The sequence below is a fragment of the Anas acuta genome, chromosome 1, assembly GCF_963932015.1.
Source record: "Anas acuta chromosome 1, bAnaAcu1.1, whole genome shotgun sequence".
In the NCBI taxonomy this organism is placed as follows: domain Eukaryota; kingdom Metazoa; phylum Chordata; class Aves; order Anseriformes; family Anatidae; genus Anas; species Anas acuta.
Window position 1 is genome coordinate 1,969,829 of NC_088979.1, and position 261,498 is coordinate 2,231,326.

Below are 261,498 nucleotides of genomic sequence, written 5' to 3' on the forward strand. Positions count from 1 at the left end.
CACTTAAAACCCTGGACCCCTTTGGGTTGCAAACCCAGAAACATTTTGGTTGAAATCCTGGACCCATTTGGGTTGTAATCCCAGACCCATTTAATTGCCAATCCCAGACCCACTGGGGTTGCAACCCTAGACCTATTGGGATTACAATCCTAGACCTATTGGGATTACAGTTTTGGAGCCATTTCAGCTGCAGTCTTGGACCCATCTGTGCTGGACCCAAATGGGCTGCAATCTCAGACCCATTTGGGATGCAATCCCAGATGCATTGGGATTATAATCCTGGACCCAAATGGACTGCAATCCCGGACCCACTGGGGTTGCAACATTGGACTCACCCGGGCTGCAGGAACGGACCAGTCTGAGTTGCAACATTGGGGCCATTTTGGTTGCAGTTTGGGGTGGACGGGACCTTAAATACCATCCCGTTCCACCCCCCCTTCCACGAGCAGGGACACCTCTCACTAAATAGGGTTGCCCAAAGCCCCATCCAACCTGGATCCATTGAGGTTACAACCCCAGACCCATTTCAGTTACAATTTTTGACCCATTTCATTTTCAATCCCAGACCAATTGGGGTCACAATCCAGAATTCACTGGGGACGCAATCCCGGACCCACTGGGTTTGCAATCCCAGATCCATTGAGGTTGCAATCCCAGACACATTGGGGTTGCCATCCTAAACCTACTGGGTTTGCAACCCTGGACCTACTGGAATTGCAGTTTTGGACTCATCTGGGTTGCAATCCCAGACCCATTGGGGTTGCAATCCCAAACTCACTGGAATTACAAACCTGAACCCACTGGGGTTGCAGTCTTGGACTCATCTGGGTTGCAGTCCCAGATCCATTGGGGTTGCAATCCTGGACTCACTGGGGTTGAAATCTCAGACCCATTGAGGGTTGCAATCCCAGATCCATTTGGGTTACAGCCCTGGACCCATTCCAGTTTCAACCCCAGACCCATTTCATTTGCAATCTCAGAACCATTGGGGTTGCAGCCTCAGACCCAATGGGGTTGCAGTCCCAGATCCACTGGGATTCCAGTCCTGAATCCATTGGGGTTGTAATCCTGGACCCACTGGGGTTGCAATCCTGGACCTACTGGGGTTTCAATCGTGGACTCTGCTGGGTTGCAGTCCCAGATCCATTTAGGTTGCAGTCCTGGACCCATTTCATTTGCAATCCCAGACCCACTGGGGTTGCAATCCCAAACCAACCAGAGTTGCAATCCAGGACCCATTGGGGTTGCAGTCTTGGACTTGGCTGGGTTGCAATCCCAGATCCATTTTCCTAGACCCATTTCATTTGCAATCCCAGCCCCAATGGGGTTGCAATCCCGGCCCCACTGGTGTTCCAACCCCAAACCCATCAGGTTGCAACCCCAGACCCATTTTGGCTCCAATCCCCAACCCCTCATGGCTATGGCCCCATTCCCACGTGCGCTTCACCCCCATCCCTTTGCTCCCCCTGCAGCAAAACCCTCGAGCCCTCCCCGGCATCACAATCCCAAGATCCCCATCAATTTATTCAACCCCATCGCAGGCTGCGTCTTCCCGCAGGAGTGGATTCTCCGCTGTCTACTATTAGGGTTGAGCTGCTTGAAAACCTCCTGGCACGTTACGGGGGAGGGAGGACAGGAGGAGAAGGGCTCAGCCCCGTGCCAAACGAGGGACCAGGGGAGGAATGGGGCCGCATCCCGCTCGCTTTCAGCTTTGGAAGGGAAAACCAAAGGCTCGGCCCGGCCGTCCCCGCCGGCTGCCCAGCCCGGACCCCCCTGCGCGCGGCCCGCAGCCCACAGGAAATTCCTGGGAGTGTTTGGCCACTCGAGCAGCTCAGCCTATTTTTAGGGACGTCTAAAATCTGAGCCGGCTATTTTTAGAGCGGCTTCTTTGTAAACACCTTGAGACTTCCTCTCGGGTGAGCTTTTTTTTTTTTTTTTTTCTTTCTTTTTTCTTTTTTCGGAGCCCGGCGCGTTCGATCCGCCCGTGCCCTCCTTCCCCCGGGTGCCTCCTGCCCAACCCCAAACACTCCAAATCCTCCTTGGCAAACCCGCTGGCATCCCCCCAGCTCTTCCCTCTGCCTGCAGGGAGCGGGCTCCCCCCTGCTTTGCCTCCTGCCGAAGCCCAGGAGCTCTCCGAGCCTGCTCTGCTTCGTTTTTTAATGCTCTGATAGCAGCTTTGGGGGGGCATGATGAGGCCAAAGAGGGTCTGTGGGGTCTCAGATCTATGGGCCAGCATGTTCCAGCTGGGCACATCCCTACTAACACCACCCCGCATCCCTCTGCCAAGCCCAGCAGCCAAGGTGCCAACCTCCCCGTTTTGGCACAGGGGAAATCCTCGTGGAACAGCAAAATCCTGGCCAGCAATGCCAATGTCCCCAGCAGCAGCCGGCCTCCGAGCTCTCAACCAACCCGAAACCATCCAATTTTCCAGAAATTGGTAAAAATATGAGGCCAGGTACCACCAGCAGCAACAAACCCTATGGCCCCTGCGCATCCCCATGGTGCCAGCTGCCTTTGCACCCCGCGTGGGGACCCTGAACGTCCTGCAAGCCTCACTTTGGGGCAAAATGTCCTGCTTTGGGTAAAAACGGAGGGTTTCAGACCGTTTCGGGAGCAGGGTTTGTTGCTCAGGGCCTCCAAAGCCGTGCTGAAGAGGAGGGAGCCCTGCGTCAAGAGAGGCAATATTCCTGCCACCCCCTCACCGTGTGCCAAAATTAAAAAGCAATGGAAGAGGCGCGAGAAGAGGTGCCTCTCCCCGCTCACAGCCTGTCCTCAGCTCCGCAAATAAACCGGGAACTCTCGAAAGAAAAGCCAAACCGGAGCAAAGCGACCCGAAACCAAGCCATCTCGGCACCTCGAGAGTCCCAGTTTGCAAGGAACTGGTGGGAACTGGGAACCCTGCACACCTCGGCTCTCCTCGGGGCAGGTCCCACTAGAGGGAGCTGGGACACAGCGAGAGCCACCGGCTTTGGGGACAGTCCCCTGCCCCGGGGAGCACCCCAAACCTCTACCTGCAGAGCTTAATTAACGCTTTATTTCCCCAAAAACATTGAAAAAAATAAAAATAAAAATAAAAGAGGTTCAGAAGCGTGCTTCCAGCCAACTCAAAGCCCTGCACCCAAGGGCATCTCCCCGGCGCGCTCAGCTTGCTCGCGCAGCTCCGAGATGCCCAAAGGCGCTCGATGCACGCTGGCAGCCCCCGTGCCAGCAAAATAACCCCAAATCTCCACCTCCAGGCCCCAAGTTTTTTTTTTTCCATCAGGGAATTTCAACCACCCAGTCCTAATTTTTGAATAACGAAGCTGTTTCTGTCCCCGGCTGGATGCCGACCCCTCGCTGCCTTCTCCGCCAAGCGCTCCTGCAGTTTCTCAGGCTAACCCGAAGGCCAGAGGAGGGTTTTTTTTTTTTGAGTTTTTATTTTTCTGGAGGAAAGTTTGAGGGTAATTCAACGAGCCGTTTATGGGGCCGGCGGTTTGCAGTGATGTGGCTGATGTGGAAACCCAAATAGCTCAAGATGCTGCCATTAGGTCCGATCCCGTATTTCCTCCATCGCCCCGTTTTTGGCAGGAAAAGCGCTCGGAAAAATCCCGTTACCTCCTCTCTGGATGCCCAGAACCAGAAAGTTTCACTGGGCTTTGTGGAGCTTTTGGGGCGAGCCCTGAAACCAGCCCAGCCCTTTTCTGGCCCATCTCTTCGGGATGGGTTTCCCGGAGCCAGCAACGGGGCAGCAGCGTGGGGCTTCCCGGGGAGCACGGGGGGCCGCGCGTTTTGCTGCAAAAAGCTGCAAAATCGGGGCAGGGAGCTGGTGGCCAGCATCATGCACGGCCCTACTATCCATCCGGGGGCTGCCTTGGCTCCCCGGGCGGCCGCTCGCCGTTCTCCCACGGGTAAGAAGCATCCCAGGCGTTTTTGCGGTGCGTAAAAGTCTCGAAAGGAAACGGGAGCATAAATCAGGAGCCCCGCTTCGGCTCAGCCTCGGTTACTAATAATACCCCCGTGTTTATTCGCAAGCCCTCGGGCTGGAGATGTTTGCTTTTGCCTCTCGGCCGCGGTTTTTCCCAGGCTCTGGTGCTTTTTGTGCGGAGATGCTCCCATGTCGAAAGCCAGCGGCCGCCGGCAGCGGGGCCGGGAGGAGGAGGAGGAGGAGGAGGAGGAGGAGGAAGGAAAGGAGGAGGAGGAGCAGCGTGGCTTCGGCCCCTCCACCAGCAAATGGATGCGCTGCGGGGTCAGCTGCTGAAATCCCACTGAGCAGCCCCAGCCCGCATCCTGTCCCCTTTTCCCAGGCAGAGCCCTGCTGAAAAATCGCCACCGCTTTTTGCTTTTCCCAGCTCAGCTCCAACCACGCCGCTCTTCCCGAGTCCCGTAGCCCTCCACGAGGCTCGTGCCCGGGCTCGGCGTCCCCTTTACCAGACAGAAAGGATTGCAGTTGTCGGTGGGAGGCGGAAAAAGCGCCGCTTTCCCGGCAAGGCCCATGTGATCCCCGGCCATAAATCGCGGGGAAGGAGCTCGCATTAATGAGGGAGGCCGGAGGGGCTGGCTTAGCTGCTCTTTTCCCTTCTTTGACTGCTGGGCTACGGTGATTCATCCCAGGAGGACGCGGCCCGGCTGTCATTTTTTCTTTTGAAGTGTGAGAAAAAGCCAGATTTTTTTAAAAAAATAAATAAATAAAAAAGGAGATGGAGCAATTTTGCCGGGATGTGAGGAAGGGCGCTGAGCACCCCGCGCCACCCCGGTGAGCCGGGATGGGGCCGGGGAGAAGGAGGGAGGCTCATTTCCCGAAGGAACAAAAACTCATCAGGCAAACACGCGGCGGGGCAGCAGGGCTTTTCCCACGTGGTTTTAATTGAAATCAGGGCCTGCCTTGCTGGGAAGGGCTGCGAGGGGTTCTCCTGCCCCTCTCCAAAAATTTTAGCGCATCCCGCGGCATCCTCCTGTGCCGGACCTGTGCCGGGACCACCGCTCCATCCCCAAATCCAGGCTCCATCCCAAATCCAGGCTCCATCCCATCCCATCCTCCTGGCCACTCCGTGATGCTCATCCCTTTTTCCACCCCCGGTGTTTCTCCCCACCACGCCGAGCCTTCCCAAAACTCCCTGCACGCCAGCCCCCTCGGCGCGGCCGGGGCCGGAGGGGCGCCCAGAGGGTTAAGCGTGCCGCGGGGGGCGAGGGCTGCCGGGCCCTAGAGCGCCTTTCACCAAATATGGAAGGTTTTTGCCTCAAGTTTTAGTCACGCAGGCCGGCCGGAGCCCAAGAGCGCTGCTTTCCAGATGCTTAGGTCAGACTGCAACAACACGGCCCCGCTCCCCCCCTGCCGCCTCCGGCCCCGAACGGCGCCCGGCCGGGCTCCCTTGGCCCCGACCGGCCATACAAGGGGCAGCACCGGTGCTTTGTCCCCCCCAAAATTCATCGCTGAGCCCTGCTTTGGCTCCTGGGTTGGCGCGGGGACCCGGTGCAGCACCCTGCATCCCTGGTACCCCGTGAGCATCCTCCTCCTCTGCCTCGTGCAGCAGGATGCGTCTCACCCCGGTGCCATCCCCCCCGGAGCAGTGCGTGGGTGCTGGTCCTGTCCCTTCCCGCTGGCACACGTGGGTACAACACGGCCTGGGTGCATGGTGGCACAGGGCAGGGTGCCTGGAAAGCTGGGGGTCCCAGGAGGGTCCCAGGAGGGTCCCTGCCCGGTCCCCAGGAGCTGATGGACACCCAGGAACCAAGAGGCACCCGGGAGGAAAAGGGCACCAGAAGTCCGTGGGCACCCAGGGGCCGCCAATGGGCACCCAAAATCCAAAAGACATCCAGGAGTCCGTGGGGACCTAGCAGTCCAAGGGCACCAGGAGCCAGCAGTGAGCAGGACACCCAGGAGGTGGTGGGCACCCAGGAGATACCCGGGAGTTCGTGGGCACCCAGGAGCTGATGGACACCCAGGAACCAAGAAGCACCCAGGAGAAAAAGGGCACCAGGAGTCCGTGGGCACCCAAAAACTGATGGGCACCCAAGGGCCACCAGAAGCTGATGGACAGCCAGGAGCAACCAGGAGACCATGGACACCCAGAAACTGATGGACACCCAGGAACCAAGAGGCACCAGAGTCCAGGAGCTGATGGGCACCCAAGGGCCACCAGAAGCTGATGGGCACCCTGGAGCTGATGGGCACCAAGAAGCCACCAGGAGCTGATGGGCACCCTGGAGCTGATGGGCACCAAGAAGCCACCAGGTGTCCACAGACACCCAGGAGCTGATGAACATCCAAAAGTCACCAGGAGCTGATGGGCACCCTGGAGCTGATGGGCACCCAGAAGCCGCTAGGTGTCCATGGACACCCAAGAGCTGATGGGCACCCAGAAACTGATGGGCACCCAAGGGCCACCAGGAGCTGATGCGTACCCAGGAGCTGATGGGCACCCCAGAGCTGATGGGCACCCAGAAGCTGCTAGGTGTCCATGGACACCCAAGAGCTGATGGGCACCCAGAAGTTGATGGGCACCAAGGAGCCACCAGGGCCCGATGATCACCCAAGAGCTGGTGGGCACCCAGGAGCCACCAGGACCTGACGGACACCCCAAAGCCCCAAGCAGCCCTTGCCCTGCCCCTACCCCAGCCTCACACGTGTCCCCCTGCCCCAACCATGCCCCAACATCCACCAAGAGAAGCCCTCAGCTGAACCCCTCCTGCCACCACCCCCAGCACCACCCGCGCCCCGCGGCCACCCCCAGCCCCCCAGCCCACACCAGGTCCCCTGGCACAGCAGGGCCACGGCGGGGAGATGGTGCTGGGGGGGTGGTGGGGGAGGAATTTGGGGGGGGGAGCACGAGACCGCCCACAGCACGCGCCGCGTCACGGCGGGGCGAGAGGTGACGCCTTCCCCGGCGTGTCATTGTCACATCATTGGGTGAGGGGAGGGGGACAAAAGGATGCTGAGGCATCTACTGACCTGCGTCGGGTGCGGGCGGCCGGGGGGCGGCCCCCGTCTCTGGTCCCCGAGGCTCTGAGCCATCTACATCCCATCGCAGCGGGGCTTTGGGGCAACCGAAAAACGAGAGCGAAAAGCACCGCCGGGTCCCGTCCCGTCCCGTGTCCCCTGCCCTGTGCACGGCACCGGCTCCTGCTGCGTGCCGTCCCCGACCGATAGCGACAGGATCGCTGCCGGGGGGGGTCAGGATGAAACCCGTTAAAAAAAAAAATAATAAAGAATTTAAAAAAAAAAAAAAAAAAGCAAGGAGAAGGATGCCAAATCAGGGCAGGCCGGCGAGTCTCCTGCTATCCCGGCTAAAAAAAGCAGGAAACCATATCCCGGGCCGGGAGATGCCAATCTTCCCATGCAAACAACTCCCTGCTTGTTTTCTTTGGAGAGTACCAGCGGGCCGGGGAACGTGCGGTCACAAATAGCAACCCCACGGCCCTGCCAGGGAAATATTAACCAGTCCTGCTCGAGCCACGCTGCTGGGTTGTCCCCCCCCCCCGGCCATCCCACCGCTGTCCCCTCGCCGGTCCCGCTGCCAGCCTCCTGTTGGTCCCACGGCTCCTTCCAGGAGGGACCTGATGGGTGATGCCACCACTCAGCGCCGCGGATGTCCCTGCTCCAGCGCATCCCTGCCCCGATGCCAAGTCCTTGTGGGGTCCCGTGGTGGCTCGGATGTCACCGGTGTCACCCCCTGGTTCCCAAAAAGGGACGAGCATCGGGGCGCAGGGGCAGGATGGAGAGGTCTCCCCAGTCTGATCCCTCAGCATCACCCCCAGCCCTAAAATTGTTAGGATTCAACTTAAAACGAGTATGGGTATCGGTGTAAGACTTCTGGGGGGACACAGTTTGGGGTTTGTGCTGCTCCTGGCCACAGCCATGGGGTGACTGGTCCCAGTAGCTGGCGTGGACAAGGACTGGGAGGCTGGGCACCAGAAGGTGAGCAGCTCTGCGCCCTCTCCTCCAGCACCAGCGAGCCGCTGGAATATTTTTACCCAGATGCTGATTTTCGCTCTCCCTCCGATTGGCCGGGCCGCGGTTCCCAAAGACCCAAAAGCAAACACGCTATTTATAGAGAGAGTTCATTTACTGGAGCCTTTCCCTTTGAAATTCCTCACCCATCCTCGCCATGGAAACCGAGAGAGCCCGGAGAAACAGCCCCACCGGGACCAAACATCGGAGCTTTAAAAAGAGCCGGGCTGGGGGGGAGCGGGGGTGGAAGCGACCCGTGTTCTTCTCCGGACACGTCCTGGGCTGGAAAGAGCACGGTGGAAATCAGAGCTCCTGTGGGTCTGGCTCTGCACGCTGGGCTTGGTGCCTTCAGCTTTTGGGGTTGGGGAAGGTGGAGCGTGGATGCTCTGCGTGGGGCATGGAGGGGCCGGGGGTGGTGGGATGGGGTAAGGGAGGGAGGTGGGGGGAGATGGGGGAGATGGGGGGATGGATGGAGGGATGGAGGGATGGAGGGATGGAGGGATGGAGGGATGGATGGATGGATGGATGGATGGATGGATGGATGGATGGATGGATGGATGGATGGATGGATGGATGGAAATAGCTGGATGGATAAAGATGAATGGATGGAGATGAACTGATGGATGGATGGGTGGAGAAGGAGATGTCTGGATGGATGGATGGATGAAGAAGGATGGAGATGGATAAGGATGAAGATGGGTAGAGATGGATGGACGGGGGAAAAGAGTGGAGATGGATGGAGATGGGGATGGAGAAGGGGATGGAGATGGGGATGGAAATGGGGATGGAGATGGAGATGATGGAGATAGATGGAGATGGATAAGGATGGAGATGAAGATGGATGGATGGATGGATGGATGGATGGATGGATGGATGGATGGATGGATGGATGGATGGATGGATGGAGATGGATGCACAGAGATGTATGTACAGATGGAGATAAGTGGATGGAGATGGATGGATAGAGATGGATGAGTGGATGAATAGGATGGATGGAGCCAGGTGGATGGAGATTGATGGACATGGATAGGAGGAAGGAAGGAAGGAAGGAAGGAAGGAAGGAAGGAAGGAAGGAAGGAAGGAAGGAAGGAAGGAAGGAAGGAAGGAAGGAAGGAAGCTCCCATCACACCTTATGCAGTGACACCACCTTCTCCACCCACAAGCTGGTGAACGAACCAGAAACCTCCTCTTGCACCCGAATTTAGGAGAAGTCCCTGACTGGACTCCAAGGCTGGCGCTACACTGGTGTAATTGGGATCGGCCGGGTGCTGCCTATGGTGGTGGGGCTGTGCTGGGCAGGTGGTGGGGCTCGAGGAGGACGAAGAGCTCAAGGTGGATCGGGCTTGGGGCAGATGTTGGGTCTCAAAAACGAGCAGATGCCCAGGAGACTTCCTTGGCACAGACATGGGGATGTCCCCGTGCACCCCTGCATGTGCACCCCAACACCAGGGAAGTCCTCGTGCACCCTTGCATGTGCAAACCAGCACCACAAATCCCCCCTTGCACGTGCAAACCAGGGTTTGCACCCCCCTGTGCACCCCAGCACCGAGGATGCCCCCATCTCCATGCCCCCCCAGCACCAGGGGACGTCCCCGTGCCCCCCTACACGTGTCCCTAAACACCTGCACGGGGTCGGGGGCTGCTGGGCGAGGCTGGAAGCGGAGCCCCCGCCCGGCCCAGCCTCCCACCCTTTCTGCAGAACCGGGGCTTCGTGCCAGGAGCCTGACCTTTGGGTGCGCGGCCGTGGGCCAAGGCCAGCCCCCGGCACGGGGCCCAGCCTGGAGCTAACCCTCTCGCTCCGGGGCCGGATCCTGGGCCCCCTTTCATCCTTCAGGCACAAGGGGTGGCTGCAACCCAGCCCGAGAGCTGTCATCCATCACCCTTCCGAGTTCTTTTCCTAATTAATTACAGGCTTTAATTACAGGGAGCGCAGGCGCTGCTGAGCTGCAACCGGCAGGGTGCAAATAGGGTGGGAGTGATGGGTCTGCGCTGTGCACGGGGGACGAGGGACAACGAGGAGGGGGTGACCCCAGAAGTGCCCTCTGGTCTCCGGGTCAGCACTTCCGAACCCCCAAATGCACATCCTAAACCCCAAATGTCCCCAAAACCCCCAGACCCTACAGATCCTTCTATGCTGGTGTCCCCAAAGGGTGACGAGCCACCCTTCCCGAGCTGGTGTCCCTACAGCTGCTGGCACAGGCACAAACCAACCGCAGCAATCCCAAAATACGGCTCCCTTCGCCATCCCAAAACCACACGGCCACGGGAATATCGGCTGCGGGGGTAAAAATAGCCCGAAGCTCGCTGCCTCCTCGTTAGGGATGCTTCGTTAGGGTTTGCTGGTGGGGAATATGGGGCTCGATCCTATTAGCCATAGGGTGGGATGCCAGGGGGCTGCACGGCCCCGTGTTGGCCCTTCCCGTGCCTCAGTTTCCCCTGGAAAAGAGCCAGGATAAGATTTCGGGCGAGCCCTTGGCGCTGGGGAGAAGAAAGCAGAGATTCACCCACCCCCCCCCTCCCACCCCGGCCGTGTAATTATAGATTTCCAGAAACGCCAAAACCCGTGAAAACTCCCAGCCGTGGCCCAAAACCTGGTTTCTATGGAGATCGGCGAGGAGGGAGGTGGGGGAAAGGGAGCAGGGGGACGAACGGGTGCCCGGTGCCCAACTTCAGGGAAGAAATGTTACCGGTGGGACAACGTCCAGAGGACTTTTTGTGTTTTTTTCTGCAAATCCCTGCTTTTTTTTTTCCCCCAGTACCACCTTCACACCTCGTCCCTGCACCCAGAAAAAAGGCGAGGATGAGGATGCTCCCGAGGGGGTGTACCAAAACCAAAGGATGCTCCAACCACCGAAACCCCAATGCAACCACCTTTACACCACGCATCCCCGTCCGCCACCCCCAAATCTGCCCCCTCTCCACTTTTGGGGGAAAAAATCAGCGTTTTTGGCTCCCTCCACCCCATCCATGGTGGGGAGCAGCAGGTGGGGAAGGCAGCGGCCGGGCCGCTCCGGGGCCACGTTCCCATGACTTGTCCGGTCCTGCGAGGTGCTGTATTGAAGTCGATATTTTCCTGTTTAATCCGACGGCTGCGAAGTCAACAAACAGAAGCGTGGCAGCGAGCAGACCTCATTTTCCACCCCCCCGGGGCGCCGCACATGCGTGCGCATGGCTGTGCGCACACGTGTGCCACCCGTCCCGGTGGCGCACGGGATGCCGCCGGGCTCGGCCGAGCCAAAAAAACTCCTTTTTTCTTCTCCTTTTCATGCATTTTTTTTTCTTTCTTTCTGCCTTGAAAGCAGCATTTCTTCCTGCATCCTCCACGCTGTGAAAAGGTTTTGCTGTCCTGCACGGCACAGGGGGGATAAAAACTTTGCGCCCAGGTTTCGAGCGCGGCCGGAGGAGCTCTCCGGCACCAGGGACGCCTTGGCCGGCTCCGGCCCCACGGAGAATCGCTGGAAGGCTCCCAGGACAAACAGTCCTGCTGCCGAGGGAGAACAGCACGTTACAGCCACCCGCCGGCACACGCAGCTCGGGAAAACGCCGGCACAGCGGCGCTGCCCCGCTCCGAATCACCGGTGCAGCAAGGAGCCCGGGTGGGGGGGGTGTTTGGGTAAAGGTTTTGCCGTGCTGAGAGCAGCCGGAGGGGTTTGGTCCGTGTTTTGCTTGGGGTTTTGGATGTCTGTGCCCTCTCCTTGCTCTGCATATGGTAAATAAGTTGGGGGAAAAATAAAAAAAACAAAGCTGGTGGTGTTGGGAATGGTGGAGCGCGCGGTGTGCCGAGCCTGCAGCACTGCCGAAATAGCTCGAGGGGGATCCTGGATGGTGAGCATCAAACCCAGAGTGGATTAAAGTGGGTGCTGAGCCCACTGGGAGCACAGGGGTGGGTTTATTTGGTGCTTCTGGCCACCTGGGGACCTCATTGTCCCCGCACGGTGCCAGCATCCTCACCTCCGCCGGGCACCGCGGGGAGCACTCGTGCATCCAGCCCTCAACAGGAGGAGAGCGTTAGGTTCGTTAAGTGCAAGCCCTAATGAGCCGGGAGCAGGCAGAGCTGCAAACCGGGAGGATATCTCATGGGAATAACGCCGCAGGACTGCCAGACCCCGCTGTTACTCCCTGGAGATGGAGACCAGGACGCACAGATGGCACGGCGCTTCAGATGCCCCCAAGTCCCCACGGAGCGGCGACAATGTCACCGAGCAGAGGACCAGCCTCATGCTGCTGCCGCAAGCCAGAGCCCAGGCAGGGGGAAATAAATAAAAAAATAAAGATAATTTCTTCTCCGAAGGTCCAGGAGCGCGTAAATCTCTGCTCGCTCCCAGGTTATATCCGGCCTTTGGTGCTCTGCCCTGTAACGAGAGCAACTCGGTCCCCCTCGGCCCCCCCCCGGCCACAGCTGGTGCCATCTGAAGTAAAACATCCCAGCTCCGCTCTCCAATAAATCAAAGGGGAAATAAAATACGGGTTTAAGTTCTCTTATGGCTGCGGCACAAAGGAAGCCGAAGGCAGGAGAGAGATTCAAAGATACGGCTGCAGCCTTGCCCTTAAAAGGAGAAATTCGCCCCCTCGGTGCCGAGTCCGGCGGGTTCAGGCAAGGTGAGGAGCATCCGCCGGGGGGTCCGGCCCCTCCGTGTCCCGTGCTCCCAAGGTGATGCTGAGCCAAACTGGGCTCCCAGTTGCTCGTGACTGGTGCTGGAGTTGGTAGGCTGGGGGAAAATCCGCCTCAAATGAGCCCAAAATCGGTTCGGATGCTCCCGAGCAGCTGTGCCAGGAATCGCCACGCTTGATGCTTTTTTTTTTTTTTTTTGACGCCTTTTGGCACGCTTTTTGCCCCGAGATCTCCAAGTCCCTCACAAACCATCAATCACTCCCCTGAGAGCCAGACCCTCGCCCCACCAGGCGCTTGCTCCATGACATCGTTGGCCAAAACCAGGGCGAAATTACCCCAAAATTTACCCCAAACCCCTTTCCGGGGATGCTCTTCCCGCATCTCCCCGAAGCTCCTCGCTCTTGGACGGCTGCAGCAGCGATGGATAAAAGGGACGTTTGGGAAGAAGACGAAGCAGTCGGGGTGCTGGGGTCCCCTCCTCGCCCCCGGCGTGGATTTTATCCCAGGATTTTGCCCCCTTCCAGCTCCTCTTCCCTCCAAACGGCGCCGGAGGCGTCGACCGACTCCACACCAAAATTTTTTTTTTGTGCAAACGAGCGTGCAAAAAAAAAAAAGAGGGCGCCTTGCAGCTGCGAGCCGGCCGAGCTGCTATTTCGGCAGCCTGGGGCTGGGAAAATAACCCAGCCTGCAACCACCCGCACCCATCTGCGGGGCTGGGACGTGACGCGGCACCCAGCACCCACCCAGACACCGGGGTTGGGTTTTCTCCTCTCCTTTCCTTTCCAACTGCTGGAGAAGGGGGCAGGGGGATGGTGAGGGCAGAGCCCACCCGACTGCACGGAAAAGGGTGGGTTATGCAGAAAATGGGTGCTGATAAGGGGCCGGGGAGTTATCGCCCACCCTCGCCCTAGGGCACGGATCAAAGCCGGCGCTGCTCCATCCCAGCGCGGGGCCGTGGCACGGAGAGATCTGTGGGACCGCAGTGGGATCAGCAAATCCTACATCCCCTGGTGTCCCCCCATGTCTAGGGGGATGCGGGGAGCCCTCCAACCCCGGCACCATGGGGATGGAGCATCCCATCCAGTGCTTTGCCCTCCCGGGGCCAAACCATCCCTTTGGGATTTGCTGAGAAGACGTTGGGGAGATGCCGTGGCCAAGATGCTCCATCACAGCAGTGGGGTCGAGTCCCCAATCCCTTATCACAGCCCTTATCGCAGTGCCACCAAGATCCACAGGACACCGGGCCAACTCAGGTGCTTGGAGAGGGGATCCCGCTCCAAAAAAACCCACCAGGACCCCAAAACATTCAATTTGTTGCTGCTCGGGGATGAAGATGGGGAAAACACCCGAATTTTGTGCACGCACGTGCGCCACGGGATAAATCTCCCTGCTCCACATCTCAGCCCGGCCAGGAAGGGTTACGATGCCCGGGCGCTTCTCCTTGGGCGGCCGGAGGCTTTGCAGGGGATTCGCACAATCCCGGCCTCCTGGCCACCATAAATCACCACCGAAATGGGATTTGGCCCCCCGTGGGTATTTCTGGGCTTCGCCCTGGCGCCGCGCGGGGATGTCAGCCCACGGGGACTCGTGCTGAGTTATTAAAAGCCCGGTGGGCGCGGGAGGCGGCGGCGGCGCTTGCGAGCGTGGCATCGCTTTTCCAGCAGCTTCGTTCCCCCCATCTGTGCTCCCGTGTCCCCGCTTGCACCGGCGAGCAGGGAAGACCCCAAAGCCGGCGACCCCAAAGCGGACCCCCGGGGAAAGAAGAACGCCTTTTTTCCCCCCAAAAAAAGTCCCCCTGAGCCCGCCGGGAGCAGCATTAATTAAACGTGGTAATAAAACCTTTACAGACACTTTTTTCCCCTTTTCCCTTAGTTTTTAACGTGCACTTTTCTGGTAAGCCATAAACCTCAGCTTGGTCACCACGAGCCTTGAACTGAAAAGTTTTAGGGGAAAAAAACCACACTTGCTCTCGTTCAGCACATTTACACGGGGAACAACTGCAAGACACGGCACTTTTGGGGTCAGAAAGTGCTGGTTTGCTCCAGCAGGGCAGAATATCAGGAATATATTTAAAAAATATATAAATTAAGCCCCCTGCCATAGAAAAAACAACTTCTGGTTCAGTGTTTCAGGCAGAAAATCAGCCCTGGCCGGTCCAGAGCACACCTGTTTCTGGGAACCCCATAGAGCATCGCTGGGAAATGCACCAGGAAGGCAGGAGAGCTGCCTTCCCCGGATGTTTTTGGTGCTGTTTGACCCAGAAATTGCTTGGTTTCCACCCCAAAATCACCTACTTCTGGGGGTGGATCCCACAAGGACCACCCTCAGCACCAGGAAGGGCCGGCCCCTGCTCTGGGCCATCCAGCAGCGCCAACGGGAAAACTTTGGTCCCAAAAGGGCCACGCGGTGGGGAGGGGACCCCAAAACAACCCCCGCCACCCAAGGGGGGACAGTCCCCACAAAGCCAAACCCCGGGGTTTTGGGGTGAGAAGGGCACTTACCACTTGGGGCTTGCTCCTGGGGTCGCTCTGCCGAGGGCACCGGGCGGGCTCGGGGGCGGTGGGCGTCGCGGGCGAAGAGCGGGGTCCGTCCCCGGGACCGGGGGACGTGTCACCGGAGTTGAGGGCCAGCATGTACCGCTTGGTGACATCCTCCAGCGACGGCGGCTGCGGGGCAGGGAAGGTCTTGAGGGGCAGGCGGGTGGCATCCGGCACGGGGAGGTGGGCATGGTGGGCGGCGTGCGGCTCGGGGACCGAAATGGGGACGAAGGTGGCGGGCTCGCTGGTGTGGCGCACGTGCTTGGTGGCCGGGCGGGCCACCCTGGAGAGGCCGGGGGGCACCGGTGGGGGTTGGTTCTCCTGGTGGGACGCGCGGCTGGAGCGCTTCTTGGAGCTGCGCCGGGCGCCGCGGGGGGACAGCACCTCGGCGAGCTTGGGGTCGAAGCCGTAACCTTGGTGTCCTTGGGGACGCGCCGGTGGGGATCTCTGCTCCGAGAGGATGGGCTCGCTGCTGGACGGCGGGATGCTGCCCTCCAGCTCGCTGATGGCTTCACCGGGACCCTCGAAGGCGCCGGCGGCCAGCTCGCCGCGCCGGCTGGGGTCGCTCAGCGACTTCTTCTTGATGGTTTTGCCGTTGCCCTTCTCGTCGATGACTTTGTCCATGGCGCCGGGCTGGCTGACGATGGTCTGGATGAGGCTGCTGTAATCCCGCAGCCCGTCGCTGCCCAGGGAAAGGTCGCTGCCCGCGCTGCCGGCCAGCGCCATGGCCGCGGGTTGGGGGATGCCCCCCTTGGCGCTCAGCGAACCCAACAGGTTGCTGTCGACGGAGAAATTCTTCGCCTCCTCCGCCACCGGGCAGCGCCGGTGGGGCATGGGGTCGCTCAGGGAGCGGTAGGGCTCGCCGCTGCCCTCCCCGATGCCGCTCTCGGCCCCGTTGGCACCCACCGAGGGGAATTTCCGCCGGCGCCGCAAGCTGCTGGGGGTGCTCGGGGCCTCCAAGGGTGCTTGGGCTTTGGTGGCCACGGGGACGTCTTCCAGTGCCATGGCTTGAGCCGGGGGCAGAGGCGGCTCGGTTGCAGTCTCAGTGGCATCAGGCAGCTGCCAGGCGGCCACGGCCTCGTGCAAGTCCCCCAAGGCCACCCCAGGAGGCCCCGGCTCCGGCTCGGTGACGATGCCCTCGTCCGTCACGCTCGACTCGTGCCCCAACAGCTCCTCCACGGATTTCCTTCGAGAGAAATTCTCCACCTCCGCTTCCTTCAACCTCCGCGTGCTCTCCGCCTGTCCCCGAAGGGCCACGTCCGTCCCCATGGCGGGTGCCACCTCCCCGACGCCCTCCACACCTCCGCTGTCCTTCTGCTCGGCCGCCAAGCCGTAATCCTGCTGGGAACCCATCCTGCTGATCTTCTCGAAGACCTGCCTGGCCTCCTGGATGTACTGGTCCTGGATGACCACGGGCAGCGCGTCCTCGTCCCCCCGCCGCCCGCCGCCCGCCGGAGCCGCCGCCTCGTGGCTACCGGCGGTGGCCAGGAGGAGCTCGGAGGAGCTCTGCTTCATGGTGCTCTGCAGGAAAAGCCGGCGCGTCCCCGATTTCTCGGAGCAGGTGAAGGATTTGGCGCGGCGCAGCGTGGCCGTCAGGTCCTTCAGCGTTGGCCGCTCGCCCGGCGCCCAGCGGCTGGGGGGCTGAGCGGCGCCGCGGTCCCGGGGGCCGGCCGGCGGGGGGCCGACATCGCAGCCCCCCTCGGCCAGGCCGATCCTCACCCCTTTCTTCTTCACTTTCAGCTCCGACAGGTCCGACTTGAGGAAGCTGAGGAGCGTCAGCGTCTCGGTGGCGATGTCGGGGTTGGACAAGGACTTGCGGTGCTCGGCCCGCTCCCCCACCAGCTGCGGGCCCTCGCTCCCCAAATCCGGCCTCGCCTTGGCCGTGCCCGGTGCCACCTTGGGCCTCCCACGGGTTTGGGGTTGTCCCCAAGCCACCCCATCGCTCGGCCCGAAACCGGGCGAGCGGCGGCCGCCGTGGAGGACCCAACAGCTGCCCGGCTGCTCCTCTTCCTTCAGCGTCTCCGTGCTGGAGTAGCGGCTCCCGGCGGGGCTACCGAAGGGCAGGATGCTCACCTTGGCCACCCTGGCCACCACGGGGGCCGCGGGGGCGAGCGGTTGGCGGCTCCCCAACTTGCTCGGGCCCTCGCCGTCCCCTTGGCGGTTGGGGGCTCGCAGCAACCCCTCGCCCTCGCTGCCCGGAGAACCCCGGCTGCGGGGCGAGGAAGAGGAAGGAGAAGAAGAGGAGGAGGAGGAGGAGGAGGCCGGGCGAGCCGAGCTATGCCAGGAATGCGGGCCGAGCCCCGGCGCAGCCCCGCGGGGCGCCCGCAGCGCCGGGTGCGGGACGCGGCTGCGGGGAGGTGGCGGAGGCGGCGTTCCCCGAGCGTTGCCGGTGCCGTTGGCTTTGGCGGTGCCGTCGGAGGTCCCGATGCCGTTGCCGGTGCCGTTGCCGGTGCCGATCCCGTTGCCGGTCCCCGGGGGCTGCCGCCCGTTTTCGCCGAAGAGTTTGCGCATCGCCGGGACGCTGGGCCAGCGCGGCTCCGCGCTCAGCGCCGGCCCCCGAGGCGGCGGCGGAGGAGGAGGAGGAGGAGGAAGAGGAGGAGGTGGAGGAGGAGGAGGAGGAGGAGGAGGAGGAGGAGGAGGCTGCGGCGGCCCCGCATGGGCCGGGCCCGGGGGCTCGGAGCGGCCGAAACGCAGCGAGAGCTGCCGAACCGACGGGGCCAAGCCGCGCGCACCAAAAACTTGGCCGCCCGGGGAAAAAAAAGACGAGGAAGAAGAGCAGCGGCAGGGAGACGAGGAAGAAGAGGAGGAGGAAGAAACCCGGCCGCTGCCCCCCTCCGCCATTGTGTCCCCCCCCCCCCTCCCCGCCGCCTCCCCTCCGCCCGCCCCCCGGCCCCGCCGGCAGCCCCGGCCCCGCTGCCCCCCGCCGCAGGCACCGCCCGGCCCCGCTCCTCCCGGGCTGCCAGCGGGCTTCATCACGCCCGCTTTGTTTTCTCTCCTTTTTTTTTTTTATTCCTTCCTTTTTTTCCCTCCCTCCCTCTTTTTTTTTTTTTTTTTTTCCCTCGCCCCCTTCTTTTTTTTTTTATTTGTTGCGTTCGAATAAACTTTCCCGAGAGGCGGGGTTTGTTTCCTCTCCTCCTTCGGAGAGAGGGGGATGGTGGCAGTGGCCCTTTTGGCTTTTTTTGTTTTTTTTTTTTCCTGCTTTTTTTTTTTTTGCGAGAGCAGCGGCAGAAGGAGGAGAGGAGGGAGAAAAAAAGGGGAAGGGAAGGGAAGGGAAGGGAAGGGAAGGGAAGGGAAGGGAAGGAAGGGAAGGGAAGGGAAGGAAGGGAAGGGAAGGGAAGGGAAGGGAAGGGAAGGGAAGGGAAGGGAAGGGAAGGGAAGGGAAGGGAAGGGAAGGGAAGGGAAGGGAAGGGAAGGGAAGGGAAGGGAAAAGTGGCACAGAGCTGCTCAGGATGAGCACCAGGCTCCCCGCATCCCCCATCTCCACCCCCCACCCACCCACCCCCAAATTGGTGTTTATTTGATTTTTTTTTTTTTTTTTTTGGTGGGGAAACAGGATAAGGATGTGACTTTGGGTCACCCTGAGGTGGAGGGGAGAGCCCCCTTTTCCCTTTTTTTCCACCTGGATCTCTCCAACCACACTTTGTGGCTCATCCAAGGCCGGGCACCCCGTCCCCACCTCCCCAGGCACCCCAGCAGCATGCTGCCTCATTTGAAAGTTGCCCCCCCTTGAAAGTTTTTCTCCTTACTTTTTGGGTCACCAGTGCTTGCTACGTGCAGGCAGGAAGCCCGTTCCCCCAAAACAAGACAGCAGATTGACCTCCGGGAAGCGAAAATGAATGGGACCACCCCGCTTTGCAGGGCTGCACCACGTAAAGGACGCTGCTATCTGTGTCTCTGGGCCCAAAACCCCCATAAATGCATTTTTTTCGAGAATAAAAAGCACCTCCGGCAACGCCGTGGATTCCTTCCCTGGCTCTCCCTTCCCTCCCACCACCTTCCTGCCCCGCTGCCCCCAGGGCTGGGTGGCTCCTGGGCCTGCTGATGACGTCCCTAAGCTGTCACTGGCATTTGGGATGGAATTTAGGGCAGAACCCTCCTGGCTCCATCCCTGAGGTGTGCCCATCACCGTGGCTTTGGGACCCGGTGGCACCAAGGGACCCGCTGATGGGGCTTATCCAGAAGGAGCAGACCCCCGAGGCCAGGCAGACCAAAAGTGGAAAAACTGAGCTCCAAGTGCCTCAAAAACACCCCAAAATTGGCGATTCCACCTCCTGGACCTCTTTGGGATGCCCCTGCCCCAGCCCGGGGTGTCCCCAGGGTGTCCCCAAACCCCTCCGAGCCACCCAGGTGCTTGCACACCCCATGAAGGTGGCTTGGGGCCATCCACGTTCATGGGCAGAAAAAAACCAAAATATGTTCCTTTCTGCCCTTTTTGGACTTCCTTGGGGCTTTTTACAAAGCTTTTTGGGGTCACACCTGGCTGGGTGTCCCCCTCCCCGGCAGCCCCTTGGCCCCGCCGCCTCCCCGCAGACATTTCCCAAAACGCGAAGTTTTTGCGCCCTCTCCAAACCTGAAGATTTTGCGCCCTCTCCTGGGTCCGGGCGGCGTGGCCGAGCCCGAGCCCCGGCGTCACCCCCCCGGCGCCTTTCCTTTGTCCGGGAAAACTTGGGGACATCACCGTCCCCGCGGGTTTTTCCCTCCAACCACCGTGTTTTTATTTTTTTATTTTTATTATTATTTTTTTTTTCCGCAGAACGCAAAATTGCGGGGATGGGAGACCCCAAAAACGCGTCGGAAGAGATCCCAGTGCCTAGAGCCAAGGGGAACCCCGAGGCCACCCCTACCTCCTGCACCCCAACCTCAACCCCACATAGGGTTGTCCCCAAGGTAAAGCAAGGGACCGTCCACTGCTAATCCCTGAGATTTGAAGCAAATTGCTTAAATCGACTTAATCGACGCGATTACGGCACAGAGACACCTGCGAGTATGGGTTTGCAAAGTGTATTTGGGGTTGTGGTGGCTCCGTGCACAACGTTGCCCCGCTCGGATGCGTGCGTATGTACGGTACAAAGCGTGTGCAGGTCCTCGTGCAGATCCCCTATAGATATAGGGGAAGGTTCAGTCTATGTGTCCTATATTATAGGGGACTGGCAAAGCAGTTAGAGGCACAGCCACGGTGCCCAGCCTCTTGGTGGCCTTGGGATCGGCCGGGCTCCTCGTGTGGGTAAGGTGCAACCCTATAAAACGTGATGCTTTGGTTCATCCAGCAGGCTCAGCCTTGGTGTCCGGTGTCACCCGGGTGCTCGGTGGCAGTGGCAGGGGTCTCCAAGTTCCTGGCGTCGTGTCTGGGTGGGAAATATGGCATCGGTGTCCTGGTCCCCCTCCCTGCCCCTCGCCAGCTCCCCGTCTGGCCAGGGATGCCCTCTCACCCTTTTGAAGCCCCGGTGGCACCAGTGGCCCCATGTCTTTTAGTGGTCTGGTCCCATTTTGGGATACACCAGTGTTACCCCAAAATGTCCGTGACACCCATCTGTTCCTCTGCTGGGTCCACAGAGGTGCCAGAAATGGTTTGTGGGGACTGTTGGTGTTCAGGACCCCAAAACTGCCCCCATGGTCTCGGTGGCGGGGCACAGAGCCACGTTCCCCGGGTGAGTTCAAGCCAAAAACTCCTCCCCTGATGAAGGGAAGCTCAAAACATCTTTTGGGGGCAGAAATCCCCCCCCGAGCAGCCCACCTGGGCGGCCCCATCCCTTCTCCCCACGCTCCCACCGCCTCCTCCGTGGTCCCCCCCAGTGGTTTTTATTGCTTCGGTGCTTCAGCCTCCACCAAAAGGTGGCACAAAGCAGCTAAAAAAACAGGACGGCGTCGAGCAACCGGCGGAGGGCAGCCCTCGGAGAGCGGGGACACCGCGTCACAACCCCCGTGGGCTGGAAGCAAGCTCTGGAAGCTCAGGAGATGTCCCCCAGGCGCGTCCCCGTCTCCGCGCCGCGCGGCTTTGAGCCAAAAAAGTGCTCCGGTGACACCGAGGTGGCCTCGTCTACCTAGGAGCCGTAGGTGACGCAGTGGTCGTGCCGCCACTTGGAGCTCATCTTGTCGAGGAGGTAGCGGGTGCTCTCGCGGAACTTGCGCTGGGTGAAGTAGAAGAGGATGGGGGTCGAGGACGCTGTTCATGCTGGCGAAGGGGCGCGTGCACTTGTAGGCGATGGCGAACGCCTCCAGCACCGGGCAGGGCAAGGTGGGCGAGGAGCGGACGATCAGGTAGATGGTCTTGGTGAGGTGGAAGGGGAAGAAGCTGATGGAGAAGACGATGACCACGATGACGATCATGCGCACCGCCTTGTCCTTCTTCTTGTGCACCGCCAGGCCGATCAGCTCGTCCCTTTGGCACAGGATGCGGGCCATGCTGCAGTAGCACCCCAGGATGGCCACGAAGGGCAACAAGAAGCCGGTGACGGTCAACGTGATGCCGTAGGGGAAATAGGCGGCGGAGAGGTCCGGGGGGCTCAGGTCGTAGCAGACCGTGCGGTTCCTTTGCGTGCCGGTGGAGGCGAAGACGAAGGTGGGCAGGCACTGGGCGACCACCACGGACCAGACGGCGGCGCACACCAGCCACGTCAGCTTCTTGCCCTTCTTTTTGTGCCACGAGGCCAAGGGGTGGCAGATGCCCAGGTAGCGCTGGACGCTGATGCAGGTGAGGAAGAGGATGCTGCCGTGGAGGTTGGTGTAGAACTGGAAGCGGACCAACTTGCAGGTGAAGTCCCCGAAGGGCCAGTAATCCTTTTGGGTGTAGTTGTAGATGAGGAGAGGGAGGGAGCAGACGTAGAGCAGGTCGGCCGTGGCCAGGTTGAGCATGTAGATCATGGTGCGGGTCAGCGCCTTGCGGGCCAGCCAGATCTGCCCGATGACCACGGCGTTGAGGGGCAGCCCCAGCAGGAACACCACCGAGTAGACCAGGGGCAGCAGCACCTGCTTGAACTCCTCGTGGAAGGTGCACGAGTTCCTCCCGGCTGTGACGTTGGCCATGGTCATGGTCCCCTCTTCACCAACGTGGTACCTGCGGATGACAAAAAGGGGACACTTGGTGGCTTGGCCATGGGGTGACACATCCGGGATGAGCCCGGATCAGTGCATGCAACCCCACAGCCTCAACCTTCCCCATCGTGGCTTTTGGGGTCTGTTGGGTGGAAGGAGCAGCACTGTGCGGGGTGGTGGCCACTTGGGGACAGCGCGGCGGCCACCACCGCCGCCGCCACCCCATGGTGCTGGCACTTTGCACAAGGCCAAGCTGCTCTTCTGCCGGATGGGCAGAGCTGCTAAAGAGGAAATTGCAGCGGAGCCTTCAGCGGCGCAGCGAGCTCAGCCCTTGTCCCTGGTCCTCTGCAGGGGGTGCCAAAACCCTACAGCGAGCCACCCGTTTTGGGAGCCGCCACCAGTGCCGAGGGACGCGCGGATGTTTCACGGGCGCTTTCATCCGGGGATGGAGAGCAGCACCTCCCTGGTTCTGGAGGTTTTGGGGTCCTGGGGGTGATGCCAGCCCATCCAGGTGGCCCCTGGGCTTCTGGGGATGAGGCCACCCGCTCCGTTATGGGGCTGGGAAGCTGCGTCCCCGAGCCAGAGGCTGCAACCGGAGCCTGCTCTGCCGGGAGAGCGGGTTGTGAGCAAGCAGTGAAAGGAGGAGGAAATAAAACCCCACAAAAGGCAACTACAAAACCGCAGAGGCCCCGTCCCCCGCCCTGCCACCGCCACCCCGCCCGTGTCGCTTCGCCAGGGCCCTCGCCTGGCACCCATGGGTGCTGAGCACGCCCGAGGTGGTTGGAGCGCCCGTGGCAGCGGCGTGCAGAGCGGCTTCTCCTGCCTCTCTCAGTTCCTCCCCGTGTCACCCTCGTCCTGCAGACCTGTCTGCGACCTCGGCACCCACTTCCCCTCTTCGTGACCCCCCCCGGGCTGGGGGTGCCCCCCTCCGGCTGTGCGGGAACCGAAGGGACACCGAGGCAGGGAGAGGATGGTCAGGCTCCCTTATTTTTGGGGGGATCCACTGTGTCCCCCCCTACCCCGCTGCCCTCCCCCGGGACCCCAAGGTCAGCAGCACCCACCTCTGGAGCCTCGGCCACCCCACAGCTCGTGGGATCACTGCTGGGAAAAGGGGGACAAGAGAAATAGGGGACGAGGTGGTCTGCGAGGTGCTGGGGGCTTACCCTTTGGGACCCGCCGCCCGCTCCGGGTCCTGGGTGCGTCTGCAGCCCCGGGTGTTGTGCAACGCTTCCCCTTCCTGCCCCGACACAGCACCCCAGTGCTGGATGGGGAACTGAAACTGGGGTGGCAGGGTGGGCACGGCGGGGTGGGCACACACGGCACTGTATGGCCCCGCAGCGCACACAGGTGCCCTATAGACGCACGGACCCCAAAACACGAGTGTGCACCCCCAGCACACCTACACACACGTGTGCACCCCCCTTACGGACCCCTGTGCACACACGTGCACCCCTTACACACGTGCACACACCCTACACACGCAGGGACACCCCCTACACACACACCCCATACCCTAAAAACTCAGCACCCGGCCACCCAGTGACATTTGGGAAATGCCACCGGGGCAGGGAAATGCGCCCAGGTGGGGATGTGACAACAGTGCCACCGTGCTGCCAGCACCCGTGGGTGCCCCAGGCCACCTGGGTGGGTTTTGGGGCTGGGATATAGGGTTGGGAGGTAAAAAGGAATAATGGAAAAGGGCAGAGGCTGGGACGGGGCAGCTCCAGCTGCCACCGGTGCCACCTGTGGCCACCGAGCTGGGACTGTCACCCTGTCACATTCCCCTGGGTGCTCAGCGGGACGTGCTCCGTGCCAGCACCCTGCCTGCCCCCGGGAGGTGTGATTTTCAGAGCCTTTTGCCCTCTTTACCGAATTTTTCCCCCAAAATACCCCTCCCAGCTGGTGCAAATCACAGCCGCGAGCACAACCTTTCGATTAGGCACCGGAGAAGCCCCCCCAGCTGCCCAAAACCCCCCAATTTTCACCCCGCCACCTCCCAGCTTCCAAATTTTGAGCAAAACCTCAGCAGACGCTCGCTCTTTTCCATCTCCTCCACCCTCTTCCATCGGTGGCTGATAACACCAGGACTTTGCTGGCCAAATTTCGGCTCCGTTCCCAAACCCCGCTGCCCTCGCCCCCCTCCTCCTCCCTCCCCAAACCCCACCTTTTATATTTCTAAACCTGGCTCAACCGCGAGCGGAGCAAATCCGTTTGCCTCCTCCTGTGGCTGCTTCCCAAATCTCCTGCTGGATGCAACGTGGGATCCTCGCAGGCTTGGCCGCCGAAATGACTAATATTTACTAAATACCCGCATCCTTCCCCCAAATAATGCGGTGGCTACGCCTGCTCTTCTCCCTTTCAAAGCAGGGAGCTGTCGTCATGCCCGGCACGTGCGCGCTGAGCCTCTTCCTTCTTTTTAAACCTAAATTTGTCTCCCCTCTTACAGAGGAATCGGATGTTCCCCCTTGCTCTTTTCCAAGCAGCTCGCTGCTTTTTTCAAGAAAAAAAAAAAAAGGCCACGGATGCAAGCGAAAGCCTTGTGGCACGGTGCCGGCCCATGCTCCGGGCTCGTGGCGAGGGACGATGTGACAAGGGTCGGGGTTTGTCCTTCCCGGCACGAGGGCTGGTTCCCGGATCCATCCCTCCTCTCCGGGAAGTGTTCCTGAGAACAAAGCGGGTCAGATGCGGACGTTTTGTGGGGTTTTTCATGAAATAGGGGGCACAATCATTGAAAGAGTCCCTTCTGCCCCAAAAAACACCCGAGTTAGAACCGGCACCCTGCTCCAAGAGGTGACCTTTGCTCAGCGTTTTGCCCTCTTTAGCAGATTTTGCCCCAAAACCACCTCTCCCAGGAGCGATAGCGAGAGGATGCTGAGGGATGTGCCCAAGGCTCCGTGCACGGCCAGGGGCAGAGCGCTCCCATCCCAAAATCAGCAGCACCAAAAGCACCACGGGCAGCCAAAAAACAGCCCCAAAACGGGCTGCCCTGACGCCACGGCGATGGGCACGGGGCAAAACCCGGTGCCAACGGTGAGGAAGGGGCTGCCCCGTGCCAAGTGGGGGCTCTGTAGGGTGGGATTTATCACCGGGGGGGGGGGGAGCAGCACGTGGGGAGGGCAGGAAGGGGAAGGAGAAGTGGGGTGCTCTGCGGGCAGACAAGGAAAAAAAAGTGGGGGGGAGGCCACGTCGGGGAGGCTCCTGGTGCTGCGCCGCCGTGGAAGCGAAAGCGGCGGCTCAGCAGATTTGCAGCCCTGGATGCGATGGGAAACCTCCAATTATTGATTCCTGGAGGGGTCGGGAGATCGATGAGGCCGGTTTGGGTTTTGGGGGGCACGGCTGGGTGCTCGCCCCATGTGCACCCCGGTGTCCTTAGGCACCCCTCCCCGCTTCTCCCTCCTGCCCATGCTTTGGTGCCCCGAAACCTGCTGGGTTGCACACCACACCTTGTGCCATATAAGCCGAAATCAGGAGAATTTGGGGCAGAATTACCTCTGGCACCCCTTATTGGTAACATTTCCTCGAGACACCCCAGTGTTGTTACAAACCCTGCTTGGGGCGGCTCCCAGGGGCATCCCACGGGTGCCAGGACAGAATTAGGGACACAAAGGGATCCCACAAATTTGGCATGGCCAGGATCGCCCCTTTCTCCCCGCACCCTTTTTCCCTGTGTGGGGTGGGAGAAGCCCCTTTTGCAGAGATGCTCTGGGCACGCCAGCCCACCCCGTGCACAAGAAGCATTTGCAAACCCGTTTGCATGAAACACCACAAATCTGCGCCGGGGAAGGGATTAGGCAAAGCAGGTTGGGGAGGTGATGTGAGAAGGGGAAAACACGTAGCTCGGGGCTGTTTTCCTGCTCAGGAAAACAACCCCACACCTCCCGTGGGCTTATTTTTCAGGTCCTTCCTCCCGCAGCCCCCACGGGGCGGGATTAGGGGGCAAGGAGCACGAAGGGGAGGTTTTGGGACAAGGACGGGGCAGCTCGCAGCCCCCACCGGGTGTAGGGTTTGTACAAACCCGTGATTTTTGTGCAAACCCCAGATTTTAGGATGCTCCGCGTGCATCCCCGGGGACCCCCAAGCACGTTCCCGATTGCCCGTGCCGTGGTAGGGAGCAGAGGGATTGGGGAGCATCGGGGGGAACCCGTCCCGCTGAGCTTCACCCCTGCTTTTGGGATCACGGAGGGGTTTTCAGCCCTGCTCTGCTCGACCTCCCCAAAATCCCATATCCACCGGGGGACTGGGCAGCTGCCGGCGAGGCGGACACGTCCCTGCTCAGCCAGATCCCTGAGATGGGATGGGACGAGAGGGGTGCAGATTTTAGGGAAAACACCCCCAACCCCCTCATCTGGGCTGTAGGGGGGAGCAGGGGAGACCTCAAGACCCCAACCTGGGCTGTATGGGGGAGCAGGGGAGACCCCAAGACCCCAACCTGGGCTGCATGGGGGAGCCGGGGAGACCCCAAGACCCCAATCTGGGCTGTAGGGGAGAGCCAGGGAGACCCCAAGACCCCGACCTGGACTGTAGGGGGGAGCAGGGGAGACCCCAAGACCCTGATTTGGGCTGTAGGGGGGAGCCCAGAAGACCCCAAGACCCTGATTTGGGCTGTAGGGGGGAGCCGGGAAGACCCCAAGACCCCAACCTGGGCTGTATGGGGGAGCAGGGGAGACCCAAGACCCTGATTTGGGCTTAGGGGGAGCTGGGGAGACCCCAAGACCCCAACCTGGGCTGTGGGGGGAGCAGGGGAGACCCCAAGACCCAGACCTGGGCTGTAGGGGGGAGCCAGGGAGACCCCAAGACCCCAACCTGGGCTGTGGGGGGAGCAGGGGAGACCCCAAGACCCTGATTTGGGCTGTAGGGGGGAGCAGGGGAGACCCCAAGACCCCATCCCACTCCCCACAGGTGACGGGTGCAGGGACTGGCCGTGCTATGGGCATGGGGCTGGGGGGCTAAAGCCAGCCGTGACCCCCCCTAGGTCCCAAAAAGAGCCCTCCCGAGGGACCTCAGCCACCCTTGGGGTGCCCGGCACCCTGTCCCCAGTGCGGCTGGCTTTTTGCCCACTACCACCCCAAAAAAAAAAGCAGCGGGGGAAACCCAGGACCAAATCCTTCCCCCCCCCACCCCAAACCCCGATCCCTCTCCCACCCCGATCCTACCCGGATCCCACTGCCCGGATCGGGTTCGCTCCCTCCCTTTTTGGGTTGGATTTGTCCCTTATCCTGCCCGGCTCGGCTCGGTTCGGGTTTGGGGGGGGCACTTACCGGCAGCCGGGATGCTCCGGGGTGGTGTCGGTGTCGGTATTGGGAATCCGAGGGGGGGGGCCCCGCTGCTGCCCTCCGGGCCCCGCTCCGCCCCGTTCCGCCCCGCTCCGCCCCGCTCCGCACCATCCGGCACCTGCGGGGGGGACGGGAAAAAGAGGGGGGGACACGGCTGGGAAGGGGGGAAAATGGGTGGGGGGATAGGTGGGTGGGGGGGGCAGGTGGATGGGGAAGAGTCGGGTGGGGAACAGGTGGGTGGGGGCGCAGGGCTGGGCGGGATTTGGGGGGTGTGGGTGGATTTGGGGTGTGTGGATGGATTTGGGGTGCACGGTTGGATTGGGGGACAGACCGATGGGGGTCACAGTTGGATGGGGAATAGCTGGATGGGGGAAATATTTTAATGGGGTACAGCTGGATGGGGGTGCACAGCTGGGATGGGGGTGCACAGCTGGATTTGGGGTGCACGGCTGAATTGGGGGACAGACTGATGGGGGTCATAATTGGATGGGGAACAGCTGGATGGGGGAAATATATGAATGGGGTGCAGCTGGATTTGGGATGCACAGCTGGATTGGGGAAAAGGTGGGTATGGGGTCACAGCTGGATGTGGAAAAGCTGGATGGGGGAAATATATGAATGGGGTACAGCTGGATTTAGGATGTGCGGCTGGATTTGGGATGTGCAGCTGGATTTGGGATGCACAGCTGGATTTGGGGTGCACGGCTGAATTGGGGGACAGACTGATGAGGGTCATAATTGGATGGGGAATAGCTGGATGGGGGAAATATATGAATGGGGTACAGCTGGATTTGGGATGCACGGCTGGATTGGGAAACAGATGGATAGGGGCACACCTGGACTGGGAACATCTGGGTGGAGAACAGCTGGATGGGGTCGCACAGCTGGATGGGGAACGGCTGGATATGCAAGGACTGTGGGGTGGGGGCACATCTGGATGGGGCAGCTCAGTTGGATGGGGAGGCACAACTGGATGGGAAGCACAGCTGGAGAAGGTTCCCCATCGCCCCCATGCAAATATCTGGGTGAAATGGGGTGTTGGGGTGCTCCTAAATCCCACCCCAAATGGGATTTGCATGGCGGGGGTTTTCTGCCCCATCCCACAGCTGGCTGACCCCATCCAACAGCTGGATCTCCCCGGCAGCGTGGCATCGGGGTCGGGTTTTCCCCACGGTGCTGGTGAGCGGGGCTGGGGCTGCAGCGGGGAGAGGAGCAGAGGAGGTGGCAGCACCTTCACCACTCATTAACCCGGCCCTAAAGGCAGCAGCGTGCTTCCTGAGCAGGGCTATTAAAGGGCAATAAGGAAAGGAGCCCGGGGCACGCGGGTGGTGGGAAAGAACCCAAGCATAAAGAGCCCGAGGATGCTGGTACCCCATGGGGCGGTGGGGTTCATGGGATCCTGCGCTCAGCCCAGTTTTACCCCATAAATTATCCCCTTTTCTTCTTTTTATGGGGTTTCACGGGGGTGGGTGCCCAGGTAATGGGATATGATGCTCCCCAGCACCCCCGCTACGAGCTGTAGGGTTTGGGGCACGGGCTCCGGCTTTAGGATTGGGGCCGGGGAGACGGAGCAAAAAGCGCCTGGGTCCTGCTGGCGCCTGCACGAGCGCGGACAACGCGGGCTTTCATCGATCCTGGCGCTGCAGCCCTGCAGGGAGATGGGGCTCTGGCAGGAGAAGCCGTGAATATTTGCAGCCACAGCCAGGCTGGAGCCATCCCCTCGGCCCCGGGGCTGCCCGCGCTGGCGGGGATGGCTCGGTGCCCTGCCGAAAATTCCCATCCGCCACGAGGGGGGAAGCCGGAAAGCGGGTGAAAAAGTGTCTGTCCGTGGAGCGGAGCAGAAAACACGCCTTGCGCAAACACGCCCGGCAGCGTTCTGAGGAAACCCCAAAGTTTTCCCTATTAATTTAGGGGAAACGGGGGCTGAGAACGGCCACAGCTCGCTCCTGCGATGGGCGGCAGCCCCCGTCCTGCCTCCGTCTGCGGGGCCGGGGAAGAAAAGCTGAAATCCTCCCTCCGTGCTCGTCCTTGAGGGTCCCCAAGGTGACCGTGGGGACACGCCGTAAATAGGGCGAGGAGCCTGAAAAACACCGAGGAGCAGCCGCCCCTGGCTGCCCGCCAGCCCCATCCACCTCCCACCCCATCCACCCCATCCCTGCAGCAGCCGGGATAAACAGGAGCCCCGAACCCCAAATAATTCTGGGGTTGAGCAGGGATGAAAGAGGGAAATAGGCTTTTTTCACCCCAATTTCAGCCTCTCGGTTGGGTGAGCCATGAGGCTCCCCTTCCCTCTGCCTCCACGAGCACCGGTGATTTAGGGCTGGGCTGGATTCGGGGAAATGAGCCTTTTTGAGCCAGGCATCCAAGCGCCGTCATTTTAACAGCTTTTTTTTTTTAATGCAGGCACAGCGGAGAAGAAGCTCTCCGGGGGAATTAACGGGGAAAACGAGCGGGTTCCTCTCTGCCTGTCACCAATCGAATTAACCCCTGGCAGAACAGCCTGGCCTGGTGGCTGGATTTGGCCTCACGAGACTTTTGGGGCCGCCTGGTGTCTGCCCCTCGTAATCCCATTCCCGGTGCCCTTGGTGCCTTCCCCACCCAGGGGTGAACCAAGCACCGGGGGCTTGCACCTCTCCAAGACAGCCACCATGGGAAGGGGACGTCCCCACGAGGGGTACCAGGATGTCCCCATGTTGGGAACGAGGACCAGGTGCCCCCATCCTGCCTCCGGCTCCTCCAGCTCACCAAACCGGAGGCGGCTGGCGCGAAAAATCTCATTAGGCCGAGTTATTTGCAATGGAAATGAGGCCGGTTCCTCCGTGCCCTTTTCCTGACAGCTCCAGCCTGCCAGGTGGCCGGCCTGGCCGAGCTCGCTAATGGCGAGGCGATGTTTGATCTCTTTTTTCTCTTTTTTTAGCCATTTTCCAGTAAATTCTTCCCCGGGGCAGCGCAGAGCAGAGATTTGCGGCCATGCGGACACCCCGAATCCCAGCAGGAGCTGCCTGCATTTGGGCAGGGTGAGGCCCTAAATGCCATTTTTTTGGGCAGGGTAGGTGCTTGGTGGAGAAGGTCCCATCCCTTGAGGGGTCCCAAGGTCATATTTTGGGGGATCCAGCCCCAGCTCCCCGCCGGGGGGTGCTGAGATCCCCGCAGCACCCTCGAGCCCAACACACCCACTCCTCCAGGGCTCCGTGGGAGTCTGGCAACCTCGCCTTTCTTGGGAATTCGGACAAAAAAATGTTGATTTGGCTCCTGACGTACGAGGACCTGCCGTTCCCATGTCTCAGCATTTCTCAGGAAGCGTGTTTCAGACTGCTTTCTCCCCCAACCTGCCTTCCTAAATCCCTGGGGACGTCAGCGGGGCAGGAAGGGGGAGCTGAGCCTCTCCTCGCCCAACGCGATGATGATGATGATGATGATGATGATGATGGGCGACTTCATCTTCATGTCCTTTCCTTTTCATGAGCGCACCCAGACGTGTCTTGGAGCCTCGGGGCCACTTCCATTTCGCTTTTCCTTTCTCCACAGCCCTAAAGGAGCTGAGCAGGGCTTGGTGCCTGGGAGGCCACCCGGGTGCCGGACACCTCACCTGGAAGGTGGCTTTTGCCACCTCGTTGTCCCAAATCATTTCTCTTTGTCCCTCTGAGGACAGAGCTGGGGTCGTGTGGCATTTTTGGCTCGCCGCCTCCGGGCTTCTCGGTTTTCCGCTCCGTGTCCACGGGGAAAGATTAGGAAGGCAAAGCATACGAGACCCGCGGCTACCTCCGCTGTTTCCCATCCGGGAAAGACTTAAAATAACTTCCCCTCTACTTGTTGCTGTTTCCTCGATCACTTGTTTGCTTTGGCTGGCCGGCCAGAAGCAGGTCTCCAGCTGCAGAGCTCTCCGGGCAGCGGGTTTTGGAGACGCCAGCCCTTGGGTGCCACCGTGCCACCAGGATTTGGGTACCCCCAACACCTCCGGGCACACCTGTAGGGCAAAATTTGCTGGGTTTAGGCTGAAAAAAAGGCGTTTAAGGTATGGAGCACCACGATGGGCTCTGTGATTATGGCTCAAACCCATAACCAAAGTGTCCCACCGTGCCCCAATGCGATACTGAGGTTGTCACCCTCCTGGGGTCACCCAGCGCTTGGGTCTTAGGGACGGGCTTGGCCAGGCTGTGGGGCCAGCCAGCTGAGCTGGGCTGCTTTCCCAGAAATTAGCCTGATTACTGTTAATCAAAAGGCATCGTTTGAGTTTCCTCCTGGATCTGATGCAGCAGCCGAGGGTGAGAACGGGGCAGGCTGCTCCCCCGGCTCCCCAGGAGCCCTACAGCAGTGCCACGAGTCCCAAGCACTTCATTGCCACGATGATGTCCAAATTCCACAGCAATAGGCAGAACAAAAAGCCTTAAAATACATCAGGCAAAGCACTTTTAATTCCCACACTGCAGATTTAATGCTCTGCATTTCAACAAGGAGATTTTTCTTTGCCAAGGCACTTGGCAAGGGTGGCCCTGCACCAGCGCTCCTCCGTCCTACAGACAGGACCACCCGGCTTCCCAACCCCAAAAAAAGCCCAACGCGATGCTCCTGCTGCCTTGGCAGGTCCCGGTGCCTCTTTGGGGCAGCTCCAGCTGGGGACCCTCGAGGCACCCAAATTCCAGCTGGGTGTGGGGTATCTCAACCCAAAATATCCCATGGGGGCGATTTGGTGCTGCTTCGGAGCCCCTCCGGGGGCTGCATCTCCCTAAGGGACACCGTGGCAGAGCAGCGAGAGGCAGACAGGGGAAGAGCCCGTTGCAAAGAGGACCAAACTGGACATTTCTTTTATTTTAGGAACGGAAATGAGGAAAACATCTGCTCCGTGGCCGGCACCACCAAAAAGGAGCGCTCTGCCCACACGCGCGCGCGCGCTTCTCCCTTTCGGTTCTGCTTTATGGAAACGCACCCCAGGCCCTGTCACACGGGGCGAAACGGGAAGCCCGGTCCCAAGGGGGGGCTTTTCAATTCCAGAAGCTGACTCCCTTTCTTCCAGGAAATCAATTGTGATTTTCTGGAAGAGGGCAGAGTGACAGAAACGAGGCAGGTTTTAGGAACGAGCTTTCCCTTTCCGTCAGCGGCAGGTGGGCAGGCTCGGCGCAAACACTCAGGCAATTAAACTGAATGTAATTTTACCATTTTATAGGAAAATTTTGGGGATAATCCTGATGCCAACACACTGATTGACGGATACCAGGTTATTCTGTGCTGGCTGATGGGCAGGGACCAAACCACTTTCCAGGATGGACTCGGTTTTTGGAGGGATGCGTTCCCCGCTTGGCAGCGCTCGGAGCAGCATCAACCTTGGCAGCATCTTCCAAACAAACCTCGGAGCAGTGCCGGTGCCCAGACGTTTTGTACAAACACGGAGGTGAAACTATAACAAGGGAAATACAGTCCTGGGGGGTCCCAGCCATCAGCTGTCGGGGTTGGGCAGCCCAGGCACCGCTGCTGCTCCTTCCCTCTTGTCGTGGGGGTTTGCGAGGCTGGGCTTGGGGTCCCACCTGGGTTTGGGTGCTGCGGGGATGAAGGTGGTGTTTTGGGGACATTTGGGGGATGGCCAGGCTCGGGGAGATGTGCTTGGCTGATGTGGAGCTCCCTGGAGGATTTAAGAGCATCCTGCTTAAAGCCCCGATGTGCCCATCACTGCTGGCAGGGGGAGGTTGGACCAGGGATGTCCTGAACCCCATCCAGCCCGGCTTGATGAGCCCGTGCCCGTGCTGCCATCCCAGATTTAGGGAAAAAAAACTCCAAAATGAAAGGAGTAGAGGGGAAGAAAGACCCCTGGGTTACCCTGTGGGTGGAAGGGCAGACATCACCTGGTGGATCCCGGTGTCCAGGTGGGACAGGAGCACTCCGTGCCTCAGTTTCCCCAGCTGCACGCGGGGACGAGTGCCCAGTTTCCAGCAAACACCTAAAAATGCACCAGGGCCCCCAAAAGGAGGTGGCAGCCCCAGCTGCAGCTCCAGGACCCAGCCGCCCTCAGCCAGCCCCGGACCTGCCCAAGCCAAAAATGCCCAAGCAGGTCCGTCCCGTTCGGGATGTGTTGCACAAACAAGAAGGCAGCGAAATTCTCTGCATTGGCGGGGAAGGGGGGGGGGGGAGGAGGAGAGGAGGAGGGGAATTTGCCGGCAAACGAGATCAGCTTGTTCCCTGCGTGTGTCGGCAGGCAGCAGTGGGTGGCCTGGCTCACGCCGCCGCGCTCGCTGCACTTTCTGCAGGGCACCGGTCTCTCCGGTGTCTGTAATTTTTCATCCTTCTTCCCACAAATAGTTTTACGCATTTATTTTGTTAATCTCATTGCATTGCATTAAATTTTTATTGCATTGCATTGCATTTTTATTGCATTGCATCACATTTTTATTGCATTGCATTGCATTTTTATTTAATTGCGTTGCATTACGTTGCATTTCTTTGCATTTACTTTCATTGCATCACATTGCATTGCATTTCCTCGCGTTGCATCACGTTTCCTTGCATTTTCTTTCCCTGCATTTAATTTCCTTGCGTGGCACCTCATTGCACTGCATTTATTTGCCACGTGGGCACTGACAAACGGCTTAGACCCGGAGCCAGGCTCGTGGACAGAGAGCCGTGAAGCACTTGAAACTCTTTCTGCAGGCTGCAAGCTGCTGGTGGCTGGGCTCCTGCCTTTCCGTGCGCATCTAACTGATCTCAGCAGGGTGGAAGCTGCTCTAACATAAACTTTCGGGATGAAACAGCCAGATATAAGATCAACAGAAGGTCGTTTTCTTTCCAAGGGGGAATGGAAGAAAGCAGGGCAGCTGGTGCTGGTAAATCACGGCGATGACTCCGCTCCTGGGTACGGCTCCGTGGGCTGGACACACAATAGCAGGAAGCCACGCTGCTTTCAAGCAGGGATTGAGGGTGACACCGGCAGTGGTTATCTGTGACCGGGAGCTTTGAGGCAGTGAATTTGGATACAGATGGCTCCTCTCACCCCGTTTGCGGTGCTATCGTGGGTCTCCTGCAGGTCACCGCCTCCCAGCTGGCTCTGCAGCAGCCAGGATGTGGCAGGAGGATTGCAGCCTTCCTCCTGGCAGGGTGACAGCCGAAATGCACCGAGCTCTACGTGGTCATTATTGATCCGGTTTGGATTTGCCGGGAAGCCCAGGCGGGCTCCAGAGTTGCTGATCTGCTCTGGAGCCCCTTTCCCCAGGTCGCACTGTGCCAAAAAAGCTAGAAATTACTCCAAACCTCTCATTTTACATCACTCTTCTTCCTTCCACACCCCTTTCCAGAAGATAAACAGTGGGGCTGGGGGAAGCACCTTCGGCATAAACAGAAAAAAATCTTGTGAAATAGGCTTAATTCAATATATCCAGTAACCCTGGGCATTCCTGCTTCCTTCCTGTTACTATCTGACACCAGTCTCTATTCTTGGATGCTCAGAAACGTGCATTCGAAAGGAAGCTGAACAATAACAAACAGGATTAAAATAAAACAGAAAAATTAACGGGGATGGTGTACGAGAAGCTGGCTGTATTTCCAGTAAGTTTGGAGGCGAAACTCCAGCACGGGGACGTGACTGCGCCGTGCTCCAGACCTTTTTGTGCGTCACCGTTGGAGGAGAGGTAAGTGTGTTGCTGGCTCCAGGACCAGTGGAGAACAGAGAAGCTGGAGGGCTTGGACGTGTTCGATTTAAGCTGGTCCATCTCAGCAACGTGGCTGAAACATCACACGAGCAGTGGGGTCTTCTCCAAAATGGTTTGCGCTGGGCTCCAGCCCTGAGACGCATGGCTCTAAGTGGTCAACATTGTCTTCCAGAGGCCAAGGGCACAAGCTGCTACCAGGGGGCTACAATTAAGCATGATATTAATTAAGTCTCTTTCTGCCCAGCACCTTGACTTATGTATTTTATCTCAGACAATACAAAATGCTGATTTTCTCCATTGGGTTAAGAGCAGGTGCAAACGCCACTTCGCTAACCAAGACCTTTGGGCATGATGCACCGTGCAGTCTCCTCTCACCTTGGGGCTCCTGAATGTGCCTCTCTGCTCAGCCCCTGGGCAATCTGAATCCCATGAGGCTGATCTGTGCTCGCCTGTGTCTCCAAGTTCCCCAATCCCTGGTATTTTGGGGGTACCATATGGTCAATGCACCAATCTCCTGTTTTGGCCATTCCCAGGCGGGTAGATCACAGCCTCCAGAAACAGCCCCTGCCTCTGTAGTGTTTGCACCTGCACAATGTCCTTTTGTCTGCAAAGAACCAGGAAAACCCAACGGCTTGTTCCCACCCTGCCAGCTGCCAGATGAGCTCCTCCGTTTGCTCTTCTCACTCTTCCTTGCTCTGCCTTCCAGCAGACCAGCCCTGCTCCTCTGCAAACCCATCTTTTCCCAGGAGTTACCACACATGAGAACATCTCCTCTTTTACCAGAGACGTCACCAGCTTGCTCTGCAATGAAAACTGTCCTGGGGTGTGCAGACTGGTTGATTTATTCGGGCATCTTCCAAGCAGATGTCTCCCGTGGGTTGAGTTCCTCCCTTGCGTGCATGGCAAGTCCCTGTAGGCACCATGCAGGGCTTGAGGAACTCAGCAATGTCCACATAGGTCCTGGGACTGTCACCTAAGTCCTAGGGCTGTCACATAAGTCCTAGGACTGTTGCTTGGCAAGAGGAAGACGTGCTCGCACCAGCAGGCAATGTGAAACGTCTTGGTTTGGCGGTGTTAGCACCCAACTGACTGGTTTCTCCTCTTCTGCCTTCTCCTCCTCCTCCTCTGGCAGTTCATTGATAGGGATTACGAATTCACTTCCCTCTCCGAGATTCAATAGAGCAAGGCCTGGTCTATCAAACAAACAGCAAGCATCTCGTGACTCACGCTATGGCCTTGCTCCAAGGCAAGCACAAAAGCAGAGGCCTCAGACGAGCTTTGGGAATTTTTCGGCATTAAAATCCACGTGGCCCCAAAAGAAGAGACCAGATGGGTCTCCCCCTCTAAATTTCCCTGGTGCAGATGAAGAACTTCTCCCTTTTTCCAGCCCAGGTGCCCATGACCTCCACCCCAAGCAGTGTGGAGCCAGCAGGACGTCCCAGCTTTGGTGGGATGCTGCTGAGAAGGAAAACCTGGGAGTTATGGGGTGCCATAGGGACAGGGTGTCCCTCCTCTACACGCCCTACATCTTGTCTTCCTCCACACAGGACAATACAGCCCCATCCTGCAGGCTCCCAAGTCTATTTTTGGGTGAAATGAGTAAGAGTCAATTGTTTTTTTTTTTTGGTAGAAATGATTCAGGAAGTTTTAAATAGTAAAACTGTCCCTCCTAATCACTATTTCCCTCTTCACTCCTCCTTTAGGATGCCGGACGGTTTGTATACAGTTATTAAAATCTGTTTTGACATCTCTGGCTGAATATTTCCTTTTGGCGAGCTCCCACACGTCTCTTTCCATTGAGATTCCCATACAAGGAGAGCGGGGAACCCAAATGCCTTCATCCCCCAGAGGCTGCCCAGAGCCCTCCTGCATGTCAGGATGGGGCTCATTTTGGCTGGGAGCACCCCAAGGCCCTGGCCAAGGTGAATCCTTCTCTCTGCTGCTGCCAAGCAGGGGAAATATCACCCAAATTTGCCAGAGAAAGATCTGAATGAAATAAAGGATCAGTAGAATTTGCCCCATGTTCAGGGCTGGGAGCTTCCCCTGGCTGTGCCCTATTAAGATCTACCCTACCCTTCCTATGGTGGGCTTGGTCCTGGCTGGAAATCCCCATTTTTGGCCAGCCCCTGTGGCTCCCTGTCCTTTAGGAAGCCCTGACAAAAGGAAAGGGAGGTGACATGGAAGTGGTCATCAAGGTCTACAAGTAATTGATGGGGTGGGAAGGAAGAAAACAGAACCGAACTCTTCCAAGTGGTGCCCATGGACAGGATGGGAGGTGATGGGCACCAGCTGAAGAACACAAAATTCTGTTTAAACCTCAGAAAATGATTTTGTTACTGTGAGGGTGGTCACGATCGCTCACTGAGGTTATGGAGCCTCCAAACCCAAATCCAACTTGACGTGTCCTTGGGTTTCCCCATCCAAATCATGCCCAAGCGTGTGGTGGGACCAGGTGGTCTCCAGAGGCCCCTGCCCACCCCAGCCATCATGGAAGGCAAGGGAGGAGAGGAAATAAAACCTGTCTGCTTGTGTGGGAAGGTGAGGACCTCTCCTTGCCCAGAAGATGGCCAGGAAATTCCTTGAAGTCACATTTTTGTGGTAACTGGGGCATGTCCCGGCTCTGTCTGCTCCTGTGCAAGGTGGAGGGGCTGCAACCAGGCACCTTGGCAAACAAGAAAGCAAATTTTCCTTTTATCCTTAATTCCTTCCTTCAGTGGTGGTTTCTAAACCGTGTAATTAATGTGTGTGTGCCCTTCTAATTAGCAGCCAGGAATGATGCAGTCCTCCACCGCCTTGGCTTTACAGACAGGAAAATCCCAGCCTGGGCTCTCCTGGCCCCAGGGGTGGTGGTATCCTTCCCACGGACTTGGTTTCGCTTTCTCTCTCTAGGAAGCTGAAAAAATGCCAGAAACTTGCTCTGCTTTGTGGGACCTGATCTGCGGCTTCAGCTGTCTTCTGGAAGCGTCCTTCTCTGCAACCCTGGAGGCTCAACTCAATCCCATCTGACATTCACCTGCTGACGCCAGCACAGATGAGCCCCTTCCCTCCTGAAGAGGATCCACATTTTTCCAGGTGTTTTGCCATCCTGGTCACCTTTAATATGTTCTCCAGGATGTGGAAAACATCAGCTTTGAAGATGTCAAGAGAATTGGGTCCCTGTTCCCATAACCACAGTTCTGGAGAACACTCACTCAGAACATCTTGCACTCATGGCAGATACGAGGATGAGGATGAGGATGAGGATGAGGATGAGGATGAGGATGAGGATGAGGAGGATCACACAGAATCACAGCATCATCTAGGTTGGAAGAGACCTCCAAGATCACCTAGTCCGACCTCTGACCTAACACTAACAAGTCCTGAATGATGATGAGGATGAGGTTGAGGATGAGGATGACAATGAGGATGACGACGATGACAATGAGGATGACAATGAGGATGAGGATGAGGTTGAGGATGAGGATAAGGATGACAATGAGAATGAGAATGAGGATGACAATGATGATGATGATGATGATGAGGATGACGATGACAATGAGGATGAAGCTGGATCTGGAGCGATGGGCATGATCCATGGACCATAAACAGCACGAAAACACCTCGCTCCTTCTTTGCTTTAGGCATTTCCTCCCCAGGCTACGGCACCTCTACGGCTGCCGTTTTTGCTGTCAGTTTTCCTCCTTGCTTGGACCCGGGTAACCCTTGAATCTGGGGACTGGTGGCTTAGGTGAGCACAAAGAGCAAACATTAGCTGGTTTAGGGGAAAAAATATAAATAATAATAATAAAAAGTGAAATAATGAGATGGTGAGGCACTGCTCAGTTAAATGCAGAGTGCAGAGGGATTTGCTGCTTTCTCAGGGCCTTGAGCAGCTCTAATCAGCCTCTCCTTCAGCCCAAACAGCCCCGTTCCCACCGCTGCCTGGCTCCAGGCTGTGCTTTGCCTCTCTGGCCGCTTTGCTCAGCACCCTGGGGGGCATCGGGCCCCTCTCACCCACTGCAGATAAGCAGAGAAACCGAGGCCACGATGTGACACCGCAGCCCTGCCTTGCCTTGTGCATGGGGGTGAAGGTCCCTCTGCACCCACAGCACCTCCCTGGAAAAAAAAAAAGGGAAAAAAAAAGGGAAAAAAAAATGGATAAAACCCATTTACTGCCCCAAATCCTCCTTTTGTGCGGCTGTGCTTGTCCAGCCTGCAAAGCCAGCGGGCAGGGATGAGATGTGCTCCCCGTGTATGAGCACAAGGAGAGTGTTTGGAGGGAGATAAGGGCTGGCACGGACATGGGAACCCCACCGAGATAAGGAGCTGGAGGATGGCCATCAGGATGCAAAGCATGAAAATGTTTCAGCTGCGATGGGGGCTGAGTGACCCTGGGCTGTGCCAGAGATAGGAGAGCTCTGGAAGCCGCCAGCCTTGGGGGCACGGACGTGCCCTGCCCCTTCTGGGACCAACGAGGTCCCAAATCACATCCCTTCAAATTATTTTGGTCCCTCTCCTGTTCCCCACAGCCCCATGGTTGGATGCAAGGTCAAGCTCAGGAAGGATTTTGTGTAGCTTATCCTTTCTCCCAACGCTGAGGCTTGCTTCCAAAGGAGCTCTTAATGCCACGAAGTGTATCAACCAGCAACATCTAAATATTTGGGAACAAGGCCGATTATGCAGAGCTCTGCTGCCTACCTCTGAATTACAGCGGTCTCCCACGATCGGCGGTGGTGCCTTGGAAATATTGCATGCACACACACACAAAAAAATGTATGAAAAGCCAAATATTTGTCCTTTCACACTGCCCCAAGCAGGGATCCTCCAGCAGAAAGCAGAGCTGTCCTGGCACAAAAAAATAAGGGGAAGGGGATGGGGAGGATGTGCCCCATGGTCCCACTTTGCAGACTGGGAAGTGCTGGTTCCCAAGGTTTTGGCTTTCTGGCCCCTGTGGGGATGTCTAGAAAATGCAGGATAACCCTGGGATTGGAAGAATAAATAGAAATAAATAGAATACATAGAAAGAACCTAATGACGGAGTATTTATAAGAAACCCTTGCGTTCCCAAAGGGAGTCATGTTTGATTTCGTGGAGTCCTAATAGTGGCTTTTCTAAGAAACTGTGATGCTTCTGAGCACGTGGAAGTGAGTTTCTCCGGGATGAATCGCTCTGAGCCCATGGGTCCTTTTGCTCAGACCTGGAGGAATGGGAGCAGCTCCGAGATGTCCCCAGCTTCTCCAGCTCCGCGGGCAATCCTACGACCTCAGGCCCGTCACTTTTCCACCTCTCCAGCTTCAATAACCCCATCTGAGGAGCAGAGCCTGGTGAGACGTGGCCCGCGAGGTCACCCTGCCCTGGCCTTGGTGTCCTCGTGGCTGCCCAAGCCGCCTGGTCCGCAGCCAGCTCGACACTGCCACCAGATCCGAAAACCTCCCCCTTTCATCCTCCTTCCCCTCGTGCCCTGGGGAATTTCCATTTTTGCTTTCTCTCTGGCTTGCACTCAAAACCTCAGGCCAAAGAGAACAACGGCGAGGGGACGGGCTGGTGGCAGGGAGGGATATTTAGGGGAGGATGGAGATGTCCCCATCCGTAGCCCTCCATTGACCCTGGAAAAATAGGGCTGGCTCTGCTCCAGGGATGCCTGCAGCTTCCCCTAATATTTTTTGCACCTAGAGGAGGGTTTTTGGGGTGATGCAAGAGCCAGTGCCTGGGACATTTTTTGGGGAAAAAAAGGACTTTAACTTGGCGTAGCGGTGCGACGCTAAGCCAACCTTCGTAAGTCCTGGATCTAGCCAAAATTTGTAAGTCCTGGGCTGCCAGAATTTGAGGATATTTCTCCTTAGCATTGCTCTTTTCTCCTGCAGCAACCCCGGGCACAAGCTCCCGGTGCTGCCGCCGGGCTCGGAGCAGCCAAGCGGTGACGGACGGGGTCAGGGCAAGGCGTTTGTTGTGCTCCAAAAGCCTGCCCCGAGCCTCCAGGGTTCAGGCTGGGAATTTAACAGCCTGGCCCGCCGCCAGCCGCTCCGGGCAAAGCCAGAACAAATATTCCGCTCCGATTAATTAGGCCGGGGCTACGTGTCGGGACAGTCACCGCCTGCCCGGAGGCTGCTGGCTGGAGCCACGGTCGGGGACGTCGTTCCTGGAGGAGCACGGCCACAGGGCACCGTCATCACCACCTGGGAAAAACCTAAGCCCCACGCTAGGAATGCCCATGGAAATGCTTTGAAGCCCCCTTTGTTTCCCCCCCAGTCTCGGGTCTTTTTCTTTGTTAGGGTTAGAGGCGAGGTTTTTGCAGGAGCCCCGGCTCAGCCAGGCTTTGCTGCCTCCTCCCTGGGGATTGCCCTGGGGAGATGTTGATGGTGGTGAGATCCCCTTGGCTGGGAGTGGCCAGGATCATGATATACCTGGAAAAAAAAAAACATTTTCTGCGACAGCTTTTGCTTTTTTGATGATTTCCTCCCCCTCCTTGATAGCCAGAGGTAGAGCGTGTCCATGGGTTTGCTGCAAGATGCTGTGGGCTTGCCCTTGCGGATATCCTCAACATCTGAGAATGCCTTTAAAGCTCTCAGGTCTTGAAATCCTTCTTGAAATAGCCCCAGGTGTGTGCTCCATCCTTGGAGGGGACATCCATATGGCCAACTGACCGTGCTTGGGCATTTCCTGATGCCTGGCTGTGGTTAGCAATCAGTGCGGATACACGGGGGGACATTTAGTGATTGCAAAGTATTTGCAGAAAAAAAAATGTTTTTACTGCAGTGTTTGGCTGCAAAAGGGGAAATTACAGAGAAATGAGGACGCATCTCGAAATTAAACGTCTGGGCTCAAGGATTAAATGTTTGCAGGCGGAGGGGAAGTGAATTTAGGATGTAATGCGAAGAGCTGATTCAAAAGGTTCCAGAGCAGCCAGAGCAAAAAGCTGGTGAAAATTTGCTGCGAAAGGTGAAAAAATTGCATCCAACAGGCAGATATGGAAGAGGTTGCATTTGGGAAGCAGAATGCAAAAAAAAAAAAGCAGTTTGCAGGATAGATTTTGGGGAACTACGAACCAAAACCCACAACAAAGAGCCCCAAAGGGGGATGGAGATCCCCCCATAATTATTTGGCTTTTCAAAGTCCTCCGAGCCCCAGATTGTCATTGCCAAGGGAGGGAGCATGGGTGTGACGGCCGCTGCAGCTCTGGCACACAAAGAAATGCAGCAGCAAGCCCTTCTCAGCTCTATTAAAGCACGTCGCTGAAAAACCCGAGATTACCTGGGGTCAGCCTGCGCCGTGCAGCGCAAACATTTGCTCTTCCTGGGAAAGGATTGCTTTATTTTTCACGGCTGGCCTCCAGCCCTGCTTTCGTGAACGCTTTATCGGCGGGGTAGTGAAGCAACAAAGTCTTTCTCTTGCTTTCTCTCTCTCTTTTTTTTTTTTTTTTTTTTTCCTACTAAATCGGGTTTTTCTTACAGTCCTCTAATTGATTCCCCTTCCCACGCAGGGTCGGCATCGAGCGCGCGCGCCCGCCTCTTGCACAATCCTGGCATTAACTCGCGACCAGAGGAAAGCCACAGAGCCGGCCCCAAGGCCAGGCTGGGCAGGAGGCATTTCTTGACTGGGTGGCTGAAGCAAAATTTGGGAGGAAAAAAAATGCTCCCGGTCACAGGGAGGTCAGAGCAAATAGTTTCTGTCTGGCTCTTTAACTCTTTCTTATTTTGGTTTGCTTGAGGAAGGAGAAAAGAGAAGAGAAGAGAAGAGAGAGAGAAGAGAAGAGAAGAGAAGAGAAGAGAAGAGAAGAGAAGAGAAGAGAAGAGAAGAGAAGAGAAGAGAAGAGAAGAGAAGAGAGAGAAGAGAGAGAAGAGAAGAGAAGAGAAGAGAAGAGAAGAGAAGAGAAGAGAAGAGAAGAGAAGAGAAGAGAAGAGAAGAGAAGAGAAGAGAAGAGAAGAGAAGAGAAGAGAAGAGAAGAAGAGAAAGAGAAGAGAAGAGAAGAGAAGAGGCTTCCAAAAAAAAAACCAACTCAATTTGAAAGAAAATAATTTAGTAGCTCCCAAAATTATGATGTTTCCCATTGCTCTGCAGTTGAATTGTTCCCCCCAGACAATCTCCAGCCCCTAACCTTGGTCCCCGAGCAGCACAGCCACTGTTTGGGGATCCCTTTCTCTCCATCCAGCCCCATTTTCTCCTCGGTGTTCACCCACCCCCGACCCAACCTCCTTGCACATCACCGGCCAGACCCATTCTTTGGGTCAAGCCAGCTCCAGCTCTGGGCCCCAAAATTTCCAAATTTCATCGGCACCATCACTGGCATCTCTTGGGGTCGAGGTCCCCGAAACAACTCCGTTTTGGGATGCCCACTTATGGGGTGGACGTGGCCACCTGGGTCAAGGTAGTGAGGGAGTAACCCTATGGGATCCGTCACCCCAGAGCAGAAAATGGGTCCTGGGCTGTCAGGGACCTGCACAGATTTTTCTTATCCCAGGACCTCTGGGATGCTTGGGCTCCTGGTCACCACCTTGTGGCTGCTGGGGCTTTGCGTGGGTCATGGCCAACATCTTTGCGTGGACAGGATTAAATCTCCCAAACCAGGCACCCCATAAGCAGAAATGGGATCCCCAGAACCCCGTACCTCTCTGAGCTGCCCTGCTGGGCTGGGGAACCCAAAGGGGTGAAGCTCTCTTCCTCCACCTACGGGCCACCTGGAAGAAGAGCAGCCACCGCAAATTTCCTTTTTCCAGCACTTTTAGGGATCCCAGAATATCCCGAGTTGGAAGGGACCCTCAGGGACCATCGAGTCCAACTCCTGGCTCCACACAGGACCACCCCAAAACCAAACCCTATATCTGAGCGTTGTCCAAGTGCTTCCGTGACCATGTCCCTTGGGGTCCTGTCCCGGTGCCTGAGCACTTTTGGGTGCAGAACCTGTCCTAACACCCCGGGACAGGGGGGGTTTGGTGCCAAAAGGCTTGCAGCAAGCGCTGCTTCACCAGCAACCCCAAAACGCAGCGGTGGCTTGCAACATCTGGGAAACATTGCCTGCTGGGGTTGATGAATTTCTAGGAAATGATCCCAGAAAGCCTGGATGAGGTTCAGGAGAGCGGGGCATGACCACAAGCCGGAGCTGGAGCCGCGGCATCGCCCCTATAACTCCATCTGGGGCTGAGCCCCCCGGCGCTGGAAGCATCGTCCTCGCTCCCCACCCCAACTCATCACCCCAACTGCAGGGGGGGTCCCCAAATCCAGACCACCCAGCTGGGAGCCCACAACTCGTTTGCTAATGAAGAGCAGATGGGGAAGCAACAAGGGGGAGGGATGCTGCTGTGGGGCTTTAGGGTTTTCCTTGGCAACCCCCCAAGGGATTTTTGGTGGCCGCGGCGCCCTGGAGCGGGTTTGTGACTGGCACCGGGTGGGTTTGGGGAATTTGCAGCTGATGTCGGTGACAGCGTGGTGACAGCAGGGCCTCTCTCCCTGCTGTCCCCATTAATTTGAAGTCCCAGCCCTGTGAGCTAATCCTGAGAGGATGCTGGAGGGGGAGACGTGGGAGCGTGGGCACTGCGGAGGCTTTTTGGGGCCAGTTTGTGTCATTTAACAACTCCCAGCTGGCCCGCCAGGCTTTCTTGAGCATGGATGGAGAGGAAACAACATTTTTGGGTTGCTTTTGATTTGCCACCTGCTCCTCAAAGAGCTGGAGGCAAATCCCCATCCACGATGGGGACACACGGAGCTCGTCCCCACTGCGGATCCCAAAAAATCTTCACCTCCATCCCCGCAGCTGGGCTTTATTTGGGCTCCATCGTTAGCACGAAATTTGCTGCAAACGGTGCCCCGCTCAGCCCCATGGGCTCTGTCACCCCCCTTGCATCCCCCAACCCTTTGGGGACCCCCGGGTGGGTGCGTGACCCCCCAGGTCCCCACTGCCACATCCCCATGGTGCCAGCAGAGGACTCTGCTGCAGCAGGGTTTTGCCCAGCGAGCAAAATGGCTCGAGAATTAAAAAACCACCGGGATATTTATTCCAACCTTTTTTTTTTATTTATTTTTATTTTTTTTCGTGTCGTCAGCCAACCCCCCCAAAAAAAACAATAAAAGGGTTTTATTGCCCCGCTGTAGGGCTGCAGCCATTTGGGAACGGAGCAGATTTGGGAACGCAGCAGAGGGCAGGGGCTGCTCGAGGGATCCTCGAGCGCATCGTCCTCTGTGGGATGGGGGAAATAAAAGGGATTTGGGGGTTTTAAGCAGGCTGTGGGATGCAGCAGGGTGGGGAGGGAAGGAAATATGGGTGTTGGAGGTTTTGCTCACCTACATGCACATCCCAGACTCTCCCTTTCAGTAGGAAAATCCTCCTTTTTTTCCCCTCTTTTCTGCCTTAATCCATATTTTACCAGGCCCTGGATGACTGGCATAGAGCTGTAGATACAGGGGGAAATAGATTGGGAAGAGAGGATTTTTTTTTTTCCATTTAATTTCTACTTTTTCCCATTTTTTAGATATGAGCTTGGAGTGTAATTATTTTCCTTTCCTTCAGGATGCCGCACTACAGAAGGTTTGAGGTGCGGAGAATTCACGTGTGAGCCCCAAACTTCCCTCTTTTCTCTATTTTTTAATTAATTAATTAATTAATTAATTAAATTAATTAATTAATTTTTACACTCATTATTTCATCATCCTTTCCTTGAGCTCTAAAAGCTCTCAGGCGTGTGAGAGTGAAAACGTCCTGAGATCTCCCTTCATTCTGGAGGAAAAGCAAATGCTCAGCAAAAGCAAAATGCTTTTCCTCAAAAAAAGAAAAAAAAAAAAAAAAAAAAAAAAAAGAGAGAGGAAAAAAAAGACAGTTTTATCCCAAAATGACAAATGGGGCAGGGCAAAAGTTTCGGGTTTCAGGAGGTGGTGGTTGCTCTTTTCTCTCAGGAGAGAAGAAAATGGACAAAAAAGCTGGAAAAAAAATGCAGTAGAAAAAGGAAAGCTGCACATTGATGTAAATTAGGGGGATTTAGGGGCTGGTCCAGCAAGTCCTTTGCTGAGAAGCAGGAGCTGGTTCAGCTCTGAGCCTGTATCCTCCGGCAGAGAGCTGAGACCTTGTGGCTCATCACACTGCTGGAGCATTTGGAGAACTGTAGGTATTTATATATAAAAAAAATAATAAATAAATAAAGATATTTCAAGAGAACCTTTCAGGCTTCCCATTTATTTGCCAGGGTGTCTGCAAATACCGGTGTTAAACCTGTGAGGACCTTAAAATAAACTCCCGACAAAGCCGGCTGTTATTTCAGACACCACCAGTTTGTTTGTTGTTGTTTATTTATTTTTTATTTATTTATATTTCTTTTCCCCAAAGAAAACGGTGCTTTGGGTTTCGGGGAATTTCCACGCTGACGATGAGTTTGGGAATCCCCCCTATTGGTCTCAACCCACTGCTGGTCCCCTGGTCGCCTTTGGGACCCCATCCACCACCCTTCCCTGATGGCACGACGAGCGCCGTCCCAAGCCACCGCAGGCATCAGGGCTGTGGGTGTGGATTCTTTGATGTCTAATATAAAGGTTGAGCTGGGTGAGGGCTCCTTTGGCTCTTTCTCCTTCCTTTTTTTTTTTTTTTTTCTTTTCTTTTTTTTTTTTTTTCTAAATTAAACTTGTAGGAGCAGAAAACCACCGGGGATTTGTTCCTCTGTTGAATCGGCTGACGGGTTCAGAAACGATTCGGAGGGGAGACGACCAGACTTGTCCCTTAGAAAAAGCCAGAAGTTACACGAACCTGGGCTCCCTGAAACAAGAGGACGTGCCAAGCAGCTCACAGCAAGGCACAGCCTTGCTCTGCTTCCCCAAAAATATTGGGAAGGGCCAGCAGAGCCCCCCCAAAAGCCCCGTTCCCACCCATGCCGCGCGGTGGGGCTCTTGGTTTGGCAGGGCTCTTCACTTTCTCTTCCTGCTCCCCGGGCCAGGAGGCATTTCGAAAAAGTGAGGGGTTTGGGGTTTCTTTTTGTTCCTCTGAAGTTGCTCCGCAGCCTCCGTGCTCCCCATCCGGGGCTGTGATTCTTGCTTAATTCTCATTCCTGGGTTTGGCGACTCGCATGAGTCAGCGCTGGCAGGAGCTGCAGAGAAATTACGGCAGGAAAAGCCTGGGTGTGATGCTGGAAAGCCCACGAGTGAAAGCTGTTCACGTGCAAGCCCTTCATCCTCATGGCATTCGCCCTCGGGTGGGACTCCAAAACCCGGGCTGAAAACCAGGAGGCCTTTTTTTTATTTATTTTTATTTTTTTATTTTTTTTTTATCCCTGTGGTTGCATCTCAGAGACACTGCGGGGGCACCACGCGCAGCGAAAAGGCACGAAATTAATCTCAAGGCTGGAGAAATCGGCCTCGGGATGAGAACGAAGGGATTCGAACCACTCGGATTATCGCAAGGCAGATTTCGAGGCGGTTTGGTAATAAATTTCTTTATTTATAATAAACGCATCAAATGCAGCGACTGTCCTAGGAGCCTCGTTGTGTTGGCAGGGAGAGGCACAGCCAGGGCCAGGCTGGGAAGCAAGCAGCAGATAAATAAACAAAATATGTGGGTTTTTTTTTTTTTTTTTTTTTTTTTTCATGGGGACTGTGGTTAGGCACTGGAAACCCCTCTTTTTTTGGTTTCTGGAGAGGAAAACGAGAAGCCTCTGAGAACGGGACGTTTCGTTCCGGCACGAGCTGTTGGTGGCCCCGCGATGTTGCTGGGTGAAGCAGAAAGAACTTTATGGGCTGGGAAGATGGGAAGCTAATTACCTAGACACTCATCATGGCCTTCATCCAGCAACATCTGGTCTCCAACAGGAGCAGCCTAGGAAAAACTACCCGCCAAGCCCGGGGAGATGTGTGATACAACCAAAATGTCCAGCTGTCCATGCTACAAAAAAACAGGGCTTTTTTGGCCCCTATAAAGCCCTGCAGTGCCCCTATATTTCTCTCTGCCCCTGCTTTTATTTTTTTATTATTTTATTTTTTATTTTTTTTATTTTTTTTTTGCCAGAACTGATTGTATTGGGCCCAGGACAGCGTTGACCTCAAGGGACATCGGTTGAGGTCGAGGTTCAAAGGGAAGTTTTTGGGTTTATTTTGCTTGGCACATAGCCTGGAGGAGCAGTGGGCTCTTGCAGGGCATTTCCTACCCCACCCAACCCACCCAACCCCTTGCCAGACTTTTGGGGGATAAATCCGAGATTTGGGGTCAGCCTGTTGCAGTTATGGGGCAGCACTGGATGGTCCTGTAGTGCAATGCCCATGGGCACCCTGTAGATGGCTGCAGGACCCCCCCTTGGGCTGGGTTAGGGACAGGGCTGAAGCCTCCTTGGTGGCTTTGGAGGTCCAAAGGGACACTTGGGTCACCTGTAGGGATGTCACCTGTGGGGATGTGCTTAATGGTACACATCGGAGGAGACGGCGGAAGAGAGCTCGTTGTAGAAATAAATTTATTTACTCTAAGAAATCTGAGATGTCTGGCATGTTACAAAAATAAAAATGTACAGTTATTGTCACAAAACCCACTTTTTTTTTTTGCTTTTTAGTATAAGTTAGTGCCTCGACAAACAAAACAAAAATTATATATATATATTTAAGTTTCCAGTTGGGACCCCTCCGACTGCTCTCCAGCAGAACAGAGCAGGACGAGGACCACGGAGGGACCCCAAAACGATGGTGTGAAGCCAAGGGGGGCTCACCGAGGACCGCAGGGCTGAACTTGGAGCCCATTTTCTTGAGTTATTCAGAGCACGTAACTTGGCGTTCACGCTGCTTTTTTGGCAACGGCGGGAGGCCAGGCAAGACCTGGCCTGGAGAAACGTTTGTACCTGCTCGGCGTTTCGGTCGAGTTCACTTCTCCCTGTGATTTGTCTCGCCTCGGTGACCCCCTGTAACCCTCCCCGTGAAGCCAGGCTCCCGGTTCTCCTCGGGGAAAAAAAAAAGGTGCAACGCCTGCCTGAACCCAACCCCTCCTTAAAAGCTTGCTCAGGGATGAGATGAATCACCCTACAAATGCCCTGGTTTTCTTTGCTGATGGTGCTCGGGACCGAGACAGTCCCCTCCCTCGCCTCCTGGGGCCGTGGCATTGCTGGTCAGGACAGGAGCCCTCCAGGGGACCACGACTCCACCGAGCCGGGACCACAGGAACGTCCCAGTTAGCCCCGAACGGTCCCAGTCACCCCAGTTGAACCCGGCCAGTTGTGTCGTGGCACGTCTCGATCTCCCCCAAGCCACTTTATGGGAAGGAGGGACGGGAGAAGCTACGAAAAGCTCGGAGGAACTGCCCTAAACTGGGACCCGAAGTGTTTGCTTAACCCTAAAATAGAGCCAGGGCTGTGTTACTAAATGGGACTCGGCCAGCTCTTTTCATTTTTTGGGGTGAGGAATCAGCATCCTCGTGGCAAAGCTGGGCAAGGAAACCACGGGCCTGGGCTCCCGACTCCCTAACCTAGCAATTAGGGAGGAAGACCACGGGGACCTCCTGGGGAAGTGCTTTGTGCCTGCTTTCTTTGAACTGGCCTAATTTTGGGGTTCAGACAGGACTAGGGTTAAGCTCAGCACCACGCTTATTGGCATAGATCCTGGACACAGCTCTTAGCACCCGAATTATTCCTGAATCTCCAGGGTTTATTCCCGAATTTCCCAGGGAAAGACCACGCTGTCAGTAAGGGATGGGCCAAATGGCTCCAGAGGGAAACTGGGATTACTGGGATCACAGGGAGCAGCAATGGGGACGTGGCAGCATTTAGCCAAGGGGCTGGGCAACATCATTCACTGCTTTGCTACGATGAGTCCCTATAAGAGGGCTAAAAGCAAGCCATGAAGAGCTCCCCCTAATTTTTAAGGATCTGGAGGTGATAATTAAAGGCAGCAGCCAAAATCGGTGAGTCCCTGTAGGCTTTTCAAAGGTGGATGTTGTTGGGAAGCACCACCAGGTCTCTGGTAGGAAGCTGACCCCACTGGAGACCCTCCAGGGGACCCGCTTGCTGGCACCAGTAACCCCAGTTAAATGGAGCACCCGCACCCCAATTAATGGGAAGCGTTTCTCCAGGGATGCAAAGCCGGGGGAGTCCCGTCCCCGCTGCGGGCGGTAATTGCACTTGACATTTTTATCGACCTGTTTATCAAAACCACAGCTGACGCTCCTCGGCGCCCCAAAGCCTTTCTTCCCTTGCCAAGGCACGGCAAGCCTGATAAACGCCTGCTAATTACAGGCCAGGGAAGCTGGAGGGAGGCAGACGTTTCTTTAGGGGACCTTTCGCACATGTTTCTGCTTGGGAACACGATCCAAGATATCCACGGCGGGACTTTGATTTTGTGACCGTGACAGAAGGTCACCCAGCCTCACAGTCGGAGAGGTGCCACTCAGTGACAAAGAGGCACAAAGTACGGGCTCTGTCCGTACAACCTCAGCAGCACCTTCCCGAAAAAAAAAAAAAACACTCCCCAAAACGCCGACGTGCATAGGAGCGCGTTTATCGCAGACCACGCCGAGGTGGGTGCAAACCCCAAAAGCCACGGGCCCTGGAGCATCCTCATCTCCCGTCACACACGGGACAAACCTGGTGGCCACCGCGCTGTGTCGGGGCAGATCTAGGACTTCACGCCCTTGGCTATGGTGTCCGTGTCGTTGCTGGTTCCCAGGGGACTGTTGGGCACGATTCCCAGGGCCATCTCGTTTTGAGGCTTCCCCGGCATTTTGTGGCCCGCGAATTTCATAAACCTTTGTCCCGCTAAGAAATACAAAATGGGATCCAAGCAGCTGTTGGTGCTGGCCAGGGGCCGCGTCACCTTGTAGGCTAAATTTATGGCGTTCAGGGTCTGGCAGCTCAAGTCCCAGCTCCGGAAGGAGTAGTAGAGGGTACGGGTGACGTGGAAAGGGAGAAAGCAAACGATGAAGACCACCAAGACGATGATTATCATCTTGACCGACTTCTTTTTGGATCGGGACAGCCGGGAGATGCCCCAGGTGGGCTGCAGGAGCCGCCGGGCCATCAGGCAGTAGCAGACGATGATGATGAGGAAGGGGATGCAGAAGAGGAGCACCAGCATCACCGAGCTGTAAATGACAAACTGGCCAAAGAGGTCCTTGCTGGACGTGTCGTGGCAGGTGATGGTGTCCCTCCTCACGCTGGTGGTGACGAAGAAGAGCACGGGGGACTGGCACACCACCGTCACCGCCCAGACGACGACCGAAACCCGCCGGGCGTAGCGGACGTGGCCCCACCGCAGAGACTTGAGAGGGAAGCAGATGCCCAGGAATCGATGGATGCTGATGCAGAGGAGGAAGAGGATGCTGCAGTAGAGGTTGGTGTAAAACAAGAAGCGGACTATCTTACACAAGCCCACGCCGAAGGGCCAGTTGTCCCCCATGGCGTAGTAGTACACCAGGAGGGGCAGGGAGACCACGTAGAGCGTGTCGGACACGGCCAGGTTGAACATGTAGGTGGTGGAGGCGTTCCAGGTCTTGATCCTAAAAATGAAGCCGTAGAGGGCCAGTAGGTTGAGGAAGAGCCCCACCACGCACACAATGCCGTAGGAGACGGGCAGCAGGACATACTTGAAGTCCTCGTCAAAGATGCACTTGTAGGTGTCCTCCACGCCGCCCGGCCCCGAGGAGCTGTTGAGGACTCGGGTCCAGGCTGGAGTTGTAAGGTTCGCCATCACCCTGGGGGGGAAAAAAGAGCTTGTGAGGACATGACAGGGCAATAAATCCCCAGGGGAAGGTGAAGCAAGCAAGGAAACCCCAGCGTGGTGGTGCCGTGATGTGCACGTGCCATTTTTTTTTTTTTCATTGCCACATTTGCACCTTTCCCCTCTCCTCCCAGCCGCCTTGCCAGCAACTTTTGGCTTTATCCACCCGAAAGTGACCCACGGACGTGGCTCATTAGCACAAGTGACAAGGACGTGGGAGGTGGCAGCGCGTGCCTGGTGCCATCGCATTCCCCTCAGCGCGTTGGGTGTGGATGCAAGGGAGAGCCCCGAGCAGGGAGGACTGGGGGCTGAGCTGATAAAGGGGGTTCTGGTTATCCTCCTCTTGCAGCTGGAGGGGGAAACCAAAATTGCTCCTTGGCAGCAGCAAGCCCCAGGCAGCCCAGGTCATGCCCTGAGCCTCCCTTCCCACCGGGGTCACGCAGAAATTTGGTCTCCTGTGATGCAGAGCAGCAACAACACCTCGGTTGTGCTCAGGCATCCGCACGAGTGACTCGGCTGAGATCACGAGAAGTAGGTCCTACCAAAACGTGGGTGGAAATGGCAAAAAAATAAAAGGGAACTGTGCTCCTCAGTGAGCAACCCCTGTGACGGGCAGGGTCCTGGCTGCAGAGGTCCTCAGCACCTTCTGGACTGGCCCTGGCTGAAATTTGGAGGGAAAAGTTGCTTCGTTGTTGATGACGATGGGTTTATAACGCCACGGGGGTTTTAATGCCACGGGTTTTGCTTGTGATGCTGATGGTGGGCATCTCGCTGGGCCTGCTTTCTGGCCCTAAAAGCTGCTCCTCCAGCACCACCACCACCACCACCACCACCACCACCACCACCACCAGGTCTGCCCATGCTTGCACGAGGTTGGTTTTTGCCCGGCACCGAGCAGCTGAGGAGAGAAACAAGGACCAGAAAGAGCCTCTGCAGACATACGGGGTCCGGCCCTGGCTGTGCCAGGAGGCACAAGGGCCCCTTTGTCCAGCCCACGGCCCCGCTGACACACGATCGCTCGGCCGGCCCGCCAGCCAGGAATCCAATTAAAATGGATTTTGCCTCATTTCCCGTCAAACGAGCTGCCCCGACCTCCGGGGAAACAAAGGGCTGAGGTTGCACCCCGCGGCGGGGGGGAACGGGGCCACGGGACGAGCCCAGCGTGGAGCTGCTGCATAAAATGAGTTTTGGTGAAGCTGCCTTCAAACTGAGCACCAGGGATATGTCCTGACCAAATCCCATCAGGATTTTAAGTGAGAGCAGGCAAAAAAAGACTAATTATTGGCTCTACCCAGCTCTAACCCTGCACAACCTCATGTGGGATGGCGTGGACACGTCCTTGTGCATAAATGCAGCCCCGACCCAGAGGTGTCCTGCTCCTGAAAGGCTGGACGTGGTGTTTAGGGATGTGGTTTAGTGCCCCGAGCCTCGCAGACCTGCAGCCACCACCGCTGTAAGCCGCTCTCCCCGATGTGCCAAGTCGCACATCCTCATTTTTGGGAAAACCAGCAAGCAGGGCTCTGCGGCTGGCTCCAGCAGGGCACCCAGACACAAAGCCCCGCTCACAAAGCAGCCTTGTCCTCGCAGGCACGCTCCTCATCCTTTTGCAAATATGATTTTTTTTTTCCCTTTTCTTTCTTTTTTTTCTCCTCGATTTTGCCCGGAATCCCTGAAACAAACCCTTTAGTGTCTGCCACCCAGCCCCTTGCCCCCGTCGCATCCCCAGCCGAGGCGAGGGACGGTGCCAAAACCCGCGGCTGCACGGGGCACGGTGGCACCAGGGGCAGCCCACGCCGTGACACCTCGAAGGAACCGAGCTGGAAAAATCCTTCTGATGCCCACATCCCAAAAATCCCCTGTAATAGGATCCTCCATGGCCGGGCAGGGGACATGGAAGCGTCCCGATGGGGCAGCAGGAGCGCGCGCACCAAGGTCACCCCAGCAGCACTGGGCTGGGCGCAGAATCGCCAAATCCAGTTTTCAGCCCCATTTTGCAGCCTCCCTTTTGCTCCTGATGTCTCCAATGGCCCCAAAGAGAGCGAGTGGGTGTTTTTTCTGCATTTAAGGGACTCGTCAAAACCCCTGCTCCGTACCGGGACCTGCTCGAGAGGCTGGGAAGGGAACAACCCGGTGTCACTCGCTCTCCTCTGGGACCGAGGTCAAAATCCTCCGCAGCCAAAAACCAGACAGATTGCACGGACACTGCCGAGCCTGTGGGGTCGGGAGGGGTGAGACGGGACTGGGGGAAATCGGAGCCCTGCTGAGCGGTGTGGTTTTCATCTGCCCCTATCCGTGTGGCTCCTTTTGGCTCCTTTCTCCTCCGGTGAGGAAAGGAGCCAAAAGCCCTCACCATGGTCCCGTGCCTCAGTTTCCCCTCCTGGACCTTGGAACCAGAAAAAAGGGGTTTGGGGGAGTTTTGGTTTACTGGATTTATTTTTTTTAAGTAATAACTTGAGCCAAGATGAAAAGGGGAGAGTTTGGAGAAAATATTAAATGACTTAATAACGACTTCAAAATGACTGACTCGATGTCCCTCTGCTCCCCGGGCGGTGCCGACCCCTCCTGCGGGGAGCACGGACCCGGTTAGCCGAATCTGGGGGTTATTATTTAGGGAATTAGCAGCACAGCCACTGATGTGTAATTAAAGCTACCAGTTCAGGCATTTCTCGTGGGTCGGGGGGAAATTTCCTTCTGCCCCAACTCAGGGAATCACCCAGACGTGCGGTAACCCCTGGCAAAACCCAGCGGAAGATAACCAAGGGCTGATCCCAGGGGGGAAGCGATTATCGGGCTCGCCCACAGCACTGGTGGTTGTTATGGGGCCAAAGCAGCACCAAACCCACGCAAAACCCTATAGGAGGACAAGGGGAAATCCTACACCTCGTGGGTGTAAAAGGGGGTTTGCTCCATGGCTCGTTCGCTCCCCAACGGGGGATGCTCAGCGTGAAATGGGGACAAATTTGGGGTGTCCCCCTCTTTCAGGCTGAAGGATGGGGTTCCCTTTGCAGGGACACGAATGAGGAAGAGGAACTCAGGAGTGTGCCCGGCTGTGATGAAGCAGCCCACTTTCGGAAGTCACGAGCCCTGCATTGGGGTCACGGTTGCACCACTGGGGGAGGCACAGGAAGGCAGCAGCCTGCCCGGCGTGCGGGGCACGATAAGGAAACCGGAGCAGAAAGAGAAAGAAGACGTTCACCCCAAAAGCTGCCGCCCGGCACCGGGGCACGACGGTGCTTTTGGGGTTAGGGGTTCCCAAAGGGCATCGTGGGGTGGAAGGGGGGGGTCTGGGTGATGCCGGAGGGAGCACCCCAAAAAAAAAGTGCAGGGGGGAGCAGGGGGAACGCAGAAATCCTACAGCAGAGGGGGACGCAGAGCACCGACACGAGCTGCCCCAAAAGCTGGGCTCGGGGGGCGTGCCCCCAGCTCACCCCAAACTCCTTGAACCAAACCGAGCCGAACCGAGCTGAGCTGAGCTAAACCGAGCCGAACCGCCCTGGCTTTGGGTCAATTTTTCTTCCTTTTTTCTTTTCTTTATTCCTTTTCCTTTTTTCTTTTCCTATTTTTCTTTTCTGTTCTTTTCTTTTTTTCTTTTCTCCTTTTTTTCTTTTCCCTTTTCTTTTCTTTTCTCTTCTAATTTTTCTATTTTTCTTTCTTATCTTTTTCATTTTTTCTCATTTTCTTTTTTCTTTTCTCTTTTTTTTACTCATTTTCTTTCTTTTTCTCTTTTTTTCTCATTTTCTTTCTTTTTCTCTTTTTTTCTCATTTTCTTTCTTTTTCTCTTTTTTCTCATTTTCTTTCTTTTTCTCTTTTTTCTCATTTTCTTTCTTTTTCCTTTTTTCTCATTTTCTTTCTTTTTCCTTTTTTCTCATTTTCTTTCTTTTTCTCTTTTTTCTCATTTTCTTTCTTTTTCTCTTTTTTCTCATTTTCTTTCTTTTTCTCTTTTTTCTCATTTTCTTTCTTTTTCTCTTTTTTCTCATTTTCTTTCTTTTTCTCTTTTTTACTCATTTTCTTTCTTTTTCTCTTTTTTTCTCATTTTCTTTCTTTTTCTCTTTTTTTCTCATTTTCTTTCTTTTTCTCTTTTTTCTCATTTTCTTTCTTTTTCTCTTTTTTCTCATTTTCTTTCTTTTTCTCTTTTTTACTCATTTTCTTTCTTTTTCTCTTTTTTTTCTCATTTTCTTTCTTTTTCTCTTTTTTCTCATTTTCTTTCTTTTTCTCTTTTTTTTTTCTAATTTTTTTTCTTTTCTTTCCCCCTTTCCTTCCTTTTTCCTTTCCTTTCCTTTCCTTTCCTTTCCTTTCCTTTCCTTTCCTTTCCTTTCCTTTCCTTTCCTTTCCTTTCCTTTCCTTTCCTTTCCTTTCCTTTCCTTTCCTTTCCTTTCCTTTCCTTTCCTTTCCTTTCCTTTCCTTTCCTTTCCTTTCCTTTCCTTTCCTTTCCTTTCCTTTCCTTTCCTTTCCTTTCCTTCCCCCCCCCAACCCCCAATTTGGGTCACTTTCTCTCCCTTTCCCTTTCCCCAGCTGCGCCCCGCTCCCCAACCCGGCTGCGCGGGGACCCCCCTATCCCCATGCCCCCGACCCTCCCGCGTCCCCCCCGACCCCCATATGCCCCCCACACCCCCCGTGTCCCCCATGCCCCCCCGTGTCCCCATGTCACCTGTCCCCGCTCCGCTCATGCCCGCTCCGTGCTCCCGGAGCCGCCGGGGCCGCGCCGCCGCCTCCCGCAGCCACCGGGCGCGGCGCTGGGCGGGGGGGGGGGCGGAGAAGGGATGGGGGGGGTGGAGAAGGGAGGGAGGGACCCGGGGCTGCACCGCCCCCGGGAGGTGCGAGGGGATCGGGGCTGGGGCTGGGAACGGGGCTGGACCCCCCCCGTGTGATGGGAAAGGGGATGGACCCCCCCCTTTGGGGATGGGAGAGGGGCTGGGAGTGGGGCTGGACCCCCCTCTGGTGGTGGGAGAGGGGATGGACCCCCCCCTTTGGGGATGGGAGAGGGGCTGGGAGTGGGGCTGGACCCCCCTCTGGTGATGGGACCATGGATGGGATCGGGGCTGGACCCCCCCCAGTGATGGCACTATGAATAGGATCAGGGTTGGACCCCCCTCAATGATGGCAGAGAGAATAGGATCAGGGCTGGACCCCCCCTCTAATGATAAGAGCATAAATGGGATCGGAGCTGGACCCCCCCCCCAGTAATGGGATCATGGTTGGGATCAGGAATGGGACCAGGGCAGGATCCCAACACCTGGTAATGGGACCACGGATGGCACTGGGGCCAGACCCCCTTAATCTATAGGACCATGGATGGGATTTGGCATGGGATTTGTTCTGGGACCCCCCCACACCCAGTGATGGGACCCCAAGGATGGCCCCGCAGACCCCCCCTTACACCCTGGGGTGCCCCAGGACTGGAGCCAGGCCGGGCAAGGAGCAGCCACGTGGGGGAAAAGGGGTCCCAGGAGCATCCCAGGAGGGGAAAAAATGCCCCAAAAAAGGCTGGATGAGGCCAGATGGGGGACGGGGGGGGACACCCGAGGTGACATCGGGACTTTGAAGCCACTCGGGCTCTAATTTTAGCAGTGCCGGGGCTCTCAGGAGCTGTTCCCACTGATCAGTCACGAGCTGTCACGACGAAAGGAGATGCTCCGAGCTCCCTGGGGTAGGGGAATCTGTTTTTCAGAAGAGAAATTTGGGGGGGGCCCAGCTCACCACCCCAATATCCTCCTTTATGGAGACGTTTTGGGGTCTGTCCCCAAGGAGCCCTGGCAGGACGCAGCCTCCCCAAAAAGCTGCAGGGGATACCCAAGGCTAAATCCAACCCTAATTCCCTCGTGGAACCCATTCACTTGGGGTGACAAATCCCCCAAATTTGGGGCGCTGGAGGGTTTTGGGGCTGGGAAACGAGCCTCATTGAGGTGCATGCAGGTGGCCCGGTTGTTTTCCACCGCCGAGCGAGCCCCGGCACTCCCTTGTGTATTCCCCCATCTGCGCCCATGGGTGGAAGCCAGATCCTCCCCCGGCAGCTGGATCCCACCCCGGGCGGGCCCCCCGAGCCCCCCAGCACCTTTCCTGGATGCTGCGGGGCTGCCGGTAAAGCCGGGAGCGGAGGAAGGGCACCGCTGCCATTTATTATTCACGAGCCCAAAGTGGCATTACGAGGATATGAGCCCTTGGCACCGAGCGCCTGCCGAGGGGCCCTCCGTGCCAAAAAAAAAAGAAAAAATAATAATAATTAAAAAAAAAGCAAGGCTGTTTCCTTCTTCTGATGTAATTTGTTTGAGGAGGGAAAACAATGCATCACGGCGCAGCTATTCGGGGCTGATAAGGGAGGAAGGACAGGCTGGGTGCTTGTAGGGAGGGAGGGGGTGCCTGGGCAGAGCCCGTGCGCGAGGATCAGGCTGGTGCCCTGCAGGATGACAGCGTGATCCGGGAGGGCAGCTGCGTTAATCCCGTCTCGTTGGGGTTTAATTAATCTTGGCGCTGCGAGAGCACCGGGGGGTGGGTGCGCAGAGAGCCCCTTGGTGGTGTGTGGTGTGGGTGATCCCACTCCGTGTCCCCATCTCTAGGGATCCAGGCTGTGCCACGTCAGGGGCAGCCCCAAAAGCCTTCATCCTGGCTCTTTCCAAAGGGATTTTGTGGGTGATGCCCGGAAATTTGCTGCCCTCAACCCCCAGGGGATCGCTGCAGCGGGGAAGTGCCCGCCGCCCTCCTCTTCCCGGCAGACTGCTGCATTTTCTGAATTATTTCACCTTTCCACTCAAATTCTTTCCACCTTTCTCCACTCGTCTGCATGTGAAGGAGACGGGAGGAGGGTTGTCACCTCCCGATGTCCCCCGGCTTCATGTCCCCTCTAACCCACCCCGCTCATCTCCACCCTTCTTTGCGCAGAACCCTCAGCCGGTGACAGTCGCCCCTTGCGCATGCCGCAGAGAGGGGACCCGACACCCCCCCAGAACCTCCCCCTTTCCCATTTCCAGCCCCCAAAACATCCCAGATGAGCCAAGCAGAGGCAGATGTTTTAAATCCAGCTGCAGAGCAGGGAAGGATCTGCACAGCTGCAATCGCATGCTCCGATACCCATCAGAGGGGAGCTGGCCGGCGGCCCTGCGCTTCCCTCAACCTCTCCAATTTTTCGTCCTCTTTTGGCAGCGGCGCAGGTTTCTAAGACGCTCTCAAAACATTTCCATGGTGGCGAGCGGGGAGGAATGCGGCCGTGCGTGGGGCTGCAGGAACGGGAGGAAGGGGAGGAGCGGAGGGCATCGTGCCCGGAGCTTCACCCGTGGGTGCAGGGGACGGGCTCGTCACCTCCACGTTGTGCCACAGCAGGGTGGGGATGGTGAGCGCTGGTGTGAATCTGTCTCACCCTAAATTTCCCTGCTGGTGATGCCCCAAAGCAGCCTGGCCACGTGCAGTCCATCGCTTCTCATGGTCTCTTGGTTTGGGAGAGGTGCCAGCACCTCACCAGGAGGCACATCCCTCGGGGGCAGATCGGGGTGGCCACGTTGTCCCTCCAGGATGCTCTGACTCAGGACCACGAGCGATTTTCGAGGTGTATAAAGCAGCAAAAAAACAACCCAGCTGGAGGATGGGGCACCTCGCCATGGTGGTGCCCCCCAGCAGGGCGTGCAGGGGGTTGGGATTGGCACCGCGGGGCAATTTGGGGACATGGGGACACCTTCCTGGCAGCTGCAAGGTGGCATTGATGGGACAAAGAAGGCTTGGAAGTGGGAGTGGGGGCTGGAAAAGCTCCGTGAGCCCGTCCCTCTGTCTGGCCCCATGCAGGAGGAAGGTGAACCCAGTGCCCGGCACATTGGTGGGATGCTCAGGGCGTTTTGGGGCTGGCGTCTGCTTCCGTCCCAGACATCAGCACCCGCAGGGGCCGTGCTTCCTCCTCCAGCCCCTCCTGTTGCTAAAACACAGCTCTGCTGGCTGGGGCCGCATCCAGTGCTTTGGTTTGGTGCTGGGTGCGCAAGGAGCCGGTGCACGTGGACGTGCAGCAGCTCCGCGCCACGGCGGGCGTCCCACAAGCTCTGGAGGCAGCGGGGTTTGGTCCTTCCCACGCCGCTGCAGCACACGAAGGGGCTTTTCCCTGCAGCTTTCGGCCACCTGGGTGTCTGGTTTTCGTTCTGAGCAGCGGTTGGGGTTTGTGTCGTAGCCCAGTTCTCGTTTCCTCCCTGGTGAGCACACGCGGGTGATGCCTCAGCCTCCTCCGTCCGGCTGCGGGGTTTGGAGCAGGAAGGGGGCACGGGGAGGGGATGGGGACAAGAACAGAGCTCGGGGGGTGCATGGGGGCTCCTGGGGACACCGTGGGACCCCCCTGGAAACCAAGGGCTCCATCCTGTCCCCATACAGCCAGGTTTTGAGCTGCTTGCCCCCTAAGCCCACACATCACCCAGGGCTGTGTAGGGCATCAGAAAACATCAGGAACATCTCCCTCCCACAGCAAGAAGCTCGCAGAGAAGGATTTGGGGCTGCCGTGGCCTCCCAGGTGAAGCCGAAGCACAAGGACACCGTGGTGGCCACCAGCTTTGCTCCGTGTAAAGCCAAAGTGGTAAAATTAACCCGTTGGCACGGGCTACGTGTGCTGCGGGCTGCCTGAGAAATGGGGCACGAGGCCGAGCGTCGGAAAAAACAAACCCAAATACGCAAAGGCAACGCAGAGATCTTATCCAGGAGCTGTTTTTCAGGGGCTTTGAGCGAGGTGGAAGAGCTGGGGGTGCTGGAAATGGGGTGCGGGAGGAGCGATGCTGCCCCTGGAAGGGGTCAGGTGAGGATCGACGGCGGCACCGGGGAGCTGGGGAAGGTGGTGAGAGCGCGTGGTGAAACCGAGCCCTCCTAAAAACAGCAGCAGTGACCCAGCAGCAGAGCTGTCCGAGCCCAAAATAGCACCTGGGGAGAGGCTGCCTCCAAAAGGGCTCCTTCCCCTGCTTGTAGGACCCCGTGGAGAGCACGGACCCCTTGGAGAGGCACGGAGGGACATGGGGTGCCCAAATTTTTTTGGGGGCACTGATCTTAGTGGGTTTTTGTTTTTTTTTTTTTTGACCTTCACATTAGCATGAGGGGTTTGCACAGCCTGGGTTTGCTCCATCCCCCACGGAGGATTTGGCACCTGTGAGGATGGAATTTGGTTTATGGGATGGGTGGCAGGATCCCATAGCCTCCCACACCTGAAATCCGCCTTTTTTATCTATTTTTTGCCAGAGGTTAAGGGCTGCAGAGATGCTCAGCAGCAAGTTCCCGTTAGAGAAGCCATTCTGCAGCAGTTTTCTGGGTCATTTCTCTTGTTTTCGGAGAGGCTGCGGGGACCAGCACGGGTCCCACCCTGGAATCCCTTTGTTTCCAAAAAAAAAATAATAAAAGGTTGTTCTCAATACGGGCCTCTTGAATTCACTTCCTTCCCCTCCTGCTCCAAAATAACCTGCTTGTCCTTGGGGATATTCATGGAGGGATGACCCAGGGCACGGGGCTGGACAGACAGACGGACACACGGACCCCGGCCAGGCTGTGGGACCCCCTGGATGCTACTTGTGTGGCTTGGCCAAGAAAATAAGATCTTCTGAGACATCCCCGTGGAGATGTTCATCGAAATGCATGTTTCAAAGGAGCCAAAGAACCTCTCCAAGTCCTTCTACCGTCACAATTCGTTTCCCTAAATTTCCCCTCAAATTTTCCCATTTAAACACCGATTAAACCCAAAGTGGTCCCGAGGAAGGCGGAGCTCTGTGACCTCCCCGGCCGTGTGAGGAGCGTTTTTGGAGCTGGCAAAGTCAGCCCACGAGGATTTCTCCGGGATTTGGGGAAACGCAAGGTGATGACTGGGCTCTTTTTGGGGTTTTCTTGACCCCCCAGGTGGGGGAGAAGGGAAGGAGCCACCTTCCCGTGCCCACCCAGCGATAACCCCCCAGCGGGGAGGCCGGCCCGGAGGCTCGTGTCCTTGTCAGGAGGCCAATATTGTTATCTAGGGCCTGGCTGGCCCTTCTCACTTGGCTCCTTGCCACGGCAGCAGCTAAAATAACTCTCCCACCACTCCCAGCTTCGAAAGGTCACGTTCCAGGGATTAATCCGGAGTCTCCCAGGCTGGCTCCTTGGCTTGGGACCGCCACAAACTGGGAGCACTGGGGTGCTGGAGATGCCCCGGGTGGCAGCAGGCTCAGCACCAGCACCAGGTTCGGTGCCCTCGGTGCACCGGGAAGCCTCTAATCCCCGAGATTTATCCAAGCAGAACTCAGTTCCTCCAGGTCAGATGGGTATTTCCTCGTCGATCTGCTTCTAGGGTTTGTCAGAGCCCTACTGGGAAGTCCAGATTTGCACAATGAGCTTTGGAGGCATTCGTGTTTATTTGACCAACTGGTACAGTTGGTCCTGTGCTTGTTTTTTCTTTTTTTTTTTTTCTTTCTTTATTTTTCTGCCTAGGGAGAAGAGGGCATGTGGACAAGGAGGGAGGGAAAAGAAAGAGAAACGACGACGCTGAGGGCCCCAAGGAAAGCGAAACAGATGGGTTACAGCTCGTGAAGCACGAGCAGAGGAGGGAGGAAGGATGGTGGGACGTGTGGAGAGACACGAGCCTTCAAAACAGCATCACTTCGTCAATCCAGCGGGATGGGACAAACCCGTGGCCTCCAGCAGCCTGGGATGTGCACAGACCCCAAGCTCCTTCGCTGCTCCTTCCCTCCCGGTGCCGGCGGTGGTCCAGGAGAGGGGACGGTGCCAGGAGAGGGGACGGAGCCCCTTGGGACCGCTGCCTCCGTCCTCTTCCCACGGCGAGGGCCAAGGCGGCCAGGCTGGGTGACTGGTGATTTTCGTGACAGCGCCACCGTCATCACCACCACTGATAATTCAGCTGGGATTTAAGGGATATTTTTTTCTGCCCTCAGCAGGCGGTGCAATGCCCATCCTTGGAGGTTTGCAAGACCCAGCTGGGTAAAGCCCTGCGCAAATGGCCTGAGCTGGCCCTGCCGCGAGCGGGACGTTGGGCTGGGGACATCCTGCGGTCCCTTTCCACCCCTCGGGTCCATCCTGTCACCCTCTGATCAGTCGATCCCAACAGATTTAGGGCCGGGTGAAGGTGTAAAGACACATTGGTGATGGTCACAGCCCAAAGTCCATCCCAGCCTGGTCCATGGTGGCCCTGCTGCATGGCCCTAAGGCAGTGCCTCCAACCCCCTGAGCACTAGGGAGCTTTGTTGGGACCTGTGGATAACCAGGTCCTGGTTTTTTGGCTGCCACATGAATTTCACCCTACAAACTCTCCTGAATTTCACCCTGCAGACTCTCCTGGAAGCCAGCAGATAGCACTTGGGTCAATCTCTGTTAGAAAACAACATCTTTTATATTAGAGACACCCAGGAGGAAACCCCACTGTGTCCTTCTCGTACGGTCCTGGCATTTGAGCACATGTCTGGCTCAGCTATCCAGGGACCAAAGGGTCCTTTGACACACAACACAGGGCCTCATGCCCCACAAACCAAGCCTTTTTCTCTCTTTTTTTGGCAATTGGTGCAGGTCCTTTTGGGAAGGAGAAGTTACGCTGACCTTTTCCAGGCTGCAAATTAATGGGGTGACGGGCGGTCACCAGCAAATTGATGGGGTGTCCCCAGCAGGACCCATCCAGCTGGTGTCAAGTCAAGGTTTATGATGAGAAAAGGACCATGAATGAGGTTTCCCATGAAAAAACAGACAACGGCTTTGCTCCCTTTCAGGATTTGTCCCATCCCTGGTGGCAGAGCCCAGCAGGTTGAAGGATGTGCTGGGACATGGTCCCACTGCTCCCCTCAGGCTGGTGGCTCACATTAAAACTGGGACCTGGGAACATCAGCCTGTCCCCTAGGCACCAGGATCTGCCTCCTCTGGGTTAGAAAACACGGCGAGGAAAGCCCTGCCCTCGGCCAAGTGCTTGCAGGTGCTTCCTGGTGTTCCCAGGCGTGGGGATCCCTGGTTATCCATCAGCCATGCATCGGGGTGTGCCTGGAGCCTCAGCTCCGTGACCTTCAGAAATAAAGAGTCTATCTGATAAGAAAAGCCCAGAAATAGCTGTTTTCAGGAGCAGGTGTTTGCAAGGGAAGCGGATGGGGGTTTATCTGCAGAGGGGTTGCCACTGGGGAGAGGGATCGCCCCTTCCCTGTCCCTCCAGTTTCCATAGGAGTGAGTCAGGCGCCTTCCTGCGGCAGGACGAAACCCTCCCACTCGTGGGGAGCCTGATGGACCTTTCCTTTGTAAAGAAAAAGCTATTTTGGGATAAAATACCACCCTTTTTTCCATGTCCCAGTGAACCCCAGTGATCCTACGTACCGCTCTGGCTCCGTGTTCCCCATCCCACCGTGGCCATGGGGCGATGGAGACGGCACAGACCAGAGGGAAAAGCTGGTGGCACCTCTGGGCAAGGCTTGGTGCTCGTGCCAGCAGAGCCCTGGAGGCTGGGGACACCTCCCCGTGTTCCCACAAAGACCAGGGTGAGGGATTTGTGGTCATCTGCCGTGGTGGGGATGGGACGTGGTCATCTCACAGCGACGTGGCTTTTGTGCTCCTGGGGAATCTACCGCCAGGCTAGTGGGTGTCCTCTGCTCAGAAATCCAGCCACCAAAATGACCCTAAAACCCATCTGGGAAGCATGATGGGGATGAAGAGAAAGAAGAGTGGGACCACACTGCCCAGGGCATGAGCTCTGCACCGAGCTTGGACCTCTGAGGTGCCCACAAGCTCTGGGATGGATGGAGATGTTGCTCGGGAGCAGGTTTTCTTTGCTCTGGGATGCAGTCGGTGATTTAATTGCATTAGCTAATTGCATTTCCACGCAGTTTCCCCATTGTTTACAAGGACTGGGGAGTCACTTTCCACAATACTACGGTTTCCTGGCTCCGTTTCAGCTCCTGGGGCTCCTCCTCACTTTCGAGGACCAGCCTGAGAAGCGGGGTGATAGCAGCAGGACTGATGCTCTGGCCCAGGCACTGCCTGTACAGGCTCAAATATCTCCAAAAAGAGAGCCTTCTCCCTCTCTCAGGGCTCCCTTGCAAGGTTTGTCCTTTAAGGGGATTTTTTTTTAGGGATACCTAATGGGAATTTCCCCTTTTTTTTGATTTATGATTCGGTTTCTTTCATGGGCACCTCCAGCACGTAGCCTGTCCTCTCCAGCCTGGTGGTTCCCGAATTTGTGGAGCATGATCCTTCCCACCATGCGGGCTGTTGGGTGATGGAGGTTGTTAAAAGAGCAATTAAGCATGCCCAGGTCCTCAAACCCTCCATGGAGCGTGCAGGAGAACGTTGTACAAGTGCTGTTGTGATGGGACATTGTGTCTGCAGCAAGAAATTAGGGTTAACTCTTCCCTTCCCTTCCCCATTGTCTGATTTCCTTCCCCAAAACCCCATGGTGTTTCATCATCAGGCAGAGATTTATGCGTGGGTTTGAAATTTCCTCCCCAGCATCCACACGTGCCGAGGTTTTATGGGGACAGCTCAGTGCTGCCCAGCACCTGATGCAAAGATCTTTGTGGGAAGCATCCCCCTTCTTTTTAGGGGTTCCCAGGTGCCCCCAAATTGCCCTTCCAGTTGGGGTGACAACTTAGTCTGCAGCTTTGGCACCCACAAACATGATGATGGGTTCTCTGAGGTTGGAAGTGGCTCTTTGACACTTGCAAGGGGCTGGGGAGCATGGATTCACCCCAAACTCCTTGCAGACCCTCCCCAGGGCTAGGGTTAGGGTTGGGGTTAGGATTAGGGTTGGGGTTAGGGAATACTCCCTGTCCTCTGCTTTCCCAGGTCTTTATGGAGACCCTTCATAGATGCACTACTTGGGTAGTAGACGGCCACTGTCCCACAGCACATTTGGGGTTATCCTGTCCCAATTTTTGGGCTCTTCCAGGGCCACGTTTAGGGCTCAGCAAGCTCAGCAGCAGCTTGGCCAAAAGGGCTTTCCAGGCCCAATGCCTTTTGCAGCAGGAAAAGGGGTGCCCAGGAGGGGAAAATCCCACACCGTGGCAAGGGTGATGCCCACCCTCGGGTAGCATCTCCTCCCTGACCTCAGCTGGCCAAAACATCTCACCCAGGCCACGGGGATGCCTACAAAGTTCATCCCAGCTCTCCATGCCATGAGCGCACCTTCGGGATCTCCTTCTGTGGTGCCTCGTGGCACGGTTTTGGGGGATTTGCCCCTTCTCCTGAGCACGCTGCCAGATGTGCATCCTCCCTCTATGCGCCGAAGGGCTGTGATGAGGCTGAGCTCAGCTCCTGTTTATGCCTCTAAATCTCGGGACTTTCCGGACGTGCCATCTGCTTTTGTGAATGGGCAAAGTAAGTGGATTACATCTTTCATGGAGCTAAAACCAAAATAAATTCCTGTTTCATTTCCCTCATGACTCAGAGATGAAAGCTGGCTCTCCGGAGAGGCTATTGTGTAAGAGTGGGCTTGGTAAGTGCGTTTTACTGTTTGCCCCTGTAACCTATCAACCGTTCCTGGAGAAGAAAAACTTCTCCAAGAGCACGGGGAAGGAGCTGGAAGCAGTGAAAGCAATTTGCTCCGGATAATGGTAGGCGTCTCCAGTGCGCAGGGGCTGGTTTTAGGCAAGAGGTGTACCAAAACAGCAGCCCTGCAGCAGCACGCCTGACCTGGGGTCTGTTTAGTGCTGTTGGGAGGTTGATAATCTACCATAGCTGAACAAATTTGGCTTTGGGAGGACAACACGGAGCCGTTCTGCCTTTGTACTGCTGAGAAATCACCCTGAAATGAGTATTTTTTATTTTTTTTTTTGTTGCTTTCTGATGTCCAAGCTGAAGGCAGCAACAGGAGCGTGCTCTGAGGGAAGGCTCGCTTCCCCTTGCTCCACACTTCTGTATCTTCGCATTTGGAAGTCAAATTAGGGGATTACCTACTGCCAGAAACGCTGCAGCTCTGATTAGATCGGACCCTTACAGTCGCATCCGCTTTTCTCAGCGCGTGCTGTGCTCCAGGAGAATAAAAATCTCCGGGGCCATCGGGTTTCTTTAACTTCACACGGGACGGGGTTTGCAGTGCTCAGCATGTCCCGAAGCCTGGCCCCCAAAATAGCATCGGGACGTTGCTCCCACTGTTTCCAGGGGGTCTCATGCTTTGCCAAGGAGGTTTCAGTTCCCCTCTCACGTGCCAGGGTGCTGAGCCCATGCCTCGCCCGCACCCATCCTCTCCAAGGAGGGTGCTGGGCACCCTCCTTCCGAGCAGAATGGGGAAAAAAATGCTGAATTTGGCTCATGCCATGCTGCCAGCTCACGGTTTCACTTCCTTCCAAGCCTTCGTAAAGGGGGGGGCACCATCAAGGTCTCCACCATACATGGAGGGGCACCTCCAAGGACACCCATCCACCTCCTGATGTCCCCTCCTCCTGCCCCCTTCCAGGTTGTCCCTACAGGAGCAGGATCCTGCAGATGACCACAGTTCCCCATGGGATTATTTTGGGAGGTTCATCTCTGGTTTTCTTGCACATGCTGGCAGCCAGGGATGGGATTTTCCTTGGAGGAGCCAACAGCGATGGGATCCTTCTCTGTAAGGATGCTCTTGGCTCCTACAGCCTCTAATCCAAGCAAGAAAAACCTCAGCGTGTCTTCATCTGTAATATTTTGTGTCGGGATCTCACCAGCTTCATGGCAAAGACCGAAAACAGAGGAGGAGGAATCGGGTAATGATATTTCCAAGGAATGAATGAGGAAGGGATGTCAATGTTGAGTTGCACCAGAGAAGTGCTGTGGCTGAAAGCAGAAGAAAAAATTAGAAGGAAGAAATTCCCCTGGTCCAGCGGCCGCTTCGGTGGCTGAGGTGACAGCAGCGTGCAAAGCACGAAGCAAGTGAGAAGGGAGGACTGGGCTTGTGCCCACGATGCTGGCGGGAAACCTGCCAAAGTCACCTTTGGTTTGGAGAAAGTGCTGCTCTCCAACAGCGTGGGAAAAGGTCCTTGGAGGATCTGAGGCAACATTAAGACCCTAAAGCATGCAGTTCCCCTTGGCCATTCTCCAGGCCTTCAAAGGTGGGCTGATAGGGGGTGGAAGGGGCTTATAAGAGCGCTGGTTCTTCCTCCTTTCCTCCACGGTTGTAGGGAAGGAGACAGAGCAGTGAATGGAGAACACGGGGCCGGGTGAATGGAGACGTGTGTGCCCGAAAGCCCCAGAGGGAAACGTCCGTGCCAGGCTGCTGGGAATGGCTGGTGCTGATAACTGGGGCCGTGGCAGGACACGACCGAGTGGGGAACGCTGGAAACGGGCCACTGCCACCCAGCCCAGGTGGCCACGGGCTGATACAGCCCTGCACGGCCAAGCCCTCGGCATGGAGCCGCGCTCTGATAGCGGGACGGGGCGGCGTCTCCAGACCCTTAAGACTTGGGGAGCTCCCGGTCTCCAAAATGCCTGGATATATTTTTGAAGAACCCCTCTCCGGGCTCCCCCTCTGAAGGACTTTTCCTTGGGAGCCCTGGAAGGACGCAAGGATCCAGGAAACCTTTCCTGGATCCTGCCCAGCCCTCCCCAGCCCGTGCCCTTCACCTGACACCGGCCACCCGCAGATAAAAATACCCGTGGTCCAAGCAGGCAGGGATGCACCCAGGAGGGAACAGATAATGCCACGATCCCAGCAATGTCCCCGGGTGAGTTTTGGGTTACACATTAACGGGGGAGAGCAGCGGTGACGCACGGCCGGGCAGAGGAATGCGAGGGGACGGCGCAGGGACGGCCCTGGCGTGCTCCTGCACGGGTGGCTGCTTGAGCACAGGGGATCAAGGCACTGAAGTCATCTGGTTTGGGTGGTAAAGAGGGTTTTTTTCCTTCCTGGGTTTGTGTCGTGGCAAGCCTGTGCTGGTGGGAGCGGTTGGTGTTGCCTGCTGGCACCGAATCACAAAATTTTAGGGGTTGGAAAGGGACTTTCGGAGATCATCATGTCCAACCCCCCTGCCAAAGCAGTTCCCTAGAGCAGGCTGCCCAGGTGGGCATCCAGACAGGCCTTGAATATCTCCAGAGACCCCACAACCTCCCTGGGCAGCCTGTCCCACTGCTCTGTCACCCTCACCATGAAGAAGTTCTTTCACATATTGGTGAGGAACTGCCTGGGCTCCATTTTGTGGCCATTGCCCCTTGTCCTGTCCCCACAGACCACTGGAAAGAGGTTGGCCAAATCCCTCTGCCTCCCACCCCTCAGGTATTTATACACATTGAGGAGATCCCCTCTCAGTCCTCTCTTCTCCAGGCTGAACAGGCCCAGGTCTCTCAGCCTCTCCTCACAGGGAAGATGCTCCAGGCCCCGTTATCATCTTTGTGGCCCTCAGACTCATCTCCTGGACTCTTTCCAGGAGATCCCTGTCTTTCTTTGAAGCAGGGAGCCCAGAACTGGACCCAGCACTCCAGGTGAGGCCTGACCAGGGCAGAGCAGAGGGGGAGGATCACCTCCCTTGACCTGCAGGCCACGCTCCTTTTAATGGCCGCCAGGATCCCACTGGCCCTCTTGGCACACTGCTGGCTCTTGTGTCCATCACCTCAGAGCCCATGGAGCAGGAATCCATCAGCCTGACAACAAATGGCATCTTCAAGAAGGGTGTGAAGGACCTTGACGCGTGGAGAAGTTCTCATAGAGCTGAGGGGATGCTCCTACAGCTCCGGCCTTGCACCACGACGAAGACACGGGTTGCTAAAGATATAAAAGCCAACTGGAGATCTGCACCCCATGAACAGCACCTCCCTTTTTGGAGCCCACAGCTCAGCCTGGGCACCGGTGACCCCGCAGAGATGCCTCACAGGGACGTGTAGGTCTGAGCCAGAGCACGTCCTCTCACCCTGTGCGTGCCAAGCAAGCATGGGAGGCTCTTGCAAAGTGACAACAGCTCGTAACACAGCACACAAGGGCCTTTTGGTGCTTTATAAAGGGCCAAGTCCCATTGTTATCTTCACGGTTGCTGTCACTCGCCTCCACATTTCGCAATTGTAGTGCTCCTCCCTGATTTCTACAACCTGTCTCCTGCCTTGATGTCCTTCCTCTTCCCTGGTCCAAGCCTCCTCTCACTGCCTCTTTTTTTTTTTTTTTTCTCCTTCCCTCAGGGCTTTTTTCCTTCATTTCATCCCTTTTTTTCTTGCTGTCCCCTATCCTTCCTGACTGCTGCAATTCCCCAACCTCTGAAGGTCTCGGCCAGCCTGGCACGGTGCCATGCCCAAAGCCACAAGGAAATCACGCTGCCTGGCAGCCAGAAAGCCTCGTGTGTGCCAACGGGGTGGGTGAGGCCGGGCTATCAGCACGAAGCAAAGTTCAGGAAGGTGAAGGTCACCTTCACGAGGACAGTGTCCTAACGCTGAGGACCCTGAACGTCCCCATGTCCCTGTCCCTGTCCCGTGGAGGGGTTTGGAGGAAAGAGGCTGCTGGGGTTTTGCTGATGCCCCCAGCCCCAGAGCTTGTAGGTGACCCTCAGGAGACAGCAGGACCTCAGATCCTCTCCCAGCTCTGCAGGATTAGTGGTGATAACTCCTGGTCAAACACAGGAGTGATATATATATATATTATAAATTTATGTTCCAGGGGGCATGAGGCCCTGCACCCAAATCTGGATGTCCCAAATTTTAGGGGCAATGTGATCCCACAACGTGAGCCCACAAAGCCGTGCCTGTTGGGACACTTGGGACAAGACACTCCCAAACTTCAGGAGAGTTGTTGGATGTTTTTTGGAGACTCTTCTTGTGCTTTAGCTACTCCTGTGACCTCCTCCTCCTGATATGCAGCAGAAAAACAACTGAGATGTATTTAAAACAACCCGATGGGATTGCACGTCGTGGAGTTCGCTCCTCCACCAGACCACGGAAGCCCCACAGATGGCAGATTCGCTCCCAGCCAAGGTTAATACCCCTCGAGCCATCACTGGACATACTCCTCCTCTCCGTGGGTCCTCACTTTGCCTCCTCCCTCCGCTCCCAGCTCTCAGGATGGGAGACAGCAGCAGAAACAGAGGCTGTGCAAGGACTTACCTGGTTTACACCAGCGGGGAGAGGTCACCTCCACTTGGAGGCACCACGAGGGCCCTCCTGGATGGACGTGGAAACCGTCGTCCTCTCACACCAGGCTAACATCACGTCCTGCTCCACGGAAGCTGATGCTTGTGTTTGGAGTGGGCAAATGGCCAGCTGGTGGTGGAAAAACAAAACAAAAAACAAAAAAAACAGCGACCTGCCCAGCCTCTCTGCTCCGAAATATTTACTCGCTGGATGCGTTCTCGTGAAAACGAATCCCGGAGCCGTCCCCCAGGTATGGTAAATATTTACGAAGGAGGAACGGGGAGAGGCTGAGGGTATGGAGAACAAAGCTGCCTGGGTGTAGCGACGCTGCCTTCGCCGAAATGCGGTGGAACAAGCCTAAGCAGGACGTGGCAGGGCCACGCAGGCGCCCTCCCAGCCCGCGCTCGCTGCTCGGCCGGACCTCCGTCCCCGCTGGCAGTTTGGGCTCTGGGACGCTTCGTTCCACCCCAGCTTAACCTGGAGGAGGCTGAGTCATGCCCCGGGCTCCTAAAGAGCTTCTTAAAGTTTTATTCAACTGGCACCAGGTTATGGCAAGCTCCGAGGAGTGATTTTCCCCGGCTGGGGTCTGCTGGAGCATGCAAAAAGCATGCTATGCGGATATTATTTTACCTAATCCGTATAATCTCCTTTTTATGGCGAAGCCTGAGCTGTCTCAGTTGCTGAGGTGTTATCTTTTGCCTGCTCTGTAGCAGGCAAATCCGACACCAGTCAGATTTAATGCAGCTCTGTAAGGTGGGGAAACACAGCTCAGAAGCGAGCTGCGCGCTCAGCCCAGCGGTGGATCCGCTCTTCGTGGCGGCTGACACCTCTCGGGGAATTAAAAACCATCTTCCAGCCAAAGAAGCTTCACCTCTCAGACTAACTCTGGCTTACATAGGAGGCTCTTAATTAAGCGTTTCATCGCTAATTAAGGATCAGCCCTCGATCAGGACGCAAAGCGAAAGCCCTGCAAGGACGAGGGAAGGAGGCAGGCTCGGAGCGCACCGCTCCCATCCGCATCCCCATGGCACCCCCGCGTGGGGAAAGTCCAGAGGCTCCTCCAGCGGCCCCAAAACTCCGTTTTTTTGCCTTTTTCTGGGTCTGCAGGGCTTCCCGGGGGAAGAAACGACGAGGCCGAAATGGAGAAATTGGGGGAAATTCTGGGGGAAATGGTGGCTGCTCTGAGAAAGCTCTGCCGGGGCACGCAGCATCCCTGAACGAGCACTGGGATTTTTTTTTTTTTATTTATTTTTTGAGCAGTTAAAGCGTGGCCAGGACCCGTCACCCCTCCTGCTTTCCTGCCCTGACCGTGGCTGTGGGTTGAGACAGATTTTGGGGAGCAGGAGGGAACCCCAGCCTGAGGTCTGCACGGGGCTGATGGAGCTGGGTGGCTCCAGGCAGGGCGAAAAACCCCAAAAACCTGCCTCCATCTCATCAGAGCACCGGGATGGAGGGGAAAAGGAGGAGCCAGAAACATCTGGCAGCACATCTGCTTTGCTGCGTGGTCCCAGGCTCAGTTTTGGGATTTACCTGCTCTGCAGCAAGGTTGGCTCCTGCGCTGGCCAAGACACGGGCAGGGAAAGGGAATGGCTGGGACATCCCCCAGGGTACCACAGGTAGTTGTTAGGGATAATTTCATTTTTTTTGCTCATCCTTTCCTTCATTTTTATTTTTATTTTTATTTTTATTTTTATTTTTATTTTTATTTTTATTTTTATTTTTATTTTTATTTTTATTTTTATTTTTATTTTTATTTTTATTTTTTCATTTCCTTTCGTTTATTCATTTATTTTTGTCTAGCCATCCATAAATATAGGCATCTATCTATCCATCCATCCATCCATCCATCCATCCATCCATCCATCCATCCATCCATCCATCCAAGCTTTTTAATTCCTACATATTCCTATTTAACACAAAAAAGGAGGAAAGGATCCTGCATCCTCTCCGTGGACCAGGGGAGAGCTCGTGCGGGGCTGAGCCTCCCCCAGCTTGGGCTGGCGAGCAAATCCTCCTGCCAGGATGGCATCTGGCAGGATTTATTTTTACATTTATTTTTTTACATTTATTTTTACGTTTATACGTTATTTCCCTCTCTGCGAGGGAACGGGAAAACCTCTCCGCGGTGCCCGGGGCGATTTCCACGTTGGCTCCTCGGCGAAGTGATGCAGAGCGAGCCCAGATTTGGGGTGAAAACGCTGGGAACAGCCACATTTTGGTCTCCTTGGGGTTTCCCATGGCTGTGATGTGTCCCCTATTGCCAGAGCCAGACCAGGATTTGGGGTCCCTACGGATTTAGTACCCTACTTGGAGACCCCAAATGCGAGGAGATGGATTGTGTTGCTGATTTGGGATGAAGGACACCCCAAACAGAAGGAGAACCCAAACCCTCTTGCAACCGCCAGCTTCCAGCACTAATTATTCTGTTAAAGGCTCAGGAAATGGGTGCTAAGAGGTTGTGGGTGCTTTTTTTGGGGTATTTTGGGGTGTCGCTTCAGCTTTTTTTTTCCCAGCTGTTGGAGGAGAGCACTGGGTCTTGGCTCCAGTCCCCTGTACAAGGACACTGTGGGGGATTTCCTTCATTTTCCCTATTCTTGTAGCCCCAAACACCTCGCTCAACAGCTGCTGGAGCTTAAATCCTTATATATGGACTTATCTTGGTGAGTATTTGGGGCTGCGCCGCCTCCAGCCGTGCGGTCTTGACTGCCTCCAAACAACACGTGCCTGTCTGAAACAGCTCAACGACAGCAAAAAAGAAAATTTAGCCCAGAAAAAAAAAAAAAGGAAAAAAAAAGAAAAAAGAAAAAAAGAAAAAAAAAGAAAAAAAGGAAAAAAAGAAAAAGAAGAAAAAAAAGAAAAAAAAAAAGAAGAAAAAAAAGGAAAAAGAAAAAAAAAATAAAGAAAAAAAAAGGAAATTTAGATATGCAGTGGACATCGAGTATATCCCAAATTACTACTGGCCCTACAAAGACCCTGCCCCCATGGAAACCATCAGCGGGTTTGGGGCAGGCCTGATATCCCCAACCTGCCTGACCATAAATGAAAAATCTAGGGTTAAAATATGAGTTTTGAGCTAAGGGGGATTTCTCTCCTTATATCCGCGTCCCCGAACACCTTTAGGTGTCTGTAGGGAAGGCAGGGGTCCCTTCTGTGCGCTCATTGAATCCCTTCTGGGCATCCCCCCCGTGCAAACCCCATGCACCCCATAGCCCCTTTCCCCCCTGTGTACCCCTTGCGATCCCCCCCTGCACCTCCTTTGCAGCCCCATGCACCCCACAAGTACACCCCCTGCACCCCCGTGTGCCCCTCCCATGCACCCCCATGTGCACCCCATTTACACCCCTATGTGCACCCCATTTACACCCTCCACCCCATTTATTCGCCATGTGCACCCCATTTCTAACCCCACCCCAAACGGATCCCACATGGACCCCATGTGCACCCTACGTGAACCCCCCCACGCAATTTACCCCCCCCACCCCATGTGCACCCCATGCACACCCCCCAACCCCATTTACACCACATGTACACTCCATTTACCCCCCCCACCTCCACGTGCACTCTGTGTGCACCCCTTGATCCCATTTACACCCCATGTGCACCCCATTTAGCCCCCACATCCCATTTCCATCCCATGTGCACCCCATACCCCAATACACCCCATGTGCACCCCATTTACACCCCCCACCCCATATACACCCCATTTCTCCCCGGTACATTCCCCATTTCCACCCCACATGCACCCCATTTACCCCCACACCCCAATACACCCCAATACACCCCATGTACACCCCATATATACCCCATTTACACCCCCCACACCCCATGTGCACCCCATTTCTCCCCCCTACATCCCTGTTTCCACCCCATGTCCACCCCTACATCCCCATTCACCCCCCACGCCCCCCATTTATCTCCCACACCCCAATACACCCCATTTCTACCCCCTACATCCCCATTTACACCCCATGCACACCCCATTTACCCCCTGCACCCCATGTGCACCCCATTTCTTCCCCCTCCATCCCCTTTTACAGCCCATGTGCACCCCATTTACACCCCGCAACCCATTTACACCCCATGTGCACCCCATTTCTTCCCCCTCCATCCCCTTTTACATCCCATGTGCACCCCATTTACACCCCCCAACCCATTTACACCCCATGTGCACCCCATGTACATCCCCCCCACCCCATGTATACCCCTTTTTACACCCCCACACCCCATATGTACCCCATTTCTCCCCCCTACATCCCCTTTTACACCCTATGTGCACCCCATTTACAGCCCCCCACCCCATATACACCCCTTTTCTCCCCCGTAAATCCCCATTTCCACCCCACGTGCACCCCATTTACCCCCACACACCCCATACACACCCCATTTACCCCCCTACATCCCCATTTCCACCCCATTTCCACCCCTACATCCCCATTCACCCCCCTATGCCCCCCATTTACCCCCTGCACCCCAATACACCCCATTTCTACCCCCTATATCCCCATTTCCACCCCAATTGCACCCCATTTACACCCCATTTACACCCCCCACACCCCATACACACCCCATTTCTCCCCCCTACATCCCCCTTTCCACCCCCTTTCCACCCCCCTTTCCACCCCATTTCCACCCCTACATCCCCATTCACCCCCCACATTCCCCCCATTCCCCCCATTCCCCCCCCATTTCCCCCCTATTCCCCCCCATTCACCCCCCACGCTCCCCCCACGTGCTCCCCCCCACCCCTTTACAAGCCACGCCCCCTCCCCCTAAACCCCGCCCCCTCCCCTTTAGCCCCGCCCCCTCCCCTCCCCTCAGCGCCCTCTGGCGGCCGCTCCCCCCCCTCCCCTCCCCTCCCTCCCCTCATGGCCCCGCCTCCCCCCCCCCCCCCCCTCCCTCCCCCGTTCTATGGTGGCCGCTCCAGGCCGGAGGCCGCCGCCCCCCCCCCCTCCCCTCGGAGCCTTCCTCCTCCTCCTCCTCCTCCTCCTCCTCCTCCTCCTCCTCCTCCTCCTCCTCCTCCTCCTCCTCCTCCTGCAGCCGCCGCCGCTGCCGCCGCTGCTGCTGCCGGCGGGAGGGGGGGGGGCGGTGGCGGCGGGGCTGGATGCGAAGCCCCCGCGCAGCAACATGCAGCCCCCGCCGAGGAAGGTGAGGGGATTTGGGGGGGGGGTTTGGGGTTCTGAGGGGGGTTTGGGGTCTGAGGGGATTTGGGGGGGGGTTTGGGGTTTGGGGGGGGTTTGGGGGGTTTTGGGAGGATTTGGGGTTTGGGGGGCGGGTTGGGGTTTGGGGCTGAGGAGGAGATTTGAGGGGTTTTGGTGCTGAGGGGGGGATTTGGGGTTTGAGGGGGGATTTGGGGTTTGAGGGGGGTTTGGGGTCTGAGGGGATTTGGGGGGGGTTTGGGGATGAGGTGGGGTTTGGGGCTGAGGGGGGGACTTGAGGGGATTTGGGGCTGAGGGGGGGTTTTGGGGTTTGAGGGGGGTTTGGGGTCTGAGGGGATTTGGGCGGGTTTGGGGATGAGGTGGGGTTTGGGGCTGAGGGGGGGTTTTGGGGTTTGAGGGGGGTTTGGGGTCTGAGGGGATTTGGGCGGGTTTGGGGTTGAGGGGGGGACTTGAGGGGATTTGGGGTTGAGGGGGGGGTTTGGGGGGATCTGGGATTTGAGGGGGGATTTGGGGTTTGAGGGGTTGGTTTGGGGCTGAGGAGGAGATTTGGGGGGGTTTGGGGCTGAGATGGGTTTGGGGTTTGAGGGGGGGGTTGGGGCTGAGGGGGGGGACTTGAGGGGTTTTGGGGCTGAAGGGGGAGGATTTGGGGCTGAGGAGGAGTTTTTTGGGGATTTGGGGTTTGAAGGGGGGGTTTGGGGCTGGAGGGGGTTTGGGGCTGAGGAGGAGATCTGGGGTTGAGGGGGGGACTTGAGGGGTTTGGGAGCTGAGGAGGGGATTTGGGGCTGAGGGGGAGAATTGAGGGGATTTGGGGTTTGAGGAGGGGTTTGGGCTGAGGAGGGGTTTTGGGCGGATTTGGGGCTGAAGTGGAGACTTGAGGGGTTTTGGGTCTGAAGGGGGAGGATTTGGGGCTGAGGAGGGGATCTGGGGGGTTTTGGGGTTTGAGGGGCAGACTTGAGGGGTTTAGGGGCTGGGGGGGATTTGAGGTTTGAGAGGGAGACTTGAGGGGTTTTGGGGTTTGAGGGGGGATTTGGGGGGGTTGGGGCTGAAGGGGAGACTTGAGGGGGTTTGGGGGGATTTGGGGTTTGAGGGGCACTCTTGAAGGGATTTGGGGCTGAATAGGGGGCTTTTGGGGGGGTCGGGGTTTGAGGGGCAGACTTGAGGGGATTTGGGGCTCAGGAAGGGGTTTTGGGGCTCGGGGGGGACTTGAGGGGATTTGAGGTTGAGAGGGGGGTTGGGGCTGAGGAGGGCGATTTGGGGGTGTTTGGGGTTTGTGGGGGATTTAGGGGGTGATGAGGGTTTGGGGCTGGGTTTCCTTAGGGGGGTTCCTGGGTAGGTTTTGGGGCTGGGTTTGTTTTTTGGGGGGTCCTGGGTAGGTTTAGGGGACAGTGGGGGTGTGTGGGGTTTGGGGCTGGGTTCAATTTGGGGGTTTTGGGTGGGGTGTGTGTGGGGGTAATAGGGCTGAGTGGGATTTGAGGCTGTGTTTCAATAGGGTTGGGGTCTTGGGCAGATGTATGGGGGTTCCTGGGCTGACTGGGATTTGGGGCTGTGTTTAGGGCTTGGGGGGGACGGGGTCTGGCTGCATTTTAGGGCTGCGTTTGGGCATGGAGGGGAGATCCTAAATGGGATCCTATATGGGATTGGGGACCAGCGGTGCTGACTGCATTTTGGGGCTGCGTTTGGATGAGGGCTGGTGGGGCGTATATAGGGTCTGGCTGCGATATGGGGCACAAGGACGGGGTCTGTGGCTATGGGATCTCACAGGCAGGGAGATTTAAGGGACGAGGGGGGGGTCAGCGATGAATTGGGGCCGCATTGGGGTGGGCGAGGAGAGGAGGGGGCGGTGGCCTGCAAAGGGGGGGGGACAAGAGAGGGGTCTGCGGCAGAGGGGAGACCCCCCCGGCCATATTAGGGTCCGGGTGGCGAGGATGAGGGTGAGCAGGGGTGGCCATAAACCTGTAGGGTTTGTGGGATGGGAGCAAACCCCAAAAGGTGGCGGTAGCAGGGGAGGGTTTTCCGCTTGCTGCAGCCTGTGGGGTTGGGGGTGGTTTGCTTTTTGGGGGATCGGTGAGGGGGGGAGGTGTGGATTTGGGGTTTTTGGGGGTGGTTGGGGACCCGAGCTGCATGCGGGTGCTGGTATAGGGGACGGAGCGCTTTGGGATCGAGCTGCTGGGGACAGAGGGGGAGCCAGAGACAGCGAGCAGGGTATGGGGTTGGGAGCCACTAGGAGGGGGTGGGGGGGCGGTTTTAGGATTTTGGGATCCGTGCCTTTGGTCCTCATCATCGTGCCACCCCATTTGGGGTGCGGTGGGGTGGGCTCCCCCATTTTTTGGTGCGATTTCCCCCGGTTTTGTGTCGTCCCCTCCCCGTTTTTTGTTGTTTGGCGGTGCAGTGGCAGGGGGCTGGCTGCCGGGGAATCGTCGGAGCCGAGGAGGTTTTTTGCTGGCTTTTAGGATCTCGATTTCCTTTCCCTCCCCCTATTTGGGGAAGGGGATTTGGGGTCTTCGTGTCCCCCCCCACTGTGACCGCGAGGCGTTCCCGACCTCCCCGATGCGCAGGGGCTGCGGCGATGCCTCCAAGCCAGCAGGAGGATCCCCTGTCATCACCGAGGGGTTTTAATGCCCAAATCTGCTTTTTTTAATAAAAAAAAAGAGAGCAAACAGCCCCATGGGGTCGTTCTGAACCCAAATACCCAAATCCTTCCTGCTACCTGCCAGGAGGTGCCCGGCTGATGGGATTTGGGTTTTAATGAGCACCAAATTGCAGCAGCCTCTCTGTGAAGGGTTATTTGGATGCGGCGTTGAGAACCACCTTGATCTTTGGGCTGGCTTTAAAGGAAATTCTTTAAATATCTTTTTTTTTGAAATCTTAATTAATTTTAAAATTGTTTAATTTGCTCCTAAGCACTAAACATACACGCGCCGTCGATTTTCCCCCCCTGTAACCCAGATTTTTTTTATTTCCAAGCTTTTTTTGTTCTAAAAATCCATCGGACACTCCTCGTCCTCACATCTTTCAGAATAAAATGGCATTTTCATTAATTTTGGGGCCTACGTGTGAGATTTTTGCGGGGTGTGAGCCCTCTCAGGTGGCAGCGTGCGTTGAATTCAGCCTCTTTTCACCCTTCCTTCTTCACTCTGTGCCTTAGTTTTGCCCCTAAACGCGTGATTTCAAAATAAATGAGGGAAATCAAATCTTAATGGGAAAAAAAATATGATTTAAACTCTGCAGAAGATGCACATGGTCTGTTTTGTTGGTTTTTTTTTAGGTGAAAGTCACACAAGAGCTAAAAAACATCCAGGTCGAGCAGATGACAAAGCTTCAGGCCAAGCACCAGGCAGAATGTGAGCTCCTCGAGGACGTCAGGTAAGGCTACGGAGAACCGCGACCGAAATTCCCTTTAAGATCCAGCTTTTTTGGAAGAGCGCTGGAGTTACAAAACTTCAGGAACTGACGATGGAATTTCCTCTTTGGATTTCCTGCTTTCAGGCTGTTAAAGTTTTGACACAGCTGGAAATTATAACTGCAGCTAACACAATGCAAACACTTTTTTTTTTTTTTTTTTCCTCTTCGCTTCAATGGGGGAAATGTGTTTGTTTTTTTTTTTTAAAGAAGTCACAAATAACACAGAAAAAGCACTTTTTTTTTTTCAGCAGTGCTTCTCTGTGTAATAGACTTTGATTTACTGCCCGTAAGAGGCTGTTACAATTATTACGGATGCATTAAAACCACCGATGATTTACATCTCGCTAGAAAGAGCTTTGAACAGCACTTTTAAATAGATTGCCTTTTTTTTTTTAATACCAGAAACTTGCGAGATATTTGCATTTATGATTTAAAACTCGGTGCAGTAGGGGAAAATCTGCATTACGTCAGCGGCGTTGCGTTATTAGTTTTTTATTATTCATGCTAATTAATGTGATTGGTTCTCTTTAACTTCAAACTTTGCCTTTAATGAAATAGGGTGGTAGTGGCTACCCAGGGTTAGGTGGAGGATTACTGATTGCGTTTGGAGAGGATCAAATTTTAGGAATTTTAGGGTTTTCTGTCAAGTATTCGGTCGTGGGGCTGCTGCCGCCCTTCTCTTTTTGGCAGCGTGTATCCCACACTTTAATGAAATGAGATTTTGTGCCTTATATTGCCATCTAAAATGCAAATGTGGCCGCTCTGAGAGCTGGCGTGCTGTTTGTCTCACTGTCACAACGCCCTCCCCTAATAAATCAGAGGGACAAGGCTCTTCCCTCCCCTGTTTGCCTGCAGTGGATATCAAAACCCTTTTTTTTTTTTTTTTTTTTTGCAGGGGAAAGATCCCGGCCTTCATCTCCTTAGATCAAAATTATCGTCTGTGCAGTGTTTTACCAGCAAATGCTGAGTAATAAGCAACAGATCTAAGGAATTTCCCCCCCCCCTGGATAGGAGATTATTTTTAGATGATTAGGGCTGGGTCCCGTTGCTCTACTCCAGGTTTTGTTAGCGTTTCCTATCCTTCAGGTGCTCATAATCACTGCAGCCTGTCTGCTGAAAGCTGCCCTGAACCTGTGGATATAAAAAGAGGAGAACGTGAAAACGTTGCCTTAAAATATTTGCCTTCAATGCGACTTGATTTCTGATGTTAATTTGTGGATTGAGCCATGGGGTTAGAATATTTCATTCATTGATGTGCTCACGAAACGTCCGTAGTCTCTGCTCGGTGTTCCAGCCTGTGTTTGCACAAGCACTGTGTGATTTCAGGGATTTAAGCACTCCCTAAACGTGGCGTGATGCGATAGGAGGTGGCAGCTCCGTCGTGTCCACGGTTCCTTCGGATAGCAGGTGGCAGAGCGCGAGAAAACGGGGGAATTGTGGCTTAAAAATGATGGCTGGGAGAAAAAAAAAAGGATCTGAGGTTGTGGTGCTGGGGCCTTTTCCATTTGAAGACAGCTGAGGAGGGTTTTAAAGATGATGTGACGTTGGTCTGTGTGTGTCAGCGGTGGGAGAAGCTTGGTTTCAGCTTGCTCATCCCATTCCTCGTGTCCCTGTAACTACTGCGTTGGCTAGAACCATGCACAGCATCCTTTTGTCTCCCGAACGAAGACTTCTCTGCATAGAAAGCACCCTACTGCTATCCCAAAGTCTTAAATTCCACCTGAATCCTGCTTTTTTACCAAAACTTGAGGGATTTGGGGTCCTTTTGCGGCCCCGTTTGAGCTTTCGAGCGCGGGCAGGGCACAGCCTCATGCTGGTTTGTGCTGCTCTGAGCTCCGCTCAGCTGCTGGAGTAGCACCGGGAAGCTTTGCATGCGTGGTTTGCAAGTTGGTGATTACAAATTCATATTTCCAAATGTGAGCTTGCTACAAATAATTATTGTATATATTAGCCTCGAAACGGAGGCGTTGAAATCGTGTACACGTTATTTATAAACCCGAGTGTCTGTCTGGGCTTTAACGCTCTTCATTACATTTTTTTAATATCATTTTGGGCCGGTTTTATACCAAACTTCAAATATTCTGTCCTGAAGACGAGATGCAAAGGAAAAGATCAGAAAGTTCCCTGATGAGTTCCAGCAAAAGGCGTCCATTGTCTGGCGGAGCAGGAGCGGATGACTTCTGGCAATGCCCCAGATCATAAACATACTTTTCATTCCAGCAGCTTTGATATATTTTATTTTATTTTTTTTTATGCAAAGCTGAGCGCCGGATTAAATGGTTGTGGTTGGAAGGCTTAAAGTGTGCCTTTCGGAGGGGATGAAGCTGCTGGTTACTCCAAACTGGGTTCTTCAGGTGGAACCAGATTTTTCTCCACAGATGCTTCGTCTCCTGGAGGGTTGCGCATCCCCCAAACCACCGTGTTTAATTAAATCTAAAATACATCTTCTTTTCCAGCGTTTTGCATGCCGAGGATGTAGCTCCGGGTCACGGAGGCTGGGAAGAAGAGGCAAAGTATTTTGCTTGTGGAAATCAGACCTACGATTGGCAAAGCAAGTAGCTGGGTTCAAAGCTTCCCGGGGTGTTGGACAACCTTGGGCACAGCCTAAAATTCTCAGATTCATCTAAAATTTGCATCATCCACAGCAGTCCTGCGAGCTTTGTTGCGTTTTGACAAGGCTCTCGTGCGAAACGCGTTGTGAAATGTAGGAGCGAATGGGTTTAAAAATACTTTCCTGTGTTTATAACCTCGGCGTGGCTCTCTGCGCTGTGTTTCTCCGTGCTCGGTGCCGGGGAATTCGTGGAACGAGCGCTTCGGGATGCTTTCGGGATCCTTGGCTCGGCTTTAGGCATGGCATATGTTTATCTTCTCGAGCTCCCTGCAGCCAGCACCGCCTTTCATGTGGTGGATCCGCGCTGGCGTGACTATAAAAAGATCGCCCTTCTGCAGCCGTGATGGAGAAAGGTGCTTTTTTCCCCCCAAAAAAAGGTCAACCTAAGCTTTCTTGCTGCAAAATGGGCATCCTTTGAAGCTTCTCCATGGCTGGAAGGACTTCTTTGGTCTGTCCACCCTTAGCTTCTTCTAGGGAGCAAGTTCATCTCCTTTCCAAACGCCAACTGGGCTGTGAATGGCTGAATTTCTCCGAGGTGTTGGCACTCTTCCTGTATTTAATGTTGGCTTCAGACATTGCGTTATTTAATTGGTAAATGTAAAGATCTCCACGTGATCCACACTTGGGTTTGGGATTTCTGTGAGGTCCGTGCGTGCTACGGGCTCCACGAACTTGGTAGGTGATGCTTGCTTCACCTTGGATGTCATCCCAAGGCCTGGCTTCCAGAAGAACTCCTCGAACCTCTGCAGTTTTTGATATTACGTTCTCAAAAAGTCTTTTTTTGTCTTCTTTCCTTGCTTTCAAGCTTTGCCAGCGTACATGAGACTGTGGTTACGTGGCAGTTTTAATCCGCTCTAACGTCTGGGCTGCTGCTCTTCTCGCCAACTTTTTTTTGCTGTCGCCCTGTAGGATCGTAGGGATTCTCCTTCTGGGTGAGCCGTGTGGATTTGGGATTCCACCCCCTTGCAAACACACCTTTCCCAGTTTTCGTCCCCAAAATGGGACTGCTTGTAGGTAAATCCATCCCCCGGTGCTGCTGGCTGTGTGGCTGTGTGAGCATTTCTGCTAGTGGGAGAGAAATGAGTGGCTGGGGAACCAAATTTAATTCTTCCTCAGTTTCAGCTAGATGCCTGGTGCAGAAGGACTTGCCAAAATCATAGGCTCATGATCTTTGCGTGTCCCAGAGATGCTTGCAAATATGTTCAGGTACTGCCTATTCCTTCTGCTCTTCTGTCCTTGTGGTTCCTCCCTCCTTAATTTCTCTTCTCATCATCCAGTCCAGCATCTATCCTCTACATTCATTCATCTTTTTTTGGTTAAAGCCACCTTCTCCTCTAAATTTCCCTGTCCCTTGCCTTTTTTTCTGCTGCCTTGCCTTCGTGCAGCGTGTGCTCTCCTCCAAAGGTCTGCCCTCTGAAGGTCGATCCCTCCTTCCAACCAGGCAACTTATTATTTTTTTTTTTTTTGTTTTCTCCCCTGTTACTTTCTTTACCCAGTTCTGATTGTGAATTTTAATTACTTCTTGGCTGTCACATCTGTTTCCGAGGGGATTTCATTTGTGCTCCCGGTACGAGGACAGCACTTGGACACCTCTAACATCACTTCCACACCTCTTAACATCTTGTCTCGCCTCTGCCCTAACAAGCCTGGGTGAACAGGATGGATTTGAGGAAAAAAATACACACAAAAAAGGCAAAAACAAAGAAAAAAAACAAACCAAAACGTGAATGAATGTGTGCCTGCAGCTAGCTAGCTGGTGCTAGTTGGAACGTGTCCTTTTCTGGACCGAGTTAGGCTCTCCCTAGCCCAGCTGCGTGTGACCTTTTGCTGTGAATATACTTTGTACTCGCCCGTGGAATTTGCCTGAGCTCCTGGAATCGTGCTGACTGCAGCGGTAGGTTCCTGATAAGGTTTATGGCAACGCTCACTGGAGGAGAAACCAGCCCCGGTTCCAGTTTTAAGCACGACAAATCAAATATTTGTCAGCCCTGATTGCCTTGAAGTCTTGTTGCAGTGCAGGAGGTGCTGCAGGAGGAGAAGGAACTGGAAAAAGAGCTGGAAAATAACCTGTATTTATATGTATGGACACTAATATGTACTAGGATCCCCTCGGAGATCCTGAAAAGTTAGGAGAACTTTCCTTTTTTTTCCCTTTTCCTGCCCCGAGGGGAGGTGGTGGTGAGGAGCTCGCCTCGTCCCGTGCTTCCTGCTCCCCAGCTGCAGGGAATGCAGTTTGCTTGCAGCCTTCAACCCCATCCTAGGCTTCAGAGCAGGTTTGCCTCTGGCTAGGGGGTATCTGATAAAGCCCTTTTCTAAATTCCTGTTCAAAACTTCCTCGCTGCAATGGCTGGGAGGCTTTTTCATAAAGATGCCCTCGTTTTTTCCCCTTCGTACAGCTCAGAAACTCATCCTTCGCCGTCACCTTTCCCTTCTCCTCTGAGTTTCTTGCTCCATCCAGCAGACCTGATGTCCGTGGCGTTATTTAACGAGGAGCAGGTTCTCGTTTCTGCACCTCCACAAAGCAGAAAACAGCAGAGGTACGAGGAAAACTCAAGAACACAGTACAGAAAATATATTAGTTTTTAATTTGACTCGCTTGGAAAGGTTTTCCTTGCACAACCATTAGATGTAGAGGATCTAGAGGCTTTTTTATTTTTAATTTCTTTAAATCCTGCAATTTTCTTCGGAGTTGAATGCATTTCTTTCCTCTCTGGGTGATCTTTCTCACCACTAGTGCCTATTGCAGTACTGTGAGGGTTTTTCTCCTCCTCTCTCCGAGCTCTCTTAATTAGTTGAAGACAGGCGGCATAATTCTTCGCTGGAGTACTCGTGCGGCAGAAATTTCAGCTTTTTTTTCCTCTCCAAAGCTGGTGGTTGTTGCTTCTGAATAATATTCCAGTTCAAGATGCCACAGGATCTGCGGTCTGGGCACGTTACCTGTAATTAGGCAGTTATTTAATGAGATCCTCGCATTCTTGACGGAATTAAAAAATCTGGTGATGTTTTGACTGGAGCTGTTTGAGGGAAGTTTGGAATGCATTAAAAAAAAAATAAAAATGTTGCCTACTGGGTGTGGAAGTCCAAGTTTTGAGTAAAATAAATAAGTTTCAGTATAAACATAGCCACAGTGTAAGGATTCAAGCCTATTTTGGCACAGCGAAATTGAGAAATGGACCACACTCCCTCTTTTTTTTTAATCCCTGGCGTATAAAACGCAATGGATCTGCTGTTTCGATATTTCTGAGTAGCTTCAGAGTTTTTTGGTGAGCTGCTGGAGGTTTGTTGTTAATGTCCTTTGTATTTTTTATAGCAGAAGCAGTGATTTCAGAGAGCACCGATCCACTTCTTACCCGTGTCGGGAAGAAAAATTAATATTTTTCCCCACTTCTTGGCTTTAAGGCTCGCATATGAATGAGCTCTGGTTTAGGGACGCGGTGCCAACGCTCGCTCTGGAAGCCTGAATTTCAGGGCTCGTTTCTTTACGGGCTTTCAGGAGAACTCCAGCCTTTAGGACGTGTTTGCCTTGGAAGATAATAAAAAGAGGATTCTGCTGCTGGTACAATGCACGGCTTGTTTGCTAGGCGCTGCGCTGTCAGTTTGGACTGAACGCCTCCTTTTTCGGAGGGATTTCTTCACCTTTCAGGGGTGGTGGTGGTGTTTTTCCTGCTGGATTTTACCCCGGTATCGTTCCCAGCAGGGTTTTCCTTGGCAGAGCCCTGGAGAAGCAGCGGTGGCAAGCTGGTGGTGTGACCGTGCAAGGAGGAGCTGACGCTCAACCAAGCTACCTGGCTGTCTCAGAATATGGCACAGGCAATTTAAAGGAACCCCAAACCCTTCCTGGGACCCGTTGGACCAAATCCTATAAGCAGGGCTTTTCCCTTCGAGGGTCTGGGCGGTTTTAATCCCAGCCCCTACCTCCGAAACCCCACGTGGAAGTGGAATGGGAGGCGTCCAGGACATCCCACAAACGTCACGGCACTGGAAAGAGGAAGGGCATTCTTATCATTCCAGACGCAATCAGCGTAGCCTGCCTTAATTCCCTACGAGCTTCTGTCATGTTCGTTTCATCTCGTTTGGTGGGAAAAAGGTGAATTTGGCAGCTTTCACATCCTCTGCCGGTGGCGCTTCGAGCGGTTTTTGCAGACGGGGCTTTCAGCCTCCCAGCTAAACCTGCACGGAGGCTTCGTAAACGGTGCCTGCAAGGTCAGCCTGAGTATCTCCAGAGAAGGATATTATATCTATATTATTATTATATTATAATATATTATTATACTATAATAATAATATAGAAAGATGCCTCTGTCCTAAGGGGCTTGCATGATAAGAAGGGGATAGCTGTCGCTCCCTCTGAAGTGGTTATATTTTAACCAAAAGGTCTAACCGGGCTCTGTCTGTGTCTCATCTCACAAAAGCTGCCTCAAATTGTGTGAATTTCCTTTTTAATATTTGGATTTGACGCGGCTCCAGGAACTCGGGATCAAAAGGGAGCGGCCGGTCCCGTCTCCCGTCGGGACTTGAAATCCTTTGTGCCTGTCGAAGGCGAGCGAGTGGGAAGCTTGTCCTGACAACTGAGGGAAGTGGTGTTATCAGATCGCACCTCCCCTGCTCGTGGTGGAGGTGAAAGCAGAGAATTTTTGGGGGCAGAGGCTACGGTAGGGTGGTTATCTGACTACAGCATCGCCGGGCACCCCATCCCGGCTGCTCCCCGAGGCCAGCTGCTGCTCCTGGGGGGCTTTTCGCCTTACGTTGTGGCTGTCAGTTCAGTTTTCTGATGACTAAGACAAAAAAAAATAACAAAAAAATATATATATTAAAGTCAGGGAGCTTATTTAATCTTCCAGGTCTTTCATTCTGTATAAAAGCACACACAAAAAAGATGTTTTGTGCCCGTATTTGTAAAAATGTGCTGTAAAACCCCATCAGCTTCAGCACGAACCGAAGCAATTCCAGGCTGGGTGCTCCCAATGAATTACAGTTTTATAATTGCTCAAAGTAGTGGGGTTTCGTGCGTGTGCTTTATTAGGTTTTAAAGTTTTAGCAACAGCTTGCCACAATGAATCAGAGAGTGCATTAAGTTAGTCTTTTGATTGAATTAATGCTGGTAAGAGTTCAGTTGTATTACTTGAGAAATAAATGCAATTTTGCCATTTAATGCTTGAGAAAACTAACTAAAACTATTGAAATCTATTTTTTTTTCCCCGTGTGCTGCAGTAAATGTGGATGCTATCCCTAGATTTGCCCAAATTCTTGATGTTTGGAGCCGTTCCTTGTCAGAGCGTTGTGAGTTGGGTGAAATATTCCTCGCCCCACATCTGGGTGGGTGCCGTCAGGCATCCAGAGAACCCAAACAAGCCACGATTTTTCCTGAGGGTATGACACTCTGAGATGATCCCAGATCAAAGGTACTGTTGAAGGTATTTAAATAGCAGAATGAATGAACTTTTATTCTCTGGGAGATGTTCTTGGCGATCTTAGGGATGGCTGGAAACTTGAGAAGTTACTCCAAACTCCTTTTTTAAGGAAGAAATACTTTTGGTTTTAATTCTGAAAGTTAGACAGAAATGAAGGCCTTTTTTTTTTTTTTTTTTACTATTTTTTTGAATTGAACCCAAATTGACCAAAGCATTTCAGCCTTTCACCAGCATAGTAAAAGAGTTGTCTTCCCTTGAAGTAATTAGCACTTTCTGTCTTGAAACACCTAAAGAAAATTCAGCAGCCTGGCATATGGCGCTGTTTGACCTAAAAATCAATATTTGCCTGTTTTTCCTAAAACGCCCTGAGCAGGCAGGGGGTTACGAGCAGGCAGCACGGTGGTTTTTTTGCCCTCTGCCTGCTGCTTTCTGTGCCCTGGGTGCCTGTCCTGTCTTTCAATCATGAGTTTGGGTGGTTGTTTCTCATCAGCTCCATGTGATCCAGGTGGACTAAATCAGATGGCAGGTAAATATAGCTGCCTGGGAACACCTGGCTTAAAAACAAGTCCTACTTCTGATTTTTATCTCTATATTCTCACTCCTCTACCGTTCTTCCCTGTGTTTTAGCCCACAGAGCTGTGTGAGAGGCACAGCACACAGGCAGAGCGTTCACACTTCCTATATGAGATCTGCTGCGGCATTGGCATCCCCCAGCTCTAGAAACACACAGTTCATAGACCCAGAAACACCACTTTTACCGAATTCACCCCCAATATTCAGTTCCATCCAAAGTAGAAGGAAGAATGAACAAGCGGAGAGACCCATCGAGGGGTTTTTATCATAAATCACAACGAAGCCTGAATCTTTGAGTTTATTTTGCCAGTTCCTACGGCACTAGCACGTGGTGATAAGCTCTTGGTAATTTATTATCCTGGCAATCCCAGAGCACACGGATGCTCTTCGAAACCAGACGTGCCTCCAGGTATCTCCCCAGCGGGAATTCCTCTCCCTGCTCCACCTCCATCCTGTGCTGCAGCTGCTCCCCTGGCAGCACCCTTCCCTGTCCTCCTACCCGGAGGAACAGCCGTGGTTTATCCTCCCCAGTATCATTTCTCCTCTCCAGTATCGGATGGGAGGAAATCATTTTTCTGGGGGAGATAATTGGGTGGCTGACACGAGCCTGCTGCGTTCCCCCGTGAGCGCTGATGTGATTTATGTTTATTTAATGCAAGCCTGTACCTGAAATTATGTCCAGACAGAAGACTGGGGAGCAGATCTTGCTGGCTTTGCACTCTAAACTGATAAATTTAGAAGGCCAGGAGCTGTGGGACCATGCTGGAGAGGTTGGACCTTCTTGATGAGGCTGAGTGATAAGGAAGCCAGCAGCATCCACACACTTTCGCTTCGAGGACCATAACACAATTTTTTTTCTCCCCTCTTCCCTTTAACGCCCCTGGAGGTGACAATTAAATGGGGCTGTGCTTTTTTATCGGGGTGCTGTTGAAGTGGCACATCTTTATAACAAACCTCCAAGCCAGGTAACGTGGATGAGCGTGTGTTGTAAGAGCTGAGTGTTCCGCTTTTCAGGACCTCGTAATTAACCAAATGCCATTCTTTTCACTGAAGCTATCCTTGGATTGTTTGCAAATCTTTTTATATTAGGTGATTTTTCCTGTCTCCATACAAAAGCAGGCAATAAATCTTTGTGAAACTGAGAATCCAGAGGGTGAGGAGAAGGGGAGTGCTTTTTGTTACTATTTTCAGGTATACCAGCAGAAAGATGGGTGAGTTTGTGATCAGAAAGATTTAAGGCTCATGATTTGATTTCCTTTCTACATCTTCGGGCAATCTCACCTTTTCCTTGCTCTTAAAGGACTTCAGCTTTCCATATAGCAGCACATTAATACCTTGTGGGTGCCACAGTGCTTTCTGTAACCAACATCTTTGGGTCTACTGGTGCAATTTGTAGCAATTCCTGGTATTCCTCATTTTCCTAAACAGTTAGAGGTGAAAGAGAATTATTTTCATCAGTTTTTGCAAGGAGTTGCAGTAAAAGTAGTTTATATTTGCTTTTTCACTTGCATCTGAAATACACAAAACTAGCAAAGAGCTCAGAAGTGGAGTAACGATTTGGGAGGTGCTGAGTCTTCACATCACGAGCTTTATGGGTTGTGATAGACTTAAAGTGCCTTGGGTCACTTTGGGCTCTGATTTTTTTCCCCGTGGGAAAGGCCCAGAGGTGCTTGGTGTGATGGGCTGAGCAACGTGCAGGCTTTCAGAGCAGCTTTTGCCTGAAAACTTCTCATCTGTCAAAATTACGCAGCGCTTAAATGATGTCCGTGATGCTCACGTGGGTTAGAAAAACCTTCTGAAATATTAATGCTATGTTTGTGTAAATCCGTGGGAAAGCAGATTTTGGCTAGTAGCTCTGAACCTTGCATAGAAAAACAGGGAGGATGTAGAATCCAGGTTTTGTACACACCTGAAGCTCACACATTTCACCCAGGAGGTGAGAATCTGTCACTTGAAAACCTTCAGTGGCTGAAGATCTTCGATGGCTGAAGCTGATGTTTGGTGTCTGCCCGTCTCTGGGGGAACCTGAAGTCGAGGATGGTGGCGGTGATGCTGTTCCTGATGTCCTGGAGACGTTTGGACACAAAGTCCAGACACTTTCTGTGACCTGCAGCCACGGTTTACCACTGCTGGAGAGCTCAGGGGGCTGTGGCTGTCGAAAGCAGGCTTTGTTCTGAGTTTTGGGAAGTCTTTTAAACACCGTGGGCTAGATTATGGAGCGTGGTGCTTTCATCTCCCATAGCAGGGTTGCTTTGATGTTCTCTGGTTGCTGGAGCTGCTTAATGCCAAGTCCTTCACCTGGAGGTGCTGCAGTGCTCCTGTCCTGTTAGCGACACTCACAAGAACCACGATGGGATCTTTACATCCCAGGAGATGTTTTCCTGAATCCAGACACATCCCAAATCTTTTCTACTCTCCTGTGAGCAAGCTGATGGAGTGGAAGGTGTCCGTGCCCAGAAGTGGATGACGTTTCCAGGTCCCTTCCAACCCAAACCGTTCTGTGAGTGCCTGAAACAGATCTGCCCGCTCCAGAAGTTGATCTGCTCACCCTTTAATTATTTTTTTTCTTTCTAAAATTAGCAGCCTACCTCAACCTTACCCTAGGAGAGGGTTGGCCCCGATTTTGTTGATGTTTGAAACGCTCTGCCTTATCTTCCCCTGCTTCACTTCTGCTTTTCCTGGGGCTTTTCAATCAGGAAAAATAAAAAAAGTTCCGTTCCTGTAAAGGAATTTCCACTACAGGTATAAGAAAAACTGATTTCTTAATTCCCACTGAAGCACCTGAGCTGCGTTTGCCCTTGGGGAGGATTTTCCTTCCCCTGCCCAGGTGTTTGTAACAGCTGCTGCTGCTGTGGGTAGGAAGCAAGGTGAAGAAGAGCCAGTGGCAAGAAGAAAAGGCTTCTTGTAGCCTTTTAAATGTCCTTTCCAAGAGGCTGGGTGGCAGTAGACTTTAGGATTCTGCTTTTTTGGAAAAAAAGATAGAGCTGGGCTCTGTCTGGCTTTTCTTTCTCTGGGTAGGGAACCAGATTAAATGGGTAGAAGGAAGAACTTCCCCCATTCCAGAAACGAGGTGAGAAGACCTGGTTCAAGGACTGGCAGTGCCCTGCCAGCCCTGGGAAGGAAATCCTAGGGCTTTTTTTTCCCCTTTTTAACCAGCAGGTGCTCTGCCTCCAGGAGTGTGCTTTGTTCCTTTGCTCTTTATTGCCACAAAGAACCGCGCTTCCCGCATTTGGGGTCAGTTTTGGTGTCTCTCTTGTGGCTTCTTCCAAGTCCCACCTGGCTCAGAGAAGGTGGAAATCCCCAAATAGCTGGGAACAGAGGGACTTTACTGAGGCTTGGATGGAACAGGTGCTCTCTGTGGCAGAGATCCTTGATTTTCCATGATGTGTGTGGACCACAGCCTCTAAAAATAATGTAGTGTTGAATCGTTTTGGCTGGGAAAGGCTTTGGTGAGAGGTTGGTGGTGAGGAGGATCGTGCAAATTGCATTTCTGAGTGCCTGAGGGATCCCATTCCTGCCTCTATTGTATGACCAGGCTGAATATCCCCAAAAAAACTGTGACCAGCAGCATTTCATCAGAGCTGCGTGGTGAATCTGCCTTCTTGTTCTGATATCTGCATGCAGAGGTGTAAGCTGGGTTGGTTCACCTGGCTTTTGGGGTGACACCACCTGAAATTCCTTTTTCTCCAGTTGTTGTCAGTTTTATCTTGTGTTCCTGCCCCAAAACTTCATAAGGAACTTCATAAGGAATAACCCAAGATACAGATAAATTACTCACAGATAATTTTTACAGTTTGGACTGCATTTTTCCAGTGGATTACTAAAAAGCACTCCCCAAAAAAATGAATAAAACTAACCCAGGATGCGCACTGCTAAGACAGCATCTGCCTTTTATGAGGAAAAAATGTTACGGTAATTCTTGCTAGTTGTTGCATGAGTTAAAATAAAGCATTTGACTTATGTCAGTGCTGCTGAAAACGTAACTTTGTAAAGTGCATTATTTACAGAAAAAGTGGATGTGTTGAAACCAAAGGTAAAGGAAGGAAAGAAATGTTTGTCATGAAGCTGGGAGGCGCCGTCAGGATCCCCGAAATGTGACAGATGAGCAAGGTGAGATCTCTGTCGCTGCCTCCCTCAAAACGTTTTGCAGCTCCAGGCTGAAAGGAGCTGCCTGGATGATGAAAGGTGCTGGGGGGGGATCAAAGGGACTTGTCACACCCCCGTTTTCTTGCAGCTCTCGGTAACCTCGGAATTACAACGTGCTGGTATTTAGAGAAACACCAAATAATGCTGAATGCGATGAATCAGTTCTGGGTAAGCCGTCAGCAGAAATACCTTTGCGTGTGTCCAAATTGTCTCTTTTATTGTTTGGTTTCCCCATTTAAAGCAAAAAAAAAAAGATCAGTGATAATTTGAAATACATGTCAGCTAGAAAACCACTTGTCATATTTATTGTAAACACTGCTGCTGTAAAGACTGCCTGCCTTTATTACGAAGAGGGTGAATGAAATATTCGCTCTCATCAGCATCTTTCCAGTTGTTCTTTTTTATTATTATTCTGTTTAAAGGGAAAAAAACGTTGTTTTAGGGTTGTTCTGTGTCTGGCTGTCATGTTTCTCTGCTCACATGCTGGCTTGCTAATACCTCCCCGAGACAAATTGCTGAAAACATTGACTCCGTTGCAGGCTCCGAGGACTCTCTCTATATATAGGGAGAGAATTGATTTCTTTTTTTGGGCTCTGTTGCTAGTGGCAACTCATCCTAATCCCAAACTGTACAGCGATGTGATTTATGGTGGGTGCGTTTCTCGCTGTTTAATGTTGTCTGGATTTTTTTTTTTTTCCCCGTGTGCATTGCAAGAGGATCATTGTTCGGGCACGAGTTAAGGATATTTCATGCTTTAAGAGTCGTTTGTCGCAGGCGGTGGGGATCAGAGCGTTTTAATGCGTAATAAAATGCCAGGCTAAAAGCGTGCTTGAAACTGAAACGAGAAAGAAAATTGCTTAGTAATTTTTGATGGCTTTAGGGAGGAGAAGCTCCTGATCTTTAGGAAGGAGAAGCTCCTGATCAAGTGGAAGGCCAAGTGCTGACAAAATCATCGATATCTGTTTGAACCCGGGTCTGTGCTCATGGCTTTGTGCTGCCCAGGGAGGTGGGGGAGTCCCCGTCCCTGGGGGTGTTCAAGGAGAGGTTGGACGTGGTGCTTGGGGACAGGGCTTGGTGGTGACATTGGTGGGAGGGGGTGGGTGGAGCAGGTGATCCTGGAGGGCTTCTCCAACCCTAATGACTCTGGGATTTTTCCTATGATACCACTGTTGCACCAAGAATTCAGAATATCAATTTTTAGTTTAAATTGAGCAACTTTATGACTGGGTGTGTCTTACATACTGCGTTAAAACCCCTTTCACTTACAAATATAACAAACCCGTGCGTTTTGCACCTTGTAAAGAACACCCAAACTTGCACCCGCTGACCCGTGCCAGTTCAGGAGCTTGCCTTGCATAACCAGAGCCAGACAGCAGGTAAATTAGTTCTGCTTTTTTTTTTTTCTCCTTGGAATGAAATGCAGGTGGAAGAACAAATTGCCAGGGAACAGCAGCTGATCGCTCGTAAAGCCGTGTGCCAAGGTCGCTTGGAGGAGTTTGTCTGCAGGAGATAAGGGGAGCTGCTTGGCTCTCTGTTTACAGGAGCCCTGCTCCGCGGTAAAATGGCCGAGATTCAGCCTTGCAGTTTGCTGCCATGCGTTTCTTGCAGGTGAAGCTTGCTCTGCTTGAATTCCCTCGGGATCCTCCTGCATCCAGGAGGAGGATGAAGACCTGTGGCTGTGTTTAGAAACGGTTACGCTGCATGTCAGGGATGGGGCTTGGTGATAACAGGGTGTCGTTTCTAGCTCTGCCTCCCTTCCAGGTTTTTGTTACATGTTTTACTCCGTGCTGATGTTAAGTTAGAAGCAGATTTTCTCCAAATTGGCTGAAATGCCTTCTGCTTCAATATCTCTGTTTACATTCAAGAGCATTTTCCTTTAGTGTAGTTTATCTTAGTGGAGAATAAGTGGCTACTTCAAGAGTAAACACTCCGAAGGACAAGCTGGAGCAAAGCTGCCCGAAATAATGAGTTGTAGTGGCAGGAAAAGGGTACTTCTCATCACAACACGGAGATGCGTTTGGTGAGTTACCGTAAACCCTCTGCGGAGCAGAAGAGGAGTGGAAATACGGAGCGGGACTCCTCGAGGGTGGTGAAATGTTCTGCAGGGGTTGAATGGCCGGGGAATGTTTGTGTACCCGGCTATAAAAGGGCTGGGCAGATCTGGCAGCTGCTGTTTGCTCGGGGAAAACTGAAAAGGGAGACGTGTGTCGTGGTGAAGGGTGCGTGAAGGAGAGAAGAGCTGCTTGAGGGCTGAATATTTTAAAACTTACTCCTGAAGAGGATGCAAAGAGCACGTATGTGAAAATCCAGTTTCAGGAAAATCCACTTTTTTTTTTTTTTTTGCTTTTACACTTGTCAGAGCACTGGACAAGCACGCTGAGCTGAGGGGTGACTTGGCAGTGAGCTCCGAGAAGCGTGGCCTGCAGTGAGGCTGCTGAATTTCCTGACTCAGCAAGCTGGGAGTTTCTTGATGTTACAGATACCCGTTCCTTAGGACTTTCAAGGTGTCCTTGACACAGGCAGACCTCAAGTTGATTCCCAGGCAGGAAATAATGGGATGGCTCGGGTTGGAAGAGACCTTAAAGATTGTTTAACTCCAACCCCCTGCCGTGAGCAGGGATGCCACCCACTAAATCTTGTTGGCCAAGGCTCTGTCCAACCTGATCTTGAACACCTCCAGGGATGGAGGTCTGGGCAACCTGTTCAGTGCCTCATCACCCTTATAGCCTAGAATTTCATCCTAAACTCTAATCTAAATCTATCCTCTTTTGGTTTGAGACCATCCCCCCTTGTACTATCATTATCTACATGAGTAAAGAGTCCTCCATCTTTTTGTAAGACCTCCTCAAGTACTGAAAGGTGGCAATGAGAGGTGCTCCAGCCCTCTGATCACCTTCGTGGCCCTCTGGACGCTCGGTGTCATCTGCAGACTTGCTGAGGGTGCACTCAATCCCATCATCTGTGTCATCGATGAAGATATTAAGCAGCACTGGTCCCAAGATGGACCCCTGAGGGACACCGCTCGTCACCGGCCTCCACCTGGACATGGAGCTGTTGACCATCAACCCAACTCCTTATCCACTCAATGACCCACCCTTCAAATCCGTATCTTTCCAATTTGGAGACCAAGAAGTCACGTGGGACCATGTTAAAGGACAGAAGTCCAGGTAGATGATGTTGGTTGATCTTCCCTTTTTGGCTGGTGCAGTCACCCCATCGCAGAAGGCCACCAGATCGGTCAGGCACAACTCGCCCTTGGTGAAATCAGGGCGATGCTGGCTTCTTGTGCTGGCTCACAGATTCCTTGTGGGCAAAAATGGGGTGCCTGTGGTACGAGAACAAGTCCCCAGAGCCGAGATGTGCTCTGATAGGAACGTTGATGAACATCTTTCTATGAGACCTGGGGAAAAATGGTGTGTGTGGATCTCCAAGCAGAAGTGGCTGGTGACCAACCTCATGCTGACGTGTCAGGCAGCAACGTTAGCTGAAGGTCAGAGAAATGAAGCCGAACCAAATCTAAGCAGAAAAACTGTTTTAACAGTGATGCTTCGTACTCAGATCGGGGCAGTGGTTTATTTTAGAGGTTATTTAATGAGTGGTACAAAGTCTTCAGTGGGAAGAACACGAGTAGCAGTGCTGGTATCGCTCCAACCCAGCAGGGAAATGTGTGCGCTGAGGGATCCAGACTTTTGCTCCCTGATAAAAATGCTGCTGACTCTGCTTTATCAAATAAACCTGGAAGGTTAAAGTGTGTGTTTATAAAATAGTGACCGTTCTAGGAAGGGATCTGTTTCGTTCAGGTAAGGGTTTTTTTTAAAGGAATTAATTCTTTTATATATGCTGAATTAGGTGGAAATTGATCTCCCCTATGCATGCTGAGAAAGAAACGTTATGCCTCCTTGCATCCAGAGCCTTTGAACCACTTCCTTGCGGGGATTTCTGTACCTCTTCTATTTTCCTGGTTGATTTGGGAAGGAAATGTCCCCATAGCCTGCTTGGACAAGAAAAAAATCCCACTGGCTAGTGTAGAATATCTAAAACGAAATTGTCTGTGCTTTTCCAAGGCAGTTGAGCCAGTTGGGTGGATGGACGCAGACGCGTGAGCTCCTTTGCCCTGTTCTTGGAGCTGGCAGTGTTGGCACAAAGGTAGTTGGAAAAAACAGACTGTTCATCATGATAAAAGCATTGCAGCAGAATTCAGGCTGTGTGCTTTGTCCTTGGGTGGTTTTTGGTGTGTCAGGGCAATGCCACCAGCATTGTCTGATCGGTGTGAGCATGGTGGGCAAGCAGAAATTGTGGCAGGAAGCATCTTCTGGCTAGAAGAGATGAAAATCAGCTGCGTGTGGTCACTAAGGCAGCTTTCTCACACTTTTCGATGCAGATGTGTCAAATACGTTTCCTTTTATTGATGTTTATCAATGGATCGATCTTCTGTGAGCTTCACATGTCATTAATAGGAGCAACGCCCTAACGCTGAGTGCAGTACGGATTTTCAAGTTAGACTTTCATTTCAAAAGCAGGTAGTGTCTGGGTTTTCATTTTTTTTTTCAGCTGAAGAGTCAACAGGAAACCGGTGACTGCTCAGACCGGTGTGCTATGGTTTTAGCTGCTCTTTTGACCAGTTTATTGTGGTTTTTGTGATCAGGATAAGCCAGCCTTTGGTCTGATCTGCTGCCAGACGGCAGGCTCTGGGCTGTGTGTTGCTTCCAACATGCAGAAAAAGAACGGAGCAATGTGTATGTAGTAGCTTGTGGACATACCTTAAAGGGTTTGGAGGTTTTTTGGGGGGTTTTAGGCTGTTTTTTAGTGCTAATCATGTCCCCTGTGACTTTGCAGCTGGCTGCTGAGAACAGGAGGAGGTTACCACTGGTTTCAGCAGAAGCACTGAGCCGTCTCCAAAATCTCAGGCTGGCGTAATTACAGCTGTGTGGTGCAGCCTAACGTCACCCTGTAAGGCCACGTAACCCAATTACTCTGGTTTTCTGTTCTGGAAGGCATAAATTATGTTCAAAGGACCAAAACTACAGCGGCTCGTTGGTCTAGGGGTATGATTCTCGCTTAGGGTGCGAGAGGTCCCGGGTTCAAATCCCGGACGAGCCCTTCTTTTATCTAGATGGATGGAGAGCAGTGTGCCAGGAGGGCCAGGACTGTACCCTGGGGTGCATCGAGCACGGCATTGAGGGCAGGGAGGGTAATTCTCCCCTTAAATATCCATTTTTTGCGTTCTGCTGATGCCATGTCTGAACTTCCCATAAACCTGAGGAAGCTCAGAGAGCTTTCCAGTTGCCCGTCAGCTATTTGCGTTGAACCACAACGCTGGCGGTGACTTCTGATGCTGTAGGCACCGAGATGCTTCTGTTCCTGCCTTCCATCGACAGCATTGCATCTGTTGAGACAAGTTTCCCTTGGAAGAGGGAAAACCAGCCCTTGACGTGCCCATGTGAACTCCCCACCCTACAAAACTCTCTGGTGTGAAGCCGTGGGGACTGTGTGATGAAAATCCCTTCTGCTCGTTCTTCCTACTCTGTGTGCAGTGCTTTAAGTCGCCTCTTTGAAGCGGGCCCTGCTCTTTCCCTTCTTTGAAGAGCCACACGTGCGCTTGCCTGCTGGATTGGAGCTAACAGGAGCCCCCTCATTAGAAGCACGTTTCTCATCCGAATAACCCAGCTCCAGCTGCCGCTCCTGAGGTGTGTGTGTGTGTACAGATAACGTGAAATCGGTGCTTTTCGGTAAATATAATTCATCCTTCGGATGCCTGGGATTTCATGCGTGTCGTTTGAAATGCCTCAGTAGTGGTAATTCTGCTTGGGGTAAACAAACTAAACGAGGAGGAGGCTGTTACGTGAGGCATCCCAGAGTCTCGTCGTGATGAAGCATTTTGGGGGATTAATTATGGCTGCGGGTAGGTGAGCTTTGTCTCTGCTGGATGTGGAAAGGGAATATTAATGCAGCCTGGCCCTGCATGTATGGGGGCTCCTGGAGGAGCAACTTGGTTTGTGACACATTTAATGATACTGTCATTAAATTAAGAACCCAATTAAAGCACGTGTTTAATTATATGATAGTGATTCGTTACGGGGTGTTTCCCACCTTACTGGGGAAAATGGGATGGGGCCTTTGGGTGAGTGATGAGCTCAACAGGAGCAATGGGGCCAGCAGGGCCAGGGAGGTGCTCGTCCCCCTGGTGGGGCCGCCCCTCGAGTGCTGGGTTCAGCTTTGGGCCCCTCACTCCCAGAAGGACATCGAGGCCCTGGAGCGTGGCCAGAGAAGGGCTCCGAAGCTGGGGAAGGGCCTGGGACCCAAGTTCGGCTTTTTTTAGTTAGGCTGAGATGAAATCTGATCGTGCCATCTTTTGGGAACGTTACAACCAAGTCTGAGCCCTTGATTTGATGGATGCTAAGAGGAAGTTAGGAAAATACAGGATTTTTTGGATGTGTTTCACTGGGAAATGAACAATTTCCCTACAGAAATCTCCAGCAGCAGATGCAGGCAGTGCCCTCTTGCCTCCAGCTGACCGGCTTCACTAAGGTTTCCTGACCAGGACTGAAAAACTTCCCCCAGTTTTGGGGTTTGGGCTGCTGAAATGCAGCCACTCTGCAGCCCCCTCCTTAGGAAGCTCCCCCAGGTCCAAAGCTCGGGGCACACTCCCCTTTCAACATAATAGGGGAAGATTTGAGTCGATTTTTGCAGCTTTTGGGCCTTGAGGTGGTGCTCTGTGGGGCTGAGGCATCCCACCTCATACTCCTGTGCTATGAGGAGTGAGGGAAGGCTCACGGCCCTACAAGAGCCCCCAACCCCTTCCCTCTTGGGGCTTCCCAAAAAGTAGCAAATCCCCCAAATCCCTGTCCCACAGGACACGAGGTTATTGTCACCAGGAACAGCTTCAGGAAGGCGCAGAGGAGGGAAATCCACAGCAGGGCAGCGCCAAACTCCCACATGGCCTGGTGCGAGCCCGCCATTTTGGGGTGCCTCAGCACCAGCGACCCCAAAGCGAATGCTTTGAGAAAATCTTTGAGTAAAAGTTGTGTGAGGAGTGGCTGAGGGACTTGGGGGAGTTTGGGGTTGGGAAGAGGCTGGGACGCCTCAGCTGCTGCCTGAGGCGGCCTTGGCTGTGGAAGGAGCAGCAGCTGAACACGTGGACTTCATCAAGGCTTTCAAGACAATCTCCTGCAGCACCTTTGTAGCTGGGGACACCGATAAGTGACCAAGAAGGTGGGTGGGAAGCTGGCAGGACGGCCCCGTTGGCGTGACAGGGAGCAGGACAAAGTCCTGCTGGCAGCTGGCCCTCTGCATCCAGCCAGGGCCGGGTGCGGCAGCGCCGTGCCCCGTGGGGGCCACCTCCTGCTCTGCTTTTCGGTGTTTTGCTTGCCAGATATGCCAGAGGAGAGGCCACGTTGATGGCAGCATGGATGTGACAGCCCCACCTCAAAGGAAAAAAATAAAAAATGAAAGTGCAGACAGCTGGAAGCAGCCCTCGGTGCCATCTTGCACGTAAATATTTCACCTGCGTTGTAGTTGCTGTCGCTGATGCCTTGGGATCTGTTTCCATTGCTCAGAATAAACACTTTTCCATCACCAAATACATCTTTGCATAGTAAAAGGCGTTCTGGATCCCTTTGTCTGCTGAGGGAAGCAGGGAATTGATGTCTAACGCTGCGCTTCAACTTGTCACAGGTTGGATTTTTTCTTTTTGAGAGGTGCATCGGGACTTTTTCTGCTGAGAGACTGCATTCATGCATTTATTCACTGCTAAGTAGGTGTTTTTGAGGCTGTTCCGTAGTGATTTTTGGTTGGCTTTTCTCCGAAATGCTACAGAAAGACTGAACACTTCGAAGCAAACACCTGCCCGATTCTTCCCTGGCACAGAATTTTGGCATTCGCTTTTTCTGGGGTTGCCTCCACCGGTGTGCGTGGGTTGGGTTGATTTAAAATAAAACATTCAGCTCCTACTTTTTATTTTAATGTTACTAGGAATGTGTGTTTCCTTTCATCTTAAAAAGAATAATTAAATCAATGTAGTAGTAGCTGGGGCATCGTTGTCCACTGCGTGTGCTTGCACTCCCTATGTTATAGGGAGGAATTGGGAACTCTGAGCTTTCTGCTGGCGTAATCCCAGATGTCATGAATTATTCTTGATCTGTTTTTGGGGGGAGCTGGAAATTTTGGGTATCTCTCTACTTGCTGATTCACCTCCTTGCGCTTTGGATTGATGTAATGTAAAATGAGTTGCAGGGTGCTCTACGGTTCTTGACTTTGACCCCACTTGATGGGGTAAATGGAATCATTTAAAACTGAATTTTGAAATTACACCTAAAAAGAAAAATTAGAACAATGCAAAACCTGTTATTTCTTCAGTTTTTCTTTTCTTTTTTCCCATTCTTTTTCTTACTGTATTGGAGCTTTGCAGATCTACTCCATTGATCTGCATCTTCAACGTGCATTTTACTTTGTCAACTCAGTGAGCTTGGCAAGGAGAAAATGATGCTGTCTTTGCCATTCCGCTTCTGTTAGCGATACAGAATTAAAAGAAGAGTTTGAAGAGCTACACCGTGAAGGGTGTGCGTGTGTAATTCCCCCCAGACCCGTCTCCTTTCTTCGTCTTTCGGATGAATGGTGCTGAAAGTGTCAATTCCGTGCCGCACATTTTGCTGACGCGGGAGATCTTGTCTCCAGAGCTGGCTGTGTCGGCTCCTTTGCTGCTCCTTCCTTTTGTTAGCGTTCACTGGAGACTCTCAGGTCAAGGTCAGTGAAAACAGGTGCATTGCTACGGCTGAATATTTCGGGAGGTTTCAGATGTGCTGCTGATTTGCACGCTTTCAAGTCCTTTGCGTTTGATGTATACGTTGTAGGGTTTTTTTATTTTTTTCAGTAAAATTCCCCAACAATTAACCTGAATGTCCATAGCCCAAAAGCTGCATCAACACAAACTGCTCCTGCTGGGTGAGTTGTACCAATTCTTCATCTGGATTTTGACCATCGTGTGCCCCGACTTCTCACGGCGACTCGTTCCAGATGTGGTTCAGGTCACTGCTTGGCTCGCTGTTGAGTTTCTCAGCCTTCAAGTGAAAATAGATTCACTGTACACAAATTCAGTCCTCCTTTTATTTTTAATCCTTATTTATGTATGTAGACCCGTACATAAAGTATCTTTTTACATTTTTGTCTAGCTGCATAGCTTTCTAAATGTAGCTAAATGAGCTTTTTAATATATAGGGTAATTCACCGTCACCCGTGCTTTGTTTTTTAACGCAGTCTGCGACTTTCATCCTCAGATTTGTGTGACTGGCTAAGCATTAATGTACATTGCAGTGTTCATGCACGGATTTCTATGAAAATGGGAGCTTTGGGTGATGCCACCCCAGGGGACAGCCACCCACCAGTGACCCTGACAGCCCTGCAGGATGTCGCCTTGGTGCGTCATTCCGCCTAAACTCCGTGGTGTTCAGCTTCTTTATGGTGAAAACTTTCAAACGCACCTGGGCTTTTCATTGCATTTCTCATTTTAAATTGTTTGATGGTGAGTGCTTTAAATACCTGAGAGTGAGAAATGTACCAGAGAGATGTCGGTGGGTCAAGTCCTGCTGTGTAGCAGAACCATTTCCATCCTCCTCCTCTTCAGATACTCATACCACCAGTATTTAGTCTGGAAGAGAAGTCCTTTCCAGCCCCACCTGTGGCTCTCGTTGCCACACTAATCATTTTGGAGAGATCACTGCTTGCGTTTTGGACACTTGCTGCCGCTTGACCACTTCTCCTCCTGGTCTTGGTAATCTCTCCAGGCTCAGGTTCGTCCTTCTCAGCCATATCAGGAAGCTGAGTGAGTATCTGTAGGCAGCAGCATGCGAGGAAATGATGTGGGAGGCTGGCATTGCCTCTCAGTTTTAGATCTCCTGTGTTGAAACCATTGGGAAAACTTCCCCGATGAGACTTGGATGAGACTTCCCTCCCCGGGCGCACAGTGGTGTTCCCCAGCTGCAGGCTCTTTTAAAGACAGGCGCCTGGTCGCACTCTGGATGTGGAATAACACGATGGTTTTTACACGGTGGCAGCTTGTCCTGCTGGTGAGTGTAATTTTTATTGCTTTTTTTTCATTTTTGGAGACTTAAGAGGCTAAGTCAGGATTTCCTTGCAATACGAGGATCATGGCAAGTATTGTAGTGAAAATGTTAGGTGGCCACAGCTTGAGAGTATACACCAAATATTATTGAACTTCATTTATTCTTTCTTGTCCTTTTAAACAGACAAGGAGTTGAAGTGCATCTGAGCTGGTTTTGGTGGGAGCAAGAAGATAAGCATAGTGCATGAGAATGGTCACAGGACAGAGCCAGTGCTTAGGAATTACTGTGCAGAAACAAAACCTGAACATCCCTGCGTGCACAATTAGTCTAACGTCTCTTAGATTTAATTAACCATTAGGTTGTGGGTGTATTAATAGCTATTAATACATCCTAGTTTAAAGAAACCCGAAATATCACTGCTTTCCTGCAGACCCACTAACAGATTTCTTAAAACCATTCCAGTAGCAGAGCATTTTATTAATTTCGGGAGCCAAACGTTTCCTGATGTGAATGAACTTGTCCGTCCTGACTGACAGTGAGGGTAAGAACATCCCATCCTAGATGCTCACAGGAAAATTTTCCAGTTTCCCTAGCTAAGAAAATACGATGCATTTATTAGGGAATCTTTCTTTTTTTTTTTTTCTGCTAGAAATAATTTCTCCTGGGAAATCTGCCTACCTTCGGTCTCATATCTCTGCGTGTTTTGTGATGTATTTATGGTGTCATAAAAGGATTCCTGTATAAACTGTCCCGAGGTTAAAACCAGCTTTGTGTTTGACTAATCGAGGGAAATGCAGTCACAAAGCAGCACGGAGCAGCTTCAAGGAATGCAGATGGCTGATGCTGCCAGCCTTGCAGCGCTTCCCATTTTTGTTATTCCCCCAAACACGGATCAAACACCAGCTTAGGTGTTGTACAAACGGAATGACGTGACGTCTTGCCACCTCTTTTATTTATTTATTTTAATTTTAAGCAGGGTTTTACGGGACAAAACCTAAAACTGCTCTAAAACGTTGCTCGTTTACAGAGCTGCTACTGCACGGGGCTTTTTCTTCATGCCGGAGCTTGCAGGCGTGCCAAGTCCGAGGCCAAAATTTCTGTCGGTTTTGTGGGTAAATTTGATTTGCATGGTATTTTGTAATTCTATACCGGGGCCGGTTGAAGGCTTTTGTTTTTTCTTCTCCAGTGTAAACCTCTTAATATGGCAGGTTTGTAGGGGATATCTTATGCTTCCAGCCTGTCACAATTATTGTTATGCAATTAGTTTAAGTGGAATTTGTTTTGTATGGAAAAAAAAAAACAAACCAGCCTCGTGGTGAAATACACGGCTCCAAATCCACGCTTTGTGTAAACCGACTATCCCCCAGCATTTAGCTCTGATTATATGTTTCCAAATAAGATTAGCTGAGAATTAGAAAATAACGGCCTTTGCCTTGCAGTCTTCCCAGATTTAGGGTTTGAAGTCAGCTGCTTGTTTTGTTACCTTTGCAGTGCGGGTGACATATTTTGGGTATTCCTTGTAGCTACCTCTGAAGCCATTTGTACTCGTAAAAGTCAAATCCTTTTGAAAAGGGAATTGTGTTTTCAGGCGTGCTTGCTGAACTGGCTGGGATATTGGACTTGGGAACTGGAAGACCTGAAATGAATGGGTTTGTAGCACATTAAATACCTTAAATATTTACAAAGAGGGTTCTCTACGAGCATCTGAACCTTCACCTGGCACGGCTGGGCAACTGTGCAGCATGGGGACATTGTCAGTGCCAAAATAGGGCCAGCTCTTTGGGGATCTCATGGATCTTGGAAGAGTTTTGAGCTCTCCCCTTGCCTTCGGGGTCTTGCTTTGCGTTGTGTTGGCCGAGCCTGTCATGCCCTGGATGCTCTTTGGGGGCGAAAGGCAGTAGGCAGGATCAGAAAGCCTGCTCAGAACTCGTTTCATTTGTGTTTATCGGTGTTAACCTCGTTATGGGATGTTCCTGAGGATTGTTTTCTTAGCCACCATAATTATTGCATAATTAATTTAAACAAAATCAGGTTTTCTTGTGCTGTTGGCTGCACGTGGAATGACACCAAGCCACTGATGACACAAAAATTACTTGAGCTAAGCAGCTCTGACGTGATGTAGAGGTGACGATGGGCAAACCAGGACGTGGCTGGGGCACCACGAGGGCTTCACGAGCCTCTTGTCCCCAGCTGCAGGCACAAAACACTACGTTGAAGAAATATGGCTTTGTTTTTAAAGCCTAGATGCACGAAGCCAAATCCTCTCCCACCAAATTCTTCCCTGGGCTGTACCAGGGGAAAGCTGATGAGCCTTTAATGAAGTAAATGGTATTTACACGGTAGCCCTGGGAACTGAATTTGTCCAAGAAAACTTGGAAATGTGAACACTGCGTGCGGACTTCACATATGCACGAGTTGCTAGGCTGCTGGTACACAGTTGTCAAACAATTTTGCTTTTTAGTTGCTCATCTGACTGTAAAGACTTCCTAGCACAAACTCCTTTTGAGTAAATTATTGAATTTGTGGTGTATTTCTGTGTGTATTAATGCCATTTTTTTCCCAACTTTGTTTTTCAGAGCGTTCAGTCAGAAAAGAGCTGCCATTGAGAAAGAATATGCACAGGTAAGGTCCTGGATTAAATTTCACGTCTATGGCATTGTTCTCTGGAGGCGATTTATTCATTAGCAGACTTTTCACAGAGTATATTTTTGTTGTGCATCCTTTCCTTACGCTGTTTATCACGAAGAACCTGTTGACAACCTGAAGCAGGCGGTTTGCTTGTTCAGGAGTTAAGTCCATCCTGTGTTTTCGTGGACACTTGGGCTTGTGGAAGCTCTTGGGTAAAATAAAAGGTTTTTAACATCTTAAAAATTGTTCCGTGAAAGTCAGTCGATGCTTTCAGGCTTTCTCAGAAGTTGGTGCAAAGTTTGAGTAAGCAGCAAAATCAGGTCAGCTGGAGAAGAAATGTGTTCTGGTGAATCTGGTCCAAAGTAAATTTACATTTACATTCTTCAGAAAGGGCAGCTTCCCATTCAGCTGGAATAAGAGCCACCAGATTTGACCTAACGGTTGGGATAGGGAGTGGAGTGAATTTTGCTTTATTTGTCAGAAAGGAGGGAGGATTGGATTTTTTTCTCCCTTGCTCCAAAATTAGAAAGCATCCAAGAAGGGGCAGCTGCCTGCTTAACTTACAATAAGGGCTCCTAGAGCTCACGTTCAAGTACAACAGATTAAAAATACGTTATTTTAAAATAGGTTAAAAGTAGAAGAAAATACAAGCGAGGGAATTTGTGGAGCTTAACATACAATAAATACAGCTGGAGATGTGCCTGGTGTTGTTGGTTTTGGGGCAGTGTCAGAGGTGGAGTCTGAGAGCATGGGTTGGTGCTAGGACGCTTCCAGCCCTGATCTGTGGGTTAAATTAACGTGGTATCAGGAAAAAAAATAATTAAATTGTTGCATATAAAAATATAATTATAAATAAATTATAAATTATAAATATAAAAATAATGAAGTTGTAAGTGAGCCAAGTGGGACGGGTGCTGAGCTTCATCTGGGCGCTCGTGGTGGTGGTACAAGGCTCTGCAGTCGTTGGTGCTCCAGTTCTTGGTGTGAATTTGCGTTGCTCACGTTGGCAGTGGCACTTCAGTTGATTAAATGCAGCAGAATCGATAGCTGCTTAATGAAGCTTTGATTAAAAGCGGGTATCCTGTAGTGATTTCTTTTGTTATGATGTGGAGGAGTTGAGGTCAATCACAAATGGTCTACGCTGGAAATGGTTTTGATACGCAGAGGCTTTTTTGGTGTTTGCTGAAGGGAGGCCTCGGTAAGTTGGAAAATAATTAAGTTCTCAGATTTGGAAGGCTCAGCCTCAACAAGCGAGGCTTTCAAATGCTTGCATTTAAAAACAAACCAACCAACAAACCCCCAGCGTTTCCAGCAGTCCAGCAGCAGCACCAGGGGCTCTTCGGGTGGCTGCTCCCAAGAATGAAGCCCTGTGGGATCGCCTCCTCGTCCCCGATAAGTTCAAGAACAGCACTGGACGTTTCCTGGGCATGCAAAAGGATTCCTGGTTTTGAGACGGCAACAAATTTTCACATAAAGCCTTCTGGTGAGGGAAACTGCACTCAAAATAAACGCGGAGTCATCGTCACTGACTGCAGGAGGTTCCATTTCAGCTGGGTTTAAAGGGAGCTGGAAATTTCTCCGTAGCCAGTTCCTGCAGCAAGATTTCGAAACCTTTTTTTTTTTTTTTCTGAAGATCGTCTCGCAGGGAGCTGCTCGGGATATTTAACTGAGGACGTTTTTGGCAAGCTTCAAAAAATAAATAAAGTGGAAGGGCGGACAGTAAAAATAAGTTTCCCATAACTTTCCAAAACCGAAGGCTTTGTTGGTTTAAGAGAACCCATTTATTCCGATGCGCTGGGCTGGGGTGCCAAGTTTTTATACAGTGTGCTTTTGTGTGGACGGGGAGAACCTGCACGAACATTAGTAAAGCACCCCGGCTCAGTGTTTAGACTTTATCCCTAATTATATGGGAAGTGGCTCGGGTGGATGTGATGAATTACGGGATTTGTATGTAAATCGCTCCGTGCCTTATCCTACCAGGAGTTTTTAGCCTTTTTCGTCATATCGTTACCTGTTACCCTCCAACTTTTTTTTTTGAGCTTTTTTCTGTTTATTAACTGACTTTTCCAGACTCTGCATGGTACGGATGGGAGGAATGGGATGAGCTGACCCCACTGTTGCAGTCCTGTGGCCCTTTCTAGATGTGTTACAAACAAGTGCTCAGCTCTTTGCTCGGGTTTTCAGCATTATTTAATATGTGCTTAAAGGCTTATTGTAATATTCTGACTTCAGAGTATGTAAAGCCTCTCATTTTCCATTAATAGTATTCCTAGTAATAGCATTTAAATTGCAATAGTGTATTATTATTAGCTATTCTCCATGATTATTAGCTATTCTCTGTGATTAATAAGCCAGCTGAAATCAGTGGCTAAATATTCTAAATATTCCATAAAAGCAGAACTTGGTCAATGTGCTTTTGCAGCTATCTAGTAAAAAAACAAAACAAAAAGTAAACCCAGAAACAACAAACAAACAAAAAAATCCCACCTGTTTTACCTAGCATATTAAATAGGTAAAATGGAGATTTTTGGGGGGAGCCCATAATTACATCTCTACTTTTTATTATTATTTAACACTTCTTATTAGATGTCAGTCTTTCTAAGACTTTATTTTCTTCTCTGCCTTCCTTGTCACGGTTTGGTTGTGCTTGATATTTAGCTCTCCTTGCTCTCCGGAGCACAATGTGACTCGAGGCAACCGACCTGGGCTGTATCTCTTGGATCTCTTGGAGCTTGCAAATACCCGGAAAGTGCTCGAGCTGTGAAATGTGCTGCTTGTTCCAGCACGTGCTAACTCAGCTGCTAACTGCTACCTAAACTGGAGACATCTGTGCTGTAGAAAGAGGAAAGACCACGCTGGCAGCTGCGGAGCTGAGTTGCAAGTAGAAGTTTCTGCTCAGATTTAAAAAAAAGAAAACAAAACACAATTTTTTTCCTCTCTGTTTTTATGGAGATCAAATTAACGTTGAAGAGACGTGCTCAGTAAGAGGAGGTGCCTTATCTGTGATCTGGAGGGAGCGGACAGGTCACTCGGTGTTGATTCCTTCTCGTTGCTTAGCCTGGCGCAAAGAGAAACTTGATACGTGAAAAATGTTTTAAAAACGGGGGAAAGAAGGGTGGTACAGTTCACATCCACACAATTTTCTTGTTTGTTATGAGTGAGGCATAAGCTCGTCCTTTGGTGCTGTGTGCATCAGTGGCAATAACCGGGAGAGGAGACTTAAAATAATGTGAAATAAATGCCCGAGGAAAAAGCAGCCTGCCAGAGTAAGAGGGTGGAGGGGAGGAACCGTGAAGGTAAGAGGAAGGGTGGATGTAAGCAGATACTATGATTACCTTTGGCAGCTTCTCCTCGCTTTGCAAGTATCCCACACGACTAGAGAAGCACTTTTTTTTCAAGGCATCACAGAAATAAATACCTATTTCCTAGGAAGTAATAAGACTGTGCAGCATTCCAGCAGCAACTTCTGTGTGTGTGTGTATAAAATGCATCCACAAAGCACAAAAATAATACATTACATACGTATTATTTAGGTATCCGATATATATATGGGCTGCAATGCCTAAATAGGTGCTGGCTCTTCTTGCTACATCGCTTTTCTGTTGGTTGAATTCAGAAGATGGAAGCTGACCCTTATTTTAGTGTCTTCTGACAAGGATGCTGCACTACTCTAATCAAGAGGCAGTGACCCTTTTTTAATAATTTTTCAATGAATTAATGTTCTAAGAGTTAAAAAGAGATTTTACCATCCAGCCACTTTCTTACTAATTTGCGCTGTGATTCATTTTTTTTCTTTGCTTTTTTTTTTTTACCAGGTAGTCCAAACCTTTGCAAAAAGTAACTGGTATCTCATTGTAATGAGAGTACTAGAAATGTGGCAATATTTCCCTATAAAGGAATTAGAGAAACTGAATTAATTTGGGCAACTTTTACCTTATGTCTCTTAGAATATATAACTTACGTCTCTTAGAAATAGGAAGTAGATCCTTGGTCTTCTGAATTACTTTTCAAACATAAGCCTTTGACAATTAATGCAACGTTTGCTTCAGGTGTAGAATTCCAATCCTTGTTCTTCCCTTGCTTTGTAAAAGGTTTTGAGGTTTACAGAGGAGCTGTACGAGCATTTTATTATTTTATTTTATTGCTACAGTGCCTGTGCTGGCGTATCAGAAAGAGGTAAGCCGTGCTTTAGTGGAAATTACACTTTTCTTTCTTGAAAGGGAAGCTGTCTCCTGTTCTGCTATTATTCTGTTACATCAGGTGGAGCAAACTGATTTTCGAGGAAGCTGAGGAGCTGGGCAGATACGGTAGGAATGGTAAGAGGGGGAGGATGGCAGGCACCGCATAGGGACAGCAGCGTCTGGGAGGCTTGGGGAGAGCTTGGTAAACGCAGCCAGGTCAGTGCCAAACACAAGTTTCCTGGGATGAATCAGAAGTCCCAGCTTGGTGAGCACAATCTTAGGATGGGTTTTGAACAGAAAGAACCTGGAGGTGAAAGCAGCTCCCCTCCAACCCCACTGGGCTGGGGTCAAATAAATGTGAGGTACCCACCTTGGAGACCCTACAAGCAGCTTGCTGCTAGTCCGTTTGATTTCTTTTTCTTCCCAAAGGATACAGGAGCTTACCGTGGCCTCAGAGCAGGAAGGGATTGTGGATTTTAAGGGTGGGTCCCTGGCTTGGGGACAGATGAGCAGCAGCCTTGGATGGAGCGGTCAGCAGCTTGCTTTGTTAAGTGATGGACTCGAGGATATCCTAGGAGGATGGTACGAGGTCTGCTGCCGCGGGAAATCTCTCTCTAAAGGATGTCTGCAGTAATTAAGACACTTGTCTTCTTTATGCTTTAGGTCTGAAATTGATGACTGTAGTAATTAAGCAGGGCTCTAAGATAAACACCTGTGAGGTCAGCCTTTGAAGGGTGGTTGTGGGGGGAAGATGTATGGGCACACTTCGTCTTGCAGGGAGCTAAGAGCTCTGACTTCTCTCCTCCAGATCACGAGAGGAGGAGTTTAGCTGAGAATTAGCGTGCATATGGAAACCAGTGCTTCTCAGGCTTATCTTTTGGAGAAACTTGGCTCTTGTTCTGCAGTTCCTCTGCAGAGAAACTTCTGCGTGTAGCAGGTGAGCAGTCTGTGCACCACAAACTTCCCTACTGGGCAGCGAGAGGAGCAGGTTTTCACCTGGGTGTACCTGACAGCAGCTGCATGGAAGACAGCAAATTGCTTTGAAGTCTCTCTCAGGTGTATACTCCTTGCATTTCCAAACTTTCTGTAGGAAATATTAGGGGAAAAAAAAATCAGTAAAATCTTCTTTCGGTGCTCTCGCTGCATTTCTGCAGGTGTCAGCTTTCTCATTCCTGTTTAAGAAGATGAAAAATATTTTTAAAAAATAACTTTTTAATTTTTTTTTGAGTTTTGTCCATACAGTCCTGCTTTTGAGAAGAGCAGGTACCTTGTTATCTGTACCGTGCTGTCCTGGATACCTTCAGGGAGCTGTGGCAGCCAGGTTCGTGCCGACAGCGAGAAGTGATCCCGGAGGTCCCTGTGCTTTTACTCATGGTTTACTCAACAGTATGGCTGTAGGTTTGAGGCAGCTTTGTTCTCCGGGGGGTGTTTTTTTTTCAGTAGCATTGCACAGCATTTTAATGACTTCTCAGCGGTTCTTTTTACCAAATAGGAAAACCACAGTTTTGCCCCCAGCGCTGCTGAATGTTCTCCCCAGCCAGAGCCTCAGCCTCTCCATCCCAGCGCCTGGAGGGAGGCTCTCTGCAAATGCAAAGCCTTTTTCCAGCTTCAGCTGCTCCCTGCAGTGCTTGTGGATGGCTTAGGAGAGCTCACTCCTCACCTGGACAGAGATAACAGCCGCTGGAGTCCCGTAATGCAAGGTCTGATCTGAATTTTCAGCTCTGGGAACTTCTCTAGGAATGCCAGCAGACCACAGGAGCCGCGTGGGTGACTTCATTTTGGATGTTGCTCCCCGAAGCCCTGTTGGAAGTGTAGGGAGGGGTAAAGCTGTATCCAAGAAACCTCCTGATGGAGAAATGCCAGAGCTATTCCTGCACCGAGTGATATCCCCCCACGTTTCGTTGCACGGGCTGTGACACTTCCCTGCCCTTCCTGCCCTGTGGGCTTGGGCTGGTCGAGCCCAGCTGTGCAGAAAATCATCTCGGGCTGTTTGACTAAACACAATCACAGAATGGTTTGGGTTGGAAGGGACCTTAAAGATCATCCCATTCCAACCCCTCAACGTGCTGTGCTGCTTTCCGAAGAGCTCTTCATAGAAAAAAAATAATTTTTTTTGACAGCTGTGAAGCCTTAGTTATTGGTACCCAGTCTTGTTTTGAAATTAAAATTTCATTAGGTACCAAGACAAATGCTTTATGAAAATCTGTCATCTACCTCATTAATGTATAATAGATTGGCAAGCTTCACCTACTAACCTACAACTATAATACACTGGAAATGGTGGGAGATATTCAAGAGTGGATTTGAATAGAAATATTAGCTCTTTTATTCTTGCAAACAACAGAAACCAGTTGGCCAAAACGTTTATCTTTCTTCTTAAATGAGAGAGAACATCTCCGTGGTCATCTGTCTTGTCTTTTGGCTAATTGGTATTACAACATTTATAGAAATAAATATCAGTTTGTGAAGCTTTCTCTTTTAAGGCGTGAGCTTTGTGTCGGAGTTTTCTATTTGCACATTCTCCATGGTACTAACAAATTGTTTTGCGTTAGCAGCATAAGCAAACAGGGACTTTACGGAATACAGGTACTGATCCGTTTGTGTCTCCAAAGTCCATTTATAAATCTAATCTCTTCACCTGATAGTGGAGATGTAGGGAACACGAATACAGCTCATTCCCCCTCCCTGTCCTTGTCCATCACTCCATCAGCCAGCAGTTTCCCACTTCCCCCTCTGAGTTTCTCAGTAGCCTTCATTTCCTCCCTTTTCCATTTTGTATCTCTTCTCTTAAATCCTTCTACATTAATTGTGGCTTTTGTTTAGTTATGTGAAAAATTTATTCATTATGGACTCTGTGTTTTTCCTTGCTGTTAGTTTTGGTCGTTTTTCTCATTTTTGGGATAATTATTTCAAAAAGAGAGAATTGTTGCATATCTTCGAGCCCTCCTCTGTTTACACAAGTTACTGAGGTCAAAATCAATGATCTAGAAAGAATCCCTGGCTTCCAGTCCAAGAACTTAATCGTTCTTCTGTGTAGAAGTCTGAGCAGTTGTCATGCTGTGCGCTTTCATTTTTCGGTTTAATAAATAAGGTTTTAGGAAAATGTTGGATCATACAACTTGTATCTCGAGGTGGCCTGAAGTTAGCAATAGCTCCTGGATCCCTTTCCTGGAGGAACACTTTCTATCAGGGAAAAAGTATTTTTGAAGCATCTCCTTGACCCAAAAAACTCATCTTTATTCTACGCCATCATTTATTTTATGACATTTCTTCTGGATTATCCATGGAAGTGCTTTGGATTCACTCAGTCCAGATGCAAAATTAAGAGGAAACATTTTTTTTTCCCAGTCTAGGTTATTAAAAATACGTATGTATTGATGAGCAACCATTCTAAAGAAGTGTCTATTTTTTTCCTTGCAGTTTTCCTTAAAAATCTTCAATTTGGTATGGACTGCGTGCAGGCTCTGGGGTGACCTCGTTGATGCTTTTCTGTCCTTGAAGGGGACTTGCATAAAAGATGGAGAGCGACTTGTTGCTCAGATCGTGGCAGGACAAGGGGGAATGGCCTTAAAATAAAAAAGGAGAGATTCAGATTAGAGGTTAGGAGGAAATTCTTCATTCAGAGGGAGGTGAGGCACTGGAAGATGCTCAAGACCAGGTTGGTTGGAGCCTTGGCCAACCTGATCTAGAGGTTGGCATCCCTGCCCATGGCAGGGGGTTGGAACTGGATGATCTTTGAGGTCCTTTCCAACCCAAACCATGCTTTGACTTCATGGCCAATGAAGCTGGTGCCGTGTAACGTGGCAGCAGGACTTGCTGGCTCCAGGACACCACCTGCTCCGTGCCACCTTTGTGTCCCGTCCTCTCGTAGCCGAGCACCGCTGGAAACAACAGGGCATCAGCGAGGGGTGGAAGAAGACGAAGTGGAAGGCTTTTGGGAACTATTCAAGCCATTCTTCCCAACAAAGCATGGAGAATCAGCGGCCGGGCACGCCACAAAGCAGCGGTCTGCTCCGTTTCATAAATGCTTACGGGCACCATTGTGAAAGTTAGAATAACTTGTCGAGCCCGGTTTGACAAATCAGGTGTTATAATGGGATTATCGATCCTATTCTGCTCTTGTCACAGCCCAGCCTCTTCGTGCACGCTCCCCTTTTTGCTGCCAAACAAGCAGCTCCTTAGGATTGTCTATATTAAACGCCCGTTTAACGTTTAATATAATTTACCCGGCGTGTAACAAAGGCTATGGGTCTGCGTGTGACGTTCCCAACAATATTATGGGTGCCTTTCTGTCCTGATGTAGATTTCTTGGGTAGTCATTTCATGGACTTGTCGTCCTCCAAGAGACACATCAATGTTTAGAGGGTGGGGGACAAAGTCAGGTAGCAGCTCGAGGATTTGTCTCGCCGCCGGCTGCGAATCTGAAATGCTTTAGACCCAAAAAGTTGTCATTTAAAAAAAAAAAAAAAATTCCGAAAAGCTTGTCGTTTTTGTAAAACCTGCCATCTTCTGCGGGGTTTTGTGGAATTCCTGAAGTTAAACCAATATTTCTCTAGGAACAGAGGTGGACTGTCAGCTTTTATTTTCAGTGAAAACACCTCGTTCCTTGTAAAGGGGTTGTGAGGCTTAGAACGACGCTGTTTCCACAAAGCCAGCCCTTCATAAAGAAACTACATTTATTTTATTATTTTTTTTTTTTTGCTGAACCGATGCAGGCAGCTCTCTCCGGGCTGGCTTTTAGCAGATATTTTTCTTTCCAGTTCCTGCCCTCGTAAGCTCCCCCTGCCTGGAATTTTGATACGTGGAAACGCTTCGCATCCCGATGAAGGCCGGCGTCCCTAAAAGCTGCTCCTTTTGCCTCCTTCTCCGCGTTTCGGTGAAGCGGGCAGTGTGTCTTTCAGCCCGGGGAGTTATCTGTGAGCTGCTTCTGTGAGCATCACTGTTCTCTGCACTGTAGCTTGTGTGTGTGTCTTTTTTTTTTTCCTCGAACCGCATTAGCATTTTGGCTTCTTTTTTTTTTTTTTTGAATTCCCCAAGAAGCTCAATTTCTTTTTTTAACGCGTTCAGCCCAACCAGTCATCCTTCCCTCTATCTGCCGCGCTCTTTCCTATGATTTAAGAGGGCAGGCTGGGCACGGCTCCGAGCTTTAAAAATAAACCCAGTGGAAACTTTGGGCCTCCGGAGTCGTAGCGGTACCCGCACCGAGTCATAGGTCTGTCCTAAAATCCTTTAGGATCCAGCAGGAACCTTAATCCTTTAATCCAGGCGTATTTTCACAGCCCTTTCGCTCCTGTCCTGTGCTGTCTCGCTGGTTTTTGAGGGCCTTTTCCCTCTTTCCTGGCTTTTTTACCCCAGGCATCGCCTTATCTGCGTCTGGGTTTGTCTCCCCCTGATACAAATTCTTTGTCCGTATTTCTGTTACCTCTTGGGATGACCTGGAAGAAGGAAGTGGGGTATTTTGGAATATGTACCTGCAATATTTTGGAGCAGAAGGTCAAAAAGCTAATTCCTGCTTCCTAGGATTGTCCCTGTGATGTTCCTGGGGTGCTGTAAGAGGATGTGGCTGGAGTGGGGTAAAAGACGAGGGCAAATGAGTCAAAAAAGCATTGGAGCCATGTGTGGGGGCCACGTGTGTAGGGACAAAGCTGCTGTGAAGGATGGGGATGGAAGCAGGCAGGGGGTGAGGGACAAAGGAGGTTGAGGGATGAAGGACGTTGGGCTCTTCTCTGCGTTTCTATTCCCACTTTTAGACTCGGGATAATTTGGGGTGGGAAGGATGGCTGGAGATCATCTGGTCCAACATCCTGCTCAAAGCATGTCTAGCGTGAAGGTTCGGGGAGGCTGCTCCCTTCCCTTCCCTTCCCTTCCCTTCCCTTCCCTTCCCTTCCCTTCCCTTCCCTTCCCTTCCCTTCCCTTCCCTTCCCTTCCCTTCCCTTCCCTTCCCTTCCCTTCCCTTCCCTTCCCTTCCCTTCCCTTCCCTTCCCTTCCCTTCCCTTCCCTTCCCTTCCCTTCCCTTCCCTTCCCTTCCCTTCCCTTCCCTTCCCTTCCCTTCCCTTCCCTTCCCTTCCCTTCCCTTCCCTTCCCTGTTCTCCTCCCATCCTCATCACTTTTTGGGGTGGCGTCAGCTTTTGGGATGGTGTCACTTTTCCTCGGGGCTGGGAAATGCACCCGAGACTTGTGTGCGAAGACCTGTAGGCTGTCAAGGCACCTGCAAATGGATTAGGTGGTCTTCAAAGATCCTCAAACCTTCTATGAATGCGTATTTCGAGGTAAATATTTGGAGCGTGAGCATCTCCTCATCATCCCTTTCTCCATATTCTAGCACACCATAAACCAGGCAAAAGCCATTTGTCTTTTAACACTCTTTTGTCTTGTCTTTGCATTTATGCACTGGCAGCCCTGGGTTTGTTCTGAAACCATCAATTAAAACAACAAAAAAGGAATCTTTTCAAAATCAATTCAGAGCTCCTTTAACCCGCTGTCCAACACCCAAAATACATCAATTTGGCTGCGTGTTGGCACAATATTTGGGTGTATTTCTGCAGGAGGCACCTTTCAGCCTTTCTGTTCGAGAGCTGTCCCTGACCCAGTGATCCAGATTTTCTGTTTGACGCCCAGCGGTTTGTTAGATGGATGTAAGGTAAACTGGGCAGATTTTTTGGCTGCTACAGCTGTTTGTCTTAGACCGAGGATTACTTTAAAGGGTACAGTAAGCGTGTTCTTAACTATTTTTAAAATCTATGCTCCCTTCTTCCCCTTCGCAGCCCTGGAAGTCGTGCTTGGAGACCTGCACAAACCCGAAAGTGTTGACAGCTTTAAGAAAAACAACACGGGGAGAGAATGTTTAAGTCAAATCTACCGTAAATGATTATTCAGTGGAAGACCCCGCGCATACAGTGGCTGACTTGTTCGGTTTTATCCAGATAAAAGGCCTTTTATCGGCCAGCCCTGCCTACCCTCCCGAGAAAGAGGAGGGAGAGAGGAAATGTAAGGTTGCTCAGGCCAGGAGAGGAGTCCCAAATGGCAGCTGCAGAGGCAGAAAAGATGCTCTGCTGATCTGACAGACGTGCTAACAGCAGAGAAGTCTTGCCCGTACGATCTGGGAGAGCGAGTGCCTGCTGCTCTCTGTACCTCTTGCTGCTCCGGCAAAGAGGAATAAATGACTAGGGTGGTTTTTTGGGGGCACAGCGTGGAAATACGTGGCCTGCTATACATCCCCTACAGGTGCTGAGCCTCCTCTGTGGGTCACGGTGTAGGAAACACCATTGGAGAGCATCCTGCCCAAGTGCTTCTGGCTTCTTTTCCACCATCCGTGTAGTTTGGATCTCCGGGTGGCATCGTCGGCAGGGCTGGCACCGTCCCCACGGTACAACAGAGCCCCCCGAGGCGGTGCTGGAAGCACTTTGCTGATGTTTATAGCTGCCTAGGTAAAAGGTTTTAACCCAGTTGTGAAATTTGGGCAGGCAAAAGAAGCTGTCAGTTGTCTTAGCTATACAAATAATGATGATATTGGGATAAATTTCAGCATTGTGCTTAAAGCGCGGTACGAAATTGAAGTCAACGTGGAAAAGAAATTTGTGCTACGGCATCCATCCTAACCTCATAAAACTCATAAATGCGAGCGGATCTCCTAATTATAAGTATGAAGGAGTGGAAGTGTAACGTGATTTAGTTTCTTGCAGTTTCAGCAAAAATGGGCTTGATTATTGTCTTAGCTCTCCTAAAATTGTTGCTACTTCCCTGTGTTTTGTAGCCTTCACTGGTTTGTATGCTGTTAGTTGCAGATGGCCTGCAGTACTTGGGAAATCGGAAGTTTTTTTCAATATTTTCCATTTTCATTAAAAAATTGAGTCTGTGATAAGCGTTATATTGGGAAATTGCAGTGTATTAAACTAACTGCACTTCTGTTACATTGAGCACACATTCTCAGGTATTGACCAATAAATCAGTGACATCAGCATCAGTAAAACATTTTGACGATTACACCAATTTATTCCTCCTATCCGTTTTTTGCTTTTTCAGACCTTATTCTGTGTTTTCTGCCAGGCAGACACTCACACTGCCCTTCATTCCACTAGCAGAATACTTAATACACCATTTTTTTTGCAGCTTAAGGGGTAGCTTGCCATATTTTCAACACGAATAAAAGCATATTTCATGCTGGTCGCAAACAGAAGCTAATTGAGTGGGAGGAAGTTCAGGCTTGCAGATTTATGGAAGAAAAAAAAAAAAATCTCAGCCCTGGTTTTCTTAGCTCTGATTGCGTACAAATATGACTCAAAGCTTTTTTTGTTTTTCCCTCCCCAACCCATAAAGAGGTAATTTTAAAAATAAAAAAAAAAAGGGCCGGTCACATTTTTTCGGGATGTGAAATTTGCGAGCTACGAGGTTTCCTGGATTTATTTCTGGCCGGGGTGCCAAAGTACATCTGTGTTTGCTTTTTGATTGTCTATCCAAATAGGGCTAGTGAGAAGTTTGCATTTTTCCTATCAAATTATTTTTATTCCGTTTATAGCAGCGGCTTGAAAGACATTTTCTGTCTGGTGCTGGGTTTTTTGGTGGTTTTCCTGACGATTTTTGTTCAGTTAACTTGGAGCAAAGCGTCTGATGAGTGCCCTCCAGCAAATGGGAGTTAGATGGGGGAAGAAAATCACTTCTCTGTGTTCCTCAAAGTGCCGTATTCTGGACAAGAAGGGTAAGGCTGTATCTACCTTCTTAAAAATAGCTTTTAAATATATGGATGTTGTCAGATTCCCTCACCACCACGACGGGCTTGGCAGAGGTTCCTCAGAGGCAGAAAGAAAGGTGATTTCCCAGCTGTTGGGGAAGGGAAGGTGCCGAGATGGACGTGGGGATCAAAGATCAAAAGTTCCTTTAAGCACAGCTTTCTGTTTTATTCCATCACGTTGACGTGGCGTTAGCATGAAGAACTCTTCGTCACCTGCTTAACCCTTGCTCTCGCTTACAAGGGGCTGTGTGGAGACAGAAAGAGCTAAAATCCATCCAAATAATGTTTATTTCTGATTATTCTGGTAGACTATAGTATGTTAGATCACCATATAGAGAGGAAAACCACCCAAATTCATGTAGCAACCCCAACACCAATAAAAACCACGCAAGAAGTTTGAATCTAGGTACAGACGACTTCTGGAAAGTCTCATGAAGAAAAATTGTGGATGAGGACAGCACCGTGAGCTCTTAGAAAGAGCTTTAACAAATCCTAAGCCATTGCTAAAACTACGTTTTTCTTTGCAGCGATGTACCCCTGGCTGGGGCTGTTTGAGGTTAACTTGACGTTACGTGAGATCCCTTACTCAATTTACGAAGCCAAAATTGTTTTTATTGGAGGAGCCCTTCTGGTTTCTATCAAGACACCAGCGATTCAACCAGCTTTCCTTGGAAAGACGTTTTTAGGAATTACTCAACTGCCTTGCCCAGTTACAGTAAGCAGTCATGATTTGTAGATACGCTTTTATTTTTTTTTTTTATAGCTCACTCTAATAGAGGTAGGTTAACCACAAAAACAGAACAAAAACCACACAGCTTATCGATTATCTGGAGTAAAAATCCATCTGCTTTTCCTCTCAATAACAAAGTAAGGGATCTTGACCTCAAAGCTGATTTCTTTTCTGTTGTAGCGATAATTGCAGGTGAATAAAAGACAAGAACTGAGGTTTGTTTGTTTATTTTTACACGAGGGGGTTTTAGTGATGCAAGTTGGGCTCTCTCCTCTCCTATCCCCTTCTGTAACTCTAAGCCAACCATCCTCAAGTTATTTTTACGTGGCCACTTTTGGAAATTATTTCTAGGAGCATAGAAGTGCATTTCTGAGGCTTCAGAGATTCCTGTTAGGACCAGGGTTGGACCAGATGATCTCCAGAGCTCCTTTCCCACCTCAACCATTCTGTGGGTTTATTTCAAAGCAACTAAAGTATTAGGAACTTAATAGTCAAATAAATGAGTTTGGCCATATTAGTGTCACTCTGTCAACTTTCAAGTAGCTCAGGAGACTTTAATGATTGAGTAAAGGTTCTGGCTGGTAAGTTTTTTTTTGCAAATGTGTCTGTCTGGCTAATTTGCTGTGTATGTAGCTCTGAGAAATAAGGAAATCCTTTTTTTTGTGCTTTGAACTTGGCTTTCGAGAGTTAGCAAACCGACGAATTGAGATTGCACAAAGATTTACAATATTTTGCGTGGACTGTAAGCTTTGCTGCTTGTTAAGGAGTCGATTTAAATCCATATAGCAAAGATTGCAAAGATTTGGGGAGTTGAGCTGTCCTTGTCATTATTTTCAAGAATTTTAGTAAAAATAAAAATATCTTTGTCCTATAAAATATGAAATGGAATCAGACAGATCCATCTGCTTAACCTACTGCGCAACAGCAAAATGTGCTTTCATGTAGCTTGCAGAGTTTAAAAAATTTGGCCTCTTTTTTGTTACTTTGTTATTGTTTTGCTGCTTAAATGAATTGTTTTACTACCGTGGTATCTCTAGATGAGCATTTTTGCTCTGTAGCAGCCATGCAAGGCTTCGTATACCAGCGAGGATATTTTTGCAGTTTTAAAAACCGTAATTGTTGGGGGGGAAGGGCGGACGCACGACCTTCAAAGAACAATACGAAGGGAAGATTACCAGCTGCTAGCAAATCTGAGGTCTTCATCAATAGTGCAGAATTCATTTCTGGCGTTAACACCCTTCCTTTGGGCATGGGCTCTTCATTGCATTTCCTTAAATTCCTTCATTACTCTTCGGTGAAGTCTTCAATCGGTGTTGGAGAAGCATTGTGCGATTCTGTTCTTGCAGTAGGCTCTAGAGAAAAATAAAAAGGTTTGATTGCGAGAAGAAATCACGGTGCTTAACTAGCTGTATGTGGAAACTGCTTTGCAAAACCTAGAGTAAAGAGGAGCATTTCGGTTCTGGCTTTTCCTGCCTTTTCTTTTTCTTGAGCTCTTTTTGCTATGACTGGTCCAGTGGGAAAAGTTTGAATATCAACAAAGTGAACCCTTTTTGATGGCCCATTAGAACATCTGTGAAGGAAGGGACACCATCCTTTAAGGCCATGCATCGTAGCCCGTGTGTCGGCTTTGGGCAGGTCCTGACATCCAGCCACTCTGAGCTACTGCCGTTTTTTCCCCATTAACTTGTGAATTAACAGTGAATTCCTACCAGTTATCACCATGTTGGTGACAAGTCCGAGTCCAAAAAGGCCAAGCTCTCTGAGCTGATGCACAATAGGATGGTTTCGGTTGGAAGGGACCTACACAGGTCATCGAGCCCTGTGGTCAGACTGCTTTGGGGCTGACCCAAAGTCAAACCACACCATTATGAGCATTACCCAAATGCCTCTTAAACCTGGACAGACACAGGACATCAACCACCTCTCTAGGAAGCCTGTTTCAATGCCTAATGACCCTCTTAGACAAGAAATTTTTCCTAATGTGCAGTGTGAACCTGCCCTGGCCCAGCCTGCTTGTCCTTCATACATTTTTTTTCCATCCTTGCTCCTTCTCCAACTCTTTCCTCTTTCTTAGAGAAGAGGGAGAAGGAAACACCACCCTGGCATGCAAAATTTGAGCTGGAGCTCCATCTCTTTCTGCAGTACCACAGCACCAATCTTTGTTCTTCCTTCCTGGCTTGGTGGTGCTGGTTTTTATTTTTAATTCTATGTTTTATTTTGGGGCGTTTTATTTTTTTTGACTGCAAATGGACATTGATTTTTTTCACGATTATATTTACTTTGACCCCAAGATCTTGACCCTGCATGGAAACAGTCCATCAAGCAATTCTCACAGGAGGTGAGGGCAGCGGGTTTTTGCTTTGCATCTGTTTATTTATACTGAACTTCGTCTCTATTTCCTTATCCGATGATGCAGACTCACTAAACACCTTTCCAGCTCCTGATAGCAGCCCTCAACTTTAATCCCTGCGTAACCATCAGCAGCAGATGGCAGCTCGTTGCTCCTGGCCTTCTGCAGACCGTTCACAGATGCACATAGCACCAAGTCCTGTCCTAATCCAGAGCTTCTGTCCCCGTGTTTTGCAAGAAGAAACCCATGAGAGAAGGGTTGTGGCTGCAGGGTAATAAATTGAGCTCTTGAATTTTGACACAAACAATTGAACAAAACAAAACAAACCCCCCCAAGAGAACCAAAACCAAAAGAAAACCACCCCCAAACTTATATCTTGTTATTGGCTTTGTAAGGTTGCATGGCTTGCTTATCTTTGTGGTTTTTTTTTTGTTTTTTTTTTTTTTTTTTTCTGTATGTCTTAGAGGTTAGGAAAAGAGCTTGTAAATAGAAATGTTGAAAACAAGCTGAAATATTGTTTCACTTCCTGATATTTTGGGTCTTTTCAGTAAGCCACGGAGCTGAAGCGAAGCTTAACTTCAAAATTAAGGTATTAAAGGTAGCTAAATTTGAATCACAGGCTACAGTTAAAATATCTACTCTGCAGTTTACAAAAATTGCACCAAGTGGTGATCACACTTCCTTCACCAAAATCTTTTAGACTGAGCAAGCTGAGGAAATTACACAAGCTCCAAGCCTCGCAGGGTTATATGAAACAGGACTGAAAAGAGATTTACTCTTCCAACCAGTTCCTAATGTAGCATTCAACGCAGTTTCTCCCTGATTATTCTTCCAGTTTATCTGGGTTCAGGACTGTGAAATGCTCGATGATTCCTGGCAGGATCAGGACGTGCTGAGGAAGCATCGATGGGATTCAGGCCGGGCTGCTTGGCGGTGTCCCCACGGGTGCTGTGCCCTGGGGGATGCAGGAATACATCTACATCCTATTCCAACCACTTGTATTTCGTGTGAGAAGGTATTAGTAATATATAGAAACAGCCTAGTAGTTTGATAATCTTACGTGAAAGCAGAAAAATGAGGGAAATCTTGAAGATTTCTTAATACTATCTGCAGCGCTAAGTATTTAAAAACAAAGTTTTCTTCTAAAGATGTAGGGACAATTTAGACTAACCCAGCTGACACTGGGAAGCAAATTTTACTTTCCATAATCAGACTCGTTACTTTCCTAGAGGTTTCTCACTTCGTGTTGATATAAAAACGGGAGAACACCTGAGGTGGTTCTGCCGTGCGTCACGTAGCATTGCCCGTCCTACTTTATTTGGGGTTGATTGAAGCCAGCTCTTCTGAGGGTATCACCTGTACCAGTTCTCTTAGTTTACTCAGGCTTCGGATGTTGAAATTCACTTCGTCTCACCAGTTTAGGGAAAAGTCATCACTTGTCCTCAATAACTCGTGGCTGCTGCGCTGAAGGATATCAGGAGCGAGTTTTCTCCAGGTGCGGCCAGGGTTATCAGCGTGGAGGTCATCAGGAAGGTTAGTAATCAGTTCGCTGTGGTTAAGATTTGATTGCAGGTGTTTAAAACCGCGACCAGAGCCTACTGATAGGTTCAGAGAGGTTTTCCTACCATTTAAGGGCTGTAAAACTGCCCTCAAAATAAAAAGAAACGGTGCTTTACGCAGCATCCCTTGATTTCTCAGTGATGTTTGTGTGCTTCATTGGTGTGCATCTACTAGGTTTGTTTAATCAGCCTTCTTTGAGTGCAGAAGATGTAGTTTTAATCAAAGATACCTTTTTTCTCCGTCCCGATATCAGGCATCAGTGCTGGAGTCAACGGGTTTGGGGTTATTGAGGTATTTTGTGAGAAACTCATCTCTGCCGAAGACAGTTCGTTGGTTTGCCAAATGGGAAACTGAAAGAAATTGAAGTCATGTAGTATTAAAGTACACGAATTCCATTGATTTGGGGCATTTTCTGTCTCAACCTTTTCTATATTTTACCTCTAGGAGTCTTTTTAAGCTAACTAGGCTGCCAGCTGTCTCTACAACCAAAATTACCCGGTCCCCGGCTCCGTAAACACAACAGCAAACCGGTTCCTTATTAAATTCCTTTCATCACACAAACGGTCAGTTGGGCCCGTAACCAAGTTACAGAAGAATCAGAAGCGGAGTGGTAGCTTTTAATTAAATATCATTTGGCCGGGTGCCCAGAAATTGCCCCGTTAGGGGAGCAGGCAATGAAAACCCGATGGCGGAACCGCCGCTGCTTCTTTTTGGGATGTCTGGAAGAGGTACGAGGCTGCATCGGGTGCAGCAGCACCTGTGCCCATCCCGTGGAGAGGCTACGAGGGGGAGACGGCCTCGTGGACAGCCCCTTCCTCATTTCACACCCCATTGTGACCCTCCGTGGCTTCACGCCTCATGATTTCAGCCCAGCGTAGGTAGGTCTGCCCTGCCTTTCCCCATCCCTGCCCGTGCTTCTGATTCCCAAATCTGCTCTTCCCAGATTTTAATTTGGAAAGCGGTGAGATACCATCTTCCAGTGACAGTTTTTTTCGTATTTCACATATGTTTTGATTCATTTTCCCCCCCCTCTTCTTTGTCGTTGCCAGAATGTCTTTCTCAGTCATCTGAAGCACGAACATCTTACTCCTCGTTTAGCAGCTGAAAGGAAAGACAGTTTTTGTTCAAGTCATCCCACGGGAACATAGACAGATTCCTCTACTTTCTTTGTTCCGAGCACGAGTGTTTTTCTGTCCTTCACCGCATTACAGTTAAGCTCCTTGTTTGTGAGGCTCTGAAGTGTCATGCCCTTGCCTGTTAACTTGCCTCTGTGTTTTTTTTTCCTTCGCTTTCCTCAATTTCTCGACTGTTTTTTAGCCTTCGGTGGCCACCGTTCTGTGCCCCCAGAGCACAGCCCAGCTTCTGCACCTTCCCGTTTGCAATTAATTATGCTTCCCCCAGTTATTGCTGGTTTAGTTGTGGCGCAAGCGCTTCCAGGTAGGAAATCTGTTTTCTTCTCTGTTTGCAAAGCACTATGGAAATGTGCAACAAAATCTAAATGTTTTCTAATGACGCACCCCCGGAGAAGTTAATTAAGTTCCGTCAGGGCCGACTTTGACATCTTGTGTTGAGAAACACAGCGTTTATTTAAAGACCAAGGAGTCAAAATGAAAATGTGATAAAGAAAGGCTTGAGTGGAGGGATGAGACCAGACTGCAAATTTGAAGCTCGCTGGAGGCTAAATGGAAGTGGTTCTTCGGAAATCTATTATCTGGCAATGCTGATTTCAATATGAATGCACTTCGCTTTGGTTCTGATTCTATTTCAGATCTTTCAAAACCAGATTTTGTTGGCTTTTCTTATGAGAAATTTGTGCTTGATGCATTTGCTTAAAACAAGACTTCAGAAAGCCCATCTGCATTCCCCGCTCTCCATGTACAGTGCTCTCTTCTTTTCGGCTTCGGGCATTCATGTGAAGAGCGTTTCCCCTTCCAGAAACTTTGGATTTTAGGCACACATTGGCCAGTGTGTAAAATACAGTACCGAATGAGGTTAGTTTTATTTCTCTAAGTGATCTATTTAATTTCCCTGCTTTATCTCAGCTTTAAAGCTTTATTCAGATCTTTGTGTCTGGGATTAATTTGACTTGGCACACTGCAATGTCTCTGTCTCCCAGGAGCAGCTGATTATTTACAATGAATTTCTTTTTCCTCTTCTCCCTACGGCTTGTAGCGAAGAATTTTCTCTCCCCGACTCCAGATAATACCCGAGGAGCAAAAATATTTTAAGAATGAATGAGCTGAGTTACCTGTAACGGGTGGAAACTCAAACATGACTCATCTCGCAGTGCCTCCAAAGCTTTTATTTACCAGGACTTTGGTCTGCAGCAGAAACCTTTGAGTAATGAATGGTGCCACTATCGACATAGCTGGACAGAAAATATTGGGCTAGAGGCCTGCAGAGAAACAAGGAGCTGATGAACATACCTTAATCGCATGCTAAATTAATCGTAAGGTTTTTTGTGTGCCTAAAAATGTGGAAAAGGTGCTTCCTCTCAGGTGTGTGCATAACGAATCGAATAAGAAAAGTGGCTATTTGGATCTTGTTTGAAACGAGAAATTGTTAAAATCCTTATTAGTGCTACCTTTCCTATTTTTAAGTGTGTTCTTTTCTACTGTTTTTGGGAGAAAGTGTCGTCATCGAGAGCCTGATCTGCTGGGATGCCCCAAGCACGGTCCAGTTATTCTAAATGCTCTTTGCCTCTCTGTCTACGTATTTCTATATTCCTATAAAAAAGACCAGCAATAATACATAAAATCTACTAAATGAAGAGTAGAACAGGACTCTTGTTATGTACAGTCATGTACTCCCAGGTTTAATATGCAAAAATCTCTCTAATATGTAGAAATAACCCCCAGAACAATACCGATATTGCCATAGCCTGAAGGCGTGCTTGAATTAAAATACGAAATATGATTTATTTCGTGGCCATACTTGTGCTCACCTCTTTAAGACTCTCTGAAGTTCCTGATTATTTACATGTGAAAGTGTGTGGCTCAGTCCCCAAATAATTTCTGTCCTTTAAAATCTCAATCAGTTGCACGGGAGGGCGAGCAATAATTGATAACTCCGGGCAGAGCTCGCGGTAAATCAGGGCACGTTCCTCAGGCTGTCGAAGGCTTCCTCTCTCCCAGAATTACCTCCTGAGCTCGAGTCAGTGCTGGCATCAGCGAAGCGAGGAGCAACCCAAAAAAGTGTCAAGAGCGAAGATCTACGATAAGCACAGATGGGAAGAGCCAGATACAGGAGAGAAAACAAAGAGGTTCGGGGGGAGGAATTTTGTCGCCGGTGAAAGAAGAAATGAATGGTGAAGAGCCGTGGAACAGCATAAAAAATGAGATGATAGGAATGGCTGCTGGAGTTTCGTGTTAGTGGGCCAAGACAAAGCCATAGAGGTGGGTAAAGAATGAGGAGCTGCCGGGCTGGAAAGCGTTAGAAGTTGGAGGGGGGAAGAAAAGAAGAAAAAAAGAAAAAAAAAAGAGAAGTTTGCTGGTGTTGAAAATGGAAATACCCTTTTTGGGTAGGGGATGAATGGAGAGAGGAGCCTGAGCTGAGCTGTATGACAAGGTGAGAGGATTGGGGCACTGGAACTGAAGATGTTGGTGCTGGAAGAGCGGTAATAATTGAGAATGAGCACACCAAAAAGGAGGAGATGAAAGATGCTTGGAAGATCTACAAAGCGCCCAGAAGCCAACTGGTGGGCCGATCCTGGGGGAGCTCCCTAAAAAAAGAAGGAGACAAATGGGAGAGTTGATGGAAGTGCAAAGTGCTTGATCATCTGGGAAAAAAGGAAGAGCAAAAAATCCTGAGGAGTGTGGAAATCACCGCGGAGTGATTACGGGCAGGCAGGAGGGACTGAGGCCGTGCACATAGGATGAGCATGTGGGTACGAGTCTTCACTCGGCGCTTCAATTTGTAAATCCTGTTGAATGAGGACAAGTAGCAATAATATCAGTTGTGGAAGGGGGATTTTATCACTTTAAAGCAATGGCAGGAGCTGCCAAGAAACTCTGGCGAACCGAAAATCAGCACGAATGAAGACTTTCAGCTGTCGTCATCCCAACGGGGAAGAGCTCGGGATCAGAGCTGGAAAGAAACCCCCAGCAAAGCGTGGAAGCAGGGCACGTGTGCTTTGGGAAACTGCCCGCTGGGTTAGCAGTTGTGAAGGTGAAGCCATAAAAAAGCATAAAAAAACCCTAAATTTTGAAAATCTGTGCTTTTAAAAGTAAAAGATCCAGGGCTAGGAGGTAGCTGTTATTTTTATGATTACGACTTACGGTGCTGGAACTGGAAAAAGCCTGCGTGGCGTGGTGAGAAGTGGAAGAGGAATTGCTCTTTAAGCCTCCAGGTACAAACCACAGGCTTTGAGGCTTGTGCTTGAAACGTAAGAAACTTTTTCATGCTTTTTAAGAGTAAATTTCAAATTAAACTAGTCCGTACCGTGGTGTGAGGTGCTGTGTTTCAGTACAACCAGGTTCGAATTGAAGACCACTGCGGGGCTGGAGCAAAGCCCTCGAGCACACGCTTCGGTTTTGTGATTTTTTATCTACTCCTGGATACCAAGGTGGAAAAAATCCTGGCGGAGCATAAAATCCTGACCACACTGGGGCTCCTGGATAGCTCGAAGGCGGCTGCTCATCCCTTGCGGGCTCCCCCGAGGCAGCTTTGCCTTGCCCGCGCCATTCACGGTGGCGTGATGGATGGCGAGCGAAGCAGAGGTACCACCTTTAAACCGCTTTGTCCCGCGGCAGAACACAAGGGAAAAAATGCCCAATGAAGAATCCATTTCCTGGGCTCTGAACTCTGCGTCTGACCCCTGCGGGCCATGCTGGGCTGTGGAAATCCCGACCCCATCGGGATCCCTGCCGGCGTTCGGAGATGCGGGGTAGGGAGGGCGCGCGACGCTACCTCCCGCTCCACGTTGCCTCCCTTCTTTCTCTCCGTTTGTTTTCCACATGAGTGGGAAACAATCGCTTCTTCCACACGGAGCCCCCTTCTCCCCGTTCCTGGGAAAATAGCAGGGGAAGGGGGAGCATTTGCATAATCGTCTTTAGTGCTATTGTGGGCGGGCTTGGGATGCCGGCGCTGGGTTGCAGCCCGGCCACCTGTCCAGAACAAATGAACTTAGCCTTTGTGCGGCGTTATCTGCTCCGCCACAGCCTTATCTTTGTGTAATGAATAACTCGATTAAAATATTATAAACCCCATCCTTTGGGCAATGTTTGCCTTGGGTTTAAATCCCCGTCTCGAGCCGGGGATGGGAGGGGGAAGAGAATTTCCTCTCGCTGCCGGACCACGGCTCTGTTTTCAGGCTGCCTCCGTTTTTCGAACCGCCTTTGTGGAATTATCCTCATGAATATTAATCAGGGGTGTGGGAATAATAATTAAAAAAAAAACACACAACGCCACCCCGAACCTTAAAACGATTTGCATTCGTCCTTGTATAAATGATAAATTAAGTGGTGTCTGATGTTTCCTAATGGTCCCTTTCACCTGCGTAAAACAATTCATTAAACAATTGGGTTGGTAGCGGGGGGAAGGAGAGCAGGGTGCTGCGGCCGCTCCCCCTGCCAGTGCTGCATCCCAAGACCTGGTCTGCTTCTCCCTCCGCCCTTTTCTGCCTTCTGCGGGGAAAAATCTCATTCCTGGATCTCCTGACAGCCGGGGCGCAGGAAGGACAAACCCTGTGGGTGCCACGATTCATCGCACGTCAACCTTTGCACCGAGAGCGTCTCGGCGCGCACAGATTGAGTTTCGATTGCTGCCTTATGGCAAAGCAAAACAAACCCTTCCCTGCTCTTCTTTTTCTTTTTTTTTTTTTTTGCCATGAAAGGCACGGGAGCCAGCCCTGATCGTTGTGCTTCTGTAGTGCCTGTCACTTCCATACCTATATCCTAAAAGATGTTTTTTTGGTACATTTTAAAAACAATTTGGCTCAGTGATCATTACTAAGGTAGGAATCAAGAGGGATGTTGCTTATTCCTTGCCTTCCCCTAGCAATTAAAGGCAAGAGATGCTTTCAGCCCGTAGGACGTGATGATTTTAACTCTTCCTGAGCCCGTAGGGTGCTGTTGGGATTGCTCTTCGGTGGCAGAGGATGAGATTAGGAGATGCTCTGTCCATCATCAGCTGCAGGTCCCACCACGATCCTGAGAAATCCCTGCACACTTCGCTGCCCCGTGCTGCTGCCTGCCCGTCCCTGATGCACAATCACCACATTTCAGTGGGCGTGGAGCTCTGCTGCTGTTTTTCTTCCCCTATTTATCCATCCTTTGGTAAGATCTGGCCGATCTCTTCCCGTTAGCTGCAGGTCAGTAGCGCTTAGCCTGAGGTCTGCCAGCTTACCCGCTGCCGTGCCCAGGAGAGGACATGAAAAGCATTCAGCTGCACTTCACTATAATGACAAATAATTGCGTTAAAGCGAAAGACGCTGGGCAGGAAACAATGAATATTTAACGGCTGCAAACTCAAGACGAGAAGTTTCAAGCCAAGCCTCCTGCTTCAGCAGTTAACATCTCCGCACGTCTTTCTGTGGATGGCTTCTTAATGTATAATTCAAAATTATGAAGCCTGTTACTCACTACTGCCCTTTTTTAAAATAAAAAAATGTTTTGCTTGAGCTGCAAAGTGCGCTTGCACACTCCAAGCCGTGCAGTGTGTGCTCTCTCTGCCCGTGTTGTTTAAAAACTAATAAATCAGTGAGCTGCAAAACCCGCATGCTGATGAACCGGGTATGATTTTTTTTTAACCTGCAGTTCTTTCTGCTTTGCGTGTGTTTTTCATAATGACTGGTGGGTGATTTCTCTTTCGTTTCTCTTGTCCTTTGACTGGAAGTCCCCAAATCCTCGCTTTAAGCTTCTGATGTGCAGACGTGGCTCCGAGCAGCCTTTAGCGGAGCCGTTCTCCAAACACGGCTCAATTTGGGGTAAAATCTGAGGGTCTGGTATAATCCAACTGCTTTCTCCATCACTTATCGCTGAGGTTTCCTAGGTTTTCCAGTTGCCAGCTTGCTGATGGAGCCGCTCGCTTTAGGATGTGCTGCGGGCATGGGAATCCTGCTCTTTGTTTTATTGCTGCGAGCCTGACCCCTGGTACCTCATTTTAACATCAGCGCGGACCCCGGTGAATAATGGTCTGTGTTGAAAGTGCATCCAGCTGGAATTGCGTCTTGGGACGTGGGGGTAGGGGGAACTGGAGGCCTTGGATGCCATCATGAAGCAATTAGACAAGCTACTTAATAATTTATAGCTTGCTGTCTTAAGGCTTGTAAGCGTTTTGACTGAAGAGGTTTTTGTTTAACCTTTCGGGGCTTTTTCCACGAAGCCTACGTTTGGGTTCGAGATGCTTTTCCTTTGAGGAGTGGTGGGGAATACAGAAGCAGATGACTTTGTCATCTGTTAATTAGCGCTTTGTGCTGCTCTGTGCGGGGAGCAGGTCGCTCGCATCTCTCCGAGCGACAGCCTATGGCGAATACATGAAAAACCCACGCGAAGCAGGGCATGAACATCACGGTATTTTTTTTGCAAACCTTGTTCAGTTCCTTCCAGCTGAATTTGCTCGTGGCTCTGGGAGGTCGTTTGGCTGCCTGTTTGGTAACCTTAAAGTCAATATTACATTAAAAAAAATGCTTAAAAAAAAAAAAGGGAGGAAAGTAATGAAATGTTGTATAGTTGGTGTTTATATGAGCGGTTGTTCATAGAGATTATTTGGATTATTGTGAAATCATTTCTGGTGACTGCTTTAGCCTAAAAGCACATCTCAGCTCTACATCAAGCTGTGGTTTCGGTCATGTAGCTTTGGATTCAGTTCTGAACAGGCTCCTGGTTTCCAGAATTACCCAGTAAATTCACCTTCCTTTACTTTATTCTTTCTGTTCCGTTTTTGCCCTCAACTCATCTTTCATTTTCCAAGGCCTTTCCCCTTTGGGGGTGCTGGTATTTTTGCACCGTGCATCTTGAAGTATCAGTGTTAAACTTGCTAGATTTTTTTTCCCCTAAAAACTTTGAACCTCCACAGCTGAGTTCCAGCAGAGCTTCTTCTCATCCCCCTTCCCAAACTATTTAACAGCACTCTCTGGAAAACACCATTTCTAGTTCAAAGACTGGAGTATTTCTATTTTCCTTGTGTTGTTTTTTTTTCCTACAGGTTAACTTGCTGCCCTCGAGCAATTACTTTTTAAACACCTGCTAGATCAGCAGTGACACCACTCTAGTAGTTGCTGCAGGTAACACCACGCACGTAGACAGTCGCTGCCGTGTCCCTGTTGCACGGTAACCCTAATTTTATGGCTCTCTTATCATGATTACACCCTGAAAGTCTCCTGAATGCCTTTTTAGCAGTGAAGACAGCATCTGAAGTCGTACGGTGCTGGCAGCCACATCTTCTCAAGCACCCTGTCCCCATCCCTCCAGCTCTTGGGCATCGTGTGCGTTATCACCAGGAACAATTTGTGGTTTTTTAGGTGTCCTTGCATGAGGCTGCTCCTAAAGTACCCTTCTGGAAGCTGCATGCTTTTTACTAAATCCCTTTATCTTTTTTAAAAATAGTAGCCGCTAATCTTTGGAAAGGAAAAGCTGCCACTAAGAGCGAAAAAAAAGTGATATTAGGCAGTCAGCAAGATTTGACTTTGAGTGTGTGAGGGCTGAACATCCCGAAACGTGAATTACTCTAAGTTCCCGTAACCGCTGCGTGATCCCAAATGTCAGGTAATGTGCTGCTGATGGGCACTGATGAGATCAATGCTGCTTTCATTCTCTCCTGCACATTGTGGTTGACATTAGGTAAATCCTGAGATATAATTTTAATCTTAAATTTGCTGTCTTGTCACTGCATTTGTTTTTTCTGCCCCTGACGTTGCAGAGTTCGGACCCGTTCAGGGTGTCGTGGTGCTCCCAGGCACCACAGGAACCCACGTAGAAAAATCCGAGGCAATATCTATCGATATCTCTTAAATTAATGCTTTGAAAATATCATTGGGAACTTCCATGTATCACCGAAGAAGAACCTTGCAATAAATTGGCTTCTCCAAGAGTCCGGGGTGCTCTCTGCTGCTGGTGTGAGTGTCCGTGAAATAATGTTTCCAAGTACCTCATTTCAGTCCTCTGCTCAGGCAATTTTAAGTTAAAAACGAGCGTTTTTTCTTACCGTCATAGACTTTTCAATGTCCCGTTTGTGGTAAGTTCAGACCTCGCTGGTTTACACAGGTAAACAAGATTAACTTTGATTGTTTAGAACCAACTTTGAGCCCAGGTGAGGTTGATGCAGACAGTCCTGGAGTGATTTTACCGACTGATTTCAGTCCTGCCTGCTTCCTTTCTCTTTGACCTGCCTTGGAAGCAGACTTGGGAATTAGCCAAAAAATCAAAGATTTTTCAAAACCAGCAAAGTCGGGCGCTGCAGGTGCCTGGCGATGTAAAATTAACCACGGGACCCATTCGGAAAGCAGAAAACAATGCCCAAAAATGTCAGGTAAAAGTGGAGTTTCCACGTGAGATGGGACGGGGTCATGCTGTAGCTGCCTGAGCACCAATTTTCCCTTTTTTCAAGCCGTTTTTTCTGTGCGGAGATGAGCTCGATGTTTTTTTTTCTCAATTGTTCCTGTCTACTTCTTTTGTAAATGAGCAGGAAGGAGGGGGTTTTATGTGAATGAAGTCAAGCTGAGTTGAACTCGGGTTCTCTTGGCAGCTCTTCCAAGATTTGGCTTGCGTTATAACTTCAGAGAAAAAAACAATTTCTAGTAGACGGATATTGCGCTTAATGAGTGCTTTAACACCTGTATCCTGGGCCGTGGAGGTTTTTTGTCCTTTTTTGGGTTGTTTTGGGTTTTTGTTTGTATGCTTTTTTTATTGTGGACACAGCCCCACTGCCCGTGCTGCTGCCATGGCAGGGGCAGCCACCAACGCGAGAGGAGCAGCAAGCTGGGTTGCCAAGGCTGCTTTTTATATTCAGCCCAAAAGCAGAAAATTCAGTTTTTTTAGGAAGCCTTGGGAAACCTAGGCTCTATTCTGGCATCTTGGGGTATGAACGCTGAGAGTTTCAGTGGTGGCATCTCAGCCATGAACTACTGGAGCAGCAAACCATGGGTTAAAGGTTCTTGGTAATGTCATTTCTCGTCTTATCTCAGCTGGAAAGCTTGAAGAAACTTCTGCTGGTGTTAAAAAAAAAACACAAATTGCGAAAATTTGAGCTGACCTAGGTAATCCACAGAGCGTTGCTCCGACTGATAACGTAACGAAGTTTGGAGTTAAGGGAAGGAATCAATACTTGCATTTTCTTCTTTTTTCATTCTTAAAGGCCTGTGAACCCAGTTTATCTGCTCATACCAGCCTGCAGATCAGCTGTCACAGCAGACCAGGGGCTGGAAACATTTATTTGTCCTTGGCAGCGTTTCTCCTGAAATTATATTTCTGGAGCTTCTTAGGTTCTCTTGTATTTCCCTGTAGAACACAGCCAGGCTGGTTGTTATCTCCAGTGGGATCTCCCAGCCTTGGGGCCAGGCTGGATGGGGTTTGGGGCAGCCTGGGCTGAGGGAAGGCAGGGGTTGGAATTAGATGGACTTTAAGGTCCCTTCCAACCATTTCCAAAGCATTTTGTCATTCTGCGACCTCCTTACATGAATGGAGATTCTTCAGAAAAACCACTTGGATGGAAGTCCAGCCAAGGCGAATCCTCTTCATTTGTTGTTAAAAAATTGTGGGTGATCATCTCTGTCATGTTTACCATTCGTAATGACACTTCTAGTACATTCTTACTGAAATATTGCTCCACAGGTGACATTTCGTGGCTGAAGCAGCGCTTTCAGCCCAGTTAATTCCTTTACTGATCTGTGCACAACCAGGGTTGACGGGCGGTGGCAAACCTTGCCTCCAGTGTGTCTGTGGGGTTAGCCAGAGGAAAGTAAGTTGGGAGAGGACTTGGAAGTGAGTGCTGTTCAATTGCTGAATCCCAGAAGCATCAGGGTTGGAAAAGTCCTCCAAAATCATCTGGTCCTACCACCAATGTCACCCCCAAGCCCTGTCCCCAAGCACCACGTCCAACCTCTCCTTGAACACCCCCAGGGACGGGGACTCCCCCACCTCCCTGGGCAACCCGTCCCAAGGCCTGACCGCTCTTGCTGAGCAGAAATGGCTCCTCATTGCCAACCTGAGCCTCCCCTGGCACAACTCGAGGCCGTTCCCTCTGCTCCTGGCCCTGGTTCCCTGTGAGCAGAGGCTCCAGGGCCTCGATGTCCTTCTGGGAGTGAGGGGCCCAAAGCTGAACCCAGCACTCGAGGGGCGGCCTCAGCAGAGCAGAGCCCAGGGGGACGAGCACCTCGGATGCTGTTGTGGCCTTGGTGTCCTAAAAGAGAAGGGCTCATCCGGGATTTGAACCCGGGACCTCTCGCACCCTAAGCGAGAATCATACCCCTAGACCAACGAGCCCCACGTTTGGGGTGCTGAGGCAGCTGAGGACCCAGCCCCGGGTGCCCGTGTGGGATGTGCGGTGCGGGGCTGGGACCTCGCTGCCCACAGGGCTGAGGCTCTCCCGGAGGCCGGCGCTGGCTGGGAAAGCTGACACCAGCCCGGCCTTTGGCCCACATCCCTGGGCTGCCTCCTCCATCCCCACCGAAACAGAAATCCCCAGCACAGCAGGACGGGCTCCTTGTGTGAGCACCTCCCTGCCCAGCTGCGCACTGCCCACCTTGAGGGGCGCCGTTTGGGGAGGAAAACGGCTTTTTTAGGAGTAAGATATCTAGGAGGTTTCTTGTGCCGGGTTCAGATGGTGAGCACGCCGAGTGGCAGCTCTGTGGCAGCTTTGCTGGTGAAGGAAAAGAGGTCTGTGGGACAAAACACGGCCTGCCCTGCACGGGCTGGGTGTAGCTGTGCTTGTTGCCTCAAGTTGTGCCAGGGGAGGCTCAGGTTGGCAATGAGGAGCCATTTCTGCTCAGCAAGAGCGGTCAGGCCTTGGGACGGGTTGCCCAGGGAGGTGGGGGAGTCCCCGTCCCTGGGGGTGTTCAAGGAGAGGTTGGACGTGGTGCTTGGGGACAGGGCTTGGTGGTGACATTGGTGGGAGGGGGTGGTTGGAGCAGATGATCCTGGAGGGCTTTTCCAACCCTAATGATTCTATGAACTGAGCAGCTTTTCAGGTACAAAGTACAGCTGACTTAGATTGCTGGTAATTCCCAAACCACAAGAAGTGCTTTGAGGACTGAGCGAAGTCTTTGGGCTGCAGTAAGCTGTCTGCGTGCTCCTACAACCTGATAGCTGTGAGGGTTGTTAATCAACACGTCAGATAATTTCACTTGCAGACTGCTGTGCATTCACTTTCTTTACTTTGTAACCACTGACTTTGGTGCAAATCAGCTGCATTTGCTAATATAAATATTTAGTTTAACAGGTATTATCACTGCCCTTCTCTCCACTGAGTCTCTTAAACTATTGTTCTTAATTTTACGCTCTTTCTATATTTATCACGTCTTTAAATTAACTGAAGATTGACGAGTTTAATTTTGGTTAAGGTCTTACACTGCTTAGTTCATAATTCTGCATTTTAGTTGTAGTCTGAAACAGTAAGTGAAGTTATTAGAATATTTTCATCTTTCTGCGATGCTGCGCTTGCAGGCTTTTAAAGCCTGCTTTAATTTGAATTTTCCACTTATTTAATTTCATCCTGAAACTCTGTGTTTTGTCACAATGAGATTCAGCCACACGTGTTCTGTAACCTTGTGATCAAGTGGAAGCAAAATGGAATTTTCCCTAGCTGAACTTCCCCGACAAACACACTACTTTTGCTATCACATGTATTTTCCAACAATTTTCTTAAAATTCCCTGTGTTGCAATCTGTATGTTCTGCTAACGAGTCCGTTTTCATTGTTGCTTAATTTCTCCCTGTGGATGACTTTACCAGTGTGTAGTTTTGTCATCCTCTTTCCATGAAGTTTCCAGCCTTTATTTTACAATCTTTTAGCATCTTTCTGCACTTTAGTGTAATAATGGAAGAAAATATGTATATTAGGGAAGATGAGGTTTACTGTGGCTTGTCATATTTTTCATGTCCCCTCTGGTGTCGCAGTTTTTATTCTTGTGCAGTTCTCTTTTTGCTTATTTTTTCTCTGCATCCACATGAGCCAGGCTTAGTTTCACCTCCCAGAAAATATCCTAGGATTGACAATACCACAGATTTGCTTCCAAAAAACCACACTTGAACCTGCTCGTGCTGCGAGAATGGGTTTGTCCTCTTCTCCACCACTTCCCTGCCATCAGGCAGCCGGCACAGTTTGCAAGCAAAAATTTGGATTTTGCAGGTTCCTTCCCAAACGAGGCACGGGTAAGGCTTGCTGGCAGCATCGCTTGACCAGTCTCTTCTAAAAAGGGTTTGGTTAGATTATAAATATGTTATTTTTTTTTGGTGAAGAAAGCATTTCCTTTTTTAGATGGAAAAAAAAGAAAGCCGCGTGGATCATGACAGACTGAAATTACCGTGGGTGGGAGAGCTGTGCGGATGGGTTATCATATTTGGGGCGTACAAAGCTGCTTTAACCTTTTTGCTACTTTCTTTAACAAATGATGTGAACCCGACAGCGATTCTGGTGGCGGTGTTGAAGGCGTTGGTGCGGGGCAGCTGCCCGCTGGTGCAGACCGATGCCTTTGGAGGCATTTTGCTGGCAGGATGATGAGGCTTTTCTCTCCTCCATCAGGCAGGTGAGGTGGTTATAGCATCATTCCTCACGCCCCACTTCAGTCTGTGCCTACGGGATCCTGTCCAGCCTCCTGTTTTTTGGGGGGGACGTGGCCGCATCCCTCCCCCAGACAGAAACGTTGCGGGAGGTGAAGCTGAGTGCCACACTTCGTCAGCCGCCCGAGAAGTGAATTACAGGAAATTAGGAATTGAAAAATACACCAAATCCTCACACGGGACAAAACTAGGAAGTGCCAGGTTGTGGTCTCACTCTGCAGAACGGAACTCGTGGAGATAAGCACAGGGAAGGTGAGAATACGAGAAGCCGTTGGGTTTTCGGTCATCAGTGACGCTTTGCTCTTTCCCACAGCAACTCGATCGCGATGCTTTTCTCTCCAGCAGCATGAAGCTGCCCCTCGAGTGCAGAGGAGGGAGGCAGCCAGCATTTCAGGAGCCCGTAGGGCTTCAGGTGGTATTTCTCAGGTGTTATAACAGAAGGTTATGCAGGGAAGAGAAGTATTTCCACCCGACAGCAGTGCCGCTTCAAACCCTGCATCGTGCGCCTTCAAACTCATGTTAAATAACAGGACCTCTGTGCTTTTGGTTTATATCTCTTAAGACAGCAGAAAATGATGGTGAGGAAAGATTTGTCCCATCCCCTTGCCTCCTTCCCAGGCTGTACTTGCTCAGATGAGGTGCTCAAGAGGACCAGTGGGTCCACTAAGTGTGAAAGTTGCTCTTTTGAGTGAAAAATACGACTGATTTTTTACACTCACTGTTACACGTGGTGTTTGATTTCACTTTGCACAGCTGAAGATGCTGCGTCCTGCTTTTCCAGAGCTCTGTGGCAGGTTGAGAAGCTTTGTGTTGAATTAACGCTAGCAATCAGACCTGTACATACAGAAAAAAGAGGTGGTTAGCAGTGACTTCATGTTCTTGGTTCAATCCATCAAAAACTCCTCATCACTCAAGCTCTGGGCTTGGCTGCCCAGGGCAGTGGAGGAGCCCCCATCCCTGCAGGCATTTAAGAGATGCATGGTCTGGTGACGGCACTCGGTAGGTCGGGTTGATGGTTGGATTGATGGTTGATGATCTTGAAGGTCTTTTCCAACCTAATTGATTCTGCGTTTCTCCATGCTGAATGTTCATGGACTGCTAAATGGATTTTGGAGGCTGTCTTTTGCATCGGGACGTGGATGGGGCTTTGGGCAACCTCACTTTTTAGATTCCTTAAAATTACAAAACAAACACTGCTAAAAGCTTTACTGTCCATTGTGGTGCTAGGGTAAAAACATCTGCCTTACACAAAACTTTGCAAAGCCATTCAGAAACACTCCACAGGACTTTGCTCAATCTGTTAGGAGTGGGGATTTGCTCCAGAAACACAGGCTTTTGACCAAGATGCAAACCAATTTCTTCTGCAGAGCTGTTAATCTGCCATCAGCCACACATACAGGTGCTATTCTGGAGCCTTCACAACTTCTTAGAGATAATCTGAGGTTCTTCTGACAATTTCATAGGGACCGTAAGGAAGGCAGCTACGAAAAAGGACTCTCCATTTAGGTTTTTGAAGAATTTCCCAATCTAGACAAAGTTAGTACAAGTATAGGGAAGAGTAACTGCCTGTAGTCTAAACACAAGCTCCTTTAAGACAATCCTTGTATTTGGAAGACTAAAAAAAAAAAATTTAGTGGTTTCACTCATTTCAAATTTGAGGACTGGGGGGTAATTTTGTTCAGCCTGTTGGGTTTGTGGTCTTGGCGAGGGGGGACGGCAGCTTGCTCGGCGTGTTGGAGCTCCTGGTGGCTCTTGGTCTATCAGCCCTACCTCTGCATGGCAGTGGATGCAGGAGGAAAACCACATCGAAATCCCACTGGACCATGCAGTAAGTTTTGCATCAACCTAGACATTTTTAGAAAAAGGCCTTAAGAATAGCCAGGAATGTTTCTGAATGGCAACGTACTTCTAGTTTAGCGATTTGAAGTGTGTAATTTAGAAAGAAAAAATGACTTCCACAGATGAATGCTTAGCTTGATCATTTTTTAGCTAGTTTTATTCTAATTTTTAACTTTCTCAGGGTTATGAGCTGTTTAGTTACGGACACGGTGCCTCATCGTAAAGGTAGCATTTGTTCGGGTTTTCTCAAACCCTCTTCTTTCAAGAGACTCGCTCGGAAGGCAGCATAAGCTCATGGGCAGGAAGATCGAGTTAGATTTTCCCAGCCTCTTCTACATGTGTCTGGAAGTGTAAACGTTGATATTTTCTGTTGCTGCATGTGCATCTTGTGCAGAGAAAACCCTCCCTTTGGACTGAACAATATTGGAGAAGCGTTGCAACTACTGCCTTGTGGCGTTGTTATGGCATGAGTTGTATATTCTTGGAATTTGGGAGCTGAAGACAGAGAGAAAGCAAACAGTTGGAAGCCTGCTAGGACACAATTTTATCACTTAATTTTTATTGAAATAGCCTGTTAGGGTGCTCTTAATAATGGATATATGCAGGTAGAGAAACTTCCAACATTTATTTGTTGCCAGGTGAACTAGAGCATCACAGGTAGATTGGCTGCTATTAATCCCCGAGTTGTTATATTATTTCACAGAGATCTTGGCTTGATATAAGGTCAGGAATACAGTAGATTAGAGGCTACTTTGATAAATAAACACGAATTGGCTCTGGGTCCAGTCAGCTTGGCTGCAGAGCATTCAGCATCAGGTCGCTTCCCCCATTAAAGCTGTGAGTTTTGGCTTGGAAAGCTCAGCTTGGTAGCGCTCCCTCTTCCAAAAGGCTGAGGAGTTGGTGCTTGGGGACATGGTTTAGTGGGTGACAGTGGTGGTATGGGGATGGTTGGACCAGGGATGGTTTTGGAGCTCTTTTCCAACCCTAATGGTTCCATGAATCTATGAGTTTTGAAGTTATGCATCACTGTGGTTGGTTGAAGTTCCTAGAAAAGCTTTGGAGCAACAAATGGAAGTGTTAAAAAAAACAGATTCATGATAGTTGGACATACGCTTTTTTTCTTACTACTTTTTTCTTTCTTTTCTGTACAGATTAACGTTCTTAAATAGGGAAGGTGCTGGAGCAACTTCGGGGAGCTTGCTGATCCTCGTGGTGGTCTAACACGCATGCTAGGAAAATGTGGTCTGGATAAAACCACAAAAGGGTGATAAAAGCCATTCGGCAAATCATGTAGATATCAAATATGTGTTTGTGCTGTTTTTTTTTGTTAAAATGAATGAAGCTTCATAGGGCCTGTCCCTAATCCAGTATTTTTTATCATCATCATTTGTGTATGGAGTGGGACCCATGCTATTAAATTGCTGATTTAATTGATGCTGACCCAGGAATGGTGGCAGGTGGGTCTACCAGCAGTGCTGGAAGTTCAAAATCAGCCTCAAAAATCCGAGGAAGGTCTTTCAAGTGTTGGCTCCTACCTTTCGAGGAAGATTTGGCCCAACTCAAGAGAGACCAGAGTAGAGCAATGAAAATCAAGGGCAAGGAAAGTAACCAGGTTACAAATTAAGACTGAAAAATGTATTTGAAGAAATAGGGACATGCTTTGTCTAGAGTATAAGGAAGTTTTGAAACACCAAAAAAAGGTGTTGTAAAAAGAGATGGAACAAGTAATGTTTTGTTTTACCAACTCTACAATGTTCTTGGAATTGGAGTAAGTGATACAAGGCACATTTGAGTCAAAAATAGCTAGGCGTAGGGATGAGACCCCACATTTCACTGCTGTTTGGGGAAGAATTAGAGAGCACGCTTCCAGTGAAGTAATGGTTTTAGCTTTTAACTTCAATGTAAAAAACAAACAAAACCCATGAAGGACACAAGAGTTGACCGTTATGTGGCGAAGCCCCACTGCGAGTGCCATGAGTGATGTTCGTCGTGACTGCCAGAGGATATTTCACTGCTGTAAATTAATTTTTCAGCTTTTCCCTTTTTTTTTCCCTTGCCACCTTGTCATGTGTCGAATATCAAAAAACGAGGCATGGAGCGGCTTGGAAAGAGATTACGAATGTGAGGATGAGTTGCGTTGGTGGCAAACTCGGTGTTTTCTTGTCCAGGAGTTGTCTAACAACAGGAAGGAGCACCCCAGACTGCAAACACAAAGGAGACACGTTGCTGTTAGATCTGCACCTTTACATCAGCCTCCTTTAATATTCCTAGGGAGCTTCAAATTGCTGCTGCAGGCCTCCTAAACCCACGTTATCGATCCTTTAAAGGCAATTAAAGGATTCAAGGCGATGCAGACAAACAGTCCCGGCATATCTGTGCCCTTAGGAAGTACTAGGATGTGCTGTAGAAGTCCACGTGCTGCCCGTGTTGTGTTTTTTTCAACATTTATTCTCATTTTGATTTGCTCTGCAGCAGCTCTTCAGTCCCGGTCTCGTTGCCTGAGGTCCCCTCCTGCGTGGAAGCCCCGAACCGACTCCGTCCCAAACAGAATTTGTTCTCATTAAATCATTGCAGGTTTTATTGACTCTAGCCCTAGTAAATAAAATGCCACTTCAAGCAGTTGCTGTGAACATGCAGCGTCTTATTTTGGGACTCGATATTGACACTGACTCATTCGCCTGCGCTGGGGAGCAGCACGCAGGCTGCGTGGCTCTGCCGTGTCCTCTCCCCCACGAGGGTTTGAAGAGATGGTAAACCCTACAAAATGTGTTTCACATTGCTCCTCAAGCTTGTGGAAAAACATCTGGACGATTGCTAAAGCTGTCTGGGGGTTGCTGGCAAGAAGCATCTTGCTGTTTCGGTGAGCCCGAATCACTGACTACTGCGACTCGCTTGGAGTCTTACTAATTATTTTGGGGTCTTATTAATGGAGAAGAACCTGAAAGCATCAAGGGAAGTGCTGTAGGACATAGGGTTTTGAATTTTTCTGGTAGAAGTGTTCTTCAAGATTCAGGAATTTCATATGGCTTCGTTGTGTGGGGTTTTTCTTCTTTTTTTTTTTTTGAGGATTCACCGTATATGGCACTTTGTCCTCATTCTCAGCCATTCTTACTCTCATGCCATTTTAAAAATAATCTGATATTAGACAAACTGCAGGTTTTCTGATGTAAAAGAAAGTCCTAAAAAAGCTCAATTTGACTTATGAAGAACCAGCAGTAATGAAATAAGACAATTTTCCATCCATATGCAACCACAATAGTGAATGTTGTGAATATAGGGAATGGTGAATATTCAGTAGTGAATAGTGAAAAATGCATAAGGTATATGGATATATAAATATATAAATATAAAATATATATTGTATATATGTTATATATATGTATAAATATATAAAATTGATTGCTCCTGCTGTAGTAGAGCCTGGCACTGCTGAATTGCGCCAGCATCTTTCAAACTTCTGTGGATTTGGTTGTCTCCTCCTAGAGAAACACATCAAGCAAAGCGAGGATGTAAAGCTCTCCCTTGCGGAGTGTTTGCTTGCTGGAAGAGTGCTCAGGACACAAAATAATGGTTCTTAGCAAACAAAATCATGCCGGGAAGCTGCTGCTGCACCTGATGCATAGGCTGGTTGATGGATGCCACTCTAATAAAGAGAAATGATCAAAATGAAGCAAGATACTGAAAACTCCTGAGCACAACTGCTGAAGAAGAGCACGAAATTTGTCCTAGTGATACTGTACCCAAACTGAGTTTAGCATCAGATGGTGTCTGCGATGCTTTCTGCAATCCATAATAGGTTTTAGGGGGGGCTGGCTGTCAGCAGCAGCTCTCAGTTTTTGCTAATAAAGATCCCGAGACTTTGAAAATCGTCATTAGTGTGTCTTTTTAAAAGCCTCCTACATCTCTATCAATTACCTGTTAATTTGGGACATCTTTCACTTCCCTGTCACCAACTACTTACTTTCTATTATCTATCAGTATGATAGATAATGTTCCCAGAGCGTTCCTTTCTTTTTCTCTTTCTTTTCCTCCCCACTGATGCTCACAGCACAGTGCCTTGGGGGCGAGGAAGGAAAAACCGAGGTGCGGGATGGGTGCGCGTCGTCTCGTGATGAGTTGAAATTGGCTTCGTGTGACAGCCTGTCTGTTTCCACTCTTTTACATTTGCTCTTCCTAAATCCTGCCTGGCGTGGGAGTAACGCACAAGGTAGGATTCACCAAGCACAGTTCTTCTGCCAGCACGAGCGGAGCTTGAACGGCGCTCGCAGGAGATTTCGGGCATTCACAGTCTTCGTGTTGATTAAAAATATTGAAAAAGAAATCAACGGATTGAAAATAAATCAACACGTTGAAAGAAATCAACACGTTGAAATAAGTCAACACGTTGAAATAAATGAATGTGTTGAAAGAAATCAACGTATTGAAAGAGATCAACGGATTGAAAATAAATCAACGGATTGAATTGTTCCTACCATTCAAAAATAATTAACTGAACGTTTATTCAATTTCAATGATACATTCCTTAGGACGAAAAGCAAAAATTAAAATGAAAAAACCTCCTTGTTTAGCAGCCAGTGAGCAGACTCCCTGCAGGCTTGGTGAGCTGTCACCTTCCATGCTTACAATAACCCTTTTTTTTGGTATTTCTCAAAATTGCTGTTCTTGAAGCCAACCCCGTGCCTTGCACGTCCACGCCGTGCAACATCAAGGATGCTGCTTGGCTCTCTGTAGCCTGCTGAAAGGAGAAGGAGGAGAGGTTTGGAGGGTTTTAATGGAGATTCGTGTTGTAATTAATCTGTTTTTTATAACTGAAGCTCTAGTTACTTTGAAGGAAACGTGAAGTTTTGGGAAACGCATCCTCAAACAACATTGCGACCAGGCCAGCCTGCACGGACTCCTCTTGTTGCCTCTTCACATCTCCCCCATTTTGGGTGCACGTTTTCATCCCGAGCCCTTCAAACGTGATCGACGGGCACCTTGGGGGCAGCCGTGGCCCTTGGGGGCCGCGGGCCGAGTCGGGCCAGGCCAGGGGCTAAGCAATCGTTTCGCGTCCCTGCTCGAGCTGAACAAGGCCGTGCTTTGTTTCGGTGGAGCACAACGAGGACCCTCGCTGAGGAAGGAACAAGGAGGATCTTGTCCTGACAAAACAACGTTTGGAATTGATCTTAAGAAAGGGAATCTGCTGTTCTCAACTCATTCAAAGTCATGCACTCGCCTCCAGGAGTTTGCGCGGAGGGCAAACATTTTGGTTTATCAGTTCTCGGGAAAGTTCAGTGGATGATCGGGCGTCTCAAAACGCATCTGGAGCCCTCTATTTGGGGTTTTGTTGACTTCTGTGGTACATTTGTTCACTTTGGACACAAACGGTCGAGCCCGTATAATCACGCTGGTTTTGTGCCTGATTTGCTGGCATTGCGAGTAACGAGGTTTCGGTGGGCAGAAATGGCTTTAAATACCCCTACCGCGACTTTTTACACCTTTCCCTATGGCAGAGCTTATCCTCAGCCACCAGCAAACACGTTTCTTGGTTCATTTTCTGGTTTTGAGCGTTGGTTCAGCACCTCGGGGCACATCTCACAGAAGGATCTGGTGCACAAGGGGCAGAAATGTGAAAGCAGCTACAGGTAGAGGCCCCTCATAGAGCTCCAAATCTCATCACAAACTGCCTTAAAGGAAATCTCCCTTTTCTTTTTCCTTTTAACAGCTACCTAATGCGATCCACTACTCTTAAAATGAGAAGAAATTGCAACGGGAATGCAAAAAATAAGAGTTACAGGCATAACTTTGCTCGTGAAAAGCATTGAGGACTGTGTTGTTTGAGGGATTGATTATTTTTCTCTGCCAAAAATTTGTGGGTTGTGCTAGTGGATGGTTTGGGGAATGCAAGCAACCAGCAGTGTTTGCAAACCCATGGAAACTGGATCAGGGAAGTGTGGAACCAGTAGGAATGAAATCACCGCTAGCAATGGTGATGGACCTAATTAAAAATGAGGATTTTTCTGCGACGTCTTCATTTAAATTTGCTGAGGGTGCATCTGGCCCCTGTCCTGTTTCTCATGTGTGGGTTTTGGTGCTGCCTCGTGCTTTGTTTCCCCCCATCCCCACCACGTCGATGCTGCTGCACCAGCCCCCCTGGCACCGTTACAGCTCCGCTTTGCTGCTGTCTTGACGTTGCTGGTTTTATGAGACTGTGCTAAGTGAAATGCGGAGACTAAACAGTGTAATTAACATTAATTATTAAAAACAAAATGCTTTTTTTAATCTGTAGTCTGCTGTCACCCTCTGAGCCTGATCCTGAGAGCACCAAATGTCCGTCGGTTCCCCAAGGATGGAGCCGTGTCAGCCTGGGGCACAAATGACCTGACATTTTCTTGCTCCCGAGAACCCTTTTTCCTTTGCAGTTCAATAAGGATTTTGTTTGTGCTGTCTGTGACACATCAAGACGTTTTGCTGTCAATATTCCTGGCTCTGATTTGGCCGCACTCTGGTTTTGCTGGGGTCGTTCACATGCAGGAATATTTTCAGAGCTGAGGTGTGCATTTAGATCTTGGAGTCCCTGTGAATTAAGACATCAACATGAAATTCATTAATACATCTCACCAGAAACTTAAAAAATATAAAAAAGGATAGAAAAATAGAATATATATCATGTATTATCGTAGTTTGCTAAGACTAAAAATGAATTGTTTCCGTATATATCAGATTATCATTTGTCGGATATAAGAGCAAAGATGTTTTTTTAGGTACCTCGTTTTAACTTTTTTTTCTCCTTCTTCCAACAGAGCATTCAGAAGCTGGCTAGCCAATACTTAAAGAAGGACTGGCTGGGAATAAAAGCTGATGAGCGAGCTGATTATAGGTAATTTAACAGTTGGATATCTTGAAATAGCCGTCTTTATATTTTCAATTTGGGTAATTATTTTTCCCAACAATGAAACGCTGCTCTTCTGTATTTTAAATGATTTATATTCATTGTCGTAGAGGATTGACAGTTAAAAAGGAAGCTTTTCATTGTTGTAGGGGATTGTCAGTTAAAAAGGAAGCTTTGTTTTCCTCTAAAATTTTGAAATAGGCTTAAATAGCTGTTTATAACGTGGATAGTTTAGGAGGATTGGGAAAACAAATGGCACAACAGGATAAAAAACATAATTGTGTGCCTCCTTTGGGTATTACCAGTTGGGAAGTTGGTACATAAATATATATCTTTTATTAAATAGCTTTAAGGTTAGAGTAATAAGCATGCAGATTACTCCACGGGATGAGACAAAGCAACAAATTTCTTTTTTGGGGGCTATTTGTAATGAAGATCCCGTCTGACAGCGAGGAGGCACGAAACTGGTGTTTACAAAACTCGGTTTCATTAAGAAGCAAAGTGCGTCTTAACATGAAAGCAGACCTGACTCAGTTGCTAAATGCCTCCCACCTTTGGATAAACACCTCCTAAGTATTTTGAAGAGGTTTTAAAATACCTCATTTTCCTATTCTGACACATTTTGGTTCAGAAGGAATAATCCGTTAATAGATTTAAGGTTTGGATTATTAGCACCTTCAGATTAGTTGTGGCAGGGTTTTGGACGAAGAAACTACAGTAGCTGAAGCAAAATGGATGAGCTGTAGCTACTAGCCCTATTGCAAAATGCCTAAAATTGCATAATCTTATCAGAAGTTACCATCTGATCTGGTGAATTTTAGCTGCTGCTTCCAGTAGGGTGTGTTCCCTGGTAGCAAAGGGTTCAACCAAGAGTAATTGCCACCAAAATTAAACCACAAAACAGGGAAAGAAGGAGAAAAGTCCTAGTTTTTGTGAAACTTTGATTAAACTTTTATGTAAAACTGTAGGTATTTGCTAGCTCAGCATAAAGAATTGTGCTGTAGCTTAGTTTTAAAAGCCATTCTTTGAAGAAATGTATCATTTCTGTTTACACAAATCAACACATTTTCAGCAGTGCCTGACCTCCCTTTCTTCCTTCTGTGTTTTGGTACTCTAGGAGCATGTACTCAGTTTGGAAATCGCTTTTAGAAGGCACAATGCAAGTGGCCCAATCCCGCCTCAATATCTGCGAGAACTATAAAAACTTGATTTACGAACCAGCCAGGACTGTAAGGTGCTTTAAGGAACAGCAGCTGAAAAAGGTAATTTTCCTTTCTTTGGTTATTAGAGGTGTTTTAGTAAAGCACCTGTGTACTTCGTAGTCTCTTTATGTGCATGTTACAGAAGTAAGTGGCCAGCTTGTTGGAGAGGGAACAGAGTTCGGTGCTGACATTTAAATTGCTTTGAAATGAATGCACTACAAAGTTGATCAAAACTACCACTGCAAGTCTAACATCACGCTGTGGCAATTAGATGGAATTGGCTGGGTAGTGCCAAGTGCAATTGTTAGAATAGGTTCTGATTTTAAGAAAAAGCCTGTCTTTAACCTGAAGGAATGATTTGTGCAGTCTTTGAGATGTCGAGTGCAGGTTGTTCAGCCACATGCTGTAAAAGCATCTCAAGTCACTATTCCAAAAGCTGCTATAACAGATCTATTAATTCATGCAAAGAAAATGCTGTAGTTCAAGGAAAAAAGTAAGCATGACTTTCATTAAAAAATGTAATTGGCTGTTGCATTTTAAAGTAATTTACGCCTTAAAAGGTCTCGATCATACTGCTTAACACAGAATATGTTTGAAGTAAGATGCAATATTCCATCTGTTTCCATAAGGCAGGAAGACACTTTTTAAAAATAATCATGTATTTATGTGAAGGCTAAGCACTCTTCATATTTTAATTATTTTGTGTTTGTGTTCTGTGGATTTTGCTGGAGCAAGGAGAACACCCGCTGTTTTAAGGAATAAGCATAGTTTACAAAAATTCATTACTGCACCAACCATACATTTTTGGAGGTTTTCAGAAATGATCTTTTGAAATGTTCGCTCTGTGGCTTCCATGAAGCATAAAATAAGGAGGGAAATAAAAATGCTGGTCGAACACACACTGCAAACATCTCAAATATTACTAATAGTTGTAAATATTCCTTCTGTGCATATTACTGAGCTTTGCCTCTAGGTTTAATCTCGGGTAGGCTGAACCATGTATTCATGGTAAAAGACGAAAAAGAACAATTTCATTTTTTTCCATTTTTTTTTGACCACATCTCATTGCAACCTACCCCCTTCAGAGCAGTATACTGTAAAATATTTGGCTACAGACTTTTAAATAGATGTTACTGTAACATGAGCTCTCAGTTTCTCAATGAATTTTTGCATAACTCCTAGAAGCATGTGCAATATTTGTTTTTTCTAGGGGAAAAATAACTTTATTAATGTTGTTTGTTTATTGTCCTGGGGATTTTTTTTTTCTGTGAAGCTTTCCAAAAAAATACTGTAGCAATGTATAGCATCTTTATTTAGTAAATAATTACCAGTTATTTTTCTTCTGCTACTTCAGAAAGTTGATGGGTTGGCAGAAGTGGGGACCACTGCTTTAAATTTGTAGGAATTATACAGAAATAAAACAATTTTCCTTCACTTTTAAATTACCAGAACATGTTGTTACTATTATGAGGTCAGTACTTCTGGTTCATAATATTCTAACAGCCATACACTTTTCCTACGAGATGGAACAATCCTCCACCTGGTAGTAGTAATTTTCCTCCACGACAAATTAATTGTTTTATACAGTGCAATCTGTCACCCGTTCCTTTGGCTTTCCACAAAGGTAAATAATGTATCATGCTGATCTCCATCCAGCTGAAACCTTACTAAACTTAAATTTTGGAGTCAGTGAAATACTTGTAATGTGGAGTGCCCAACCAAAGTCAAATTTCTGCTAGGAGCAGGGTCTCCATCCACGATTGCAGTAGGTGTTGAGTGGCTATCAATGGCCTGTTCTGTTTATTTTCCAGATGTTTCTGTAAGCTTTTATTTCCTTGACATGGTAGCATGTAGAAGCTTCACATCAAATTCATTTTTATGACCCTTTTTAGTACTAACTGAAACATTTGGACAATCACATCATGATTTGTTGAAAAACATTGCTAAATGGTTGGTGTCATGGCGCGTGGGCAATAAATGTCTTCTGTAGGCCATGTCTCACCTCTTGAGAAAACTGATCCCCTGCCCACACTTGGAGGCTCTTTGATGTGATGAGGAGGCTCTTCTGTGGGCAGCAGCCCACCCTCAGCCATCGTCTTTCCCCTGAGGCCTTGTAAACTCATCCCGTAAGCGATGGGTGGCTTCATAGCTGGCCTTGGGAGAGAAGGCCCTGTGGTGTTCTTTCATCACGTGTCTTCAGAAAAGACAGAATCCCAGAATCATTAGGGTTGGAAAAGCCCTCCAAGATCACCTGCTCCAACCATCCTTTACCACCAATGTCCCCACCAAGCCCTGTCCCCAAGCACCACGTCCAACCTCTCCTTGAACACCCCCAGGGACGGGGACTCCCCCACCTCCCTGGGCAACCCGTCCCAAGGCCTGAGCGCTCTTGCTGAGCAGAAATGTCTCCTCACTTCCCACCTGAGACAGCGTGGCCACCACCACACAAATCTTCACGGATCTACGTTAGAGGGCTGAAAGGCAAATAGAGCAGAATTGCTCTACGTGGAGGCAGGGCAACAAGAAATTATCTCTGTGAGCTCCCTGAGACAGCTTTCTGTATGTAACCAGCGTCTGCCCGAACCAAAACCCCTGAGGGGCATCCAGCCTCCTGACTATATTATTTTATTCTTCAGAGATGTAAAAGCAAACTGATCTGATGTTTCCAAAATGATCGTGTTAACAACTGGGGCTATTTGATATTTTAATTTTTTGATGCCAGCAGGAGGCTTCAGGGATCAAAACGCTGATTGATGTCGCAAAAACCCAGTCCTATTAAAATGATTTTAGGTCTCTGTCAGCTGTCCAATATATACGGGTTTTTCTACCTTTCATTTTCCTATCATACACTCAGAGATCTCCAAAAAAGCACAGTCTTGTCCTCCAGCATGAAGCTTACCTTACGAAGCCCTATACTTAATTAATCTGCACACGAAATAATGGTTTTAATGGGAACTCATATGAGTTTTTATCTGAGAGAGCTGGGGGTGGTGGGCCTGGGGAAGAGAAGGCCAAGAATTTGAGGATCTGTCTCTAAATATTGCCTGTAGCTTTCACCAACCACCCCTAGTCTGTATTCATAAGTCACAAAATAGTTTAGAAAAAAAGAGGGCTTAAAATAATGTTATCAAATTGTTCTTGGTGCTATTATACCGTTGGGTTTTACACGGTAAATTTTGTCTCGTGTTTGAAATTTTAGAGAAGGAGAGACAAATCATTTCTGGTATCACCTCTGATAGATTGCCTTTGGATTTTTCCCCATTGTATTCCAATTATTTCTACTAATTACCTCATTAAAATCTTTCAGGACTTTTATGTTTAATTTGCGAGTTATCGTTGAATTCGAGCAGTTAATACAGCACTTGAAACAAAGAAATATGGTTTTATGTCCTGATCGGCTTTAAAAGGAAGGCATGAATAATTGACCAGGAGTGACTCGGAGACCACGTAGCTCCATATAAAATTTAACAAAAAGAAGTCAAATGATGATAATAGAATTATTTACATGCAAAAGATGTTAATGCTTTGTTTCCTGCATTTTTTTTTTGTTTTGTTTCAGTATGTGGACCAGCTGACAAGGATCCAAGCTGAATTACAAGAGACAGTAAAAGATTTAGCTAAAGGCAAAAAGAAATATTTTGAGACTGAACAGATGGCTCAAGCAGTACGGGAGAAAGCTGATATTGAGGCCAAGTATGTTTTTATAATAGCGTATGTATAAATAATCGCATGTGTATGAACCAGATTCTTATTTGTATTAGTTTTTACACTTGATATTAGTTTAGAAGAAAGATAATTGTTTTCAATAAGCTTGTGCCATTTTTTTTAGATATGCATTTTTGTAATCATTTCAAACATGCTTTTACCCTGATAGTTCAGTACAACTTATTTAGGATAACTTCTTTAGGACAGGAGTTAAACTAGCTGCTTTAATTTAATCTTTTTGAAGGATACTGTGTGACCTAGCACTCTTTTTGCTATTAAAGGCTATTTGCTTCTCTCTCTCTTTCCAGATCTCAGATTTGGTATCTGTCCATGTGAGGGGGCGGGGGGACGGGGACACTATTTTTTATGCTCTTTGACATCTTGAAGAGGTTGATTCCCGTTGTTTCAGGAAAGCAAGCAACTCCCATGCTTTCAGTTTGGAGTTTTGCCTGTATCATGGGAGTTTGCTTCACCATTTCTTGCAAGTTTGTTCATTTTTTTATTTAAAAAAAAAGAAATCCTCAGTAGTGTCCTCAGATTAAGCTTAAAACTATACAAATAGAAATTTAGGCATGAAAAATGGAAATTTTACAGAAGTGCAGTAGCCTGTTTATCCTGTATTTTTGTAGAAAAGGTACAAGGCAGTAATCTCTTCTGTTGTTTTTTTTTTTTTTTTTTGTTTCAGGTCTAAACTTAGTCTTTTTCAGTCAAGAATAAGTTTGCAAAAGGCAAGTGTAAAGGTGAGTATAAGGAAAGTTTGCATGTATGATATAAGTGCTTTGAAGCTATTTTCTTGTGGTGTATGACCCAAGTTGTCTGGAATCTACAGATGACTGACATTTGATAAGGTACCTTGTTAGAATGAGTTATCAGATAAGAACAGACTCCTCAGCAGTCAGAGTGCAGAATTACATGAGACCAAATTTACAAGGAAGTTTTTTCTAGTCATAATTACAGCTGTTCTATAAAAATTGCATGTAAAATTACAAACTGCATGAGAGAGAAAATAATTTTTAAATCCCCTTACCATTAAGAAAAATCTTAATCTGTTAATCCTTTAAAGTTTTGACTGTATTTATATATGCATGCATGCGTATTAATCTGCTATTAATCCTTTTTTAGTCATTTAACTTCTCATTAGTACCTACCTTTTAACTTCTGTTTCTTCTCGTAGTTAAAAGCACGACGATCGGAGTGTAATTCAAAGGCTATCCATGCAAGGAATGATTATCTTCTCACTTTAGCAGCTGCTAATGCACACCAAGATCGCTATTATCAAACAGACTTAGTAAACATTATGAAGGTAAGGAAGCTAATTTACGTTTTGGAGTTGAGAAGTGTGAAAATCTGGAAAGCAAAATTAATAATATGCAAAATCTTGGGGCAGCACTGTTGACTTTGTTGACTTTTCCAGTGTATTGCAATAGATGAGGGCACTGGAATGGATCCTGTGATAACATACAGATACTTGGTAACAATTGTCCAGTCCCAAAGCTAAGCAGTTGCCTTTTTTTTTTACTTAATTTTTAAAATTATTTTTTATTTTATTTATTTATTTTTTAAAGCATACTTAAATAGAGGAATCACGGTGGACCTTAAGGTAGAGATCTTTTTAGTTCTCCAGTGCCTATCCCAAAATATTTTTTTTGTGTCTGATCAGAACATTTCTTTTTGGTATAGCTAATGAAAATATAACTAAGATGTCGGTTTCAAACCATGAATTTTAGAGAAGAGCAAATCAGCATTGCTGTTCTTACACATGGCAGCTTGCCACGTCAAGCTGAGTAGATGCTTGAACTCATAGGAAATGGCATACTTAAAAAGTTCAAATATAATTGCTGACAGGTTTTCCACAGCATTCTAGAATTACTTAAATGTACTCAATTCTTGTAACTTAGAATGAAATAGTTATGAATAAAGTGTAAAATCTGCAATTTCATCTATTTAAATCTAATGCAGGCTTTATGTGGTTGTGTTCCATATTTTGATATTTTCGAGGCGTCTTTAAGTTTGCTGTGTACAAACTATTTCCAGGTGATGTGATCGTGGCAACTCATTAGCCTGTGATTTGCATTTAAAATTGCTTTATTGGATAACGTATCACTTCTGTGAACTTAAACTTCTGAGTAGACTTCCTCACCTGGAACAAGGGTGGCAGGTTGTAACAAGTCAGTGTTACCAGCATGTTTCTGCGTACTCGAAGAAATCTGTTTGAAAACTATCTGTAAGAACTCTATCTATAAATCACGTTGATCTGAAATGCAGGTAACCAAATTAGAAACTCAGGGAGCAAAACACGACCTCTGAGGGATTCTTGCGTGAAATTCCATCAGGTCTTGACTAGGTTAACTGCTCCTATGGTGGCGTGCGCATGCCTCTTCAAGAAAATCACAGTTTGTGTTGGATGTTCATTGCTCTGCCTCATATATAACTGCTTGGATGGCCAAAACAGATCTGGGCATCTCAAAGGCAATGCAGAGCTGATGGTCCTGTTGTAGAGGAAATATTCCTTATAATGTTCAAGATAAAATTATGAGTAGATTCTTATAATGTAATTCTGTACTACCTGCATGGCTGGCTGTCATCAGTTACTGCTTTTACGTGTAGGTAATGCCAGAAGTGAAATTAATATGTTCAGAACCTAAGAAACAATATGGACATTTGATTTTTTTTATTAAAAAAAAAAAAGGTGAAACGATGGCTGGCTCTGGTAGGTGATGGCTGCTCAAGTCTCGGGCATTGGAACATAATGCCTGCAAAATGCTGCAGAGCACACCAAGTGTCTCATTTTCTCTGTATGTCCAGCTGTATTTTGTGTGTTATGAACTAGGCACAACGGGTTTCTGCATACTGAGCCATACAGGACTGTGATCTCTCTGAATTTCCCTAAGTGTTTGTCTTCTGGATGGTACAAGTTTTCTGTGCTGTGATGTTAGAAAGCCACGGACACCCCAGGCGTGTTTTTTTTTTTAAGCCTGCAATAAGAAATCAGACAACAAGCTGTTGAATCATTCTTGGAAGGCTGAAAAATACAATAAGGGGTAACAAAGTCATGCTGATGCCATTTCTCTGCGTGTGTGCTGTTGTCCATAGATGTTCTGCTTACCCGGGGGCCTGTCCTAAAGCTGCTGCTGATCCGTCTTAGCTCGTGGTAGTTCCTTTACCAGGCTCCCTCTTGCCCAGTCCTTTCTTTTGTAGAACTTGTTTTGAAGTCGTTTTCAATGTGAACGGTTTTTGATATGGAAATCTCTCTGTGCAACCTATTCTCCCGTATAAATAATTGTGGTTTGCTGCAAACCTAAATTGCAAGTACTTCCATTGAGCCCAATTACTTTGGAAGGGAAGGACAACACGCAGGGTTCTTTTTCTGCATCTCTTTCAGATATTTGTGGTAGTTAAACCTCCTGGTCTGGTAAAGAGCTGTGTTAATAATGAAGATCTGTCAACTTGGTTTTGGCACTTTGGTTTATGAGTAAAAATCAGTGGGTGCACACACATCCTTGCAACAAGGTCTAATGGGGCAAAGGAGAGAGTAAGTTGAAGGCAAGGCTTCAAATTGAATGTCTGCTGAATGCATTTAGAAGAGGAGAGAAAAAAAAATCAAGAAAATCAAGGGTAGTGTCATTAGGATCCAACTGGGCTTATCCAGTAAGTTCGGATGTGAAACTGCTGAAATATGAGCAACTGGGTGTAATCCGGGGCTAAAACCAATCTCAGCATCAACAGAAGTGTGCCCCAACCTCTAAAAAGGGCTTCAGGGGTGAATCATTTATCAAGAAGTCTGACCTGTGAAAGGGATCAGTACACACGTAAGTAAATGTGATACAGTGGGGCGATGAGCATGATTTCGGAAGAGGGACGGCGACTCCAAAAGCCGTCTTTAAGACTCAGTAAGCCCGGGGATAAGGTGATTCATCTGGTTCAGTGTCTCGAGCTTGCCAAGGGCTCTCAGCAGGCTTCCCACTCAGACTCTGCTTACGTAGAAGAGGTGCATCCTTGCAGGTAGGGCGGGGGTTTTCTCACACATCAGGACCTGATGAAGAGATACACGAGATGTGGGATTAAAGCAAATGCCTGGGCTCTGTAATGGGAGGAGATTTGCTGGCAGGGCCCTGTTTTTCCTTTTATCCCTCCCCCTTCCAACTGAAATCTGGGGGATCCATGCTGTTTAAATGCTGAGAAAATGACTATTTTATCTAGCATAAGGATTTCACAGAAATGATATGGAAAATGAACTGAAGAGCAGCGGTGATCTGCAGGTACAGAATCGTTCCATATAAGCAAATGTGAAGGTTACGACCAAGAAGCATCATAAGATCTTGATGGCTTGGGATTACCAGGCAAGAAAATAGCACCTGAAATTCGCCTTAAAAAGTGAAAAGCGGTATTTAGAGATAAAATCACTGCCTACGGGATGAAGAACTCGGAGTTGCCGTTACCATTTGTGATGGAGAAACTGGAATGAAGGATAAAGAAATGGGGACTTGACTATTATGTGATCCTAATCCCATCTCTACGTAGCATCACTAGGAAAGGCGGCCTACTGAAAGGTGATTAAAACTCTTTCTTTACAGCCCAGTTCTTGTTTTAGCAGTGTGACCCCAGCAGACATTACATACAGTTGTAGTGTCTAAGCCAAACGTGGCCATTTATATTTTAAGGTTGACGTTTTTAAGATGTCAACCTTCTTTTTTTCACCTTCTTAATGAGTCTTTCAGCATTCGTGCCGTGGTGACCACCTTGGTACCTGGTGAGCACCTTGCTACCCTAATTTCTCCATATTTCTGTGCCTGAGCCCATATGCCTTCTGCAGGGCTGCCCGTGTGCCAGGTCACGTCCGTTTTCTCCATAAAATCCCCATCCCAAAGTCCAAAATCTCCGTCCATTTCCAGCATTCCTGAAAAATTCAGCTCTCGCCACCTGCCCCATTTGAAAGCAAACTGGAAGACAGCAGCCAGACGTCTGTAAGGTGGGAACATTGCGTGCAATCAGCAGCACCCTGAACACCACAGGGCTTAACGGGGTTATTTAGGGTCTGCTCTTTGAGGAGCTGTGCGGATCGGCTGATTTTATCCACGCTCTGCACCAGGTGAGCCTGAGATTCCCGGAGCACACAGCATCTACCCTGTGAGATCTGGAGGTGTGATTGCAGGACCAGTTTCATTGCTTTATTTGGAATCGGGTTCATTGCCTCGCCTTTTCTTCGGGGCAAATGTTTTTGTATGTGGCAGAGAGATAAACTTTAAATTATTTTCAGGCTGGCTTTCAGAGTTACTCAGTAACCCGTAGGTAAATCCTTTATCTAAATAATATTCAGCATCTAAGTTGTTTAATATAACATTCAAGCTTGAAAAACAAACTGCCCCACCTCCCCTGCCCTCAAAATCTCCCTAATCCTCACCTGAAGCATCAGTTTTACAATACAGATGTTACAAATCACATGGAAAGATTAAAAAAAAGCACAGTAATTTTGGTTCAAAGACTGATCTTACCTACCTGTTGTCTAAAAAAGTTGTTCGAAATTGAATTTAGGTATAAAATGAGAGCCGCTTGGTGTACTGTTTGGAGTGCATCAGTATGGATTTGACCAGAGTCAAAGCTTTCCATAGTTCTTTAGATGATAAAAACTTTAGGAGTGGAAAAAGCCCTGCAGAGATGTCAGCTGCTCCTTGGCTGTGTTGGTGTGTAAGAAGGTAAAACTCGAGCTTCTTTACAAATGCCTCAAAGACTGTTTTTGTTTGTGCCCATCCTAAACAATTTCCTTGCAGGTTTTGGTCTTAATCAGGTTATTGTTTGCAATGAGAGTTGTTCTGCGTGGCTTTTGGGGACCCTCGTTGCATCCCGTGCAAGGTGAACTGAATGCAGACGGGGAACGACGAGGCACACCTTGGCTTCCAGCTGCTGGTGGTGGTGGCTTTTAAGCAGTGAAATCCAGTGAAAGTTCAAGCACTGCCAACAGGTGACAGCTCTTTAAGCAGCAAAATCAACACCTGAAGGAGAGAGGAGGGGTGGTGACGTATTTCAGCACCCGTGTCGGTTTATGTTGGCACAAGGGATTTGGGAAGCCACTGCTGGGAAAAGATAATTCGTGCTGGGCTCGAGGGTTACTCGGTGTTTGCTACAAGCCAGCACGGGTTTTGTTCGTCCTAGCTGACTCCGAAACGCTGCTGTGGTGCTGTCCTGTGACAAATGAATCACAAATTACTCCTCTGGAACAGGCAACAAAACAGCCAACGTTTCGCTTGGCAGAGCTCCTGGTGACATACAGCTCCTGATCATTCGCGGTATTTCGAGTATGGTATTTTAGTTAGCAGCGCTTTTATCTGAAGAAGAACAAAATGATTCACTCTGCTGTGGTTGTTAGTTCTGAAAGGCCATCACAAACAAAGCAGGGATGCTCCGAATGTACGAAATGCTTCCAGCACTTCTCAAAGAACTGAGAATTACTCCTAAAATGCCATCCCACTTTGCCAACTCCATCGGCAAATGAGCAGCGCAACTATTTTAGCTCTCCCTTTAGAAAAAATTTTAATCCTTTTGCTTTTTTCCTGTAGCTCTCCTTTCTGTCCAGGATTTACATCTTGTGCCTCTTCCGCACCAGCTGCGCCACCTCACCGGGCTGTCACAGACCTGAGATGTGTATTTCGGTATCTGGAGAGAGATTTAAAAAAAAAAAGAAGAAGAAGAAAGAACAAAAAAGGGCCTGGGCTAAGGCATCGAAATGTTTTTTTCTGTGCCAGTTTCCTGACAAGCTGCTTGGGAGGGGCTGCCTGGTGCTGAGGCACAGGGTGCAAACCCTTTTAAGCTCAGGGTGTTTGCCTGGTGCTCAGGCTTCTGCAAGAGTTTAAACCGAGGTCAGAAGGAAGTGGAAGATGATGGCTGAAGGAAGTTCGGGCTCGTTTGATACCTGTCTTGCTCTAAACTTTATTATTACTGCGTTTCCTCGTTTACTACTCAACCCCTCAATCTTTTGTAAGTTCCTCTTGTGAACCACCCCCGATCGTGACTTTATAACACACTGCTGACTATGGAAAGGTCAATCAAAAAAAAAAAAAAAAAGGGAAGCATCATTAACATCTTAAATAATTCTTTGATTATTTTGGCGGACAGACAGAGAAGTAAAACTTAACCTGATTTCCACGTCTCGTTTTGATGTCACGAGCATCAGCCACTCATTCCCTGGTGGCCCGCAGCGCGTGGGAGTCGTGGGGCTTGGGGCTGCACGCTCAGAGGAGCAAGGTTTTTGACAGAAAGTAAAACATTTGAATGAACTAATTTATTTTGTCCCGCCAGTGTGTTTTTCAAACTCCGCTGCTTTCACTGAGATTTCCGTTTTGATGCTTGTGCTTCAAAGCACCAAGAGTCCGCCTTGATTTTTTTTTTTCAGACCTGTTTGTAATGATCGAGTTGGTCGTCAGCAGAGCTTCGTGGCTGATGCCAGAAGCTAAACCTTTATAGCTAAACGATTTTTAAGGATCCTCAATGCTACCGTAGGGTATTAAAACAAAAAAAAAGCCCTGAAACAGCAACAATCAGGTGTGATATTAATGTTGTGGGAGTGTCTGCAGACAGTGATGCACTTTTATGAACAACTTTGGGGAAAAAAAAACTCAATATAGTAGCAAGCAGTGAGAGCAGGTATTTCTAACTCATATTTTTCTGTGCTTTTTTTTAAATTTTCATACCCTAGTACATGCAGTGGTCGTTTTTGCAGACTGAATTAGAGGAATGGTGTCAAAAGGGAGCGTGCCTCACCGTTTCTTTCCTCTGTGGTTTCAGTTAGGTTTTTCTGTATTGTTATGAATATCTGTCGCCTTTTCTGGCTTTGCTGTACTTTCCAGTTTGCTTGCTATGAGGAAGTCGTTCGGTTTGGCTCTTGTTCTTGATCCGAGTTCCAGCGGTGATGCGGCAGGTTGAAATAGAAACTTAATTTTATGTAATTTCCCTGGGCTGAACACATCTTGCATGGATGACGGCACCGAGACGTGTTACAACATCTCTTTTTTAAGCCAGGAGAGCAGTTTTTAGAAACACGGGTGACGTTTCCCTTTCTCACATCTCTGCCTGTCGTTAGGTCCTGTCTTAAAAGGATCCGAGAGAGGAAGAAATCGGTTTGGCTTCGGGGGTATGAGCTGGCAGTCACAAGGACCGAGATGGGTAGAGCAAGGGAGCACCCAGAGCGAGCACAGTGCCTGCAGCACATGACGAAGCCGCTGAGAAAACCGGGATTGCTCAGCCTAAGAAAAGACAGGGATATCTAACAATTTTCATGTTTTACAGCTACCTGTGTGAGGAAGACCAAGCCAGGCTTTGGAGGCGTGCAGTGGTGGGACGGAGAGCCGTAGACCAGTAGGAACGTGGAAAATTGTGATTAAATACAAGGAAAAAGGTTTCCCGTGAAGGTGGTCAAATGCAGGAGCAGGGACTGAGGTCAGGGAGGACTGTCTCACCGTGGAGCCATCTGAAACTTGGCTGGAAGCACCCTTGAGCAACCTGATCTGTTTGGCCCCGCGTTGAGCAGAGGTTGGGCAGGTATCTCCCTTCCAATCTAAATTATTCCACGATTCTCTTGTGTTTGCAGCATGGCCGTCCACCACTTTGATGGAGGGCTTTAAGCCATCATGTAAAACAAATATAAACACAAACCCCAAATGTTGCTTAGGCAAATGAGAATCAGCTGCAGCTAGTGGTATTAATAGAAATGACCCAGGATTGAGGCCTTGGTGGTTTTCAGTTAATAATTTGGTTTTAAACCCAGAAATGAATAGGGTATGTGTGCCAAACGGTGCTTCGCTCTGGTGGCTCTCTTTGACTTTAAATTGACATTACTCGTTAAGCTGACGTTGGCTTTAAGTCGACGTGTTTAAGAAGGTCTCAAATGGTCTCAGGAATGTTACCCTAGCAGTGGCCGGGCAGTTTGTGCCCCGAATAAATGAGAACATTTCCATCAGTATCTCTGCAGACTCCAGAGCTAGTCGCACCGACGTTATCGCTCTGAAGAAATCCCTCTATGTATACATTATTGTTCTGTGCTTTTTAGAGTGATTTAGAAGCGCCCAGGGAACTATTTGCTTTTCTAAAGTATTTCTGATGTCAGCAGAGGTTTCGGGTTTCTTCTATAAATCTCTTCTATAAATTTAGCACTCGTTGTTCTCCTCGGGTCTCGTAAGGCTCCCGTTAAAAGTCAGAGGGAATTTATGCAAGTGAAAGAGCTATTGTTCCACTTCCTGCTCTTGTCAGCTGCAAGCCACAAATATTTTGTAATTACAATTAAGCCAGCCGTAGATTGCCTTATCGCCAGTATCAGATGGGCACGGTCACTTTCCTGTGAAGACAGCCAGCGACTGAGCGTTGCTTTCACGTGTTTGCTCCTATGAATGGGGATGAATAAGGGGGGCAGCTGCACTTTGGGGTAGGAGCGATCCCAAAGATGCCAACTGGGGCTTTGCAACGTCTGCTGCCACGCTGATTTCCCTTCCAAGGGCATCAGTCCGTGTGCGTGTGCGCTCGTTAAACCTCGGGGAAATGAATTCCTTTAATGAGAGGCTGGGATGCGATTACGCAGCCACAGAAATTGGTGAATAATTAATGCAAAATGGTGCGCGCTTATTTAGGCTTTCCCTTAGGTGCTCCTACATCACACCTCCCCGTAGTCGCTCTTGCTCCCTTGGAGACCAGGAGCTCCTGATAGCTCTTGGATATGTGCTAAAAGCAGTTTTGAGCACTGATATTCTGGCTGATGGAGAGGAAACATTAACAAGGACGGCTTCCCAACAGAAGGCCACTCCTGGAGGTGATTTTGGCAAAACCACAAGCAAATGAAGTTTAACCTACAGCAAGAGGTACTGCTCTTAAATGTTCTGGTAGCATCCACCATCTTCAATTTAAAATCCACCACTCGCCCCCAGGAATATCACGTTACCTAATCACACACAGCGTTTCCAAGGTGGCTCAAGACAAAGAGTGGGTGTGGAGCAGACCTGTTCCTGTTTTCCAGATGAAAAACTGAGTAATGGTCACATTTGCCTGACGGCAGCTGTCTCACCTCGTGTTTTAACCACGAGTCTCAATTCCTTCTTCAAGCATTTGGTCAGAAGGGGCTGTTTATTTCCAGGGGGCTCAGCATCCATCCGTAGTCTAAAATCTAAACCACGACAATTTATTTAAGTATGTTAAACAAATTTAAGTATGTTAAACAAATAATCTTTACATGGCATAATAAAACTCTTTCTTGACAATGCAGTGACTTGTCCCATAGTTTTTTCTTTGGCCAGATAACAGAAATAATGTTAGGAAAAGGCTTGATTGCAAAACACGTGGTGTGATTTCACAGATGCTCGTGAAAGGTATTTCCTGCCCAGGAGGCTGCACAGAAGCCACGGATGGTTTATGCAAGAAAATAACAGCAGCACTGAATGGTAGCGACTTGGAAATGGGAAGAAATAAAGAGAAAAGTGATGCAGTCGGTGATGAGGGATGGGTGTAAGGTGGTAGAGCAAGGAAGACAACTGGAAAGTGATCCATTGCGGATCGCTGCCTGGGAAGTGGCCGTGTTTCCTATTTTGTCCATTATTATTTTGTCTTTTCCAGATTTTACGGCGAAGCAGAGCTCAGGCTAGGAGGTTTTTGTGGCAAACGTCGTAAAGCTAGCCGTTGGGAACAGGAAATGAAAGTTTGCCATCTCATTTCAAAGCCACGCTGCGATGCAATGAGAACAGCTCCCGGAGCCCCTCGCTGTGCCAGAAACCAGCTCGTGTGGCTGGGCCAGGCTCAGGAAACACCTGGCGTGCTCTGGTTGGGACCCAGGTGGGGCTACGGCTGAAATTTTTAACTAGAAACATGTTTTTTAGAAGTCTTTCGTCTTTCAGAAGCCATGGAGACAGACGTCCCGAACAGCTCATTCGCGGGGTTGTGTTTGCTTGTGGGTTTATTTTTTGTTTTGTTCTTAGCATCTCCGGATTTACTGGAAGAACTGAAGACATTTCTGGCTGTTATCACTTACAGCCACCTAACGTTTCCGGGAGTTACCTGGAATTTACACCTATTTAAGCTGAACCTACTTGAAAAGCTCCTGGATCATTTTTAAAATCGAATGCACGTGTACAGATTTTGCCCTCTTCAATAACGAGATGTTACTGCCTTAAACTGTAAGGTTACCAAAACCCTCTGCTCATAACGTCGGTCCTAAAAATGTTCAGATGCTCAGTTGGATGGTTCGAAGTGAAATCCAGAGTTTTAGGGGGATAATTGCTGCCTGGCCAAAAATGAATATCCAGGTGTCCCAGCAACATAACCGCTGTAGTTCTCAAATTAAAAGTGGTCGTCAGAGCTCATGGCAAAGATCAGCTGGTTTTAATCCTCTGCCAAAGCCTCTAGGGATGGTAGGAAGTCTTAAAAAGTGTTTGAAGCTTAATCTTGCTATAAGTTAAGAAAAAGTTATTGGAAAAAATAGCTTTTAGTCTGTTATTGTTCTGCCTCTTGCAAATAAGCAGGACCACGCACCACTCCATCTAGCCCACGGACAGGCATTAGGAGGCAAGAAATTCCTCTTTAGCATTTCCTAATAGCCACAGGAAAGCTGGCTGGGATCACTCAGGGGAGGTGGAGCGTTAATCCTGCAATATGATTTGTCTGGCTACCTGCTAGTTTTCGTACCACAAACCAATTCCCATCTGTTCAAGCTGTCATCTCTGCTAAAAGGGCTTTCTAACGAGGACAAATCCCCTTTTCCTGAAAGGGAGGCAAATATGGAACCAGGGAATATCCCGAATTGGAAGGGACCTACAAGGATCATCGAGTCCAGCTCCTGCCTACCCCAAAATTCAGACCGCATGAATTCCTTGGCAGTCGATTGCTGGATGCTGGATGACCGAAAGGTGCTGAAGGAGGATCTTATTTACTAGTTCATCCAATGAAGCACTAAATTAACTGGTTATGGGATTCTGGTTGTAATTAAAAGACAGAATATCCATCCATCTGGTGGGATAGGCAGCGTTGCTCGGCATTAAGGTGAAAACCTCATTCGCCACGAGTCCTGCCTGCTGTGTGCATGCTTCCTTCCCCCTCGGTGACAGCAGCATTCAGAGAGGTTTCCATCAGGCTCTGAGCAGCAGCACCCTCAGCTGGAACCTTGTGCAAGTCCAAGGGCACCTCAAAACCTGCAGGGAAGTTTAATCAATTAGGCTCAAGGCTTTTAATTTCCCATGTCTCAAAGCTACGGGAGCACAAAAACTGTCCTGGAAAACAAAAAAACAAAAAAAAAAAACAAACACACATGGCTGAAGATATTGGGATATTGGAAGAAAATTTGTTTGCTTGGAAGAATCATGGCAATATCCCGATCTGTGGTTGTCTGAATTTATTCGAAGGAGCTGCTTTTGAAGTATAAAAGCAGTTGCGTGGGGATACGCAGGAAACAGGTTTCCAGTTGAAGCCCTTGAATATCAGGAAAAAAAATAATTTTAACTGCTCTCGTTGATTAAATTGTTTAATGTTTTCTATTAGATTTCAGGTATAATGATGTAATTTAATAGACGAAAAATCAATTTAATAAATTGACAACGTGTGAAGCCCTAAGAAGAAGGTGGATAAAAAGAAGAGGATAAACCTGAGCGAGAAGCATCTTCATGCAGAGGACAACGACTTCACAGTTATTTGTGAAAACGTCTTTGCCCAAATCATTTAACAAATCGGAATAGTTGACCTGCTCCTGTCATTCGTCGCCCTTCTCAGTGGGCGTTCGCTGAGCGGGATTATTGCAGGGGATTTTTTTATGGTGGATTCAAGAATCTTTCACAGCAACGCCCAGCAGTGACCCAAAGAAAGCCAAAAGCTGCCAGGTTTTTGGTGCAGAACTTATTAATAATGGAGAAAGCTGTGCAGACAGGCTGCTGTGAGCCATCATCCGAGCCACTTGACCTCCCTTCATCCTTTCTTTTCTATTTAAACTTTAAATTATACAAGCAGAGCCGTCTCTTCCTCCGAGATTTAAACATTTCTGGCTGCGTACGGTAGTTAGGGCACCGAAGCAGTATTATGATGAAATAATCACCCTTTTTAACATAGGGCTGAGCCTTCAGCTTCCACGGAGCGTGCAGCACTGGTGAAATAAGTCTGGAAAGAAGCTTACTGTAATGAAATTACGGTCGTGAAATGATGCTAGGGGAGTATAACGCATTTAGGGGATTCCAACGAGGCCACGCTTAGGAACTGATTTAATTAAAAGATAGCCTAACAACACCGGATCCTATTTTGTTCGTTTTTCTTTTGATTTTTGTTACCTGTCACGATCGTGTATCCAGTAGTGGAAGCTTTGGAGAATAACAGCAGCTTCTGGAGAAAACGGTACAACCACATCCAGACTTGTTTGGGAATGCTGCTTGCTTTGTGTCGGCGCATCTCTTGCAAAGGGACAGCCCTTGCACAATATTTTTAATTGCAGATTTGAGACTAAAATTCTCTCTCCTCACCCACCGGTGCTTCGAAGGAGAAATCGTTAGCATGATTCCCCCGGGACCAGACCAGAACGGACTCCTAAAAGTAATAAAGCCTAATTGGCACGTGGAATTCCCAAGAGGTTTTTGGGAACCATGGATTAATCTTTCATGCTGCAATTATCTTTCAGCTGTTACACCTTTGGCATAGTGCTGTGATGTTTTGTTTTTTTTTTTCCTTTATTGTTCGGGATAATTTCCTTCATTGTTCTACGATTCTATAATTATTGCAGTCATCACGCTGCCGTGACTCAGAGCCGCTGGCCTTTTAAGAACATGCTGCATATTTGTGGACATGACAAGGATTCCTAAAAATAGTTCTGCTTGTTTTAGTCCTCAAATTTTCCTATGATTGGTAAAGGGTATTTACTAAGCTTTTTTGGGAATGGTCACTATAAGAAATATGCCGTATGAAATGAAGGTGCATATGCTATGTGCTTATGAAATGGGCTTTTTGTACTGGTTAATTAATTGATATTTTATCATAAAATGCAAAAAATAAGTTGGAAAATTCCATTGTTATTCTGAAAACACCCGTTGTGTTGTGGGACAGACAGTGCAATGTTAAATGTTAGGACCTTGTAACCACTGGTGATGTCTATTTGGCGTGATAAGAATCTGAAATGTTCATTAATAGATTAAATTTATTGAAATATCTTATATTTTTTCATATTACCATCACAGAAATTATTCTGAGAGCATCTTTTGGGAAGCCTGTGCAGTGAATAGTTTGCTGTAAGTGACAGGTGACTTTAAACCTGTGTTCAAGGAAAGAAAAAAGCACACATGGAATGATAAATCCAAAGAGCGGTTGGGAGCCATTGTTGGAGCAGAAAAGGTTTTGTTCATCAGATTCATTTGAAGAAGTGACTGAAAAGCACGCTGGATAAAACATTAATTGCATTAAGTGCAGGTAAAATGATAATAAAGAAACTGATTGAGAAAGATATGAAACTGAACAAAAGCTGAAAACAAAAGAGATAGTTAAAAAATGGAAGGATGCAAGAAAAAAAAGTAAAAACTCAGAAGGAAGGCATATCATCTGTATTTTTTTTCCCACTTCTATATGCATTTTATCTGCCAAAGGAGTATTTTTTAACTATTAAGAACCAGAGGATGTGGTATGCAATGCATTTTCACCTGCACGTTTGTGTAAATTGAAGGTTTCTGTTCCTTAGTCTACGCTCTTGTAGAACATAAACGATTTTGAGACTTAGCTAGAGCTTTTATGGGGACCAGCAGGTAAATCCACACCTTGGACTTGGTGGAACTCAAATAAGGGAAATTTTCAAGAGCTTTCTTGGAGATTGGTCTTTGTGTGATCAAGTCTTGCAGGACTGAAGACTCATCGAGGATCTTGTCCATCAGCGAGCGGAGTACATTTCCTCCAGCTGCCTTCTAACTGAGTGAAGGATGAAGTCTGTAACACCGAGCCATAATTCACTGCAGGCTTTATTTCCCCACCGAAGGACAAATAAAACCAGCAGCACGTGGTGAGCGTTGGGCATAGCCCGTACTACTACACAACTACAACTCCACAGTTGTTCAGCAGTCGTGGTGATGCTGTGGGCAGCGTAAGAATACTCGAACAGCAGAGATCAGCAGCAAAACGCTGAAATTAAATCCACAATTTTCAAGCCTAAAGGAAGCCAAACATCACTGGCAGGAGCTCTATGGAGTGTCTTCAGATACTGAGATAATGCGACGGTGATGGTCCACCACAAAGCCTTTTTCCGAGTGTTGGGTTCAATCCAGATTTTTTTTATTCCAAGAACAAGCAAAGACAAAAGCGATCAGTGCAACTTTCTGAATATTGGCTGAATCAGAAGGATTGGCGTTTATCCCTGTGCTGTGAAAGACAAATAGACCCAGGAAGTCTTTAGAGATGATACTTACACGCTTTTGGGAAAAAAGCAGGTGCATTTCTAGATTGCAAAAAAATCTCTTTTCACCTTCCTTTTTTTTTTTTAAACTTTATACAGTAGAAATTAAGATCTGTTTTTCCAATTTCATGCCTGTTTTTCCAATTTCATCAGGGTGTTCCCACCATCTGAAGAGGAATTATTCTTGGGCCTTTACATGTTAATTTAATGCCATCTTCATCAGGTAACTCTCATGGCCATCTGCCTCACGGGGCAGAGACTTGCGGAGGAGATTTGCTTCGGTGTTCCCCACCATCACAAGTGACCACCACGGGGCACTGTCATGTGGGCTGGTGCCTAGCAGTACTCCATATTATCATTAATTTTGCTTATATTTGTCTTAAAAGGACTTTCTGTGGCTTGGGGAAGGGTTACGGCCATGTGTCGGTGGCTATTTCGTGTTTTTCTCTGCTCAAAGCAGACTTCGGTGAACAATGACCCTGCCCAAATTGTAAAGGAACAAAACGATGTGCGGGCCAATTGTCAAGTGACTAATGAGGCCGAACAAAGAACTTGCAAACAAGCCCCAAACTATTGACACTGGAAAACAGAAAGCTCTGGGGTAAGGGAAAGTGCAAAGCGTGCTCACGAGCTGAAAGGCGAGCCAACAGCCTCCGGTGTCCTCTCGTGTTTGTTGTTCCCATGTTGGCCGTGCTGAAAGTTCCCTCTCGAGCTTGGGGGAAAAGAGGAGAAAGCTCAGATATAATTTCTGCTGCCTTTGTTTGTTCAATACGTAGGCACATTACACCTCTTGCTGTCTTTTTTTGTCGTGTTCTCCTACATTTTTAGCCTGAATGATTTATTTACCAGCTTTTTTTTCGTCGTTTTGCTGCTCCTGAGCAGGGTGGGTTTGTCTCAGCGCCTCCCTGGGATATCTTCTGCTTCCTTGTTCATAGCTGGCTGCGTGAGGACGTGCTCCTGAAGAACAGAAAGTGATATGTAGGGTGTGGATTGAAGAAGGGAAAAAAAAGAGGAGATAAAAAAGAAAAGAAAGAAAAAAAGAAAAGAAAGAAAAAAAGAAAAGAAAGAAAAAAAGAAAGAGGAAATTAAAAGAAAAGAAAAGAAAAGAAAAGAAAAGAAAAGAAAAGAAAAGAAAAGAAAAGAAAAGAAAAGAAAAGAAAAGAAAAGAAAAGAAAAGAAAAGAAAAGAAAAGAAAAGAAAAGAAAAAGGAAAAGAAAAGAAAAGAAAAGAAAAGAAAAGAAAAGAAAAGAAAAGAAAAGAAAAGAAAAAAGAAAAGAAAGGAAAAGAGAAAGGAAAAGAAAAGAAAGGAAAAGAGAAAGGAAAAGAAAAGAAAAGAAAAGAAAAGAAAAGAAAAGAAAAGAAAAGAAAAGAAAAGAAAAGAAAAGAAAAGAAAAGAAAAGAAAAGAAAAGAAAAGAAAAGAAAAGAAAAGAAAAGAAAAGAAAAGAAAAGAAAAAGGAAAAGAAAGGAAAAGAAAGGAAAAGAAAAGAAAAGAAAAGAAAAGAAAAGAAAAGAAAAGAAAAGAAAAGAAAAGAAAAGAAAAGAAAAGAAAAGAAAAGAAAAGAAAAGAAAAGAAAAGAAAAGAAAGGAAAAGAGAAAGGAAAAGAAAAGAAAGGAAAAGAGAAAGGAAAAGAAAAGAAAAGAAAAGAAAAGAAAAGAAAAGAAAAGAAAAGAAAAGAAAAGAAAAGAAAAGAAAAGAAAAGAAAAGAAAAGAAAAGAAAAGAAAAGAAAGGAAAAGAGAAAGGAAAAGAAAAGAAAGGAAAAGAAAGGAAAAGAGAAAGGAAAAGAAAAGAAAAGAAAAGAAAAGAAAAGAAAAGAAAAGAAAAGAAAAGAAAAGAAAAGAAAAGAAAAGAAAAGAAAAGAAAAAAGAAAAGAAAAGAAAAGAAAAGAAAAGAAAAGAAAAGAAAAGAAAAGAAAAGAAAAGAAAAGAAAAGGGGGAAAAAAGATTAAAAAGGATTAAAAAAAGAAAAAAGAAAAGGGGAAAAAAGATTAAAAAGGAAAAAAAATAGAAAAAATAAAGAGAAAAAAAAAAGAAACACAAGCAACTAATTAACTTGACAGCAACACAGCAAGACAGTTATAAAAACCCCTTTAACTGTTTTCTGGGAAACCGCAGGCAGTGCAGAAGCCAGACGGGTGGCGGAGGAGCCTTCGGCAGGGACCAGCTCCTGAGTTGTTCCCTCTGCTGTGAGCTTGCTGGGCCCAAAACTCCTTCATTTCAAGGAGATCTGAGCTGGTCAGTGGCTGGGCAGGTAGGAGAGTTTGCTGTGGATGTGCAAGAATATCCTGGAAAATGGAGAATTTCTATGGAATTAGCTTAGCACCATCTTTTAATGGATGCAGACTGCTGCGTAACTCGAACTTCTGACTTCAGAGAGCTGAACCTAGAGGACCCTTGCTCCTTGTAGGCTGGAGAAATCCAGCACAAATTTTCTGAGCCAGACCAGGGGGTAGGTTTTTGCCATCTGCTTTCTTTCCAGCAGGCCCTGACACGTACGTTTTAGCAGAAAACGAGGATTTTTTATCAAACGGAGAGCCTGTAAAGGACAGGATGGTCACTTTTAAATCGGACTTCAAGCTTCGAAATCCTGAGCAGAGCAGACCCGGTGCAGTAGTTCCTCCGGGATTGCTCTGATGGGGTAAAAAGAAGGGAGCTCCCACGAGGTTTGCGTCAGCAGCTACGTGGTTGCTGCAGGCAGGCTGTTCGGGGCCGCTTCCACGGCTTTGATCTCGGCTTTTTGTTGGTAATTTACAGCCAGAAGTCGTGTTTTGTCGACAAGCACTCGCTTTGCTTTCATGTTAGGGTGTCTCGACGGCAAAGAAGTGACAAATGCTGGAAGGAGGAACTCGGCGAGATAACGGCTGGAAGAAAACACGCAGGAGGAGAAAGAGATGCCTGGAATAAAACCCGGGCAGGAACAGCAGTCAGCGTTTTTAAGGGAAAATCGCTGCGGAATGTCACTTTTAACCAAAAAGGACGAGGTTTGCCTGACCTTCCTTCCTTTCTGTCCCAAGGTCCCTGGGAAAGGCTGCATGCCCCTGCTCAGAGAGCTGCTGAGTCCGCCAAAGCCAGCTGGTGCCCGCTGTTGGCTTTGCTACCCGTGAGCTTAGAAGGATTTTAAGATACCCTGGCCTTCGTTGTCAGATTAGCCGAGGTCCATCGCCATGCTTGGGTTAAAATGCCCCCAAACCATCCTTATTTTTAACCCCTGGGAGACTAAAGGATGCTGAAGGTGGTGTTTTAATAGCAACAATGACTTAACTATTCCCCAATCACTGCACGTAACCAGCTTTTCCTTTCCATTTCCCCTTTTGACCACAAAGCTCTGATGTCTGATCATTTTTTCTATATAATTTTCTCTATCTGGAGTCCCGGTTGCCCAGCTCATTTGGCTGAAAATGCCCAAACTTCACCGTCTGTGAGATCCCACTTCTTAATGGATCATGGGCGTAAGTTTTAAAGACAAGTACCCAGAAAGCTGGACTCAGCATGCGTGCTATGTAATTTAGATTATTTTTTTTTATTTTTTTATTATTTTTTTTAATGTTAAGTATTAAGAGATTTATAATAGCGTTGAGGAAAATACAGGAATTAAAAATAGTCCCCGTTCTTAATGGGCTACAGGTTGCTTTCAGAACAAAACCTCAGGGACGGGCAAAACACGGCTTCCGCTGTGAACGAGGATAGGGTGGTGTAAGAATTTAATTCTTAATTCTTTATATTCCTAAAATAGATGGAAGAAGGCATCTGTGATACGGATCTCCCTTACTGCTTCGGGGTTTTTGCTGTGATTACCCAGAAGGAAATGAGGTCACGTTGCCGTGATGCAACAGCATTGAGTGAGCAGATAACGGGAAGACTTATCGCTCCCCCAGCACAATGATTTGGGGGCAGTTCATTGAAAACTTCTCCTTATCTTCCCCTTTTCAGCCTGGAGGCAGGGCGAGGCAGGGGCAGGGCTCATTTTGGTCTCTTACCTCCACCCAGGCAAGGAAATGCTTCGCCTTCACCATCAGCCGCCGGCTTCCCGGCTGCTCGGGAAGCTGGGTTGGGGTCTGAAAAGGGTTTGGGGTTTGGTGCCCTCGTTTAAAAACACAAATCCCTTTAGGCAGCTGCCAGAGGTGATTCGGAAAGCCCAGGTACTTAGAGCCCAGGTGATTTAGAGGTGTTGTGTGAAGCAGGGAGGCTTTGTGGTCTTCTGAAGGTCCAGATTTTGGTGCCTGGCGGGTTCAAGTCTCTAAATTTAGTTGATTTAGTTGACCGTGTGAGTACCGACTGTAAAAATATCGTCCAAAGCTCCAGCACATCTTAGCAGTTTCTCCGTGAGACAGTCATGAATTTTTTAGCAGGAATATTTGGGAAATAGAGGTGGGATGGGAGACCTGCGTTGGTGCCTTAGCACGACGTTGATCTATGTTGGTCAAATCCAACACGTTTTTAAGGGGGATTTCGGAAGGAATTATCTTTTAAAATAAAAATACACAGTATTTTAGCTTGTTCCCCGTCTACGCCCAGAAATCGAGGGGCTCTGATAATATTTCTGGTGCGTGTTTTAGCATTGAAGTGGTCGTTTTTAAAGGAAGGAGACTTGTAGGTGTTGAAGTTGCATGAATGAACAAGACACGCTCGACACGCTGTCATTTCTACATAATTCATTGCGTGTCATCTGTGCTTAAAAACAACAGCCAAAAGGCAGCCAAATGCACTAACAATACTTGAAATAGCTTTATTCAAATCTTTGTTTTTGACAAAGTCTTTGTAGTAGCTGGAATGATGAAAGCCAGAGCATCTGCCAAGTTCCTAAAAGGTTTAATGCAATCTCTTGAAATAAAAAAACCTCAAACTGAGAAATTTTGGTACTAGCGAAATTGTTTTCAAAGTGTCTTACATTGGCGCTTTATGCTGAAACCAGAGAAAAATTTCTCTCCCCATTATTTTATTCCATTGATCTGAATTAGCAGTACAGGATTTATTCTAAAATACTATTTAATTTGGTTTTGTATTCATTCCCTGTGTTTACAGTTTCCGTTTTTCCCAGTCCTAATTTCAACCATTATCTGCCTGGACTCAGGTGGAGAAGTAATTTTGCACCTTTCGTACAATTCCACTGAAATTACAGCACAAAAAACATTTCTGTCTTTTCATTGAAAATTGTAATTCTGTGTTACTTAACTTCGCTTTATCTTCATTCTGATGCGAAACGCCTTTAAAGAAATTACTAATTTCCTTTTTTGGTTGGAAAAAAAAACCTCTTCCACGGATATTTTTTTTTTTCGGGCTGATTTTAATACAGTGAGTGATTTAGCATTCAGCTGAGATTCAGCGGGAGAACAAAAGCCATTGTAGTGTAACAACGCGGGAGGGTTCGGAGGCTTTTTTGCAGTTTCCTCTTGGAGTTGTGTGATCAGCAAGTCTGAACAGACGATTTATTTCAATCCTCAGCGGCGATGCGTGGTGGTTTGGGTCAGCCTGCCTGCACGTAAACGAGGCTCAGGCTGGGTACTACGAAATCCCACGGGGATGTTCATTTGCATTGTGTAGCTCAGCAAAGTCAAACCTTTTGTTTTAGCATGACAATATCCAGCTTGATGTAAGAATTACCGTTTTATAGGAGGATGGGTAAATGATCACTGAAAGCAATTTGTAACCAACCAGCTCTCTAATCCACTACCTGATGGGGTTGTCATCTTCCCCTACAACCACGTTTGCATATCCTGGGTGTTTTTAGCACTTACTTTTTTTTTTTTTTGCCTTACTTGGCCGACAGAAGTGACCGCATTGTGTTGCATCGACTTCAGTAACTCCAGTTCTGGCGGCTTTCCTCGGTATTTAAGAACTTCATCATATTGAAACGGCTTTTAATTAATGGAAGGAGGGCTGTGATGCAGTTTTCCCATGCTGACAGATTTGTGTGCTCGCTAAAATTCAGCCACGCTTCTCCATTGTCTTCCTTATGTACCCTCTACATCACTTTTGGGGAATATTCCGGCGTTTTAGCCCAAAACTTCAGGGTGGTTGCAAGAGGTGTGGGCAAAAACGAAGTTAATGATTTGTGTCCTTTTATATTTCTAGACCTGCAGAGCACAGCTGGGGATTATAAAGAGAATTCCTAAGGAGCTGTAGGTAGCAGTCACAGGGAATAAACAGGAGCTGAGATGGGATTCACCTCCCCAAGGTAGACGTGTAAATCCAAACCTGGGTGCTGTGTGAGGTCAGTGCAGGGGAAGAGGCACTTATCATGCAGTATTTCCTCTGCCCTCTATCAGCCATCAACCTTAGAATAAGAGAAATCACACCAACCTCTCTCCAGTGGCTGTAGAAAGGACCCGGAGGAACAAACTCGAATCCAGACCCCTGCATCGGGGCAGGCTGCAGCTAAATGCCACGAATCCCTCCTGCTGGGTCCGACATAAAAAGAACATATGGGCTCGATATGAGAGCGGGGGGGGGAGCTCCGAAATAGTTACTTGTTTGGATTGTGAACCACTGTTTATAGCAGACTGGAATAAAAATCGCAGCTGCTTTGCAAACTGAGCATTTATAACTGCCTTGCCAACGTGCAACTATTTACATTTATTAGTCGAGTCGCAATCCAGCCCGCTGTTTGATCCGAAAAGCTTTGGGAACAGATACGTGGGATCATAAAAGCCTGCAGGTTCCGTTTGGGGGGGATTTTAGGATTGCCACCATCAGAGCACGACCATCCTCAGCGACTTTACACATCATTTATAGTCTCCAAAAGTGCAAGGCAGCTTTTGGGACCATGCGTACTTGATACGAAAATAAATGCCCTTAAAATGGGAGAGTAACTTTGGTGTTTGCAGATTTAAGACACGGAAGGTTTAACGTCATAAAAAAAAAGGTTTAACATCATAAAAACATGCAAGGTGTCAAAATCCTGGGCCTCACAGCTGCGTGCTGCAAGAGAAGTCTTCCAGGAGAGCTGTGCGTGTAGGCAAGACCTGAGGCTGTGTGTGTATCTCGTTGTCTGCTTTTTATGGTTTTGTGCATGTGAATTTCCTGATCTTTTTGTCTCGTGACTGTTCCGGCCACGAATTCACTTTACATAACTCATTTTAAAAGAAATTTAAAAAAATAGCCATGCTTCAGAGCGTATTTAGTGGCATATAGGTAGTGCTGCCATCACCTGTGAGAGCCTGGAGGCCAAGATGCTGCCTGGTGCTGGTAGAGAAATCCTCGTGTTCCTGCTGGCCTGGCGTGCCCCCAGGCTGGTTTGTTGTCCTACAGCCCTAATTTTGCAGGAGGGGATTTGTTTGGGATGAGAGGCAGGTTTAATGCTGACGGTGGGAGCTACAACTCAGCCTGGGCTAGGAGGTGCTGAGCTTCACCCTCAGTAGCAGATTTTCAGCAGATTCGGAGCAGATTCAGAGCAGATTTTGTCCATTTTACGTCTCTTAGCCTCGTCTTAAAATGTGGGTTTGATTTTTTATGGACAGAAGCTATTTCTTAAGGTTTTCACAACTTCACCTTATTTTTTCCGCCTTGACTTCCAAATGATTTAAATAACCAAATGCGATTTTATTTAGAAATGCACCCTCCAATCAGTTGAAATCGGGTCCGTTCCATGACCTTATATGACTTTAATGCTGACTGTAATAATGACTTTAAGCGACATCTGTGACACTTGAGTGAAATTATTGGCTTCTTGCTAAGCAGCACGTGCTTGTAGAGAACCTGCACCGAACTTTTTGCATAACCTCGGGCACACGATGGGATTTTACAGCTCTTGCTACAGCAGGGCTTTGGAGTTTGAGCCTTGATGTTGCCCTCAGGTAATTATTAAGCTCGTGATAAATTTTTGCCGTGCATTTGATGCTCCTCTGTGAAGGCGTGCAGCGGCAGGTATTGATTAGCACTCTGTGGTGCCATCTGATGGGAATAATGCCCTGCCATTGCTCCCCGATGAAACATGTCCACCAGTCATCCCAGTCTGCTCCAGTAAGCCTAGGTGGACGTGTTTAAAAAGGTTTTCAATGGGCATCTTGCAAAGTATATCAATAAATCATCTTCTGAACTACGTGCTGCTTTTCTTTAATGCTTCCCTTCTTCCTACAGGCCCTTGATGGAAACGTGTACGATCACCTTAAGGATTATTTAATGGCATTCAGCAGGACTGAACTCGAGGCGTGCCAAGCTGTACAAAACACATTCCAGTTTTTACTGGAGACTTCCAGCAGGGTAAGTTTTAACCGAATGATTCTTTGTAACCGAATACTTTGAGCATACGTAGGGTCCCGGGCTTAAGATTTCTTTCCAAAATAATGACAGAACTGACGGGTTATTATTTTTGGTTACTCCGGAGCGGTATTAAGTTAAAAGAAACGAGACAGTTTTCTTGGGGAGAGTTTTGCCTGCTGCCACCCAGACTGTGTTCTCATGAGTGCACTTACACGGCAAACGATCTTTGGAGAACAGCAACCGAGAGATGTCTAATTACCCTCCCTCTGCATGTTTTAGAAGAGAAATTGCAGCTGAGGGTCTGTGTGATCTGGAACAGCATTAGTCATCCGTCACAGCGAAGCTGTACCAAACTGTTTGGATCATTTTTTAATAGTTGTTTGTCAACTCAAACCCAAAATATTACGCCGTTCTCTCCGCTGAATGGAGAACTACAGAAAGCAGATGAGAGTCTTGTCATACACGTGGTTTGTTTGCTTTGTCGAGCAGCCCGAGTCTGAAATATGCCATCGCTTCCAGGATCATTTTGATACTTAAATAATTCATGTGCTGGGCTAAAAAAAAAAAAAATAATAAAAATGCCATTGAGCTCCAACGAGCTGCCTTGGTGCAGTCATAATATTCCTTTGTACCTAGCCCTTAAGCACCTGCACGGAGACAGAGCCCATTATGCAGAGACTTATGGAAAACCAACATGTTTAACACCTTCCTTGCTCACCTGCAAGCAGGCTAACGTGCAGCTTATTAGGTGTAATGCGAGTGGATTAAAAACTGGCTTCGTTCTAGGGAGTCTTTGAATTTACTTGGCAGTGAGGACAGGGAAAATGCTTTTATTTTCTCTTGGAAAAGGACCTTGTAGTGCATCATCCGGGTCGGCTTAAAATGCCTTCCCCAAAATGCTGTTTTGAGTCTTTTAACCAATTCTGCAATACCTACGTACTCCCAGCTCGTTTCTCAGGGTTGTGTTAAAAGCTTGGTGACCAGCACTGTGATCCAGCTGAACTGTCACATCCGCGTGGCTCCTTGGCACAGGAAAACCTTTGTCACGCTGAGCTTGTGACAATTGTGTTAGCAAGCCCCCGAGCAGCCACAGCCTGCAGGTCTGCCTTCCTGGGCACAGCAACAACTCCGTGGTGTAAACTTGAGCAAAATTCTTCTGTTTCTGCTTTACTAGGTTAGTACAATGCCCGGAGAAGGAACGAAAACGTAAATACAGCTGTCAGGTCTCGACAGGATTTTTACAACTGCTCATCGGCCCCAATTTTCTTCTCTCCTTGCTGTTCAAGAATGCAGGGAGGAAAAGTTTATACTGCGTTAGCACTTGCTCTGAAATGCTAAACACATTCATCAGGGCTTATCCCACAGGCACATGCTTTTCCTCGCCCTTTCTCCTGAACCTTCAGCATTTCTGGTGGGTCTGTGTTGCAGGAACCAGCTCAAAAAAAGGAGAGGTGAATCCAGACGAGGAGCTTAGCAAGAGAGTTTTTATGCGTGTGCCTTAAAGGCTGCCTGAGTGGTAAAAGTCCAACAAATTTGTTAGTGATGCAGTCATCTGGAGGAAAAGCCAGCCTGCCATCTGAGCGAAGATTTTAAATATTTATTGGGTTTTTCAGTGCTTCACCTGTTTTCTGTTAGTTTTAAATACCAGATCACTGCCAAGCTGCGTTTAGGAAATATCACTGATGGGAAAGCTGCTGCTGTTCCTCGCCATCTGAGGTGTGTTTCTGTGTGCTGGATGGAGGGCAGGACGAGCTGCTTCCCTGGAGCAAACGCAGAGCAGCTGCTGGTGGTCCATGGCAGGAAAACACTGCAGAAAGAAGCTTTTTGTACAAAACGAAGCTCTGGCACAATTTATCTTGGTGCTGTTTGCTGCAGATTTGGAGGTTTTGTTACTGGGAGGTTGGGGTGACCCAGGCCGTCTGACACTGAGCAAATGAAAAAGCAATTCAAGTTCCTTTTCAGCCGAACAGTCTTGCTCAAGATTTGCACTTCTTGCACTTCTCCTTTGGGAAAATTTGCTTTTCTAAAGGCTGTTTTCTTAAAGCTCCACTCGCTGGTTTAAGTAACAAAATTTCAAGACACTTCTCCAGCCTAGGGCAGATCATTTCATGTATGCCTGTGTCTGACTACGTGCTATTCCTGCACATGGTATATATTCACCATTTGATTTCAAATCTATTTAAAAATGCCAACAGACACTGGCTTCGTAAAGAAACTCCGTGAGAACACTGAATTAATTTCTGAGTAACAAGAAATCCCTTTGGAAAAATTGCCACGTGGTCCTGAGAATATCATATTGCTTAGAAGTCTTTTTATTTTAACAATTATTGGATTTATGATATTTGACAATTATTATAATTAATAATGAACACTCGTGATTAGTCATTATTATAGAATAATGCTCCAGGTTTTTAGTCTGCAGGACGTGCACACAGCAGGTCTGACGTCGTGGTGGCACAGTTGTTCTCAAGCACAAAAATCTGCACTAAATCTAAAGGGTGTATGGAGTGAATTTATCACGGACTGCTTGGCTAGGTGCAGTTCTGCCTTTTTTCAGGCCTTTTAATAGAAAATAAAGAAGAATTGGATCTGTCCACATCCCTCAAGCCCTCAGTTACGGAGGGCTGGCTGCCTTGCACAGCAGAAGGGTTTTGTGTTGGAGGATCTGGTGCAACCTGCTGCTGAAAAGTGTGCCCGGCAAATAGGGCTGTCAGGGGGTAGCGTCCTGTACCACGTCCTAGCGATCCCATAATCAGTGCTCGGCATCTTCTGAAGCTGCAGATGGTTCCTCCTTCAGTGCTTTAGGAATTTCTGGGTTTGGTGATCCCTAACACAGGCTCCCTGTTCGCCTTCTCTGTCCATCTCTGTGCATCTCAATGCGTTTACGTTAAACTACTCCAATTGGAACAGCAATTATGTAGTTTACTGTTTTAAATTAGTGCATTATTGGCCCTGGAGGACTATTTACTTTTCTTTCTTTAACTCAGGATTAATTCCTTGCAGTTCTGTATTGCAAGCATCAACATTTTAATACATGGGAGATGTCCCATTTACCAGCTTACAGCAATTTCACTCTGTGTTCTTGGCCATGTGCAACGCTGCTGACACTTACGGATAAATGCCATCTTTATTAGAGACTTCTGTACATTTAAAGGCTCAGTTTGGTTCTACATTTCTATAATTTGCTGCTGTTTGTGCACAGTCATCAGCGGAAGCACTGAATACTCTGTAGTGTTGTTAAATTAGCGATGTTCTTTGTCATCCTGCAGTCACTGAGATTTTCTTTGTAAATATGTGCAACTTGTGACGTAGCTGATTTGTTTAGGGATGCGTGCCCTGCTATGTGAAATATGTCATTAAACAAATTCAGTAGCCGAAGTAACTTTGGTTTAGAAAAATGCAAATTACTAAAGTTTTGTCTGAAAGTAATTTAATACGGAGAGATTAATTTTGTGACTGATTTTGTGTGCGTTATTCCAAATAGTCTTTTCAGCTCCTGCAAGTAATAATTTGTGTAAAGATAAGACATTTCAGTTTAAGAAAGAGCTGCCTACGAGAAATTACCTACAAGAGGAGAGCAAAATATTTATGGTAGGGATACGACATGGCTCTCTGCGTGGTAGTTGGCTTTTTTTCCCCCGTTTTGCCTTTGTGCCATTTTTCGTTGGGTCATGGCAGAAATGTTTTAGGTCTCTGTCTCCCGGTGTGTGTCCTACCAGTCGCTTCTGAATACCTGTGGCTAGTACTGCCCAGAGCCAGGTTTTGTATTTCCTTCTGTTGTGCTCAAGGTTCTGCTGCAGATTTGGTCTCTGTTTGAAAGTGTACTGAGTTTACTCTAGCAGCATTTGTTGCATGCTTTTAGGATTGTAAAATAACCAACCTAAATGGCGTGTGTTATTTTCTAGGTGGTGCGGGACTACAATCTACAGCTGTTTTTACAGGAGAACTCAGTGTTTCACAAACCCCAGCCCTTCCAGTTCCAACCAAGTGACAGCGACACTGTAAGAACACCGCTGAATTCCTTCATTTATTTCTTCTTGCTCTGTTTTTAAGAAAGTTGTTATAAATGTGCGAGAGAAAGCGCTCACTGGTGGAGCAGTCTGTTTTAACCTCGTGCTGTATTTTGGAATAAAAAGCCTGATTCCCCCAGCCCTGCTCACGGTAGGTGGGTAACAAAGCATCAGACAGGCTCAGTGGCATCCACAGAAAAGCTGAATCTTTTCTCGTTGAATCTTGTTTCCAGATTGTGGCTAGCAGTCCTGTGTTTCTCTGCTTTCATCGTGATACTTTCTATATTCTGCTAGCTTTTTGTTGCGTGGGTGAGATTCTCAAAACGTTTTCTAATGCTGGGTTACAAATAGCGTGATGCTATGCCAAATACAGTGTCCATATTCCTCTGATTTACTCAAGGAGTATCTATAGATGCATGTAAGAAGTTCTTGATTTAGAACACTGTTAAAACATTGCACTCCAAAAAGTCCCAGAAAATATTATGCTTTGACATACATTGCTTCCAAAGCAATCGTTAATGATATTAAAAGTGAGTAAATCACAGTAGGTAAATACATTTCCAGTCAACACTTTAAAAGAAAGTGAATTGATGTCCCAACGACACCACTAATGTTATTTTAAGCAACAGCCATTTAAAATCTGTCTAGACTAAAGAGAAGTTAACCTTGTGCAGCTTTATATTACTCAAATTCCTTAATAAACTGACTTGGATGAAAATGTCATGATCTCCAGTTTGGGTCACCAAATAGAAGAGTTCTCCTAATGGATACGTAGCATTGTAAGCATGATCTTTGCAGAAATACTAACATCTGTAACACCGTTTCCCTTGTTCCTTTCCCTTTTAACAAAATGTAAATGATTTTTGGCTGTTCTTCCAGCTCCTTTGTCTGGAGCCCTTATTTACATACAGCGTTAGGTTGTTTGTCATACAGTGAGAAGAATCTTTCTAGCTGTTTGTGCTGCCTTTCTAACCTTTGCTGCTGTGTGTTTTCATCTCTGTGCAATCTCCGCATCTAGAGTTTTAACGCGGTTCAGCTGGTGGACATTGAGCCCTCACCTGTCAGTGCTATGCGAATGACTATAGCAGAGGTATCTGGTAGTATCTGTCATCAGCCTGTGGCATCTGTGTTGTTCCTGGCGTGCATGTGGCTTGGGACGTTCAACTTTGCTCCTGCAGAGGTGGCAACAGAATGCATAATACGTCTGTAAAATGGGGGAAAAAAAGCTTTTTTTTTGCAAGGAGACTTAAGTTAAAGAAGGAGAAAGCGGTGTTATTTATGGGGATCGCATCGCACTTACCTTTTGCACTTGCACAGCATTAGCAATTGATATTCTGATCTTTTGGGGGCATGAATTAAAATTTCACAGCTCGCGACAGCGATGTGGATAATTGGCTGCTTCTCCGGTGCGAGCGGGGAAGCTTGTATAACAACTGGAGGCTGTTAGTTTGCACTGATGAAATGCAGTCCCAGGACTAATTTAATTCTCTTCTTTTTCCAGAGGGCCATCCCCATGTAAAATAAAACTGTAATTCACTATTGTTCGAGTCCTCGACATGAAAAATTACATGATTCTTTGGCGTGGCACTTGTGTGGCCTGACAGTGAACACATGCGCTGCGCGTGCTGCTTGGCTGCAGGATTGTTTTAGAAGACAGTGAATGGGTCGTACATGTCTAAAGCTGTCTCTGTACATCTGGTGCAGTGACTTCTTTACTTGGCTAACCCCCCTGGGCTGTCAAATTACTGTGTTTCTTCATTGCACTGCATTCTTTGAGCTTCTAGCTGCTATAACCAATTTACACCAAACAGAAAAAAATATATACACACTTCATGATCCAAATAATTATACTCAGCTAACGGGATCCTGCCTAGAAAATTGCAGGTTACGCTTTTACCACTTCTTATTTAGTCGCTATTCGAGAATGAAAGGCTTTGATCAGGATTTGGCTTTCAAATTTGTCAGAAATTGCATGTTTTGTAACGAATTGAACAAACTGGAATGGAAGATCAATCGACAAGCATTCTTTTGCCACGTGTTCTCTCTGTAGATGACCTGCATAGATTATCAGTTGGTTTTTAGTTTTTGTGGGATGTGCATGATAGTTTTCATATTAAGCACTAACACTGAAGGAAATACGTGTACGGTGGTTTGTACATCTAATCAAACGTTTAATATTTACCTTGTCCAACAACAAATTTTAAAAATCGAACTAAATACCTGATACACTGAGACTGGGGTCCAAATTTGGAATAAATAGGAAGTATTACTGGAATGAAGAAATAACAATTGTGAATATCGTAGGCAAGGAGAGTGTTATAAACAGTTTTGAAATGGAACTCACCTACAGGAAAAGCTATGAATGCTTTGGCAAATTCCAGTTTTACAGGGTCTATCTTAAAATTTTGTGTTATGGAGGGAGAGCAGTTGACAGACTAACATAGGATGTATTTCATTGCAATCCTTGGGTCAGGTACAAACACCACAGCTCAATTTATTCCCCAAATACTCTCAGCACGTGCAGCCAGAGCCTCCAAAAGAGACTATTTGGGGGAAGGCTTAGGTATGAAATAGTTTTCCATCCTACCAGCACGTTCAGGCTTTTGTTCCCCCAGTGTCCCCCTAGCACTGGCTGGCTGGACTCTTGAACGTCCACACAGAGAAACCTGCTACAAAATATTTAATGTCATTTAGCTATTTTCCAGCATCTAAAAACTGTTTTGACCTTAGGTTTGTACATTTGTTGATGTTACTAAAATAGTTAAATTATTAAATTATTGCTTCTCAGTTGATTTTCACTGACATAAATTCATTTAAAAAAAAGATCCCTTAAGGAAGCAGTTTGTTTCAGAAGAATTCAGCAAGAAATAATTGATAAATTCCCAGCCAGCTTTAATCTTCTCAATAAATGAATTCACAAAATGGATTGGGCCTTTGCAAGACGGAAAAAAATAAAGAAAGAAAGAAAAGAAAGGATCTTCTGAAATACTTTTAGCCTCCCAAGAAGAGATAACAGCACACACTGCCCTGACATGGGGGCTGCTATATTCAACCGAATAACAGTTTAATCATCCGACATCCTCCCCCGAGGAGAGTGATGCTTATTAAATCCACAGAAATGAGTTGCGTTGAAAACACACCGTCCCCGTGCTTCAGAGATAAGCGTGGCTAGAAGAACAGGGCCAGGCATAAAGGAAATGAGCCAGCTTTTCGATATTTCCTGCTTGGAAAAGATTCTTTTCCTTGAACCGCGTGTTATCAGGTGAGAAAATGGGATAAATGGCAAAAAGGGCGTTCGTAGTGCTGCAGGATAATGGCCACAGAAAGCTGACACCGAGCTTTCGAGGTAGGTCCCTTTCCTGTTTTTTAGCTGCCTGCTGCCCCTGACTGCAGTTTTCCCCGTACATTACTGATGCTGGTATTTTCTTTGAGCACACAAGTAAAAAATGTAGCCAAAAATTACTTGTATGGCTGCTTATCAACATAAAAAATACGTTTTTCTCCGTGTAATGTGCAGAGAAATTACGTTATAGTATAGTATGGTACAGTATATATTATTAAATTATATATTATTAAATTATATATTATTTTATCTAAATTATGGTACTATTAATTTATATATTTTATTATCTCAGTGAGATGGGTGGAAGGTTTTACAGCCTCACCCCTTGTCGCTTGGATGGAGTGCGAGGTTTACAGCTAGGTGGTGGGAACAAGGCATAATTTCACTTCTCTGCCATACACAGATGGATTTCTTGAATTTTTGAGCAGCCTGGCTTACAAAAGGAGACCGTTCTTGTTCATGGCAAGGCTGTTTTCTCAGCTCTTGAAGTGTTTGGGGGCTCGAGAGTGACTGGAAATCATTGTGGAAGTGGGAACGAGGACTCAGCCGAGGGCTCTGCTTTGCCAGGCTTTCATTTTAGAGGGGTTCTGCACATTCATATAGAGGCAGAGAGGACTATTTGTTTCTCTTCTCTGTATTTACACATTTCGGCATTTAATATTAAATATAATTAAATATTTCAAGACCTATTTAAAGCTTATCTAATATTAAATGTATTTAAATATTTTAAACCACCTTATCTTTATAAATAACTACATTTTTTATAATTATTTAGTGTACATATTTGATGTTTGACATCAATATTTCAATATACAAAAAAGTAAATTTGGAATATAAGAAATATAAGCGAACGTTAGTCCATGGGAAGGGGTCCGGAGGATGCGCTCCCGTCTCTGCACTGAGAGTGGTCTGGGCTTTAATGCCAGAGCAGAGTAAGGTGATTTCTTTTTAACTCTAACATCTTTGAAGCTAATTAGACAAAAGGAGTGACGATTGAATGTTCCCAACCTAAAGTGTTGGCAGTTGCTGCTGAGGTAAAAATCAGCCATCCAGGCATGGGAGTGTTTGGGTAGGCCCAAAGGAGGCCTACCAGGCACAGGAGCACTTTGGGCTTGTGAATCCCCCTCAATTTGACTCATGTACACCTCTGGCATGACTGCAGCTGGTCCTTAGAGCCTCCTCAAATTGATTTAAAAAAAGGTTGGAGATTCAGGATTCAGGTCTGAGGTCTGTACTGAAAGGGCACGCTGAAGGAAACGCAAAGCCCGCAGCCTGGGGTTACCGGCTGCCTTACCCCACGTTCAGTTTTACCCTAGCTTCTGCTTTACTTCAAGTATCATAAACTGTAATTGATTTTATTTTAATGCTTTTTACAGTCAGTAAACACTGAGCAAAGCTCTCAGTAATTGGTGAAAGCGAGAGAAGTAATACCTGAAAGCAGCAGCCACTTAAAGAACAGACCGTTGTTTATGGAAAATATCTGCAAAATCAATTTCTCTGTGTCAAGGTCTAAGCAAAAGCTCTTTTTTTTTTCCTCCTTTGGTTATTTAATGATAGCAGTGTCTCTGTATTTCTTGTTATAATCGAACATATGATAGGTTTTTGGAAAGGTTAGATGTGAGTACAGCTGATAACTGAGGCAAATCAGAGTAATGCGAGGGTGAGAATGGAAAGGCACCATAGCAAAAGAATACGTTACACCCTAATATCAACATCAATTTCAGTGAAAAGATTAAAACCTTTTAAATGAGATTAAAATTAAAAATAAGATTTGTAGGTTTCAATCCTTGCTATGTAACAAATGGGCCTAATATGAAACATCAGGCCCTGCAAACAACAAATCCATATCGATCACCGCTAACAGAAACTGCTACTTTTAGATTCTAGTCTTAATAAAAACAAAAAAGCAGATATGGGAATCAAATATTTTGCTATAAAAAATGTACTTAAGAAAATGCAGTCATGTTGGGGATGTTTTTCAGCGTAGATTATGACAGAAAGGCCCAGTTCCCTCTTTCTCTCTTCAGATATCCTGGAGCTGCCTTCTGTGATGAGTTGAAATGCAGCAATGTAGGTTGGGTTGGTTTTTAGCTTTATCATAACGTATGATAAGAGGTTTATGTAACCTGTGAATAGGTCCCTTTTTATACTTGAGTAGAAGAAAAACTGTAAGTTAATATTCGTTACTTCTAAGAGTGGTGGGTGTCCTGTTTATAACACTAAAAAACTGAAATCCAAGCCAGTCCTAGCTCACTTTGGGTTAAACTAAAAGGAATTGAGTTCTACTCTAATAGAAGAAATGAGTCCCAAAGTTGACTCACGATTTTCCTTAAACTGCTATGTTTAGCCATCCGTTGTGTGAAAAATGTCATGCATATCCCTTCCTTCTCCCCAGAAGTGCTGATTGTAAGGTTGAGCTTGCAAATTCGCATTGGCATGGTAACCTCTTATTTTCAGCTTTTTGAAAGAAACGGCTGTGATTTTAGGTGTGTTTTGTGTTAGTGGCTTGCATGTAATAAATGTTACTCCTTTTTGCTTTCATTGAAGTGAGCTTTCTTAGTCTTCAGCTAGAAAAATATAGTTTTTAGGCTCAAGAGCTGACTTCTTTTTTTGTTCCTTAAACTGCATGTGCCATCTGCATCCAGATATAATTACATAAAAAATAAATGCAAGCATCGTGTTTGGCGCTGTCGTAGGGCAACTGCTGCACCTGTAACAACATTTCAGACAAAGCTGGAGGCCGACGTGTCTACAGACCAAATGCGTTTGTTAATTTAAGAAACAGCATAGCATGGCTAGCCTCTAAGCTCTTTAGCTGGTCGGAGTCATCTAGCATTTTCTGTTGGTTTACTGATTGAATTTTTAGCACTAAACACTGCTTTCGCTGTAATCTAAGCCCTGAGAGACCAGCAGAAAGCTCGTCTATGTTTAGCTCTTTTTTTTTTTTTTGTCTCTTCCTTCGTTCCTTGGCCGTGGTAAGTGGTTTTGTTTTCCCTCACTTTTGGACGAGGTTAAATTCAGTCACTGGACATCTTGCTGCTACCGAGTTCCAGTCTTGAAAGCATGTGAGCAAGCGACTAATTTAAGGCTGTGTAGCAGTCTGGTGATGCTGCAGGAGACTGGTGCAAACACAGCCCTGTGTTCTTGCTGTTTGGACCTGGGTGTCCGAATCCACACCGATCCGATAACGCCCTACAATAATTTCTTTTTTAATGTAATTAAACCCCAGATTGTTCTTGTGCTCTAGTCTTACATATTTTGCATCCTGGAGTAATAAATGGACATTGATTTGTTTGTCTTCCACCACGTTTCTAGTATGCCCGGTAAATCTGTGCTTTGGGAATCGGGTAGGACAGGTTAATTCAGTTCCATCACCTCTTCCCTACGCTTGCTTTTTGTGTCCATAGTAAATAAGTCTCAGTTTTAACTCCTTTCTTCGTGCCTGTTTGAACGGCAGTCAGTTTTTCCTTTATTTGATGTGCTATCTTTAAAGATATTTGCTATCTTTAAAGATACCTGCACTATCTTTACCTGAGGATGCAGACTTCTCGCATCATCCTTGAAGCCCTCCAGAAGCTCATATTCCTCCATGGCACTCAGCTTGCTCCTGTTTCTTGGCTCAGAAGTTCCTTCACAGCCTCCTGAGGTGCCAGCAGCTTGGTGGCCTTTCTGCAGGTCAGGTGAAGTCCATCCCTGCCTTACCAGCTTCCTTTATTCAGGCAGAGTTCCAGGTCCTGGTGAATTTGAAGTCTTTCTCCTTGCACCATCATCCAGCCGAGTATTTAAACTGGGCATTTCCTCCACTCTCCCTCATCTTGTGCAGGTTGGGAGTCATCTCCTTCCCCGGGAGGCTAAATTTTGCCTCTAGATCTCGTCTCCTGCTTTTCCTTGTATTTCTGATGTTCCACACAGACCACAGCAGGAGCTTTCTTCACAACTCTTTCTATTATTCCATTTTACATTGTTTATATTTAGACCGTTAAGCAAGGGTGAGGTCTGCGTGGATCCAGCAGTGCTTTACGAGTAGCTAATAAAACCACTCTGATGCAATAAAAACTCATTTATTTTTTAACAAGCCTTTAGGAATAGCCACAAAGTTTGCGTTTGTTTTTTTTTTTTTTTTTTTCTGGTCAAATGCTTTTGATAAATAGATTAAAAACCAAAACCACGCTTGGGATTGTGCAGAAGGCTATCAAGCAGTTGCAAAGAAGTCTGTGTCCTTCCTTCATGACAATGAGATGCTGAGCAGGAGCAAGACCAACAGGAACACTGAAGACCCATTAAGAAATCCTTTACAGGGGAGCAGCAATGTCATTTCTGCTCAGACTTGCAGCCTTTAAGACTCAGCTGGAAGGCGTGGAAGAAGAGCTTGTACAAAAATGCTGATTCCACTAAGCCTGAAAAAAAAAACACAACTGAGGTCAAATGTTATCTTAAGGATTGGATGTGCCTATATAAATCCTTGTGTTTGTCCTCTTACGGTTTGCAATTACTTGGTGGAAGGAAATCAGAGCTCAAACAGCAATGCAAAACCCTGCTTATATAAAGCCACCTCGATAAAAGCAGGCAAAAGGCAACTTGGTGTTTAAACAGAGAGAGGGTGTGAAGGGAGCTGCACCTGTCTGGTCTTTGCTCAGCACACAGCTTTGCCTTCTTACGTGTTCTTGCTGGAGCTTGGAGCTTCCCTCCTCCTCTTCTGGCTGCTCTACGCTGTGTCTGATATTTCCTTTTACTTTGACAATATCATTCACACGAGCTGTATTCACTCCAGCTTGTGAATTTCACGGGAATGTTTGGTTTTGGCTTTGAGCTAACACATCTTGGCATCTTAAACCTGATTTTAAAAGCCTCCCCCTATTTTTTTTTATTTGCTATGAGCAGCACAGGGATGCTTCCCCCCTCCACTCCCCTTTTGATGTTGAGCAATGCCTGCCCTAAGGCATTTTGTGGGGACAAGGCAAAGCATTACAAGCTTCTTGGCTAAGTTACAGGTCTGAAATTCATGCAGAAAGTGGCCCAGGAGTCCCCAGGATTGTCATCTCTATTTCAGAGCCCTGAAATTTAGAGGGATGTGTTTCTGTGCGTGGTAGTCCAAGGGGTTGTCTTCCTTTCCCTTGCTTGCCCCCACCGCTGGAAATCTCCTTCACAGCCCCTCGAATCCACAACCCCCGGCTTTCTTGTAATAAGAGGATGAATGAGAATAAAGGCCAGATTTCAATTTTGATGAAAAGTAGCTTAGCTGAACAAAATAATAAGCTGAACCAATTTTTGCCTCATTTTCAATTAAATCCTCTGGTAGCCTGTTAGCATAAGTTAGTGTCACCGCCTCTCTGCAATCCGAAGGCACAAAAATCTTGCTTTCAAAATCCCTGCGGTTTCCTTCCCCGTGTCTCTTTATTTTCCTCCAATTCCATATATTGCTATTAAAATTGTCTTTCTTCTTTGACCCTTTCCCTGTGAAAACACCCGATTGCCCCATCTCTATTTCAGCAGCAGCTGGAGGTTTCTCACCTGTCCTGGAAATAATTCCTCGTTTTTCAGCTCCTTTACCCTCCTCCAGCTGGCTGACCTTGGACATCTCCTTCAAAAACAACTTTTGCCTGTCTCCTGGATCTCAAACCACAATTGATGGATAAAAAGCCCATTTTTTGAACCAAGGAGGGAAGAGAGAGAGAAATTGTGCACCTCTATTTCTATGGAGCAGCATCACATGCACTCACTCCTTTTGCTACTCTCCTTTTGAGTAATATTTCGTTAGGGGATTTTTTCAGTTGCTCTCAAAGGTTGTGCAAGATTTTATCAGTCCAAAGAGGACTTGGGATAAAAGGGAACGCGGTGACTGTCTCAGTAGCAAAATGAGCACGAGTAAACAGGTCACCCATGGAAAGGAGTTGAGTTATTTTTTGAGTTATCCTGAACTGAGTTATCCTTACGCAGTCCAGGTGCAGTAAATATGTACAGATCGGTCACAGATACAGAAGGAATATCAGAAAACGTACTTCTAACAGAAAGCTTGAGGCCGATTTACATCCTAAAGGCTGAGATATACAACACACGGGGTAGTTGCAGTGGCAGTAATGGAAATTATAGAAATATTGGGAGTGAATTCAGTAATTAAATTCTGGAATAGGTCTTTGGATTTCCAAAGGGGTTCAGTTCAATCTGTTGAACGTAGAAATTGACTTCCTCTTCAGTTGGCACATCGTGAGAGGGAGAAATTATTTCTTTTTTGTTACTGACACACAATAAAAGCAGGCCTGATATGAAAGAGTATCAAAAATGTTGTTGTTGGAGATGGCTGTGCTCTTCTAAGGTACATGATGGCATTACGATTTGACGACCTGTTACAATGAACGAGCCTAAACGGCCACGTGTATCCCATTTAACCTTCATCTTTGCTTTCCATGGTGCACGTTTAGCCTAGATACGTGGTGATTTCCCTGGGGAGTTGTTTGTCATTTCTTTGATGTGGTTTATTGGTGAAATAGTGTCTCGGTTTTATTCACCAGGAGTGTTTTTTGACTGCAGTGAGACCGTGTCTGGCTCTCGGTGCCGCTCGGTGATTTCCCGAGACAGTGAGTTGTGAATTCTTGTCAGCTCTGCTTCTGTAGTTGGCTTTCTGCAGCGTGGTCCCACGGCACAGTTCATAAGGAAGGGAGTTGTTTTTCTTGAATCTTTCTTGTTTTATATGAACCAAGATCCCAGGCTGATAAATGTAAGATGATGTTACCCTATAACTAAATAGCATCGTGATCTCCAGAGGTAGCCCCGGGTCCGTGTCACGACTCCTTTGCTTGTTTTCTGTTGCAGAGTCGACAACTGGAATCGGAAACTGGAACAACCGAAGAGCACAGCCTCAACAAGGAGGCTCGGAAATGGGCTACCCGGGTAGCCCGGGAACACAAAAACATCGTCCACAGTCAGCGGGTACGTGAGGAAAACACTCCTGTACAGGTTTGATTTGTTGCAGCTCCCTACCGCACAAAGGAGGAGCTGCTGCAAGCATCCCAGAGTTATTTACGTGTTGGCTGTCTCTCGAGGCAACCTGCCTTTTTCATCCTGTCCTTTCGTGGTAAAGTATGCTCAGACTGCCAGGTTTGCAGCTCCTCAGCCTGTCTGCTTTGTCAATACGTTTTGTTACTCCCGTATAAATCCAAAGTTACAGCTTCTGTTTTGCTGCAGGTAACCCAGGGCGGCATCGTGAGCGCCTCGTTTGGGATTTTAGATGGCTGTATTTTGGAATGCAGCTGGGACTGATGGGGAACGGGAATAAAGTCAGGAGAAAGGCAGTTTGGGTCGCAGAGCTCCTTAAATGCCTGTCACAAGGCTGTCGTGCTGCTGTCTCACTGAAGGGTGAGATGGAAGCATCCTGACTGCCACAATTCGGAGATGAGTGGGGAAGTAGCTGGCTTCTGCCTGAGGAGATGTGACACATTTCACTTGCTAAGGTCAAGACCAACTTATGTAGACTATTAATTAGAGTTCACAAGGCTTTACTATAATATCTTATGATATTGTACAGTGTTTAGAGAGCTTTTGCCCATGGAGTGGATTTGAGCCACTCCTCAAAATTCCCAGAAAAATGCACCAAGCAAGAAGGACGAAACAGGTTTGCCATTTTACCTGTCTTCTACTGAACCTGGGGCACTCCACAGCTAAAAAGCAGAAGTTGTAGCCCCAGGCAGTCTGTAGCCAAAGCAGGACAGAAAAAATTCACCTCCGAGGAAGGAGGGAGCGTCCTGGATTCTGGTTCCTAGCTCCTGGTGCTCCTGCTTTGTCTCCAGAGACCGTTTAACACAAAATACAGTCACTGAACCAGTCACAGATTTGCAGATAACAATTTGTGCAACCACATGCCTTTGTTGTTTTTCATTTGGACCAGTACAGTCAACATCTATGTGCTTAAAGGCAAGAAACTCCAGCGTGTCTTCTGTGATTCAGCAAATTCTCTGCACACAAGGCTCCTGCAAATGCAGCAAACCTGCCTGGGTTTCCACTGCAGCAGGGCTGTAATCCTAATAGCACCTTTCCACTCTGTGTTTCTGATGCCCTTTTTAAACCTGGCATAAGCATGGACCAGCACATCCATTTTAAATACGTAAATATCATGGTGTAGATGAGTTGATTCATACCCCAATGTCACGTTTTCGTTGAAATATTGAAACGTTCTCCTAAATGGAATTTCCACCTGAAGTACTTTGCTTTTAAATGGTGTTTCGCCGTGGTCGTCATTTTTTTTTTTCCTGGAAGGAGCTATCGTCAGCCAACCTGGTCAAACAGCGTTTTCTGTGACTTGTCATAAATATTTATCAGGCAGCATTTCCTACAGCTGGGCTGTATTTTCTTATTTCTGACAGACGCTTGAAGAGCTAGAATGCCACGGGCCTGTGATGTCTGAGCAAACCCGAGCAGAACTGGAGCAGAAAATAGATGAAGCCAGAGAGAGTATTCGCAAGGCTGAGGTAAGGAAGAAATCATTTTGGCATGTTCACCTTCGTACTACAGAATGATTTCTGTTACAGCTATTGAATTTTGTGTGTGCAAGTGTAAGCTCCCAGCATCAAGACCCAGGGAATTTTAAGAGGTTGTGTTTCCTTGATTTCTTACGTCTCAAATCACTGAATCAACTTAATAAAAGACTCAAGATAAAAAGAATCGTATTTAAAAAAACCTCCTGATAAAGGGAGATTAAACTTGCTGTGTTTCCTGCTATTGTGCAAAGGTCACGAATCTCTCTGTTTAGGGGCTTGGTCGTAAGCAGAGAAAAAACAATCTCAGTTTTCCTTCTGCCTGAAAGAACTGATAGCAGAAAATAGTGATCGTATCTAGAAGGAACTACCACGTGCTGATGGGGCTTCTGCTCTGCTGTTATTGGGTATACATATTTGTAATGTTGATGGGAAAACATTTGAAGTGATCTTTGTATCTCCTTGTGCTCTTACTTTTGGAAAGGTTACGGACCTGCTCTGGGTTAGTAGAGCTTCATATTTGACTGTCAAAGTTAGGTTGGTAAAGCTAACCATTTTCTTGGCCGGTGATTCAAAAAAAAAACTACTGCAAGCAAGAGGAACTAATCTGTTAGTTTTCAGCTGAGTGGGTTGCTTAATTAAAACTGTAGAGCAAACGTAATTATTTCAGTTAAGTGCTTCTCATGCCACTAGATGTTCGGAGTACCTGCTGTAATTAGGAATGGGATTTACAGTTCAAGAGGTTAGAAAATATGGAGTGAAGATATTCCTCCCACTGGTATGATAAATGTTAGCCTCTCTTTTTTAAAACAAATCCAAAATATATTCTCTTAACATCAAATCTTTTAAAATGCCTTTTGTTTTGAGTAACCTCTTTCACACAGACTGTACTCCAAAGTACTTCGATGTATATATATAGTTAATGATTGAATACACAAGGACAGGGAGCATGAGAAAGGAAGATAAAACCAGAAAGAAATCAAATCAGGATAAGAAGTTGCAGAGGAGAAGGTTCTTGCACAAAAATAGTATAGATGAGATCAGTTCCGGAAATTAAATGCTTGTGAATTTTAAGAAGCCATAATTAACAGAACCCAATAAATCAGTGGAAAGCAGCTCGGGCCAGTTTTGTTTTGTTTTATTTTGTTTTTTTTTTTTTTTTCTTTTGAGCAAGATGGCATTTCCTGGGGGGAGGTGGCGGAGAGCAAAAATTGACAGGAGTATTTTGAGCTGTTGAGGTCTTGAAAGTTTGGACTTTCAAAGCAAGTGTTGCAATAGTCGTGGCTAAGAAGGGTCTCAACAGCAGAAATGAGGCCGTGGTCCTGTGTGAATGATACAGAGAACATGAAGGCAGGGATAACGTGCCAGTTGTTCTCCATATGGATACAACAGAGAAGAAATTTGAGAGCATTTCAGGACTTTTGCCCAGCAGAAGGTTGGCTTTTTTGAGAGAATTACTGAAAAAGAGACAAATTTGCAAGTTTTCTTGGCCTCAGCCACAGAGCTTGGCCGAGAACAGACGGAAAGTGCCAAGAAATGGAAGGTTTATATTTAAAAAAAGAAAAGAGAGGCGAGATCAGAAACAAAGCCAGGCTCATTCTGTAGCAAACAATGGTCTTCTCCAGGAGCGGAGGGATGGAGAGAGCTGGGTTGGGAAGCACGCTGGGCAGGAAGCACGCAGCCAGGAAGGTGATTCATAAAGCAACGAAGAAGGAAAAAAATAGCATGCAATTCTCAGAACTAACGAGAAGCAAATACAAAGTAATATCTGCACATCCTTCTAAACACCAAACAGCGCTCAGAAGAGGCAGAGATCATGAATATTTTTCTCAGAGCTGTGTTTCACAGTGTTTGGTAGAAGGCTAAGACAGAAAAATGATGCAGTTCTCGGGTTTTCTGGTGCTAGACAGCGAGTTGCAGTTAAAACATCTCTCATCTTCCCACTGTTCAGCATGGTCTGTTTTACCACGCTGTGTTTGCGACCTCTACATGTTGAGTAAGTTATTTACAACATAGATTTATTTTCTCTTTGCGAAAAGCTATTAAGTGAATTCAGTGAGCTTCCTGACTTTTTAGGGATGGCCCTTTCTTTTAGCTTCAGCCCTTAAGAGTAGCACTACTAAGGTAATTTCAGGACTGTTAATTAGATGAGATTTTTGCCACACCTGCTATCTGCAGAAAAATAAACTTTCTTGAAGAAAAATCATTTTCTTCTGTAATACAATGATAATTCTTTTCAGTGTCTGAAAGCCAAACATTTGCAGGATTCTTTGCATATTAAAATGGAACGGGTTGATTTGGGATTACTGATGGGTGGGTATGGGAAGGGCGTTTGTGCAAAATTTACAGCCGTGCGTTTAGGCTGCAGGGGAGGGCTGGGACGACCTTTTCCCTTTGGGGCAGCAGTGCTTGGATCAAGGAGCTGCTGGCTGGTAAGTAAAACAAAGCAAGGAGACACCTGAAATCAGCTCTGTCCTTCAGGGATCCTGGACAGAATGTCTGGGGGGCTGGCCGGAGCCAACACGTATTGGAAAGGCCCAGCTGAGGAAGGAGGAATTTGCAGCACCGCCGTGTTATTGAGAAAAAGAAGACTTGGAAAATGGAAAAAGGAAAAAAAAAAACTATTCAGGCATTTTTGTGGATGGCAGTTTGATGAATGTCATTCGTAAAACAAGGCAGCATCCCCATAGCATGCAAATCAGGATGTGTAATGTGTTCTGGTACCATGTCTGAAAGCATTTCGTGATAACAGGGGGATTGTATATAAAAAAAAAAAAAGAAAACAGTTAAAATATATGTTATTGGGGAGGTGTCAGTGCACTTAGCTTGCAGCTGCAACAAGTATTGATTTATGTGGTGGCTGCCGTGTTGATGAAGTCTCAGGCATGGAAAGCTCCCATTTGTTCTAGTTCAGTAAAGCAACCAGAGGACAGCTCGTCTAGAAGAAGAAAGGGATTAAAAGGTTGGAGTTACACAAGCTGGAGAAAGCTTCCCCAGGAGTATGGTTGGATTAACCTCTTGTGCTGTGTTGGAGTGCACTGAAATTCCTCATTCCAGAGGCGTTCTCCCTTCTTCCCTTTTTTTTTTGTGTGCTTTTTCTCTTGAAATACATTTTCTTTTTCTCTCCTCTCTGCCCATCAGTCTGTCCCATTTGGGGATTTCGCCCTGCTCTTTGGTCCTTTTTCCTTAGAAAAACTGCTCTTCCCCTTTCTTTCTCCATCGCTCCGGAAGAGGAAGATAATTTCACAAGCACGTTAGGACTAAATTTTGCCTCTCTTCTGATGAAGCTATTTTGGTCATCGCTGGACGCTTCCACTTGCGTGTTTCTCCCCGGGGAATTTGGCATTCTTGCCACATTGCCCCAGTGCCAACCTGCTTAAGCACCCGAAGACCCGTCGACCTCTGCGTGCCATCAAACACGACCCGGGCTGAGCCACAGCCTCTCCCAAAGCCTTTTTGGAAGCTTTTTCCCCGTGGACATCTGCTAAGCAACCACCTGGAGCTTTGTTCTCTTTATTTTTTTTCCTAAACCAGGCAGAAAGCCATCAGAGAAGCACCCAAAAATGACCTTTGTGTAATCGGGCCGTCCTGCGGGTGCCGGTCATTTCAGAACAGATGTACAGAAAAGTGCACGAGGCCGAGTTCGGAGCTTCCCGTGGTGAACACATATGTGGATATCGGTTGGAAAGGGGAAGATACACGTTGGGAATACGGTTTCTCCAGGATATGTCCTGTGGATAGGTGTATTCATCTCTTTGCCCTCTTCCTCAGAGATCCCAAATCCTTTGAAATCGGACGGTGGAGAGGAACCGAGGAGCTGTGCAGTGCGTATAGCATCTATTTATCGTAAAATCCTACAAAAACACAAGGGTTTGGGTTGGAAGGGACCTTTAAGGTCATCGAATTCCTGCCCCCAGCCCAGGCTGCCCCCAGCCCCCCCCCAGCCTGGCCTTGGGCGCTGCCAGGGCTGGGGCACCCCCAGCTCCTCTGGGCAGCCTAGGCCACGGCCTCAGCACCCTCAGCGGGTTATTTCTGCTCTTCCTCTCCCTCTGATAGACGGCGTTTTTTTCCCTGTGGTCTTTCAGGGAGCAGGGATCGATCAAAGTTTGGGAAAAATACGACTTAAACCCGAGTGCTCGTGTACATTGATAAATGCCAGCTGCTCTACAATGACCGTAATTGATCACCACAACACATTTTCTTCGTCGCTCTTCCATGCGAAAAGAATTTGGGTTGTTTTGTTAAAGGGCTTAGGGTTTTTTGTTTCGTTTTGTTCAAGGGCTTAGGGTTTTTTGCTTCGTTTCGCTCTCTTCTTTCGAAGGAAAGGTTAGAATCTGGCTGATGATACCTCTGGCGCTGTCTTTAAACCATCAGGGATTAAAAAATAAAATCAAATCCCGTCTCCACGGATCCGTCGAGCAGAAATATGGGGAAGCAGAAGGCGAAGCTCTTCCCTTGGTCTCCACACCCCTTCCTTTCAGCCTGAATCCTACACCCGGAGGCTGGGGGACTTGAATTACCTCCGCTGCTCACCTCCGTGTCTCTCGCAAACTCAAGCCCCCGACCCTTGGATTGCATCGAGCCGTGGAGTTGGTCTCAGGGCTGAAATACTTTTCCTCTCTTGATGGGAGATTTCCCTCTTGTGCTGAGGTCTGTGCTCTAGGAAGGTCTTGGGGCCTCCACAGCAATTAATCCTATTTCCACTTAATTATACGGGGACGCGTTTTGTCTCATAATTAGGATATCTACAACTCCCAGCGGAGTATTTGTGCCAGATAAGATTTGATTAAGACTCGTTATGGTGCTGTTTACCTCGTTTGATTAGTTCAAAAGCTTAGGTCCATTTCCAGTTGTAAGCAGGGGGCTGTCGTCCCCCTCCCCTTCTCTTTGGCTGTGAATATTTATTACCGGGCTGTATTTGCTGGCTCTGCTCCTCTCCTATCTTAGCATCTGATCTTTTAATCGTGTACCACGTACATCTCACGGAGGTGTAGCTACATTTCAGCCCCTTGCTATTTGTAGGGTTTTTTGTGGTTTTTTTTTTGCAGCTGAACCTTTCCGGGGAGCAGATTGCCTTCGCCCTGCGAAAATGCCAGGTTAGTCCCTGCTCCTGGGCAACCCTAAAAAAACTCCCCAGCCTTTGACATCCACGGATCAGGACTGTTGAATTGGGCTGGGGAGCAGCAGCTCAGCGAGGACAACTGCAGGGATGGGAATTTTGTGGGTGAGGAACATCCCCAGGGGCCTGGAGCTGTGTCGGGGGATTAGGAAGATGTAGAAGGCTGAGGACGGTGTCGGCTGCATCCCTACATTCAATTATGCTGGCTGCAACGTGGCAAAATTATATTACTGCGTCAATCAAGGTGTTTTTTATTATTATTAGTGGACATTTAACAGGTATTCCATGGGACAAAGTGTCAGGAACAAACACGGGGATGCTCTGGAGCTAATGATAAAATACGGTCGTAAAGATTCCTGGAAGAAATGCTGGCTCTGCATGTATCCTATAGACCCTATGAACTCTAGAGGACAGATATTTTTATATATGGAAACAAATGAGCAAGTCCTTTTAAAAACACCCCACAGATAATAGTCACAGAGACTTGAAATTTGTCCGAGATGAAGAAAAATTGCTGTAGGACTCCAGCAGACTTTCAGAAATCTTTTAGGTAAAGGGGCCGGCGATTATCTGGGGCTACGAGACCATCGGTGTTGCTTGTTTTGGAGATTTTCTTGCTGCTATTTTTTAATTCCAGCTGCTTTCACCTTTTGAAGGGTGGATCACACTGAAAGTCCAACCAGCTTTCTGTGGTTTCCCGTGGTTTGAATGCGTGGGGTGTGCGTTTATGGGGTGTCTTTGGGCTCTGATTAAAGGAAATCTCTGGATCTTTTGACTGTGAGAAATACACCACATTTATCCAGTAAATTAAGGAGCAGTGTTCATTAACAGGAGTGCAGAGAAACAGGCGAGTAGATGTTTACATGCAGACATCTTATTTACATTTCTACTTGCAGAATTTGGGTGATTTCCATCCAGTCCAGTTACCGGTAGCCTGGGAACGATTTCTCGAGCCCTCCAAACGCCCCCCCACGCTTTGCTCTTGCTCCCATCTCCTCCCCCTTCCTCCTTTCCCACCTCCTCCTCTCTCACCTTAGCACTCGTTCATGGTTTTTTGTGCTTGAGCTTGGGAAAAAGAAGCCCGCTGGTGTGGCCAGGGTCGTGCAGGTGAGCTCTTCCCATTCATTCACAGCTCCCCTGGTGTTTTCTTAACCCTGCCATTCCCTCCCGAGACACGTTATCTGTGGCTGTGTTTCATTTCCTCTTTGTTTCACCCCAGCAGCGTCTTCTGATTGAACCCTCTGAATCCAGGCAGAGAATTTAGCATAGAAATTAAGTGACTCGGTTGTAACACCGGCAGAAACTCCCCGCCTGTGCTCCCACTTGGAAAAGGACTCCGTGTCACCTCGAAAAACAGCCGGTTATCAGCCAATTCCCCAACGGATCCAGAAGAATCTCACCCTCACCTGGTTTTTACAAGCCTCTGGCACCACAAGGGCTCGATTTTGTGCTGCAAATGGATTCCAGTAGGGCCAGGGTTCCTCTTCTGCTCCCATTTCAAGGCTGAGCTCTCGGTTGTGCCTCAAATCGGGGGCAAGCCTGGTTGGGGAGAGGACTTTTTTGGCTGGGGGTTCATTTGGCATTTCCACCCCAAACATCTTTTATGGCCACAAGGCCGAGAAAGTTTGGTTTCCTGGCTTATTTCCTTGTGCATCCCTGCTTTAGCAATTTAAAACCCATTTGCAGGGGAGGGCTTACACTTGGTTTTGAGAAATCAGCGGCATTTCAGGGCTTGTGTTCACTGTCCTCAGAGCATCTTCCACCTACCAGGGTGCAAATAGTTCTGGTGTGGCCCCAAATTTAAATGCTACGCTGCTTCTCATTAAGAGAACACTTTCAATTTAAGACCTTTTTAATTAAAAAAGCCTGAAATATAAACAAAAATTTCTCCAAATGGGAAAAAAAAAACACAGATATTTTCCCAGAATATTTAGCCAAAACCTTTTTGTGGTGTTTTACTTCTTAGCTAAAGCAATTTGCTAAAACATGAGGCTGTCCAATTTGGTAATGATTTTTTCCTGCCCGTAGAAAAATACTGCAGTAGAATAAGATCTTTCTCATGAAAAATCATTTAGGTCTACTTGTAATCCTAATTTCACTCGATTTAAATGTTTGTACATATTTTAAGTATAGCCTATATCTAAAAAATTCATCTCTACTTGTGGCAGCAGGGAGAGGAGCTCTCTCTGATGAGCATCACGGTCTTGTTGTTCCCTCTGAAAAATCACGGAAAATGAAGCAACTCTGCTTCTCGGCAGCTCCATTCAAAAAGAATCCAACCATCATAGAGCAAGATATTTGAGGAAATTCATCGGATCAACTTTGGTGGACGTTGGTGTTTGCTTTTTACCCCGACACCTTCATAAATTGTTCAAGACTTAAGCCCGTGGCGTGCAGCGCTGTAATCTTGCTGCTTTTGGTCTCCATCAGTTCCCAAGCAGTCGTTGCTCCTCATCTTATGCAGGCTGTAGGTCTAAAGACTTTTCTTAATTAAAACTGGAACGGTAAATAAACAAAATTATTCCCTCTTCCATGTAGAGCAATGACAGGTATGTGAGAAACAGATAATTATGGTTTTATTAAATGTTGTTTCTTTTTATTTTTTCCCTTTCATCATCTTACAACCTGCCATCAGCTAAGGCGAAAGAAGAGCTCGGAGAAGTGGGAACCACCCAGACCGCTGTTTGTAAACGTGGTGGGTGGCTGACAGTTATTAAATCAGTGCAAACGTGTTCTAGTCCTCAGCTATTAAACGGTAATTGGTAAATAGTCCCAGTAAATAGCAATTTCGCTGGGAAGTAGGAAAATATTTGTCCTGCAGTGAGGCTTTAATAACAAGGAAATCTGGGCAGGGTCCAGATCTCTGAGTGCTGGATTTCGGCGTTGCAGTGCTTTGGAAACTCAGCTGCCTTCCTGGTAAGAAGCCTTGCGTTGCAGGGGATGTAAGCTCTTCGTTTTTAACGCTCTTTAAAAATATTTTACAAGCTTCTGTCGGTGGAGATCAGTCCAGAAGGGCGGACAACGTGTTTGTCTGCTGGGCTCCATCTCACGGAGAGAAAAAATCAATGCCTGAAGTTGTTATCTAGAAGCATATGCCCTTTTTGAGGCTTTGAGAGCTGCTGCATCCTCTTTTCGGGGTATGCTAGCACGCAGGGGCTTCCTTCACTCATTTCTTGGAAAGAGCACCGTGTTTCTTCAGATTTTGCTGTGGTGGCTTCTGGCTATGTTCCCACATCAAAGCCAAGAGCAAATGTTGTGCAAGGTGGGTCCCTGCCTGGTCGAAGGCTTTGGGGCTGCAGTTCGTGGCACTGTCACCTCCCAAAGGCATCTCGGGGCTGGGCACAGGAGAAAAAGCAGCACCCGAGCTGGTGTGGAGCAATTCCAAGGTTTCCTCCACACCATCCCCTGTAATTTAATTTTTATTCCGGCATAACAAAAGCACCAAGCCCCAGCTAATTTGGACATGATGATATTTGAGTGGAGCGCTTGTGTTTTTAATCTGTAGCTGCTCCCGTGTGAGAAGCAGAATGAAGTTTTAATACCATCTGGCTTTTATAGATATTTATATACATCTGTGTGCATGGGTACACCTACATGGATAGGTAGGAAGCTGTTAAGTTGGGTCTAACACTGTAATTATTTCGGGGGAGAAAAAAAAAATCCATATCCAGGCTCGTAAATAGCGTTATCCATCTTTCAAGTGCAGGCCTGACCCGGCGCTGTCAGTGCTTTTATGGTGTGCCTGCAGTGGAATGAAACCCAAAACATTTGTGGTTTGGAAGCGGCGTTTGTTGAAGATTAAGGGCGCTGCGTGTAAATAGAGGGAAGGAACCCGATCGGATTCGCCGGTACCATGAATTAAAAACTTCTCGTCTGACTCCCAGCAAGCCCAGTCAAGGGGCTGGGAGCAGCCTGTTTATTTTAGCTAACAAGTTGCTCCAAACAACACGGCTCGCAGCGGACTAATACGATCCACAAATGTTTACAGCACGCCGAGACGAATGTTTATTGCTGTTGCATAACCCGAGCGAATTGGAAATTGCATAACGAGGTAAAACGGCACAACAACGGGGCTGGTAGTTCCTGCGCAGCCTCTGTTGAGGGCATTAAAAAGGTTTTGTACCGTAATGTGATGGCAGAACAAAGACAAATCGGGGCTGGCTTCTTCGTGCCAAAGCTTTATGTGTAGAGAAAGACACATCAGCTCAATAATGTGGTAAGATTAAGGTTTCTCATTAACAAACAAAAGCAAATTATCCTGCATTAAGTCCATCTATCACAGGTTTTCAGCACGATGAGAGGGTGATGCACCCCCAGGAGCTGCAAACCAACCCCACGGCGGTAACAAACCAGCCCCGGATGAAACAAGCCTTTTGCCAGGTTGTTCTGCACCACAAATACCCCGTGAGCCTGCTGATAGGCAGATGCCACGAAACTTCTTGGCTTTGCCTGGGGTTTCAGCTCAGCATTTCTAATTTTGGCAGCTGGGCCACAGGCAGCCAAGAGCATCCCAGTGAGGCAGGAGCAGCGCTCATCTTCACTCGGTGCCACAGCATCCCTCCTCTCCTCCCCCTTCTCGCAAAGACAAAGTGGTTAGAAAGTGGTTTTGTTCCAAATCTTCAACGCTTGGCATCCCCGGGTTGAGCTTTTCTGGTGCAACCCTTCTGTGCTCACACTTTTAAAAGTCTCTGTTTGGGTTCGTTTAGGGAGAAATCCACTTCTCATTTTGATAAGCATGCCTGAAACATTAAAAAAGTAGAAAGGTTAGTGGTTAATTGAAATAATTGTTTCCCTCTCCTTGCAGCTTTAAAATCTACAAACTCTAGGATAAGGAAAAAAAGGAAACAAAGAAAAAAGAAGAAAAAAAAAAAAAGAAAAGAAAGCAAAACAAAGAAAAAAGAGTAGAGGGTAAAAGTGGTAGAGGGGTAAAAGGACTGTTCCACTCATCCTGGCACACAAAGCTATAAAAGCATTTAAAACTTCTGGTTTTCTACCTTCCCATAGGTATCGCTTTTGTAAATATTTACAGAGTCAGGGCCAGAGCTTGGGCCCTACTAAACTGCAAGGTTTTCCGCTCGATGCTTTGAATCTCTTTCTAATGTGCACGCAGACAGATGGGTCACTCTTCGGACGTCGCTTCTCTTTAACTTGGTGTTTCCTAAATCTTGGCTGAAGCAGCGTGGTGTGCATTACTCTATTTTTTTCTCATTTTCTCGGTTATATGAGCACTGTTTGCAGTACACGTTAATCATTCACCTGAAGGCTGCTCGAATGGAGAAGTGGAAACTCACGGCCAAGTGCCCGTGGCCTTTCCCATGGGAAACGTTCCCGAAACGCACCCTATCCTTTGCTGTCCCTCCCTGATTTCACGGGAGAGCTTGTGTGTGCATACAGAAATGCATTCCACATAATAAATTCTGCTCTTAGCTTCTCTGCTTTTCTAAAAATCACATTTATTCTAAGCAGAATTATAATTAATGACTGGCAGAAGTGGTTTCAGTGTTTGAAACAGCTTTAGAGCCACCTGTGCTGTTAGTTTCAAAGGGAAAAGGGCCCCACGGGTAGGTGGCTAGCTGGATGAAAGTCATACCTAAAGACTTAGTCATTTGTTTTCTGACCTGTCTTAATAGAAATGCAGTGGTAAAGAGCAGCAGCTTGGCAAAACCAAGAAAAACAGCGGTGTCATGTCAGGACACCACCAAATTTTGCATCTAGTGAAGGTTTTTTGGATGCGTAAGGGACACAGACATCCCTGGAGCACCAATTAACATCCGAATGCTCTGTAAATATATTCCTACCTAGTCTGCTGCACTCCAGGAAAAGTAATTTCCCTCTCATTTTTATTTACACCCAACTATTTTGCTGGAGTTTGGTTTTCCTTGGGCTCCAGGGGCGGCTGGGGACGCACCCCATTGATTGCGGTGGTGCTGCAGGACGATGCTGCCCAGCTCCGGGGGCGAAAAAGGGGCTGAAACTTTGCTGCTTGCACCGAAACTTGTTAAAAATGAACAATGCTGTGAAAGGAAACGCAGGAAAATCTGCCAGGCGGTTTGGTGGGCTAGTATTGTTGCCTCTACGGTGACTCACTGCGGGACCTTTGCTAAATCCCTTGAGTTTTCTTCCTCTGATGAACAAGGGCAGCAGGGCGATGGTGGCGGTGCTGGACAAGGTATCAGGATCCTCAATTTCATCCCCAGGTTTGCCTCGTGCTTTCTTTGAAAAATCTGCTGTGTTTCTCGGTGCTACCGTTCCCATTCCTTCGGTTTGTCAAACAATTTGGACCGGGGTCGTTGTTTACCATGAATTCATTAAAGCCTTGGCTCTGTTGGCCAGGAAGCGTGCCAGGATGCTCAAGTGAACCCAGCTGTCAGAAAACTTAATTTTTTCGCTCTGTCACAAAGACAAAATCATGAAAGTGAAGTGTGAGGTTGATTAAAATTTGGGGGGTATTAAAATGGGCTGCTCCCATAACCAGTGAGCTCCCTGGAAAGCAGCCTTCTTGCTGCCCTTGGGGTTCGTGCGAGCTGTGGTTGTGTGCTCTGAACAGCTCTGGGGGCTTGCAGCCCAACAGAATTCCTGATTTTAAAAATATCCTGAAGCCCTGGGTCTTGTTGGGGTTTTTGCACTTCTAAAATCATCTAAACTAACTGACCACCCTATAGATGAATAGGAAGTTAGTGGGAACTAGGTGTTTTGGTGAAAACACCGCCCTGTGAAATGGGATATGCCTGGAGTTTTACACCTCTAGAAAGCCCTTCCCTGCCTCTTGGCCTCACGCCGTGTTTCTGCAGGCAAGGAAATGAAGAACTGGACTCGTTTCTGCTTGGAGCAGCTTTCTGAGCCACCTGAGTGATCTCCGGATCCGGAAAGGACGTAATTGAAACAGGGCAAGGAGTGAAATGTAATCGTGGACGAGTTCTGATTTTTGCCTCTTTCTTTCCTCAGATAATTAAGCTGAAAGCAGAAGCCCGCCTCGACCTGCTGAAGCAGATCGGCGTCTCTGTGGACACGTGGCTAAAAAGTGCAATGAACCAAGTGATGGAAGAACTGGAAAACGAGCGCTGGGCGAGTCTTCCCTCGGTGACCAACAACGGCTCCTCACACCTGGTACGGTTTCCAGCATGTAAACCTTTTCTTTGTCTCCACGTCACTCTTTTCCAGTAGCAACTCATAACGTCGTATCGAGTAGAAACCAAAATTGGTAGCCTTTGGTCCTTCAGCTAACCAGAAAAATCTTCTGGTAGCTTAACTTGTCTGAAGCATGTTCCTGAATTTAATGCAAGAAGCTGGGAAGCTGGGTTCTGCTGCTGGGTTTACTTTAGGTTGATTTTCTGGCCTTGGACGAGTGCCATAACATTTATTTTCCATCTCCTGAAAAGAAAAAATATGTCTGCGTGTTTCTTTGAAATTTCATTAGGAGTTTAGGATGTTAGCTGAGCTATTGGGATGAAAGGCTCTTTTTTTTTCTTTTTTTCCCAAATATTTAGGGAAAATGTTGACTCCACATCCTCTGTTCACAAGTAGTTTATATGCAGATTGCTTTGAAAGTCGTCAGGAAGGCTAAGCCCGTTTTCCAAATTGATTTGGGCAGTCGAGATGAAAATTTGATGCTTTCCACGTCAGTGTAAGGCTTTGGAAATCAGGCTGGTTTCCTCTGAATCGCTCTGAGTGGTGTTAATATTCCTCTCCAAAAAATTTGTCATAATTTAAGATGTTACCACCGCCCACCTGCAAGCTACTGCCCCGTTATTTGGGGACCACCAAAAACTTGTCTGCACCTTATCTTTCTGCACGAGTAGCTAGAATTTAGAGCAGAAATGAAGTGAAATTGGAAGCAAGCACGACTACCACTAATTCTGCACCTCTTCAATTCAATTGCATGGATGTGTCTCACTGTATCCTCAGTCGCTCCAACACTTTCGAAAATTTCATCCACATTACACAGAATTTAACTAAAACGGGGCTTGGACCAATGTAAGATTGGTAAGGATTTTTCACTTGTTTGGGTAAGCCCAGTTGGGTTTGTAATGTCTATGGCTCGTTTGCAAAATCAGCCAGAGACATCTTCTATATGTTTAGCTTGGGAAAAAACACAACACATTTTTATGTAATTCAAGAAAGAATAAAAAGAAAACTCCTTTTCCTCCCTTCTCCCATCCCACAGAATGATGTGTTTTAAAACAAGCAGCGCTAGCTGAATCAAACAGCTGCCCGAACCGAGAAATCCTGTTCAGAAAACAGGAAGCTCTGAAAGAGCTCATAATCTATTTATTTTTTCTCCCCCTGCGAGGCATGCGATGCTGAGCTGTCACCTTTGGCAGTCCTGCTAACCAATCTGCTGCTCTTCACCAGCAACCAACAAAAATAAAATTCCTGAAGGCTGACTCAGCTTGCCTCAAACAAACTGAATTTTTTTTCTCTGCGTGTCTAGCGTGTGGCAGAATATTCCACCCAGTTCAGAGGCTTTTGTGAAGTCTCACTTTGGGTGTGGGTACTTCCTTCGCTCGTAATCTTCACACACTATTAAAGTTATGTCATTCACACTTGTTTTTTAAATCTTTTTGACCAATTCTTTGGGCAGCCAGAGCATAACAAAAGTTGAGGGGAATGGCAGGGTGGTTTCTCATAGCACTGCAGATGGATGGAGAATGTCCTTTGCAGCAAGCATGCATTGCCTACACACAAAAAGTCCTGCTTTTTCTTGTGTCTTTTCATGGTTTTCTGCTTTTTTACTGGTTCCTCGGTAATGGTTAAGGGGCAAACCCTTTCAGCGAAGGTCTTTTTTGGATGTACAGATACTTTCATGTCTACTTCAGTTCACAAGAGGGAGTAAGCACAGAGTAGCAAACACCTCCTGAACCCACTCTAGTCTTCTGCAGGATGTTGGGATGTCTCCTGGAGGATGTCCCACGTAGGGCTCGGATGCTGGTGGTGATATACAAAAGCTGATAGAGCCACAGCTCCTTGCAGGCAGTCTCTGCAGGCTTTATTCCCATCATTAGTAGCACGATTCAAGTCAGATTCAAGTCACACTGTGCAGATCTACCTTTCAGACTTCCCAAATCCTGCAGAAATTCTTCTGCTGAGTTTTATTTTCAGCCCTTCCTGGCCGTGATCGATGAGGAGAAGCCACAACGCTGCGCTTGGTGATGTTTTTTCCCTTTCTTCTCCTCGTGCCCCACCTCCTTCGGCTTCCCGTCGGGCGTTGAGCATCCCGTTGGCTGCTGCCCAGCACCTTGTTCTCCGTCCCATCGCACATGCTGACAGCTGGCCCTGCACCCAAAACCCCGCGGGTCCCTGGCGAGCTCACGGATGCCACGGCGTGGGAGGTTAAAGCTCTGGTTCCTGTTTTCCCCTTTTTTTTTACACTTACGTACGCTCCCGCTTGAAAAAAAAAAAAAAGAGAGATGCTGTTGAGCTTGGCAGGCCGGATGAGGACAGCCTGTGGATGGAATTCGTAGAACTGTTACAGGAATTACGCTGCAATTATCGGAGAATTACTGCGGCCTGAAACAAGCAGCACTTTCACTTCAGCCTGGCTCGCAAGTCGGCTCCCTGCCCTCCTGACGTCGCGCTCTGCTCGGCAAGGCTCCCAGGGTATTTTCTTCAAAGCGACTGAAATGAGGAAAACAGCACTGGTGGCTTGATAGCCATCTATTTATTTAATAAATACCATTTATTAGATATTAAATACTCTAATAGAGATTTAAAATAGAACGTCTTGGATTGGAAGGGACCTTCAAGATCATCCAATTCCAATATATTTATTTACAGTGAGCAGGAGGAGTTAATATCCCATCACCTATCCAGTCGGCTGACTTTCTGATAGCACAATGAAATGCATCATCTTGGAAGGGAATACCTTTTTTTTTTCCTCATGTAGAAGCCAAAAAAAAAAATGTTAATCATCATTTTGAATTTCAGTGTCATCTGGAAGACGTACGCAGGGCTACTGTGACATATTGATGGGGCTGGGAAACCTTCCTGGTGCTTGCCTCTGGGATAGCAAGTGTATATATAAAGGAACTTGTTCAGAAAGGAGGAATTTATGGTTTAATATTATCTTATTTTTATATTATTATTATTTATTCAAAATACATGGAATTTATTTTCCAGGAATGAAGGTATGCTCTGCTGTTGACAGGGTCAACAAGGATAGATAAGGAGGAAAAAAAAAATCCCGTTTTCTTTTGCTATCAGTTGTGGAACAAAACTAGAAATATATTTGCGTTTTGTTTCACACGTAGAATCAAGCTGTCTTGTCAGCTTCTTATCTTCATTTATCCTTGTTTTTCTGTTTTGTCCCTTTGGTACCACTCTGGCTGCTGCGTTTAGTCTCTGCTGACAGTGTCTTTCACTACCAGACTGCATAGAAAGAGGAGCTTTATGAAACAAACTGCTAAGTTTTCTGTATCCTTAATGCTGTTTTCCCTCTGCGTGCCAACTTCGCAAATGATTCCCTTCAAGGAGCTTGAAGCAGCCCACACACTGAAAATTAAAACGTATTTTTCCTCCTCGTGTTAGCAAACCAGCACCAGATGTTCCACGAACACGGCCTTCTAGACATGATACACCAATTTCCATGAGGTTTCATGTGGCTGGCAGCTCCGGCTGCTGGGACGTAGCCCATACACAGCACAAACCAGTTAGAAACTGGAGGGGAAACCTTCCATGTGCCATAATTTAGTAGGTTGCTGATTTATCAAAGCATTAGCTAGCCGGGACGGTGAGTTTTTCATAGGACATCCATGAACAGCGGGGTAGCAGTGGATGGAAACAGTTCTGGAGTGAAAATGCCTGGGAGAAATTCATAGGAGTTACAAGGAGGTGTTATAAAAATTAGTGTAAATCAGAAAATCATCAAGCTTTGTGATCTGCTCCAGGTCTGGAGGAGCAAAATACCCTCCTCCTTGGAATATTCACATTTAAATACTATATATATATATATATATATGTGTGTGCATATATATTACATATTTATAAGGGTTTAAGTATATTTTTATAAACATAAATAAAGAGAAGACGGCAAATACGTAGGCAAGTCCTTCAAATCAAAGGCAACACTGCTATCTTTGCACGAGATGAAATGTTTATTCAAAATGCAGTCTGGGCACGCGGCCAAAGCACAGTGCTTGTCGATGTTGCCCCGGCTGCATTTACAGCAACCTGCCTTCCTCCAGCATGTTGACTCCAGCTTTTATTTCAACTTTTACGGTTAGTTTTTTAATCGTAATTCTTTCTCTCAGGATTTTTTTATTTTTTTTTAATAAACTGCAGCAAATACTTTGCGCAGAGCGCACCAGATGGAAGGCTGAGGTTTTTATTTCTTCAATTTGAGTATTTCCCCTGCAGTTTCATTTTGTAACTCGTGGTCGCAGGTACATTAGCCTTTTAATAGCACAAATTCTCCGTAACCGACCTTATTTTCCATGAAACTATTTGCTACAGCTCTGAAATGGCATCTCCAAAGCACATTGGTCACATTTCATAGCTTATGTAAAAAATTGCTGTCCGGCAGTTGAGTTACAGCCTCCAAAATCTTTTAGTGATGGGTTTTAAGTACACGGGCCTGGGCTTGAATAAAGAATTACAGCTGAGTTGGGCAAAGATGGGGTTTGGTGACAGCTCTTATTCATCTGCTTCCCTTATTGGCTTTGTTTGGTGATTGTCTTCCCGACGTTGAGACTCACAGGCTGAATATTTTTTGGTCCTGATTTCCTTCTTTTATTTTTTAAGGAAAAAAACTTGCATTGTGTTTTTGTGCCGTCACTGATGATTCAATAATTGTAAACAGGAAAAACCAAAACCAACCAACCAAAAAAAAAAAACCTGAAGAACAGTGGTTAATCCATTTCATTGTTACTTCTTCACTTCTTTTTATTTAACACATTTGTTTTGGCTTTTGATTAAGTTTGACTTCACATTCAGTTTGACTTCATTTTGATGAATTTATTTTTTTTTAATAGATTAATGCTGATGCGGAAAAAGAAGAAGGTGAGGAGTTTGAAGACAGCATGGATGTTTTTGATGACAGCAGCTCTAGTCCTTCTGGTACTCTAAGAAATTACCCTCTCACCTGCAAAGTCGTTTATTCGTATAAGGTTTGTGATTTTTTTTTTCTTTTAAAGTTGTGTCTGCTTAGAAAAACGAATCCCACCATGATATATAACACACACAGCACAGCCTGGGGGAATTGGAGTTAGGATGCCAGCTTTTGGTAATTGTGCACGTTAACTGTGTCTGATAGCGAGATGTGAAAAGCACAAGGAGAGAGGAGCACGTGGAGATGTCCCTGTCTGGCTCCTGCCATCAGGAGGAGTTCTCATGTTTGTTGCTGAGTCTGCGGGGCTGCACTAGCAGTGGTATCGGTGTCCGGCGCGCCTGTGCGCTGCGCGACAAAGCTGCTCTTTGTGCTGGAATAGTGCAGCCACTGTTGGCGAGCTAAAGCTTTGCTGACAAACTGCATTCATGCTGTTTACCTCTGCTCGCGCTGTTGGGCCAGCCGTAAATCACACCGCGCCGGGAGCTGAGGCTAGTGGCAGCCTTCGAGTACGGAGTAATTAGGGTTACAAAAGTAAACAGGGCTCGGCAGGCTGGGTGGTATTCAGGGGGCTTCCATCTGTCCTCTTGACTGAAAAAGGCCTTGCGGGTGCCATGGACACTCAGAAAAAACCCTTATTAATCTACTTTAAAGTCAGCTACATCATAGACTTTTTTAACTTTTATTTATTTTAAACCTCATTCCTAATAGAGTTCTGCATGAGAATTCTAATTTCTAATAGAATTCTGCCCCTTGCACCCAAAAACACTTCTAGATTCTAATTTTCCTGTTATGCACCTCAGGCTTCGCAGCCAGATGAGTTGACCATAGAGGAGCACGAGGTGCTGGAGGTTATTGAAGACGGCGATATGGAAGACTGGGTAAAGGTATCATTTTCCTCAGGTTGTTTTCTTTCCGCTATTACTTTTAGAAATAGAACCAGTGACGTAAGAACGTGTTTGGATTCTTTTCAGAGTAGTAGGCAAAAGCAGAGCAGCTTTCCTGTCGTTTATTTCCAGGCACGGAACAAGGCGGGCCAGGTGGGTTATGTCCCGGAGAAATACCTGCAGTTCCCGACATCGAGCAGCCTGCTGAGCATGCTCCAGTCCCTTGCAGCACTGGACAGTCGGTCACACACCTCAAATAATTCAACGGAGGCTGACTTGGTCTCAGGCAGCCTGAATGGAGACTCCAGTGGTAAATATCAATAAATCAGGAAGTGGTGTGTTAAGCTTGCTCTCAAACGTGGTCTGTTCAGTGAGTTTGGAGGTTGCACGTGAGAATTTCACAGAATCACAGAATCATTTAGGTTGGAAGAGACCTCTGAGATCACCTAGTCCAGCCTCTTACTTCTCAATTTCTCCTTCGTGAGTACAACTGTTCTTAACAACGATCTACCTACAATCAAGTGTCTGCATAATTGACATGTCTGTCTTGTAGAGTTGTGATTAACGTTAACCAAAATTAAGGAAACCTAAAATAATTTGATTTAGCAATTATTCATATAGCTCTTGGTTGTTTGTTTTTTTTTCAGTCTGATGCTGATTGCACTTTTTTCTTTCCCCAGTCTGTTTTGTAAAAGCACTTTATGACTACGAGGGCCAGACAGATGATGAGCTGTCCTTCCCAGAAGGGGCGATCATCCGCATCTTGAACAAGGAGAATCAAGACGATGATGGGTTTTGGGAAGGAGAATTCAACGGACGTGTTGGGGTATTCCCATCAGTGTTAGTTGAAGAGCTTACGGCCTCAGAAAATGGAGAGACTCAGTGGATTGGAGATATTCAGGTACTTGGAGAGTTGTATGAGTGGTGTTAGTTTGTTAGGGCATGTTCCTGTAGGAAATTTTACCCTCTGCACACTAACCCTTTTCACTCAGTGACAAGCTTTGACAATCTTGAGCTTTTCCTTTGGCTAGTAATGTACTTGATATTATGAAAATGTGATTTAGAAATCACCCAATTTGGGAAGTTTTGCAAGACCACAAAGATCTGCTGCTTCTTTAACGGAAAAAAAAAAAAGAACAAATTAAGAAAAAAAAAGAAAAAAGTGAATGCTTACCTTTTAGCTCCTTACCCAGCCTAATAATTACCAACTGATGTGTTTTGGCAAATGCAGCAGATTTGTGAATAAAGGAAAGTATTTGGGTAGAAAGGAAATGAGCCAAGGAGAAAATTCGCAGTCTCCTTCTTGTAATTAATTCATGGCATGGACTGAGACATCGAACAGAACCTGGCAAAAAGAGAATTACAGGCTCTCTTAGCCCTAATTTAATGTTTTCATACTTAAAGCTGGTCTGTGTCTTCTCAATTTTTGAAGGGAGAATGCTGCTGAATATTGTAGCACAGTACTTTTTGCCAAAATGTCCTCATTTCAGTGTAGTTCTGTAATCCCCACGCTACATTAGAAAATCAGGCACCTTCTGTAACTGTGGTGCTGGAAACTGGACTTCCATGTGTCCTACAGACATTTCTCCAGTGTTTTATTCTTTGATTTGACAAGACCACGAAGACAGAGGAGTGTTCAGCAGCATTCCTGGGCACGCTGAGTTCCTCTGTTCTGACTGAGCTTCATTTCATTTGAGATAAAAATGCCAAAGTGCTGCCTGTATTTAAACGGGTAGGAATGCCTCAGGGCTGTCAGAGGTAACCAGAGACATTCATGGTGCTTTTTGGACAAATTTTGCACGTCCATACAATACCAATGCTAATTTTGTTTCATATTCTTTGTCCCAATTACATGCAGGAGTGTTATTGCTTCTGTTTGTCTCAACATTTGAACGGCACAAACAGAACTGAGCAGTCAGATCGCTTTTTTCACATTTTTGTGTGTGTGTGGAGAGGCACGCTTGGCCAAATGGCTTTTTTTTTTTCAGATAACCTTCAAAAAGCCTGTCTAAATTATACCTGGGAAAGGATGAAAATTTCTGCTCGGTGGCAACCTGTGATTTAAAGATAGATCTGTAATCGCTGTTGGATATCTTGGCTGTCCTCCTCTGGTGTACCCGACAGCGCTTTTGTCGGATAGTTTTTCTCCAGATGAAAGTTCCTAGCATGCTAATGCCCCAAAGAGCTTCTTGTGCCATGATGTGTAGATAAAAACCGTGGAGGAGTAAGGCTTTACCTCTCTCTCACGCAGGTATCCCCGACTCCGAAGCCCAACAACACCCTCCCGCCGCTGCCGCTCTACGACCAGCCTCCCACGAGCCCCTACCATAGTCCAGATAAAAGAGGGTCCCAGTACTTCCCCAGATCGCCGTCAACTAATGGTAAGAAGTTTTGTGATAGCCAGAGGAACAGTTCAGCTCAATGCTCAATTTAAAATGTTGGTATTTCGGGAAAACAAAACAAAAAAAAGCTTTTTTTGCACCATAAATCTTAGTCAGCAATATTGAGTGACCTGGTGGTGGTGTCTTGATGCTTTCTCTTTCAGAAAACAGCTTCAGCTCAGAGTCCCCTGGATTCTCCCAGCCTCCCCGACTTCCTCCTGAAACTTCATACGGCAAACTGCGACCTGTAAGTTTCAGATGCTGTTTTTTTGTTAATGTTACCAGGTTTTAAAGCTGGGTCGTGTCGCTAGCCCAGGTAAAACACATGCAGGGGCATTCAGGGCGGTGGAATTCCCGTGGCCTATGATACAACACCTGATGGTTTGGCTCTCAGTGCCCTGCAAATCCAATTACTCCGTATAATAATAGAGCATCTCGGGAAAATGGTGCGAGGAAAGGTCTGCTCACTCCCCTTTGATAATACCACAGATGTGTCAGAAAGCTGTGGGACACGAGAGCTACTGGAGATAAGTGGGTACTGGAACAAAACAAAGCTGCGCTTGTTTAAACAATAAGTCTCTGACTGGGCTTAAAAATGACCTTGAATTTTATCTGGCCCCTTTGTATCCAGCCTGCCTTTCTGCGTCTGCCTTGGTAGCTGTAATAGCTTCGTGTCTCTTTGTGAGGCACATGAATTGTGAAATGTAAGCTGGGAGGAAATTGTTACGTCTATAATGTAGATGTTAGTCAATAAACGTACACCACCTTGCGAGGCTTTGGGAGATTACTTCTGCTGTTGCCACACGTAATACCCACCGAGCAGAACCAATAAAGAGGTGGTGAATAAATGCCAGAACAGTTTAATCGTATGATTTGTACAAGTGTTTTGTATTTTTTTTTTCCAGAGGTTGTGTTCCCAGCCACACAACGTGCTGGCAGACAAATCTGCTCGCCGGCAGTTTGATGTAATACGCAATCCTTGGAGCTCCGTTGCATTTAGGGCTAATTTTTTTTCCAAACTGCTTGATTTGAGAATTTTGAATTAAAAATTTTCTTAACAGTGATATCCTGTACGTTTTGTGATGCCTTTGCTGCTTAGACAGAGAGCTCCTGCCAGGAAAGGAAAGGAAAAATTTCATCACTTCAATCTTGCAAAGTTCATCCGCTAGGGTTAACTTTGAATCACATTTTGAGGATTTCAAAGTCCTGCAACAAATCACATTAAGATCTAATATTTGTGTTTTCCTAACATCTTTAATGAATGAGTTTGCAGAGAAAGTATTTTTTGAATGAATATTCAATAATACTCAAATATTCCAGCAGTCAGTGAGTTAGCCTTAGTGAAATACAGATGAAAGATACAGTGCTGCATTATTAAACATTTAAATAATGAACGGAGAAGTTGCAAGTTATCATATTCTCTGGTGAAATGACTGATTCAACTCTTTCATTTTGTAGATTTGTATTTACTTAATTTGTTTCTTGCAGCTGAGTGTCTTTTCAAGATACTACAACAGTGCCATGTCTTAATTAAAGGGATTTCTCATGGTATTGCATTTTAAATATGCATGTTTTTAAAATATTGTGAAGTTTTTTAGGGTATTGCTGACAGTACCAACCAGGACTGCGCAGCTGTTTCATACTCCACAATTCATGTTTTTCATAGCGAGTCATTCTGGTATATTCTGAAAACGTGATAAAAACCCTGCATGGACTTTAAACACCCTTTAAACCCTGTTAAATCCCAAGGAAATGCTCTGCCAGGAGCAAAAATAACTTCACTGATTTCAGGCAGAATAAATAGATGCTTGCACCACCACGATTGCCAGTCGTGCTGGAGAAAAGCCACCTGAGACTGGTGACAGGACAATACCACAAAGAGCCCAAAATTGCAGCAGTGCTCTCTGCAGGTTGATGAAACGTTGAGTTTGGGGATATTTACTGGCATTTTCTGGCTGTTTCAGGTGCGAGCAGCCCCACCGCCCCCTACGCAGCATCATCGCCGGCCAACAGAGAAGATAGAGGACGTGGAAATTACCCTGGTGTAACGAGCGGACTGGTCGAGCAGTAGTGCTACAATCAAGGCCAAACGCCGCATTTGGTCGATCTCGTTTTTAGGCACCTTTGCATGATGAAGACGTTGAATAGAGCAAGAGATAGGGAGGATTTTCTGTGACAGTGACATGGTGGATTCCTTCCCGCGGTCATGACTATTTCGTGCCTTTTTTTTTTTTGGGTTTTGGTTTCTAGACATCATTCTTCCTCTCTTAGCACAAACCAAGACGGGCCAAGCAGCGAGCAGAGGATTGCCTTGGAGCAGGTTTCTCTCTTGGCTGAAGATGGTCGATTTTTATACGGAGGCCGAGGAAAGAGCCTCGTTCATGCAACTTAGTCATAGCATACTTCTACCATGTGCATTAGTACAGTATATTACTGTTGCCATAGGAATGTGTGAAAAGATTGTCAATTCTCCAAGTAGCATTACTTGTCTGATTAGCTATTAATCAGATCTTGCGGAACGAGAAAGGGAACTGAAAAAAAAAAATAAGTATAAGGAGAGGCTGGCTCCTCTTTACTCCCCTTGAGGAAGGAAGAAACAGGAAAATAATCTTATAGATAAGGAAAACTGAGGCAGATCATATGGCGTTAATTACGTTAATGCACACCTCTTCAATAATTAACAGTTAAACAGAACTAAATGTTCTTTGTATTAATATTTATGCAGTACATTTAGTAATAGAGTATCTAATATGGAGGTGCTGAATTAGTAGCAACATCTTGTTCCATAGCATAAACCAACCGGTAGGAAAGTAAGTGAGATTTTGTCTAGATCTGGAAATTGAGCTTCTTTCTTCTTTTTTTTTTTTTTTCTTAGCAGATTTTGGGGGTTTTGTTTTTTCTTTCTTCTTTTTTTTTTTTTTATTTTGGTTTTCTTTTCTTTTTTTTTTTTTTAAAGTTTTTGGGTCACTCTTATCCCAGTTATTGCCGTGTACTTTATTATCCAACGTTAGCAGTGTATCTTTGTCATCAAAAGATCTGGCTAGAGTTAGATGTTACATTTAGAGTATTTACATGCATTATTTAGTTCGTGCATTGGATGGTCCTGTAGTGTTCTCCCACCTGAAGCCAGAGCCAGGAAAGCCTCTGGTTTATTCCAAGCCTTCAGACTGCCTTAGTGGCCAAGAGCACAACAGAGCATGGTCACAAATTCCTCTTAGGCAACAAGTAGAGAGTAAAAAAATCTCAAAACAAATCTCAAAGCGAGGCTTAAATCAGAGATCTCTGGGAAGGAGGCTTTTTGTTGGTGGTGGGATGGAAAAGGAAGAGGGTTTTCAAAGCTGTAACACCAAGAGGAAAGGGGAAAACCAGGTGAAAGCAGGTTTCTCTTCATATGTGATTCCTAAATTGCTCTCAGAATAGCAATATCCGTCGGATCAAAGCTGAAAGGCATCACAAGGTTGCTTTTTTTGAGCTGTTGTATGGGCTCGAGTGAACGCACTCTTCTGTGTTCATTTTTTTTTTTTTTCTAAGCCAGTAAATCGTCTACCGTTAGTTTACTAACAAGGGCTATTTTTTGAGGCTGCATTTACAAAAATCATCTAACCAGATTTTATCATAAACTTTGCACATACTTGTAAATCCCAACCCAAGCTGGGTCTCTGAGACATTCGCATTTGCCAATCTCCTTTCCCAGTGGGATCTTTAACCAAGAGTGGGGCTGTTTGAAGAAAAAAAAAAATTCATTGATCAGTTATGAAATCAGTGACTGTCCAATGAAGTCTTTTCCATACTTTTCATTCTTTTGCACCTCTTGTCCTGTTGATCTGTTCGAGGTCTTTTTATGTGTTTATCAAACTTGTTCTTAAGTTTAAAAAAAAAAAAAAAAAGTTTTTAAAAAGATTTAACTGTTTGCAAAAATTTTGAAAGCTTCACAACGCAGAAGAAAAGCGAGTTTTGCCATAATGTTCACGTTCAATTTCTTTGGCCAGTTTTTCTGTGTCCTTCATCCCTGGACTTTCAAAATTCAGAAAGTGTTATTTAAAGTCTCTTTAGTTGTATTTTAAAATATTTTCTGTAAGAGCTGCTAATTTTATTTAAAAAAAAAAAGAAAAAAAAAAAGAAAAAAAAGAAAAGTTGTACAAATATGCCTCCTTTTTAACTATGATTTCTTCATACAGGGCATGTATTCGACGTATCATCATGTACAGCGTCAGTACACTGAAAGCATGGGTGCAAATGCTTTCTTTATATTGGCTGTAAAAAGTTTGTATTTATTATGTATAAAAAGTTGAATAATAAAAAAAAGTGGAACTAAAGCCCTTTTGTTGCCCTGATACCAGACCCGGCGACGTTTGGGGCAAAAAGTCCGTGGAAGATTTCCACCGGGGGAAGATCTGTGGCTGAGAGAGAGCCTGGCCTTTGGGGACAAAAATATAGAGGTTTTGGGGCATCGTTTTTATGGTTTATTATTCTTTTACGCAGAAACTTGAAACTCCTGCTCAGAAAAACACACAAAAGCTTAAAACAATCTTAAAATATCGCTTGGAGGTGGTATTTATATGAGGAACAAAATCATTCCCCAAATGCAGAGCTGGCAACAAAGCCCCAGCTATCGAAATAATTGCTTAACGGCCCCGTTAGGATAATTACATAAAGAAAGAGGAGGAAGGTGATTGATAATACCTCTCCGGCGCGATTGTCCTTTAATGGGCTCGATTTGCCTAATTGTGCGTTGCCCCTGCACCAGGAACCAAGGCTCCCTTCGTGCTCTGCCTTTCCCTGTTATTTTCTTCCCCGCTCGGCAGCGCGGCGCCTTGCTTTGCTCCTGTTCCTTCTCGAAGGTGAGTGCTTTTTGGCTAAGTCCTGAGCGAGGTCTCCTCCTTTGAGAAATCCCATCTTCTGCTTTTTAGATCCATTCGTGGTTCTCCAAAAATGATTGTCCTGTTTTGTCCTTTTGTTCAGCGCCTTGCTTGTTGCATCTCTCCTTTTGCTGCTTCACACACCTCCTTTCATTATCAGTTATCAGCACAGTTTATAAACGATGCTAATCCCCAAATCCACCTCCGATTTTTCCATGAAGATCTCCTCACCCTGAAGCACTTCTGAAAGCGCTTTGCCTGCGAGAAGGAGACAGCTGTGGCTTTAACAGCTCTCGTTTTGAGTCCAAAAGGGAGCCTGGTACAAAGCAGAGGTTATGTGTGGCTTCGTATTTGGCGTGGGGGATTTAGGGAAAGAGCACGTGGAGCTTGGCCAGTGCAAAGATGGAAATTTTTGAGAGAAAGTGACAGAAAGAATGAATGAAAACTCACTGACAAAGGGAGGACGATGGTTTCACACCCACCTGGCCCTGCGGGAGCCAAAAAAAAAACCACCAGCAGCCAGGGAAGCAGGAGCCAGGCTCTGCTTTGCTGTGCTGCGTCCCAGGGGAGAGCTCAGCCCTTAAAATATGTCCTGGGTTGGGTTTGGGCTGTAGCAGCCCGTGGTTGAGTTCGCATCACACACGGCAGGCCCTCGGGGAGATAAAATCAGGACTGGCAGAGTGAAGAGAGTAAATTATTAAAGCTATTTCTTGGATGCAGCCATCGCCGGGTTGCCGGTCCGGGTACGTGAGGCTGCTTTAATTGCAAGCTGATGAGATTCTCGTCTGAGCATCGAGCGATTCGGTCTGCGGCATCCCTCTGAGCCTCTCCCCGAAAAGAAGAGCTTTCAGATCAGCCAGAAAGCTTTTGGAAAGGAAGCGTTGGAGGCTTTCTGTCATTTTCTGTGCATCCCAGGCTGCTGCTTCGGCTGCCCGGGGTCTCCTGGGAAGCTTCGTGGTCTTCAGCAGGCGGTCGGCTGCCCACTGCCATGGCAGGATCAAGGATGGAGGCTGCAGTGTGCCAGGAGAAATGTCCCCAAAAAACAATATTCTGACACTCCTGAGGAGCCTGCCTGCTTTGTGCACTGGAAACGGGCTGGAAATGGCTTTTGAGGAGTGGAGCTGTCAGAGCAGCGTGACAACAAGTGGGTTCTCCCACTGCTCCCAGCACCGAAATGCATCATTTGGGGCAAAAACGTGTTGGTCTGCGGGCGCTGTCCTAACCCAGGGGTGGAGGAGGCTCTGTCCCCTCCTGGCTTGGATGCTCGGGGCTGAGATTTGGCTCCTGGGTTTGGTTTAGGTTTTTCTTTTACAATGCAAATCCAAGAACAATTGCTGTGAGGTGTGCTGCTGCTGTAATTGCTTCTCCTTTTTCCCCGTTGTTTGTTAAAAGACAAATGAATTTCCAGGATCAGTTGCGCGGGGAGTGCTGACGGCGGCAGCTTTTCCAAACCCCGTAGCGCAGCTGTTTTGCCCGGCTGAATCCTGCAGACTGGGCCAAATCCAGCTTCACCTCTGTGTCACAGAGGCAAATTACTGCACTGATTAATTAATTTCTCCAGGAGTGGGGCCTCCTTCCTGCCGGACAGCGGGAGGGCACCGCAGGCACCACGTTTGGGTGTGAGGCTGTCGGGCGGGGACCAAAAACAGCCACAACCTCATGAAATATGAGCCAGAAATTCATGAAATCTGCTTGCACGAGGAGTTCTGAGAGGCTGATGATTTAAAAGCATGGTTACGAGGTTTTTTTTTAATATTAATGTCACGTGGATATGAATATCCTGGTTTCTGAGAAGCGAGGGGTGAGCGATCGCAGCGTGCCTGCTGTTCGTGCGCCCTTCCTTCGCTTCCATTGCTGTGGATTGAGCACAAAACCATCATTTTCCTCCAAAAGGAGGTGACAAAAATGAGTGCAGCTCCTCAAAAAGGAGCAGCAAGGGCAGAGGAGGGACAAACAGGGGATCGTGGCCGCTGTGATCTCCTTTAACCCAGCCCTCGTTTTGGGAACGGCTCGTGCTGGTTGGGTTTTGCTTGCCGTTGGCTTTGCAGCTCCTGCTCTCCCTGAATCGTCCTGGCTGGAGATAAATCAAGGATGCGAGGAGGTGTTATTCCTCCAGAAAGGCCGGCTCGGTAAACACGTTTCATTTATTTATTAGACCCTGCCAAGCAGGTGTGTCGCATCGCAGCCCAAATGGTTTATTTAGCGCCGTGAGTAGCTGCGATCCCCAAAATAAGCCCTTCCTGGACGGCAGTCATCTGATATTTTTGCCCAAACTGCTCATTTTCAAAAGCAAATAGCCCCTCGCAACTGCTACCGCTGCTTTGAGCTCGCTGTTTAGAGCTATTTCTGAAAGATTGGGAAAAAAAATAAAAGGTGTTGCATCTTCGGCTCCGCTTTTGCATTCCGGTCAGGTGTCTGTGTGCTCCTCATGGGTCCCTTGTGAGCTGGCTTCTGAGGGCTCTGGTTAATGTCCTAGAAAATCACCTTGTGCGTGGACTCCCTGCTGTCCTGGTGCTGGTTCTTGCTGGTGGAGGGGGTTCTCAGCGAGCCGGCAGCCTGAAAATGGGGTGAATTTGCTCAGAACAGGCTCAGGCCCCGAGACACAGCTGGCGGCTGGGGCTTGTGGAGCGTTTTTGCCCCATTAGCGCCCGCGGGTTGTCCTCATGCAGGGGCCATTAGGGCTGGGATGCACACCCCTCCTCTCTCCTTCCCCAAGCAGAGCCAATCCTACAGCCTCCAAACCCCCAGCCTCGCGGAAATAACCCTAAATCTTCATCACCCTGCAGCAGAACGGGTTTCAGTGCTGTCCCCTGGGAGGTGGCTGCGTGCCTGCTGCAAATCACCTCACTGCCTCGCAGAGAGAGCTAAAATGCTGCAGGAGACGAGACGAGCAGGCAGGTGGAGGTTTTTGGGCTGTGTTTTTTCCCCCTGTGCCTTAGCACTCCTTCTCCCGGGGAGCAGAACCCCAACTCCTTTTGTCCATCCCTGTCCCGGGTTTTGTTTTCCACTTTTTCACCTTTTTTGGGGGGGGAAATTCGTTAGCCCTGCGGTGTGCCCGATGAAATTGCTGTTTGTGGGGCGGGTGAGTGGGATGGTTTTTCTCTTCCAGGCCTCCAGGACGTGTAAAAAAGATGGTGGGAGGCAGGTTTAACGCAGCACTGACCTTGAGCTGGCTCCTTTTTCCTCTCGGGAAGGTGAGGGCTCGCTCCGGGAGCAGCAATCAGATTTCCTCCTGCTCCTGCAGCATCTCCCTGTGATGGGGACATGATTTTATCACGGGAAAGCAGCAGCAGGAGGAGGAATCGTGGGCTTTTCCTAGCAGGACGTTCTCCCCCACTGCTGCCTTTTGCCACCGGGGCCTCCCCCAAAAATCCCACGTGCCTACGAGCTGGGAAAAGTCACCGTTTACCCCGGCCCCTTCGCTGCGAGGCCGCTGCCAGCCCCTCCTGGCTGCTCTGAACGGGAGCCAGGTTCCTGGGGAGCCAAAGCAGGGGACGAGCGGCTTCATTGAGCCCGCTCAATGGCCCGGGGCTGCCATAAACCATGTCGCTGTCTGGGCGATGAAAGGAGCAAGGGGGGGAGGCAGGACAGCTCCCAAATCCCCAACCTGCTCCGGGATGGCTTCCCCGCCGCGAGGAGACCTGCTGCTCACCCCCAGCTCCCCAAAAGGGGCCCCGTCGGGGATGCTGGTGCCACCGATGTGACATCCAAGGGGGGGGTGTGTGAATCCCCTGAGCTCAGAGCAGCAGCAGGGAAATGCCCTCAAGGACGGCCAGCTCTTTCCTTGCGCCCTCTGCACCCCAAAAACCCTAAAAAAAAAAACCTAAAAACCTAAAAACATGGGTTTTTGGGGCAGTGCTGGCTCCTCAGCCGAGCAAAGCAACCTCCTGGCTGTGGCTGGAGCTGGAGGGAGCCAAAAGAGGAATCCCACGCTGCTATTTGTGGGACTGAAACCTTCCCAACCAGGGCTTGGAGCCCCACTGGTTCAGCCAGGCCACGTCTGGGGGGAGAGGGGACATTCCCTCGCTGCCTGACACCCCCCCCAGAGCTCTCCTCTGGGCCATGCTGCCCCCGAAATGCTGACACAACACATAGTTTCTCCTTAATAGGGCATGGAAAAGGCGACGCACGTCAGGGCCAGGCTTTTGGCTCACGCCGTGCCTTCCCCTTCTCTTTATGGGATGCAGAAATGCATCGGCTCGGCGAACCCGGCCTAAAAGAAAGACCTCGGGCAGATATTTCCTGAAGGAAGGTGGTCCCAAGGTGGAAACCTGCAAGCAGTGGGTTTGGTTTAGGTTAGGAGGGTCCTAAAAATTGATTTGAGAGCCAGGTTATTAGGGATTTAGGCTCAGATCCCTGCATGGAGACGTCCTCGGCTCCTGGCTGCCCTACAAAGGATGGGTCCGGGAGGAGGGAGGAAGGGGCAAGGCAGGGTGAGGGGGGCAGGAGAAGAGGTCATATAAAACATTTTTCTGCCAGGGAAAATGCAGTAGTGCCTCTGCATGGGATGGAAAAAAAAAAAGGAATGACTTCTTCAGAGAGGGGACTTCTCCCTCTCGTACCTCTGGTCAGCCCTGTGATCCATCCCGCTGGATAAGGGATGTTGGAGGCACGTCCCGACCTAGTGGCTGAAGTGGAGGTCATTCTCACCTCCTCTAAATTTCACTTCTTTTCTCACCTCCTCTAAATTCCTCTTCTTTTCTCACCTCCTCTAAACCACGAGCTGGCTTTGTCTGTCTACAGGGATGCAGATGGAAAGGAGCAGCAGGAGTTGACAGCATGCCTAAGCAGGTGTTTCTGTCCGTGTTATATCAACCCAGTCCAAGCCCCGGGCTCCCAGTGCTCCCAGTTCGATCCCTGTTTGCCCTGGCTCCAGCCTCAGTCCCTAGAGGGGGAAATCAGGAGGAGATGGATGGAGTTTGGCTCTGAATTTTGGGCAAGAGGAACTCCTCATTGAGCACACCACACGAAGCTTTCCCCACCCTGGAAACTGTCTCCACTGACATCTAGTGGCAAACCAGGCTTTTTTTTTTTTCTTCCTTTTTTTTTTTTTTTTTTTTTTAATTTCTTTTCTTTTTTCTTTTCTTTTCTTTTCTTTTCTTTTCTTTTCTTTTCTTTTCTTTTCTTTTCTTTTCTTTTCTTTTCTTTTCTTTTCTTTTCTTTTCTTTTCTTTTCTTTTCTTTTCTTTTCTTTTCTTTTCTTTTCTTTTTCTATTTTTTTTTTTTTTTCTCTGGTCCCCACGGGTGCTTCTGAGCAGGCTGAAAACAGGGGCAGTGCAGGAGGTGGCTGCAGGACGGACCATTTTATTTTAATTTAAAGCCATTACCCCTCATCCTGTCACCACTCTCCGTCCCAAAGACTCTCTCCTCATGCTGGCTCAGAAGAAACCCAGCTCAGCATTTCTATCCGTAGCCAAAAGCCCAGGGAAACCTGAAAACACAACAAATCTGCTCGCAGCAAGCACCCACCTCCCACTGCCTTCATCTGCTTGCTGTGGGAGGACCGTGATCGTGAAGTCTGTGGGGTTTTGCTGGATTTTAACCACGTTTTTTTTATCTTTACTGCACGCAGAGGTGCTCCCAGACCCCTCAACACCCCTCTCTTCTACCCCTCTGAGATGGAGATCCAGCTTGCACAACGCAGGTGGACCACAGACTTATTTAGGGAGCCACGAAATGATGATATCCCATTTTTTCATCCTTTCTTCAGATATATTTTTGGCAGAGAAGCCCTGCAGTATCCACACAAGGCCCTCTCTGTACAAGCAGAGCCGTGCAGTGCCCCTGCCCTCACCTGTGGCTGCTCACTTTTTGTCAAACCTGTAGTGAAGCTATCCAAAAGAAGCCTTACGGAAAGCCCAGCAGCTTATTTCAACCTTTTTTTTCACTATTATCCCCTTTTTCACCATTATCCCCAAATCTTCTGGCTCCGTCCTTGGAGGTTTGCAAGGCAGGACTTTCATTTTCTCACTCCTCCCAAGCAGTCCGTATTTACCCGCGTTTGTGGATATTTTCGTTTATTAGTTCTCCCCGTTATTATGTTTTCTCATTTACACTGCACATCCAAAAGCCTGCAACCACCTAAAATTGTAACATTTTTGACAAAATGACCGATTTCTCCATCTTTGGCCACCGTGGAAGTTTTAAGCAAGAAATCCCATCCTGTTGTCATTCATGTAACCCAGTGCCCAGACTGCAGGGGCAATGACATGTCAAAAGAGGACAAAAGAAGTGATGATATATCAAAAGAGGTAAAAAAAAAAAAAAAAAAACACCTCAAAAGACTTGTCCTGCAACTCCATTTGTCGTATTTATTTAATTTGCCTTGAGCAAGGTGGAGGGATCACAGGCCTCCCTTGAGATGCTGCACAAACACAGCAGCCAAGACCTACAATAGCTTGAAGTTTACAGTTGACCATAACGTATAGTTATAGGTAACTGTAAATAATTAACAGCTATTGTTAAATTTAAAATTTAAGGGATGAGAGTTTGGCACTCCCGAGCTGCCAAGACTCCTGATGTTTCCCTGCAAATAACAGAGAGCTCATGTGTGCTTTTTACATGGTTTTCCTCAGGGGCGTTTCCTTCACTTGTGACTGACTAAAAACAGGAAGAAAGGTGAAAAATAAAAAATGAAACAAAACGCGGTCAGAGCGGGGCTGGCGCCCTCCCCTCAGCGCCGCTCCCCTCATGGCGACGGGGACGGCAGCCATGAGGGGACGGCGTCTGTAACCACCCTGAAAACTGCATATCGAGGTGAATTATCCTGTCAGCGCCCGGGCCCTTTCACATCGCCTTTCCAGCCATCTTAACACCGACTGAGGGCGCTCGCAGCCGCTTGGGAAGGCGAAAAAACGCCTTGAAAGAGGGCGGGTTAAGCCTCGCCAACATGGCGGCTCCGAGAAAAAACTACATTTCCCATCATCCCTCTCCCCCGGATAGCCCCCCACGTGACCGCAGCTGACCAATAGGAAGCGGCGGAAGGCGATATAGCCCGCCCAGGAGGGCCCGCTCCCTCCTTTCCGCCGGGCGGCGCGGCGCAAGATGGCGGTGCAGATCTCCAAGAAGCGCAAGGTGAGGGCGGCCTCCCGCGTCGCCGCGGCCTCGGGGCGCTTCCATATCGGCGGGGCCGCGATGAGGGAGGTCTCGGCTTTCGTCGGCGGCGGGGGATGGCGGCGGGTGGGGGAGGATGGCGACGGATGGAGGCGGATGAGGCGCGGAGGCCCCGTGGGGAAGATGGCGGCGGGAGGCTGGCGGGGTGCTGAGAGGAGGGAGGGGAGCCGGGCCTGGGGTTTTCAAGGCGGAAGGTTTTATTTTTCTCCTTATTTCTGCGTGAGGTGAGGAGCTGCCAGGCTGCGGGCCGGCTCGGGGGTGAATTTGGCCTAGGTTTAGACAGAAAACCCTGACTTGAGGCTGAGTGCTTGGCCAGAGGTTGACTTGGCCTCGTTGCTTTGTAGTTTGTCGCTGATGGCATCTTCAAAGCTGAGCTGAACGAGTTCCTGACTCGCGAACTGGCTGAAGATGGCTACTCGGGAGTAGAAGTCCGGGTCACTCCAACCAGGACCGAGATCATCATACTCGCCACCAGGTAACCGAGACGCTGCTGTCGGGTCCTGGAGGCTGTGCCAGGCTGTAAGAGGTGCTGCTGAACCTTTAAACGATAATATCATTAGGGAAAGACGCTTGGGAAAGAAATCCTGAAGTGATATTCAGTGATAGAGCAGCATTACAGCCTCTGCTAGTCAAGGCTGGACTAGGTTAGATGCTCTCTGGAAGCTCTCTGGGATAGTTGCAGGCTCTGACATGGGGACACTTCCTCAGTTAATACTTCACTGTTTTGTCTGTTTATTTTCTCAGTTATACTCTACTGTGTGTTGTTTTTTTTAATTACAGGACCCAGAATGTCCTGGGTGAGAAGGGGCGCCGCATCCGGGAGCTGACAGCTGTCGTGCAGAAGAGGTTTGGCTTTCCTGAGGGAAGCGTTGAGGTAAAACTGCCTCAGTTAAACCAGTAGTAAGTGGGCTGTTCACTTAGCTGCGTGCTCTGTTCGGGTGGTTTCAGCTGAAAGTTTGTTGGGAGATTATCTTGGGGTGCGTTTTACCTCTTCTCACAAAATGCTGTTGCCCTGAAAGAGGAGGTGGTTGGCTTTTAGTGGTACTTTGAGAGCTGTCAGTTTGGCTGTTTTTTACTGTTTTCCCAATATCTGAGAAGTACATTTCTCTAAAAACCCATAGTAGGGTTTGGAACTAGGTGGTCTTTAAGGTCCCTTCCAACCCAAACCATTTCTGTGGTTGTTTTGTAGAGGATGTTGCTGTACCAACAGAGGTGAGAAACGAGTCTAGCAGCGTAATTTTTATTTGTATGTTACCATTCCTAATTAATAAATTCATAACGCTTCTGCACTTAGTGCTTTGTTACAGAATGAGCTCTGAGATTGTGTGAGAACTGTAATGAATTAGATAGTCAAGTGACATGACAGTAATCTAATGTCTTTTAAATGGTTGAAATCTGGTGTCCTCGCTTGTACTTTCCTCTAAAAAATTCTGGGGGAGGCTGGGGGGTGGTATTTTGTGGTCTGGGGCGCTGCTCGCATTTATTCCTGCCCAGCCAGTGCTGCTGGATCACATTATACAGTGAAGGCTGCTGATGATCTTCATCAAATTTTTAAACTTAATGACAGCGACCTTCACGGAGCACATCAGGAGTTGCTGGCTCCATGAATATTGTCTGTGTGATTTTTGAGTGTCTCTTCCTCAAGTATCAGCAGACGTGTTCTAATGGGGATGGGACGTTGAGCAGTAGGAAGCTCCTGCTTTATTTTAACTGAAGAACATCTGGAAATAAAGCCACTGCTGAGTTTACTGACCACTTTGTTGGTTTTTTTTTGCAGCTCTATGCCGAGAAGGTGGCCACGAGAGGTCTGTGCGCGATCGCTCAGGCAGAGTCCCTGCGGTACAAGCTTCTGGGAGGCTTAGCAGTGCGTCGGTGAGTACAGCAACTTCGAGGCAGTGCAGGCTTCAGGCACCATTTCCAAAGAACCCCTTAGAACCCCTTAAATTTTCAGCTTGAAAATTTAACCTGGTGATGCTGCACATGGAGAGGGCAGTTTGGAGTTTTAATTCCTGCTGTGCGCAGCTTTTTGTGTAGTACAGTGTTACTTTTTGTAGTAATCGCTATTTCAGAAGTAAATGTTGAAGCCCACAGCAGATCAGATTAAAAGTTGGGTGCATAATGCTTGTGTTTATTTGTGAATAAATGGTTCAAATCACAACTTGAAGCCTTCTGGCTGAACTGTGGTTGAGGTGACAGCGGGCCCTGCTCCTCGGATCCCTTCGGTGATGATAAGATGACGAGTCAGAAGCGGGTGGCTCCTGCAGAGTGGTGCCCCTGCGGTGTCACGTCCTGTGGTGCTGTGGGTGGCTCTTCAGCAGGAGCATCCCATCCTCATTGAACGATTTTGAGGCATTTGTCTGAGAAAGGGACACAGGGGCCGGCTCTTGCCGTGAAGAATTGTCCACCTTCAGCTACGGAGCTGCTCAGCGCGTCCACTTGTCACTTTGCTCACAACTTCCCGAGGCCCGGGACTGAAGCTGGTGTAAAATGGCACCGGGGAGTGCAGATTTGGCTGAGGTGCCCTCAACTGACCCAAAATTTGTTTTGCTCTCTTCCTTCAGAGCCTGCTACGGTGTCCTCCGCTTCATCATGGAGAGCGGCGCCAAGGGCTGCGAGGTGGTCGTCTCGGGCAAACTCAGAGGTCAGCGTGCCAAGTCCATGAAATTCGTGGATGGTTTGATGATCCACAGCGGGGACCCCGTGAATTACTACGTCGACACAGCCGTGCGTCACGTCCTTCTCCGGCAGGGTGAGTGGCTTTCCCTGCTGTTTTTTTGTTTCCAAGTGTTTTGGAGCCAGGAGATCTCAGCTGCAGGCGTTCCGTGCCTGCAGGTGGGAGGTTCTCCTCAGCTCTCATGCCCCTCTGATCTTGCAGAGTGTTTCTGTTGTGCTGCCCCTGGGAATTGTAACTGATGGGAGATGGAGAAGAGTCCTTCAGCAGACAGCAGGACTTGCTGTGGTCTCTCTGAGTCTTCTGCCTTTGCTACTAGTGGGGATTGAACGTTTCCAGTTGATAATGTGATTTCCAGAAACTGATTTGTGTCTTATGGCTTCTGAGGCTGGTAGCAAAACACCTTAAAAATAGAGAAGTGCTTCCAGACCGTTCAAAGGCTGTTTGCAGTTGGATTCTGGCTCCCGGGGGAAGTCAGGCAGAACACGGGTGCTTACAAGCCCCACAGAAAAGCCAACACCACCCACTGACAGTTTTTTCCCCCATAGCTGTGCTGTTTCAGGTCTTCCCAGCTAAACCAGCCGAGCCTGCTCACCCCGGTCCTTCCCTGGGTAAAAGTGACTTCTGCATCTTAATTGGCTTCGGGTTAATTAATTGCAGAGCATCCCATGTAGGAATGGCAGCACAAAGTCCTGCTCTGCCTTCCCTTCGGTGACGATCTGATGACGAGTCAGAAGGTGACGTCCTCGCATCAGCGCAGCCTGCTCGGTGCCACGTTCTGTGGTGCTGTGCCAAGGCCACGTTGGGCAGGACGTCCTACGCATTGGATGATTTCGAGGCATTTGTCTGAGAAGGGATAGAAAAAAAACAAAACAAAACAAGAAACAAGTCAGTTGGCTGGGAAACTGAGCTGTTACCCCAAGGAAAAAGTGTTTCACATCAGGCTTAGAATGATGTGAGGATGCAGCATGGTTCTGTTGTACGCATCCTGAGCTGCAGTTAGCAAAATTCATAAAAAAAATACTCTGATTTAGATCTACAGTAACTAGATTTTGAAGTTCTACCCCTTTTGTCTTAATTAGCTGCCATTTATGTCTTGATAGGGAACGTTTTTTGATTCAGGAAGGTTATTTTATAGCCTTAGGGCCTTTCACTGCTGACTGTGCACTTGGTACCTCGTGTTGAATGGTCTTTCCCCTTCTTTTGCAGGTGTACTGGGAATCAAAGTAAAGATTATGTTGCCTTGGGACCCAAGCGGAAAGATTGGCCCCAAAAAGCCTCTGCCAGATCACGTCAGCATCGTGGAACCCAAAGAAGAGATCTTGCCCACCACTCCCATTTCAGAGCAGAAAGGTGGCAAGCCAGAACAGCCGGCCATGCCTCAGCCAGTTCCCACTGCCTGAGGGGTAAGAGCCTGCGAGCAGCGGGACTTAGCGGGGTGAGGGTACTGTGGGAGAAGTTTTGTGGCACCAGGAGGTAGATAAAACGTGGAGAAGCAAACCAGGAGGGAGCTGTTCTCCTCCTTCAGACAGCTTCACCTTATTCTGGGGGCAATTATCAGCTGGGGTGGCTGTTTTGGGGTGGCCGTCCCCAAAACTGAGGTGGTTTAGTGGCACGCTGCGAAGCACCGGGGCTTGCCCTTCAGTGAGGATACGATGACGAGTCTGAAAGGGAACGTTCGAGTGCCCTGCCTCGTGCTGTGTTCTACAGCATGAGGTCTGGGACCTCGGGCTGGGATTTGAGTGACCTAGAGGCATTTGTCTGAGAAGGGCTCCGTGCCTGAGGTGTTTTCACACCCCTTAGCCCACCTGCCAGCACGCAGCTGACCCCATGAATGTGATTCGTAGGCAGATTCCATAAGTAAATGATCGGGGTTTAAACTCCTGTCTAAATAAATATTCTGGGTAGGAGAATGGAAACGGAAAATGCTCTGCTACCATCTCACTCAGTATCTTGTTTTGTTTTGTTTTTTTCTTACAGGTTTTGCAGCATCTGCAAGCAGAAGCTTGGCTGTCCTGAAAACATCTCTTAATAAAATCACAAAAGACAGCGTTTGTGGGGGTGCTTCTTTTGCAAGGTGCATTCAGAGAGAGCCCCGCTCCCATCTCTGGTGTGGAAGGAATTCCTTCGCGTTTCTTTTAGGCTGTGTTACCTTCTGGAGTGAACTTACTCGATCCTGATCTAGAGAGGGGATGAAATGCTGGTTTCTAGATAGAGATGGAGCAGCACTCTGGTGTTTAGGGCATCACAAATATCTCCAAAACCTGGAGTCGTGGCAAATCTTTAATTACCTACCAGTATTTCTCCAAGGTTTCCAGAAGGGGGAGCTTTTTAGTGATGTCCAAAGCCATTGTGATCTTTTCAGCTTCAGCTAAAGTATTTTATTTTTTACTAAATGCTTTTTTCACCTCTATAATTCCATTTTCCTTTTCACTCTAAGACCTTCCTGCACTGTGGGCCTTTCAGGGCTACAGAGGAGTGTTACAGCTCCTGGTAGGGAGAGGTAACGTCACTTGGTGGTGATACAAGGTGAAACAACCTGGGCAGGCATTCACACATTTGGGGAAAAAAAAGTGTGTGTATATGTAGATTTCAAACCTGTCCTAAATATTTAGATGCAAACACATTTAAATGGTTAAAAAAAAACTTGTCTTCCTTTGAGGCTTGAACAGACAGCGTATTAATTTGTTGCTGTGTTACAAACTGCCTTTGGTGAGGAGCTGTAGGGTTACGTAGGTAGATCCTGAAGCTGATAACGAGGTTACAAGGCTACTTTTTTACTTTTTTTTTTTTCCTTGGGAGTAGCTTTTGCATCCAATTTCCCGTTTTCTGAGGGCTCCTCTCCAAGAGCTACGTAGGCAGCCTCTGAACAGGAATTTCAAACTGACAGCGCCAGAAACTTGTCTGGCAGAGGATGTGCGAGCCTCAGCCTTCCTGTTCCTGGCTCTGGCAGGGAGCTGGCTGGGATGGAAGTCAGGTCTGTCAGAAACAGATGTGTCCTCTCAGGATGTCACGGAATGAGCCTGATTTTCAGGTTCCTGTGCACATCTTCCAGTGGAAAGCTTTAAAAACCCAAAGTTCTTGCTTGTTAAATGTTAGAATGCTATCAACAGTGATCAGTATGTGTTTTTTTTTTTTTGAGATGGGTTTTTAGTTTTGCTTGTGGCACGCTCGAATACAGCAGTTTAACACACAGCCCAGCAGGCTCTGACCTTGCTGTTTTTTCCAGCACCTAGCTGTGTGCCCACAACAACGCTGCAGGTTCTCACTTTACTTTTTCCTCTTTTTTTATCTGTTTCCTTCAGCTGGATCCCAGCCACACAAATTTGGGGCTGCACGTACAGGAAGGGCGGTCCCTGTGCCTAACAGGTCGGTTTTATTCCTATTACAGAGATTTATTTATTTTTTTTTAAGAGCCATTTGCTGCTCGGTTGAATGTCACAGGACAGGAGGACAGTAGATACTGTCTGAAGCATTCAAGATGCTGGACGCGTGGCACTTTTGCAAACCAGCCAATGATTTCCTCCTTTCCCATGATATAAATCATGGGAATTGACCCATGGATTTGTGTAACTTTGGTCCATAAACACCCCATCAGGTGCCTCAGATTGAATCACGGCAAGGAGCTGCCGTGAGCTCTTCGAAAAAGATTTCATCCCCACCCCGAGCCCTGCAGCTCAGCCTGGTTGCCCGGCGGGTTCATTGAAAAAAGGTTTTATTGCAAAATTATACAACTGTCATCGTGTGGATCCAAGAAGAGATGACAAAAGCCACTGGACAGCTGCATCCACACGACGTGAATTATTCACAATATCCCACAGTGTGTTCTTGCCTTGCCCTCCCCGTCTCTCCCCCCCCAAACCCCGACCTCCAGAATGTGCTACAGCATTTGGGTTTCAGTGCGCTGATTCACCACCACATTTTAGGGTCTAGCATACACGCTGGGTTTTTTGGCTTCCCATTCCTTTGGGTACATCCCTGTGGGTTCCCTCCTCCCCCTGGAAAGCACCTGGGAGCATGAGCTAGGAAGAAAAACGGGGCAAAGAGCTCCCTTTCCAGCTGGCTTGGATGGGAATTGGGGCAGAGCTGCTGATATGCAATCGTGTGTCCTTGCGAAGCTGGAGGAGACGCGGTCAGGTTAAACCTGGGGGCACGGTGCTGTGTTTTGGGCTGTTTGAGAGCTAACTCCTTAATTTTTACATAATAAATAAGCGGAGGCAGTCTCATATATGGTCTGGAAAAAAAATGCAGTATCGGGCTTGGACGAAGCAACCTGGCAGGGAATGCATTGGAAGGAAAATAAAAGCATTGCATTCACACCATCCTTGCTGCTTCCAAATAACTGCCACCAATTTATGACACTCAGATTTCTCTCATTTCAGTGATTTGTCATGATTTGCTCTGTCTCAGTGCATAGCAAGGCTTACCTGACCCGTGCTTCGATGCGTGTGGGGTTGCATCGCTTATTTAAGTAGTGTTAACCTGACAACGTCCCTGAATGAGAGGAAGATGGGAAAAGCCTCCAAGGGGAGGCTGGAGCAGGCGATGAAACTTGCTAATTATCAGACATAAATACGTATATAACCATAAATACATTGCTTTTTTCAGCGTGCCCTCGTCCAGGTCAGCCGACAGGGAGCTGAAGTATCACGGAGGAGAAAGGAGCTTCAGAAAAGGGTAATTAGGAAGCCAGGTAGAGGCAGCTCAGAAGTTAAATTACGCAAAAAAGAGGGGGTGAGACCTGATCCCTGTGAGAAGCCAGCAGGAGAAACCTCAGCCTGCCCCGGGAGCTGACGGGTTCCAGCCCTGGCTGTAACTGGGGGAACCTTCACAGTGTAAACTTTGCCATCCCTCTGAGCTGATGCAGGAGCAGCGAGAAGAAGTTCCTCTGTCGGCCCGGGACAGGATGTTTATTTACAGATCTTGGCCCCCAAGGCCCCCTCCGTGATTCCTGGAAACGTGGAGCACAGCCATTTATAGGAATTCCTCGCAGGAGCGTTTGAAGGGACCTCAAGTGAGACCTCGTTTTAGAGGTTCCTCTTCTCTTTGGCTTCTCTGCAGCGCAGAACAAAGCTGTGCCTGGCTTTATTCTAGCTAAGGAGCTGGTGCCTTGCTGAAGCAGGGGTGAGGCAGGGCAGAAGGGCACAGCTCCGTGCGACCTCAGCTCTTACCTGCTGGCATGCTGGGGGCTGCACCCCAGAATTAGCCCTTGTTTTGTACCACTTAGGAAAGAAGAGGCGAGCATGCGTCTGCCTCCCATCACAAGCCAAGAAACGAGTGCAGAGGGATCAGAGCAGCCACGGCATAGCGTTTCACAGCACCAAAGTGAGGGAGAAACAAAAAAAAAAAAAAGCAGAGCTGAACGTGCACAAGCATTTGAGATGGAAGGGTGGAGGGCTGGTGCCTCGGCAGGGCTGCTGGTAGTAGCAGGAGGCTTAATTTTAGTGCAGGGAGGAGCGAGGCAGCAGCCTGAGCAGCTCAGCTGAGGTGCCAGTTCCCATCCATTCCTGGTGACCCTCGCGTGCCAGGCTCCCCTGTTCCTCTGGAGGTGGGTTTGTGCAATAAGAAGAGTATTTGGGGGGGGTGAGGTAAAGTGTATGCTGGTTTCTCATCACAATGCACCCTGGTCTGAATAGCACCCATAGTTCGAGAAGGATACAAAATAGTGTTTCCCCTTTTTTGAAATCCCCCACTAAAAAAAAAAAATAAAAATCACAAACCAAAACAAGCTCTGGAAAAAAAACAAAAAACCGAACTACAACTCATCACGCATCTTGTCTCCTTTGGGCCTCACGAGCCTGCCGATGAAAAGAATGGAGTTGGTTTTGCTGTCCTTGATCAGGAAGACGAAGGGGTGGTCAGCATAGAAGAGCTTGGGGTTCCTCATCTCCTCCCGGCCGTAGATGTCAGCATCGTAGGGGTTCCCTTCCGTGTCCCACTCGAGAGCGGCGGCGTGGAAGACGTTGGACAGGTAAAGATCTTTCTTGCCCGAGATCTTTGACAGGTCAGCCTTGCTTTTGTCGATGGCTTCTGTCAGGCCCAGGCCAGCCAAGTGTTTCTAGGAGGAGAAAAGAGGTCAGCAACCCTCCCGGAGAGGACACAGGGCGATCTGTTCCCTCCATTGTCACGCCAGTTGATGGAAATAAAGCTGCCCAGCACGGGTGCCCCATTATCCCGCTGTTTTCTCTCCCACCCCAAAAAAATGCAAGGCTTAACCACTTCCTTCAAGGACGTCCTTTACCTGAAGGTCATGGCTGACTTCCAGGACGACTTTAGGCAGCGAGATGGCCACAGATCTCTTCTTCATCTTGCCAGCCCAGGTCTTCAGCTGTTCCCTGTTCAGCAGTTTCTCGACCCTCTCCAGGGGCTCCACGTGGTTTGGCATGATGAAGATCATGCTGGAGAGTTTGTGAGCAAGTGGCATCTCTACCACCTGCAGCTTCTCCGTCTCGTCATCGTAGTAGTTGTAGAGACCTTGAAGTTGGAATCAAGAGGTGGGAAAGGGTGAGATGGAGAGCACAGGCAGAGCAGAGCTACCCCCGACCTTTTTGCCAATTCACCCTGGACTTGCCCTGCCAAGCAAGGGAAGAAAATCAGTGCTATTTTGGGAATTACTGGAGCTGGCAACAGCCCAAAATCGTGGATGCCATTCGTGTGATGAACTAGCATTTATTCCTAATGGCCAAGCACCCAGTAGCAAACCCGGATTCTTCCTGCTCACAAAGACTGAATCAACAGAGCAAGCACACCCTGTTTAGTTTTTTCTCACTCGCTTCCCATGGAGCAAAATGATCTTGGAAGCAGCTGGTAGAAAACTGAGCAGCAGTGAGTAAAAATCCAGCAGGTTAGGGGTTGGACTCGATGATCTTTGTGGGTCCCTTCCAACTCGGGTTATTCTATGATTCTGTAATTCTAGGTCTTGGCAAGGGGCAGGAGTTTTGCAGCTTACCCGTGCGATGCATCATAGGAACACCCACGGTGTAGGACCGGGACACCATGAAGCCACGGTTGTCCACCATCTTATGGTGGAACTTTTCATCCCAGTGAGCTACAGGAGAGAGAAAATCAGCATGTGAGGAAAAAAAAGTGGTAATTTCATGCCTGGTTCCTAACTACAAAAAACAGTAGGCCTCCCCTGGATCCAGGATTTATTTATCTTCCCACTTAGGCTGCTTTATATGGGCTCACGCTGGGTTTTGGGTCAATAACTGAAGGCAGAACTTACGCTTGAAGAACATGGCGTTGACGATGAGGGCCCCATCAGTTTTCTCAACATCTTTTGTGACCTCTGGCAGCTTCCCATCCGTGGTCTGGGCCGCCCACTCGTTAATGGACTTCAGGGCGCTCCTCTTGTCTCGGAAGTTGATCTTGGAGTGCTCGTAGTTGTAGTGCTTCTTGCTGTTCTTCACAAAGTCGTCGGCGAAGTTGATGGAGGCCGGGCCGTACAAGCGGTTGCCGATCTTCCAGGTGACATTGCGGGCCGTGCTGTTGCTCACCTCGTTGAGGAGCTCCGACAGCCCGCTGTGCACGTAGTCGTCGTTCAGCTTGTCGGCGCTCAGCACCGCCTTGGCCTGGGAGGCGGTGGCGGCCTTGCCCCCGAGGGACACGAGGCCCAGGGAAGAGGCCACCACCACAGGGGACAGCAGGATGTTCTCCATGTCCTTGTCCTTCGCCATGGCGTGGTAGAGGTTGAAGGCCAGCGTGGTGCTGCGGTCGGCCAGCGTCGTGGCCTTGTCGCTCAACTTTCTGTCCTCTGAGGGCACGGCCATGGCCAGGCCGCAGAGGGCGAGCACCACGATAATCCGCATGGTTTTGGCAGCACCCAACACTCCTGGGGACCTGCTGGGCAAGAAGAATTCACCATTAGGATGTCCCAAACCATTCCTAGGGCCTTCAGAGGCCCCAAGGGCTCATCAGTGAAATCCACTCCTAATTTCCAATGACTGCCAGAGCGCCCACGTCAACGCTTTGCTTGGGTTGCAACGATCCCAAGTCCATGTTGGGCCTTCCCCTGAGCAGCAGAGTCCAGGCTGTGCTCTTTTTTTTTGTGAGAGCTGTGCATTTTTTTTGAATGAAAGCTTCCTTTTTAAGCAAATTTTGCTGTATTACTTCATGTTTGTGTACAGTACATGACTTAAGGAAGGGCCAGGGGATGGGAGCGACAGCTATTTCTCCCGTAGAGTTTCAAGTTGAACCTCTGCATCGGTCAGGAAAAGGTAAAATTGGGATGTTTCTGCTGCCCAAGGGCCAGGTAGCCATCCTGGGATTATCAGGGTCAGTGTGTGGCAGGATTGTCCCTCCTGGGGACCCCAGCTCAGCACCCTGCATTTTAGGCACTAGGTGGAGCACAGGAGCTTCCAAATCAAAGGGGCCCTCTGAGCAGCTCCAAAGGTGGCCCGGCAGCTCCGGCTGACTCAATTTTGCCTGTTCAGCTCTATCAGAGAAGTAGGGGGACAAAGGGAAGTGGCGAATCCCCTCCTTTCCCCCTTCCTCTAATGCACACGCGTTGCTGAAGCATCTCAGCACTACGCAAGCACAGCCAGGCCCGGTGAGGCCTCTGAGCCACTGTAGGGTTTTTAGATGAAGTTAAAGATTGACTGGTCCTAAATGCTCATTAAAAGTTGGAACTAAAATGTGAACATTTGCTCCAAGTGGGTTGCTTGGGCTCCCCCTCTGCTGAGCATATATATTTGCAACCTTGCTGAGGTCGCAAATGTATTTTCAACCCCAAGCGAGCTTTTCCAGCAGGATGCCTCATCCCCAAGGATACCGGGGCCGTGGTCCTGTCCCCCCACCCTGCTCGGGGTCCACAGAGAGGAGAACTGCAACGGGTTAAAAGCAAGCAGCGGAGGAAGCGAAGGGCCCGCCGGGATTACATATGGAAGGAAGCACGCACGCACACAGCCCCGAGCAAAGCGAGTGCGCAGTTCCACCGGGGACCTCTTGCCAGAGTGGGAATTACGTAGCTCCAGACGGGGAGGCAATTTATAGCCAAAAGCCCTTTTGGGAGCAAGCCTTCCGCTGAAGGGAAGCGCCATCCTGGCTGACTCAGAGCCAAAATATGTGTGCAGAGGGCTCAGAGCTTCCCCTGGTGCACTTTAAGGTAAAAATAGTGTTAGGTGCACCAAGCATTTAAAAGCTGAGGGGTTTTCTTTTATCTCTTTTTTTTTCTTTCCCCTTTTATTTCTAAAAATACCTTGAAACTGTTTCATAGGGAGGTCAACGCTTGCCTTTTTCCCTCTGAAAGAAAACAGATACACGGAGCAGTTCTCCCGCGAGCAACCCACGGCCCATGCTGCTTACATCCTCAGCCTAAAAAAGCTCCGTGACTTCAGAGACTGGCGAAAAAACTTTGTCCTGGCAGCTGGGCTGTGATGAGCAGTGCCTCAGCCTGCTGCAGCGAGACAGAAAAATGTTGCCCATCCTTGGAGGAAGGGTGAGATTATCGCTGAATTCGTAACCCGGGGTGAAAATAGGTCCGGATGCCACGCGAGGAATGTGCAGGCGATAGCATCCTTGCGGGGGATGAACATCCCAGCCCTGTGAGGGGACGCCCCGTGCCAGCGTGGCATCCCGTAGACCACACAGGGACCCATTCTCCGGGCAGGATTTGGAGGTGCCAGCACCCGTAGCCCCTCTGGGACCACGCTGTCACCCCGGTGAAGCCGCAGGACTTCGAGTAAAAGCCATCTCCGTGTGTTGGCAGAAGGAGGTGATGCTTTGGGAAGGCAGGAAAAAGGATAGGGCTCATCGGGATTGTGGTGGGGAGGCTGAGAGCTCGCCCTCCTGCGTTGGGCTGGTGTCCAGGGTCCCCAAGGCTCCCAGGCTGGGCAGGCGCAGGAGCTCGCGAATTTTTCCAGCCCAGCGCTTTTCCCTTCTTCCCTTCTTCCACCCTCTCAAAGTTTCTCCGGGGTTGCAGCTGCTCTGCCATCGCTCTCAGCAAACCTTTTAACTCCCTTCCTTTGGCAAAACAGAGCTGGCTTTTGGGTTGCCCTACACATACCCCCCCCCCCCAAAAAAAACCCACAACACCTCCATGCAACAACCCCCATTTTCTCCCTTTCCTCCTCTTCCCCCCCCCAAAAAAAAAATCCCACGCGTATTTTGGGGAGCATGCAACACCCCAAACTAAGGGCCTGCAATCTCAGCTTGGCACATCCGATCCCTTTGGGAGTGGGGGTTCCAAGAGGGGTCTCAAAGGGGTGTCCCCCCCTCCCCTTACCTGAGGAATGGGGCTGCTGCTTTTGCTCTTCTCCCCTTGTGCACCTCCTGGGCGGGCGGAGGGTATATAAGGGGCCGGGGAGAAACTTCTGGAAAGTTGGGAAAAACCTCTCCCAAACTAAAAAAAAAAAAGGAAAAAAAAACGCCTGGGGAGGGAGAGGAAGGGGAGGATCCGAAGAGCTCTCCCGGCCTCCCTCCAATGGCTGAGAGCGGCTGCTGCAAAAGGGGGGGGCTGGGTGGTCGGTGGTGGAGGAGGAGTGGGGTTGATGGCTTTTTTATTTTTTTTTGGTAGGGTATCGTTGCTTTTCTTTGACCTTTTATTTATTTATTTATTTATTTTCTGGGTGTCATCCTTTGTGTAATTGGTAATATAAAGTGCCCTACCCTGTGCACCAGCCGTGCCCACGGGCAGCAAAAGGTTTCACGGCTGCATCACTTCAGAGCCACCGCTCGCCATCCGAGGTGTCCCCAAAAGTCCCCAGAAGGCTTCCTTCTCTTACCAGATCCCACAGGCACTGCTTTGCTAGCCCTTTCCCCTCCTGCATAACGCCCTCTCTCCTTTTTCCCCCCTCTCTTTCCCCCTCTCGGAGCTGAATCTCTTCCACCCATCGCATCCTCTGCACTTCCCACCCCATAGGTGTGAGGTTAGTGGGTTGCTGGTCCTTGTAGTACGGTGGCAAAGTAAGGGCTCGCCTTCAGTCTGTGTTACGGCAGCAAATATTCGCAGCCCCAAAGTGATGCTGAAGGAGTTAAATATTCGTGGTGCCTGTGTGCGCTTGGCTGAGAGCGCCTGCAGCAAAGACCGTGCCGTAGAGAATTTTCTGTGCTGACTCACAGGTGGTGAACTCCAGTCGGCTTCACCCCTGTCACATTTTGAGCTGGTTTGGGATGTTTTTTTACGGCAATCTGGCAGCCCCTTTGGGACATTTTCCAGGTACTACCCAGTAATTAAGCACCGTGCTCAACGGTGACCACATTAGAAGGATGCTGCACCGCGTTGGTGAGCTTCTTCCCTTACTTCAAATCACCTCTGATTTCATTTTGTCCTCTCTTAATGCTGGTTTTGGCTCTGCAGGTTCCCCTCAGGAGGCAGGGGTCTCAGCATGTCGCTACCTCTTGATGCTGGGGTAGAAAACAGCCCCTGGTCTAGCCTGAATATTGCGCTCTCACCCTTGAGCTGTTGCCCTGCAAGCACCGAGATCAGCCCACCTGCCACCCCACCACGCACTATTGCTCCCCCAATTCTAGTGATATTTGAATCACAGAATCACAGAATCACAGAATTTCTAGGTTGGAAGAGACCTCAAGATCATCGAGTCCAACCTCTGACCTAACACTAACAGTCCCCACTAAACCATATCCCTAAGCTCTACATCTAAACGTCTTTTGAAGACTTCCAGGGATGGTGACTCCACCACCTCCCTGGGCAGCCCGTTCCAGTGCCTAACAACCCTTTCAGTAAAGAATTTCTTCCTAACATCTAACCTAAAACTCCCCTGGCACAACTTTAGCCCATTCCCCCTCGTCCTGTCACCAGACACGTGGGAGAACAGGCCAACCCCCACCTCACTACAGCCTCCTTTGAGGTACCTGTAGAGAGCGATAAGGTCGCCCCTGAGCCTCCTCTTCTCCAGGCTGAACAAGCCCAGCTCCCTCAGCCGCTCCTCGTAGGACTTGTTCTCCAGGCCCCTCACCAGCTTCGTCGCCCTTCTCTGGACCCGCTCAAGCACCTCGATGTCCTTCTTGTAGCGAGGGGCCCAAAACTGAACACAGTACTCGAGGTGCGGCCTCACCAGAGCCGAGTACAGGGGGACGATCACCTCCCTAGCCCTGCTGGTCACACTGTTTCTGATACACTAATAATGAGACAAAAAAACGAGTTTGCTGCTGGCTGTGAGGAAGATTGTCCCATTCATTCACTCCCAGCATCATTTAGCACGGCCAAACTGATCCGCATGGTGACATTTGCACAAAAAAATGATATATGGGAAGCGTGCCAAGGGGCTCACTTGTTGGGTGACCTTTGGGTGCCAAGCAGGAAGTCATAACATCTCCTGGTGTTATCTGAGGTTTTTATTTATAGAAATAAATTCCATTTCAGTGGCATGTTGGAGAAAGAAATGCTTGAGGAAAATGTGCTTCCAGCTGATGCCTTCCCTGGGTGTTTTGCATCCAAGCAGGTACCTGAGGCTGAGGTCTTTAATGATAGGATGCCAAAATGGTCCTAATTAGCAGAGATCATGCCCCTCATTTCAGAGCAAGTGGTGATGCTCAGAAGGATTTAGAGGGGGAAAGATTTCTGTGGTACCTTGAGCATCATGTCCTTACATGCTATCGTACATTTCGAGCAATTTTCTTGCCTTCAGTGGGACCAAAGTGATCAAAATTCAGCCCCAGGGTTTTTACAGCACAATCTTTGCTTTATTACCGTGTTGCTATGGAGCAAAAATAAATAAATAAATAATAATAAAAAAGAATTTCCTGCTTGCAAACAGTCGGTGCCCAGGTGAAGTGGTGCTGGTCTGTACCAGCAGCACGTGCCAGCTGAGAAATGAGAAGAGCTCCTTTAAACCTCCCGTGTCAGCCAGCTTTCCCTGCCAAGCTTTGATTTGCTCCACCTCCAAACCCTTTAATAATTACTTCCCAGGTGAGATTTTATTTTGTTTTTCTTTTTTTTTAATTCTTCCCATTTTTTTTCTAAAACTTTTAGTCTCTTTCAATGCCTCCCAGCACCAAATTATTTCAACAGAAGGACAGGGCTCTGTACATCAGTCCTTTTAAACGGACTTGCCTCGATAAGGGGAATTTGGAGTTGATTAAAAACAGTTCTTGTGTCTGAGGACAGACAGCCCAGCACTGAGAAGTTTCAATTTTTGCCTGATTTTTTTAATGTATTTTCCCCTATTGCCTTACTAATTTATGTCCCCAGCCAGCTGCATTCCTCTAAGCTAACCACAGCAAATCTGCAGGGCTTTAGGATGTGAACATGCAGAAAACGAGCTCGTTCTACCAAAATATCTGCACCCAGCTCGATCGCGATGGGGAAGATATTTTCCAGGACAAAAGCGCTGGGAATGGGTCCAATCTGCTTGGCGGGGGGGGCAGATTTCTCTCTCCATCGAGTGATATCCAAGCACAGTCGGACGTTTTCGGCTCTCCCAGCCCCCACAGTGCCACGTAGGAGATCTGACGGCGCTGGGGTGGGAGAGGTCCGGGAAAGGGGGGAGCGATGCTGGGAGTTGCCTTCTTCCGTCTTCTCTGCTCCCATAATGAGAGGGCCCGGCTTCCAAGAGACACATCCACTGCTCAGCCCAGCTCCTCCCCTCCAGCCAGCCGGCTTTTTATTTATTTATTTATTTATTTTTACTTTCTGCAGGGCAAAACTTTTGCTTCTTTCATCACCAGCTGCTTCAAGCGTGGGCACGGTCCCTGGGGATGGCGAGCCTTGGGTATAGGAGGGTGCGGATCTACCGCGCTACGAGATACTTTAATTAAAAATAATAGTAATAAGTCACGTCATAGGGGTCTGATTCGACACAGCTCGACAAAGCAGGCAGGGATTTATTGCATCTGAGCTGGGTTTGGGGGAGTTACTGAGGTAAATCTGCCCGGTATTGGGAGTCCTATAACCAGCCCTGTGGTAAACTACGCATGCCCAGACATTTTATGGCCGCTGTGGTCAGTTGGCCTGGCTTTTGTAAAGCAGTGTTACTAATTCACTCGATTATATATTACAGGAGTGCTTTAGTCCTACGAAAGCAAGTGAAACCAAACCCTGCCCTCTGCCAGGCTCTTTGGACAAGACTTTTTAAATAGAAACAGCAGCAGCTTTGCACGGTTCCCCTGTCCCGTAGGCTGCAGTGACCCATGAGGCTGATGTTGTTTTCCCATGGTAGAGTCCAACGACTCCAAAACAGCCATGAGACAGTGCTGCTGTGGGATTTCTGCTTTTCAACATCAAGCACGGTCATGAGCAAGGCTAGAAAGGAAGGTGATTTGTAGAGGAGATACCAGAGAAGGAGTCCCTTGTAATTTAGGCTGTAATGGGGCAGGGGATTCAAGCTGTCTGCCTTATCCCACAGTTAAGAGCTAGGAAGAAGACATCAGGTGATCAATTTTAAAGAGATCCCTGGCAGTCCTTTTTCACAAAGTCTCATCAAAGACAAATTTATAGACAACAGTTCCAGGAGTGGATGCTACTGGGGACTGACAGGGATGTATGCTGAAAATCCACAGGCCAGACTCGGTGCTGGGGTGGCACAAGGGAAGGACCACAGGTGAGCTAAGACCAGGTGCTTGTCCTAAATTCTCTCTCCCATGTCACCAGTGGGGTGTTGCTGGATGGACTACAGGACTGTCCGCACAGGACATTTTGTATTTGCACGACACACAGCGGGATTAGGCCTCGGAGCATTGAAAGCCATGGCACCTGCAAAGATCACAGTGGAGGTGGTGAAGGCAATACTGACCCTCTTGGCAGCCTCCACCCTGAATCGTAGAATCATAAAATCATTGAATTAGAGAATGGTTTGGGTTGGAAGGGACCCTAAAGGCCACCAAGGCTGGCCTTGGGCACTGCCAGGGCTGGGCCCCCCCCAGCTCCTCAGGGCAGCCTGGGCCAGGCCCTCAGCGCCCTCAGAGGGCAGAATTTCTTCCCAAGGCCTCCCCAAAGCCTCCCCCCTGCCAGGCTCCAGCCGCTGCCCCCCGTCCTGGCCCCCCAGCCCTGACCAAGAGTCCCTCCCCAACTTTCCTGCCCTGGCAGGCCAGAGCAAAGCCCTCCCAAGCCAGCGTAAATCTTTTGGATGGAGCCAGGCAGCAGCCATGGCCCTTTTCCCCCCTCCTTGGCTCACAGCCGTGCCCGGCTTCCAGCTTGGCCAGGGCTGGACGGGACCGGCTTTGTCTGATCAGACAGCACACAAAGGACGGCAGTGAAGCTGAAAGCTGAGCGTCCTGTGGATGTTTGCCCTGGCCCGCCTGGTTTGTAGCAGCAACGAGCCGAACTCATCCCCGCTAACCCTGCCATGCCTCCAACGAGGGGGTGCTGCCTCTTGGGAAGTGCTGGGGTGGGTTTACGTGCCCTAAAAGTTCAAGTTTTGGCCATGGGTGCACATTTGCAGTGGTCAGCTTTCACTCCTTCAGCAAATGTGATGGGGAACAAGGAAGAAAACAACCCCGATTGCCCTGGAGGAAATTCTGCATCGCAGGAATGTTGTGGTGCACACAGGCCCCCAGCTGCTGCTTTCCCGCAGGGCAGAGAGGAGAGAGACTCCCTTGATCCCGCTTTGTAATCCCTATTTAATACTCCAGAGAAAAGGTCAAAATCCACAGGGTCCCCTGCCAACCCAGTGAGGACAGGGGGAAATTCCTCAGGTGCTCTCGTGTGGAAAGGAGGGCAACAATTTGGCCTCGGCGCAGGTCCCACGTGGGTAGCAGCAGGTCAGCTGGTGCACCCCTGTGTCCTGCACAATGGGGAAAAGAACAAAAAATAGGGGGTCTTTGTGGGTCGCCAAAGCTCAGGGATGGAGTTTGCCTTCCCTAGGAACACCCATGGCCACGGGGTCCCGTGCTTTTTCTAGGCTGGTACAGGAGATCTGATTTAGGCCTGTGGCAAGGCCAAGAGGATTCCCTTTCCCTTTCCAGGCTGGCTGGATGAGTGTTTGTGCTCCTCATCCCTCCCCCTGCCTTGCAGTGAACGGGACCATCTGGATCCTCCCAGAAGTTATCCAAAAGAGCAAGAAAGCAATTAATTTTTCAGCCACGTCAGCCCCAGAGACGCCAGGGCCACCTCAAGGGCAGGCTGCAGGAGCGGGGTGAGCCCGGTGCTTCGGGGTGCTGTGGCCTCAGTTTCCCCATTCCCAGCGCCTGGTCCTTGTCCTCCTTAGAGGCAGGGAATGTGCCACTTCCAGTTTTTGACCCTTTATTACAAAATGTGAAGGTCTGGGACTGGGGAGGTCAGACTGCTGAGAGCAGGGCATGAAGCGAGGGCAGCTCCCAGGGGTGGAATCTCTGGTGTCTCATAAAAAGCTGCGTTCCCATCCACTGCAGCGCTTCCTCGTCTCATCCTGGCTGTTTTTTTTTCTGGTTTTCCAGAAGGAACGTGGAGCTTGGAGCTCGGTGCCTTTCCTTTAAGTCATGCTGAAGCTGTCAGAGAGCTGAGAGGAGGCGCAGACCCACATTCCACCCCCCTGCAGCGCCGCAGTTTTGGGCCCCTTCGAAGGAAATGGGATGTAAAAGGAAACCGTTTATTCCGGAGCCAGCTGAGGGAGCAGAAACGCCCCTAAAGCTGACCCTGCTTGGAGAGAAATGCTCCGCCAGCCAATCTTCTCCTTCCAGCACAGCACTGGGACAGGCAGCGGGGCGGGTGCTTCCCGTGCACGCGTGTGCACGCGCGTGGGCGCACCATTTGCACAACTGCGTGTGTCACCGTGACAAATCCAGGCTGGCTCAGGCCCCAGCAACCTTCCCGGTGTCCCTCGAAGTGGCGTGGTTGTTAGAAGTGGGGTTTGCTAGGTGTTGGTGATGGGACGGGGGTGAACGCAGGACACCCTGGGATCCGTGTTTTCATTGCGTTGTGGATTTTTGGGGTGCTCGGAGCAGCGGGTGAAGGCAGGAAGGGAGGAGGGGAGAGATGAATTCAAGGAAAGCCACGCTGGGCTCGGCAGCCCCTGCTCTGGGCAGCGGTCCAGCAGGAGCAAACGGCACGTACATAGCTCATCGCCCACGTGCTGCAGATACATAAGCAAAGGGATGCTTAGGAAGGGGTCTTGGCAGCCTCTTCATCTTTTCCACTCTCACAGACAACAGAAAAGCTGCCCAGAAAGATAGAAGAGGAGAAGAGGCTTCATTCTTTAGGGGCTCTTTGCTTAGGATAACACCATGCACCCACATCCAATGTCACACCAGCCAGGGCCCTACGCGTAAATGTGGGATTGGGCCCAAATTCGGCCAGGGAGCATGACCCAAGCTTTATAGTGTGACCCAACCTTTATAGCTATATGGATGTAGCGAGGCTGTGCAGGGACAAAATTAGGAAGGCCAAAGCTCATCTAGAGCTCAACCTGGCTACTGCTGTTAAAGATAACAAAAAATGTTTTTATAAATACATCAACACAAAAAGGAGGACTAAGGAGAATCTCCATCCTTTACTGGATGTGGGGGGAAACTTAGTTACAAGAGATGAGGAAAAGGTGGAGGTGCTCAATGCCTTCTTTGCCTCAGTCTTTAGCGGCAATACCGGTTGTTCTCTGGATACCCAGTACCCTGAGCTGGTGGAAGGGGATGGGGAGCAGGATGTGGCCCTCACTATCCGCGAAGAACTGGTTGGTGACCTGGTATGGCACTTGGATGTGCACAAGTCGATGGGGCCAGATGGGATCCACCCAAGGGTACTGAGAGAACTGGCAGAGGTGCTGGCCAAGCCCCTATCCATCATTTATCAGCAGTCCTGGCTATCGGGGGAGGTCCCGGTTGACTGGTGGCTAGCAAATGTGACACCCATCTACAAGCAGGGCCGGAGGGCAGACCCGGGAAACCACAGGGCTGTCAGTTTGACCTCAGTACCAGGGAAGCTCATGGAGCAGATCCTCTTGAGAGTCATCACGCAGCACTTACAGGGCAAGCAGGCGATCAGGCCCAGTCAGCATGGGTTTATGGAAGGCAGGTCCTGCTTGACGAACCTGATCTCCTATGACAAAGTGACGCGCTGGGTGGACGAGGGAAAGGCTGTGGATGTGGTCTACCTTGACTTCAGCAAGGCTTTTGACACCGTCTCCCACAACATTCTCCTCAAGAAACTGGCTGCTCTTAGCTTGGACTGGCGCACGCTTCGTTGGGTTAAAAATTGGCTGGATACCCGGGCCCAAAGAGTCGTGGTAAATGGAGTCAAGTCCAGTTGGAGGCCAGTCACTAGTGGCATTCCCCAGGGCTCGGTGCTGGGGCCGGTCCTCTTTAATATCTTCATCAATGATCTGGACGAGGGCATTGAGTGCACCCTCAGTAAGTTTGCAGATGACACCAAGCTAGGTGCGTGTGTCGATCTGCTCGAGGGTAGGAAAGCTCTGCAGGAGGATCTGGATAGGCTGCACCGATGGTCTGAGGCCAACTGCATGAAGTTCAACAAGGCCAAGTGCTGGGTCCTGCACGTGGGGTGCAATAACCCCAAGCAGAGCTACAGGCTGGGAGATGAGTGGTTGGAGAGCTGCCAGGCAGAGAAGGACCTGGGAGTGATGGTGGACAGTCAGCTGAATATGAGCCAGCAGTGTGCTCAGGTGGCCAAGAAGGCCAACGACATCCTGGCTTGTATCAGAAGCAGTGTGACCAGCTGGGCTAGGGAGGTGATCGTCCCCCTGTACTCGGCTCTGGTGAGGCCGCACCTCGAGTACTGTGTTCAGTTTTGGGCCCCTCGCTACAAGAAGGACATCGAGGTGCTTGAGCGGGTCCAGAGAAGGGCGACGAAGCTGGTGAGGGGCCTGGAGAACAAGTCCTACGAGGAGCGGCTGAGGGAGCTGGGCTTGTTCAGCCTGGAGAAGAGGAGGCTCAGGGGTGACCTTATTGCTCTCTACAGGTACCTTAAAGGAGGCTGTAGTGAGGTGGGGGTTGGCCTGTTCTCCCATGTGCCTGGTGACAGGACGAGGGGGAATGGGCTAAAGTTGCGCCAGGTGAGTTTTAGGTTAGGTGTTAGGAAGAATTTCTTTACCGAAAGGATTGTTAGGCACTGGAACAGGCTGCCCAGGGAGGTGGTGGAGTCACCATCCCTGGAAGTCTTTAAAAGATGTTTAGATGTAGAGCTTAGGGATATGGTTTAGTGGGGACTGTTAGCGTTAGGTCAGAGGTTGGACTCGATGATCTTGAGGTCTCTTCCAACCTAGAAATTCTGTGATTCTGTGATTCTGTGATAGTGCTTTTTGCAACTTTAATAATGTTTTTTTGATGTCATTGTGTGGCGTCTGATTGATGACTTCACATAACGTTCAAAATATTTAACCATAATTTCTCTCTATCCAAACTTTCCTATATCCCAGGATATCGTTTCTGCATGCAGGACCCTTATCAAAAAGGGGCATCTTTTATATATCCCTATGCACCAAACCCCACAAACTATATCTAACCTAAATACCCCCGTTTAAAATACACCAGCACAGAATTGCAAGGAGCATTTTCCAGCTACTGTGTGGATCCGGAGTGAAAAGCTGGCAGAAAAGTGGCGGCAGGCAGGATTTCTGGAAATGTCAAGGAGCCCACATGATGCAACCCCGCTGCATTCTTGCAGAGCGCCGTCTGCGAGCGTAATCCTTCGCAGGAGCTGCTGGCATTTTACTCCAGATGTTCAGGGGCTGCACCGACCCATTAAAGACTTTTCCAGGGTCAGGTCTGCGTCCCGCCAGAGCTCCGGGCTTTGCGCTGCCGGTGGTGCAGAGCCACATTCATGCGTCAGGGAGACTTCTAAATTTAGCAGCAAAAACCACCACTAGATTTCAAATTTCCTTCTTTTATATCTCGCAGAGAGGAGTTGTCGATTGTCCAGCGAAGCTTTTTCTGCTGCCCAGCTCAGAGTTAACCCCAGCAGCCTGAAACCTTTACTAAAAGCACACAAAAAATACACCCAGCTCCTGCAGATCTTTCTTCTTTGCTTCTCCCTTTGCAGAAAGCCACTGGATGCAGCAAATCTTGCAAGGCTTTTGCTGCACACGTGGCCGAGTTGTGCTCAGCTCCCGTGGCACCAGGAGCCTTGATGGGATCTGGTGCAAATGCCTTTTGGCTCTCCGTGGAGCTCAATTAGCTGCTGTGGGCACTGACATTACTTTGGCCACGGCAGGCAAATATACCCTGGCTTTTCTCTCTTTCATTCACAGCGTGCTGATGGAGACGGAGCTGTGACTCCTGTGCTGCTCACACAAGTGTTAGCAAGAAGATGGTAACCCTGCGACCGAATTGGGTCCAGAAACTCACAAAATAGCCAGATATTTGGAAATCTGGGGCTGCTCTGCCGCAGGAAGAAAGGCAAACACAGCTCCCGGAGCATGGATAGCCCCGGAGCCCCTGGCCATGGGGGGCTCAGCAGCTGCAAACTGAGACATCCCGGGAACATCCTGACTCATCACATTGGAAGATTTGCTTGTGCTGTTTTCCAAAAGTTTCATCAAGCTGAGCAAGGCTGATTTTCCTGGCTTAAGAGCTGGGGAAACCGAGGCACGGGTAGCAAGTCTGGGGCTAGAGTGAGAAGCCGGGTGTCCTGCACTGTGAGTCCTGCACTGGTTTTACTGGTTTGTGCTGCATTCCCTCCCAAAATGATGCTGAGCACCACACAGGGAATCACAGAGCCCCATTACTGCTCGGACAAGTAGCTTGGACAAATTCCCTCTTTGCATCTCCACTTTTGGGGCTGTCCAGGAGCAGCCCAGTCCATGCTCGCAGCCAACGCACAGCAAATGAAACCTTTTTTACATCTCACCCGTGGCTCAACGAGCTGTTTTGAAGCCCGGAGGAGGTGAATTTGGGAATTTGGGCTTTGCACACAAGGTCTCTTGTTCAGCACAGGGAAGAGAGGTGGGTGGGCAGGCGGGGGGAGAGGTGGGGTAGGGGGAGGCGATGAATGGGGCCCGTTGTTTTGCTCCTGATTACCTCTGGGGGAAGTTTACCAGCCTTGCACAGCTTGGATTCAGTCCTTCAAAATCATCAGCACTTCTGGCCTCTGTCAGACCGAGGACGGGGCTCGTGTCTCCCTATAATTCCTCCTGCTTTGAGTCTGAGGGGGACGATGTGGTTAAAAGAGCCGTGAATCGAAGCCTCTCAGAGCCGCCCTCCTCCGCTCCTCCGCGGTCCTGGGCGGCCCCATCCAGCTGGGATTTATTTCAGGCTCACTCGCTGCCCGAACATAGAGAAGAAGCAGCGAGGAATGAAGGGCAGCTCCTGAGCTTTGAATAGTTGAGGCCACGAAACATGGGCTGCGCTTTATTTAAAGGGAAATGCTCCAAGCCTGAGCTCCCAGCCTCACAGGTATCTGTTGGGTAGGGTAATACCCAGCTGCGTATTTGAGTGCAGCTTCCAGAGCCATGCTGGACGTGCAAAATCGTGCAAAATCTGCAATTTGTACATTGCCCGATTATGAGAAAGCCCCGGACAACAGTCTGCTCTACCTAGTCCCACCTAACGAAGGCTTGGGGTCAAATGCAGAAGTTTTGGTGCCTCCTCGTCACCTGGACTCGTGACTGCCCTCCAAGGGCTCGTTTTCCAGGTCTGGTTTCACATTATTTTTTTTTTTTAGGAATTGCCCATCAGCATCCCTTCCTCTCCGTTTTATTTCTTAACTCTTGAACTATTTTTTGTTTGCTTGTTTTGTTCTTTCCCCCTTCTCCAGCTGGAAGCAATGCCAGGAATAGAGAAAAAAAAGAAACATTTCTATGGACACTGTGCCTCCTTTCGGCTGCATGGAGGCTGCGATGAGGTTTTGTGTCAAGGAGTGTGTAGAGCTCTTTCTAGGCTTCCTCTCCAGCTGCTAGTCCACCTGCAGGCTGGATTGTGTATTTCCTCTGTGATGGAGCATCCTGGATGTCTGAAGCCCAGGAGCTTTGTACATTTGGAGAAGGGCAAGGCCTGGAGAGGGATTTGATTCCCCCATCCCACAGAGCCTCCAGGAGTCCATCCAGGAGTCCACGTCCATCTCTCCTAACCTGGTGGGGCTGCCCTCTGCCTCACTCCTAACCTCCCTCCAGGTTTTCTCATGTTCACACCATGTCCTGTCCAGGGAGCAGCAGCTTGCGAGCTGATTTGGTGGAGAATCCTGTTTGTGGTAGGAAGGGGTAGGAAGGTGAGATGAGTCAAGGTAAGGTAAATCAAGGTAAGATGAATGAAAGTAAGAAGAATGAAAATAAGATAAATCAAGATAAGAGAAATCAAGGTTAGATAAATCAAGATTAAATAAATCAAGGTAAGATAAATCAAGATAAGGTAAATCAAGGTAAGATAAATCAAGGTAGGATGATGCTCATGCAGCTCTGTGTCCATGATGAGAGGAACTGCCTGCCAGAAATGGCTCTCTGGTAGTGGTGGTGGTGGAGCTGGGCAAACCCTCTCTGATGTTATGGACACAATTTGGCGGAGGAATGGTGATTTTTTACAAAGGGTCGCTCCAGGAGATGGAATTCATCGTTCATTTGGGACAAATAAAGTCAGAAGAGGCAATTTGCTAGCCCAAAGGGAAATCCACTGCACTTAATTTGAATGCAACATGGTTTCTCTTTTATTTCACCATTCTTCTACACTAAAAAGAGGCAAAATGGAGCCTTAAGTATAATTATCAGACAAAGAAAAATAAAGTAAAAAATAATTGAAACAAACTGCTTGGGTTATTATCCCCATTTTATCATTTTTTTTTAAACACTCCCCCAGTCTAGAAATGCTTTTGGTCACTGTGACAGCGCATGCCCTGATGAATTAATGATTTAACGAGAGTTTTCTCCCTAATTCCAGCTAATAGGATAATTGGCCCTGCAAGTTCATAAAACGTGGGATGTGTAACGAGTCCTCTCCTCCACCTGCTCACCCCGTAACCCTGCACTGGGGGCGTCCCAGTGTGTGCAGGGTGTGCAGGAAGGGCTGGGGATGGGAGTGCTGGGACAGGGCAGGTTGGCTGAGGGACACCCCAAAAACCCCATGGCATGGGGTTTTGGAGAAGCAAGGAGAGCTCGCTGCTTCTCCAGCAGGTTTTGTAGGGCCCCATGACCTGCGCTTTCCCGTTAGCTGAAGGATCTTGATGATCTTGCTTCAGATATGCAGAAAATCGTGCCCCTGATGTCACCTCCTCGGTGTTCTTTTGAGTTTTGATCGAGGCAAAAGCCTCCCCCAGCCTCCAAGGCTGACAATCCCTGTCCCATCCCCAATCCCACGCCCCGGATCCTGCGCTGGGAACACACTTCTGGCTGTGCATGGTGATGGACAACAGCTTCCCACGCTTCAAAAAGTGCCAGAAAACCACAAGAAATGGCACAAGGTCCCGTGCTGCTGTCTCTGAGCTCCCTCTGATCCCTGCGGGGCTGACACATGAGAGAACAATTATATTTCGGGGGACTTTCCGGGATATTAGTGTCATTGAGGCATATCGAGGAGGGAGAGACGAGCGGAAATAGATTTAAAAATAGTAAGGAAGAGCAGACAGAGGGATGGAAGAGATTCCAGACCTCACGGGCTGCCTCTTGGGCTCCTTTTTCCCTGCGATGGGTGCTGTAGCCACTTAAACACCGCATTGCTCTTGCTGCAGATGCTTCTCCTATGCAGAGGAGCATCCTCATTTTGGCCTCATCCTTTCCAGCCTCTCCCCGAAGTCTGTCCGGCTCCTTGCTCCTCGCACGGCTCTGAAAATGCCTGCGGGGTTTGGTGGTGAAGAGGTTTCAGCATCCCTGGGGGCCCAGCAGGAGATGTTCGTGGTACCAGGGATGCTGGAGGAGGCTGGAGGATGCTGGAGGATGCTGGAGAAGTCTTGGAGCCCCCCCAGGTGGTGAGCAGGGGGTATCCCCTCAGCTGCAATACCCCTGGTTATAACATCAGGTTATTTTGGGGCTAATGGGGCAGATTTCCATGGGATAGGGTAATTTCTGCCTAGCAGGGGAGAGCACGGATGGAAATAATGCCCTCGGGTCCTGCACTCCCCTTCTGTCCTGGGTACGAAAATCACTCAAAACTTGCAAAATATCATTTAAGATGAAATTTATTAGATCAAACACGAGAAAGGAAGAGACAATAGTATGGGTACTCCTATACCCTGCTGGATCCCAGGTCGTGCAGCATCAAAGGGGCGCCGAGCCCACTTTTTTGGGTTCAGTTGTCAAGGCTTTGGTCAACGCTGCTGTTCCGCTGGAGGGCAGCGAGGGGGAGTCCTTCTCCTTCTGCTCTTCACCCTGCCCAAATCCCGACCGCTCAGAGGATGCTCAGCACCGTTTCATCCTCGGGGAGGGAAAAAATAGGCAGGGAGCAGCGGGTTGTGCGGGAAAAACCTTGCAGCAGGAGGGATTTGGAGGGGCTCCTTCAGATTGGGGGAGCAAAATGTGGATGGAGCTGGAGGAGCTGCTCCTTTCTGGGCGAGGAGCCCCCAAGGGGGCTGGGGTGGCCCCATGGTGGGATCCTACAGGGTTACATCCTGCCAAAAGCCAGCAAAACCCCTCAGCACCCAGCAGGGAGCTCAAAACATCTCTGAGGGATGCAGGAGAGAAGGAAAGGCTGCGTCCCCCCGCATCCCATGGCACCAGTGGCTCGGGGGGTGCGTGGATAATGGCACGGGCAGTGTCTGCTCTGCACTGATTTGTCCCTGGGCTTAGTCCAGAGCTGCAATCCCAGATGAAAAATCGACTAAAAAGGGGGGTTGGTTTGTAGGAAAGTTTTTTTTTTTTTTTTTTTTTTTTTCCTTCTTTTTCTTTAATTACTTTGATCCGACCTGGCTGGGGACCAGCAAGCCCTGGGTGTGTGATGGGAGCTGATGGCCTCACCGGTGTCATCGCCACCGCCAGCAAAAACTACCAACCAACCCGGCAAAAAGCCCTACAGATCTGCCATGAAACATCTCATGCTCAGGGAACAGACATTTTAAATTAAATATCATCAATAGGGCAGATTCTGCATCGACTTTGCAGTCGCTAGAGGGTGGGAACCCCCCTGCGGAGTCGCTCAGACCTGCTCTGACAGCTGCCTGCATGAGAACAACCGGCTGAAGCAATAAGTTTTGCTCCATATATAACAAAGACAGAGCAATTAGAGCCGGTTGTAATTAGCACAGCCTGTCTGAAGGTGATTTATGGGGCAGCCGAGTGCCTCTGCACGCAGCTCTGGGTGCCTCGTGCGCGCCCTTCTTACGGACGTGGTGCTTCCTGCAGGGATCAGCTGAATGAAAGAGGAATTGGAGGCATGAGCTATTTACTGACACAGTTCACCAAAAGGCCAGGTTCCTAAGAGGAGCAGCTCAGGGTCTTGCTTTCGAGGGAAAATCTGCTTTATTAGGGCATGGCAGCTCACCCAGGGGGAGCGAGGGCTGCGCCCTGCCTTGGAGGAAGCCGTGATTTGTCTCAAAGCTGGGTTTCTGCTGCTGGGCAAGGAGATGTGGGGCAGACAAGGTGAACCAGGATGCTCTGGGGAGGTGGTTTTACCCTTCTATTATCCCTCCTGGAACCACTTTATTTAACACTGCAGCCCAGCCTGGAAGAGATGCCCCAGCTCAGCATTTGGGGCAGACACAGCCCCAGTGTTTTTCTCCCTCTTCCCAGAGCCCTGCCCCAGACCTCGGAGCTGAAGATGAATCAAACACACACAGAGGATTCAATCAGCTCCGTTTCATGCCTGGGCACACGCTGCCTTCCCACCCTGCAAATTTGTGCAGCCACAGCCCCGTGTCCCCGGGGAGCTGCCTCCAGGACCCCGCGGCCTTTTGCTCGCCAACACTTTATTTCCATCCCTTCGGCTCCCGCCTGTCCTATAAATGGAAAGGCTTAGACAGCCACCGCTGCACATTTAGGGCTGTGTGACCACGAGATTTACCGAGGCAAACCCCGTCAGCTGATCCATCCCAGCGTGCTCGGTAAAGGAATTTATTTTCCAGCGACGTTCAATCTGCGTCAGCTGGGGGGGGAGGCGAGCTGTTGTGCTCTGCCAAAAGGGTGAAGGAAAAGCTGGGGGCACACCTCTGCCATCCCTGCAGCCCCTTCCCGAACCCAGCTGCCCTCTTCTGCACTGAATTCCCATTTTTTCAGTCCTGGTGGAGAGGGGATGGAAGATTGTTAAAGCCTGCTGCGCCTCCTCCTGCTGTCCTAGAGGAGTTGCCACCTTGCAGGCAGCTCGTCCCTCACTCTGCTTTTGGCTCTGCAAGCACCTCTAACATCACAAAGGGAGTTTTTCCAAAAAGGTTTAGCGAAAACTCCCCTTTTGTGGCATCCTATGGGGTCTAAGCAGTGCAGGCTGCCTGATTTATTTACTTTTTTTTTTTTTTTTTTTTCTGCTCTGAAATCAAACTCGATTCCAAGTGCGCCTTAGTATCATTGTAATAGAAATGCTGCTTTCTGCCTTGCTCTTTGCTTCCCTTGGTGCAACACACCCTGTTTCTTAGCCCAGACTGATGCTGCTGGGGATATTCCCTTAGCTATGTGTGTTTTTAAACCAGAGGTGGGCTCAAGCCCCCAAACGGGGACAGAAATCGAGCCGCAGTGCCTACATTTCCATCTCTGTGATGGGTCAGCCCGTGTGAGCAAGGCAGGGATTTGATTTTGGCACTGGATCCAAGTCTGAATTTCCATTCCCAATTGGATCAGATGGTGGTTTACACACAGGGTGCTGAACCTAGAGCTCTTCCAGCCAAGAAATGCCCAACTTTCATTAAAAATAAACCCAGGAAGCACCGAGCAGGCGCTCTCCTGTGTTCACCTTATAGCTGCTCGAGCTCAGAGCCATGGGAGGAGGGTTTGGTTTAGGCTGAATCCATGCTGAGTTGGCCCACAGCAGCCTTAAACTCCAAAACTTCTACAAAGGAGATGGGGAAGTACTGATTGCATCGAACTCGAGCTGCCTGGTACAGCTCCTGCAGTTTGGATCAAGAGAAATCCAAACCTGGAACGGGAGCTGCTGAGCAGTGCTGGGTTCTTCAAGACGGGACAGGTTTGGGGAGGGGACGTTGGATTATCCCATGATAAATACGAGGCAAAAAGGGTCAGGATGTCCTGGGACGTGTCCTGCAAACAGCCCTGCTGCTGGGCTGTACGCAGCCTGGTGCAGTCAGGAAAATGCAAGTCCTGGGGGAAAGATAGAATGATTTTTTTTTTTTCTCTTTGTTTGTTTTGCCAGAAGCAGAGACATGAGAAAAAATTCAAATCCCTAGAAAAAAAATAGTACAAATAAGGAAGGAGTAAACTCCCTGGCCACGGTAGAAAGGAGGAAATGTCACAGATGTCACTGCTATGGTCAGACACTGGGGGAAAATCACAGGGATGTAGGGAGAGGAGGCTGGAGAGGGCTCGCAGTCCCCACTGCTGGAGGTTTTAAAGCATGTGGCTGATAAAGACGGAGCTGGGCCTGCCTGGGGTGAGGCTCGGTGGTTTTTGGAAGGCTTTGGGATTCCGGGTGAGCAGGGTTTGTTTAGTCTGGGGAAGCAGAGGATGACACATCACTGTCTGTAAGTCCGTAGGGGGTCTGGGGCAATAAACACAGGGGGGAGAAAAGAGTGATTGAAGCAGCTTTGATGGGGTTTGGTGTGGTTTGGGTGATGGTGAGGCAGGAGGAGGGCTCTGAGAGTCACAAGGTGCTGGTCAAAACATCAAGGATCTTCTGGGCCTCCACTAAGGAGGAGCTCAGCAGGCTCCGGGTGAGGCTGAATGCCCTGGTGCAACCGGGGACTGCGCCCAGGTGCCCAAATTCCTGCTGAGCCCTTAAGGAAGCTCAGGGAAGACAATCTGATGAAATCGTGGAAGGCCCTGAGTTTTGGGCGGTTTCAACACAGGGCAATGATTTCGACAGAGCTCAGGCTTGCAGCAGCCGCGGGCGGCTTCGTGTGGAGGTGCCTCCTGGTGAAGGCATCCCTGGAGCATCAAGCCAAGCACATCCCAGGCATGATCCACCTCTGGATCCCTTTTCTCCCACCTTCAGCTCTCCAAGATCTCCCACAGACTCATCTAAATTGGAAGAGAGCTTCAAGATCATCAAATCCAGCCAAATTTCGGGCTCGGCATATTTCCTTTAAGGGTGAGCTGCGAACATGGCTGGGTTTGTTGTTGGCTCGGTGATTTTTTTTTGGCCGAAATAGGTTTCTCCAGAACATGCAACTTGGTTGAACTTAACTTTGCATGCACAGCTGTGAGCCTGCATGGTGCTTATGAGGTTTAAGTAAATTTCTATTAGGTGGTTTTGTTTCTTTTTTGCTCCAAGATAAGGGGAGATCCTTTTAGGTTTGAGTTCCTCCCAGGTTGAGGAGGAGCAGCAGAGGCAGGAATTCATCCCGGATCCCCCCCAAATGCCCAATTTCCAGCCAGTAGGGCACAAAGTATAGGATTTTTTAACTAAATTCTCCTTGATGTGTCCTGCTCCACAGCTGTCCTGCTCCACAGCTCCACACCAAACCCCTGCAGTGACCCACTCCTCCTTCCCCATGTGTTTTTTTTCCCCTAAAATCTCTTTCTCTGTTCATTTTCATGACGTTGTGCCTCGAGATCAAGCAAAACCCACCACCCACCTCCCTATGTTTGTTCTGGCCTTGGGAATTAACCATGCTGCAGCATTTTTTTTCTGCTTCCCACCCCATTTATCACCAAATTTTATGAAAGATGCTCCTACACAAGTCTCCTTTCGTGCACTAAACCCTTGCATGCACTTTGCAGGAAGCATCCCCTGCTCCTGCCTCTCCAGCAAAGCCAACACGCTCCTGCCTGAAGAATTATTTGTCACCCAGGCAATGCCAGGGAGGGCTTAGGCAGAGAGGGAGCAGCATTAAACCAGCTTTCGGCGTGGGCTTTGGCTCTGTGATGGAGCTGCAGAACGTAATCCGTGCTTAGCTCCACTGGGGTGCAGGCTTCGTGCACCGGGAGAAAAATAAACCATCCCCCGGGCTGAATCTCTGGCCAATGGCTGGAATCTGAGGAAATCCTGCAAGTTTCTAATCTTAGGCTGCTTTTCCTGGGTAGTTTATTCCTTTAAATAGAAAGGCTTAAGTGGGATTGACTCCTACAATCCTTCTGTTCGGGACGAGCCTGTAATCTTCCGTGGCCAGCGACGGGCATCGATGCTGCATCGCGCAGCCTTGCTGCCTCTCCTGCACAGGGAAAATAAGCTGAGGTGGGCTTAATTTTGGCATCTTTTCTCCCATCCAACCACTTCTGGAGCTTGTGGCCAGTTTCAGACATGACCTTTGGGTAGTAGAAGTCTCCAGGCTTTGTAGCATGGAGCAGGGAGAGAGAGGAGATAAATGTCCTGTTGGGCTCAAATGTGAGCACAACCCTTATGAGACAGCAGAGAATCCACATGGTTTGCTGAAGAAAACGTTTATTTTTATCCTTGCCTGCACAAATTGTCTCCTGCTGTCTGTGCAGAGACCCGTAATTCATGCAGCCAAGCTCCCTAACCCCACAAGATCCGTACCACCACCCTTCAAGCACCCCGAAGCAAGGCACCAGCCCTGGCTTTACCCATCCCCTTCTTCAGCTCTGCAAAATCTTCTCTGAAAATATTCCCTTGGCAATTCTCCTCGTCCTGAAGGGCACCTACAGGAGGGCAGGTCCAGACTTGGTCACCTTATCTCCCAGACCACATCACCTTATCTCCTAGACCAGATCACCTTATCTCCATACATCCCCACCTAGAAGATCCCTTGCACTGCCCCATCCCGTCCCAGCTCCTCCACCCCTCCTTCGTGTCCTCGTTGCCCCCGACGTGTCCCCGTGGCCCAGGAGAGGGCAGGAGGAGAATTTTCCTCTCTCAGGGCATGGGGGGAGCCCGATGCTGTTGGGAGGTTGTGCTGAGTCAGCCTTTGGGCGTGCTGAGTCACCGTGGGGCGAGGAAGGGCGGTGAGGAAGAGGGGGCCGTCCACCTTCATCAGGAGTGGTGGTGGTGTAAATATCCTGGGTTGAAGAGCCAACCAAAGACAAATTCCTATTAATGACCCCCTTGTGGGGTCCTGTTAATGACCTATTTCTCTTAATGACCCCCTTGGGTAATCAAGGGCACATCGCCACCTCCTATGGTTGCTTCACCCCATGAAGAAAGGTTGGTGCCTGGCCCTGCCTCCCCCCAAAAACCTCTCTCCGTGGCCCCCAGTTGTGACACAAACCCCAAAAAGAGATTTAGGTTTGACATTTCTGCTGTTGGCGACGTTCAATTTTTTCTTACAGGTTCCCTCTTCTGGCTAAGACCAGAAATGGAGCGAGGCAGCGCTGGCTCTGGATTTTTACCCCCCTCTTCCAGCCTTAATGGGATAAATTTCCAGGTCAAGAGGAGCTGGAGGAACCACCCAGGAGTTTTTGGGCTCGGGGTCCCTGTCAGGGCCTGCCCCTAACACGAAATGAATTTTCTGTGCTCGCTCAGAGCGGAGGCCAAGAAGGGAGCAAGGCCAGAAAAACAAGGGGTCATGCTGGAGTTGCTGGAGTTTCTTTTTTTTTTTTTTTCTTTGCTTAACTCCGAAATAAAAATATATCTCAGGCTTGTTTTGGGATTAACAAGAAGAAAAAATTCCTCTTGATGGGAACCATCTGTGGCCGGGAAATGCCGGCTCCTTTCCACCCCGCGCACAGATGCTGTTATGCGGGGTGTGTTCCTCTCCCAAATATTATTCCTCTCATCCCTGTCGGAGGAATCCCAAGTATTTAAGGAGGTTTCTCTCCCTGGATGGGCCCAGCATCACAAAGCAGGAGCTCGTTAGCCCTGCACAACATAATATTTGCTCTCTTTATTACGAGAGCGCTGCCCCGCACAGCGGGTTGGTGGCTGCTGGTGTCTCTAGCATAAATAGGGGAAGAGTTTTCCTTGTAACCTTTCCACCCCAAACACTACAAAGGGTTCAAAATAAATGTTTCGTGGCCTCTCCGTGATCCAGGAGGGGAAATGTGCCTGGGGGAGAGGAGCTGTGTTGGTGGACGTGGGGGCGTTTGCAGCAGTGCCCCCGTGGTGTAGGGTCGCTGGTAACCCCCTGTGGTGCCTGTTCCTAAAACGTGACCATTTCTACTCAAACAAAAAGTGAGGTTACAGCATGGGAAAACAGGAAAAAAGCCTCCCGGACCGGGAAGAGGAGGGGAAGCTCGAGATGAAACCAGACAAAGAGGGGCAGGTCTGGCCCCAGGAGGACGGCAGCAGAGGCTGAGCGCATTTCTCCGTGCTCCCAGCGGGTGAGGAGGATGGGAGCCTTCCTCCCAGGACTGGTCTCAGCAGGTGGAGCAGGAGCTTGGAGGCCAGACGAGACCAGCAGGTTCTCCGTGCTGCTGGGGCCACCAGCAGGACCTGAGCTGGGATCCACCCTCCGCTAAGAACGAGGCACGGGGCTAATTAGGCATGAAATGGGTCAAAATGAGCGCTTTTGGGGATTTTAACTCCTGGCTCGAAGGGAGGATTTTTACACGGCCAAGCCATTTTTGGGTGAGGCCAAAGCTTGCCTGGGAGATGGTTTGGGCTCATTTGCCCAAGTGATGGCAGATCTCCATGCAGCATTGTCCCCGGAGGACAACGTGCTGCATGGATCACGGTTTCCCTGAATTATTTTAATATCTACTGGGATCAAAGCAGTTTTCTCTTCTCTCCCCCATGCAACCCATCATGAGCTGGCTGGGGAGGAGGAGGACGGATTTTGCAGTCCAGGGGATGAAGGCAAAAAACCTCCCAGCTTTGGGGTTGGCAAAATCCATCCACAGGGCAGCGGCTTCCACACCAGGACCGTGGGATGCTCTGACGCTGCTGTGCCCAACCCTGCCTTGACCACAGGCAGCCCTGCCCGTCCTGCCCGTCCTGCATCCTTTGGGATTTGTAGGATAATTGCCGAAGCTTCCTTGGGCTCTGTCCTGCCCTGGAACCCAGGGACAAGGAGCCCTTGCAATGAATCCTGGCCCAACCAGTGCCTCCAGTCCCCTGGGACCTTTTTCCTGCTGGTGGCCAGGAGGAGGTAGGAGCTGACCACCCTAAAAAATCCTCCCCATGAGCCAGTGGCCGGGCACTTTTGCAAGGAGGACTCCACTTTCCATTGCCATTAAGGTCCTGATGGGCCAAATACACCCCAAAACCCCCACGTGGTTTTAGCAGCGTGTTGCACGTAGCACACCGAAGCTCAGACAAGTGAAATCATAGGAAACACCCCCAATATTCCTATTTCATCCATCAAAAAAAAAGCAATTTACTGATTAAATTTGTATGAAAGGCCGGAGCAGCATTATAGAGAAACCACCTTATGTTGCAGCAGGGAGAAAAGAACACCGCTTCTTTATGAGAAAAGGGGGGAAAAGGGTTCACGTAGTGCTTCCCAGACAATGAGGTTTTGAACCGCCAGGGTTCAATTTCGGCATTGTTTGTGCCAACACGCCCCGCTGCCGACATCTGTGAGGGGCCTTTCATCGTATAAAGCCCCCGTTATAGGGTCACCCAACGCAGCCCTCGGAGCCCGGCGTCTCCACCCGAGGAAAAACCCGGGACGGAGACGATCGGCAAAGCCACGATCCCCTTCTGCCTGGCCGGATAAGAGCTGCTTTGTTCGGGGACACAGGTCGGCTCTGTGCCGCCCAGGTTTTATTTCAGCGACCTGCAAAGGAGCTATGAGAAGAATGCTGCAGGTTCCCCTCAGTCTGGAGAAGCGGAGGGATATCGCCCCGAGGGGTTGTTTAATATTAACCGTAATCCATGAAGGGTTTGATTGTGTGTCTATCTCTGCTTTTATATAAACGTCGCCTCCGGAGCCAAATTAATGAGGTTAAAGCCTTGCACGGGCTGGAGCAGGTGAAAGTCCTCCCGGAGGGAGCCGTGTCGGTGAGGGCTTTTGTCGATAAAGGGATTTCTGTGCTGGCACCAGGGGTGTGAGCCGTGAGCCCCGACCTCCCCATGCTCATTGCTGAGCGGGCACAGAACAAAGGCATCGCCGAAAGCCTCCGATTAATGCTTCTGATAAGGGAAATCTTATCTGAAACCAGGTGTAAGCAGGTGTCTGGAGCCAGCTGTAACCCGCTGCCCCCCAGGGGGATGGCTGGGATGGGAGCTCCTGCAGCAAAACCCGCCTGGATTTTGATGCAAGTGAGGTTTGGCCTTCATCCTCATCCTCGTCCTCGTCCTCATCCTCATCCTCATCCTCATCCTCATCCTCATCCTCGTCCTCATCCTCATCCTCGTCCTCGTCCTCATCCTCATCCTCGTCCTCATCCTCATCCTCGTCCTCATCCTCGTCCTCATCCTCATCCTCATCCTCATCCTCGTCCTCATCCTCATCCTCATCCTCGTCCTCATCCTCATCCTCATCCTCGTCCTCGTCCTCGTCCTCGTCCTCATCCTCATCCTCATCCTCGTCCTCGTCCTCGTCCTCGTCCTCGTCCTCGTCCTCGTCCTCATCCTCGTCCTCGTCCTTGTCCTCGTCCTCGTCCTCGTCCTCATCCTCATCCTCGTCCTCATCCTCATCCTCTTCCTCATCCTCGTCCTCATCCGCGTCCTCATCCTCATCCTCATCCTCATCCTCATCCTCATCCTCGTCCTCGTCCTCATCCTCATCCTCATCCTAATTCTCATCCTCATCCTTTTCAGGCCAGATGGCATCTGGGGCATCTTTGGTAAAGCTGCTTCCCACATGGGCAGGGGAAATGTGCTTCACAAGGTGAAATAAATAATTCTTTCCTTGCCGTTCCAGCCACATTTTTTTATTAACTGGAACACATCTAGGATCTGGAGAATGCTGTTAAACATGGTCATTTTGAGTAATTAGTTCAGGGACAGCTTCACCAACCTGCCCTGAGGTTCTCACAAGGAACCTCCACGCAGTCTGGTGGTGGGTGGATAGCTATTCCCACCTACAGCTAAATGCACATCTCAAAAAAAGGGAGTTGCAGGCTTGAAATTATTTTGTTAGCCCCCAATTTTCCTCTCTGAAGCTGCCTTCACTCAGGGAACCACCAGACAGCGAGCAAGATGCTGGTGAATGACTCCAAAAAGGCCAAAAACCTCCTCAGTAGTGCGCTTAGAGCCGCTCGCTGGGAGAGTTCACACTTTGCTCCCTAGGCATCGATTTGGAGGATGGTGGCAGGGAGGCCAGATGGGGCTGCGATAAAATATTTGTGATAAAGGGCTGGTTAACCTTTGCTCGGGAATACTCCGCTCACCTCCTTCGGGGCTCAACTGCACCTTTCAGAGAGGAAAGGAGAGGAACTGCCTTGGGTACTGACCTGGTTGTGCACCCGATGTCACACTCTGCATTTATTTATAAAACCAGTCCGTATTTAAATACAGAGCAGGAGCATCTAAAGTGAGATATAGATGTCCAAGGGGGTGACTTCTGCCTCTGTTCATCACTTTTCATGGTTGTTTTTCCCTAACAGCTAAAAAAATGCTCATTTGTCATCCCCATTGAAGCTTTGTTGCTGACTCGCAGCCTCTGGTCTATGCGAAGATGTGCTCAGGGCTAAATTTGTGCCGATGACGTGCCACAAAGCATTTTGTTCTGGCTGCAATCCTTTCCTCCAGACGGTGCCAGGCCAACGTTATCCCATTTATTGCATGGCTCTTGGGCCATCTGCATGGCCACAGGTTCTTCTCCATGCAGTAATTAGGGGAGACAGAGGGTGTTTGGGACCCGATTTACAAGCAAGAATAAACCATGCGAGTGACTTCCCTCTTATTTAAGCATCCTCACCTTATCTCCTCCTGAAAGGGCTCGGGGTTAACCCGCCGCAGAGCAGGCAAACACAGCAATTGTGCAAACAGGCAAAGTGTTTCCTGGCTGAGCGGACACGCGATATCTTCGCCTCCAGTTGCTGGGTAACATCAAACATTCACATGCTCTCAGCCCCTGAGCAATTCAGGGCTCCCAGACCCATCTCTGCCCCCGTTGCAGGGCTGGGTGCCTGGTGCGGGCTCGTGGGGGTGGAGTGAGGAGAGAAAAGGGTGAAGGAGAGGTGGAAATGCAGGGTTTGTAACAGCAAAATAGCTCCACGAGTTCTCCCTGCGGCTGTTATTATGGGGAAATAATGGGGCCCGAGGGGATGCCAGCAGTCAGAACTCTCCTTGCCCTTATTAGAGGCAAAAAGGCCGGGAGAAAGAATTAAGAAAAAGCGCCTTAATGAAAATATTTGCAGTACAAACACAGGAAAACGCAGCTCTCCCTCCTGTTTGTCCTGCGTTCCCCGAGCATTGGCAGGAGCAGAACAATAGCGTGTCCCTCGCCACGCTTCCTTCCCCTCACCCGGGGCTTGGTCGGATGCTGGGGGATGCCGTGGTGGGGTCTGCCTCCCACCAGCTCTGCTGCCACGCACGGACGGGCAGACAGACAGACAGACAGACAGACGTGTGCAGCATGGCGTTGGCAGGAGGTTTTGGGATGAGCTTGGCCTTGCTTTTTTCATGCCTTGTTTTTTTCTTCTGCAAAATAGAGATGGCAACGCTAACAACCAGCCCTTGCTCAATGGTGTCCATCCCAATGGGATGTTTGGGGTCTTAAATCCAACAGGACATCGGGGTCTCCATCCCAACGGGACATTTGGGGTCTCCATCCCAAGGGGACATCGTGGTCTCCATCCCAATGGGATATTTGGAGTCTCCATTCCAACAGGACATTTGGGGTCTCCATTCCAACGGGACATTTGGGGTCTCCATCCCAAGGGGACATTGGGGTCTCCAACCCAATGGGACATTTGGGGTCTCCATCCCAAGTGGACATCGAGGTCTCCAACCCAATGGGACATTTGGGGTCTCCATCCTAAAGGGACATGGGGGTCTCCATTCCAACAGGACATTTGGGGTCTCCATCCCAACAGGGCATCAGTGCCATCACAAATTTCTGAGCTGTTCCTTGCTCTGTCCCCAAAACTGACTGGAAGAATCCAACAGCAGCAGGGTACGGGCTGCATATGGCACATACACGTGGCTGTTTTGAGGGTCTTGTCCCCCAAAAGGTAAGAGGCAGCCACTTTATTTTAAGGCAATGCTCTCCTATTTCTGTGTTTTCTTGGTGCTGCTCACCATACACCTTGTCTCGTTCCCCAAACCTTCCTGTGGTCACCTTCCCACCTCTGAGCACTGCAGAAAACACAAAAAGACAACACCTCAAAATACTCTGACTTACTAGGAAGGGACGGGGCACAAAAAATGATCCTTTTCCATAAGCACATAGCAAAACTCTTATGGGATAAGGTGAGAAACGTGCCCAACGAAACTTGCCCCTGGCTCCAAGCATCGGGGCCTCGCTGGGTCTTAATGCAGCAAAGTGTGAGCACCGGGGGAGCAAGAGGGCTTTAATGAGGTTTTATAGGTAAAACATCCTGAAATGAGCATCGCTGGGGTTACACGGTGAGGAATGAGCACAGCAGAGTCCCAGCCATGCCGAAAGGAGATATTTAAAATACTCCCAGCACTCCAGGCTCTAAATGGGATCGGGAACATTCAAACCAGAAAACATTTTCCCACTCCAAAACTGCATTTCTTTTCCTAGAAGAGGTCGAAAATCAATAAAAAATTTCCTTCCCTTGGTCAATCCATGAAGGTTTGGACATTGGACGTGCTTGCTGGGGGGAGGCCGGGCTTGCTGCTCTTCATTCCTCCCTTCACAGCTGCTCAGAAAAGGGAGCCTTGCCCAGCCCAGCATGCTCCCCGGTGTCTGCATCGTGTTCAACTGGCAATGTTGGAGAAAAAATCCTGAAAATGTGCAAACTGCGGTTCTTTTCGGAGGTATTTCACTCAGCAAGTGTTCCCGGGGACGGGGAAAAGCAAGTTACTGGCTGACGCTGGGAGCAGCTGCAGTTTCTGGAACCTCAAGAGTTATACGAATATTTTCCCCGCAGCGCCAAAAAAGAAAATAGTTTTCCCCGAATCTTACAAACGGTCGAGCTATTTCTGCTGAAATTACAAGGAGACCATCCCTAGGCAGACACCCAAGCATGCAAAATGTAATCCTGGTTGTTTAGAGCCTGGCAGAGTCGCAAGGAGCTGCGGTCACGGCTCTGCTATGTGCCTCCGAATACCTGCGCCTGTCCCCCGTCGCCCTGCACGCAGGGAAAAAAAAAAACATGAAAAAACATCCCTGAGCTCCTCAAAGCAGCCAGCAAGCAGGCGAATAAAGTGCCCACATGGGATGCATTTTCGCCAGGATTTAAGATAACTGCAGAGCTGAAGGAGAGGAAAGGAAAGGTGTTTGCAAGGCGCTCCCAGATGCAATGCCAGCCCGCTCCTATCCTGATGTGGCCAGCCATCGTCTTTCCGGATCAGGTTTTAGGGTCTGATTTTTTCCCTTTTGTGTTCTCGTCCCCATGAGGTTTCCCTGCTGGAGGGTGCAGCCTTTTGGGTTATTTCTGAGCTTGTTTTTTTTTTTTTTTTTTGGAAAAGCTGCTTGTGAGCTGTCGGCTTCGCCCGTGCTGGTAGAGGAGCCTGGTGTCTGTCACCTCGCGTGTTGTTTTGGCAGCATGTCTCCTTTTGCACCATACACAGCTCTGGGGCTGGCTCAGAGCGTGGGCCAAAAGGGTGAAAAACAGCCAATTTGCAGAAAAAAAAAAAAAAAAAAAAGGGACCTGCTGCTTTCAGGTGTTTTCCACCTTGCATTAAAACCTGACGCCGGGGACAAAGTTCAGCAGGTCTCAGCACCCGGCAGCTCGGAGCAAGCCCCGGCTGCTCTGATTCATCCCTGCTGTCACAGCGTGCAGGAAACA

The 261,498-nt window shown here is 49.0% G+C and overlaps 6 protein-coding genes and 5 non-coding genes across 15 annotated transcripts in view; 6 read left to right on the forward strand and 5 right to left on the reverse strand.

Annotated features, from left to right (window-relative positions):
- ARHGEF17 (Rho guanine nucleotide exchange factor 17) overlaps positions 1 to 17,944 on the reverse strand; it is a 37,208-nt gene extending 19,264 nt beyond the window's left edge. The window contains exon 1 of the mRNA XM_068689885.1: positions 15,041 to 17,944. Within this exon, the coding sequence (XP_068545986.1) occupies positions 15,041 to 17,917 (2,877 nt within the window). The 5' untranslated portion in view covers positions 17,918 to 17,944. The remainder of the gene's footprint in view (positions 1 to 15,040) is intronic.
- Positions 17,945 to 20,981: 3,037 nt separating this feature from the next.
- Positions 20,982 to 24,500, reverse strand: P2RY6 (pyrimidinergic receptor P2Y6). Its single transcript, XM_068690595.1, is given in 3 exon segments — positions 20,982 to 21,228; positions 21,230 to 22,130; positions 24,273 to 24,500. Coding segments are annotated over 2 exon segments (987 nt in total). The 5' UTR covers positions 22,106 to 22,130; positions 24,273 to 24,500; the 3' UTR covers positions 20,982 to 21,117.
- A 23,892-nt stretch (positions 24,501 to 48,392) lies between these two features.
- Positions 48,393 to 56,459, reverse strand: P2RY2 (purinergic receptor P2Y2). The gene is made up of 2 exons (XM_068690715.1): positions 56,302 to 56,459; positions 48,393 to 51,627 (listed from the first exon to the last, which is right to left on the reverse strand). The coding sequence occupies exon 2, from the start codon at positions 51,621 to 51,623 to the stop codon at positions 50,553 to 50,555; it is 1,071 nt and encodes a 356-aa protein (XP_068546816.1). The 5' UTR covers positions 51,624 to 51,627; positions 56,302 to 56,459; the 3' UTR covers positions 48,393 to 50,552.
- Positions 56,460 to 75,550: 19,091 nt separating this feature from the next.
- On the forward strand, positions 75,551 to 213,625 carry FCHSD2 (FCH and double SH3 domains 2). Of its 2 annotated transcripts, XM_068690802.1 has the most exons (22): positions 75,551 to 75,585; positions 75,619 to 75,767; positions 79,044 to 79,141; positions 104,556 to 104,601; positions 144,492 to 144,568; positions 145,698 to 145,842; positions 149,342 to 149,475; positions 150,173 to 150,227; positions 150,662 to 150,790; positions 172,939 to 173,061; positions 176,967 to 177,062; positions 178,090 to 178,161; positions 187,225 to 187,341; positions 188,772 to 188,876; positions 200,947 to 201,108; positions 205,968 to 206,102; positions 206,845 to 206,928; positions 207,061 to 207,238; positions 207,609 to 207,829; positions 209,180 to 209,309; positions 209,474 to 209,556; positions 211,274 to 213,625. In XM_068690802.1, the coding sequence occupies exons 2-22, from the start codon at positions 75,747 to 75,749 to the stop codon at positions 211,355 to 211,357; spliced, it is 2,295 nt and encodes a 764-aa protein (XP_068546903.1). In that variant the 5' UTR covers positions 75,551 to 75,585; positions 75,619 to 75,746; the 3' UTR covers positions 211,358 to 213,625. The 2 variants fall into 2 exon arrangements, with proteins under 2 accessions (XP_068546903.1, XP_068546983.1); XM_068690882.1 differs by lacking the exon at positions 178,090 to 178,161 and having other exon boundaries at positions 75,569 to 75,585.
- TRNAP-AGG (transfer RNA proline (anticodon AGG)) lies at positions 96,950 to 97,021 on the forward strand. The gene has a single exon. It is a non-coding gene; the product is annotated as a tRNA-Pro (tRNA).
- Positions 133,505 to 133,576, reverse strand: TRNAP-AGG (transfer RNA proline (anticodon AGG)). The gene has a single exon. It is a non-coding gene; the product is annotated as a tRNA-Pro (tRNA).
- Positions 213,626 to 221,091: 7,466 nt separating the features above from the next.
- Positions 221,092 to 226,000, forward strand: RPS3 (ribosomal protein S3). Its single transcript, XM_068691350.1, has 7 exons — positions 221,092 to 221,241; positions 221,625 to 221,755; positions 222,061 to 222,154; positions 223,058 to 223,152; positions 223,842 to 224,029; positions 225,161 to 225,357; positions 225,932 to 226,000. The coding sequence occupies exons 1-6, from the start codon at positions 221,212 to 221,214 to the stop codon at positions 225,352 to 225,354; spliced, it is 732 nt and encodes a 243-aa protein (XP_068547451.1). The 5' UTR covers positions 221,092 to 221,211; the 3' UTR covers positions 225,355 to 225,357; positions 225,932 to 226,000.
- LOC137850361 (small nucleolar RNA SNORD15) lies at positions 223,498 to 223,647 on the forward strand. Its single transcript, XR_011092506.1, has one exon. It is a non-coding gene; the product is annotated as a small nucleolar RNA SNORD15 (small nucleolar RNA).
- LOC137850362 (small nucleolar RNA SNORD15) lies at positions 224,658 to 224,806 on the forward strand. Its single transcript, XR_011092507.1, has one exon. It is a non-coding gene; the product is annotated as a small nucleolar RNA SNORD15 (small nucleolar RNA).
- LOC137850363 (small nucleolar RNA SNORD15) lies at positions 225,591 to 225,721 on the forward strand. The gene has a single exon (XR_011092509.1). It is a non-coding gene; the product is annotated as a small nucleolar RNA SNORD15 (small nucleolar RNA).
- A 1,649-nt stretch (positions 226,001 to 227,649) lies between the features above and the next one.
- Positions 227,650 to 234,331, reverse strand: SERPINH1 (serpin family H member 1). Of its 4 annotated transcripts, none has more exons than XM_068691141.1 (6): positions 234,174 to 234,281; positions 233,148 to 233,191; positions 231,177 to 231,790; positions 230,901 to 230,999; positions 230,193 to 230,425; positions 227,650 to 230,009 (listed from the first exon to the last, which is right to left on the reverse strand). In XM_068691141.1, exons 3-6 carry the CDS (start codon positions 231,757 to 231,759, stop codon positions 229,707 to 229,709), a joined length of 1,218 nt encoding a protein of 405 aa, XP_068547242.1. In that variant the 5' UTR covers positions 231,760 to 231,790; positions 233,148 to 233,191; positions 234,174 to 234,281; the 3' UTR covers positions 227,650 to 229,706. The 4 variants fall into 4 exon arrangements, with proteins under 4 accessions (XP_068547242.1, XP_068547330.1, XP_068547101.1 ...); XM_068691229.1 differs by having other exon boundaries at positions 231,177 to 231,793; XM_068691000.1 differs by lacking the exon at positions 233,148 to 233,191 and having other exon boundaries at positions 234,174 to 234,331.
- Positions 234,332 to 261,498: the final 27,167 nt, after the last annotated feature.

What these genes read in the sequence shown, in the direction of transcription:
- P2RY2 (XM_068690715.1), bottom strand. Translation starts at nt 51,623, where the DNA reads ATGGCGAACCTTACAACTCCAGCCTGGACCCGAGTCCTCAACAGCTCC.
- FCHSD2 (XM_068690802.1), top strand. Translation starts at nt 75,747, where the DNA reads ATGCAGCCCCCGCCGAGGAAG. An exon ending in TGCAGCCCCCGCCGAGGAAG is followed by an intron (nt 75,768 to 79,043) that starts GTGAGGGGATTT and finishes GTTTTTTTTTAG; the next exon opens with GTGAAAGTCACACAAGAGCT. An exon ending in TGCAAAAGGCAAGTGTAAAG is followed by an intron (nt 150,228 to 150,661) that starts GTGAGTATAAGG and finishes TTCTTCTCGTAG; the next exon opens with TTAAAAGCACGACGATCGGA.
- RPS3 (XM_068691350.1), top strand. Translation starts at nt 221,212, where the DNA reads ATGGCGGTGCAGATCTCCAAGAAGCGCAAG. An exon ending in TTCCTGAGGGAAGCGTTGAG is followed by an intron (nt 222,155 to 223,057) that starts GTAAAACTGCCT and finishes TTTTTTTTGCAG; the next exon opens with CTCTATGCCGAGAAGGTGGC. An exon ending in TCACGTCCTTCTCCGGCAGG is followed by an intron (nt 224,030 to 225,160) that starts GTGAGTGGCTTT and finishes CTTCTTTTGCAG; the next exon opens with GTGTACTGGGAATCAAAGTA.
- SERPINH1 (XM_068691000.1), bottom strand. Translation starts at nt 231,759, where the DNA reads ATGCGGATTATCGTGGTGCTCGCCCTCTGCGGCCTGGCCATGGCCGTG. An exon ending in TCCTATGATGCATCGCACGG is followed by an intron (nt 230,426 to 230,900) that starts GTAAGCTGCAAA and finishes TCCAACTTCAAG; the next exon opens with GTCTCTACAACTACTACGAT. An exon ending in AAGTCAGCCATGACCTTCAG is followed by an intron (nt 230,010 to 230,192) that starts GTAAAGGACGTC and finishes TTCTCCTCCTAG; the next exon opens with AAACACTTGGCTGGCCTGGG.